General features: G+C 44.2%; 1 protein-coding gene across 3 annotated transcripts; it reads right to left on the bottom strand.

Annotated features, from left to right (window-relative positions):
* Positions 1–9400: 9400 nt before the first annotated feature.
* On the bottom strand, positions 9401–241560 carry LOC106609413 (synaptotagmin-1). Of its 3 annotated transcripts, none has more exons than XM_014208212.3 (11): positions 241436–241560; positions 167062–167112; positions 145293–145384; positions 63294–63476; positions 48993–49165; positions 45663–45788; positions 37005–37172; positions 35363–35530; positions 30284–30401; positions 16904–17037; positions 9401–13636 (listed from the first exon to the last, which is right to left on the bottom strand). In XM_014208212.3, the coding sequence occupies exons 4-11, from the start codon at positions 63448–63450 to the stop codon at positions 13430–13432; spliced, it is 1251 nt and encodes a 416-aa protein (XP_014063687.1). In that variant the 5' UTR covers positions 63451–63476; positions 145293–145384; positions 167062–167112; positions 241436–241560; the 3' UTR covers positions 9401–13429. The 3 variants fall into 3 exon arrangements, with proteins under 3 accessions (XP_014063687.1, XP_014063690.1, XP_014063688.1); XM_014208215.3 differs by having other exon boundaries at positions 45663–45779; XM_014208213.3 differs by lacking the exon at positions 241436–241560 and adding an exon at positions 168752–169043.
* Positions 241561–245832: the final 4272 nt, after the last annotated feature.

Here is a 245832-nt window from a genome sequence, read left to right as displayed (position 1 = left end):
AGTGGCTCAGAGTTTAAGGCTGGTGTCCCAGGTTCTCCAATGCTTCCCCTCTTGGAAACTAGGCGAATTGCAACAACACTTGAATTCAACACTGGGTGAACAGGGAGTACAGGAGGGTGCTGGGTACACACCCCTGGGGGGGCCCCGTGTAGAGGATCAGAGTGGCGGAGGGATTGTTGCCTACCCTCACCACCTGGGGTCGGCCCGTCAGGAAATCTAGGATCCATTTGCACAGAGAGGAGTTCAGACCTTGAGCTTAGTGATGAACTCACATAGGTATTCCTCTTGTCCAGGTGGGATAGGGCGGTGTGCAGTCCAACAAAGATTGTGTAGTCCGTGGGTCTGTTGGGGTGGAATGCAAATTGTACTGCGTCAAGGGTGTAGGGTATGGTGGAGAGGATATGGTCCTTGACTAGCCTTTCAAAGCACTACATGATGACAAAGTGAGTGCTACAGGGTGATAGTCATTTAGTTCAGTTATCTTAGCTTGCTTGGGTACAGGAACGATGGTGATCATCTTGAAACAAGTGGGGATGACAGACTGGGTTAGGGAGAGTATGAAAATGTCAATAAACACTAGAGCCAGCTGGTCTGCGCACGCTCTGAACTAGGCTATATGATTTGAGCCTTCGCTAGAATGGCAATGGTTGTTAAGAATTGTTCTTGAACCTTCAACATAGAAATGCTACCAAAAATAATTTACAGAAACTCGTTATAAATGATGGAGTCATCCATGATTCACCAAATTATATTTTGAAAGAGGAAGCAAAATATTTTAAGCGTATGTTGTCTTTTCAGTCTCCTCCATTTCCACTGAATGATGCTAACTGTAAGGATTTCTTTCATAATAACAATAATAATAATGTAAAATTATCAAATTTACAGAAAGACCAGTGTGAAGGCCAACTTACAGAAGATTAACTTTTTGAGGCAGTTAAATCTTTTCATTCTGGAAAAACACCAGGGCTTGATGGTATACCGGTAGAGGTATATCAGACCTTTTTTGATGTACTCAAAGATCCATAATTAGCATGTTTTAATTACTCCTATTCAAATGGTAGACTTTCACGTACTCAACAAGAAGGTCTGATTTCCTTATTACTAAAACAAGACCCAGGTGGTAAGTATAAAGATCTAGTCCATTTAAAAAACTGGAGGCCTCTTACACTTCAATGTTGTGATGCAAAAATCCTGGCGAAATGCATAGCACATAGAATAAAAAAGGTTTTACCAGATATTGTTCATCCTGATCAGACAGGGTTTTTACATGGATGATATATTGGAGATAATATACGACAATTACTTGAAACAATTGAACATTATGAAACATCAAGATACCAGTCCTGGTCTTCATAGCAGATTTTTAAAAGGCATTTGATAAAGTATGACTAGAATTTATATATAAATGCCTGGATTACTTTAATTTAGGTGAATCTCTTATATAATGGGTTAAAGTTGTGTACAGCAACCCCAGATGTAAAATAGAAAATAATTGTTGCTTCTCAGAAAGTACTGAGCTTTTAAGAGGAGTAAAACAAGGCTGTCCGTTGTCTCCATATCTATTTATTATGGCCATTGAAATGCTAGCTATTCAAATTAGATCCAACAAGAACATCAAGGGGTAAGAAATCCAGGGGATAAAAACAAATGTGTCAATGTATGCCGATGACTCAAGTTTTTTCTTAAGTCCGCAATCTGGATCCCAGCACCGTCTTATTGAAGATCTTGATCACTTTTCTTGCCTCTCTGGACTAAAACCTAATTATGACAAGTGTACCACATTACGCATTGGATCGTTAAAAGACACAGTGTTTACACTACCCTGTAGTTTACAATAAAATGGGCGGATAGTGAAGTAGACATACTTGGTATTCACATCTCAAAAAAGATAAATTAACTTACCACAATCAATTTCAATAGAAAGTTTTCAAAAATAGACAAGATTCTGCAACCATGGAGAGGTAAATACTTGTCTAATTATGGAAAAATCACATTGATTAACTCTTTGGTCCTACCAGAGTTTACTTACTTACTAATGGCACTGCCTACTTCAGATGAATCATTTTTAAAATCATAATTATGATCAAAACATATTTATTTTTATTTGGAATTCTAAGCCAGACAAAATGAAACGTGCCTATTTATATAATGAATATGAGTTTGGGGGGCTAAAATGATGAAATATTAAAGCTTTAAACCTCTCACTAAAGCTTCACTCATACATAAATTATGCTTAAATCCAAAATGGTTCTCCAGTAGATTATTAAGAAAGGCTCATCCTTTGTTAAAAAAATGGCCTTTTGCATTTACATTTACATTTAAGTCATTTAGCAGACGCTCTTATCCAGAGCGACTTACAAATTGGTGCATTCACCTTATAATATCCAGTGGAACAACCACTTTACAATAGTGCATCTAAATCTTTTAAGGGGGGGGGGGTAGAAGGATTACTTTATCCTATCCTAGGTATTCCTTAAAGAGGTGGGGTTTCAGGTGTCTCCGGAAGGTGGTGATTGACTCCGCTGTCCTGGCGTCGTGAGGGAGCTTGTTCCACCATTGGGGTGCCAGAGCAGCGAACAGTTTTGACTGGGCTGAGCGGGAACTGTGCTTCCTCAGAGGTAGGGAGGCGAGCAGGCCAGAGGTGGATGAACGCAGTGCCCTTGTTTGGGTGTAGGGCCTGATCAGAGCCTTAAGGTACGGAGGTGCTGTTCCCCTCACAGCTCCGTAGGCAAGCACCATGGTCTTGTAGCGGATGCGAGCTTCGACTGGAAGCCAGTGGAGAGAGCGGAGGAGCGGGGTGACGTGAGAGAACTTGGGAAGGTTGAACACCAGACGGGCTGCGGCATTCTGGATGAGTTGGAGGGGTTTAATGGCACAGGCAGGGACTTTATTTTTTTTAAATGGAACCTTTATTTAACTAGGCAAGTCAGTTAAGAACAAATTGTTATTTACAGCCTACCAGGGACGGCCAACCAGGGATTTCAGTCCAGCAACCTTTCGGTTACTGGCCCAACGCTCTAACCACTAGGCTATCTGCCACCCCTTTATACATATTACAACTTCTTATTTCCGACTAATTGAAAATTACATTTTGTTTAAAGTATCACCCTTTCTTAAACAAGCCATACAAAGCTGGTTACAATTTCAATTTTATCCTCTAGAATAGGTAGAACATATATTACAACAAATGTTATTGTTAAACTCAAATATACTGATTAATTTAAAAAACATTGTTTATGGAAAATTGTACATTTTTTAAAATGATGTTCATTAATGATATTATGAATATAAATGGAGGGGTTATGTCACATACGCAGCTATCAAAAATATATGGGAATGTCTGCTCAATCAAAACTTACAACCAACTGATTGCAGCATTACCACAAAACTGGAAGAGGCAAGTGGAAAAGGGAGAAGGTAGGGAACTTATTTGCCTGCCAAATATTAAAGATACAAATTGGCTGAAAGGAATTGGCATAAATAGAGAAATATACGTTTCATTTGAGGACAAACATTTTGACAGCTGCACCATACAGGTTGAAATATAAATGGGAAGATAATTTTGATGTATTGATTCCATGGCACATGAACTGGAACAAATAACAACACTTGAGTCAACACTTTGAGTTTTTCAATTAAAATTATTATATACAATTCTTGCCTGCAACAGAATGCTATATATATCAGGAAATATAGGTTCGATCTCCATTGTCCCGGCAATAAACATATGAACGGCTACTAATGTTAATATCCAAGATGGCATAGCAGTCAGACGTCTTTTGTCCTCGTCTTGTCGTGTCCCGTGTATATATCTTTTTTTTTTTATTCTTTGCATATCTTTTAATATTTTTTTCTAAAACTCAACTTCAAAACACTCTCCTGCAACCCCCCTCACCCAATGTGGTGCGGATCAGTTTTTTTCTAAAGTATTATTCACCTCAAATCCGGAATCCCCCCAACAGAAGCTAGCCAGCTCACTAGCTAGTAGTCAGCTAACCATTGCTAGCGGTCATCAGCTAACCTTTAGCCCAGAAAGCTCTTGCCAGTTTGTACAAGGTGACTCAAACCAGAGCATACCGGACCTATTTTCTCTCCATATCCCCGGATTCCTACCGCAAGCTCTGGACATTTTCACCTGGATCTTCGCAGCTAGCTAGCTGCTATCCGAGTACTGGCTAACATCGGTCCCGGAGCAAGCACCAATTAGCCTGGAGCTAGCCCATGCTAGGCCCTTTCTCCCGGCTAGCTAAAGACGCCCATCAGCCACTCCTGGGCTACGTATCCAACCCTTCTACTGCCGGTACGGGGCACGGAACCCCGTCGATCCTTCACGACTGGACTACGATGTAATTCTGCTTGAGGGGGTACTCAACTGGCCTCTACATCATGAACACCCCTGAATGCCCATCCGCTAACCACGGCCTGCTAGCTGCTAGCTGTCTAGAGGATATTGGACTGTTAGCTGTATAGATCCATCAGCCAATTTCTTGGGCCACTATACCTATTTTACCAATTGGACTTGGACCCCCCTGCTACTCGGAACCCTACTAATCCATCACGACTGGTCTATCGACGTCACTGCACGTGGAGACCAAAACAGACTTTCCTCCGTCGAGACGTCCCTCTAAGGCCCTTCTGCTAGCTTGCTAGCCCCGGCCTGCTAGCTGTCTGAATCGCCGTGTCTCCAGCCAGCCCAACCACTCACTGAACCCCTATTGATCACACGGTTACACATGCCTCTCCCTAATATCAATATGCCTTGTCCATTACTGTCCTGGTTAGTGATTATTGTCTTATTTCACTGTAGAGCCTCTAGCCCTGCTCAATATGCCTTAACCTACCATTTAGTTCCACCTCCCACATATGCGGTGACATCACCTGGTTTAAACGTCTCTAGAGACAATATCTTTCTTATCACTACTCAATGCCTAGGTTTACCTCCAATGTTCTCACATCCTACCATACCTCTGTCTGTACATTATGCCTTGAATCTATTCTCTCACACCCAGAAACCCGCTCCTTTTACTCTCTACTCTGAATGCACTAAACGACCAGTCCCGATAGCCTTTAGCCATACCCTTATTCTACTCCTCCTCTGTTCCTCTGATGATGTAGATGTTAATCCAGGCCCTGCAGTGCCTAGCTCCACTCCTACTCCCCAGGTGCTCTCATTTGTTGACTTCTGTAACCGTAAAAGCCTTGGTTTCATACATGTTAACATTAGAAGCCTCCTCCCTAAGTTTGTTTTATTCACTGCTTTAGCACACTCTGCCAACCCGGATGTCCTAGCCGTGTCGGAATCCTGGCTTAAGAAGTCCACAAAAACCCTGAAATTTCCATCCCTAACTATAACATTTTCCGACAAGATAGAACTGCCAAAGGGGGCGGTGTTGCAATCTACTGCAGAGATAGCCTGCAGAGTTCTGTCTTACTATCCAGGTCTGTACCCAAACAATTTAACTTCTACTTTTAAAAATCCATCTTTCCAGAAACAAGTCTCTCACTGTTGCCGCTTGCTATAGACCACCCTCTGCCCCCAGCTGTGCCCAGGACACCATATGTGAATTGATTGCCCCCAATCTAGCTTCAGAGCTTGTGCTGCTAGGTGACCTAAACTGTGACATGCTTAACACCCCGGGCATCCAACAATCTAAGATTGATGCCCTCAATCTCACACCAATTTGGGGTCATCCCTGTGGCTCAGTGTGTAGAGCATGGTGTTTGCAACGCCAGCATGGTATGTGCAACGCCAGGGTTGTGGGTTTGATTCCCACGGGGGGCCAGTACAAAAATAAAAAATTTATGAAATGTATGTATTCACTACTGTAAGTTGCTCTGGATAAGGGTGTCTGCTAAATGACTAAAATGTAAAAATGTAAATTATCAATGAACCCACCAGGTACAACCCCAAATTTGTAAACACGGGCACCCTCATAGATATCATCCTAACCAACTTGCCCTCCAAATACACCTCTGCTGTTTTCAAACAAGATCTCAGCAATCACTACCTCATTGCCTGCATCCGTAATGGGACTGCGGTCAAACTTCAGTCAGCAGGACTTTCTAATTGACCTGGCCCGGATATCCTGGAAGGATATTGACCCCATTCTGTCTGTAGAGGGTGCCTGGTTATTCTTTAAAAGTGCCTTCCTCACCATCTTAAATAAGCATGCCCCATTCAAGAAATGTAGAACCAGGAACAGATATAGCCCTTGGTTCTCTCCAGACCTGACTGCCCTTGACCAGCACAAAAACATCCTCTGGCATTCTGCATTAGCACCGGACAGCCCCCGTGATATGCAACTTTTCAGTTAGGAACAAATATACATACACAGGCAGTTAGGAGGCTAAGGCTAGCTTTTTCAAGCAGAAATTTGCATCCTGTAGCACAAACTCAAAAAGGTTCTGGGACACTGTAAAGCCAACGGAGAATAAGAGCACCTCCTCCCAACTGCCCACTGCACTGAGGCTAGGAAACACTGTTACCACCGATAAATCCACTATAATTGACAATTTCAATAAGCATTTTTTTACGGCTGGCCATGCTTTGCACCTGGCTATCCCTACCCCGGTCAACAGCCCTGCGCCCCCCACAGCAACTCGCCCAAACCTCCCCCACTCCTCCTTCACCCAAATCCAGATAGCTGATGTTCTGAAAGAGCTGCAAAATCTGGACCTCTACAAATCAGCCGGGCTAGACAATCTCTTTCTAAAATTATCTGCAGAAATTTTTGCAACCCCTATTACTAGCCTGTTCAACCTCTCTTTCGTATCATCTGAGATTCCCATAGATTGGAAAGCTGCCGCGGTCATCCACCTCTTCAAAGGGGCAGACACTCTAGACCCAAACTGCTACAGACCTATATCTATTCTACCCTGCCTTTCTAAGGTCTTCGAAAGCCAAGTTAACAAACAGATTACCGACCATTTCGAATCCCACCGTACCTTCTCCGCTATGCGATCTGGTTTCAGAGCTGGTCATGGGTGCACCTCAGCCACGCTCAAGGTCCTAAACGATATCATAACCGCCATCGATAAGAGACATTACTGTGCAGCCGTATTCATCGACCTGGCTAAGGCTTTCGACACTGTCAATCACAACATTCTTATTGGCAGACAACAGCCTTGGTTTCTCAAATGATTGCCTCACCTGGTTCACCAACTTCTTCTCTGATAGAGTTCAGTATGTCAAATCGGAGGGCTTGTTGTCCGGACCTCTGGCAGTCTCTATGGGGGTGCCACAGGGTTCAATTCTCGGGCCGACTCTCTTCTCTTTTTACATCAATGATGTTGCTCTTGCTGCTGGTGATTCTTTGATCCACCTCTACGCAGACGACACCATTCTGTATACCTCTGGCCCTTCTTTGGACACTGTGTTAACTAACCTCCAGATGAGCTTCAATGCCATACAACTCTCCTTCCGTGGCCTCCAACTGCTCATAAATGCATGTAAAACTAAATGCATGCTCTTCAACCAATCGCTGCCTGCAGCTGCCCGCCCGTCCAGCATCACTACTCTTGATTGTTCTGACTTATGAGGACAACTACAAATACCTAGGTGTCTGGTTAGACTGTAAACTCTCCTTCCAGACTCACATTAAACATCTCCAATCCAAAATTAAATCTAGAATCGGCTTCATATTTTGCAACAAAGCATCCTACACTCATGCTGCCAAACATACCCTCGTAAAACTGACCATCCTACCAATCCTCGACTTCGGCAATGTCATTTACAAAATAGCCTCCAACACTCTACTCAACAAATTGGATGCAGTCTACCACTGTGCCATCCGTTTTGTCACCAAAGCCCCATATACTACCCACCACTGCGACCTGTATGCTCTCGTTGGCTGGCCCTCACTTCATACTCGTCGCCAAACCCACTGGCACTCGGTCATCTACATTTCTCTGCTAGGTAAAGCCCCGCCTTAGCCCTGCAGGTATATCTCAAAGGTCACCCCCAAAGCCAATTCTTCCTTTGGCCGCCGTTCCTTCCAGTTGTCTGCTGCCAATGACTGGAACGAACTGCAAAAAACACTAAAGCTGGAGACTCTTACCTCCCTCTCTAGCTTTAAGCACCAGCTGTCAGAGCAGATCACAGATCACTGCACCTGTACATAGCTCATCTGTAAATAGCCCATCCAATCAACCTCATCCCCATACTGTATTTATTTATCTTGCTCCTTTGCACCCTAGTATTTCTACTTGCACATTCATCTTCTGCACTTTCTACCATTCCAGTGTTGAATTGCTATATTGTAACTACTTCGGCACCATGGCCTATTTATTGCTTTACCTCTCTTATCCTACCTCATTTGCACATGCTGTAGATAGATTTTTCTACTGTATTATTGATTGTATGTTTGTTTATTCCATGTTTAACTCTGTGTTGTTGTATGTGTCGAACTGCTTTGCTTTATCTTGGCCAGGTCGCAGTTGCAAATGAGAACTTGTTCTCAACTAGCCTACCTGGTTAAATAAAGGGGAAATAAAATAAAAAATAAAAATGTTACTAATGTATCAAGTATACTGGATGAAGACTCAGAAGGTATGTGTTACTTCCTTTCACACTGTGTGTTCCCATTCACTTTCCCTTTGTTAGTCATTTGATAATGTCTGAATGATTGTAGGGTCATTCCATCTCAGAAAGCAAAATAAAGGATTTTGACACCCACCATCTCAGATTATTCTGAAATAATTTATGTTGTTAGAAACAGATAAGATTACCATTCATGCAACATTATTTTGTTGAAATATAATTGGATCACTGGGAAATTACGCTAATTGATTGCATCCAAATGTACCATTAAAATATATAGGGTTCATATAATATTCACTAAATATAGTAGCTAACATCCTTTCTAGCAATGAGTTAGAGATGAGGAATCCAAACGAATGGTCAAAAAGCCACACACAGACCCCCCATACCCCACACTGCTGCTACCCCAACAACCAGTATACATGATCAGTTCTCTATGTCTGACAAGTAGTATGAAGCTGTGGCTTGTAGTATTGCTTATCCATACTATGTAATGTATTCCCTGTGAATCTGAAGAGGTTTTTTTCCCCCCTCATACATTGTTTTGTAATTTAAATCACTTGGATTATTTAGTGTGAATTTACCAGGTTTTGACCACTAGATGCTACTGTTGCTGCTATACTGCCACACTCTTTTACATGTTTCTGGTCTCGTGTTTATCAAATAGATCACAGCAATTCCTAGATTTGGCTCATAATGAAAATAAATCTAGGCTTCATAAGCACTCAATGTTTATTATTAATGATGAAGGCATGTTGTCTAAAATGTGAATGTCAGTATTATCTGCTCACACATCAAAATTCACATAAAACGTTGGTAAGTGAACCAAACCATCCGGAAAAAAAGAAGCACTTGAAAAGGTTCTGTATCAACAGGAAATAAAACATTTTTATTGATCATTTGTGTATATGAAGTTATATAACAACAGTCAAAAAACTCCACAGAGTGAATCACCACACAAAGTGAAACAAAACTGTAAAACACCTCATCAAAAATGAAGGTATACACAGCAATATACAGTAACTGTCAGCTCGCTGTCACCGCGAGCGATATGGCAGGAAAAACAGCCCAAACAGTTCTACAAGATTACAGAGAAAATGTCAACACAGAAAATACTCAAGCAGGCAGTTGATATACACAAAGGCAACTAGGATATTTCTACAGCATCAGACTCTAATACTTTACACAGCTTCATCTTGAAAGGTTAGAGTGGCTTTTTGTTGTCGTCATTTTAGAGAATCTTGTATGTTTCCGGTCACACAGTGAGATGTATGGGCTTTTCTTGAATAGGATGTGAGGGGTTTTGCTTCCATGATTTAGTAGGGGGGACCAGTAAGAGTAGCATGACATTGCAGCTAGTGGCTTTTCTTGTGGTACAGTAAGTTACACACCTCACAATCTGATCCTGTAATGCTGCTTCTTTCTGTAATGTCCGCCCCTCAAGCGTTTGACGCTTTCCTTTTCTTTTGTTGAAGCATTTTGATTTCCTTCCCCTTTAAATTGTGATTACAGCCTTTCTTTAGTGATTTAGTCATACCCCTATGGATCTGCTCATTCCGTTCAAATACTGAGCCTACGTTTTATCGTTTTTTGTAATTCATGATTTAAGGGATGCATAATAAATATGTTAAATGAAAAAATATATAGTTCAAGAGGGAATGTAATTCATTAGGGCACATACTGCTGTGACTAAATGTATGTTCAACGTTTCTGGAATGTATTATTTATCTGGGGAAGGTCTACCCAAAAGGGTATTTAAATAAATAAATTAAAACACACACAAATCAACATATTTTTGCAACAATGAAAGAAAAGTACCAACTACTAATCTCACAGTTAATCACCACAAACACACATACTGTACATTCAGAGTTTCCATTTCAAATATAAAAGTATTTTCAACAGGGTTGTAAACATAACTTATTCATAAAAAATAATCATAATTAGATATAGTATAGTAGATCAGGTTGATACAATGATGGATGAAGTTATCATGACAGGATGTGATACGTTTCAGTAATAATCATGACCATTTCAATATGATAAATAAATTACTTTTTGGAAAATGATGAAAATATGTACATATGTACTTTCAGAGGGTGAGGGGTCATTTAAAAATGTTTACGTGTGTGTGTGTGTGTGTGTGTGTGTGTGTGTGTGTGTGTGTGTGTGTGTGTGTGTGTGTGTGTGTGTGTGTGTGTGTGTGTGTGTGTGACATTTTGGTATTTCCCAATCCCAATATGTCCTGAAATTTCTGATGCTGGATCTGTGTGCAAGAAAAAACTTAACTGGATAGAAGGGAACCCTTAACAGAAGGATTTTAGATGTCAGACTCCAACCACCACAGAATCTACATGTGCTGTGTCCTAACCATCTCACTGGAGAGGAATACGTCTGACTTGATAGGAGTCAACTTTAAATATTCATTTTTTCTTGGGCAAACACAACCCACACAACACTATGGGATGGACATACAAGTATTGCACAGTGCTCAATGAAATGCTGTGTGAATCCCACCACTCTCGCTCTCCCATAAAACGTTCTATAACTCCTGTGTGTAGCCCTGTCAATCAACCAACCAGCCACTGCACAGTTATTAGAACTGACGATGCCACGCACTCTCTCAGCATGTGGAAGGGAAATATGGCAGTACAACGTCACTACAGAACAAACTTGTCGCTATTGATAAAGTCTACACCTCTAAGCACGCACGGCAGTCACAGTGATACACAAAGCTGTCCTCAGAGACGCCTATGGAATGACAAATAGCTTTTTCATAATAGTGCTATCAACTACACAATAACATTGAAAACATTTAGAAACTACTCCTGAAGCTAGCATCCAGTATATGCATGGAGATTCCTCCAAGATAAGAGACTTCATGGATTTCATGGATCCAAACGTCTTACTTATTCCTCTTATTGGACCCGTAGTAAAGGACATATAAACAAATATTATCACCTATGCAGACCATTAACTTTTACAGTTATTGTTTATATCCCATTGTTCTCTTGGTGTTGTACTAAGAGCCAACAATAGAAAACTGGCTAACTACGGTTTACTCAACGAAGAGATACAGTATATGGTTGTTGCTTTCATGTACTGTTCCTTTAAGTAAATACCAAGAACCAGTCGGACTCCTGGACAGAAGCTCCCCTGCGCATTGAGCGTCCTTAAATAAGGCCCGTCAACATAGTGTAAAGAAGTCAACAAGCTATTGCCGGTTAAAAGACATACAGTGCAAAACAGTAGCCGTATAGAAAGTAAGATTGGCAGTATAACATGGCTAGCTCTATTGCCACTGTGAGAAGGCAACACAAAGCAAAGACTGCTATTTAGGGCACCATGTGGAGCCAAATACATTGTTCCCGATAAACCAAAGCTACGACCACTACCTAGTGGGAGTGTGCATGGAGAGAAGGTTAGTATAGAAGGTTAGTATACATGTGTCATCTCCCTGAAAATGGCAGTGTTTAGAAACTCACTTTACCTCCAGTCAATATGTAAATCATATACTGACCCATCAAATCACTCACTTCAGCTTTAATCTAGATTAAATAGATTGAAGGCAAGGGAATGCTATCATAAGAGACAGCCCCATGGTGTTGGTAGATCTCCCCCCCATCCCAGCCTTTAGCAAATATTGTTTAAAAAATCATGCAGTTTACAAAAAAATCCGCTGAATTTATCTAAAAAATAGTCATCTAAAAGCTTAGAGTCTAAACTCTTTATTCCATCTATGGAGAACTTGAGACTCCAATGTCCTGAACATAATCCATTTCCAACAATAAGGCTATTGAAAGTAGGCTATAGAAAGTAAATATTGTTCAACAAGCTTAAGGACACAATGGCTACTGCTTGATTCCATTTCATATGGGGTCAGTTTCCGAGGGGGTTTGGCGGAATAGTCATTTGGGTTTAAGAGGACCGGTCTGTAAAAAGTAAGTAAATAAATAATTGAATGAAAAAAATGGCCTATCAAATGAGGACCTAGTTCACTTAAAAGTAACTGACTGTGTCACAAGGTGATGTCCTGCTTGAGGAAAAGGAAAAAGGCTAACCGGTTTGCATCGATTTGAGAGATCCTCCAAAACATTGTGTTTCAAGCAAAACAAATAGGTCCTCTGATGGAGAAATGTGTATAAAAAGGCGTATAAGAAACTATGTGCTTGTATACTATCCAGCAGCATATATTTTCCCATGAAACCATAGTAGTTAACGGCCTAGTTTTCTGTGTATTTCAACTTTTTTCTGCAATGGTTCATTAGTAAACATAAAGCCAGACACCGTCCTTTACAATGTGACTATACTTCCACTAGCATCTTACAGGTTGGAATTGCTTTCTTCTTCCTCTGGAATGCAATAAGGTCAAAATGTTTTATCCTGTAATATATAATATTGTCTCTCCTATATCTGCATTTACATAATTTAAAATAGAACATCTTATTAAAAACATCCAGATATACATAGATTAGGAAACAGGTAACAACATACCAACATAAACTAGAAATAATTTTTGTCTGCAGACTGATATATACAACTGTGGTACAATAAATGTCTTTCAGTCATGCGCTATCTATACAGATCATATTGCTTAAAAGAAGGGGGAATTTGGTTAGGGGGAATCAGGGCATAGAGATGAACAACATAGTCAGGGGCGGGGACTCCCAACCTGACAAATAGAAACACAAATCTGAACGTCAGGGCCTAGGGGTTTTGAAAGAACCATTGACAATTACAAAAGAAGGCGATAAGACAAGTAGTATGGAGTTGGTGGGAAGGATGGGTGTTGGCTGGATTGGTTTGACGGTGGATGGACCCATATATCACTGAGGTATTTACACATACTGGCTAAAGAGCACTATGGGGCAGGTGCTGAAAGGGCCCTGCCTATTTTTTTGTGGAGAGCTGAGCATCCACCTCCTCCTCCACCTTCAGCACGTGCCACTGGGCGATGGGTCTCCTGGGGTTGGCCAGCATATCCGACCAGTGGCGCAGCTCCGTCCCCGAGCTGTTGAGGCCCACAAAGACCTTGCCGATGGCATCGTTCTTGCCGATCTTGTCATAGTCCAGAACAGTTACAACAACTTGAACTTTCTGTAAGGGGAAAAGTAGGGAGGAAGACATTGGAAGAAATGATGAGTTTGTGGGATACACACACTGTACAGGTAACTAAAGTAATGTACTGGTAACATTTAAAGCTCACAGATTATAGTCATGGAAGTTTTATGATTTGTGTAGTGCTGAGAAGTTCTTGAGCACCCAGTATTCACCCAAAGTAACAGAGAATAATAATATTGTCTCAAGTCCCCAGACACCCTACTTCCTCTATTGAGCACAACGATGAAGGCTCTGCTCGGCGACCTACAGAACAACCTTGGCTAATTTCTCATATACCAAAAGCAGTACAATTAGAAGACAAGTGGGTGTAACCTCCACTCTGTCAAATGCTCCTGACTAACAGAGTGGCCTATTAGAGTGAAGAGTGATATGCTCCCTCGAAGAGCCAGTCCTAAGTGCTTATTAGCAGTATATACCATTTGAAGACTGGGCCTGAATCTTTCCAGAGCCAAACGCACAACAGATTGTAAGCTTACTCAGAGGTCAACCTTTCTGCCTCAGCATGTGTTTATTCAAAGTGTCTCAGCAATGAGGGTTGATCCGTGCATCATCTGCTGTAAGGGAATATGAATCGGCACACTAAGAGCTCTGATTAAGTTTCGATCCACATGAGAGAGGAGCTGTTCTACCTGTGTAGATGCCGAGTCACTGTTCTCCCAAAGCATGTAATGAAACGTTGCACCAAGTCCCTCAGCCTGTCAGTCAAGTGGCTTTTAAAGAGATAGTTGACCCCCTCAAATCACTTTTGAGGAATAACAACGACAGAGACACTTGTATTTGGGTTGTTCTATCCCTTTAAAGAGAAGGACCCTCTGTGGAGGCGGGAGTGTACTTAGCAGTATAGGCTTCCTCCACTGTCACCCCTCTGTCTCTCCAATGGGTATGGGATGTTCTGATTGGCATCCTCACAGGCTAGGCGGGGTTAGGCTGCGAATTGAAACGGAGGCACGTGGAACCCAACTCGTGGTTTGTGAGCTGTGAAGTGCTAAATCAATTTGAGGCAATTACTTTTTTATGCCTGGCGTTTTGACGCCCGCTCACAGATAATTCCCCCTTGGCCCAATTTGCATGCACTTTATCTTCTTTAATTCTCTGGGTCTAGTAGCTTTAAAGTGCTTTCTCATGAAGCCATTTGTTCTCAAACAGTGCGAGCGCCATACTAAACCGTACTCTATATACATTTCATTGCACTGGATAAAAAAAAGGTACTGACTTGCACCGTGAAGAAGAGATATTTTAATGTTCAAATGTAATCATACGCCAAAGGCATGTAATCAGTGATGTGTTGAGAATTGCATTACTTCTCACCACTCCCCTGTGCAGTTGTCTTGTAAACTTGTGACATTAAGGCATTTCATGAGAATGCAAATGGGGGGGGGGGGGAATTCCGACTCGAATTAAGCATGTGTAAATGGAAACATAATTCCTTTTTATGCACTTTTCTCTCTATGAGTATTCTGACCTTGAACTTAAGTATAAGAACAGCATTCTATTCACACACTATTCGTTTGGGGTGGAGATCAATGAAATGAAGGTGTGACGGAGGTGTGTCTACAAATACATTGCATTCTGAACTTGATTTAACTCCCTCATAATTCTACCACCTTTACGTGTGAAGAAACCATGAATAAGGTCGCGCGAACCTGCTGGTTCCAAGTGGGAAAAGCATCTACTTTCTTTTTTCTGATAGAAATAACAGCATTCTCCATGAACAGTAATTTATAAATTGATAAGAGCTATTGATGGGAACTAGGTAAATGAGTAATCCATTTGGAGAAGAGAATTGTAAATACACCATAGCAATTGTTTTAGATGATTTTTCCTTATGATCCATGGAGACAAATGTTAAACCAGTCATATGTTTTAGATGATTTTTCCTTGGATCCATGGAGACAAATGTTAAACCAGTCATATGGAAACAAACTGAAAATCATATCAACATGATATGTATTGTAGCCCCTTTCCCACAGTGAAGTAAGCTGTAAATAGCTGTGCCGTTAATCTGATTTCATTGTATGCCCTCATAATTTGCATAGATTAAATTTGGAGACCCAAGCTATAGGCTTTCTGTAGGGCCGAATCTGCCAAATTGTGCTTTAGAATGTTTTAATTCTATACCCAGGCATTTTGCAGTTTTATTTCACAATTTGTATTGTTAAATATTAGCCACTATCGGGAGCCACCGTCAGTAATAGCCACATACAGTTATAAATGTATGTTATAAATTTAAGGAAACTAAGGTGTTAGTTTCCTTAAATTTGTTGCCTACATTTTGAATGATTCCATTCCATTCCGTTTACTTTTCTTTCCTCTGTCATGTCCGTGTAGTTGTTCCTGAGGGTTGCTAGCATTAGTGGATCATATTAGGCTAACATTGTGCAATAATTTGGGACATGTAGCCTACATTATTGTACTCAGACCACACGTAGCAGTTTAAACCTGGAGCCTGGTGCATGGTTCACGATGACTGGACCGTTGTCATACAGTTCCATGATTAATGAAGATCAGGGTAGATTTCTAGGACTATTGTTCAACCCCTATAGTACACCTATTTCCACCTTCAAATATTTAATGGAATGAATTTGAGTATCTCAACTTTCATGTTGAATCAAATCACTATATTTTTGATTCATCAATATATTTTGTGTGTAAATGTGCTCCAAACCTGTTTAATATGATTTATATATACTTTCCTAACCATACATTTTGCTTAAATAATCTACAAGATCAGAGTATTTTTTTATCTACCAGTTGGTGCTGAAACTGAGACGAATATGCATATATATACAGTAGATGGCTTTCTTTCATTGATCCCTATATTCTGAACCCGTTCCTTCGATGTATTTTAGTCTATCGACAAAATAAAAATGTAAGGTATGCATTATGCGCCTGCATTAGGTAAGCCTGAATACCAACTACTGAGAAGTGCATAGGAAAGGCGTACATTTACTAAGTCTGAATCGGGCCGATGATGAATAGAGCCTGAGACTGATTATCCTGTACAGGCCAAAGAGCACACATTCACATGCTAATTTTAAGCCAGCAAATCACTCTTAGTAGCCACAAGCTTTGAACACAATCTCCTTGTCATTTGTCTCGGTGTTGGCTCTAAGTCTTATTTGAAGTATCCTTTAAAAAAACTTGACTTGCTGGTTTATGACTGAGCTCAATTAAATCCAGTCTTAATGCTTCAACAACACGGAGAGCTCCCAAGATGTGCATGGGGATGTACAACACCATTACCTGGATTTGTTCGAATGGCACTTCAAAGCTGAAGGACTCGTTGTAATAAGGGTTGAGGGTGTTCTTCTTGATTGTCGTCTTCTTCTTCTTCAGCCTCTTCCCATTCTGCATCAGGTGGATCTTCACGTAGGGATCTGAGGAAAGAAGAGAGGCCCAGGTTAGAACCTACTGCCACAAGGCATATACACCCTCCCTTTCTAGTGTATATACACTCATATGTTTTAGTCACACCTTGTCTGTCCCTTTATTTGGATATATCAACACGGACATGAATCACACAGTCTGATAATATTCACCGTACTTATATCTCTCTGGTCACCCCCAAAGCCAATTCCTCCTTTGGCCGTCTCTCCTTCCAGTTCTCTGCTGCCAATGACTGGAACGAACTACAAAAATCTCTGAAACTGGAAACACTTATCTCCCTGTCACAGTTGTTGTCGGTGAATGAGGACCAAAACGCAGCAGGTACGTGAATGCTCATCTTGATTTTTAATTACTCTCAAAATGAACATACAAAATAACAAACACGAAAAACGAACGAACGACAATAACAGTCTGACTAGGCACACGGCTAAGCACAGAACAATCACCCACCAATCACACACAAACACACCCTAATATATGGGACTCTCAATCAAAGGCAGATAGACAACACCTGCCTTCAACTGAGAGTCCCAACCCCAATTAACCAAACATAGAAACACACACACCAGACTAACCATAAAATACAAACACATAGACCATCCACCAAAAACCCGGAAATACTAAATCAAACACCCTTTACACAAACACACCACCCCGAACCACATAAAACAAATACCCCCTGCCACGCCCTGACCAACTACAAAACAATTAACCTTATATACTGGCCAGGACGTGACAGTACCCCCCCCTTAAAGGTGCTACCCCAGAAGAACCTTAACAAAAAATAACCCCAAGCAACACCAACAAAAAGTCCCCTTTTCTAAAGGGAGGGAAGGGAGGGTGGCTGCCGTCAACGACGGCACTGTGCTACACCCCCCTCCCCAACCCACCTATTTCTGGAGGTGGCTCTGGTTCCGGCCGTTCCAGGCTGTCGGGCCACTCTGGCATCGCCGAGGGGCAGTCGGGCCAGTCTGGCAGTCGCCGGGGGGCAGTCGGGGCAGTCTGGCAGCTCGGGACAGTCTGGGCAGTCTGGCAACTCGGGACAGTCTGGGCAGTCTGGCAACTCGGGACAGTCTGGGCAGTCTGGCCACTCGGGACAGTCTGGGCAGTCTGGCCACTCGGGACAGTCTGGGCAGTCTGGCCACTCGGGACAGTCTGGGCAGTCTGGCCACTCGGGACAGTCTGGCAACTCGGGACAGTCTGGGCAGTCTGGCCACTCGGGACAGTCTGGCCACTCGGGACAGTCTGGGCAGTCTGGCCACTCGGGACAGTCTGGGCAGTCTGGCCACTCGGGACAGTCTGGGCAGTCTGGGCACTCGGGACAGTCTGGGCAGTCTGGCCACTCGGGACAGTCTGGGCAGTCTGGCCACTCGGGACAGTCTGGGCAGTCTGGGCACTCGGGGCAGTCGGGACAGTCTGGGCAGTCTGGGCAGTTCAGGGCAGTCGGGCAGTTCAGGGCAGTCTGGCCACTCCGGCAGTTCAGGGCAGTCTGGCCGCTCCGGCAGTTCAGGGCAGTCTGGCCGCTCCGGCAGTTCAGGGCAGTCTGGCCGCTCCGGCAGTTCAGGGCAGTCTGGCCGCTCCGGCAGTTCAGGGCAGTCTGGCCGCTCCGGCAGTTCAGGGCAGTCTGGCCGCTCCGGCAGTTCAGGGCAGTCTGGCCGCTCCGGCAGTTCAGCGCAGTCTGGCCGCTCCGGCAGTTCAGCGCAGTCTGGCCGCTCCGGCAGTTCAGCGCAGTCTGGCCGCTCCGGCAGTTCAGCGCAGTCTGGCCGCTCCGGCAGTTCAGCGCAGTCTGGCCGCTCCGACGACTGTTGACTGGCGGGCAGCTCCGACGACTGTTGACTGGCGGGCAGCTCCGACGACTGTTGACTGGCGGGCAGCTCCGACGACTGTTGACTGGCGGGCAGCTCCGACGACTGACTGGCGGGCAGCTCCGACGACTGTTGACTGGCGGGCAGCTCCGACGACTGTTGACTGGCGGGCAGCTCCGACGACTGTTGACTGGCGGGCAGCTCCGACGACTGTTGACTGGCGGGCAGCTCCGACGACTGTTGACTGGCGGGCAGCTCCGACGACTGTTGACTGGCGGGCAGCTCCGACGACTGTTGACTGGTGAGGCTGGGTTTACGCACTTGCAGTTTAGTGCGGGGAGCGGGAACAGGACGAGTCGGACTGGGTGGACGCACTTCCGGGTCCGCACGAGAGACAGGAGCTGGAAACCCAGGGCTATGGAGGCGCACAGCCGGTCTAGATCTTACCTCCTGCACAACCCGCCTTGGCTGGATGGAACTAGTAGCCCTGTACGAGCGGGGTGCTCGTACAGGGCAGACTGGGCTGTGCAGGGGCCTGATGGTAGCCGTGCGTAGAGCGGGAGTTGGGTAGCCTGGTCCTCGGAGGCGTACCGGCGACCAGATGCGCTGCGCAGGCGTCCTCCTACCAGGCTGGATGCCCGCTCTAGCACGGCACCTGCGAGGGGCTGGAATAACGCGCACCGGACTGTGCGTGCGTATGGGTGAGATAGTGCGCTCCTCAGCGAAACATAGCGCTCTCCACCCCATACGCTCCTCCATATAACCACGGGTAGCTGGCTTCCGGCTCTTCCTTCGCCTAGCCAAACTACCCGTGTGCCCCCCCCAAAAAAATTATTGGGGGTGCCTCTTGTGCTTCTCCTTCAGCGCGTCCACTCTGGCCTCGTACCACCGCCTCTCTGCCTTGGCTGCCTCAATTTCCCACTGCGGGCGGCGATAATCCCCAGCCTGATGCCAGGGTCCGGCCCCGTCCAGAACTTCCTCCCAAGTCCACTTCTCCCGCCAGTCCAACTCGAACTCCGTCTGCTCCTTCCTCTGCTGCTTGGTCCTTTGGTGGTGGGTGATTCTGTCACGGTTGTTGTCGGTGAAGGAGGACCAAAACGCAGCAGGTACGTGAATGCTCATCTTGATTTTTAATTACTCTCAAAATGAACATACAAAATAACAAACACGAAAAACGAACGAACGACAATAACAGTCTGACTAGGCACACGGCTAAGCACAGAACAATCACCCACCAATCACACACACACACACAAACACACCCTAATATATGGGACTCTCAATCAAAGGCAGATAGACAACACCTGCCTTCAACTGAGAGTCCCAACCCCAATTAACCAAACATAGAAACACACACACCAGACTAACCATAAAATACAAACACATAGACCATCCACCAAAAACCCGGAAATACTAAATCAAACACCCTTTACACAAACACACCACCCCGAACCACATAAAACAAATACCCCCTGCCACGCCCTGACCAACTACAAAACAATTAACCTTATATACTGGCCAGGACGTGACACTCCCTCACTAGCTTTAAGCACCAGCTGTCAGAGCAGCTCACAGATCATTGCACCTGTACATAGCCCATCTATAATTTAGCCCAAACAACTACCCCTTCCCCTACTGTATTTATTTATTTTGCTCCTTTGCACCCCATTATTTCTATTCTACTTTGCACTTTCTTCTACTACAAATCTACCATTCCAGTGTTTTCCTTGCTATATTGTATTTACTTTGCCATCATGGCCTTTTTGCCTTTACCTCCCTTATCTCACCTCCTTTGCTCACATTGTATATAGACTTATTTTTCTACTGTATTATTGACTGTATGTTTGTTTTTACTCCATGTGTAACTCTGTGTTGTTGTATGTTGTCGAACTGCTTTGCTTTATCTTGGCCAGGTCACAATTGTAAATGAGAACTTGTTCTCAACTTGCCTACCTGGTTAAATAAAGGTGAAATAAAAAAAATAAAAAACTTACAAACCCATTTCAAATCATATGCAAGAGAAACAGAGTTGCACACAATTTCTATAAATAGAATTTCGCTGCTTTTTCAAGTGGCTCATGTTTTCACCACTTTCACTGGAGGGCCTCATTTCCGTTCCCCAATAATGAAGATTGAAGCCTCTCCAGAGTGGGCCTGCTGTGGCCGTCCCTGTGGATCCCCTCTCTCTGGTAATTAGGTCAAAAGGACCAGTAAAAGATGCAGACTCACCCATCAGCCTTCTTGCTTTATCATTGGCAATCAAGACGTTGGACTACCATGGCTAGCAATCCTGCTTTTTTTTTACTCCTTTCTGAATGCTAATGACAAGCGGGAAGTGGAGGGGGGAGAGGAGGGTGTGGAGTGGTACCCTGTTTGAGACAAGACACTTGGGTTTTGGAGAGCTAATGAGCCTTGGTAATGGACTGCCATTGAAACCAATTCGAGCTAGATAGTAGACACAGACTTATCTTAATGAAAACAGGTCACGCCATTTATCTTTGAAGATGAGACAGCGTTGTTGGTTCTAGGATCAACAAACACAAATAAATAGGATAGGATATGGCATGGTAATTGGGCTAAACGACCAATCACATTAAGGGAAACGGTGGCAGTTACAATTGAGCACCAGCATGGTAACGCATCAATGAAGCAAGGCATCAGTATCAATCCTCATAATGCTCTCTTGTTATAAAATACTGCTGGTCCTCATAATCTAGATGTATCTGTGGCTCCCAGATGACTTTATTAGGCTGTCTTTGATGCTCATGGAGTAGGGCTTTGTAGGTATTTGTTCCACAGTTTTGACTGTGGAACATCGGTGGGATTCCTAGCAATGGCAAACATCTGTTATCCAACTTAGAGGGAAAGGAGGGTACCTTGTCAGTTGTCCAACTGAATGTATTCAACTGAAATGTGTCTTCCGCATTTAACCCAACCCCTCTGAATCAGAGAGGTGCGGGGGGGCTGCAATAATTGACATCCATGTCTTCGGCGCCCGTGGAATAGTGGGTTAACTGCCTTGCTCAGGGGAAGAACAACAGATTGTTATCGGGGATTCAATCCAGCAACCTTCCGGTTACTGGCCCAACGCTCTAACCACTAGGCTAGGCTACCTGTGAATTTTCAGACTTGATTTGCCTTAATGAAAAATGTATCAACCCCTACAAGAATGTTAATTCACATAATAATTTACATTTCCTGTTGTTGCAGGCACATTTTCCTGCTGTAGAAAACTGTCTCAAATGAAGACCCTACATCTGTAAGAGCTGATTGCTCACTGGCAGGTTCATCCCATAGCTGTGTGCGCAGTGTACATCGAGAGACAGAGAAAAATAGAAGCAGAACCGAGAGAAAGAAAAAGAGATAAAGAAAGGCAATGGACAGAGGGAAAGAGAGAAAAAGAAAGGACGGTGACAAAGTGTGATAGCGAGAGAAAGACAGAGAGAACTGAGTGAACGAAGAGAGAGAGGGTGAATGAACAGAATGGAGAGAACAGCCAGAACAAAAAGAGAAAAATAGAGAGAGAGAAAGAGAATGCAGCCTCGAGAGCGGGTGTCCATTGTGACGTTTATTACTCTCCTGCGGTGCGGTGAGGGCTGTGCGATGATAAAAGAGACAGTGGATGAGAGGTGTGTGTTAGTGAATAGGCCCAGCAGTATCTAAATGGGAATCTTCTCCAGTGTCGGACTGTGAGCATCACACGGCCGTATCACCACTTTCTATCAGACTCTTCCATCAACAACCCCTTTGTTGGTTTTTTTCTCTTTCTTTTTTGTTGTGCGCAGTGAATTCTCTTCAACTGAGTTCCCTTCTTTATAGGTTCTACTAATGTCCCTGTAGGAAACTAAAGACGTGGCACGAGAGAGCCGATTACAAACAATCAGACTTCTACACCTTTGCTGTTGACGCTGATAGGAAGCTTTTCTAATAGGTAATGATTGGAGGTTAATGGAGGGAAGTTTGTGAACGAACTAAGTATGGTCCCCAAGGTCTCTGCGGAGGTTAGGCTCAATCCCCTTGGTTGGAACTGTCACAGCAGATTGATAACAGAGGCTGCTTCCGCTCCTGATCCATGGCTGTGACAGCTGTAACTCACACAGGCATTCACACGTGTACGCAATTCCGTTTAATGGCTAAGTATTTCTTCATCCCTGCTCCCGATCATCAGTTGCAACAGTCTTAAACCTGTGCAGAAATATTTTATCTCTGTATAAAAAAAGACCTCACATTCACAACCGAATGAATACATTCCAACTCCTTCCCATTCCAACCCTGTATCTGGCTACCTCTGCCTCATCTTGACCATCCACACAGGCCTGGGCCTGAATGACCAGCACTGGATAAATGAATCCCCCAATCCACAGAGACTGAGGCTGAATACACACAACAACAACATCCAGACAGGGTTATCACAGATAACCTATCCCTCCACCGTTAGAAAAACACCTGTGGTGTCCCTTGGCTTTCAGCCCTATTCTATCCAGACTCTACTTATCTCACCGCCAGGATTATTGGGTTTTGGACGGGCGACGCACCCCAACTCATATCCGGCTCATTTCGGCGTCTCGTCCCAGACAGCTCTAATCTCTGCCCATTTTGTGGATGAGTGGCCGCGGCAGCTGATGTGATGCGCCTGTCGCAAATAGAGAGAGAGAGAGAGAGAGAGAGAGAAAGAGCGCCGTCACCGTTCCTTGTGTCTGTCTACACTTTAGTATACGGAGGCAGATCCTTGCTGCAAGCGTGACAGTCACTCATCTGGATCACTGGCAATGGGCCGGGTTATAATGAAAAGATGCTGTGCCCATTTATAAAGAGTCCCCCTCCCTTTCCAGTGAACAGGAAGCAGCAGGTGTGTGAAGAAGTGGCTAACGGGGAGGACATGAGCAACGTCGGCTGCAGGTGTTTGTGGAGGAGACGATGCAGGCACCTGTCCCATGCGATCTGTCAGCGCAGCAGCCATAAAAGGACCTTTTCTATCCCAGCTGGCTCTGTGTCAAACAGATGACAGAGGACCTTTTAACATGACAGTGTGTACATCCAAAACAAACACATTATATTAATTCCCTACCGTTACAAGCCTATTTCAGCGTTACTGTGTGTTTACCCGTCGGTTTCAACAGAATCGCTTAGATTTAGGCTTTAAGCTTGTCGATAACTAGTCATTGCTGTATATTTTGGATTATAGGCCTAAGTGAAAGATAATAGCTATCAATGCCAATCATAATTAGTCTACTGAACGTGTGAAGACCAAACGGTAAAAACAGAAAGCTACTAGTAAACATGCACATTGGCTGCTTACTCGAGTGTGCTGTGTGTTGGCTTGCGGGGTCTGTGTACGAGATGCTGAACGAACGTCAACACAAGCAGGTTAAATATAGCTCAGCTGTCATCTTAGTTTCCCTCCCATCGTTCTGGATGGGCCATGGAGGAGGGGCACGCAGGGCCCCACTGTCATCTCGGTTTTACACACTTGGAGTTGACATGAATCATTCACATGCAACTAAGCTACGTCGCACACACACCACTGACCACGGAAAAACCCACACATGCCGCACACACACACACACACACACACACACACACACACACACTTCCAAACTTCTGCATTTCCCTAATCACCACCAAATTGGTTTTCCATTCGTTCATCATTATAATAACACCTGGCCTCATTGCTTTCCACACCTTGGCAGTGTAAATGACTGGAGTGGGGCTGCGAACCTGGAGCTCCCTTAAACAGCCGGGAAGTATGCATGAGAAACAAAACAAATAATATGGTCTCCAGCCGAGAGGCTTGATGGCATGCTGTGTGGTGAGGTGTGGGAGCACTGGGTGAGGGCAGTAAAGGTTCATTAATACTACAGGACTGGTTGATGTGATAACCTCCTCACTGAGGAGGTCCATTAACCTGTTATGAACAGCCTCACTATCCCCTGTGACAGAGAGAGAGAGAGAGGTGGAGAGAGAGGTAGAGAGAGAGAGAGAGAGAGAGAGAGAGCGAGAGAGAGAGAGAGAGAGATATGTAGAGAGAAAGAAAGAGAGAGAAAGAAAGAAAGAGATGGACATAGAGAGGGAGAAAGAGATAGACGTAGAGAGGGAGAGAGGGAGAGAGGGAGAGAGGGAGAGAGGTGGCACAGTGCAGACAGTACATCCATTATCTTAACAAGCATGTACTCATCCTCCAGTAACATCCACTGTGCTTCTGTATGTAACACACTGATACTATTCTATAGCACTATATTATTTACCACAACTGATTTGATTGGCTCTTGATAGTGCCTTTGGCTTTACACACTTTACACACTTCAGTGTACGTAGGTTGTCAGCATTGGTGCTGAGTTCTCTTTATTTGCTCACCTTTTATGTGTGGGGACATGGTCTATGTGCCCCGCAAACATACTTCACCCATAGAAATAGGCCGTTATCACATTGCTGCACACAGCCAGTGAAGAGCCCTGCGGCCTTGAGAAGTGACAACTACAGTTGAAGTCAGAAGTTTTATACACCTTAGCCAAATACATTTAAATTCCTGACATTTAATCCTAGTAAAAATTCCCTGTCTTAGGTCAGTTAGGATCACCACTTTATTTTAAGACTGTGAAATGTCAGAATAATAGTAGCGACAATGATTATTTTCAGCTTCTTTTTCTTTCATCACATTCCCAGTGGGTCAGAAGTTTACATACACTCAATTAGTATTTGGTAGCATTGCCTTTACATTGTTAAACTTGGGTCAAATGTTTCGGGTAGCCTTCCACAAGCTTCCCACAATAAGTTGGGTGAATTTTGGCCCATTCCTCCTGACAGAGTCAGGTTTGTAGGCCTCCTTACTCGCACACTTTTTCAGTTCTGCCCACAAATGTTATATAGGATTGAGGTCAGGGCATTGCAATGGCCACTCCCAAAACCTTGACTTTGTTGTCCTTAAGCCATTTTGCCACAACTTTGGAAGTATGCTTGGGGTCATTGTCCATTTGGAAGACCCATTTGCGACCAAGCTTTAACTTCCTGACTGATGTCTTGAGATGTTGCTTGCAAGCTTCCCCCTTTTTCCTCCAAACATAACGATGGTCATTATGGCCAAACAGTTCTATTTATGTTTCATCAGACTAGAGGACATTTCTCCAAAAGTACGATCTTTGTCCCGATGTGCAGTTGCAAACCGTAGTCGGACTTTTTTATGGCGTTTTGGAGCAGTGGCTTCTTCCTTGCTGAGCGGCCTTTCAAGTTATGTCGATATAGGACTCGTTTTACTGTGGATATAGATACTTTTGTACCTGTTTTCCTCCAGCATCTTTACAAGGTCATTTGATGTTGTTCTGGGATTGATTTGCACTTTACGCACCAAAGTACGTTCATCTCTAGGAGACAGAACTTCCTGAGCGGTATGACGGCTGCGTAGTCCCATGGTGTTTATCATTGCGTACTATTCTTTGTACAGATAAACGTGGTACCTTCAGGCGTTTGGAAATTGCTCCCAAGGACTTGTGGAGGTATACCATTTTTTTTCTGAGGTCTTGGCTGATTTCTTTTGATTTTCCCATGATGTCAAGCAAAGAGGCACAGAGTTTGAAGGTAGGCCTTGAAATACATCCACAGGTACACCCCCAATTGACTCAAATGATGTCAATTAGCCTATCAGAAGCTTCTAAAGCCATGACATCATTTTCTGGAATTTTCCAAGCGGTTTAAACGCACAGGCAACTTAGTGTATGTAAACTTCTGACCCACTGGAAATGTGATACAGTGAAATAATATAAGTTAAATAATCTGTCTGTAAACAATTGTTGGAAAAATGACTTGTGTCATGCATAAAGTAGATGTCCTAACCGACTTGCCAAAACTGTAGTTTGTTTTCAAGAAATTTGTGGAATGGTTGAAAACGAGTTTTAATGACTCCAACCTAAGTGTATGTAAACTTCCGGCTTCAATTGTATTTTAATTCCACAGGTACTGGAGCTCTCTCCTGTAGTGAGTCATACTAGTGAGAGTTGTCACAATATATATTGTACTTAAATATAGGAACTCACCTTGAGTCTATAAGGTTACCTGTACATTTTCAGCAAAGATTATGAGAAAGACACAAGTATCTTGCCTACGATGGATTGTATGGTATATACTGCATTATAAGAGTCCCTCCAGGGATATAGTTCTGTTATGATAAGAAGAGGTTGTTGACAAAAAATAAACCTTCCACTGTGATTCAGGAGTGGCTCAGCTGAGAACTTTTAACGATGATTAGATTAGGTGCTCTTTTAAAACAAGTTTTGCTGCATAGCATGATACAGCGATTCTGGCTGTTACGATTTTTTGGGCAATCAGAAGAATTATGAATAATTATACATATTTTAATGAAAATAGCGGTGTCTCGTTTGCTGAGCAGTAATTAGGCTCGATAAACAGGACAGCAGTGGAGAAAAGGACCAATCCCAGACCATCAATTACTTGTCATCCTCCTCTAGTTCTGGCTGTGTCACGACGTGAGATAGTCACTAATTATTGTTATTATATACACGCGTGTTATTTAATTTATCTGGCAGACTTTGACGTCTATTCTCCTGGCAAAAAGACACTTCTGGAGAAGTTGACTCTTCAAACAATGGGCTAACTGAGATATAGTACTCTGGGATACCTTGTTAGATAAACTAAATTGGAACAAAATTTTGTTAGCTACAGGGGTCCAAAACAATATTTTCTTCCCTAAAGCGTGTATGGGAATTATGCTTGTTTGCTATTTGTTTATTTGGTTAGTCAAACCCAGAGGCGGAGCGAGGGAGAGATACCAGAGTATTGTCTCCTTTCAAAAGGAATGACAATGCTCTCTTTCAAAACTTGAACAAAACAAGCCAAGCACAAGCTATTCTTCAATTCAATTTTCTGATAACATTTAAAAAAGGTAAAATTGCTGTCATTGTGTTCAGCTTCACTACCTTGTTCATTGTTCGGTTGACATCAAAAACATGAGCGTCGAAATACGCTGTGTGAGTGGGAACAAGATGCCTGTTATCTAGCCTACTGTTTGGGACTTCAATAGGTGACATGAAAGTCGAACAATTGCTCCTATAATTCTCATTCCAGTAAAAACCCAGGTGAGAGTGTTTAGTACTTTACCGGTTGGATAGATTGGATAGACAGTGATGTGCCAATATGATTCTCAATAGGGTCTTGGCTAGAAATGATGTTATCCCCTTACAGATTTTATGATATAGTATGCTCATTTGAGTATACAATGAAAGATATATCCATACACACACTGACTGACACACTCTGACACACGCAACACACACACTAACACAGACCCACCTACAACAGTGTAGACAGTCTAATTTGCTATTAAAATGGAAATCATAGTTCGGAGCCTGAATCCAATGGCAACTGAGATGAAAACATGCTATTACCATACGTTAATAATTCAACCAGAAATCCCCAGACTTGGTTCCACTTTGACCTTTAAAACACACTAGATAAACCATGCACCAATTACCCTTGGCATATTGCATGTCAAGCCCAGCCAACCTTACTAACCACTTTCCTTCGGAATAAGTTTAAACTGCCTCCCTTCTATTACCTCATCAGCTTGATTGACAGCTTAGGATGTGGCCAATCCCATGATGCAAATGGCGACAGATGAGAGCTAATACTACGAGTGGAAAATGCAAGCGGGGGGGCATGGGTTCTGCCTTATGGCTACCAGGCACACTACTCTGACAGATGACGGAAGGTCCTGGGCTAGTGTGAGGTAGCGGTTCTGTTAGGCAAGTCAGGCACTGATGGCCTGCTAGGCTGTGAGGCACAGGGAGGGAGAATGGACTAGATGCATGGTAACTGAAGCCTGGAGAGGGTTAAGGTGAGGAGGAAGGACAGGGAGGAAGAGGAGGATAGGGGATTAGAAATGTTCCAAGGAATGGATAGGAGAGACCCAGGGAGAAGGGAGGGGTGGGGTGGACCCAGCTGTGGAAGGGGGGATTTGGGGGCTGGCGGGGGCTCTTTGTGGGGTGGAGTGATGAATGGTTCAGGTGGGCTCCTATTTCTAGCTCCTGAATGGCCCATATCACCAGGACCATACAGGAAATGTACACAGCTGGCTCTGCTTGCTAGAAGGGGCTCGCGCCCACATAGCCCTCCTTCCCAGAGGAAAGGTTTAGAAAATTAGATTTCTTTGCTTATCTCTGAGCGGTGCAGCAGCGAAAACTTTCTCCTGTCCACTTTCTCCTGTCCACCTTTCTGTGTAGAACAGTATTGGTGGTTTGATGGTGTGATGTTCCGAGGGAAGCATCATGGGAGAGTATCTGGTATCCATCATGGTGTTCTCTGGCCCTCAGGGAGAGTTCTGCCCCATGCTCACTGATGGATGGGAAGCTGCTCAACACTAGATGGATTACTCTCTGCAGTACACACACACCTGCACATGCTCAGGAGTATGTGCCATGTGTTGTGCGTGTGTGCTTGTGTGTGCGTGGAATGCGTGGTCACTATCGCAAATGGAACATTCTGTTAACGTGGCGTCAGGCTCGCTTTTCAGATTTGGTCAATTCATTAGAAATGTGTCTATGAGCCTCTACAGGTGCATTAGTGAACCATGGCCGCAATGGCCAGGTGACTTTCCAAAGCTTTACTTCAGTCTAGTCCCTATGGGATCTCCTGCCAACATAAAGCAGGGTGTTCATTAGTGCCCACTGCAATCATTACTGTCCATGTGTATTTTCTCCCACGCAACAGCAGGTCTGCACAGTGGAGCCCAGTAACCACCACCCACACCCCTGATCCCTGGAGTACCTGGGTCTAACCACATGTTCTGTTGGCATCACATTGGCATTGTTCTGGAGGACAAAATGCAATTTCTATTGCTGTCCACATTTTGAAGGTAGAGTTTAGACATACATTAGTCACTTCAGATGCTATCTGTTATATCCTGCTAATATAATGGTGGGCAATGATTGGTAGAGGACTGTTGTTGTTTGAGAGAAATAGCTGCAGGAAAATAGGAGACACTGAAGTGATTGCTGCCGAAGATTTTCTCAGACAAAAGATGAGTCTGTCGCGTAGAAAGCCAGCGGGGAGTGAAAGCGCGGCACAATCAGAGCTCAAAGTCTCCAACAGACACCAATTTCCCAAAGTCCAACCTGACAAAACACTGGGCCCCACAATGACTCACCAAGCCTTCAGCAAAACCCCTAGAACACCACAGAGAGGGGAGAGGGGAAAACAATGGTTTCTAATACATACTGTAACACCCTGAGAGCATTCATTACCAGAGAGAGAGAGAGTGGCTTTGACTGAGGGTTTCAAAATGACAGCCCCTCCTCTTGAGTGGACATGACACAGGTGAGAGCAGGTCTGGAGGTAAAATTCCTTACTACCATCTTAGGCCCCCTGGCTGTCAATCCTCTTGCCTGGCCATCCTTGTTGTGGCCCTCAGCTCTGCTCTGCTCACCTGACAAGCCTCCCACGTCCATCTTCTTCAGGTTCTTGGCCTCCAGGATGACCACGGTCAGCTTGCCGGCGGTGGGCACGTATCGCAGGGAGAAGCAGATATCACCCAGCTTCTCTTGCTGTGAGAGGAGAGAGAGAAAGGAGTCATGACCATAGCTAGGAATAAGGACGAAGGTGTCTGCTGACGTGACACATGGTTTGGGTGTGTAGTCTTGTCTGTATTAAAGCTTGAATGCTTTCACACGGATTCTGTTTTCCCATTTGGGTTTTCTTGGATCTATTTAGGACAGGGTTTCCCAACTGGTGGCCCGCGGGCCGAATTTGGCCCTTGGGTGAATTTTCTCCGCCCCCCCAAGTTCTGAGCAATTTTGTTTTGGGGGGGGGACATAAAATAATGTAACAAAACACCAGGAATTCAGCTCCAAGAGATTTTAATTGAGTAAATCTGTCCCCAAGTATTCCCACACATAATAGAGATACATATGTTACCATATCCAAATATAATCAAGGTTTGAAATTCTTATGTTTTAGTCAAATATTATATATGTTTGAGCATCTTTTGGTCAATTTGACAAATTATTTGCAATTATGTTCCAGGACCCCCGACCATCCGCTCAAGAAAAAAACATCCCGCTGCTGAATGCAGTTGGAGGAACCCCTGTTGTAGAGGTTATTGGTTGAGGTTACAGCTGCTGAGAGACAGAACGTCATCAACCGTTCTCTTGTGTCATACACATCAACATAGATATAAACAATCGTAGTCACAGAGCGAACAGACTCAAAATGGGATTTATATTTCTGGAATTACGCATATTAACAAGTAGAACAGACTGACGCTCAGTAAGTGTCCCAGGTCCAACTTGAATTACACATGATTGGGCACAGCCACTATGAATAGACCTCATAAATCAAGGGACAAGGAGGCCTGAACATTGCTTTTTCTTTTATATACCAGAGGTCTTTTATCAAATTACAATCAAGACCGATTCCCTAATACAAAATATATGTGATGAGAATATAATACGGTTGCCAGATGTGAGTTGTATATGGGGCAGGTTAATTCTCAGCCTGGGTTGCCATTACTCAGTCAGTGTATCTAGCTGTGCCTGGCCTGTACACTCAGCCCAGAGCCGACGGGACTAAATAGACTCACTTTAATAACTGAGGCTCCAGCTTCATCAACATAAATACACACTCCTCCCGGGGAGATGTGGGCAGAGAGACTGAGAGAAAAAAAACACTGAAATAAATGATGCTTGTCTGAAGCCATCACAGTCTAATATATTCCAGGAATATCTGAGAAAGGCCAGCGCTGCCTTTTGAGCTGCTAGATCCTCTCCTGCCGAGAGCGCTCCATGTTTGACCCGCCAGGTTGAGGAGGATGTTTTCTCTATGTAAACACTGTTACACCACCGACGAGGAAGAGTCTAACATTTTGTAGTTAATAAAATGCATGGTCCGTTGTTCCCTCAGTCAACACGGGTGTGTTATTTCAAAGCAGGTAAATCCAATTGTCACCGCATCACTTTTCTTCTCGACAACAGACGCCGTTGTAAGTAACCTTTGTTTCTAGAAGAATACACAGTGGAAACAAACAAATTATGAAACCCCCTGATATGTTGATCATGCGTCGCTTAAAAAAGATTGGATTCCTTTTGAATTCATCTGGAATCCATCTGTTATTCTGGCAGTGTTTGACTTCATTTTAAAGTTATATGAACAGAATGCCGCCATGTTATCTTTACCACAGACCTACTGTATATGTAAGGGATAATCAACAAGGGTCTATGCATTCTGTAGAAAATAATGAACGATGTGGAACTTTCCACGGACTTGTATTCTTTTCCAGAGAACGGATAGAGCCCAGAGTTGATTATCCATTTTATACCATGGCTATAATTGAACACCTTTACTGCTACAAATGTGTTCATTTGCAGGTAGAAATGTGTTCAACATCCACTGTTTACTAGATAGCAAGTTTACTAGATAGATACAGTTGTTGCCTTGATAACCAAACAAACAGACTTGCTAGTTTAGTCCTAGCTTGCTATTATGAAAATCTAATTAAACAATGGCAATAATGTTTTCAATTCAAGTTTTGCTTTCAAAAGCAGCTCAAACATAGAACATATAAGAATGAACTATGGCCATTGAATTCTACAGTGCTGATATACCGTACATTATAGGGAAATAATCCATGCTCTAGAATGCCCATCAAGCCAATCATAAACGAGTATTCAACAATACCATGGTATAATTAAGCAATATGGCACGAGGGGGTGTGGTATATGGCCAATATACCAGGGCTAAGGTCTGTTTTTATGTTTTTACTGTTCTAATTCCGTGTGTAACCAGTATACCAATCAGCATTCAAGGCTCAAATCACCCAGTTTATAATTAAGCAATTAGGAACCTTGGGGGTTTGTGGTATATGGCCAATATACCATGGCTAAGGGCTGTGTCCAGGCAATTCGCGTTGCGTCGTGCATAAGAACAGCCCTTAGCCGTTGTATATTGGCCATATACCACACATCCTCAGGCCTTATTGCTTAAATGATACCCCGGAGGAAATATCTGGTTCAACATCCCTCTCACTCTGTGTGGATGCATATATTTGCATAGTTATGGGTAATGTGTCCATACATTTTTCTGAGTGGATATTGCAATTATTCTGAAGGACCAATTTTGCCCTTAGTCTAGTGTGGTCGTGCCAAACGTAGAAGCATGGGGAGAAATAGGAGTTGGCTATAGAGCACAAACAGATCTGGGACCAGACTAGTGGTTGGGCTGTTCAGAGCATCTCTTTAGCTAGCCGCTAGGACCTCGTTGGGTGTCATTTGCAGCCACTGGGGCACGGCTGATGTGTGAAAGATTCCTTTCAGCCACTGTTACACAAATTCAATGAGGACAGGAACTTCTTCTTGACCCTATTGTCTCTTATACACCCACAGAAGTTGCTTGGTGTGTCACATTATCCTTAAAGTCTTCGCATGATGATCACATTCCAACATTTGTATAATCATATAGTGTTTAACCTCTTGAGGATACCCTAGGATAGGGGGCGCTACAGCGCATTTTGAAAAAAAATCGTTCCCATTTTCAACGGCCTACTAATCAAACTCAGAAGCTAGGGCATGCATATACTTATTATATATGGATAGAAAACACTCTAAAGTTTCTAAAACTGTTTGAATGGTGTCTGTGAGTATAACAGAACTCAAATGGCAGTCAAAACCCCGAGACCGATTGAAACAGGAAGTGGAATTCCGAATTGTGGACTCGACTTCTCATCTTTCCCTATAAATCACACCGTTAACCATGGTTCAGTGAGCACTTCCTATTGCTTCCACTAGATGTCGCCAGTCTTTTCACAGTGGTTTGAGCCTTATACAGTCGAAACTCAGTGAATGAGACTCATTGGAAATTGGTCACAGGGGATGGGCCATCACCATTATGACGCCGGCGGCCATGTCTACCCCCACCTTTGGAAACGGTTTGAAAGGCAATGAAATCATCCCCCTCGAATCTTATTGGCTCTCTTGGTGTTACAGGCCCTGAAGATTAATGTTTTACAACGTTTGACATGTTTGAACGAACCTACAGGCGGGAGAATCTCATTTTATCCGGAACTTCAGCCCTGCGCTTGGAGAGAGCCCTAGGACGCGCTACCAACAGCAGGCTAATGGAACGTGAAGTATGGACTTTTTCGACCGAAAATACATCTGTTGTGGACCTGGGATGCTTTCTGATGAAGACAACTAAAGGTAGGCGATTATTGACAATATTATACAAGATGAGATGTGACATGCGATTGTTCCAAGATGGCGCCGAGCTCTGTATATTAGCTCATTTTCTGAGTATCGCATCTCCTTTTATCGCAAAGTGTGATTACCCAGTAAAGTTAATTTAAAATCTGGTATGACAGGTGTTCTCAAGAGATATTCATCTATAAATGTTAGATTGACAATATAAATTTAAAAAATCGTTATCGGATAGTAATTTAGGGAATTGTAGCATTGTTTACCGGGACGCATTTGAGGGGAAATTATTTAGTCAACGTCAGACGCCGATGTAAAATGCTGTTTTTATATATAAATATGACCTTTATTGAACAAAAGAATGCATGCATTGTATAACATGATGTCCTAGGTGTGTCATCTGATGAAGTTTGTAAAAGGTTAGTGCTGCATTTAGCTGTTTTTTTGATTATTTGTGATGCAAGTGGTTGGTCGGAAAATGGCTATGTTGCTGCTTTTTACGATGGACTCATCTAACATAATCTAATGATTTGCTTTTCCTGTAAAACCTTTTTGAAATCGGACGACGTGGGTCGATTCAGAAGAGGTGTATCTATAAAAAAATGATTTTTTTTAATGCTAATTGGCGATATGATTTTTCGCTGGATTTTGATCCCGCTGACGGGATGAGACGCTGATTAAGATGGTGCTCACAATGGTGAAAGTGGCCATTTCAAATCAAATCAAAACCTTCAGCGAAAGCCCACTCAAGTGAGCGACTACCACTTTAAGGGCATTAAGACAGTGTCTCAAACCTTGTGTGAAATGATCAGGTGTAGGTTGTCTGGTTCTGGAACAACGCTGCAGATTGAGATGTCCTTCCACTCTCTGGCACCACAGGTGTGAAAATGAACCTTTACATGAACCTAGCGTGCTGCTAAAAACACGGTTCCCCTAGCAACCCACGCTTAAATGCTGCACGGCGTAACATTTACCTTGAGCATTGTATCTCCTGCACACTTTAATTAATAGAATGAGAAGCATGGAGAGATGATTAAGTGACATTTTCTATGAGAGATGGAATACCCCCAACTACTGTTTGGCACTGAGCTCACTCTTCAATCCCAGGTAAAACGTTTTTAACATAGTCATACGATTGTTGTGTGATAAAATGTGTCATTTAACATGACTGATCGTGGATTTTCTAGAAATGAACTGTTACCTTGGTGACAACACTCCATACTGGTAGTCAACTGTCGTAACTTTGGGGAAGAAAATATTAGGAGTTTCTGATGTGTTGTTGTTATATTATATATTATATATATATATGTTATATTATTTACCTCCTCCTTCTCGGCGCTCACAAGATCCCGCCACTCCTCTGTCACGTGACTAAAGTCAATCTTGTTCATGGGCAGCTTCACGTCTCCGATGGCATCGTGCTTGGAGAAGCGGTCAAAGTCATACACCGTCATCATCAGCGTCTTGCCTCCCAGCTCGACGTAGGGCACCTGGGGAGAACCATGAGGACTGAAGTTGTGCATATAATCACTAGAAGAGAGTCTGTCCGAACTTGAAACCTCTCTGTGTCTTCTGGTGGAACTTACTTATCTCAAACTAAGGATAAATTGAAGTAGTCTATTGTTGACAACTCTTGTAGCACAGTGGTGATAGTGGTGCTTTACAAAATGGCCGCCAGATTGGCACGCTGCATCAAAGCTACTTCCAGGCACTGGTATTACTTGTCAAGGAATAGAGGAGTTGTCGTGAGTTGGGGAAGTTCTGGTTCTAAAGCATTACAAATCAATCAACCCGCCTCCTCCTCCCTTCTCCTCCTCTCCTTCCTTCTCCAGTCCTGTCTGCGACGGACAGGCGGCAGGCAGTCTTATCTGCCAGAGATCCGGGGCGAATTCTTGATTGCCTCCAATTGAGGCAGACAAAGCTCATTATACACGGGGTCTTGTTACAACATGGTGACAAACTGCCTGATTGGCTAGAAAAGAGATAAGACTTCCGAAGTTTGTCCTTGACACCATCACCACCACGACCAAAGAACACTACTAGCTCCTTCATTTCTATAATGGAGCCACTTGTGATTACAAGTAGGTGCCGGTGGGATAAATAAAGCTTCACAGATCTACCATGTTTTCTGAATTACAAAATAAATATGCTACTGGTATTTAACCAATCTGGCAACCGGCATCCCCCCAGCCCCCCACATATGCTACATATTTATCGCTGCAGACAAACACCTGTTATCTTTTTACTGCTGGGTGAATACCACAACTCTTCCTCCACAGCTGAGATACTGTAGCTACAATCACATTTTCAAAACGGATGATTTCTTTGCTCAAATTTAGGCCAAATCAAAACAAGGAAGAGAGAGAGAATACGGAGAGATGGAAGTTTGCATCTGCCTGTGTGAATCCTGATCATACAGAGGCTGTGTGGACCAGGAGGCACTCTGTCAGCAGCTTGTTACTGGGCCAGCTGTGTGGACCAGGAGGTAGACTGTCAGCAGTTTGTTACTGGGACAGTTGTGTGGACCAGGAGGCAGTCTGTCAGCAGCTTGTTACTGGGCCAGCTATGGGGACCAGGAGGCTGTCTGTCAGCAGCTTGTTACGGGGGCCAGCTGCTTCATGTCTACACACCTTACCCGAGCGAACCCCACAGCATGCAAATGACTTTGTCATAGAATGAACAAACACAACCTGCTTAAACTACTGTGTGGTTTGTGTATTGTGTATTTGTCCTATTCCTTTAGAAATGTCTATTATTGCTATTATGGAATGCAAAATTTACTACTTCTACTACTACTACTACTACAACAACTAATACTACTACTAATACAACAACAGCAACTACTACTACTACTACTACTACTACTATGACTACTACTACTAATACTACTGCTGCACAAGACAAGGTTTGAGAGTTGCATGGGTGAAGTATTGTCTAGTCTACTCTTATACCTTGAATAAGTACCTTGAATTGGAACTGCTCGTTGAAGGTGGGGTTTAGGGTCTTCCTGTGGACCTTGGTCTCAAACTTCTTCTTCTTGTCAGGTAGCAGGTAGACCTTGACATAAGGGTCCGAGGTACCGCCCATGTCCATGGCTGGAAGGTCCGCTGCTTGGATGATCCCTACTATGAGCTGTGGAGAGGAAGGGTGGAGGGGAGACAATAGAGACTAGTCAGCACTACAGTCCTACCCACAGCAATACCAGAGCCTTGATATGACTGTCATCCCACCACCATTCTAACAGAGCACCAAGCTGTGGTTCAATTGGAATAACCCCCGGTCTCATCACTGGTGCAAAACACTAGGATGGAGAGACGCTACATGGCATGGGTTTAAAACGATCACCAGCAGAATTGAAGTCAAGAGCCTCTATAGTTTAGATTGAATTATAAGAAAGAGGCCCATCGGTAATCTCTTACAAAGGGACTCATCCATACCTTCTCATCTGTAACTCTTTACATTTCAAATCATGGAGGCAGGCCATAGGTGATATTAAAAGTAACGCTCATGTGAAAGCCACGGTGGTTTAAGCCAAAGCAGGACCTGTCAGAACTCTGCAGTGAGAGGCCTGTTCTCCACCACATCAGGCTGATAATTGATAACCATGCTGGGGGGCAGGGGAGGCTGATTGACCTGCCAGTCACAGCTGCTTCCTCCAAGGCCTATTGGGGCCGCCTAGTCAGTCAATCAACTTCCTGTCAGGCAGCCATCAACCGGCAATCTGGAGGGGGACCAGGGCACTCAACCATGGAGCTCTCCAGCAGTTGTCAGAGCCAGCCAGCATTGATTATTGGAGCTTGAGAAATAAGGCTAACCTCTGCCATCAAAACGCATGGATCGGTATAGCAACGAATGCTGGATCTCATCATAATTTGTGACCCGTGCTTTCGCAGTTCAGATCAGTGCTAAAGCAAGGCTCAGGGGAGATGGTGATGGGACTCCAGCTGTAGGAAGGGCTCCTGAGTGGCGCAGTGGTCTAAGGCACTGCATCTCAGTGCTAGAGGCATCACTACAGACCCTGGTTTGATTCCAGGCTGAATCACAACCGGACATGATTGGGAGTCCCATAGGGCAGTGCACAATTGGCCTGCATTGGCTGTCATTGTAAATAAGAATTTGTTCTTAACTGACTTGCCTAGTTAAATAAAGGTTATAAAAATGATGGGAGTGGGGGATGACTGTATGATGACACAATACAGAGGCCAAAGCAAATACTCCACGTACACTGCACAGGAACACAACATGGAAGGAACATAGATGGAACCCCCTCTGTCAATGGGGGTGATATTGTGCCAAAATGCACCCATGCTGATGCATAACATTCTCACAACATTGTTATTGTCACGCCCTGACCTGAGAGAGAGGGTTTGTTTCTCTATGTGGTTAGGTCAGGGTGTGGGGTGGGCATTCTATGTTTTGTATTTCTTTGTGTTGGGCCGAGTATGGTTCCTAACCAGAGGCAGCTGTCTATCGTTGTCTCTGATTAGGAACCATACTTAGGCAGCCTTTTTTCCCACCTGTGTTTGTGGGATCTTATTTTTGTATTGCTTGTGTACCTACAGAATGTGACGGTTGTATTTTCTTTGTTCATTACTTTTTATCGTGTTCTGAGTAAATAAATCACAAGATGAACATATTCCACGCTGCACCTTGGTCGACTCCTTTTGACGAATGTGACAGTTATACACACAAAAAAGTTATATTCTTGTTATATACACTGAGCAGAGGTTAGAAACGGTTCAGGGAACAGAACCAAAATCCGGAAAATAATTACATTTTTCGAGGAACAGAACCAGAACCGAGAACGAAAGTGATCTACTGTATACTGTTCCGGAACAGAACATTCTTTTAAAAGCATGGTAAGCGGTAAATAACGTTATTTTACATTCCAGGATTTTTTTCCAGTCCGACAAAAAATGCAACACGGTGCCCTCACTGTCACTCAGAAACGTATTCCAGTGCCTGCCAGAACATATTTTCCACTGTGTGTGTAGGCTACAGTACATGTCCCTCCCTCCCTCTAAACTATGCATAGTCTACTGTAGCTACTGGCGTTACAGGCGTGTTTCAGAAATTAGGGAGAGAGATGTTTAATTAGAGAACAATGGATTTGCCTTTTCAGTGCTAGTTAAGGATAGGTATCAAGTTTCACGTTGGATTTATTAACTACAAAAAGGTAAGAAGCGTTTTTATTATATTTCTGGTGCTGCTCTGCACACACAAGCTTGTTAGCCAGCTAGCTTGTTAGATAGCTCTGGTCTAGCTCTCGAAAACTCTAGGCAGCATTATGTGTAATGTAATGGAACTGAGAGTCATGCTCAAGGGCTAGCTCTGGTCCAATGTTAGTTAAGTCAACTGTCTGAAGTTCAACGTTCCTTCATAGAAGTCGCTCCTCCATAGGTATAATTCTGTGGGCCAAATTCAGATAACGCATGTCATAACAACAAGTTATCCAGCACTTCATGCCCAGCACTCCACAGCCTACACTACACTAGTCTGTCCAATGCAAGGCTAGGGTTGTATAGGAATGGATCCACTATACATTGGTGAAGTAATTTAATGTTGAGCTAAATGTGGATTTCAGAGGTCTAAAAAGGCACAAAAAGGAAAGATATCAAATGTTACTTTTTTTGGTTCGAACCGGTTCAGAACTTTATTTTGCTGGACGGAAGCAATGGATTGGAACAAAAGAAATGATGGTTCTGTTCAAAACGAAACGATTGGAAAATAACTGAGATTCCAACTCCTGAAACTGAGTGTACAAAACATTAGGAGCACCTTTGTAATATTGAGTTGCACCCCACTTTGCCCTCAAAACAGCCTCAATTTGTTGGGGCATGGACTCTACAAGGTGTCGAAAGCGTTCCACAGCGATGCTGGCCCATGTTGACTCCAAATGCTTTCCACAGTTGTGTCAAGTTGGCTGGTAGTGGATCTCTACCTCGAATAGCTTTTCCATCTCATCCCACAGATGCTCAAATGGATTGAGATCTGGTGACTGGGCAAGCCACTGCAGTCAGCTGAATTCACTGTCATGTCCGTGGATCCATTCCTATACAATGCTAGCTTTGTGGCATGGGGCATTCTCCTGCAGAAAAAAAAAATATTTGCAGATGGATACACTGATGCCATGAAGGGATGCACCTGATTGGCAATGATGTTCAGATATCCTGTGTCATTCAAATGTTGCTCCACTTTTATCAAGGGGCCCGATATGTGCCATGAAAACACACCCCACACTATCACACCACCATCCTGCAATGTTGACAGGTGGCATGATGGATGCATGTACCCATACCCTAGTCCTCCCATCAGCGTGAAACAGCAGGAACTGGGATTCATCAGACCAATGACTTTCGATGATTTTCCAATTCTCCAGTGTCCAGTGTTTTCATTCCTTAGCCCACTGCAACCTCAGTAAAGTCGTCGGCTGCCATACCCCATTCGTGTCAAGGTGCGATGAGTTTTGCATTCTTTTATGGGTCTTTGGGAACCAATGTTGTACTAGTCTGTCAGCTGACTAACTGTAGCCCGTCTGTTGCTCTGCACAATTCATGTCAGCCTCCTTTGTCCTCTTTCATCAATGACCAGTTTTTGACCAGTGGCCTGCTGTTGGCTGGATGTCCTTTGGGTGGTGTACCATTCTTGATACACAGGGGAAACTGTTAAGCGTGAAAAACCCAGCAGTGTTGCAGTTCTTGACACACTCAAACCAGTGCACCTGACACTTACTACCATACCCCATTCAAAGGCACTTAAATCTTTTGTCTTGCCCATTCACCCTCTGAATGGCACACATACACAATCCATGTCGCAATAGTCTCAAGGCTTAAAAATCCTTCTTAAACCTGTCTCCTCCCCTCCATCTATACTGATTGAAGTGAATTTAGCTGGTAACATCAATAAGGGATCATAACTTTCAGCTGGATACACCTGGTCAGTTTATGTCATGGAAAGAGCAGGTGTTCCTAATATGTTATACACTCAGTGTAGTTTGAACATAAAGCTAAAGCAACCCAAAGGGAACGACTAAGATACTGTACATGTATGTTCTTCAAAATGGATAAAAAATATTTTTGTTCTCTCACCCATCTACACACAATACCCCATAATGACAAAGTGAAAACATGTTTTTAGAAAAGTTAGCAAATGTATGAAAATTAAATACATTAATACGTAATTTACATAAGTATTCACACCCCTGAGGGAATACATGCTAGAATCACCTTTGTCAGTGTTTACAGCTGTGAGTCACTCTAGGTACGCCTCTAAGAGCTTTGCACACCTAGATTGTAAAAATCTTCAAGCTCTGTCAAATTAGTTCTTGATCATTGCTAGACAGCCATTTTCAAGTCTTGCCATAGATTTTCAAGCCAATTTAAGTCAAAACTGTAACTGGACCACTCAGAAACAATTAATGTCGTCTTGGTAAGCAGCTCCAGTGTACATTTGGCCTTGTGTTTTAGGTTATTGTCCTGCTGAAAGATGAAGTTCTCCCAGTGTCTGTTGGAAAGCAGACTGAACCAGGTTTTCCCTCTAGGATTTTGCCTGTGCTTGGCTCTATTCCGTTTCTTTTCATCCTAAAAAACTCCCTAGTCCTTGACGATGACAAGCATACCCATAACATGATGCAGCCACCACCATGGTTGAATATATGAGGAGTGGTACTCAGTGATGTGTTGGATGATTTGCCCCAAACATAACACTTTGTATTCAGGACATTAAGTTAATTTTTAGCAGTTTAACTTTTTGCAAACAGGATGCATGTTTTGGAATATTTTTTATTTTGTACAGGCTTCTTTCTTTTCACTCTGTCATTTAGGTTAAATAATGTTGTTCATCTATCCTCAGTTTTGTCTTATTACAGCCATTAAACTCTGTAACTGGTGTGTGAATACTTTCTGAAGGCACTGTATGTACAATTATCCTGCCTGTCATTTACCAAAGACCTCACTGTGATGATATTGTAGCTTTTAAAAAAAATTCTGCAGAGCTCAAAATATTAACCAGCAGTCATCTCTATGCAAGTGTGTCGATTAATCATGACATGCTGTCCATTAGATTTCCCTACAGTTGTCCAGAGAGAAGCAGTGTCAGGTGTCCTGCTACACGGTGTCACACTGCATTTACTGTGAGCCTCCACCCACCTGGACTCATCTCCATCATCTCTAAGAGGATGATGGGACTGGAGGTCTGTGACGAAGACCGTTTACTTACTAGGTTTTACCTATTACAAAACTCAAATCAGATGTTCTGCTGTGAAACCACCTCTATTGTTTAATACAACACGTACAGAACACATGTCCACAGTCAAGAGTCAAACAGTCAGAATATTGCTGAATATTTCATAATATTTTAATGTTCTCAGAGGGACCAGTTGAGTCAAGTGTAGAAATGGGCCAACAGCTACACTAAACTGGATTATTAAAGGGTACTACTAAAGTGGATTATTAAAGGGTACTACGAAACTGGACAGTGGCATAAAGTTCTTAAGTAAAAATACTTTAAATTACTACTTAAGTAATATTTATATTTTTGACAACTTTTACTCCACCACATTCCTAAAGAAAAGTATGTACATTTTCCTACATACATTTTCCCTGACACCCAAAAGTAGTCGTTACATTTTGAATGCTTAATAAGACAGGAAAATGGTCCAATTCACACACTTATCAAGAGAACATCCCTGGTCATCCTACTGCCTCTGATCTGACAGACTTACTAAACACAAATGCTTCATTTGTAAATTAGTGCTGGAGTTTGCCTTTGACTATCCGTAAATTAAAAGAAACAAGAAATTGTGCCATTTAGATTGCCTAATAGAAGTAATTTTAAATGATTTACACTTTTACTTTTACTCTTGACACTGAAGTATATGTTTGCAATTACATTTACTTTTGATACTTAAGTATATTTAAACCCAAATACTTTGGGACTTTTACTCAAGTGGTATTTTACTGGGTGACTTTCACTTTAACTTGAGTCATTTCCTATTAAAGTATATTTACTTTTACTCAAGTATGACAATTAGGTAGTTTTTCCACCACTGAAACTTGATTATTAAAAGGTACTACTAAACTCGATTATTAAAAGGTACTACTAAACTCGATTATTATAAGGTACTACTAAACTGGTATATTAAAGGGTACTACTAAACTGGTTTATTAAAGGGTACTACTAAACTGGATTATTAAAAGGGTACTACTAAACTGGATTATTAAAAGGGTACTACTAATCTGGTTTATTAAAAGGGTACTATTCCAATCTGTGTTTGTGTTATATGATCCTCACGATACTGAAATCTGATCTGGCTTCTTTCACATTCCCCAGGTCTGTAAACCTGTGTGTGTGTTTAACGGAGGGGCAGCGTCCTGTCACAGAGAAGGGCCTGCTGGGTCGTAACCCTTCCCTGTGTGTGTGATATTGGCCGCTGATGGGAGGCTGGAGAACGGTATGCACCTGCAATTGTGACTAAGCCCCGGGCAGCACGTCCTGAAAGGAGTTGTTCCGATACTTCCTCCCTGGTCCCTCCCTACCATCACGGCTCCACATAGCCACACAAACACTGCACACTTCAAAGGAGAAAGTGAAAGCCCCAAGGGGATGGGAAAGGAGCTGTCATATTCCTCCTGTCTTCTCTTGCTTTTTGCTGGAGCCTCTGAGAATGTATTCTCTTTCAGAGGTCAATGGTAGAAGTACATTTGGAGAGACAGAGAAAGGTAATGGGGAAAAACTGTGGTTTTAATTATTCCTACCCAATATAAGGGAGACGGTAGACTCTCTTTTATGAATGCAGAGGGTCTCCTTTCGACCCATTAAAAGGGACATTACTATGATGTTGAAAGTGGGAAATAGCATATTATGTTTCCCATTATGGCTCTTTTGTGGATCATTTGTGGTGGAGCTGCTTTATACGGCCACCGTACTCTGGGTACCAAATCCTTTACTAACTTGTGCTCTCATTAAACCCCCACACCCCCATTCTAATAGAGGCCTGGGCCAGTAGCCATCACTGGTGCTTAACTAACAGAAACAGGCGGAGACATTTGACCATACTGGTCTTTCTCTTTCCTCCATTCAGAGAGAGTCCCTGCTCTACTGAGCTGAGAAGGGCAGATTACCTTAAAACAAAACGAGAGTTTATCCTTCCTGTCCCCCCTGCTCCCCCCACTCCCTCTCCAAAGTCCTCAGCAGAGGACAAGAGAACAACTAGTGGAACAATTACCTGTGCCAGCCACTCTTCCTCAGACTAGGGCAGTCTTTTCACCGTGATTGCTTCTACTCTGTGGACCTGATCTGAAGACACAGGAGCTGAGTGAGTAGGGGGCTCTGTGGCTCTCTGCTGTAGCTGCTGCTGAACTGAAAGTGGGTCAGACTTACAATAGTCCCTGGTTCACTGGCTTTGTCCCTCAGCCTCAGAGCTGGGTACTGTCAGTGAGCGCCGGGCCCAATGATCCAGGTTTCTGTCACACACACAGTGACAACTGCCATCCATTCATTATGGATCCATTATGGAATTACAGTGCTTATTATTAATGGACCACTGTAATCACAGAGTCTCACAGAACAGAACAGACTGGTATGGTTTTACACTGCATGACAGCTCAGTAAACTACTGGGAATGGAGAAAGCTATATTGGACCCATTATATAAAATAAGTAATGTGACTAGTATTCAGTTAGTGCATTCGTCTTAAATGGTAATAAGGCTCTTTATCAGAATACATTTGACTGATATTATGATAATGACCATGACTATTATGGCCATAACAACTGAGTGCGTGAGGGATTATTGTGATTATTAATCCTCATGATTAGCATCATTACAGTCTGTTACCATCACTACATTCGCTAAAGCATTTTCATTTAAGGACAAACAGAGTGCTTGAGGGTCTTTCAGGGGAAAGTTGTGAAGCATGTGGAGAATCTCTAATGTTCCGAACGTGTGGATAATATAATATGGCGGTTGAGTGAACACTTTCACCCAACGTGACAAAGCAATCCACAGAGAACTGTCAACATACTATCCATTCAGCTCATGTGGGAATTGAACCCACACTAATCTCAGGCTGTCCGTCAGCTCTGTTAAAGACAGGGCGTTAGCAGGGCGCCAGTGAAGGACAGCAGAGCTTCCTCTTCACGCTGCCTTCCACCCTCCTCTATGATCTGTCACACAACATCTGGAAGTTGGTCTGCTCCTCAAGTCGCTCTGCTTTTTAAAACCCAGACGGAGGGCAAAAAAACAGAAGATGGATTCCATAGGGGACTGTGTTCCCAGAAATACCGAAATCCCAAGACGGGATTGTTTGCGAGCGGAGGAGTGATTCATTCACAAACCAACCCAACCACCGTGATCCTCTGGTGAGGTGTAGTTGATAAGCTCCGGTGAGCATGCTGCAGTTATAGGCATTCATTATAAACAGTGGTTATACAACAATGAACAGTAGGAGTATGTTCTGCATTACCTGGGTAGGCAACATTTTCTCAGTGTTTTTTTAAATGGATTGATGAGTCAATGGACCAACCACAGAGGAAGATGGGGGTGACCATACTTACGAAGGAGAGACGTTTCGGACAACAACGACAACGACAGAGAGAGTGGATATCAGAGGCGGACCCTTACCGTATTCTCGGTGAAATTGTAATCCAGGCTGAACTGTAATTTTCCCAGTTTCTCTTCCTCCTTGGGCTCGGGCTCTTTCTCTGTATCGGTCAGGCCTGTCTCAGCGTCATCCTCATCCTTCAAGGCCTGAAGGAGACACCCACCAACAGTCAGTGCCCTCCGTGTGCCGCCTGTGCCAGCCCCTTAGACGGCTGTCGCCCTGCCCCGCCCCGGGCCTGCCAGCGGGTGTGCCAGCGGGCCCGTCTCCTGAAAAAAGCTGCCTCTCTTTGGGGGGATTATAATGGGGGGACAAGCACTAAAATACCACAGCGGTTAACACCAGGACATGCTCGTTGATGTGCTAGCCTCGGGCCGGGACCCCTGATGCAGTTCAATCAATATGTGGGTGTTTTGGTCTGAGGAGGCGAGGGGGGAGAGAGATCAAATGATAGAGCCAAAAGATGAGAGTAATGGGCAGGCAGAGGAGGGAGGGAGGGAGGGAGGGAGGGAGAGGGAGAAAGAGAGCGAGAGAGAAAAGGAGAGGGGGAGAGGGAGAGAACGCTTCTGCAAACCACAAACGACAATACCCTTGATGTTATTTCAAGAAGATCAGTCTGTGGTGCTCAACAAATCAACAGGGAAATGTCAAGAGATGGCGAGAGTGAAGAAGAAGATGATGAAGAAGAAGAAGAGTGAGTTTTCCTTCGCTAGCCTGGTTCTGAGGGGATGCTGGTAGTGGTGGGGGAGAGGCGGGTTCGAGGCAGGGGGGGCAGTCAGTTTGTTATCGATAAGCATGCGATTAAAGAGGCAAAAACTAGCTCTCAAGTACATTCAGTGTCAAAGTTGCCTTCCAAAGGTCAGACATTGTCAGACTGTCATTGTTGCATGCAGGGCATTCTCAGTAAACAGAACAGTACTCTGGTTGTGACCCCCACATTCTCAGTTTACTTATCATTCACCCATCAGGAGACACAATCGCATTGTCAGAACCCTCAGCTGCATGTGTTACCCCCACGCCGATGGAAGCTATAAGCATCATGCCAGCAGTAGGTAGGTAGGTGTTGGTAAGAGATGTTGTCATGGTGATGGGGGGCCTGCCCTATTAGTGGTCAGGTTGCTGGTGTGAAAGCATCAAGGCTGAACAACATTGATTTGTTTGGAATTTGTACGGCCCATCTGAGTCCCCTCCTGGTGCAAGCCAACCTATTGTCAATTTTTCCCTAAGCAAAACTATAAATGTTTTTATTGTTTGTTCATTATTGCTTGCACACAGAGAGGAGAGGAGTATAGCTATTGACAGCCATGTTCAACACCCACAATGTGTATTAGCTATTAGACTGGGTTAAGTCAATGTCAAGTCAATCTGCCTGTTGGCTTCAGGTGAATGTATGTGAAACGTAAAGCTACTGTATGTCTAAACCTTACTACAGGTTTCAAAAGCAGTAACCGAGTAACTTAACCATTCTACTTTAGCTCATGGGCACATCTTCGTTTTAAAATGCAAAACAAAGATTGAAAAGGCGCCAGATGGAGAATCAATGTGGTTCAACCTTGTTAAAGCGCGCCCAGGGCTTCTTTCATACATATATATGTGCATGTGCAAGACTACGCACATATATAGAGCAGATATACATGTACTGTATGCATAGTTACATATATTTGGTTCTACAGGAGTAAGTTGTTGTCAAGAGGCTATCAAAACATCAGAGCAGCAGGCTTAAGGAGGATCCAACAACAATTGGGAACCTACCGCCAGTGACAATCCCGCACAGTCATCAGACACAACACAGATAAGGAGGACATAGAAGGAAGAAACACACATTAAAACAACCACACACAGGAGTTAACACAAGAGTCTGGGCACACCAGGAGAAATGACCGCTCGGGAGCCCATGGCCCCGCCTCTAGAATATCTAACCAATAGGTGTGTTGCATAAGTAACCGACAGGGGTGTTGTATTGGCAGTGTGTAGCCTAATTGCTTGACGTGTAGTCATAGCAGCTCCTAAATCAGTACAGGAAAAGTGGTCTATCCAAATAGAATTCATTCTAGATTGAAGTCATTTTAATTCTATGGGTGTATCTTACTAAAGCTTAAGATAAATCAGTGCTATTATAAAGCTTACCAACTGTAACCAGGAACAAGGACACAAGGCAGAGGCCTCTACAAATCAAAGAATTGTAAGCATTTCAACAATAAGCTCTTTGGTATGAATCAGATGAAACTTGTGCTCACTCCTTATCAGACTGTGTAACAGCTCTGCGTCTCTGGCCTGTGTAGCTATTCAATTCCCTACTCCTACATCATCTCACAGGGCTTTGTCCTCTACCCCAATTCAATGTCCCTGATTGATGATGTGAGCGGCGTTGGCGTGGACAGACTGCAAATTAAACAGACTTCGACAGAGAGGGGGGGGGTTGTTGGATTGAGAACCTTCGCTAATGCAATTAGTATTCTAACTGGGGTTAAAGAGCTGTGTGTTCCCTATTCTCTCTGTGTGCGTTGGAGAGGGAGGGCGGAATTAATTCACTCCCCTCGCTCGTAATTAGCTTATGTCATTTCTCTGGGTTGATACCACTGGCAATACAGCATACCGTACTCAGCGCTCATTGTTCTTAACACATTAAAATACTGAGAGGAACAGAAAGAGAGATTGAATTCTCTCTCTGAGGCGATAATAAATGGCAGGCTTCCTTAACAGTCCTGCAATCCGAGTGGATGGGGAGGAGTCATCGCAGACGCAACAATGTCAACACAGTCGTGTGTCATGTGTGTCCACTGGTCTTCATGGGGGAGAGTTTGGCCTAAACCAGGGGCAGGGCAAACTACGGCACGTGGGCCCTTTCAATTATTTTGGGTTAAAAAAAAAACACTCCAGGCCACACTTGAACCTTTAAAATTAGATAGAAACTATTAAAAAAAATCTGTGCGGCCCTCCGTTGAATTTTGGCCCACGAGCCAAAAAGATTGCCCACCCCTGGCCTAAACTATATGTATGTCCGATAAATTGTATAGTGAAATCGCTTTGTTATGTGAAGATTATTATTTTGAAATATACTGTATATGCATTTATTTATAGGTTTCAATCATCAATGAATGTCAGGTGCCGGGTAAGTGTAATAAAAGTCAATGATGTCATTTCTGGCTACAGTCAATCACAGATAATATGAAACTCGCAATGTATAAAAATGTATATAACTAAAATGTTTTACCTTGAAGTAAAAGGTATATACAGTATGTATAATGCAGTATAAAATACAGAACAACTTGGCATTATCAAATACTACTGTTGACTAACAAACTATTAACTCTAATCAATAACGTTCAATGGCAGTAGTACAAAGTCTTTACCTCGGTTTTTGCACCGTCGTTCACGTCCATCATGTTGATGGCATTCTTGCCCTTGTCTTTGCCCTTCTTTTTGTTCTTCTTCTTGAATATCCACTTCTTGCAGATGCAGAAGCAGCAGGAGAGGACCAGGACCACGGCCACGAAGGCGATGGAGACGATGGCCCAATTTGGCACTGGAGAGGGACACACAGGGACACAGGTTAGACGAGCTTATGTCAAAGATGAGGCCAAACCTGGATGAAGAAAACTGAACCATTGCTCCCACATTTTTCTCAAACAACCAAAAGTGCCTCGTTGAGAATATGGCACCATTGTCTGTTTCAAACAAGGCACGAGCTGACCAGAAATGCCTGGTCACCATCTCCCTGCATCTAACGAATGACTCTGATGGCGGGATGTGGAGCCTACTTGTTGAAGAAAGCGGCTGCAGCAGCAGCTGGAGTGAATGAGGACATAGAGGAAGACATAAGGATGTTGTCACGACTTCCGCCGAAGTCGATGCCCCTCCTTGTTCGGGCGGTGCTCGGGCGGTCGACGTCACCGGTCTTCTAGCCATCATTGATCCATTTTTCATTTTCCATTTGTTTTGTCTTGTCTTCCTACACACCTGGTTCCAATCCCATTCATTACATGTTGTGTATTTAACCCTCTGTTTCCCCTCATGTCCTTGTCAGAGATTGTTTGTTGTTATGTGCTCGTGTTGTTGGATTGGTACACGACGGGTTATTGTACCCATGTTTATTTTATTATGTACGTTGGTTTTAGAGTTTGTTTTTACTTTATTAAACTACTCCAGTTACACCAAGTTTGTTTCTCCTGCACCTGACTTCCCTGCCACCTCCACACACGACGTGGCAGATGTGGGATGGCAGGTCGCCTAGATGTTAAGAGCGTTGGGTCAGTAACCGTAAGGTCGCTGATTTGAATCCCAAGCCGACTAGGTGAAAAATCTGCTGATGTGCCCTTGAGCAAGGCACTTTGTTTTAATTGCTCCTGTAAGTCACTCTGGATAAGAGCGTCTGCTAAATGACTCAAATGTAAAGGTAATGTGCAGACGGAAGACTTTGCTCAACAGTGGTGGGTGGCAGCGTCCCCGATCTGCAGTCGAGACATGGACTCCTAACGATTGCCCTTGAATAGAGACGTTTTAAGCGTCCCGACGCTTCACTGAGCATCCTCGGCCAATTTAGTGGAAATAACAGAGGTTGGCATTTTCCACTTGCCATTTAAACAAAACATTTCTCTCTGACAACTGATACTTTCACACCAATCACGGGCACACAGGTCAGGGTGTAGAGGTAATTTGCAGGGCCTGTTGGAGAGCGACTTATCAACTGTAGCGTGACCGTGTCGAGTCAGTGGTTGCATGACCACTCATCACGTTCATGGGTTTTGACACTTCTCTCTCTCAAAGAGAGTTCCTATTCAGACGTTTGTCTTAGATTCAGCTCATACTAGCCAATTTCTGAGAACTTTCTTTGAGAGCTTTTGTCAAGTCAATTTCTTAGTATTGCTCGTGGATGTGACCTACTCGGCAAAGGGTACTAAAACAGCCATGGTCCGTTATGTTACTTTAATTGAGAATGTAATGACGTGTTTTTTTCCTCCCCACTGTAGGCCCTATTATATATAAGGCCGAATGGACTAAACAGTCCAGCTGAAAGCTCCAGTCAGTGCTGTCACAGGCAGACAGGGAGCCGCTCAGCTCCACAGCACAGTGATCACTCTAACAGCCTGCTGACAAACAGGGACGCCTATCTAAACAACAGGAGTCAGGCAGTTCTCCCCGACAGAACACTCACGCACACACAGCCACCAGCTATGCACGGCACAAAAGTGGGTTGGTAAATGTATCAGAGGAATGGTAGAGTGGCCAGACGTGCTGTAAATAATGAGGACAGAAACACAGTGTCAGACTGCTCCATTCTGGAGGGATAATTAAACATCAAACACCTTGCAACCCACACCTTTCAACAGAGAGGGCCACCAACAGCCCCATCAGCAAACAAAATATGTTTTTGTCAATATTTACCATGCACAAGATGGAGACCATATGGTAGATTCAGGCTGGTTTGATTTACTTTACCAACGAAGGATCTGATAATTAAACAGTTTTCCCACCTGTATAAATTCAAGCAAGCTACACTGAACAAAAATATAAACACAACATGAAAAGTGTTGTTCCAGTGTTTCATGAGATGAAATACATGTTTACATCCATGTTAGTGAGCATTTTCCTTTGCCAAGATAATCCATCCACCTGACAGGTGTGGCATATCAAGAAGCTGATTAAACAGCATGATCATTACACAGGTGCACCTTGTGCTGGGGACAATAAAAAGCCACTCTAAAATGTGCAGTTTTGTCAAACCAGTTTTGAGGGAGTGTGCAATTGGCATGCTGACTGCAGGAATGTCTACAAGAGCTGTTGCCAGAGAATTGAATGTTAATTTCCCTACCATAAGCCGCCTCCAACGTCATTTTAGAGAATTTGGCAGTATGTCCAACCGGCCTCACAACCGCAGACCATGTGTAACCACGCCAGCTCAGGACCTCCACATCTGGCTTCTTTACCTGGGGGATCGTCTGAGACCAGCCACCCAGACAGCTGATGAAACTGAGGAGTATTTCTGTCTGTAAAAATGCCTTTTTGTGTTGAAAAACTCATTCTAATTGGCTGGATCTAGCTCCCCAGTGGGTGGGCCTGGCTCCCAAGTGGGTGGGCCTATTCCCTCTCAGTCCACCCATGGCTGTGCCCCTGCCCAGTCATGTGAAATCCATAGATTAGGGCCTAATTCATTTATTTCAATTGACTGATTTCCTTATATGAACTGCATTTATATTTTTGTTCAGTATAATTACAGAATAATTACGACCATAGTAAAGATTACATGGTACATTTCCTCTCTGTACACTACTCAGAAACCTGTTGTGGTACTACTAACTCAATTCGTATGGAACACTGGGAGCCAATTGGCTTCATTGTAAATCCAACGTTTGTCACCTTTCAGTGCTACTTTGAAGACTCTATGTCTGCGGGCTACTAGAAAGAACCATCACAGGAGAAATATATGACGGTCTATTCTCCCTGGGGCTTTGGCTCGCCAGCACTTCACTGAATTTCCCTCACCGCCTCGCTGTCAGAGAGGAGGGAGGGGGAGAGAACAAAATCGATAAGCACTCTCCTTTAAGGAAAAACATTGAGTGATGCTCTAAAATAACTTTGGGATCTACAGCCTTGGCCTTGCCACAGTGGTGTGCTAATGGCAGTGGCAATCTTCCACCATTTTGAATTCGCTGTAGTCTCTCGAAAAACTGGTTTGCTGCTGCTCACAAAGTTGTTGAACGGTAAACAAGAAAACATTTGAAAAATAGAAAATATTGTTTTGAAATTTGTTTGTTATAATTGTTTTAGCGGTTAAACTATGTCACTTTGCGTTAGTATAGTAATTATCAATACCCATACATAATATAACACCTCGCTCTCCATCACTGACTCCATTTCCTCTTGCATCCTCGGTTGACCCTAAAGTCACAGGTTTAGGGCTGAGTTAAAACCTCTCCTCTGCTCCTTGGCCAAAGCAGGGGCAGCGGTCTGAGACTGATACCTTTGGGATACCACCACATGTTCCAGTGTTTGACTGGTCATTTTTTTCCCACACAGCCTGGCAGACTATCTTTTAATGGAAATGTCGGAGATATGGCAGGATCCTATTTCAGGCCTGAAAGCTGGGATGGAAAGTCATATTCCCACTGAAGGAACCGCAAAGCTGTGACACTTTTTGAAATGGGAGGTCTGATAAAATAATTTCTAACATCAATGACACAGCAGGAGTGTAAATAAATGAACTGATATAACAGTGGAATTTGGCATTATATTGATGAGGCAGACTGCACTGCAATTGGATTCCGTTGTGCATCATGAAATATAATGTTTTTAAATGGTACTGCAATCCTCTGTAGTTATTTACAATGTGTTGACATCAGCGGTACGTGAACGTTATAATGCACAGCCCACTGGTGTGAAATTCAATGCAATAACCCAGGCCTTGTTTTCTATACTTTTTTCTGCATGTATCTAATACTGCAAGACACTTTTGTGTTGCTTAATTAAAATAACCTGAGTCCCCGAAAGCAATAAAAGCTTTCCCTAATTAACTACATGGTGTGTCTATTCCCCCTTGAGACCGTGACGCCTGCGGGTGCACCGCACTTCAACTTTAAGCAGTAGTTATCTCTCGTTCCGCCACACACAACGGCGAACGGAAAACGATGGAGGCTCTGGATGATGGAATGCGTGTTCAGTGTTCACAGCTCCCGAGAAGAGGTGCAAATCACATTTATGCCGCCGTAGTCAAAAACCATCCAGCGAGCGGCAGCCAATACGCCACACAATGAGACGCCTCCTTGGCTTTCAGCTGTGAATATCAACGGCCAACTGATAAGTCTACCATCTTTCCTCCTCCAGATGCCTTCAAGGACACAGCAGGGCCTTTTGGCTCATTCGCTCCGAACCAGGAGGCTCCAGCTGCATTTGTCTGGCGCTCCGAGTCCCCAGCTTTCTTATCAAACCCATGTTTTTTTTCTTCCAGACAGAATTGATCTGATAACCGTCTGGAATGGGGACCATTGAAATATGACAGCTGAGTTATCAGACAGGGTTTTTTTAACAAAACCTTGCAGACTGCCAATGGCTATGGAACTCTTGACACACTGAACAATGCAAACAGGATGAGGGACTTTTGGTTGTAACACATCTTTTCAGACATACACTCTGGGATGAAGAAGAAAAGGTTACAGTAACTGAAAGGTATTCCTCTCACAAAGTCCGCCATTTTACTGAGCTTCTGTAAGAGTCTATTGGCTCTATTTAACAACAGCTTTTAAAGGAGTCGGTCATGACTTTAATTACATAGCAGAAAACAAATCATTCAGTCCACATTCATTCCGGTTATAGAATATGGGGATATTGTCTATATCGCTGGTTCCCAAACTTTTTATAGTCCCGTACCCTTCAAACATTCAACCTCCAGCTGCATACCCCCTCTAGCACCAGGGTCAGCGCACTCTCAAATGTTTTTTTTTTCCATCATTGTAGGCCTGCCACACACACACTATACGATACATTTATTAAACATAAGAGTGTGAGTTTTTGTCACAACCCGGCACGTGGGAAGTGACAAAGAGCTCTTATAGGGCTAGGGCACAAATAATAATATAATAATAATCAATCTTTTTGCTCTTTATTTAGCCATCTTACATATAAAACTTTATTTGTTCATCGAAAATTGTGCATAACTCACTCATAACCACAGGTTAATGAGAAGGGTGTGCTTGAAAGGATGCACATAACCTTGCAATGTTGGGTTGTATTGGAGAGAGTCTCAGTCTTAAATCATTTTCCACACACAGTCTGTGCCTGTATTTAGTTTTCATGCTAGTGAGGGCCGAGAATCCACTCTCACACAGGTACGTAGTTGCAAAGGGCATCAGTGTCTTAACAGCGAGATTTGCCAAGGCAGGATACTCTGAGCGTAGCCCAATCCAGAAATCTGGCAGTGGTTTCGGATTAAATTACATTTTCACAGAACCGCTTGTTGCAATTTCGATGAGGCTCTTTTGATCAGATATCGGTAAGTGGACTGGAGGCAGGGCATGAAAGGGATAACGAATCCAGTTGTTTGTGCCATTTGTTTCGGGAAAGTACCTGCGTAATTGCGCACCCAACTCACTCAGGTGCTTCGCTTTATCACATTTGACATTGTCCATAAGCTTGAGTTCATTTGCACACAAAAAATCATACAATGATGGAAATACCTGTGTGTTGTCCTTTTTAATGCAGACAGAGAAGAGCTCCAACTTCTTAATCATAGCCTCAATTTTGCCTCTGAATATAGTTGTGGAGAGTCCCTGTAATCCTAGATTCAGATCATTCAGGCGAGAAAAAACATCACCCAGATAGGCCAGTCGTGTGAGAAACTCATGATCACGCAAGCGGTACGACAAGTGAAAATTATGGTCAGTAAAGAAAACTTTAAGCTCGTCTTTCAATTTAAAAAAATGTGTCAATACTTTGCCCCTTGATAACCAGCACAATTCTGTATGTTGTAAAAGCGTTACATGGTCGCTGCCCATATCATTGCATAGTGCAGAAAATACACGAGAGTTCAGGGGCTTTGCTTTAACAAAGTGAACCATTTTCACTGTAGTGACCAAGACATCTTTCAAGCTGTCAGGCATTCCTTTGGCAGTATCTCGGTGTACCCAAGTGGCGTCGGGAGCAACTGCTTGCACACGCGTTACCACTCCACTTTGTCTCCCTGTCATGGCTTTTGCGCCAACAGTACAGATACCATCACATCTTGACTACCAAAGTCCATTTGATGTCACAAAGCTGTCCAGTACTTTAAAAATATCCTCTCCTGTTGTCCTGGTTTCCAGTGGTTTGCAGAAGAGGATGACTTCCTTAATTGACCCCCCCATAAACGTAACGGACATATACCAAGGGCTGTGTCAGGCCCGCCACGTCTGTTGACTCATCCAGCTGTAACACATAGAATTCACTGGAATGTATGAGAAGCAGTAATTGTTTCAAAACCTCTCCTGCCATCCCAGCTAGCACAGTGGACCTGGGCCGATTCCGGCTGAGAGTCGGGGCACTCGGCTGAGAGTGAGACTCGGCTGACGTAATGTGACCCGAGTCTGGGCCGCCTTCGGCAGTATTACTTATGGCTAGGATGTGGGGATTGAGCTCGGTCCAATTCCGGTGTGAGTTATCTGGCCCAAATGTATTACTTGGGGCTCGGGCCGATTGGGGCTACTCTGGCAGATGATTACACGGGCTGCTTTAAATAATTAACATTTCATTATTTATTTTTCCATATTTTCTCATTGTTTCTATGATTAAAAATATACAATTAACATTTTAAAGGAAATTCTTTAAGAATCCTGTGTAGTATTTTTGTATTTTCATACTTTGTGCAAGGCAATTGATAACCATTAAAAACTTTGTGGATGGAGCCTCCCCAGTGGCGCAGCAGTCTAAGACAGTGCGTCGCATTGCAAACTGCGTTACTACAGATGCTGGTTTGAGACCCATGCCGGCCGCGACCGGGAGACCCATGAGGCGACGCACAATTGGCCCAGCATCGTCTGAGTTAGGAGAGGGTTTGGCCGGCCAGGATGTCCTTGTCCCATCGCACTGTAGTGACTTCTGTGGGGGGCCAGGCGCATGCATGCTGACATGGTCACCAGGTGTATGGTGTTTCCTCCGACACAACCTGTTTTTTTTTTGTGGATCGGTAAAATTTGTATGTATAAAATAATAATATTTAAAATGACTAAATCGGAAGATGCTGGCAAAATCGGCTGAATTCCGGTAGACGGAAATGGCCCGATGTACTTGGGCCGATTCTGGGCAGTCATTCCTTTTGATTCTGGGTCGAGTCCGACACCCGATTCCGGGCTGATTCAATCAGTTCTGGCCCCCAGGAAGAGGGCCGGTTCTGGGCTGATTCCTCATTGCTAGCTGGGATGTCACTGATGCTTCGTGAAACAGTGTTGTTTGATGAAGCCATTGTCTGTATAGTTTTTTTGGCCTTATCCCCCAGCATTGTTCCAGCCATACCCGCGGCAGCTGGAAGTATTAAGTCCTCCACAATAGTATGGGGCTTCCTGTCCTAGCCACTCGGTAGCTCACCATATAAGACGCTTCTAGCCCCTTCTTATTAATGGTATCTGTTACTTTTATACATGTCTTACTACTCGAAAGTCGTTTTAATTCTCGCTCAAAAAACTCCCATGGCTTATTTTTCTAATTGCCATGTTTTGTTTCTAAACGTCTGCACAAGAGTGAAGGTTTCATCGAGTTGTGAGATAGTACTTTTGCACATATAACACACTGTGGGTGAACCCCAAATCAACGTAATTCTCATCATATTTGCACCTATTTGATGGGTCAACGTCCCTATCTGTTGTTTGGTGCTTTCCCAGACAAGGGGGCAGTAGCTCTTTGGCTGCATCAGATTATATAAATGGACTGTTGTGTGAAACACATTTTTATTTGGCGTACCCCCGACGGCATTGCGTATACCCCTAGGGGTTTGGGAATACCTGGTCTATATGAATGCCGTGCAGTGGCAGAGAGAACAGTCTATGACTAGGGTGGCTGGAGTCTTTGACAATTTTTAGGACCTACCTCTGACACCGCCTGGTATAAAGGTCCTGGATGGCAGGAAGCTTGGCCCCAGTGATGTACTGGGCCGTACACATCACCCTCTGTAGTGCCTTGCGGTTGGAGGCCGAGCAGTTTCCAAACCGGGCAGTGTTGCAACCAGTCAAGATGCTCTCGATGGCGCAGCTGTAGAATCTTTTGAGGATCTGAGGACCCAGGCCAAATCTTTTCAGTCTCCTGAGGGGAAATAGGTTTTGTTGTGCCCTCTTCATGACTGTCTTGGTGTGCTTGAACCATGTTAGTTTGTTGGTGATGGGGACACCAATGAACTTGAAGCTCTCAACCTGCTCCACTACAGCCCCATCGATGAGAATGGGGGCGTGCTCGGTCCTCCTTTTCCTTTCGTCCACAATCATCTCCTTTGTCTTGATCACGTTGAGAGAGAGGTTGTTGTCCTGGCACCACACGGCGAGGTCTCTGACCTCCTCCTTATAGGCTGTCTCGTCATTGTCGGTGATCAGGCTTACCACTGTTGTGTCATCGGCAAACTTAATGATAGTGTTGGAGTCGTGCCTGGCCGTGCAGTCATGAGTGAACATGGAGGACAGGAGCGGACTGAGCACGCACCCCTGAGGGGCCCCTGTGTTGAGGATCAGCGTGGCGGATGTGTTGTTACCTAGCCTTACCACTCGGGGAGCGGCCAGTCAGGAAGTATTATAGACGATTGGTTTAGTACACATCACTGTATTTTGTAACTTCACTGTTAACTTCATTGTTACTTAATTGTTAACTTATAGACGTACGAGATACCAGACCTGGTCTTAGGGTTGGCTAACTCTGGAGATCCCTACAATCTCCACTGAGTTACAGGTAGGTAAATCTGGTGGAATAATCTCCAAGGCTCTCTAAAATTGGACGAATTGGTGCCTCTGGGACAATTTAAAAGGCTGATTGAGGACCATTTTACTGAATGTTTGTTTTCTATGATTGTCACGTCCTGGCCAGTATAAGGGTTAATTGTTATTGTAGTTTGGTCAGGACGTGGCAGAGGGTATTTGGTTTATGTGGTTCGGGGTGGTGTTTTTTCTAAAAGGGGCATTTGATTTAAGTATTCCGGGGTTGTTGGGCACTGTTCCTTGTTTACGTATTTCTATGTTGATCTAGTTAGTTGTATGTCTATGTTTGGTTAATTGGGGTGGACTTCCAATTGAAGGCAGCTGTGTGGTGTTGCCTTTGATTGGAAGTCCTATATTAGTTGGGTGTGTTTGTTTGTGTAATTGTGGGAGATTGTTTCTTGTTTTGCCGAGTGAGCCTTTCAAGACTGTTTCGTTGTTCGTGTTGTTTTGGTGTGTTCATTCTGAGTTAATAAATGTCAAGATGAGCGTACACATACCTGCTGCGTTTTGGTCCTCCATTACCAACGACAACCGTGACAATGATTGTGTTTTGCTTTCAGTGTTTTGATATTAATATTCATGTAATATTGATGGGCATTATTGATGTGTATAGTGTATATTGATGGGTATTGTTCAAATCAAATTGTATTTGTCACATGAGCTGACAATAGCAGGTGTAGACTTTACCGTGAAACTCTTACTTATGAGCCCTTACTTACGAGCCCTAACCCAACAATGCAGAGTTAAAAAGTAACATTGATGTACAGTATATAGTGTATATTATTGTGTATAGTGTACATTGATGTGTATTGATGTCTATTGAAGTGATGCTCAACTGAGAGACACAACCACTTTCAGGTGTGGCAATAGATAGTGCAGGATCAGTCAAATCGGTGAGACAGAATAGGAATCATGGAAGCTAAAGGGCTCTATTTCATTGTCTAGTTTTGGAGCAGATTTCCATACTATCTCAATGGTACCGGTCACGGGGCAGAGGCAGTCTGAGGGAGTTGGAGCGGTTAGATGTTCCACGACGGGTGAGGTTGATGAGACGGGAGCATAGTAATCAGTCACTTGCGGACTGCCTCGGGGCATGTGGGGAGCTTCCTGCTTGTTATCACATTACCCATGGTCCTCTGAGGAGATACCGGCCTCCTTACATCTTTATATAGAGGATCCAATAGACTGGCAACAGTAGTGGGTAGGGGGGTGGGTGGTGTGTGATGATGTATCATGGTAATAGGCATGGCAACACAAACTAATATATTATGACAGCACACTGTTGGTCAATTAACCTTGACATTACATGTTGTTATGCCAACAAGAGCAGCACCCCCGGTCCTTGCCCTTTCCCACTGTGGGAACAACAACAACGACAGTGCAACAATAGCTGCAAACGGGGGTGATGAATATGTAACAGAACAAATAACCAGCTACACAAACTGGTATTTGTGGTAGGATGTACAGTATGTAAAACTAATGAGGAAGAAAGTGATTGAGTTTCGGACCAGGCCTCTGATTCCCTTCTTTGAAAGGCTACTCTGGGGGTGGGTGAGGTGGGAGGTAGTGTACTGGGCATGTCATTTTATTTGTTTGAACGCAAAATGGTCAAGCATCACACTGTTGATGAGGGGAGATCTCAACCTGCGCTCCATGGAGCACCCTCCTGACATGGGCCCAGGTGTGCGGGGGGGGCAAGCAGTTTGGTCCGAGGAGGGCTGTTCTTCCCTTCTGTAAGCTGCGAGCACTAAGTTTTGGTACCCCAGCCCCATCCTGCTGCCTCATGGCAGGCCTACTGGCTCAGTCCAAGGCCCGGGAGAGGACCGGGACTAGAGCCAGACAGAGAGGGACAGAGAAGTTTGTCTTTGCTGATCTACCTCCAGTCTAATCCTCAGGGGTGCTGTCATTTCTGAGCAGAATCTAAATGAAATAAACTACTCAGTAATTATTGTAAATCATTTTTTGAAATGTTAGCTTTCAGTCACCTGTACATCTAATTTTCTTTTAAAATACAAAACAGTCAATTTCGTAATGAGTAGGAATAGCTTTTAGTGTAATACCCACAGAAACAGGTGTGAAAAAAACCCACTAACCAGAAATGTCATTTTTGATACGTTTGTCTGTGTTATTTAGAGTAATGGCGGCGAGTGTGGAGACAGCAGTTATGGATCAAAGCATTTCTAACACTGAGAGGTTCATTATTGTCACTGAAAACAAAAACCTTTTGGTGTTTAGAGGGAGTGCTGGAAAATTCATTCCAGCGCCTCCCTCTGAGGTCACAAGGCCCTGAGCATGGTGTGGTGCGGCCCAACACAGATCCAGCTGCAGCAGATACACCCCTCTGAGTGTGGCCATGAGCTTTATGTGGTGCTCGCTACGGCATGACATGGTGTTCTCCATACAAGCCAATAATATCAGTATTCTGACCACAAACCTTTAGTGGTAAACTTGAAAGAGAGAAAAGTGGGACAGTCTGCATTCATCTCTACAAACATCCTGGTGGTGGCAATGCATGCTGGGATTGCAGATGGAACTACAGCAGGTAATGGAGGAAGTAACGCTTTTAATAACATCCTCTTTGTTGTAGGTACTCCTTGGTGGGAAATAGTTATGAGACAGCGAATGAGAAATTATTTGATTTGATTTATTAGGATCCCCATTAGCCGACGCAAATGGCAACAGATAGTCTTACTGGGCACGTATCAAAAAAGACATTACAGACAAAAGACTATACAATTTCCATACACTACATGTTAATGTTTTGAAATGTATGTGTGTGTGCATCTATCAGTTACACATACATGACAGTACTTACACACAACAAGTAGGTCACATGGGGGAGAGGCTTTGTGCATTGTGGGGTTGCTTTATTTATTTTTTTAAACCAGGTGTCACGCCCTGACCAGGTGAACTCTTCTATTTTGGTCAGGGTGTGGCATTTCTATAGTTTATTTTCTATGTTTTGGTATAGCCTTGCTTTGGGGCGTATTTCTATGTTGGGTTCTGTAGATTCCCAATCAGAGACAGCTGTCGCTAGTTGCCTCTGATTGGGGAATCATATTTAAGTTCCTTTTCCCCCCACGATGTTTGTGGGTTGTTGTCTCTTTTTGTTGGAGCAGTAGCGATACGTGTATTCTCTGTTTTGACCGTGTTATTTCAGTCTGTAATAAATAACATGAGTTCGCTCCCAGCTGCGCCTTGGTCCACTTCTTCCTTCCTGCACGACGATCGTTACACCAGGTTTGGTGGTTTAAAATACTTTTGAAAATGTATGAAGAAAACACTGAAGATTTTTGTAGAGATGCAATTCAACTCCATTTGAAAAACAGCCACTTCTAGCAGCATCAGCCAACAAGTGGGGCTGAAGAGGAGCTTCTGGCTCGGAGATTAATCCATGGATCTTTGTTAATGTCACAAGGCATTCCTCTGAGTTATACCAGATACAGCACAAGATGCCCAACTCTGACAACACCATGCATTCAGCTTTACCTCCAGGAATCAAGTCTTATAGATAACCATCTATTTCTATGTAGAGATACCCACAAGGAAAAATTTGCTATGGCAATGGATTAATTCTGTTTTATTCACGCTGCCTTCTCCCCTTGAATATTCCTTATTAATGCCCTGTCCCCATCCTGGGAGTAGCTGTATTGATATTCCCTGGCACAAACACGTCGCTGGACATTTATCAGGCTGGCAGCGCTCGGCGCGGAGCCCCTCGTTTTCAAGTTCTGACTGAGTGCTGGAGAAAAAACTGTAATTTAAACTCTACTATAATGGAGTGGCTTTTTTGGGGACTGCTTGCAGATAGCATCTCTGTCTGAGGTGCACCCAACAACCCCTTATTTAGTCGTTGTCCACATCACACAATGTGATAATTAGGGAGAGAGGTGGTACATGGGTTGTTCCAAAGCCTAATGGGCTGGTTGCCACCGTGTCATTGCCAAATACAGACAGTGAAATGAAGGAAAGACAGGGTGTTTTGGAAACGTAACGCAACTCCATTGTGAGAGTGCTGAGGCACCAGGTTAGCTGTGCTGGCTAGGATTGGGGGGTGTAGTTTAGTAGCTAGATGTGGCAGGTAGCGTATCTTCAAGCCCTCTCACGGTGAAACAGTTCTGATATGAGGGACCATTACTCTGAGGCACAGGGGACATCAGAGTCACCCCCCTCCACAGTGTCTTCATTATGGCTTCCATATGCTCCTCAGTGGTGCTAATTTCATTGGAACACCCAATGGCTCCAACACACTTCTATGAGGAGACCAGAAAGTGTTTGTCGCTTGTCATTTGTCAATCAATGAAAGTCTATCTCTGGTCTGGTGGGGTAAAGGCAGCACATACTGTCCACGGACTACTGTCTAAAGCTTCTTCGGCTTTATTTCCCAAAGCAAATATGTTGTTGGTTTTAAATTAGCCTCCCCAGACGCAGGAGAAATCTCTCATCACTATCAGGCTCCCTGCGCTATGAATCTAGGACAGCATAATATGACAAGTGGCGTCATTCACGTTGGAGCTAAAGCAATAGAACCTCTCTTTTTCACGGGAGCCATTTCCTGACACAAGAATTACTTCCACATGAGCCGGTGGATATGTCTATGTTTAGGACTTGGGAGGCTGAATGCAACAACATCCACTGGATAAGTAGGTTGGGGTTTGGGATAAACAAAGGATTCTGCTGTCCCAGACTAACTGCTACTGTTCCACAGACATTACAGGCAAAGACAAGTGTCTCCTCCGAAATCACTGGGTGGAACATTTTTATATAGGAGTGATGGGTTGACAGTTGGTCAGGATTCCAATATGCTGTAGTCGTGTGTCTCCTGTCGGGGGAGGGTATTGATGGAGGGAAGAAACAGAGGGTGCCCAGCAATACAGACAACCTTGGAGATTGAAAAAGTGAATTTGCTTTGAGAAAACCAAAAATTTTGGAAATTAGACATACTTTCCAAACAAAACTCTAAAATCAACGCTGTTTGTTTTCTTGTCACCTCAAATGCCAAATGGGTTTCTAAAAGTAGTCACAGTACTTCTGAGTAATACCATTAGTCCCTATCCACAATCAGTGATAATGACCACTTGTACTTTGTTGATTGCAATTAGTCGCTAAAGAACAGATCCAAGGGTGCTGTAAGGCATTTATTTGTGAGATGTCTACAGGAAGTAACTACTCAACCAATCACCATCCTGTCACCGGGCAGGTTAGGGGACACCAACCACTAACATGACTCACGTGGGATTTTGTTGAGCTCATTCATGAACTTGTCCTTGAGCTTGGAGAAGTCCTCGCTGGATCCAGTGCCAGAGATGTCGGTAGCGTTGGCACCGACCGTGGAGGCAGTGGTGGACATCGGGGCCGCTGCCAGGGCTTCCCTTCGACTCTCAGCCATGGTGGTGGTGGGCAGCCAGGCAGAAGCTGGAGGAGAGATGGAGAAAGAATTGAGTTTAACACACCTAATTTAATATAGCTTTCACTGTACATATAATAAATAGATACAGAGAGAGAGGCAGATCGAAGATAGAACGAGAGAGAAAGAGAGACAGAGACAGAGTGAGAAAGAAAGACAAAGCAAGAGAGAGTCAGGTAAGATTAGCTGATTGTGACAGATGCCTTCCAGGGACAGTTTTCTCTGGCCCTGCTATAGATGAGTGAGTGGATGCTCCCTCTGTATGACTAGTTGCTGGCTCAGCCTGAGTAAACACACCTGGAAACCACAATGATCCTGCAGGGTTCAACCAGCAGTCCCAGGCAGATGAAGCTGGCTTCCACACCACACAAAGTCTGTGTCCCAAATGTAGGGAATAGGGTGGCATTTGGGACGTACACAAAGCCTCTAACACTTTCTACTTTAAGTGTGGACTTTTATGCCGTTGTCTATTCTAGTCATGCAAATGGACTCCCAGGCATGTGATTGGATTGAGAACAAATATAGTATTGCTAACCTTGATCCGATTGCCTTGTAGATTTACTAAGTGTGCAGCGTATTCACAGGATTAGATTGTTAGCTGTTGCTCACTCACTTTGCAGGCATTGACAAGCCTGTTAGCATGAGGCAGTGTTGCTCACTCACTTTGCAGGCATTGACAAGCCTGTTAGCATGAGGCAGTGTTGTTCACACACTTTGGGTTTGCCTGCTGTTGTATGGGAACACGCTGTGAACGCACGAGAGGACTGTGTTCTCCAGCTGTGTTGTCAACACGTATTTAATGACCCTGGCAGATTTGAAAAAGACATGCTTCAGGGTGTTGAACACAAATCAAATCAAATCAAATTGCATTTGTCACATGCGCCGAATACAACAGGTGTAGACCTTACAGTGAAATGCTTACTTGCAAGCCCTTAACCAACAATGCAGTTTTAAGAAAATACCTAAGAAGAAAAACAACTATTTAAAGACCAGCAGTTAATAGCGGGGCTATATACAGAGGGTACCGGTACAGAGTCAGTGTGCGGAGGCACCGGTATCGAGGTAATTAAGGTAATATGTACATGTAGGTAGAGTTATTAAAGTGGCTATGCATAGATAATAACAGAGAGTAAGAGCAGCGTGGTCCTGGATGGCAGGAAGCTTGGCCCTGGAGATGTACTGGGCCGTACGCACTACCCTCTGTAGTGCCTTGCGGTCAGAGGCCGAGCAGTTGCCATACCAGGCAGTAATACAACCAGTCAGGATGCTCTCGATGGTGCAGCTGTAAAACCTTTTGAGGATCTGAGGACCCATGATAAATCTTTTCAGTCTCCTGAGGGGGAATAGGTTTTGTCGTGCCCTCTTCACAACTCTCTTGGTGTACTTGGACCATGTTAGTTTGTTGGGGATGTGGACACCAAGGAATTTGAAGCTCTCAACCTGCTCTACTACAGCCACGTTGATGAGAATGGGGGCGTGCTCGGTCCTCCTTTTCCTGTAGTCCACGATAATCTCCTTTTGTTTTGATCATGTTGAGGGAGAGGTTGTTGTCCTTGCACCACACGGTCAGGTCTCTGACCTCGTTGTCAGTGATCAGGCCTACCACTGTTGTGTCATCAGCAAACTTAATGATGGTGTTGCAGTTGTGTCTGGCCATGCAGTCATGTGTGAACAGGGAGTACAGGAGGGAACTGAGCACGCACCCCTGAGAGGCCCCCGTGTTGAGGATCAGCGTGGCGGACGTGTCGTTACCTACCCTTACCACCTGGGGGCAGCCCGTTAGGAAGTCCAGGATCCAGTTGCAGAGGGAGGTGTTTAATCCCAGGGTCCTTAGCTTAGTGATGAGCTTTGAGGGCACTATGGTGTTGAACGCTGAGCTGCAGTCAATGAATATCATTCTCACATAGGTGTTCCTTTTGTCCAGGTGGGAAAGGGCAGTGTGGAGTGCAATAGAGATTGCATCATCTGTGGATCTGTTGGTGCGGTATGCAAATTGGAGTGGGTCTAGGGTTTCTGGGATAACGGTGTTGATGTGAGCCATGACCAGCCTTTCAAAGCATTTCATGGCTACAGACGTGAGTGCTATGGGTCAGTAGTCATTTAGGCAGGTTACCTTAGTGTTCTTGGGCACAGGGATTATGGTGGTCTGCTTGAAATATGTTGGTATTACAGATTCGGACAGGGAGAGTTTGAAAATGTCAGTGAAGACACTTCCCAGTTGGTCAGCGCATGCTCAGAGTACACGTCCTGGTAATCCATCTGGCCCTGCGGCCTTGTGAATGTTGACCTGTTTAAAGGTCTTACTCACATCGGCTGTGGAGAGCATGATCACACAGTCATCTGGAACAGTTGATGCTCTTATGCATGTTTCAGTGTTACTTTCCTCAAAGCGAGCATGGAAGTTATTTAGCTCGTCTGGTAGCCTCGTGTCACTGGGCAGCTCTCGGCTGTGCTTCCGTTTGTAGTCTGTAATAGTTAGCAAGCCCTGCCACATCCGACGAGGGTCGGAGCCGGTGTAGTACGATTCGATCTTTGTCCTGTATTGATGCTTTGCCTGTTTGATGGTTTGTCAGAGGGCATAGCGGGATTTCTTCTAAGCTTCCCGGATTAGAGTCCCGCACCTTGAAAGCGGCAGCTCTACCCTTTAGCTCAGTGCGAATGTTCCCTGTAATCCTTGGCTTCTGGTTGGGCTATGAACATACAGTCACTGTGGGGACGACTTCCTCAATGCACTTATTGATAAAGCCAGTGACTGATGTGGTGTACTCCTCAATGCCATCGGAAGAATCCCAGAACATATTCCAGTCTGTGCTAGCAAAATAGTCCTGTAGTTTAGCATCTGCTTCATCTGACCACTTTTTTATTAACCGAGTCACTGGTGGTTCATGCTTAAATTGTTCTTGTAAACTGGAATAAGGAGGATAGAATTATGGTCAGATTTGCCAAATGGTTGGCGAGGGAGAGCTTTGTACATGTCTCTGTATGTGGAGTAAAGGTTGTCTAGAATTTGTTTCCCTCTGGTTGCACATTTACAATGCTGATATTAATTAGGTAAAACTGATTTAAGTTTCCCTGCATTAAAGTTCCCGGCCACTAGGAGCGCCGCAATTGGATGAGCGTTTTTCTGTATGCTTATGGTGGTACACAGCTCATTGAGTGCGGTTTTAGTGCCAGCATCGGTCAATGGTGGTATGTAGACAGCTACGAAAAATACAGATGAAAACTCTCTAGGTAGATAGTGTGGTCTACAGCTTATCATGAGATACTCTACCTCTGGCGAACAAAATCTCGAGACTTCCTTAGATATCGTGAACCAGCTGTTGTTTACATATATGCATAGGCCCCCGCACTGTTTCTTACCAGAGGCTGCTGTTCTATCCTGCCGATAGAGTGTATACCCCGCCAGCTCTATGTTCTTAATGTCGTCGGTCAGCCATTACTTGGTGAAACATAAGATATTACAGTTTTTAATGTGCCGTTGGTAGGATGTACGTGCTTTCAGTTCATCCCATTTATTTTCCAGTGGTTGAACGTTAGCTAGCAGGACGGAAGGCAAAGGCAGATTAGCCATTCGGCGCCTAATCCTCACAAGGCATCCTGATCTCTTCCCGCAAAATCTCTGTTTCCTTCTTCAGCGAATGACAGGGATCTGGGCCTGTTCGGGTGTCTGTAAAACTCTTTGTCTAATCTGAGGTGAGTAATCGCAGTTCTGATGTCCAGAAGCTCTTTTCGGTCATGAGAGATGGTAGCAGCAACATTATGTTCAAAACAAGTCACGAACAATGCAAAAAAACTAACAAAATAGCATGGTTGGTTAAGAGCCGATAAGACGGCAGCCATCCCCTCCGGCGCCATCGTAGACAAGCAACGGTAATGACAATTTCTCATAATATACACCTACGGTTGAAGTCGGAAGTTTACATACAGCTTAGCAAAATGCATTTAAACTACATTTTTCACAATTCCTGACATTTAATCTTAGTAAAAATCCCCTGTCTTAGGTCAGTTAGGATCACCACTTTATTTTAAGAATGTGAAATGTCAGAATAAAAGTAGAGAATGATTTATTTCAACTTTTGTTTCATTCATCATATTCCCAGTGGGTCAGAAGTTTACATACACTCAATTAATATTTGGTAGCATTGCCTTTACATTGTTTATCTTGGGTCAAATGTTTCGGGTAGCCTTCCACAAGCTTCCCACAATAAGTTGGGTGAATTTTGGCCCATTCCTCCTGACAGAGCTGGTGTAACTGAGTCAGGTTTGTAGGCCTCCTTGCTCGCACACGCTTTTTCAGCTCTGCCCACACATTTTCTATAGGATGAGGTCAGGGATTTGTGATGACCACTCCAATGCCTTGACTTTGTTGCCCTTAAGCCATTTTCCACAAATTTGGAAGTATGCTTGGGTCCATTTGGAAGACCCATTTGCGACTAAGCTTTAACTTCCTGACTGATGTCTTGAGATGTTGCTTCAATATATCCACATCATTTTCCGTCCTCATGATGCCATCTATTTTGTGAAGTGCACCAGCCCCTCCTGCAGCAAAGCACCCCCACAACATGATGCTGCCATCTCCGTGCTTCATGGTTGGGATGGTATTCTTTGGCTTGCAAGCCTCCCCCTTTTTCCTCCAAACATAACGATGGTCATTATGGCCAAACAGTTCTATTTTTGTTTCATTAGACCAGAGGACATTTCTCCAAAAAGTACGATCTTTCTCCCCATGTGCAGTTGCAAACCGTAGTCTGACTTTTTTATGGCAGTTTTGAAGCAGTGGCTTCTTCCTTGCTGAGCGGCATTTTAAGGTTATGTCAATATAGGATATAAATACTTTTGTACCTGTTTCATCCAGCATCTTCACAAGGTCATTTGCTGTTGTTCTGGGATTGATTTTCACTTTTTGCACCAAAGTACATTAATCTCTAGGAGACAGAACGCGTCTCTCTCCTGAGTGGTGTGACGGCTGCGTGGTCCCATGGTGTTTATAATTGCATACTATTGTTTGTACAGATGAACGTGGTACCTTCAGGTGTTTGGAAATTGCTCCCAAGGATGAACCAGACTTGTGGAGGTTTACAAAAAATGTTCTGAGATCTTGGCTGATTTCTTTTGATTTTCCCATGATGTCAAGCAAAGAGGCACTGAGTTTGAAGGTAGGCCTTGAAATACATCCACAGGTACACCTCCAATTGACTCAAATGATGTCAATTAGCCTATCAGAAGATTCTAAAGCCATGACATAATTTTCTGGAATTTTCCAAGCTTTAAAGGCACAGTCAACTTAGTGTATGTAAACTTCTGAACCACTGGAATTGTGATACAGTGAATTATAAGTTAAATAATCTGTCTGTAAACAATTGTTGTAAAAATGACTTGTGTCATGCACAAAGTAGATGTCCTAACCGACTTGCCAAAACTATAGTTTGTTAACAAGAAATTTGTGGAGTGGTTGAAAAACGAGTTTTAATGACTCCAACCTAAGTGTATGTAAACTTCTGACTTCAACTATATAGGCTATTTTATAAAGGGTATACAATTGCATTGATGTTTTCTAACGCATATTCTAGCTTGGCTTGAAACCCCTCCCTGAAATCTTTGCTAATTTCTATGAATGAACACAGCAATGAGTGTTTCTGTGAGCCCTTTGAATCTCCCCTCTAGTTCAAAGTTCCGCCTACACCTTCATGTTCTCCCTGCCTTCCCTTGTCTCCCTTTGAAAGGCAGCATCGAGGTGAGTGTGGGGGCTGAGCCATGGAGAGGCACGACGGGCCACGACAGAGACACTTCAGTGCAGGCAGGGAGAGGACTTTCGGAATATAATGCTGCTCTCAGGAGAGAGTAGGGTATGTGGGAGGAGGCATCTTCTCTTCTATTGCAGATAGGATTGATCCCGTGGGAAGGGAATGGAGGGCATGTATTGTATTGTAGGCTTCAGGCGTGATGTTTTCATGTTCGTCCACGTCAAACTCCAATCCAAAGGGCGCTAATGCACACCTGCTAAAGTTTCCCGCTCTCCTAACAGGCGTGAGTGAGTCATAGGCTGAACAAAGGAGCTCCATCAAAGGGCTGTAATTACAAGAAACCCTGAGCAGAAAACAGCCACATTTAGGGGCACATTTGCATTGTGGGAACAAGAGAGACAATCTATCCACTTAGAGGCCAGATCAGGGTGGCGGGGCTGTCATTAAAGAGAACATCCGACACTTTGGGGCATTAGGGAGATCTTTGTGACACGCCCTGATGTTTGGTTGGCACCCCCCTTTCGGGCCCCTGTGAAGAGTACAGACCCACCTACCAGGCGAATGACCCATATAGCCACTTTGTCCTCAGCACAAAGGACGAAGGCCTAGATGCTAAACTGAAGTGACAGAGCTGAAATAAGTCATTTATCTATTTGCTCTCAGTCCATTTCTTATTCATATGCCCAGTTAATCAAAGAGAGGTAGTGGCTGATGTCGAGACAGAGACGTGATCAGATCATTTTGTTCCTCTGTTCTCTCTCAAGGTCAAAGCACCAAGTGATGGATGCTATTGGCTCTTTGCCTATAAACAGGCTCTTGGAGAATGAGTGGCTATAGGCTACATGATGTGGTAACTATGTAGTTGATATCGCTGTTGTATTAATGCATCACCACTGATGCGTTATAGAAAGACGTTCATAAACAAATTATCATCAAATGCTTAAAGGATTTAGTAACTTGGGCATAGCTCAAGGCAGCCATTTTAATGTTCTCTATGAGCAGGTGGTCACATAGGATGTGTAAAACACCTTGGATCATTGTGACATTACTGTCAAATGCATTATGCTTGGAGAGAGAATGTTCTCAGGCCTACTGTGAGTTTGAGACCATCCACAGAGACAGTGATGCTTCTCATCCCAGGATCATCCCAGAATAATTGGGTTATTCTGTCTCAAATTCTATGTATACTTGTATAAACAAGTCTCATATAGAGGCTGAAGACCCTTGTGTGGCAGGTGACCGACTTGAACATGGAGTAGCATTCTGTTCTGGCTGGCTGGCAGCTCATTTGCCTCTATGACCTTTTCCCCTTTCCATGGGCTATCATCGCCATAGCGATCTCCATTTCAACAGTAAGTCAATACCTGCCCTTTCAATTGCCTTTATTATAAACCAACTTCAAGCCAAAGCTAAATAATACATCACAGAGAGCATGTTAAATGATGCATGCCGATAAAATTCAGAAATGCCCTTTTAACACATAGCGTCAATTTTGTTATAATGAGAGCACTTCCTCTCACAGTCATGCACCAGCATGCCCACTCTGTTCCACTGCTGAGGCAACACGTCAAATGTACCTAGTCTGTCAGATACAAGGCCAGCTAAAATATCAGTACACCAAAGCCTGGAAATCTCTCAAATCAACATGCCATACAAAGATGGAGGATAATGGATTCAGGATAGTGGACAGATTAAAACACGACCAACTGCTTTTCGCTTTCAGTCGTTTTCCTCTAAGCACTTGAGGAAGCACAGCGAGTCTGAGTTTCTACTTCCCTTCTTCCATCTCAAAAGCTCATCCCTCTCGAGGTGTGCCATGCAGGTGTAAAAGCCCTACCCAATTACAGGATGGCCAGATGGCTTAGCAGGGCCCCCATCGCACCCTGCGCCTGGATGGCGGCGCCCCCAGACCAGACCAACTCCTCCCCACTACCCAGCCCGACTCTCTCTAACTGGGTCAGCTCCCTCCCTCCATGCTCAAAACCCCCACTCGGCCCTCTCCCAGGTGCAACACTGGCAATGCTGTTTATCTCTTCCTCTTTCTCTCTCCCTCTTTCTCTCTCCCTGTTTATTGCTTGAGAAAGATAGATATAGAGATACTGTAGAATTATTACTACTAGAAACATGTTCTTTAAGCTACCATCAAGGTTTAGGTTTGGAAAGAGTGCTGCTTTCATTCTGAGCCTGTTCTCCTGCAGGTTTCCCAATTTTTGCCAGGACTCTCAGCAGGCAGAGTGTTTTGGACTGTGCTGTTTGAGAAAATTACAAGGCTGCCAAATCGGCCGGGCTCTAAATCCATTTGAGATGAGAAGGAAAGCTGAAGCCAGGGAAGCCAGAGCGATGAGTATTGCAGTCAATTTCATCAGAGAAGAATCAAAAAGTTTACTTTCATGTGAAGGACATGAAAAAGAATGGGAGTGTCACATTTGTGTGTAGGAACGGACCAAGGCGCAGCGGGAGTATTATTCCACATATTTATTTATAATGTGAAACTATGCAAGACATACAATAAACCATAAACAAAACAACAAACCGTGACGAAGCACTAACTCAAAATAATCTCCCACAAAAGAAAGGTGGGAAAAACAACTACTTAAATATGATCCCCAATTAGAGACAACGATGACCAGCTGCCTCTAATTGGGGATCATCCAAAAACCCCAACATAGAAAAACAGAAACTAGACCCAAACAACATAGAAACATTAAACTAGAATAAACCCCCCCAGTCACGCCCTGACATACTCTACCATAGAAAATAAGAGCACACAATGGTCAGGACGTGACAGGGAGGAATATCCAATGACAGTGAGCCTTATGTGTAGACTCCATGAGTTAACTAGCCAGTTAATGTTTAATTATGTCCATTTAGCGAAGAGTTAAATGTTAGGGCTAGGCCCATTTTTTTCTAAATTTCTGCCTGAATGACATGCCCAAAGTAAACTGCCTGTTCCTCAGGCCCTGAAGCCAGGATATGCATATAATTGCTACCATTGGAAAGAAAACACTTTGAAGTTTGTATAAATGTTAAAATAGTGTAGGAGAGTATAACACAATAGATATGGTAGGAGAAAATCCAAAGAAAAACCGACCAGATTTTTTTTGAGAGAGATCAAGCTCTTCCAATGGCAAGTATAAGGGCATACTCAATTCTAGCTCCCAGGATGCAATTCCTATGGCTTCCACTGAGTGTCAGTAGTCTATGTTCAAGGTTTCAGGCTTGTAACTTCCAAAACAAATAAGAAATAACAGTTTTAGTACAGGGACACAGTCTTGGAAATTCATATTTTTGTGCGCCATGAAGACAAGACACACCTGCTAAAATCGGTTTCCTATTGAACATACTTCTTTACTTAAGAAATCTTATAGTTTGATTACATTTTAGGGTTATCTGAGGAATAAATAGAAACTTATTTTGACTTGTTGAAACAAAGTTTAGGAGTAGATTTTCGGATTCCTTTCTCTGCATGTTGAACGAGTGGATTGGCGATAGAGAGAGCACTTGATCGAAATGACTGCTTTGCTTAGGTTGTAAATGAAATCAAATGTTATTTTTCACATGCGCCGAATACAACTGGTGTAGACTTTACCGGGAAATTCTTGTTTACGAGCCTTTCCCTATGATTCAGAGTTTAAAAATAATAATCCAAATAAAATAGTAACACAAGGAGTAAAATAAAATACACAAGAATGGAGCTATATACAGGGACTACCAGTACCAGATCAATGTGAAGCTATATACAGGGAGTACCAGTACCAGATCAATGTGGAGCTATATACAGGAAGTACCAGTACCAGATCAATGTGGAGCTATATACAGGGAGTACCAGTACCAGATCAATGTGAAGCTATATACAGGAAGTACCAGTACCAGATCAATGTGGAGCTATATACAGAGAGTACCAGTACCAGATCAATGTGAAGCTATATACAGGGAGTACCAGATCAATGTGAAGCTATATACAGGGAGTGCCAGTACCAGATCAATGTGGAGCTATATACAGGGAGTACCAGTACCAGATCAATGTGGATCTATGTACAGGGAGTACCAGTACCAGATCAATGTACAGAGGTATGGGGTATTTGAGGTAGATACATGAAGGCAGGGTGAAATGACTAGGCATCAGTATAGATAATAACACGGTATTTGAGGTAGATATGTACATGAAGGCAGGGCAAAGTGACTAGGCATCAGGATAGATAATAATAAGGTATTTGAGGTAGATATGTACATGAAGGCAGGGTAGTGACTAGGCATCAGGATAGATAATAATAAGGTATTTGAGGTAGATATGTACATGAAGGCAGGGTAGTGACTAGGCATCAGGATAGATAATAATAAGGTATTTGAGGTAGATATGTACATGAAGGCAGGGTAAAGTGACTAGGCATCAGGATAGATAATAATAAGGTATTTGAGGTAGATATGTACATGAAGGCAGGGTAGTGACTAGGCATCAGGATAGATAATAATAAGGTATTTGAGGTAGATATGTACATAAAGGCAGGGTAAAGTGACTAGGGCATCAGGATAGATAATAACAAGGTATTTGAGGTAGATATGTACATGAAGTAAAGTGACTAGGCATCAGGATAGATAATAGTAAGAGTAAATAAAGAACAGAGTAACAGCAGAAAAAGATGAGTGTAAAAGTGTTTGTCTGTAAGTGTGCATGTGTGTGTGTAATGTGTATGTATGTATGTATGTGTGTTTATGGTGTGTCAGTCTGCGTGTGTGTGTTACGTGTGTGTGTGTGCGTATGTAGAGTATGTGAATGTGTGTGGATTTTTTGTGGGATTGTCAATATAGTTTGTGTGTGTGAGTGAGTGTGTATATGGTGTGTATATATCAAGGGTTCACAAACATTTTCTGCACACAACCCCAAATTGACACTAGAAAATGCAGGGGACACCAATTAAAGAAAATGATATTCCCTAAATAAATGCTGTTTGATCATATTCACTCAATTTTGGGTCTGTTATGCTGTCCTAAATCAAAGTAATGACATGAAAGCGCATTAGAGGCCCTTAGTTGACACTAAAAGGTTGTATTTTATACTCATTTGAAGAAATATTTTGTAATTTGTTTGATAAGATTACAGATTTTCTCAGTGGACCCCATTTAAATTTCAGGGGACCCCGACCACAAGTTTGGGAAACACTGGTATATATAGTTTAGTCAGTGTGTATATGGTTTGTATATGTAGTCTAGTGAGTGTATATGGTGTGTATATATAGTCTAGTGAGTGTGTATACGGTGTGTATATATAGTCTAGTGAGTGTGTATATGGTGTGTATATATAGTCTAGTGAGTGTGTATATGGTGTGTATATATAGTCTAGTGAGTGTGTATATGGTGTGTATATATAGTCTAGTGAGTGTGTATATGGTTTGTATATGTAGTCTAGTGAGTGTGTATGGTGTATATATAGTCTAGTGAGTGTGTATATGGTGTGTATATATAGTCTAGTGAGTGTGTATATGGTGTGTATATATAGTCTAGTGAGTGTGTATATGGTGTGTATATATAGTCTAGTGAGTGTGTATATGGTGTGTATATATAGTCTACTGAGTGTGTATGGTGTGTATATGTAGTCTAGTGAGTGTGTATGGTGTGTGTATATGTAGTCTAGTGAGTGTGTATATGGTGTGTATATATAGTCTAGTGAGTGTGTATGGTGTGTATATATAGTCTAGTGAGTGTGTATGGTGTGTATATATAGTCTAGTGAGTGTGTATATGGTGTGTATATGTAGTCTAGTGAGTGTGTATATGGTGTGTATATATAGTCTAGTGAGTGTGTATGGTGTGTATATATAGTCTAGTGAGTGTGTATATGGTGTGTATATATAGTCTAGTGAGTGTGTATATGGTGTGTATATATAGTCTAGTGAGTGTGTATATAGTGTGTATATATAGTCTAGTGAGTGTGTATGGTGTGTATATGTAGTCTAGTGAGTGTGTATATGGTGTGTATATATAGTCTAGTGAGTGTGTATATGGTGTGTATATATAGTCTAGTGAGTGTGTATATGGTGTGTATATATAGTCTAGTGAGTGTGTATGGTGTGTATATGTAGTCTAGTGAGTGTGTATATGGTGTGTATATGTAGTCTAGTGAGTGTGTATATGGTGTGTATATGTAGTCTAGTGAGTGTGTATGGTGTGTATATGTAGTCTAGTGAGTGTGTATATGGTGTGTATATATAGTCTAGTGAGTGTGTATGGTGTGTATATGTAGTCTAGTGAGTGTGTATATGGTGTGTATATGTAGTCTAGTGAGTGTGTATGGTGTGTATATGTAGTCTAGTGAGTGTGTATATGGTGTGTATATGTAGTCTAGTGAGTGTGTATGGTGTGTATATATAGTCTAGTGAGTGTGTATATGGTGTGTATATGTAGTCTAGTGAGTGTGTATGGTGTGTATATGTAGTCTAGTGAGTGTGTATGGTGTGTATATGTAGTCTAGTGAGTGTATATGGTGTGTATATGTTGTCTAGTGAGTGTGTATGGTGTGTATATGTAGTCTAGTGAGTGTGTATGGTGTGTATATATAGTCTAGTGAGTGTGTGTATGGTGTGTATATATAGTCTAGTGAGTGTGTATATGGTGTGTATATGTAGTCTAGTGAGTGTGTATGGTGTGTATATGTAGTCTAGTGAGTGTGTATGGTGTGTATATGTAGTCTAGTGAGTGTGTATATGGTGTGTATATATAGTCTAGTGAGTGTGCGTAGGGTCGGTGCAAGACAGAGTCAGTGCAGATAGTTCAGGTACCATTAATTGACTATTTAGCAGTCTGGCTATTTAGCAGTCTTATGGCGTAGGGGTAGAAGCTGTCTAGGAGCCTGTTGGTAAGCAGGAAGGCAATAATAGTGTTGTAATTGTTTTGTCAAAGAACAGATGAGAGAAAGAGAGAGAGAAAGAGAGAAAGAGAGAGAAAGAGAGAGAGCGAGAGCGAGTGTTTGGGATGAATGCTCCAGCCGGGATCGATAGTCTGAATCAATGGGAGAAAGTGCATTTACTACACACCAATACAGAGGAGGGGCCCAAGGCTCTTCAGTCTGATGCCTGTCTGTTATGGTGGAGGAAGGTAGTAACAAAAAGAGTAGCTCCAACAGACTCACTTTATATAACTACTGTATGAATTCACTTTATCATCTATTGCAGCGCTTCTTAACACCCATTAACTACAGTCCAACTGTGACTGTGCAGCCGTCCATAATTTCTCTGCTCTCAACAGGTGCTTGTTGGTTTCAAATTCATTCCCGTTTTGATTACAGTTGAAAGCTCAGGACATTCCAACCATTTAAAGTAATCCTTGGCGAGACACTTGCAATTGCTTTATAGACACGGATAAACGATTAATCAGAGTGAGAACACTGGTTTTGATCTGAAGGGAACACTAACAGAACACTAACAGTGTAATTACAATAAATTCTATGAAATGAAATAAACCAAATTAAAGCCTGTGTTTGCGTGCATAAATAGGCTTGAGACAGGTGGCGCCACATCAAACAATTAAGTTCACTATATTAAATCGGGAGAAGTTCATCTGGAACATACCAATTAAAAATATTAAAGTAATGCCCCCGCTTCAAAACCCATTCCATTACTGTGAGGATAGCTTGCCTGCATGATCAAACAACAAAATGGTTTTAGTGCTATCTTCAAGGAAACAGGGGGACGTAACAAAATGTTGTGTATTTCAGAGTTCTACATCATCCAAGGCTTCATTACCACCTAGAGAGGAAGCTTTGAAAATACAATAAATTATAAACAACAGATTACTGCTCACTTTGATTCAATGTGCTGTACATTTTCCCCCTTCATTCTTTAGATACATGTACTGTATTCACTATCACTTGAGCTGAGTGAACGGGAAACATAACATGGCCATGTACTAAATATTGATGGTGAATATCCCTACTGGCGTTTCATCGTTAGAGAATTGCATGAAAAGTGTGTATCTTGGATTATGCTATTTGCCTTTAAAACAGTTTCAGACATTAGGAGACCAGTTTGGACAGCTGACATGCAGTGCAGACAGAGAGGCACTTGATGGGGCCAGGGCCTTGGAGCGCTCTGAACTCTGATCCCTTTGAACAGGTCCATTGGAGTGATCTGAACTCTGATTCCTTTGAACAGAGCCATTGTAGTGCTCTGAACTCTGATTCCTTTGAACAGGGCCATTGGAATGCTCTGAACTCTGATTCCTTTGAACAGGGCCATTGGAGTGATCTGAACTCTGATTCCTTTGAACAGGGCCATTGGAATGCTCTGAACTCTGATTCCTTTGAACAGGGCCATTGGAATGCTCTGAACTCTGATTCCTTTGAACAGGGCCATTGGAGTGGCACATTAGTTGCCAATTGCTATTTTTTCCAGAGTGGTGGACAAGCTGCCAGTCAAAAACTGGAAGGATACTCATTTATTAGAGGATGGTGTGATGACACCCGCCCACACACTTGCGCACACACACACTTGCGCACACACACACACACACACACACACACACACACACACACACACACACACACACACACACACACACACACACACACACACACACACACACACACACACACACACACACACACACACACAGACATACCCAGGTGCACACGCACACACACACATACTTGCGCACACACAGACATACACAGGTGCACACGCACACACACACACACACACACAAGTATGCGCAGACACACACACACACACACACACACACACACACACACACACACACACACACACACACACACACACAGGTATGCGCGCACAGACACACACACACACAGGTATGCGTGCACACACACACACACACACACACACACAGGTAGGCGCACACACACACACAGTTTCTTGTGTACTGTATGTAATAAGCGGTGCAAATGATTCAGCCTGCTGCAAGGGGAGATACGAGCAGTGTGAGTAGAAAACCCAGAGCCCAGCTCCCTCCCTGTCCAGCATGGGTCTTTACTCATCTGCAGGCAATCTCTAGGGGTAATGGAACTGGAAAAAGTGATTAACCCCGCTTTGCGGCGAGGCAGGGACGGCTCTATTAAGCCAATGCAGAAAGATCCACCGTTTTCAATTACTGCTCGCAAAGGAGCGGAGGAAAGGTCTATGAAGGAGAAATAAGGCCTTAAATACAGGCAGCCATGTTGGTCAGAACCTGATGGAGAAGGGTTTTAGTTGGCCTCAAAACCTCCCACTGTTATCTTCCAATCCAGTTCCTCCCAGTCACCCCCCTGGTCCTATTCATCTCACTAATATTGGAATGTCTGTGTCTCGTGCACCCTGAAACATGAGCCTGTCAGCTAGGGGCTAAACAGGGCTCTGAGTCCTCCCGGAGTTGGAGTGAGGCCAAGCTTGGATGGACTTAGGTGTTTGGGTAAAGCCTCCAGAGGTCAATGTGAGCCCTTTACGATGTTGGTTTTCGGGGACAATCTGGAGGTTTCCAGGGCTAATTGGCTAATGATAAGACCACTCCAGCTTGCACATATCTCCCTGTGCTGACCTTGGTCACAGAGCAGCAGTGACGTTAGTGGTTACCACCCCTAGGGTCTCATTACCTTCCTTCCTCTCCAGCTGTGAGAGTAGAGCTCTAAGAACTGAGGGATTCACACCTCTCCTCTGTCCTTTCTCTACAGTTGTGAGAGTAGAGCTCTAAGAACTGGGGGATTCACACCTCTCCTCTGTCCTTTCTCCACAGCCAGATTACTTTTTTTTAAACCTTCCCAGTTCCCTTCTAGTGGTCTACCAACCCATTAGTTGTATGTTTTCGCAGGAAGTTGTACAGTGAGGAAAAAAGTATTTGATCCCCTGCTGATTTTGTACGTTTGCCCACTGACAAAGAAAGGCTCAGTCTATAATTTTAATGGTAGGTTTATTTGAACAGTGAGAGACAGAATAACAACAAAATAATCCAGAAAAACGCATGTCAAAAATGTTAGAAATTGATTTGCATTTTAATGAGGGAAATAAGTATTTGACCCCTCTGCAAAACATGACTAAGTACTTGGTGACAAAACCCTTGTTGGCAATCACAGAGGTCAGACGTTTCTTGTAGTTGGCCACCAGGCTTGCACACATCTCTGGAGGGATTTTGTCCCACTCCTCTTTGCAGATCTTCTCCAAGTCATTAACCTGTTAGGGCTAGGGGGCAGTATTGACACGGCCGGATAAAAAACGTACCCGATTTAATCTGGTTACTACTCCTGCCCAGTAACTAGAATATGCATATAATTATTGGCTTTGGATAGAAAACATCCTAAAGTTTCTAAAACTGTTTGAATGGTGTCTGTGAGTATAACAGAACTCATATGGCAGGCCAAAACCTGAGAAGATTCCATGCAGGAAGTGGCCTGTCTGACAAGTTGTTGTTCATCTTGGCTCTTTTTATTGAAGACTGAGGATCTTTGCAATACCGTGACACTTCCTACGGCACCCATAGGCTCTCAGAGCCCGGGAAAAAGCTGAACGATATCGAGGCAGCCTCTGGCTGAAACACTTTATCGCGTTTGGCAAGTGGCCACTCAGAGTACTATGGGCTTAGGCGCGTGCCCGAGTCGACCGAATGCTTTATTTTCTTTCGTCTGTTTACCTAAACGCAGATTCCCGGTCGGAATATTATCGCTTTTTTATGAGAAAAATGGCATAAAAATTTATTTTAAACAGCGGTTGACATGCTTCGAAGTACGGTAATGGAATATTTAGAAATTTTTTGTCACAAATTGCGCCATGCTCGTCACCCTTATTTACCCTTTCGGATAGTGTCTTGAACGCACGAACAAAACGGATATAACTATGGATATAACTATGGATTATTTTGAACCAAACCAACATTTGTTATTGAAGTAGAAGTCCTGGGAGTGCATTCTGACGAAGACAGCAAAGGTAATAACATTTTTCTTATAGTAAATGTGACTTTTCTGAGTGCTAAACTTGCTGGGTGTCTAAATAGCTAGCCCTGTGATGCCGGGCTATCTACTGAGAATATTGCAAAATGTGCTTTCACCGAAAAGCTATTTTAAAATCGGACATATCGAGTGCATAGAGGAGTTCTGTATCTATAATTCTTAAAATAATTGTTATGCTTTTTGTGAACGTTTATCGTGAGTAATTTAGTAAATTCACCGGCAGTGTTCGGTGGGAATGCTAGTCACATGCTAGTCACATGCTAATGTAAAAAGCTGGTTTTTGATATAAATATGAACTTGATTGAACAAAACATGCATGTATTGTATAACATAATGTTCTAGGGTTGTCATCTGATGAAGATCATCAAAGGTTAGTGCTGCATTTAGCTGTGGTTTGGGTTTATGTGACATTATATGCTAGCTTGAAAAATGGGTGTCTGATTATTTCTGGCTGGGTACTCTGCTGACATAATCTAATGTTTTGCTTTCGTTGTAAAGCCTTTTTGAAATCGGACAGTGTGGTTAGATTAACGAGAGTCTTGTCTTTAAAATGGTGTAAAATAGTCAAAATAGTGAAAGCACATTTTGCAATATTCTCAGTAGATAGCCCGGCATCACAGGGCTAGCTATTTAGACACCCAGCAAGTTTAGCACTCATCAAAGTCAGATTTACTATGAGAAAAATGTTATTACCTTTGTTGTCTTCGTCAGAATGCACTCCCAGGACTTCTACTTCAATAACAAATGTTGATTTGGTCCAAAATAATCCATCGTTATATCCAAATAGCGGCGTTTTGTTCGTGCGTTCTAGACACTATCCTAAAGGGTAAATAAGGGTGGCGAGCATGGCGCAATTCGTGACAAAAAAATTCTAAATATTCCATTACCGTACTTCGAAGCATGTCAACCGCTGTTTAAAATCAATTTTTATGCCATTTTTCTCATAAAAAAGCGATAATATTCCGACCGGGAATCTGCTCTTAGGTAAACAGACAAAGGAAAAGAAAGCATTCGGTCGAAGCGGGCATGCGCCTAAGCCCATAGTACTCTGAGTGGCCACTTGCCAAAAGCGATAAAGTGTTTCAGCCAGAGCCTGCCTCGATATCGTTCAACTTTTTCCCGGGCTCTGAGACCCTATGGAAGCCGTAGGAAGTGTCACGTTATTGCACAGATCCTGAGTCTTTAATAAAAAGAGCCAAGATGAAACAGTACTTCTCAGACAGGCCACTTCCTGCTTGAAATCTTCTCAGGTTTTGGCCTGCCATATGAGTTCTGTTATACTCACAGACACCATTCAAACAGTTTTAGAAACTTTAGGGTGTTTTCTATCCAAAGCCAATAATTATATGCATATTCTAGTTACTGGGCAGGAGTAGTAACCAGATTAAATCGGGTACGTTTTTTATCCAGCCGTGTCAATACTGCCCCCTAGCCCTAACAGGTTAAGGTTTTGAGGCTGACGTTTGGCAACTCGAACCTTCAGGTCCCTCCACAGATTTTCTATGGGATTAAGGTCGGGAGACTGGCTATGCCACTCCAGGACCTTAATGTGCTTCTTCTTGAGCCACTCCTTCGTTGCCTTGGCCGTGTGTTTTGGGTCATTGTCATGCTGGAATACCCCTCCACGACTCATTTTCAATGCCCTGGCTGAGGGAAGGAGGTTCTCACCCAAGATTTGACGGCACATGGCCCCGTCCATCGTCCGTTTGATGCGGTGAAGTTTTCCTGTCCCCTTAGCAGAAAAACACCCCCAAAGCATAATGTTTCCACCTCCATGTTTGACGGTAGGAATGGTGTTCTGGGGTCATAGGCAGCATTCCTCCTCCTCCAAACACGGCAAGTTGAGTTGATGCCAAAGAGCTCCATTATGGTCTCATCTGACCACAACACTTTCACCCAGTTGTCCTCTGAATCATTCAGATGTTCATTGGCAAACTTCAGACGGGCATGTATATGTGCTTTCTTAAGCAGGGGGACCTTGCGGGCACTGCAGGGTTTCAGTCCTTCACGGCGTAGTGTGATACCAATTGTTTTCTTGGTGACTATGGTCCCAGCTGCCTTGAGATCATTGACAAGATCCTCCCGTGTAGTTTTGGGCTGATTCCTCATCGTTCTCATGATCATTGCAACTCCATGAGGTGAGATCTTGCATGGAGTCCCAGGCCGAGGGAGATTGACAGTTCTTTTGTGTTTCAAGCTGCTTGGCGATGGTCTTGTAGCCCATTCCAGCCTTGTGTAGGTCTACAATCTTGTCCCTGACATCCTTGGAGAGATCTTTGATCTTGGCCATGGTGGAGAGTTTGGAATCTGATTGATTGTTTCTGTGGACAGGTGTCTTTTATACAGGTAACAAACTGAGATTAGGAGCACTCCCTTTAAGAGTGTGCTGCTAATCTCAGCTAGTTACCTGTATAAAAGACATCTGCGAGCCAGAAATCTTTCAGATTGAGAGGGGGTCAAATACTTATTTCCCTCATTAAAATGCAAATCAATTTATAACATTTTTGACATGCGTTTTTCTGGATTTTTTTGTTGTTATTCTGTCTCTCACTGTTCAAATAAACCTACCATTAAAATGATAGACTGATCATTTCTTTGTCAGTGGGCAAACGTACAAAATCAGCAGGGGATTAAATACTTTTTTCCCTCACTGTATGCTTAGTAGTATGCTTTCATAGGAATAATGGCCCCATACAGCAACATAGCATGGTGTATTACGCTGTAATACTCCTAAATACACAACAGTGTTAGAGCGTGTGTCTGGTGTATCAGTCATCCTGGGATGATCTCATTTTGGACCATTAGGCTCCATTACTCACACTCTGCTTTAAAAACCGTGACAGTCCATTGTTTTTGGGTTGTCCACCCCCGCTACCACGCTTTCATACAGAACAGAAGGAAGAGATGATGAGTAGTCTGGATGGCTGAATAACTCTCCTCTCTATAGGAGACACAGGACAGACCCGGTCTCCTACCAGCCCCTCAATGCTACTCTCTACTACCCCTGGTTGCATGCGAGGCTTGCTGGGCGGTGGGAGGAGGCGGCTGGGGGTTTTGGGGACACGGATTAATACAGACAGCCCTTGTGGAGAACGGTGTCTGTTGGAATCAGGCTGATATGGGAGGAAGGGAGGGGAGAGGGACAGGGGGTAAGGGACTGCATGCAAATAGGTGAGTCATACGGTCAAGTGGGGGCTATTTGCTCAGAACACTGCCCGGGCCGAGAGCACCCCACTGGGAAATCTGCCCGGCGACCGACGACCACTGGAGGCGTGACACGGTGAGAGAATAGAATTGAAGTGGGGAGTGATTGACAGGACTCTAATGGTCAAGGAGTTAGACTGACCCCTCTGGGGGAGTTCCAGCCAGAGGTTTGAGAGTGGGGGCAGGCGTAATGGACTTCATGGGGTGTCTGAGAGGGCATGACCTGGAGGAGGATTTTCTATTTTCATCGTTCACTTTTGTTTACTCTCTATTTTTGGACTACAATATTGCAAAAACAGGGTATTTTTTCTGTGCAGACAGATTCCTCCTGTCAAGTTATGTTCTATTTTTGCAGGTGGACGGAAGTGACTGAATCTGGATGTGAAGTGTTACTTCACACAGAAAGAGAAAAAAGAGAGACAGAGAGAGAAAAGAAAGTGAGAGAGGGAAGCAATAGCTAACAAAATTCCCTCCTCTTCTCCCTCCCTCTCCTCCCTCTCACTTCCCCCACCGTACCCAGACTCCCACAAGGCTCAGCCACAGAGATCACAAGTGACAAGGTCTAGCAAAGCGTGATCAGGAAGAACATGTTACATAATAAAACACAGAGATCAAACATACTTGTAGGTAGAGGGAACCCAATGACCCAAACACCAACTCAAGCATGGTATAAGAAGCTCAACAGTGTTACATTTGTGACAGGATGTCACGTCACGGTTGTCATAGGATGAAGGAGCGGACCAGAGCGCAGCGTGTGTATCGTTCCACATTTTCTTTATTCAATTGTGAAACTATGCAATACATACAAATAAACTGAAATAAACAAAACAACAAACCGCCGCCAGAGGTTCTGGACTGCAGACTGCCGCCAGAGGTTCTGGACTGCGGACCGTCGCCGGAGGTTCTGGACTGCGGACTGCCGCCGGAGACTCTGGACTGCAGACCGCCGCCGGAGACTCAGGACTGCGGACCGCCGCCGGAGACTCTGGACTGCGGACCGCCGCCGGAGACTCTGGACTGCGGACCGCCGCCGGAGACTCTGGACTGCGGACCGCCGCCGGAGACTCTGGACTGCGGACCGTCGCCGAACACTCTGGACTGCGGACCGTCGTCGAAGACTCTGGACTGGGGAACGTCGCCGGAGGTTCCGGACTGTGGGCCGTCTCAGGAGGTTCCGGACTGGGAACCGTCACTGCAGGCTCCATGCCATGGATCATCACTGCAGGCTCCGCGCCATGGATCACCACTGGAGGCTCCATGCCATGGATCATCACTGCAGGCTCCGCGCCATGGATTATCACTGGAGGCTTCGTGCCATGGATCATCACTACAGGCTCCGGGCCATGGATCATCACTACAGGCTCCGGGCCATGGATCATCACTGGAGGCTTCGTGCCATGGATCATCACTGGAGGTTTCACACCATGGATCATCACTGGAGGCTTCTTTTGTGGAGCCGGAACAGGTCTCACCGGACTAGGGAATATCACTGGAAGCTCTGGACTGGGAACTGTCGCCGGAAGCTGTGGACTGGGAATGCGCACTGGAGGCCTGATGCGTGGGGCTGGCACAGGTGGCGCCAGACTGGTGACACGCACCTCAGGGCGAGTGCGGGGAGCATAAACAGGGAGTAACAGGCTGGATAGACTCACTGGAGGTACGTGAAGCAGGCACAGGATATACTGGGCCGTGGAGATGCACTGGAGGTCTTGAGCGTAGAGCTGGCACAACCCGTCCTGGCTGGATGCTTACTTTCGCCTGGAAAATGTGGGGCACTGTCACAGGACGCACTGGGCTGTGAATACATACTGGCGACACAGTGTGCAGAGCCAGCGCAGGATATCCTGGACCGAGAAGATGAACTGGAGACCAGGAGCGCTGAGCTGGCACCACCCTTCCTGGCTGAATGCTCAACCTAGCTCGGCACAGATCGCACCGGGCTGTGAATGCGCACTGGCGACACAGTGCGCATCACCGCATAACACGGTGCTTGCTTAGTCACTCGCTCCCCACGGTAAGCACGGGGAGTTGGCTCAGGTCTCCACCCTGACTCTGGGGGGGCACATGGGGAGATTTCCCCATGTGCCCCCCCAAATTTTGCACTTGCCTCGTGGTTAGTATAGTGCCTCGTAATATCGCCTCTCCGCTTTTGCTGCCTCAATCTCCTCTTTAGGACGGCGATACTCCCCAGCCTGCCTCCAGGGTCCTTTCCCGTCCAGTATCTCCTCCCAAGTCCACTAGTCCATTCCATGCTGCTTGGTCTTATTGTGGTGGGAGATTCTGTCACGGTTGTCGTAGGATGAAGGAGCGGACCAAAGCGCAGCGTGTGTATCGTTCCACATTTTCTTTATTAAATTGTGAAACTATGCAATACATACAAAATCAACTGAATGAAAAAAAGAAAAAACGTGATGAAGAGTTACAACATACACTTACACAAAATCAATCTCCTACAAACCCAGGTGGGAAAAACACCTACTTAAGTATGATCTCCAATTAGAGACAACGATGATCAGCTGCCTCTAATTGGAAATCATCCCAAAACAAAGCCCAACATAGAAATACAAAACTAGAACATAACAACATAGAAAATCTAAACTAGAAGAAAAAAAATGTCACGCCCTGACCTACTCTACCATAGAAAATAACAGCATTCTATGGTCAGGACGTGACACAGGAACACTTCCTTCGCACGCACGCACGCACACACACACGCCTGCACGCACGCACACACACACACAAATACACACACACACACACACCATTGGGGGATTTCAGACTTGTTAGTTGCAATCAGGTCAGGGCATGTATCCACAAAGCATCTCAGGATAGGAGTGCTGATCTAGGATCAGTTTAGCCTTTTAGATAATAATGAATAATATTATATGGACTTACTCTAAATCTCCACACCTACTGTGAGATGCTGTGTGACTTCGGCTTACACAAGCAGTGACGCAGGACAGAAACTCCACACCCATGGTACTGCACCCAGTCATGGATACTGTCAACAAATCCGGCGTTTACAGGAAGTTACCCACAGCACATTGTTCCATATGCTACAAATCAGGCATCAAGTGGAACGAACGGTTCCCCAAAAGTTACTTTGAGACACGGCAGGCCTGGCCGCCAGTGGCGAGAACTTGTTGACAGTGCGCTGTTTGTCATTTTCCGTGGTGCCCGTGTCGAGAGAGATGTCATCCGAGCTGTTGATTTTGCTCACAAACAGACACCCCTCTAAGCTCTCTGCCTCACCTACACTCGGTACACACACACTGTAACGGCTGTCGTCGGAATGAGACCAAAGTGCAGCGTGGAAAGTGTTCATGATGTTAATTATCACAAAAAAAACACTAAAACAAAAATACCAAAAATCAAACGAAAACGCACAGTTCTGTCAGGTACAGAAAACGAAACAGAAAACAACTACCCACAAAACACAGATGGGAAAAGGCTGCCTAAGTATGATTCCCAGTCAGAGACAATGATAGACAGGTGCCTCTGATTGGGAACCACACTCGGCCAAAACAAAGAAATAGATAACATAGAATGCCCACCCCACATCACACCCTGACCTAACCAAAAAGAGAAATAAAACGGCTCTCTCAGGTCAGGGCGACACACACACGTAATTGTTTGTACATGTGCCTGTGTGTGTGCGCCCATAGTGTGTGTGAGCATGCAAATCTGTGTGTGCCTGTGTGTGCTTATGTGTGTGTGTGTGTGTGTGTGTGTGTGTGCGTGCGTGCGTGCGTGTATGCCTGCATGTGTGTGTGTGTATGTGCATGTCTGTATGTATGTGCATGGTTGCTAAACATCATCTGTCCAAGGCCGTTAGATACAAATTTAGGGGGACCTTGTTTTTTTCCTGTCCTCCCACGGTCCCTGAATCTAATTGGCACTTATGAAGAGGCTGGCTTGACGGACTGCCGCTCTGAATTGACGTCCATCCCCCACCAGACCTTCCAAACATATGCCCCCCCTTCCTCCCACCTTACTTCCTCCACGGTGCCGCATCATTTCCTCCATGGAAACTGTGAGCGTCATACAGCTGTCCTGTCACTGTGCATGCCTTTGACAGCCTGTCCACCCATCATCAACAGAGCTACAGTGCGAAGGGTATGATTAGGTGGTGACAAATAACACCCTGATCTGATCCTCAAATGTGTCACTGATCTGACATTTTGTCGCAGGCTTTCTCATGAAGGATGGGTTAGATTAGCGATGAGGGAGGGAAGGAGGGAGAGAGGCAGCGGGAGGGAGAGAGAAGGGGGAGAAAGAGACAAGATAATAGAAACAAGGAGAGAAAGGTAAAGAAGGTGAAAGACAGATGAGGGAAGGTACGATATAAGAAAGGAACAGAAGGTGAGAGGAAGATGGCTGGATTGGTCATTGGCATTCCTTCTGGTGGCTCTCTCTCCAGTCCTCTAACGTTTATGGGCGCATGTCAGGAGTGATGCAGTGTGCTGCTGGACTGCCTGTGGATTCAATGTTCCTCTTATCAGCCGGTGTGACACTCTTTCACTCAATCTCTACCTGCATCTGTCTTCACCTTACCCTGTCTTTCTATCCCTAACGCACTCCCTCTCTTTCCCTCTCTTTAAATCTCCCTCTCTCTTTCTCTCAATCACCATCTCTCTCTTCCTCTCAATCTCCCGGTCTCTTTCTCTCAATCTCCCGGACTCTTTCTCTCAATCTCCCGGTCTCTTTCTCTCAATATCCCTGTCTCTTTCTCTCAATCTCCCGGTCTCTTTCTCTCAATCTCCCTCTCTCTTTCTCTCAGTCTCCCTGTCTCTTTCTCTCAATCTCCCTGTCTCTTTCTCTCAATCTCCCTGTCTCTTTCTCTCAATCCCCCTCTCTCTTCCTCTCAATCCCCATCTCTCTCTTCCTCTCAATCTCCCGGTCTCTTTCTCTCAATCTCCCAGTCTCTTTCTCTCAATCTCCCGGTCTCTTTCTCTCAATCTCCCGGTCTCTTTCTCTCAATATCCCTCTCTCTTTCTCTCAGTCTCCCTCTCTCTTTCTCTCAATCAACCATCTCTCTTTCTCTCAGTCTCCCTGTCTCTTTCTCTCAATCTCCCTGTCTCTTTCTCTCAATCTCCCTGTCTCTTTCTCTCAATCTCCCTGTCTCTTTCTCTCAGTCTCCCTGTCTCTTTCTCTCAATCTCCCTGTCTCTTTCTCTCAATCTCCCTGTCTCTTTCTCTCAATCTCCCTGTCTCTTTCTCTCAATCTCCCTGTCTCTTTCTCTCAGTCTCCCTGTCTCTTTCTCTCAGTCTCCCTGTCTCTTTCTCTCAATCTCCCTGTCTCTTTCTCTCAATCTCCCTGTCTCTTTCTCTCAATCTCCCTGTCTTTCTCTCAATCTCCCTGTCTTTCTCTCAATCTCCCTGTCTTTCTCTCAATATCCCTCTCTCTTTCTCTCAATCGCCCTCTCTCTTTCTCTCTCTCTCTCTCAATCTCCCTCTCTCAACATACTGAGGTATCTAACATGCTATATGATGTTACATGATGTTTCTCCTACTGTATACTGAGGATCTAACATGCTATATGATGTTACATGATGTTTCTCCTACTGTATACTGAGGTATCTAACATGTTACATGATGTTACATGATGTTTATCCTACTGTATACTGAGGATCTAACATGCTATATGATGTTTATCCTACTGTATACTGAGGATCTAACATGTTACATGATGTTTCTCCTACTGTATACTGAGGTAACTAACATGTTACATGATGTTACATGATGTTTATCCTACTGTATACTGAGGATCTAACATACTATATGATGTTTCTCCTACTGTATACTGAGGTATCTAACATGCTATATGATGTTACATGATGTTTCTCCTACTGTATACTGAGGTATCTAACATGTTACATGACGTTTCTCCTACTGTATACTGAGGTATTTAACATGTTACATGATGTTTCTCCTACTGTATACTGAGGTATCTAACATGTTACATGATGTTTCTCCTACTGTATACTGTGGTATCTAACATGTTACATGATGTTTCTCCTACTGTATACTGAGGATCTAACATGCTACATGATGTTTCTCCTACTGTATACTGAGGTATCTAACATGCTATATGATGTTACATGATGTTTCTCCTACTGTATACTGAGGATCTAACATGTTACATGATGTTTCTCCTACTGTATACTGAGGATCTAACATGTTACATGATGTTTCTCCTACTGTATACTGAGGTATCTAACATGCTATATGATGTTTCTCCTACTGTATACTGAGGTATCTAACATGCTATATGATGTTTCTCCTACTGTATACTGAGGTATCTAACATGTTACATGATGTTTCTCCTACTGTATACTGAGGTATCTAACATGTTACATGATGTTTCTCCTACTGTATACTGAGGTATCTAACATGCTATATGATGTTTCTCCTACTGTATACTGAGGATCTAACATGTTACATGATGTTTCTCCTACTGTATACTGAGGTATCTAACATGCTATATGATGTTTCTCCTACTGTATACTGAGGTATCTAACATGTTACATGATGTTTCTCCTACTGTATACTGAGGTATCTAACATGCTATATGATGTTTCTCCTACTGTATACTGAGGATCTAACATGCTATATGATGTTACATGATGTTTCTCCTACTGTATACTGAAGTATCTAACATGTTACATGATGTTTCTCCTACTGTATACTGAGGATCTAACATGCTATATGATGTTACATGATGTTTCTCCTACTGTATACTGAGGATCTAACATGTTACATGATGTTACATGATGTTTCTCCTACTGTATACTGAGGTATCTAACATGTTATATGATGTTTCTCCTACTGTATACTGAGGATCTAACATGCTATATGATGTTACATGATGTTTCTCCTACTGTATACTGACGATCTAACATGTTACATTATGTTTCTCCTACTGTATACTGAGGTATCTAACATGTTACATGATGTTTCTCCTTCTGTATACTGAGGTATCTAACATGTTACATGATGTTTCTCCTACTGTATACTGAGGTATCTAACATGCTATATGATGTTTCTCCTACTGTATACTGAGGTATCTAACATGCTATATGATGTTTCTTCTACTGTATACTGAGGATCTAACATGCTATATGATGTTTCTCCTACTGTATACTGAGGGATCTAACATGCTACATGATGTTTCTCCTACTGTATACTGAGGTATCTAACATGTTACATGATGTTTCTCCTACTGTATACTGAGGTATCTAACATGCTATATGATGTTTCTCCTACTGTATACTGAGGTATCTAACATGTTACATGATGTTTCTCCTACTGTATACTGAGGTATCTAACATGCTATATGATGTTACATGATGTTTCTCCTACTGAATACTGAGGATCTAACATGCTATATGATGTTACATGATGTTTCTCCTACTGTATACTGACGATCTAACATGTTACATGATGTTTCTCCTACTGTATACTGAGGTATCTAACATGCTATATGATGTTTCTCCTACTGTATACTGAGGATCTAACATGCTATATGATGTTTACAAACATCCTCATCATCCACAGTAAATCCACAGACTCATCATGCTATTGCATTGAATTCCCATCTTCATAACTGTTCGATTATAGACTATCCTTTTTTTCCAAGCAGGGACACTGAAGTTTTCAGAACACCCTGACTCCAGAGGTAAGAGATATTGGCAATACTGTAGTACATGTAGATGACACAGATGCCAATAAGAAGGTCTGCTTTCCCTGAGTGCTGTGGCATCGTAACCCGATGGGAACAACACTGTGTAACTCTAAACTCACAGTGTGCCCATTCTGTAGTAGATGACACAGATGCCAGTAAGACGGTATTTTTTCTCCCCGAGTGCTGTGGCATCGCCTCCCGATGGGAGCAACACTGTGCAGCTCTAAACTCACAGTGTGTGGCAGCGGCTGGGTAGATAGCATTGTGGGTGACATTGAAATAAAGTAGCGCGGAGAGCGACAATCGTTCAGCTGCTTATCGGGCACCATCAGGCGTCCCTGACACTGTATTAATATGAGTTTAGATGTTCTCATACGGGGGAGGTTTTTCTAATTTGCAAAGCGAGCTGCTGTTATCACCGCAGCCCTAAGGTTAGACAAATCTCCGGAGCAGGAGAGAGAGGGAGACAGAAAGAGAGAGACAGAGAGAGAGAGAGAGAGAGAGAAAGAGAGATATAGAGAAAGAGAGATAGAGAGCGAGGGGAAATATTTGACAAATGACATGGCGTCTGTGACAAAAAGAAGCAGTACACAGTACTTTCCATAGATACTCAACACAACCAAAGTAGAAAGCATCAGGGGTGAAAGTAAGACGGTATGGTCCTGTATGGCGTCCCGGAAAAAATAAATAGTGGGGATAAACCGTACCTGTGGAACATGAACCTTTCATAATAATTCAAACAAAATGTCAATAAAACTGTAGGCTTTTACACAATTATTTATCATTACCGCATGTCAGAGGCATGAAAAATTTGCAAATGGACATGAAAACAGGTGGTATAGCCTACGCTCCAAAATGCCATGTGGTTAGACAAGAACACTGACATTTTGCCAATGCAGAGATGAGTGGCGAACACCGACAGCAGAGGATGCATAAATTCTGTCTCTTTTCCGCCTGTTTGGAGGCTGGAAATACTAAATGTTGCGAGTGGATGAACGTGAGCGGGTAGCCTAGTAAAGGAGACCTTTGAAGTGATTGACAATCAGATGATAAAGGTAATACATTTTACAAGTTAAATGACAAATCTTTAGGTCTAGGCCCACAGAGATCCATTTGAATTAATAGGGGTTCTATGTGTAATTCTATGATTAGGCATGCGGTCCTCTACCGGGAACCAATGGAACCTACTTTCACCCTTGAAAGCATCGAAAGGTATTCAAGTTACCGCTACTACTACCAACACAAAATAGTACCATCAGATTGTCAGATCAAACAGTGGGCTGTACCCACTGGGCACAGACATCAATTCAACGTCTATTCCACGTTGGTTCAGTGTCATTTCATTGAAATGACGTGAAAACAATGTTGATTCAACCAGTGTGTGCCCAGATAGTAGGCACAGCGGGGACTTGGGCTGAAATTGCTGTTGAATAACTTACTCCATATTGTAATGGTGAGATAGAGACGTAGAACCAAGATGGGTTTGGTTGATGAGTTTCAAAGTGGGACATTGCAGTGGGCCTATCCATACAGACAGGTAGATGGTATAGTCTAGTCTAGTCTATAACACCATGATGAATATTATTTGGCTCAGATCCTCTTCTTCCCTGATCTGAACGGACAGCAAAAGAACACATTGAGTGAAGTCTTCTATCCTCTCCTGGCTGCATGTCTGAATAAGCTGTAACAGCTCTCTCCCTCTCTTACTACTCCCTCATTCACTTTCTCCCTTCCAGCTCCCTTTACCCCTCTCTCAGTCTCTCTCTCTCTCTCCCTTCCAGCTCCTTCGCTCCCCTCTCTTTCTCTCTCACAATTTCCTTCTCTTTCGCTCTCTTTCTGTGTCCCGACCTATGAGCAATGTGTTCTGCTGGCCAAGAAACAAAACTACAAATACAACAACAGTTGTGACTAATCATGTTGTTGCATCCTGGGAGGTGTCCAGGTCTAAATCAGGGTAAATTATCATCCCCGTCACCCCACCATCCCCCCACCATCACCCCCCAACACCCCTATCACCCCACCGCCCACAGTCACCCTACCGCCCCTCTCACCCCACCGTCCCCCCACCATCACCCCCCAACACCCCTCTCACCCCACCGCCCACAGTCACCCTACCACCCCTCTCACCACACCGCCCCCTCACCTCACCGCCCACCATCACCCCACCGCCCCCTCACCACACCGCCCCCTCACCTCACCGCCCCCCTCACCCCACCGCCCCCTCACCTCACCGCCCACCATCACCCCACCGCCCCTCTCACCACACCGCCCCTCTCACCACACCGCCCCCTTACTCCACCGTTACCCCACCGCCCCCTCACCTCACCGCCCACCATCACCCCACCGCCCCCTTACCCCACCGTCACCCCACCGCCCCTCTCACCTCACCGCCCCTCTCACCACACCGCCCCCTTACCCCACCGTCACCCCACCGCCCCTCTCACCACACCGCCCCCTCACCTCACCGCCCCTCTCACCACACCGCCCCCTCACCTCACCGCCCACCATCACCCCACCGCCCCCTCACCTCACCGCCCCTCTCACCACACCGCCCCCTTACCCCACCGTCACCCCACCGCCCCCCTCACCCCACCGTCACCCTACCGCCCCTCTCACCACACCGCCCCCTCACCTCACCGCCCACCATCACCCCACCGCCCCCTTACCCCACCGTCACCCCACCGCCCCTCTCACCTCACCGCCCCTCTCACCACACCGCCCCCTTACCCCACCGTCACCCCACAGCCCCTCTCACCACACCGCCCCCTCACCTCACCGCCCCTCTCACCACACCGCCCCCTTACCCCACCGTCACCCCACCGCCCCCCTCACCCCACTGTCATCCTCACCCAACCAATCCCCACTCACCCCACCGTCCCCACTCACCCCACCGCTCACCTCACCCCACCGCCCCTGTCATAACACAGCCCTCCTCAGCCTCACTACAGTTACTTGACTGGCCCTGACACAGGTCCTATTAATTGGTGTCAGGATAATAATAATGATTACATTAACGCCAGACCCTGGGAGAGGGAAAACAGTTCCAAACCTTGACATCTGCTTCTGTGGCACCTCAGGCACAACACAGAGGCAACGCTCCCACCCCTGCCTCAACACTGTTAATGACAGGCTTTGGCTGTGACAGAGCCAGTGGTGGAGCAGCATCAATGCTGGCATAGCTAAGGCTGTAGCACATTGATAGCTGTGATAAGCTGCAGCATCACTTGGAAGCGATATGTTCAGGCTGTATTTTTGAGAGAAGTAGAGTTAGACATTATCAGTGGTATACCGATGTACACTGAGTGTACAAAACATTATGAACACCTGCTCTTTCCATGACAAGGCACTACAGAGGGTAGTGCGAACGGCCCAGTATATCACTGGGGCCAAGCTTCCTGCCATTCAGGACCTCTATACCAGGCGGTGTCAGAGGAAGGCCCTATAAATTGTCAAAGACACCCTAGTCATAGAAGGTTCTCTCTGCTACCGCACGGCAAGCGGTACCGGAGCGCCAAGTCTAGGACCAAGAGGCTTCTAAACAGCTTCTACCCCCAAGCCATAAGACTCCTGAACATCTAATCAAATGGCCACCCAAACTATTTGCATAGGCCCCCCCACCCTCTTTTACACCGCTGCTACTCTCTGTCATTCTCAACTATGCATAGTCACTTTAATAACTCTACCTACATGTACATATTACCTTAACTAACCGGTTCCACCACATACTTTTATTTCTTATTCTTATCCATATTGTTTTGAGCTGCATTGTTGGTTAGGGGCTCGTAAGTAAGCAGGCCTACACCTGTTCTTTTCGGCGCATGTCACTAATAAAATTTGATTTGAAAAATGTGATTTGACATAGACTGATCAGGTGAAATCTATGACCCCTTGTTAAATCCACTTCAATCAAGTTTCAAGTTTTTGAACGTCACATGCACAAGTAGAGTGAAAGGCCTTTATTTCCCGTTCATAAATCAGAGTAGAAGGGGAGGAGACAGGTTAAATAAATATTGTTAAGCCTTGAGAGAATTGAGACATGGATTGTGTAGGTTTGCCATTCAGAGGGTGAATGGGCAAGATAAAATACTTAAGAGCCTGTCACGCCCTGACCTGAGAGAGACGTTTTTCTCTGTTTGGTTAGGTCAGGGTGTGACATGGGGTGGTCATTCTATGTGTTATATGTCTATGTTGTCTTTTTCTTTGATTGGCCTAGTATGGTTTCCAATCAGAGGCAGCTGTCTATCGTTGTCTCTGATTGGGAATCATACTTAGGCAGCCCTTTTGCCCTCCTTCAGTGTGGGATCTTGTCTTTGTGTTGCATGCATAGCTTTTTGTTCGTTGTATTGTTGAGTGTGTTTGCTGGTTCACGTCACAGTGCCTTTGTACTGGGTATGGTGATAGGTGCCAGGCGCACTGGTTTATGCAAAGAACTGCAACTCTGCTGGGTTTTTCAAGCTCAACCGTTTCCCTTATGCAAGGTTTGAAATTATGTTTTAGTCAAATATTATGTGTTCGGCTTCTTACTGTCAATTTGCTGTCTACAAATTAAATGTAATTATATTCCAGCCCGCCACACATCCCCGCAAAAATCGTCCGTCGGCTTACTCAACTTAATGATCCCTAGGCTACAGTATGCCACAGTGGCTCAAACATAGGCTCCAACACATCCACTTTTACTGGATGTCTTCATTCTAAGAGGGCTCCTAAACTCCTCTCCTATAAGCCACTTTGTCATGGCCACTTATGATTTAGTAGTAGGCTTCCTGATGTACTGCTTCAGACTGCCTCGATAAGCAGCTTTATCAAGACTTAAGTACAAGCATACAGTAGGTGTCGGATCAAGCGTTCGCTCGTACGGATGCAGAACGTCTGGTTGGCAACGAAGGCCTTCATCATGTTGATGAATAATACTACACTCTTAGAAATAAAAGTTGCTAAGTAGAACCATACAGGGTTCTTCAGATTGTCGCCATAGGGGAACTCTTTTTGGTACTGGGTAGAACCCTTTGCAGAGGGTTCTTCAGGTTGTTTGCAGAGGGTTCCCTCTATATAGGGTTCTTCAAAGAAGCCCCTGTATATGGTCATACCTAATGAAGGGTTCTAGGTAATAATAATTCTGTCATCTAAACTGGAACAACCGTCTCAGTAACGGCGCAATAAATACAAATACTAACAGATTAGATTAGTTTAGAAAACTGTATGTTATTTATCTTTCTGTAACATTAAATTAAATCAACCTATCAATGTACTTGCAAAAAGAAATATTACAGTAAAACAAACAATTCTGAAAATCTCCATGCAATAGAGCATGCTGGGAAATATTATATATGGTTCTATGTGGAATCGTTCTTGCGTTCCAAAGAATCATCTAAGGACCCTGTCTTCCAAAAACGGTTCTTATGATAATTAAGGTTCTAGGTAGAACCCTTAACCTTACAAAGAACGCTTGTCTTCCAAAAAGGGTTCTTCTGAGCAAAACGGTTCTTGGTAGAACCCTGTCCCTCCGCAAAGAACCCTTTTGGAACTCTTTTTTGTAAGAGTGTATGCCTGATGAGAGCTGACTGATGTTGCTTATGCTCCCTCCTTTGGGAAGGAAGGAGGAGGAAAGAGATGAGAAATAGAAGCATTACATTTTGTTCATGGTTGGGGGCCACATCACAGGGTCTGACACTGAGGTTGAAGATTGGGGCCACATCACAGGGTCTGAAACTGAGCAAGGGGATGGGGTCACGATGGTGAGAGACGTCTTACAGGGCAATTAGGGGGACAATTACTCACCCCTTATGGAGGATAGTGTGTCTGGGGTGGGCAGTACCACTAGCAGAAAATGCCACTGACTTTAGTCTCCCACACTGATGCTGTTAACCTCCTCAGGCTCTCAGCATTGACCTCCACACCTGGCAACCCCATGCACAGTAGAGCAGGGCCAGATGAGGAGACTCAAACCTGATATGGAATGAATGTCCATTGGCAACCCACCCGGGTGTGAATGAATGTCCATTGGCAACCCACCCGGGTGTGAATGAATGTTAAGTGTTTTCAACGTGTCACTCTTCTGAATAGATCCGCACACTAATGCTAAACAAATGAATCATAAGAAAAGGAGGCTTAAGCACCTCTCTCTCCCTCTTTTTACAGTCTGCACGTTAGCAGCTTTCCGCTCTGATATTTCTAAATGTCTTCCACCAAGCCAGACAGTGGGAAATTTAAATTAGTATTTTAATTAATTAAGCATGCCTTAGTGCCATTCAGTAATCTGAATAATTGGATATGACAATGTGAGGCAGGATGGACTGCTATGATAATGCTCCTCTATGGTAAACAGTGGGAGGGAGGGGGGCCATTTATCCACAGCAGGCCATTTTGGATTTAATAGAATCCTATTTAGACTCTTTGGAGCTCCGGCTTTGGTCGTGTCCAGTTATGGTCAAATCACATCACACAGACAGACAGGACACCCGCTGACGACAGTCAGACAGAATACACTCCCAGTCTCACCCAGACCCAGGGGAGTTCACACTACTCTGCAACCTGCCCATGGTCATGTTCCACTTCACAGGACACAGGAAGGCGGGTGTACAAACATGGGCGGATTGGCCGTCTGGCAATTCTGGCAAATGCCGGAGGACCAGACCATATTTTATCATGGTGGGCTAGTCCAAATGGATAAAAAAATATTGCTATGAATACAAAAACAATTAATGGACACTTCTGCAGCCCATGAGCCTGTTTTTGACTTTTGCGCTATTAGATTGGCTTTTATAACCCATAGGTAAGGCAATAGCCATCTACCACACATTTATACCGTGCTTTTTACTAAACACAAGTCATCATCCATTACAGTGGTTCCTAACGTTTTCAGTTACTGTACCACAAACTGAATTTTGCTCTGCCCAGAGTACCCCTGAAGTACCCCCTCATTTGCATTTTACTAGTAGACCAATGGTCTCATGAGGCTTCTCAAGTACCCCCTGTGGATAGGCCAGGTACTGTACTCCCGAGGTCCTAGTACGCCTGGTTGGGAACCACTGGTGTATTACCATGAAGGTCATTTTGGGGACTGTGTATTTTAACTGTTTAATCAATGTTTATTCGTTTCTGAATCTCAGCCCAGCGAGTGAGTTTATGAGCTGTAGTAACAAGTGACACCGGTGTCAGATTATATCTCATGCTTATTTCATTCACTGAGAGGCCCGTCACTTCTTGGCAGAAAGATACAAGCATACGCACGTAGCACTGTCAAATGAAACACATCGCAGGAAGTGTATCCGCATCCACATAAACTAGTCCCGGCATCGTTCTTTCACAAACACAGAAGGTTGTATATTGAATTCAATAGAAGAAAACAGAGAGAGAGAGAGAGAGGGAGAGAGAGAGACTGCCAGTTCCTTAATGTAGCCATTGGTTACAGCCAAAACATTAAAGAACTGGCAGTCTCTCTCTCTCCTTCTTTGTTTTCTTCTATTTAATAAATTACATGTAGCCTAATATTTAAACACTTATCTAAAGTGGGCAGGGGGAACACTTGAAATGCACTCATTTGAAATATGTAGTTAATTAGTCATAAGGTATTATATAAGCCAATGGTCATCTATAAGAGATTTATTCAGGGATTTACTTGTTTGTCTAATATATGTGTTTATTCATTCACAATGAGGGTCAGTAACATTTTATTTTAAGGGGCCGTAATAAACCATTTATAAGGCATTTAAAAATTGTATGTTGAATATTTATTAATAATTATTACTCCCACATCAATAAACCAGTTACTAATCATTAGTAATGTATTTTGCAGTCCCTAATCTAAAGTGAGTGCTATTTATACTCTGTAAATACTTTAGAAATGTTTTGAGGGACCAGTGTAATTTCTCACAAAAAGATGGTGGACATTCCTGCTGTACCTAGTAAAAGAATAAACACACAACACAAGATGTTTAAGGAAATATATATACATGTGTGTGAATAACTAGCGTACTAACATTTACAAATGTGGGAGTAATGATTAAATGCCTTATAAATAGTTTATTATGGACCCTTAAAATAAAGTGTTATCCCAGTGGGTATCTGAGCCCAGCACAGGCAGTGTGGACATCTCAGCTACTGCTACAGCAGTCAAGTGAAGTGGATGTCGGTAGAAAACACAGACAGACAGACAGACAGACAGACAGACAGACAGACAGACAGACAGACAGACAGACAGACAGACAGACAGACAGACAGACAGACAGACAGACAGACAGACAGACAGACAGACAGACAGACAGACAGTAGTATCAAGTAGTATCAAGAATGGCACTTTTGATCTAAGAAATGCACCAAAGCGACTGAGAAAAACTGTAAGGAACTGGCAGTACATCAGTCTCTCTCTCTCTCTCTCTCTCTCTCTCCTCTCTCTCTCTCTCTCTCTCTCTCTCTCTCTCTCTCTCTCTCTCTCTCTCTCTCTCTCTCTCTCTCTCTCTCTCTCAGACAGACAGACAGACAGACAGACAGACAGACAGACAGACAGACAGACAGACAGACAGACAGACAGACAGACAGACAGACAGACAGACAGACAGACAGACAGACAGACAGACAGACACTTGTGCACATCATTAAAGCAATTTCTTATTCCTTTGAACAAATTGCAATTGCTTTTGTACATGTTGCAATTGATAAGGTACAAGTGTCAGCTTTTTTCCACATTTTCAATTGCTCATGTCATGTTGATCAAAATATAGTAGATGGTTCTCTGTTGAATAGTCTTACCCCTCAAAACATCTAGGCATTAGTTCCTTGCATAAGCCATTACATCCAAAATTGTTGAACTATTTGTCATAAACTGTCAAGCATAGTTTTACACAGGTGAAATTGACCCTCACTCATGAAGGAATGTAAAGTGTTAGTTCACCAACAATCAACCAGTTGTCTAAATTGCTCAAAGGTGCATCTCATGAAGAATCAATTGGCAAGCATATATAGACAGACCACAACACAGAGTTGCAATTTTCCAATAATGGATGGACCAGGAAACGTACAGGGTCAACAGCCAAGAGGAGGAGGAAGACGAGCAAGGATGCGTGGTGGAAGGCAAAACAGAGGAAGAGGCAGAAGAGGACATAGGCGCATATATGATGACATAAGGGCCACTATTGTAGACCATGTTGTCAATCATGGCCTTACAATGGCTGAGGCGGGTCGAAGGGTGCAGCCGAATATTGGGAGATCAACCGTGTCCTCAATAGTTCAAACGTTTCGAAGAGAGAACAGGTATGTCCACCAATGTACAGTGCACAGTTACTGTATATAAGCAGTATACTGTATACTTCCTACAATGCTTCCTATTACAGTAGTCCACTTGTATTTCACAGCATACAGAAATATACTCTATACAGATACATACTGCACCTTACATGCACCCACCTGTATGTTTTACAGTAAAATGTGTGTTCGCATAGTTTTTGTCTATGTGAAAGTGTGCGATGCATCACTGCATTTTTCCCCACATAGGACTGCAAGATTACCTCAAACCGGTGGCAGAGGACGCCTTTTCACACCTCAACAGGAGGAGGCTATTTGCACCATGGTCCGAGCAAACAATGCCATGAGACTCAGGGAAATACAAAGGACCATTATAGAAGACAACGATGTCTTTGAAAACATCCATACGGTTAGCATCTCAACCATCGACAGGGTGCTGCATAGAAACCAGATGAGTATGAAACAGCTGTACCGTGTACATTCCAAAGGAATGAGGACAGAGTTAAGGAGCTACGGTACCAGTATGTACAGGTAAAACATATATCTATGTAACTACTTTACAGCAACATTTTATAGTGATACATAGTACAGTAAGCATAAACTGCACACATTTCCATTGCTGTGGAAGGAACATGCAATATATGTACATTTTATGTCACTCTTCCTTACCAAAACAAATTCAACTGTGTGTTCTGGGATATAGCGTATAATGGAGTTGGAATCAAGTGAACCCTCTCACAACTTTGTATACGTGGATGAGGCTGGCTTCAACCTGACCAAATGCAGGAGGCGGGGTCGTAATATCATCGGTCACAGAGCTACTGTGGATTTGCCAGGCCAACGGGGAGGAAATATCACCATGTGTGCTGCTATTTCGGAGCATGGTGTCCTAACCCATATCCCCCTTATAGGGCCATATAACACCCAGCATCTACTCAACTTTTTAGAGACTCTCTACAGGGCTCTCATCCCTGATGATGAGAGGGGTCTGTTTAGAGAGGATTTGCCAAAGTATGTGGTCATTTGTGATAATGTGAGTTTCCATCGATCGAACATCATAAGGCAATGGTTTGTGACCCACCCGAGGATGCTCATAGAATTCCTCCCACCTTATTCACCATTCCTTGGAGGTGGAAGGTGTACGATCGTCAGCCACACACACAGATGACCCTGCTGGCTGCAATGGATGCAGCATGTGAGGACATCACAGTAGACGCCTGCAGAGGATGGATAAGGCATTCCAAAAGATTCTTTCCACGTTGCATTGGAAGGGAAAATATCCGGTGTGATGTGGATGAGAATATGTGGGCCGACAGACAGGAACGTCTGGATGTGTAGAGACAGCACTAGAACAGCGCTGCGGGCAAAGTTGTGCCTTAGTGGGGGTTTCCTGTGTTTCTTTCTAATTTAGTTTTGTTTCCTTTGTGGCTCTTGGGTTGTCCGGTCTCTTTCAATCAATAACCCACATACAGTAATATGTAAATAGTACTGTTGAAATTGATATATGCCATAGAAGTGCAGCCTTGTGCATTTTCAATACAGTAACTGTCATCCAAACTGTAGCCTAAGTTTACATCAGGTAATACTGTCAAAGTACACAGTTCCATTGACAACATGCCTAAACATTTTGACGACCTTGTTCGTGAACAATGACTCAATGACTTATCATTCTGATGACACTGACATGATCATTGGCATGAATATTTACTTTTGAGAGATGTACTAAGGATTTTTAGTGACTGACTAGCTTTAGAAACACATCTATTGTATATTGCAGTTTGTACAAATTGTTCTGAGAAATGCCCTTATTATTTTGCACATGTTAGGGATGATGTGAAAAATGCACCAAAGCGACTGAGAAAAACTGTAATATGTTGACTCTACTGTATATGTAATAGCAATTAACACTTAGGAGTGACAGACAGAGTGACAGACACAGGCAGGCATACAGAGTGAAGACAGATGAGCACAAGCAGAAGCAAAGTCAAAGTGACAACAAAGGAGAACAAGGAGAATCACAGACAGACAGACAAAGTGACAGAGAAGATGCAGAGACAGACTGCACAACAGGGAGGCAACAGAGGCACAGTTATATTGTTGAGTTGTAACTCCAGTGTTGTTTTTACATGTTGCATTTGTCTTAAACATGAGCTGGAAAGAGCTGGTTAAAAAATAAGGACGATGTTCCACCGGTCACTGGTACAGTAAAAGTTGTACTATAGTTGCCTACATTATGTGTCAGTAGCATTACTGCTTGTGTGTGTAAGTAGTGGTGATGTGGGCTGGTGTGACTGAAATGCCAGGGCTGAATTCATTTTTGTCCCAGTCCGCCCCTGCATACAGCATACAACAATTTGTAATGTGTTAGTGGTGAATGTTCCCTGTCCCGGCCACCCCATGGCTCATGGGCGTTCATTGCGCCCCACCAGGGAGGCGTCTTCCCACTCGTCTCAGTGTGAAGCGGGCAAGCTCACTGTGCGGGAAAAGGCCCGAATACATGAATAAAGGGATTGGTTTGCTCCAGGCAGAGCTGAAATTGGTCTATTACTGTGCCCCGTTTGAGGTTTTGTGAGGGAAAGAGACAGGAGAGCGAGAAAGAGGGAGAGAGAGAGAGAGAGAGAAAGAGAGAGAGGTGATAGAAAGAGAGAAAAAACAAGAGAGAGAGATACAGCGAGAGAGAGAGAGAGTGATAGTAAGAGAGAGAAAATGAGAGCGAGAGAGAGAGGAGTGACAGAAAAGAGAGAGCCCTGGGGCAGAGTGCTCAGGGTTCCCCCCCCATCGCTTTGTTTTATCTGGTCCCTCAGGGACTGTATGCATTGTTCCAGGGAGGGTTATGTGCAAAGGCAAATAGTCCTGTCTTCACTCAGACAGACCATGCAGAGAAAGCTGTACAGTGGTGCTATCACTCATCACACACAGTAGTCGTTCTGCTACCTCTTGTACTGTTAGTAAACACAACTATATGTGACCCCAGTGTCCCTGACAAAAATCAACTCGTTATTCTATGACAGTAAATATTCAGTACATACATTGCCTTCGGAAAGTATTCAGACCCCTTGACTTTTTCCACATTTTGTTACGTTACAGCCTTATTCTAAAATGGATTAAATAAAAAAAAACTGTCCTCAGTAATCTACATGCAATACCGCATAATGACAAAGCAAAAACAGGTTTTAAGAATTTTTACAAATAAATATGAGACTGGAAATTTTGCTCAGTGCATCCTGTTTCCATCGATCATCCTTGAGATGTTTCTACAACATGATTGGAGTCCACCTGTGGGCAATTCAATTGATTGGACATGATTTGGAAAGGCACACACCTGTCTAAGGTCCCACAGTTGACAGTGCATGTCAGAGCAAAAACAAAGCCATGAGGACAAAATAATTGTCCGTAGAGCTCCGAGACAGAATTGTGTCTGCAGCATTGCAGGTCCCCAAGAACACAGTGGCCTCCATCATTCTTAAATGGAAGAATTTTGGAATCACCAGGACTCTTCCTAGAGCTGGCCGCCCGGCCAAACTGAGCAATTGGGGGAGAAGGGACTTGGTCAGGGAGGTGACAGAGCTCTGGAGTTCCTCTGTGGAGATGGGAGAACCTTCCAGAAGGACAACCATCTCTGCAGCCCTCCACCAATCAGGCCTTTATGGTAGAGTGGCCAGATGGAAGCCACTCCTCAGTAAAAGGCACATGAAAGCCCACTTGGAGTTTGCCAAAAGGCACCTAAAGAATCTCAGACCACGAGAAACAAGATTCTCTGGTCTGAAAATAAAGATTGAACTGGCACCATCCCTACAGTGAAGCATGATGGTGGCAGCATCATGCTGTGGGGATGTTTTTCAGCGGCAGGGACTGGGAGACTAGTCAGGATGGGGTATTGTGTGTAGATTGATGATGATTTCTTTAAATATGCATTTTAGAATAAGGCTGTATGTAACCTAACAAAATGTGGAAAAAGTCAAGGGTTCTGAATACTTTCCGAAGGCACTGTACATACAGTCAATTCAAATGTTTCAATATTCTATTATAATATTCTATTCTCAGATTCTCTATTTTTGGTTTTCAGCTGTACTGAAATACAACCTTTAACACCTGTGTCCATGGACACCTCTGCATTATGTCTTTGTAATAATAGCAGTAAAAAAGTCATAAAGACTGCCAATTGCAATATACATTGAAACATCCCCATTTGTTTTATTGAGTCTGGGAAAGAGATGGCATGGGAAGAATGTGATTAAGTCAAATTGGAAATGTGGTACTGCTGCTAAAAGGACAATCAGCGGTGACCAGCTCAGTGATTACAAAGCCAGATCATTTCCTATTGAGTCATAACTATCTTGTCTCATTGAACCAGGGCTGATATATACCACTGTACCTGTTCCCTATGCAGTATTCATACAGAGATGTTCATACAGAGATGTTCGACTGCTTCAACATGATGATTACTCTGGAAACTAACTACCTAATTTTCCTTTCACTGTGTTCAGTGTTTGTGCTGAGATGGAGATACCTTCACAATAGCTAATCAGGAGACTTTACAAAACCTTTCTCTCAATGCACAAAATGAAACATGAGCCGATTTATTTTGTTTTCCCTCCTTTTTCCTATAGGAGATCTTTAGGAGGAGCACCATGGAGACAACAGAGATGATACAGGGGAAACACTCCCTCTTTAGACATCATCTAGGAACATAAGATTTCCAATTGACCTGACCATTGTGACTGGGCTCCAGAAGATGATTCGATACTGATCTAGATACTTGGGCTCCGATATAGGAACGATAAGGTTTCGATTGAAACGATTCAGTGCGATTCGGTTTGCTTAAAGAACGGAACGATGTGACTTCTGTCTGAGCTGACTTCTGTCTGTCTCTCTGTCTGTCTCTCTGTCTGAGCTGACTTCTGTCTGTCTGTCTCTCTGTCTGAGCTGACTTCTGTCTGAGCTGACTGCTGTCTGAGCAGACTTCTGTCTGTCTCTCTGTCTGAGCTGACTGCTGTCTGTCTCTCTGTCTAAGCTGACTTCTGTCTGTCTGTCTGTCTGTCTGTCTGTCTGTCTGTCTGTCTGTCTGTCTGTCTGTCTGTCTGTCTGTCTGTCTGTCCTGTCTCTCTGAGCTGACTTCTGTCTGTCTCTCTGTCTGAGCTGACTTCTGTCTGTCTGAGCTGACTTCTGTCTGTCTCTCTGTCTGAGCTGACTTCTGTCTGTCTGAGCTGACTTCTGTCTGTCTCTCTGTCTAAGCTGACTTCTGTCTGTCTGTCTGAGCTGACTTCTGCTGTCTCTCTGTCTAAGCTGACTTCTGTCTGTCTGTCTAAGCTGACTTCTGTCTGTCTGTCTGTCTGTCTGTCTGTCTGTCTGTCTGTCTGTCTGTCTGTCTGTCTGTCTGTCTGTCTGTCTGTCTGTCTGAGCTGACTTCTGTCTGTCTGTCTCTCTGTCTGAGCTGACTTCTGTCTGTCTGTCTGTCTCTCTGTCTGAGCTGACTTCTGTCTGTCTGTCTCTCTGTCTGAGCTGACTTCTGTCTGTCTGTCTGTCTGTCTGTCTGTCTGTCTGTCTGTCTGTCTGTCTGTCTGTCTGTCTGTCTGTCTGTCTGTCTGTCTGTCTGTCTGTCTGTCTGTCTCTCTGAGCTGACTTCTGTCTGTCTCTCTGTCTGAGCTGACTTCTGTCTGTCTAAGCTGACTTCTGTCTGTCTGTCTGTCTGAGCTGACTTCTGTCTGTCTCTCTGTCTAAGCTGACTTCTGTCTGTCTGTCTGAGCTGACTTCTGTCTGTCTCTCTGTCTAAGCTGACTTCTGTCTGTCTGTCTAAGCTGACTTCTGTCTGTCTGTCTGTCTGTCTGTCTGTCTGTCTGTCTGTCTGTCTGTCTGTCTGTCTGTCTGTCTGTCTGTCTGTCTGAGCTGACTTCTGTCTGTCTGTCTCTCTGTCTGAGCTGACTTCTGTCTGTCTGTCTGTCTGTCTGTCTGTCTGTCTGTCTGTCTGTCTGTCTGTCTGTCTGTCTGTCTGTCTGTCTGTCTCTCTGTCTGAGCTGACTTCTGTCTGTCTGTCTGTCTGTCTCTCTGTCTGAGCTGACTTCTGTCTGTCTGTCTGTCTGTCTGTCTGTCTGTCTGTCTGTCTGTCTGTCTGTCTGTCTGCTGAGCTGACTTCTGTCTGTCTGTCTCTCTGTCTGAGCTGACTTCTGTCTGTCTGTCTGTCTGTCTGTCTGTCTGTCTGTCTGTCTGTCTGTCTGTCTGTCTGTCTGTCTGTCTGAGCTGACTTCAGTCTGTCTGTCTGTCTGTCTCTCTGTCTGAGCTGACTTCTGTCTGTCTGTCTGTCTGTCTGTCTGTCTGTCTGTCTGTCTGTCTGTCTGTCTGTCTGTCTGTCTGTCTGTCTGTCTGTCTGTCTGTCTCTCTCTCTGTCTGAGCTGACTTCAGTCTGTCTGTCTGTCTGAGCTGACTTCTGTCTGTCTCTCTGTCTAAGCTGACTTCTCTCTGTCTGTCTGAGCTGACTTCTGTCTGTCTCTCTGTCTAAGCTGACTTCTGTCTGTCTGTCTAAGCTGACTTCTGTCTGTCTGTCTGTCTGTCTGTCTGTCTGTCTGTCTGTCTGTCTGTCTGTCTGAGCTGACTTCTGTCTGTCTGTCTCTCTGTCTGAGCTGACTTCTGTCTGTCTGTCTGTCTGTCTGTCTGTCTGTCTGTCTGTCTGTCTGTCTGTCTGTCTGTCTCTGCTGTCTGAGCTGACTTCTGTCTGTCTGTCTGTCTGTCTCTCTGTCTGAGCTGACTTCTGTCTGTCTGTCTGTCTGTCTGTCTGTCTGTCTGTCTGTCTGTCTGTCTGTCTGTCTGTCTGTCTGTCTGTCTGTCTGAGCTGACTTCTGTCTGTCTGTCTCTCTGTCTGAGCTGACTTCTGTCTGTCTGTCTGTCTGTCTGTCTGTCTGTCTGTCTGTCTGTCTGTCTGTCTGTCTGTCTGTCTGTCTGTCTGTCTGAGCTGACTTCTGTCTGTCTGTCTCTCTGTCTGAGCTGACTTCTGTCTGTCTGTCTGTCTGTCTGTCTGTCTGTCTGTCTGTCTGTCTGTCTGTCTGTCTGTCTGTCTGTCTCTCTGTCTGAGCTGACTTCTGTCTGTCTGTCTGTCTCTCTGAGCTGTCTGTCTGTCTGTCTGTCTGTCTGTCTGTCTGTCTGTCTGTCTGTCTGTCTGTCTGTCTGTCTGTCTGTCTGTCTGTCTCTCTGTCTGAGCTGACTTCTGTCTGTCTGTCTGTCTGTCTGTCTGTCTGTCTGTCTGTCTGTCTGTCTGTCTGTCTGTCTGTCTGTCTGTCTCTCTGTCTGAGCTGACTTCTGTCTGTCTGTCTCTCTGTCTGAGCTGACTTCTGTCTGTCTGTCTGTCTGTCTGTCTGTCTGTCTGTCCTGTCTGTCTGTCTGTCTGTCTCTCTGTCTGAGCTGACTTCTGTCTGTCTGTCTGTCTCTCTGAGCTGTCTGTCTGTCTGTCTGTCTGTCTGTCTGTCTGTCTGTCTGTCTGTCTGTCTGTCTGTCTGTCTGTCTGTCTGTCTGTCTCTCTGTCTGAGCTGACTTCTGTCTGTCTCTCTGTCTGAGCTGACTTCTGTCTGTCTCTCTGTCTGAGCTGACTTCTGTCTGTCTGAGCTGACTTCTGTCTGTCTCTCTGTCTAAGCTGACTTCTGTCTGTCTGTCTGAGCTGACTTCTGTCTGTCTCTCTGTCTAAGCTGACTTCTGTCTGTCTGTCTAAGCTGACTTCTGTCTGTCTGTCTGTCTGTCTGTCTGTCTGTCTGTCTGTCTGTCTGTCTGTCTGTCTGTCTGTCTGTCTGTCTGTCTGTCTGTCTGTCTGAGCTGACTTCTGTCTGTCTGTCTGTCTCTCTGTCTGAGCTGACTTCTGTCTGTCTGTCTGTCTGTCTGTCTCTCTGAGCTGACTTCTGTCTGTCTCTCTGTCTGAGCTGACTTCAGTCAGTCAGTCAGTCAGTCAGTCAGTCAGTCAGTCAGTCAGTCAGTCAGTCAGTCAGTCAGTCAGTCAGTCAGTCAGTCTGTCTGTCTGTCTGTCTGTCTGTCTGTCTGTCTGTCTGTCTGTCTGTCTGTCTGTCTGTCTGTCTGTCTGTCTGTCTGAGTTGACGTCTGTCTGTCTGTCTGAGCTGACGTCTGTCTGTCTGTCTGAGCTGACGTCTGTCTGTCTGTCTGAGCTGACGTCTGTCTGTCTGTCTGAGCTGACGTCTGTCTGTCTGTGTGTGTGTGTGTGTGTGTGTGTGTGTGTGTGTGTGTGTGTGGTGTGTGTGTGTGTGTGTGTGTGTGTGTGTGTGTGTGTGTGTGTGTCTGTGTGTGTGTGTGTGTGTGTGCATGTACTGTAATATTACAACCAACACTGCAAACATGGTGGTTGAAGAAGACTATTAGGCCAATCAGATACGTGCCATTAGATAGTATATGGTTTCTTCTTATGTGAAATGTCGCTGACCTCTTGGAGAAGAGGCACTAGAGTTTCAAGATGGAGTTTTCTTTCTGCCAACTCTGGAATACTGTCCTCTGCAATTACAGGTGCCATTCTCTATGCTGATTGGCGAAGGGGTAAACAAAATGAATCATGATTACTGTGAAATGGGTTAGAGGTGATTCACTCGGGGAGGAGAGAGGCTGCACTTGCTCCTGCTGTAGCTCCTCAACAGGCGATTGATTGAACCCATTACATGTTCAGGGGCAAGGCCCAGCTGTCATTGGTTGGACTGTTAATGATCCGGATGGAGGGTTAGAAATTACAGTAAGTTACTGTAGTTTACCCTCGTGTCAGAGTGAATTGATCTGGGGGAATTCTGATGGAAATGTCCTCAGTGGAAATGTACTATGGATCTTTAATAAAACACACTAAGGCTGTCAACATCACCTCAGTGAGTTCCTGACACTATTCCTCTACGTAAAAATGCCACTGTAATTAAACGCTCATGTCAAAGACCATATTTCATCAGAAGACACTTGAATATTAAACGAGGCGCAAAGCTAAAGGTGAAATGCATACGTAATTGTAATTTATATTCAATAATAATGCTATTTGTCATCTAGAGCAGTTAAAGCGCTTGAGGGCACAAATAATCAACGTTTCAAAGATAATGCACTCTCTAAGGAATAAAGCGATGGGAAATATAATGAAGAAGGAACAGATAGGAAGAGAAGGAATAATTAAGATACGAGTTGTACGATGAGAAGTTACGCTGAGAAGTTAGTGCTTCAGGCCTAGTGCCTCTAAAAACTCCACCCCCATATTTGATTGTGTTTATTGTCTCAAACCATCTGCGGCTGATAACCCTTGACTGAACAAGCTGTTAGTCAGCCCAAGTGGGAGTATGGAGGAAAATCAGCCATGCTTTCAAATGGCCTTCCTGTCACAGCTAACTACTACTCCCTCTACGAGATCACTACATCCCCAAACTGCTGCTGGGTTGAAACTGGACGGGAAAAAGATCCATCACACAACACCCAGACATGTAATGGCTCCTGTCACCAAGGTAAAAGTGTCCAAAAAGCTTGCAGAATACCGATTACTAACCGGAATGTTACTCTATGTTCAGTTATACTATGCCCGCTTTGGAAAATTCCATTCCGACGGCTTCAGGAGTGTTTACAGGAGTGGCTCGGGCAAATATGCATCCAAATAGGTGTTTATTGCCAGGAGGCCAGGCCATTTAACAAACTAGGGAGGGAGCGAGCAAGGGAAAGAGGGAGGGAGAGAGAGAGGGAGAGAGAGAGAGAGAGAGATGATCACCTCTTCCCAACCTCATTGATATTAGATGTATTTTTGGAGCAAGGGAGGACAGTGTGTCTCACTTGGAGCATACTGACACTAATTTACTGCTGTATTCATTTTTACTACCTCCTTCAATGTGGATCAAATGGTGCATTTATACACAGTATAACATGTCATGATACACAGCACAAGCACAGCAGGTATCACTCAAATCAACTTCCTGTAAATTGAAAGATTGAGGTCATTCACATTGTTCCTAATCAAATCCCCCTGTCTCCTGCCTTGACTGGCCACCTGACCATGCCCATCCTGGTTGTCTGCATCAGTCATCTCCCTCCAGATGTCTGTTGAGTCCTCCGTAAATATCCCTCCTGATTGGCCCCATAACTCAACACACAGGGATGCGCTTCGGTTCGACCCTTGCCTGACTTTCCAGTGTGCAGCGGAGACAGATCCCAGACTGACCCCAGGGGAACTGAAGTCAGCGCTGCTCACTGGATGTCAGGTGCTTACAAGTTGCATAAACACCAAGTGAGGAGTGGGTCTCATCTGAAGGGCAAAGATAAAAGTAAGAGTCAGAAAGATGAACGGCTAAACCTGGCCAGGGTTGTCACAGGGAGGAGCCAAATAAACTGATGTTAACAAGAGGAGAATGCGCTACTGTACATTACAAAAACTGGTTTGAAACTGGATTTAACCAGATTAAGAATATTACTATGGTCAGGCTTGAACTGATCATCAGTCTGAAGTTATTCTATGGGTGATAATGACGATCTTTGACAATTATTATAATTATTATTATCGTTCTGCTTCATTAATGCAAAACTAGCTCTAGTTAATTTGATTAAAGAACAAAACATGGTGGTCTTGAATAACATTCAACCCTTTCAACACAACAATTACAATTAAAATACCTATCCTCAACTGACTCCCATTTAATGAACCTGCTACAGCAGTGAGCATTGGCTCGTGAAACTACCTCTAACTTCCTTCATAATGGAACCAGAGACATACAAATGGTATCGAGGATGTCATCTGACTCTGTGGAAGTAGATAAAGGGCCTCATTGGCAAAATCCCGAAGTTTCCCTTTAAGCTAAACAAGTGTGTCATCAACAGCCAACTGACCTGGGTTTACGGTGTTCATTTAAGCAAACTGTCTAGATGACATTGACATTCATAGACACACATAGAACACTATGGAGTTTAGATGATACTTTAGACGTGACCAGATAGTCCATGTATCCAGCACTTTCTCTCATTTGTGTTTGACAAGGTCATCTTGGGGAGCTGTGATATACCCCAGGCGATGTCTGGCAGGTCTGTATATTCCTGAGGAAAGGCATTTGCCATGCTTGTCATGATCCTATTTTGAATGGCTCTGTGCAGTAATAAGTTCATTTATCTTGGGCCAGGGGGAGAAGATCTGTAGTTGTCATACCGGGGCGCAGATGATAGATGTAATAGACGAAGCCTGGCTACACTTCGGCCAAAATTTCTTCCCGCCTTTTTCCAATCTCAACCAAATCAGGGTCATTTTGCAGTCTAAAAGGGTCTGAAAAAGCAATAATGTCACATCTTATGAGTGGGAGCCGGGGTGAAATGAAACAAATGAAAATCTTCTGGCCTCTGGCTTGGTGAAACACTATTACATGTGGTTGTTTTGTTCACTCAGGGTTTTGATATTTCACAGACACTATACAACAGCCATTAAGAATGATAAGGAAGACGGCCATAATGTTGTGTCCGCTCGCTGTGTTCTTCCAGATAAACAGTGTCTGAAGAAAACTCCAGCAGCGCCTTATCAGATCAAATCCCATCTGGGTTTCTTCAACCTAGACAGCATCTAATTAAATATGAGAGGATCATGATTCAGAAAAGGTACAGGGCATATTTCTGGCTCTATCCTTAACCATCCTACCACTCTATTTCCATCTTCTTCTAATAATAACATAGTGTCAAAGACAACAGAGAGCTGGTGTGTGCAGAGCTCATCATCCATCCTATTGCCATAGTAGCATAGTAGTCATTCTTCAATAGTCTTTCATTCTGCTTCCCACTGGTACCCTCCCTCGATAGGGCAGATATAAATAGCGGGTCATGGGGTCAAATTCCTTGGGGTGAATGAATAGTGTAGTTCTGAGGATCAACCAGAAAGACTGGAATGAGTGTGTTTTTACAGCTATAGTGGGAATCCGATTATCCCACACAGATGACGGGCGTCATGGCAACCCAGGATCTTGCATGGTGTGAATACCTTTTTTTTCTCTCAGTGTCCCATTACACATGTCTGAAATGTGGAGAAATCTGAGAGAAAAGTCAGCGCTCAAAAATAGATGTTTGACTAATTTCCTCTTTCACTTTCATTGGTACAACAAGTACTGGTCTGCTTCTGGTTCTAAGAAGCTGATATTTCCTCATTGACTAAAAACACATATAGTAATGGGTGTATTACTCAAAGTAAAGAACAGTCATAGGAAGATATAGCCTGGTGTTCATTACCATCCCTATTGTCAAATGCCCTTGGCTGAGTCTCCTGTGTCAGTACTGCTGCCACCTTGCCAAGACCAATTGACACCTTCTCCTGAAAAGACATAACCTGAACCACACACTGTCAGAGCCATAACACCTGCTTAACACCTGTCTTAGTCCTCCAGCCATGGTCTTTTCAATTAAAACATCTTGACGGACAGAATATTCACTTAAATAACTGTCATACAGTAAGTACAATAGAACCTGTCCTTGTCACCTTGGGATCAAGAAGCTGTCCTTGTCACCTTGGGAACCAGAACCTATCCTTGTCACCTTGGGATCCAGAACCTGTCCTTGTCACCTTGGGATCCAGAACCTGTCCTTGTCACCTTGGGATCCAGAACTTGTCCTTGTCACCTTGGTATCAAGAACCGGTCCTTGTCACCTTGGGATCCAGAACCTGTCCTTGTCACCTTGGGATCCATAACTTGTCCTTGTCACCATGGGATCAAGAACCTGTCCTTGTCACCTTGGGATCCAGAACCTGTCCTTGTCACCTTGGGATCCATAACCTGTCCTTGTCACCATGGGATCAAGAACCTGTCCTTGTCACCTTGGGATCCAGAACCTGTCCTTGTCACCTTGGGATCCAGAACCTGTCCTTGTCACCTTGGGATCCATAACCTGTCCTTGTCACCATGGGATCAAGAACCTGTCCTTGTCACCTTGGGATCCAGAACCTTTCCTTGTCACCTTGGGATCCAGAACCTGTCCTTGTCACCTTGGGATCCAGAACCTGTCCTTGTCACCTTGGGATCCAAAACCTGTCCTTGTCACCATGGGATCAAGAACCTGTCCTTGTCACCTTGGGATCCAGAACCTGTCCTTGTCACCTTGGGATCCAGAACCTGTCCTTGTCACCTTGGGATCCAGAACCTGTCCTTGTCAACTTGGGATCCAGAACCTGTCCTTGTCACCTTGGGATCCAGAACCTGTCTTCCCAGGCGGAGGAGTAGCTGGCTGGGGCTAGCAGGGGACACGGCTCCACTTCTCCCAGGGGATGGAGGGAGGGAGGATAGAGAGGGGGAGGCAGCGCCGGCTCCCTGTGGCATGGCTGTGAGGAGGAGATAAATGAAGCTGGGAGCGGTTGGAACGTTTTCCACTAGGCGGAGACGGTGGAGAGGAGGACGGCCATCTGTGAGCACACTGAACACACACTGCTGTAGAGCTTATCTTATTACCGCCCCTCCTGGAGGGTGGCCACTTTGTTTCCTTCCAGCCTCTTTGTTTCTGTGTCCTTTCCACCTCTCCCTCCCTCGTTCTTTTGTTCTCTCTCTTCCTTTCAGCAAATCCCAAACAAAACAATGTTACTTTTAATTTAAAAGTGGCTGGGGACTTCATTAAGTGCTGTTAAAAATCTCTAATTAGAAGTACCGGCATGTGTCTGACTGGCCAAGCTGTTCCATTCTACGTCCCTGTCCTCTCAACAACCTTAGAAAGCTTTCATTAATTTAAACAGACAATGTGGAGCTCCTCAGTTTTAGCGTGCATTTAACAGTACTCTACTGAAGGCAAATTAAAACATCCATTACAGGACGTACACACTGCTCTCCGAATCACACACATTCCAAGGGAAACATGGTAACACCCGCAAATGGACTTAATGGCATAATATATTCTAATTGTGTACAACCATCATCAACTTCAACAGCTCCTACAAAAAGCACCCCATGCACTGTTGTGACTGGGCTGGGGAGACGGCTGGTTCGATAATTCAGTGGTGGTTTGTAGAGGGCGGTCTGACACTCCTTTGAGTACTATGTTGTGTGGCGGTGGAACGTGACTCCCCCTGTCTACTTGGGACATGACTGAGGTCCTACAGCATACTACACACTCACACACCGGCACACAATACGCCCACTGCAAGCAGACAAGACCCTCAAAATAAACATGTAGTGCCATAATTCATACTACAGCTGGATCACATTGATAAAGAGGGTGCATGTACAGTTGTGTGTGACCGGAAGCAGTGGTGCACTTCGTACATAACGTCCGTATCAATACAGTGTTGTTAAAGCCAATGAGTCATTGCGGACATTCATGATTTACATCTTAAAAGCTCAGGAGCTACAGCTCAATAACCCTGTAACACTGGCAGGGTGAGTCATGTACTTAATAGAAATGCCATCCATAAATCTACATAGACTCTTATCCTCTCCCTCATCCACAATAACAGCACAATACTACAGCTAATTGCTTGTGGCAATGTAACATGCAACTGCTATCACTGTAGCGTTTGTGTTACACTATCTACTGATACACACACACACACACACACACACACACACACACACACACACACACACACACACACACACACACACACACACACACACACACACACACACACACACACACACACACACACACCAGGGGTTGAGTTAGCGGGTAGGTTTGGGTGGAGAGGTTGGATGTTGTGCTGGAAGGAGTGGGGGGAGAAGGGAGGGGTGCTGTCCTCTTTAGTGCCACTCAGGCTTAACATGGATAGCTGGATTGACGGCTGGGGGGGATGGATGGTGGAGGAAGTGGGGCCCAGAGAGTCTCACTGAGCTGGGTGGACCTGGGCCAGTCAAGGGGGGTCCAAGCAGGTCCCTAGGGTGCCATTCATCTCACAGACAAGGAGCTAAGCCTGTGTGTGTGTGTGTGTGTGTGTGAGTGTGTGTGTGTGTGTGTGTGTGTGTGTGTGTGTGTGTGTGTGTGTGTGTGTGTGTGTGTGTGTGTGTGTGTGTGTGTGTGTGTGTGTGTGTGTGTGTGTGTGTGTGTGTGTGTGTGTGTGTGTGTGCAACACCAGACAACCTCTCATACAGAGAAAAGGTTTAAGAACAACGTGAATGACATCTAATTTTGTTTCCAATTACAGAGTGATGTACCAGGGTGACCTCATAGTTATTCTGAATGGCTCGGGTGTACTGGTTTAATATATCAACTCATGTTGCAATGATGGGTCGCAAAATGGTATGAAGGAGTTTTTGTAAATGATTCATGTAACTCCATATATCTAGTCCACAGGAGGTTGGTGGCACCTTAATTGGGGAGGACGGGCTTGTGGTAATGGCTGGAGCGGAATAGGTGGAATGGTATCAAATACATCAAACACATGGTTTCTATGATGCCATTCCGTGTGCTCCGTTTCAGCCATTATTATGAGCCGTCCTCCCCTCAGCAGCCTCCTGTGATCTATTCGTATTGTTGTGTCACTGATTCTAATCTAGAGACAGCATGTCAACTTACTGCGTCTGCTTCATGGTTTCAAAAGATCCATAGCAAACCTCTCACATAGTGAAATGTCTTATTATAAAGCCTGCCTACCGTGAATGAACATACTCTACATTACGTTTATTCATTGGGAATCTGATCTGGGATTGGCCATTACATTAACACAACAAACTCCTGAGTGATATTTCATTCAACAGGTGAAGATGGATGCCCGTCTATGACCTGTGACCTTGAGGTTATGTAACACCCATTAGCCATTCAAGGACACAGGCATCTATTCATGACTCTGAATGCGTGGGTCAGACCATTAGCAACTGATTTAAGGGATTTGGAAAAAATGCAAATGTTGAATATAAATCAACATAATTAAATAATAAGTGTGGGTGGCAGATGTAGTTTGCATAGAGATCATTCAAGAAGGAGAACCGGGCCATCATAATCCAATATCTTATTTTTAGTGTGTGTTTGCCACTCCCTGTGCATCCTGGGTAATTCATTTCTCCTAAGGGTTTATCATATCAAGAGGTAGAGGAGTTATTTATACTGACAGCTATGGCAGAGAGACAGAGAAAGAGGCTATTATCAGCTGTGGAGTTAAAACAATACTGGTTATTTTCCAAAGGGGTCTGGGATTGAATTTCAACTGACCAGGGTGATGTGTGTGTGCGTGCGTGCGTGCACTAATCTTTGTATTACTCAAACAGTGTACTTAGAATGAGTTAACCATAAAGAAACGCCATAGAAAAGAGATTCACTCAGTTGTCCCACACCACCTTGAATAGGTTGGTGTCAATGGAAATAGTCCAGTTATTGAACTTATTAGGGTTGCTTAGCCATAGTAAAATGAGCTCCCTCATGTTTGTAACAAGGCTTCCTGGCAGCTACGTCTTCATCTTTACTATCTGTTCACAAACAGTCCCGGGGGCGTTGGAGGCTTTTCACAACCTGCGAGGAGCTCCTTCACCACATTTGAAGGAATAGGAGAGAGAGCCTTCGCCTGAGAGTTAATGTTATCGATGCGTTTATTTGGCTTACGTTTTCAGGAACAATGTGCCCCAAAGATTTGCCAGCCTCCATTTTGCGGAGGTGACGAAAGATGAATAATACATGAAATGTATCTCCTGGCGTTAATCATGAAGATCGCACGCGCACCCCTCCACACCCCTCCGCACCCCTCCACCACCCCCCTCTCGACCCTCCTCTCCCCAGCTCCAAGCAGCCGTCCTAGCAGGGAGGAGGTGAGAGAGAGAAGTCAATGTAATTCAGTTCTGCTCGTTTAATAAAAGTGTTACAATGGGGCACCGAAAGTTCCCCCTGATGCCGGATTTACCTTTGATGCTGAGTTTTTTCCTTGACAGCCTTGCAAATGAGGAAAATATGAGCCGCAACGTCAAACGATTAGACGGAAAGACTGTGTGTGTGCATCTGTGTAGTGTGTGTGTGTCTCTGTATGTGTGTGTGTGTGTGTGTGTGTGTGTGTGTGTGTGTGTGTGTGTGTGTGTGTGTGTGTGTGTGTGTGTGTGTGTGTGTGTGTGTGTGTGTGTGTGTGTGTTTGTGTGTACAAGATAGAGAGAGGTAAGGGTAGAGATTAAAAAAAAGAGAGAGACTGTGTGCTGCTGCATTTGTCATGCAAGGCACACCTCTAATGGGGATCTGTGTCTCCAGGATCGGGCCTTGCTGATGGGCTGATAAGGCCTCTCAAATGGACGGCTAAGAGAAGTAATTGCTCTCCATTTAACACAATCTACCCTGCTCCTGGTGGAAAGAAAATGTGTAACATTTCCAGATAACACCTCTGTTTTCCCCTCTAAAAACCAATACTGGACATCCACGTTAAGATCTCAATCCCTCAGAATCTTTTAAGACAGAACGGCACGGTCGTGATATTAATTAAGCTGCTTTTTACTGGGAGAGGATACAGGCCTGAGTGGGATTTCTGTCTGGGAGAGGATACAGGCCTGAGTGGGATTTCTGTCTGGGAGAGGATACAGGCCTGAGTGGGATTTCTGTCTGGGAGAGGATACAGGCCTGAGTGGGATTTCTGACTGGGAGAGGATACAGGCCTGAGTGGGATTTCTGTCTGGGAGAGGATACAGGCCTGAGTGGGATTTCTGTCTGGGAGAGGATACAGGCCTGAGTGGGATTTCTGACTGGGAGAGAATATAGGCCTGAGTGAGATTTCTGTCTGGGAGAGAATATAGGCCTGAGTGGGATTTCTGTCTGGGAGAGAATATAGGCCTGAGTGGGATTTCTGTCTGGGAGAGAATATAGGCCTGAGTGGGATTTCTGTCTGGGAGAGGATACAGGCCTGAGTGGGATTTCTGTCTGGGAGAGAATATAGGCCTGAGTGGGATTTCTGTCTGGGAGAGGATACAGGCCTGAGTGGGATTTCTGTCTGGGAGAGGATACAGGCCTGAGTGGGATTTCTGACTGGGAGAGGATACAGGCCTGAGTGGGATTTCTGACAGGGAGAGGATACAGGCCTGAGTGGGATTTCTGTCTGGGAGAGGATACAGGCCTGAGTGGGATTTCTGTCTGGGAGAGGATACAGGCCTGAGTGGGATTTCTGACTGGGAGAGGATACAGGCCTGAGTGGGATTTCTGACTGGGAGAGGATACAGGCCTGGGTTAGTTGTCTATCACCCTTGTGAATGTAAAGCATCACTGTAGGGAAATGTCGAACCTCCATCATTATCTAGTGGCAAGAAGGGGCCTCAGTCAAGGTGTCATCAATACCCCCATCTCATAGGAGGAGGGAGCAGAGAAGAGCTAAGAAAATTGACCTTGGTTTCTGGAGGAAGCTAATCAATTAAAGTGACAGTGTCAAACAGAAGGGCCTCAGTTGTATGGGATGAATGACCTTAAACACACAAATGGTGCTGTTCAAAGGAGAGTATATTTAGCAGTAGTATCCCAAATATACTGTAGCAATAAGGTGATCCATACTATCCCCCTAATCAAGCATTACTACTATTACAACTACTACTACTACAACTACTAACTAATACTACTACTATTACAACTACTACTACTGCTACTACCACTACAGCAACAACTACTGCTACACCTACAACTACTACAACTACTACTATAACTACTACTACAACTAAACAACAACTACAACTACTACTACTGCAACAACTACTACAACCATGACAACAAGTACCACTAATACAACAACTACTACAACTACAACTACTTCTAAAACTTCTACTACTATCACGACAAACACCACCACTACAACTACCAGTGGAGGCTCCTCAGAGGAGGAAGGGGAGGACCATCCTCCTTATTGAATTTAATACAAATAAAAACGGTAAAACATTGAAAAGATATACTAAATATATTCAAATGTCACCAAAAATGTGATTAAAACAAACTGTTTTGCAATGAAGATCTACAGTAGCCTCAACAGCACTCTGTAGGGTAGCAACATGGTGTAGCTGGAGGACAGCTAGCATCCGTCCTCCTCTGGGTACATTGACTTCAATACAAAACCTAGGAGGCTCTTGGTTCTCACCCCCTTCCATAGACTTACACAGTAATTATGACAACTTCCAGAGGAAGTCCTCCAACATATCAGGACATGCTGTCCACACAATCAAAGGATCAGAGAATGAATATAGTACTGAAAGCATAAGCTACAGCTAGCTAGCACTGCAGTGCATAACATGTGGTGAGTAGTTGACTCAAAGAGAGAGAAAGACAATAGTTAAACCGTTTTCAACAAATTAATTTCTTCAAAAATTAAGGAGAAGCAAAAGAGAGAGAGAGATTGTCATTTTTTTCTCACTTTCAGTTTCACTCACATAGCTAGCAAATGCAGCTGGCTAGTTTAGTTACTCAAACTACAGGCTCAAACAGAGGGATGCTATGTTAGCTAGCTGGCTATGATTATCCGACACAACACTGGAATTCTTCCACATCAAGGTTTTATTAATTTATTGCCACCGGAGCGCACCGGTGCAACTGCTTACTGACTATACACTTCAACTTTACTGCACAATTGTAGCGGGTTTAGTAACACATTAGTTCTATTAGCTATGTTGACTAGGATGTTACTTTAGCTAATATGGTGACAACGATGTAGACTGTGTGTAGCGTTTATGATATGGTCTGGCTTGGAAAGGTTTTTTCACCTGGTCACATACAGCTGATGTGTTGTTCATTGAAGTCCACAAACGAAGTGAAACGTGAGAGGAGGAGAGTGCACAGAGGCTAGAATGAATACAACGTGGCTGCTATGATCAGGGGTGTATTCATTCCGCCGATTCTGTTGAAAAACATTTCTTAAACAGAAGCAAACAAAACAGGGATAAAAATACCTGAATTTATCCAATAAACTGTCGTTTGCAACTGTTGGACTAATGATTACACCCTAGATAAGCTAGATGCAGGCAAGAGTGTGCAAGGCGGTATTGAATGTGTCACTGTCTGTCATCTCCAATATTTTTCTCGACCTGTGTGCACCTGCGTTATAAACTTTAATTCATCGGCTAGGTTGCAGCAGCCTCATGGTATAGTGGACATGTGAGTATCATGTAGTAGCCTAAACCCATCAATGTTACATTGAACTGGGTAAATGGAATGTAAATGACAGTCATCCAACATGCTGTAATAGAAATAAGGCCATGCTCATGAACAAAGAAAATTGTCCTCCCTCATCATAAACGGCACTGACCGCCACTGACTACTACTACTACTACTACTACTACTACTACTGCTGCTGCTGGTCTGAGTGTTGTCTTAAGGCCGGAGAGCTGTCCCTACTGTGCAGAATCAGACAGGGTTGTTCCGCCCAGGGTGGAACCTGATCACTCAGACACAGAGGGAGAGGAAACAGGCGAGCAGCAGCAGTCAGACCTCTGATTCACACAAACCCAGTAACAAGGACGACAGCTGGGACGGAAAAATCCACCCGCCCATCCTACCATCATCCTCTCTCTTTCTCTCTCTCGCTCTCTCCCCTTCCTTCCCTCCCTCCCTCTCCCATCATACCCTCGCTTTCACTCCAGTTCACCTCCCTGCCCCCTCTGACTTTCTTCTGCTTTTGTGCAGCTGTCTGACATACAGTACATACACTGGCTATAGCTGCACCTGAGTGGGGGTTTACCAGTGGACTCTGGGTAGAAAGACACTACAAAGACAGAAGCTTTTAAAATGAAAGATGAGCTTTGGTCAGAGCTGGGAGATGGGGCTACTAGGTAAGGCAATAGGGCCAGGATGTTGCTTCTCACCATGCACATCTGTGTGACACACAGGGGAAATGAACCACTGGCTGGAGTCCAGCGACTGTCTGTCTGAATCCCTGGGGCAGTCGGTCCCCACACGGGGCGCCAAGTCCACACGGCAGCGCTGCGAGCCTGGACGTTAACACACAGGCCCAGTTCTCTGGCTTCACCCAGCTAGCTACCACAAACAAGGGCGTCCTCGGTAGAGTGAAAAATTACCCCATTCACCTCCACTGCACAGGGACAGCAGGAGGGATAGAGGGAGGAAAGGAGAGGGAGAGAGAAAAGAGAGGGAAAGAGAGAGAGAAAGAGTGAACGGATGGATGCTCCTACTGGAGCAGCATTGAGCTGAACAAACACAGTGACATGTGTTTGCCTGCCTCAGTTGCCCTGACCATGTTATTAACACACCACTGGAACACACTTAACTCATGCCTATTCAATTATGCTAATTCCAACATACAAATGACCCTGGTTGGCTACCCCATGTTGTCTCAATTATGGGACATGTGTAGAAGGGGTAAAGCCCAGAGAGAGGGGTATGGTGCTGGTAGTGTGTGATAACCCCTCTGGGATATTGGGATGATATTCATTGGTCAGAAGAATTCCGTGCGGCTGCTATCTACAATAGTTCCATGCGCGGTCCCACCGACCATATCACCAAAGCTTAGGGCGACGGATCAAAGCATCTTTCATCTATTAGGGCAAATAGAAATAATCTGTTTTTATGTAATGTTGCCTTTTTTTCACAGAGTCATGACGTTCACACTGATCCAAATGCACAGCTGTCAAATACTTTTAACAGAAGTTACAAGACCCGCTAAAGACTCAAACAACCCACACATTGAATGAGTGAAAACATATTAATAGTACTGGTAGGCTTTAACTGGCTCTATAAATCAGAATCATATGGCCGCTGTGGCTTGCATGTGTCGTAGGTAGGGGCATTGTAAAAAATATGCATTAAAATCAATAAGGTGAATCGACAAAGCGATGCTGAGTTGTACATCACCTTTAATACGGATAGCAAGGATGAATTACATTGGTTGGGACTGTGAAATGAGGCATTTGTGTGTGTGTGCACGTGTATTTGCGTGCGTGCGTGCGTGCGTGCGTGAGGATCTCCTTCTATTATCCTGGGTTGGGCTCTGGGATGACACACTAACATGTGGAAAGCATGTGGTTAACTTCTTCCTGATAGAACATCCACTGCCCAGAGAAACGAAAAAGCTCCGTATCAAATCCATAATCTCACTGTAGCCAAACATACCAGCAGCTGAAGCCATTACCTAGTGTTTGGATGGCCTCATATCCCAGACATGAATCCAACGTTCAGGAACAAGGGATTCTCCTAATTCTCAGGATTAAAACATTAACTGACGAGGCTTCCAGTTCGTCAGAGGGTCAAAACCTAATCTGTGGGGTAACTGCGAAAGCGCCAGCACTGGAAAAAGATTAGCTGATACTGCCACTCTAAGAATAGATTTGCGAAATGGATTTTGTTATCTTATCAAAGGTGGAATGCATTATGGCTTGCTATATATGACCCATTTTAGTGAAGCAGCTTCAGGTCATTCACGCACGCACACACACACTCAGTTCAGCCCACTGGCATGGGGGTAATTGTGCGTCTCTTTAGCACCTCTCTCCTGACAATCCACTGTCACCTAGCAGTCCACTGACTGGCTGGCGCTGTTTAGAGAAGGTGGTGCTGAAATCTTTCAGCCCTCTTTCTCACCTCTATGATGTGCAGCTGAACTGATTGGCCCTGTCCAGGAGAGCAGGGGTGCTGAAACCCCCAGCACTGCTGTATCTGAGCTGGCAGCGCTGTCAGATGACATAGGTGCTGAAACCTCCCGCACTGCTGTGCCGAACCCAAAAGGAACTGTCCGGAGAGAGGGGGTGCTGAATTGAACTGGCTGCTGGCTACAGGGAGCTGTTTGGCCATGCTGCTTGGATGTGTCTAAATGAGCCCAGCTCTCGGCAGGCAGGCGCCTTCAAGCCTTGTTTGCTTTGGAGCTGTCATGTGACAACATCATCTGCACCAGAGGGACGCTGGGGGCCTGAGCTGGATATGAATATGACTTGGGTCCTCGTATGAGAACATTCTGATTGACATAAGAAAATATATATATAATTTGCATTTTGCACAACCTATAACTTTTTAAATATTGGATACAGAACCCAGGAGTAAGATGATGCAAAATAAGGAGACCACCACCAAACACCAAAAACCAAATGAATTCCCAATTCTCAAACTACCATTAGTTACCCCAGTCATTTCACTTATTGAAAACCACACAATCAATCTCTATTCATATCCAATTCCATTCTAAGAATACAGTAATGTATTCTGTGAATAAAGCTTCTGGTCACTGCTTCATGAGAGACCACCACCAATATGACCGCAGACATCACCCTGGACATTTGGCAAAGTTGAGTTCTGTTCTCCATCTCCCTGCAGTAAGGATGGATAGACAATCAGAGTGGGCGTTGAGGTGGTGAGTCACGGAGGAAGGACAGAGTCCAGCAGAGTGGAAAGTAAGAGGCCCTGGCTGTCGCTCAGAGCGAAACATGTAGCAGCCAGGGAGAGTAGTACACGGGTCAGAGCGCACGCACACAAACACACACACACAAACACACGTCTATTGTCTAAACATGCATCTTCCGTGCCACTCTCTCTGATTCACCTTCAATTTTCCTCCCTTCTTTCTCTGATTCACCTGGTTTCTTCCTCCCTTCTCTCTCCGATTCACCTGGTTTCTTCCTCCCTTCTCTCTCTGATTCACCTGGTTTCTTCCTCCCTTCTCTCTCTGATTCACCTTGTTTCTTCCTCCCTTCTCTCTCTGATTCACCTGGTTTCTTCCTCCCTTCTCTCTCTGATTCACCTTGTTTCTTCCTCCCTTCTCTCTCTGATTCACCTGGTTTCTTCCTCCCTTCTCTCTCTGATTCACCTTCAATTTTCCTCCCTTCTTTCTCTGATTCACCTGGTTTCTTCCTCCCTTCTCTCTCCGATTCACCTGGTTTCTTCCTCCCTTCTCTCTCTGATTCACCTGGTTTCTTCCTCCCTTCTCTCTCTGATTCACCTGGTTTCTTCCTCCCTTCTCTCTCTGATTCACCTGGTTTCTTCCTCCCTTCTCTCTCTGATTCACCTTGTTTCTTCCTCCCTTCTCTCTCTGATTCACCTGGTTTCTTCCTCCCTTCTCTCTCTGATTCACCTTGTTTCTTCCTCCCTTCTCTCTCTGATTCACCTGGTTTCTTCCTCCCTTCTCTCTCTGATTTACCTTGTTTCTTCCTCCCTTCTCTCTCTGATTCACCTTGTTTCTTCCTCCCTTCTCTCTCTGATTCACCTGGTTTCTTCCTCCCTTCTCTCTCTGATTCACCTGGTTTCTTCCTCCCTTCTCTCTCTGATTCACCTTGTTTCTTCCTCCCTTCTCTCTCTGATTCACCTGGTTTCTTCCTCCCTTCTCTCTCTGATTCACCTTGTTTCTTCCTCCCTTCTCTCTCTTTCTCTGGAATTGTCATTCTCTCTTTCTCTGTATCTCTGTATCTCTCTTTCTCTGTTTCTCTCGTTCTGTCTTTCTCTCCTTTTTCTATCGCCCTGGTTTCTATATTTATGACACTAGATATCCATATACTCTTCTGCCACCACTAAATAACCCCAAAACATCCCAACATCACTACAAGGTTGCATGAAGGTCACACGCTGCTCCAACTTTACCCTTTGCTTGTCAGAGGCAAACATATTTACTTAACTGAAAGAGCTGCGAGATAAACAACAACACTGTTTGAACTGAGTGAGAGCGCCAGATAGAAGCCCATTAGTTATTGATGCAAAGAAATGAACACACATGCGAGCGTGCACACAAACACGCGCACACCATACACACCATACACACCATACACACCACACACACCATACACACCACACACACCACACACAGCTTGTCTGTCTGTTTACTTTTCAGCCTTGAGACTATAGCATGAGTCCTGATTTCATTGTCGTGCTCATACATGCTGAAACTACAGTTCTGGTCAAAATCCCCAAAAAGTTCCACACTAACCAAGGAATCTATTGTACAAACAGCAAGTGTCCACCAGTCTATCAATAAACATTGTCCCATTCAAAATGAACCAGATGAAAGCTGAGTATCTCTTCATTTAACATTTCTATGAATATGAACGGTAACAATAACTCTGAACAAGACCCGATTGTAGAGCCATGGTCCATTGTTCAGCCTACCTTGACCCCTGTTGGAAGTGCAAATCCATTTTCCAAAGGCCAGATTGTTACAGTGGATGTGAATACGCTAGATATGCCGCCAGGAGAGAGAAAAAAAGACCTGGCGCAAAGAGGTGAAATGAAATTGAAATCCGACAGGTTCGATTCATGTGTAAAAAAAAGAACTGGCCGTGCATTGGCTTTCATGGATTACACCAGCTGAGGACAATGGAAGGAAATGGAGAGGAGGCGTTTGAAGCTCCACAATAAGACAACCTTCCACTCTTTCATGTTTCTAAATGAGGGAACAACTGTGAATGTTAATCACCGTTCCACTGGATCCGTGCTCTGGGTTTGACCTATTTATAGTAGAGGGAAAGGATTGGAGGGATAGAAAGAGGACTGGATCAATTCATCTCAAATAAAGACTTGGGAGAAGGATGGAGAGGGAGAGAGAGAGGGGAGAGAGAGAGAGGAGAGAGGGAAGAGAGAGGGGAGAGAGAGGGAGAAAGAGAGAGAGGAGCCACAATGATTTCAATACGACTGTCTCCATCCGACTATCTTCCATCAGTCCGTGGGAAGGGGGGATACCTATGTGGAGGGTAGGCTAGATGATAATAACTCTACTCATCCATCTTGCCTGTAAAAAATAGGCCCTACTCTTTAATATCAGGAAAGCTGATTCTCACTGAGAAGCTATTTTATTCTGGTGTATGCTGTGGGTTTGTAATGTCCCTGTTTGTATTTTATGTTGGTGACAACCCCATTTTCCTCTTTGGTGATTGATAATCATTCATCATTCAGTCAGCAGAATCCAGTCTTTTGTCTCATATGGAGACGGAGGCTCTGCTGCTCCACACTGAATATCCAGCCCTCCCTCCCTCCCTCCCTCCCTCCCTCCCTCCCTCCCTCCCTCCCTCCCTCCCTCCCTCCCTCCCAGTTCCAGCGCTGCATCTGGAGCCCAGCCCAACACCAGCGGGACTCCGCTCATCCCAGCCGTTCACTAATGCCACGGATGCTTTCAACTCTGCCGCCATGTCCAGCCGGGTCACACACAACCACGCACACACACAGATGCGTATACACACACAAACACGAACACACAGACACACATGCAGGCGTTCACACACACACACATATCGTGCATTCACAAACACACAGCTGTTTGCTGTCAGCTTTCGTGGAACGGGTGAAAGACGGCATGCCAGTCTTTCAGCAGGAGAGAGGCGAGAAAATATATACAGTAATCCTTTATTCATGCTCTGAGTCAAACTCCTGCGATGATGACAATATCTAACAGCACTTCGCCACAAAAGAGAGCAATGAAATACATCAGAAAACAACGGAAACAACAGCTATTAAGGCCAATTTACTAAACGGATCCAAATCAAAGCCGCCTTTTCCTATTTTGTTTTTTTCTTCTGTAAATGGCAGTATTGATGTCCCTTGACATCTGCCATTAAAGAGGAGCTAGAGTCAGAAACAAACTGACTGCTGTCACATACAAGCTGACCTGTTCCAATCAGGTTACATATGCCCTGGGACCCGCGTCAGCTGACGTGCACAAACACACACTGACACACTCACTGACACACTCACAGACACAGACACAGACACAGATGAGAAACAACACCTTTCACCTTGCTCCTTGCAAGCCACATCCATTCCAATAAGATCATCATGTCTGAGGAATCACCTCCCGATACACAGGCACCGCTAAGCGCTTTCACGATCTGTTCTCTGTACAGTAAGCTCTCTCAGCGGAGAGCCTCCATGCTCTCTGTGTCTTACCTGGCAGCACGTGCTCAAGCCTGGGTCCTCCTTACAGCCTGGGGGGGGGGGGTTCTGGAAGGGCTCTGGGGGGTTGAGGGAGATCGAGGATGGGGCTGAACGCTCAGCGAGGTCCCTTTCACACAGTGATGGATCAGCTAGCGCTCACTTACGCTCACACACCAAACACAACACAGCTCCGGCAGGCAAGCTCTGATTCCCTTGCTTGCTTGTTTCATCTCTCTTTTCCTCTCTCTGACACTCCCTCCCACTCTTCCCGCCCACCTACTCCAGCCCTCTCCCCTTCTCTCTCTCCCTGTCACACTCACACCGTCTCTCTCTCTCTCTCTCTCTCTCTCTCCTTCTCTCTTTGATAGAGTCGCTCTTTGACATGTAACCACCCACGGCCTCCTTCTCTGCTCTTAAAAACAATAGTCTCTCTCTTCCTTGTACTAAACCATACATTCACAGAGAGTACACAGACCCTCTATCTGTAGCTTAGAAAGTCTCTCTCTCTCTTTCAAGGTGCTGCCTCACAACACCGCTCCACACAGCCAGATGTAAAGCTGAGGGGAAATACAGCACACACAGAGAGAGGCAGCAACAGCCAAGGGAAATAAACTAGGCCATCCAATCAACAGAGCATAAGGTAGTTGCAGTGCATTTGGAAAGTATTCAGACCCTAAGCACACAGCCAAGTCAACGCAGCTGTGACTCCGGGACAAGTCTCTGAATGTCCTTGAGTGGCCCAGCCAGAGCCCGGATTTGAACCCAATCGAACATCTCTGGAGAGGCCTGAAAATAGCTGTGCAGCGACACTCCCCATCCAACCTGACAGAGCTTGAAAGGATCTGCAGTGAAGAATGGTAGAAACTCCCCAAATACAGGTGTGCCAAGCTTGTAGCATCATACCCAAGAAGAGTTGAGGCTGTAATTGCTGCCAAAGGTCCTTCAACAAAGTACTGAGTAAAGGGTCTGAAAACGTATGTAAATGTGATATTTCAGTACATTCATACATTTGCAAACATTTCTAAAAACTGTTTTTGCTTTGTCATTATGTGATATTGTTTGTAGATTGATGAGGGGAAAAAAACTATTTAACCATTTTAGAATAAGGCTGTAATGTAACAAAATGTGGAAAAAGTCAAGGGGTCTGAATACTTTCCCAATGAACTGTAAATGTATGGTTTATACATTATATTTATTTTTTTCTTTTATTTTTTTAGTTCACCTTTATTTAACCAGGTAAGCTAGTTGAGAACAACTTCTCATTTGCAACTGCGACCTGGCCAAAGGTCATCCAAAGGTCATCCACCATATACAGTGGAGGACTGTATTAGCATGGGCTTGTGTACCTCAAAAGAGTCCCCCTGGCAGTAGAGGCTTGGTTTGGTGTGGTTCAATTCCATTATTCAAGAACCACTAAGGTTCTGACCCTGAACCGCCCCGCCCCCCACACGCTGGAGGTCCTGAAACTCCCAACTCATGCAATCTCCTCAACTGATCTTCAACCAGTATTCACACAAGTCTTACAATGGAGCTCTGTCAACTTTTCCTATTTCAATAACAATGGGCGTCTTTCGGTGGGCTGAAGTAGAAGAAGGGAGCCTCAGGCTTAGAGCTATGTGGTGTATCATAACCCTCTACAGCCTCCCCTTTACACCTGTGAGGCCTACATGATGGAAATAGGCCTTGTTAAGCTGATAAACCATGTGGAGTGGGAGGCGCATTGGTGTTTGTGATGACACACAGGACTGTCGGATACTGTAGCCAGCCCAGCGGCAAGGCAACGAAAAGCAAACAGACAAGCCAGGCAGGCTGTGTTAATGATTACCTTCACCTGGTTTAAGCTTCCTTACAAGTTGGCTTGTTTGGCTAAAAGCTTGAGTCTCGGTCAGAAAACTGTGGTTGTTAAGCCCACCAATCTGTGGCCGTGTATGTGTGTATTGCGTGGGGATGGATAGGCACGACGCTGCAGGAAAGGGAGGAAAAAAGGGGGGTTGGGCTGGACATCCATGTCTGTGTATGTGGAGATTATCTTCCATCTCCCTGACGAGCTCACCCCACAGCTTCTCAAACAAACACACACACACACACACACACACACACCCCAACACCTCAGCTCCACAGAGGCTGTTCTAACAACACAGCTGTAGACTGCAAACTGCAGTCCAGTTAACACCTCCAGTGTCTGATTAGCTATAGCATGCAGTCTGTCAGTGATAGATCTCACTGAGTTCTCAGAGAGGAGGGAACTAAGGGAAAGAGGACAACAGTGAAAAGCCACGGATCGTCGTCTAGGTGAGATTCAAGCTAGCTGACCGTAATGGCTCTGTGAACATTAAATGCAGGCAGCTGTAAAATGGTTAGTGACTAAACAGGGCCCTGGGGTAATAATTACTGACCCTAGGGGTTGGAGGGTAAAGAGCTGTTCCCGTCTCAGCAGGCGGACGAAACGTCTTGCATGAAACGGCTCAATCAGAGAGAATATTTCCTCATGGAATGGCAATGTGAGCCGTCATGCTCTCGGACTTCCATAGGGTATGTTACTAGACGATGGACTTAGAGGGAAAAACGTGGAAATCCAAACAGTACTATGAGCTAATGACAGGTGCAAACACACTGTACGCATTCACTTCTTATCTCAATCCTATCTCTCATCTGGTCTCTATGGGGGTACCACAGGGTTCAATTCTCGGGCCAATTCTTTTCTCTGTATATACCAATGATGTCGCTCTTGCTGCGGGTGATTCCTTGATCCACCCATACGCAGGCAACAGCATTCCATATACATCTGGCCCTTCTATGGACACTGTGTGAACAAACCTCCAAATGAGCTTCAATGCCATACAACACTCCTTCCGTGGCCTCCAACTGCTCTTAAACGCTACTAAAACTAAATGCATGCTCTTCAACCGATCGCTGCCCGCACCCGCCCGCCCGACTAGCATCACTACTCTGGACGGTTCTGACTTAGAATATGTGGACAACTACAAATACCTAGGTGTCTGGCTAGACTGTAAACTCTCCTTCCAGACTCACATTAAGCATCTCTTATCCAAAATTAAATCTAGAATCTGCATCCTATTTCGCAACAAAGCCCCCTTCCCTCACGTTGCCAAACATACCCTCGTAAAACTGACTATCTTACCGATCCTCGACTTCGGCGATGTCATTTTACAAAATAGCCTCCAACATTCTACTCAGCAAACTGGACGCAGTCTATAACAGTGTCATCCGTTTTATCACCAAAGCCCCATATACCACCCACCACTGTGACTTGTATGCTCTCATCGGCTGGCCCTCGCTACATATTAGTCACCAAACCCACTGGCTCCAGGTCATCTATAAGTCTTTGCTAGGTAAAGCTCTGCCTTATCTCAGCTCACTGGTCACCATAACAACACCCACCCGTAGCACTCGCTCCAGCAGGTATATCTCACTGGTCATCCCCAAAGTCAACACCTCATTTGGCCGCCTTTCCTTCCAGTTCTCTGCTGCCAATGACTGGAACGACTTGCAAAAATTGCTGAAGTTGGAGACTTATATCTCCCTCACTAACTTTAAGCATCAGCTATCTGAGCAGCTTACCGATCGCTGCAGCTGTACATAACCCATCTGTAAATAGCCTATCCAACTACCTACAGTGAGGAAAAAAGTATTTGATCCCCTGCTGATTTTGTATGTTTGCCCACTGACAAAGAAATGATCAGTCTATAATTTTAATGGTAGGTTTACTTGAACAGTGAGAGACAGAATAACAACAAAAAAATCCAGAAAAACGCATGTCAAAAATGTTATAAAATGATTTGCATTTTAATGAGGGAAATAAGTATTTGACCCCCTCTCAATCAGAAAGATTTATGGCTCCCAGGTGTCTTTTATACAAGTAATGAGCTGAGATTAGGAGCACACTCTTAAAGGTAGTGCTCCTAATCTCAGTTTGTTACCTGTATAAAAGACACCTGTCCACAGAAGCAATCAATTAATCAGATTCCAAACTTTCCACCATGGCCAAGACCAAAGAGCTCTCCAAGGATGTCAGGGACAAGACTGTAGACCTACACAAGGCTGGAATGGGCTACAAGACCATTGCCAAGCAGCTTGGTGAGAAGGTGACAACAGTTGGTGCGATTATTCGCAAATGGAAGAAACACAAAATAACTGTCAATCTCGCTCAGCCTGGGGCTCCATGCAAGATCTCACCTCGTGGAGTTGCAATGATCAAGAGAACGGTGAGGAATCAGCCCAGAACTACACGGGGGGATCTTGGCAATGATCTCAAGGCAGCTGGAACCATAGTCACCAAGAAAACAATTGGTAACACACTACTTCTGTGAACGACTGAAATCCTGCAGTGCCCGCTAGGTCCCCCTGCTCAAGAAAGCACCTATACATGCCCGTCTGAAGTTTGCCAATGAACATCTGATTCAGAGGACAACTGGGTGAAAGTGTTGTGGTCAGATGAGACCAAAATGGAGCTCTTTGGCATCAACTCAACTCGCCGTGTTTGGAGGAGGAGGAATGCTGCCTATGACCCCAAGAATATCATCCCCACCTTCAAACATGGAGGTGGAAACATTATGCTTTGGGGGTGTTTTTCTGCTAAGGGGACAGGACAACTTCACCGCATCAAAGCGACGATGGACGGGGCCATGTACCGTCAAATCTTGGGTGAGAACCTCCTTCCCTCAGCCAGGGCATTGAAAATGGGTCGTGGATGGGTATTCCAGCATGACAATGACCCAAAACACACGGCCAAGGCAACAAAGGAGTGGCTCAAGAAGAAGCACATTAAGGTCCTGGAGTGGCCTAGCCCGTCTCCAGACCTTAATCCCATAGAAAATCTGTGGAGGGAGCTGAAGGTTCGAGTTGCCAAAAGTCAGCCTCGAAACCTTAATGACTTGGAGAAGATCTGCAAAGAAGAGTGGGACAAAATCCCTCCTGAGATGTGTGCAAACCTGGTGGCCAACTACAAGAAACGTCTGACCTCTGTGATTGCCAACAAGGGTTTTGCCACCAAGTACTAAGTCATGTTTTGCAGAGGGGTCAAATACTTATTTCCCTCATTTTGACATGCGTTTTTCTGGATTTTTTTGTTGTTATTCTGTCTCTCACTGTTCAAATAAACCTAACATTAAAATTATAGACTGATCATTTCTTTGTCAGTGGGCAAACGTACATTAATCAGCAGGCGATCAAATTATTTTTTCCCTCACTGTACCTCATCCACATATTGTTTTTTTTACTTTTTTTGCTTTTTCGCACACCAGTATTTTCTACTTGCACATCATCATCTGCACATCTATCACTCCAGTGTTAATTTGCTAAATTGTAATTACTTCGCTACTATTGGCCTATTTATTGCCTTACCTCCTTACTCCATTTGCACACACTTTATAAAGATTTTTCTATTGTGTTATTGACTGTACTTTTGTTTATGCCATGTGTAACTCTGTGTTGTTGTTTTTTGTCGCACTGCTTTGCTTTATCTAGGCCAGTTGTAAATGAGAACTTGTTCTCAACTGGCCTACCTGGATAAATAAAAGTGAAATAAAAAATAAATAATAATAAATCTCGACAACACCTTGGCAACAGTGAGCTGTTTGCTGATTGGCTGGAAGGCTTTCTCCTCTGTGGTCCGGTGATGTAATGCCTTCTGTTGTCCCGGGGTGGGTCTGTCCCCATGGCAACATTTTATTACATTTACATTACATTACATTTAAGTCATTTAGCAGACGCTCTTATCCAGAGCGACTTACAAAATGGTACATTCACCTTATGATATCCAGTGGAACAACCACTTTACAATAGTGCATCTAAATATTTTAAGGGGGGGGGGGGGGGGGTTAGAAGGATTACTTTATCCTATCCTAGGTATTCCTTAAAGAGGTGGGGTTTCAGGTGTCTCCGGAAGGTGGTGATTGACTCCGCTGTCCTGGCGTCGTGAGGGAGCTTGTTCCACCATTGGGGTGCCAGAGCAGCGAACAGTTTTGACTGGGCTGAGCGGGAACTGTGCTTCCTCAGAGGTAGGGGGGCCAGCAGGCCAGTGGTGGATGAACGCAGTGCCCTTGTTTGGGTGTAGGGCCTGATCAGAGCCTGAAGGTATGGAGGTGCCGTTCCCTTCACAGCTCCGTAGGCAATCACCATGTTCTTGTAGCGGATGTGAGCTTCAACTGGAAGCCAGTGGAGAGAGCGGAGGAGCGGGGTGACGTGAGAGAACTTGGGAAGGTTGAACACCAGACGGGCTGCGGCGTTCTGGATGAGTTGTAGGGGTTTAATGGCACAGGCAGGGAGCCCAGCCAACAGCGAGTTGCAGTAAACCAGACGGGAGATGACAAGTGCCTGGATTAGGACCTGCGCCGCTTCCTGTGTGAGGCAGGGTCGTACTCTGCGAATGTTGTAGAGCATGAACCTACAGGATCGGGTCACCGCCTTGATGTTAGTGGAGAACGACAGGGTGTTGTCCAGGATCACGCCAAGGTTCTTAGCACTCTGGGAGGAGGACACAAGGGAGTTGTCAACCGTGATGGCGAGATCATGGAACGGGCAGTCCTTCCCCGGGAGGAAGAGCAGCTCCGTCTTGCCGAGGTTCAGCTTGAGCTGGTGATCCGTCATCCACATTGATATGTCTGACAGACATGCAGAGATGCGATTCGCCGCCTGGTTATCAGAAGGGGGAAAGGAGAAGATTAATTGTGTGTCGTCTGCATAGCAATGATAGGAGAGACCATGTGAGGATATGACAGAGCCAAGTGACTTGGTGTATAGCGAGAATAGGAGAGGGCCTAGAACAGAGCCCTGGGGGACACCAGTGGTGAGAGCGCATGGTGCGGAGACAGATTCTCGCCACGCCACCTGGTAGGAGCGACATGTCAGGTAGGACGCAATCCAAGCGTGGGCCGCGCCGGAGATGCCCAACTCGGAGAGGGTGGAGAGGAGGATCTGATGGTTCACAGTATCAAAGGCAGCAGATAGGTCTAGAAGTATGAGAGCAGAGGAGAGAGAGTTAGCTTTAGCAGTGCGGAGAGCCTCCGTGACACAGAGAAGAGCAGTCTCAGTTGAATGCCCAGTCTTGAAACCTGACTGATTAGGATCAAGAAGGTCATTCTGAGAGAGATAGCAGGAGAGCTGGCCAAGGACGGCACGTTCAAGAGTTTTGGAGAGAAAAGAAAGAAGGGATACTGGTCTGTAGTTGTTGACATCGGAGGGATCGAGTGTAGGTTTTTTCAGAAGGGGTGCAACTCTCGCTCTCTTGAAGACGGAAGGGACGTAGCCAGCGGTCAAGGATGAGTTGATGAGCGAGGTGAGGAAGGGGAGAAGGTCTCCGGAAATGGTCTGGAGAAGAGAGGAGGGGATAGGGTCAAGTGGGCAGGTTGTTGGGCGGCCGGCCATCACAAGACGCGAGATTTCATCTGGAGAGAGAGGGGAGAAAGAGGTCAAAGCACAGGGTAGGGCAGTGTGAGCAGGACCAGCGGTGTCGTTTGACTTAGCAAACGAGGATCGGATATCGTCAACCTTCTTTTCAAAATGGTTGACGAAGTCATCCGCAGAGAGGGAGGAGGGGGGGGGAGGGGGAGGAGGATTCAGGAGGGAGGAGAAGGTAGCAAAGAGCTTCCTAGGGTTAGAGGCAGATGCTTGGAATTTAGAGTGGTAGAAAGTGGCTTTAGCAGCAGAGACAGAAGAGGAGAATGTAGAGAGGAGTGAGTGAAAGGATGCCAGGTCCGCAGGGAGGCGAGTTTTCCTCCATTTCCGCTCGGCTGCCCGGAGCCCTGTTCTGTGAGCTCGTAGTGAGTCGTCGAGCCACGGAGCAGGAGGGGAGGACCGAGCCGGCCTGGAGGATAGGGGACAGAGAAAATCAAAGGATGCAGAAAGGGAGGAGAGGAGGGTTGAGGAGGCAGAATCAGGAGATAGGTTGGAGAAGGTTTGAGCAGAGGGAAGAGATGATAGGATGGAAGAGGAGAGAGTAGCGGGAGAGAGAGAGCGAAGGTTGGGACGGCGCAATACCATCCGAGTAGGGGCAGAGTGAGAAGTGTTGGATGAGAGCAAGAGGGAAAAGGATACAAGGTAGTGGTCGGAGATTTGGAGGGGAGTTGCAATGAGATTAGTGGAAGAACAGCATCTAGTAAAGATGAGGTCAAGCGTATTGCCTGCCTTGTGAGTAGGGGGGGAAGGTGAGAGGGTGAGGTCAAAAGAGGAGAGGAGTGGAAAGAAGGAGGCAGAGAGGAATGAGTCAAAGGTAGACGTGGGGAGGTTAAAGTCACCCAGAACTGTGAGAGGTGAGCCATCCTCAGGAAAGGAACTTATCAAGGCGTCAAGCTCATTGATGAACTCTCCAAGGGAACCTGGAGGGCGATAAATGATAAGGATGTTAAGCTTGAAAGGGCTGGTAACTGTGACAGCATGGAATTCAAATGAGGAGATAGACAGATGGGTCAGGGGAGAAAGAGAGAATGTCCACTTGGGAGAGATGAGGATTCCAGTGCCACCACCCCGCTGGCTCGATGCTCTAGGGGTATGCGAGAACACGTGGGCAGACGAAGAGAGAGCAGTAGGAGTAGCAGTGTTATCTGTGGTAATCCATGTTTCCGTCAGCGCCAGGAAGTCTAGGGACTGGAGGGTAGCATAGGCTGAGATGAACTCAGCCTTGTTGGCTGCAGACCGGCAGTTCCAGAGGCTGCCGGAGACCTGGAACTCCACGTGGGTCGTGCGCGCTGGGACCACCAGGTTGGAGTGGCAGCGGCCACGCGGTGTGAAGCGTTTGTATGGCCTGTGCAGAGAGGAGAGAACAGGGATAGACAGACACATAGTTGACAAGCTACAGAAGTGTTGTTTCTTGTATTATTGTCTCCTGTGTCTTTAGAGAACTGTTTCACTTTGATATCCTTTTTCTTCTGTCCTGATTTTCTCTTTCTTTTCTTCTGTTAACTAGATATTCTTTGTTGTTCTTCGTTAGCTAGCTAGCTTCTTCCAAAAGAGTCCCTAGCAACTGCTTAGCAACTGGTAAACAATTCAGCTAGCTAAGATAACTACAATTTTATGAAAAATAGTTATTTTTCAAAAGCCTATCTTCTTTGTTTGTTGCTTGTTTTTTCTCCTATTCAGTCTTGCAGTTTTCTTTTGCTTTTTTCCGATGTACTTCACTCTAAAAACCATGTAAATTTCAATATTTGTAGGAGCTCATTTTTCAGCTGCTGCTGCTCAAATTGGAGTTCCGGAACTTACTTACTTAACTTACTTTTTATGTCCTGTTATCGTAAATATGCAGTGAATGGTAAAACAACAACAACACAACAACAACAACGGAGAGAAAACAAGGCCACAGTACACCACTGCATGATTAGATGTAATGAGCCTTGAAGTCAGGAGTCACAGAAAAACGTTTCCCTTTTTCAGATGAAACGTCACAAGAGACTAGAACCCAAAAATGAATCCATGCAATCAAACAAATCAAACTAACAAACAGACTACGTTAGCTAGCTAGATCAAGGCAGTGAGACACAACATAACAGCAAATGGCTGCCACACAGCCAGTTGGCAAAATAAATATTTCATCCTGGTCTCCTTTCTCTCCTAGACTTTGTCATCCACCACTTGGCTGATACAGTCAACAGGCTTTGTTCTGGAAGCTTTGGGGACTACGAGGCTCCAGCCCATCAGACTGAGATGAACACAAAGTTTTGCCAATTCCAAAAAGAAAGAGAGAGGAGGTCTATTCCAAAAAAGTTGAAAAAAAACTGGGGAAAAAACAATTAAAAAACATTTCAAGAAATAATCTTGGCCTGACTTCTGTCTAGTGGCCAATGAGGAGTAGAATTATTCTCTTGGAGGGGGAAATAAATGAACAACCTAGCTCTCGGCTGCCAAGTTCATGAAGAGAGCCTGAAGTGGAGAGTTTGTCTTCCCGAAGAATGCTAGCTGTGAGGAGTGGGGAGTCAGAGGGTCAGCAGGGACAGGAAGAGAGAGACAGAGAAAGAAAGGTGGAGAGACAGAGAAGAAGAGAGGGCAGGAGAAAGAGATGAGTGGGAAGAGAAAAAGGCAGCCAATCTCCAAAAGGTCAACATTTTAAGATATACTTTGACCGTCCTAGCCCTTCCTGTACCCCTGTAAATTGAGATATTATATGTCATAGTCGATTTCCAACTCAGCCTGTCTGCCACTTGCATTGTCTTCCATCCCAGGAATAGTCCAGTCTGTATGGTTATCATGCCCCTGTCATAGTCAGCTCATTTCCACACTACCCATGGGTGTTATAGTGTTCAAAGAATTCTTAGTGAGTCAGACATATTTCAGAGTATTCTGACTTTCTTACAGAGAAGAGACACTTGCTTTAATTACATCTGATAGCCTCGTTACACTCTCTTGTTACACTCCCTCGTTGCACTCTCTCGTTACACTCTCTCTCTCTGTTCCGCAGGCAGGAAGCTGCCTTAAAGCTCTATCAATCCAGACTGGAGGATGTGGTGCTGTTCATAACGTAGGACCAGCAGGCTCTTTTCAACACGCACAGGTGCTCCTTTCACTCTCTGTTGGCGCACACACACACGCACGCACACGCACACACACACACACACACACACACACACACACACACACACACACACACACACACACACACACACACACACACACACACACACACACACACACACACACACACACACACACACACACACACACCCTGTTGGGGTCATTAGCACATGCCAACACCATTGACTCTGCACAGATGCTTGGATAGGAGAGAGGAGAGAAGAGGGGGGAAGGGAGAGGAGGGTGGAGGGAGGGGGGATAGAGGGATGGAGGGGAGGGGGGGGAGGGGGAGGGAGGGAGGGGAGAGGGAGGGGGGATAGAGGGATGGAGGGGAGGGGAGGGGAGGGGAGGGGAGGGGAGGGGAGGGGAGGGGAGGGGAGGGGAGGGGAGGGGAGGAGGGATGGGGGCTAGAGGGAGGGGAGAGGGAGTGAGCTTATCCATCACCAACACTCTGTTCTAACTGAATCTCCATGGAATTGGGCTGATAAAACAGAGAGGTTCATTTCAGCTGGATAACAGACAGAGGCACACCACTCACACCCAGGGGTTTCTTCATCTAAAATAACCACTTTTCACAGTGCCTATCTAATCACGTCATCTTCACAACTCACTATACTATATTATAGGATATTACTTGACTGGAGGTGGAAGTGAACAGCTACTTTGTGTCTGACTAATCACCAAAAATTGAAAGCAGAGACGTAGACCGAGCAAGCAAGCTAACTCTCCTCCGCCCACAAGATGGTGTGGCTCCCCTGCAATGTGTGTAGTGGGTATTTTTGGCTCTCCAGGGGTTTGACTGAGAGGAGACAGTCCCCACAGCCAGTCACCAGGTCTAGGGTCCGGGGCCTCTGAGAGGGTCAGTGGTCACCTCCTATCTCTCTCAGGAAGGGTAATTAATAAAGATGTTTTCATGGAGAGAGGACCTTTAGACCTCAAGAACCATCCTGGACTCAGAGTACACTGACGTGAGAGGAATGAAGATTTCTACTTTTCTACTATTTCTACTATTTCTACTGTGCACTTTCTTCCACTACAAATCTACCATTCCAGTGCTTTACTTGCTATATTGTATTTACTTTGCCACCATGGCCTTTTTTTTGCCTTTACCTCCCTTGTCTCACCTCATTTGCTCACATTGTATATAGACTTATTTTTCTACTGTATTATTGACTGTATGTTTGTTTTTACTCCATGTGTAACTCTGTGTTGTTGTATGTGTCGAACTGCTTTGCTTTATCTTGGCCAGGTCGCAATTGTAAATGAGAACTTGTTCTCAACTTGCCTACCTGGTTAAATAAAGGTGAAATAAAATAAATAAATAAAAATATTAACACACACACACACACACACAATGCACTACATGGAAGTGTATTTTGGTACTTTACTCACCAAACACGTCGCTCCTATCGAAATAGTGAAATAAAGTATTCAGACCCCTTGAGTTTTTACCCATTTTGTTACGTTACAGTCTTATTCTAAAATTGATTACATCGTTTTTTCCCACATCAATCTACACACAATACCCCATAATCACAAAGCAAAGACCGTTTTTTTTTACATTTTTGCAAATGTATTACAAATAAAAACTAAAATATCACATTTACATAAGTATTCAGACCCCTTACTCAGTACTTTGTTGAAGCACCTTTGGCAGCAATTACAGCATCAAGTCTTCTTGGGTATGACGCTACAAGCTTGGCACATCTGTATTTGGAGAGTTTCTTCCATTTTTCTCTGCAGATCCTCTCAAGCTCTCTCAGGTTGGATGGGGAGTATTGCTCCACAGCTATTTTCAGGTCTCTCCAGAGATGTTCGAATGGGTTGAAGTCCAGGCTCTGGCTGGGCCACTCAAGGGCATTCAGACTTGTCCCAAAGCCACTCCTGGGTTGTCTTGGTTGTGTGCTTAGGGTCGTTGTCCTGTTGGAAGGTGAACCTTTGCCCCAGTCTGAGGTATTGAGCATTCTGGAGACGGTTTTCATCAAGGATCTCTCTGTACTTTGCTGGAGCAGATTTTCATCAAGGATCTCTCTGTACTTTGCTCCGTTCATCTTGGCCTCGATCCTGACTAGTCTCCCAGTCCCTACCACTGAAAAATATCCCCACTGCATGATGCTGCCACCACCATGCTTCACCGTAGGGATCGTGCCATGTTTCCTCCAGAGGTGACGCTTGGCATTCAGGCCAAATAGTTTAATCTTGTTTCTCATGGTCTGAGAGTCTTTCGGTGCCTTTTAGCAAACTCCAAACTCATGTGCCTTTTTAAAAAATGCTTTATTTAATTTTAACTGAGGAGTGGCTTCCGTCTGGCCACTCTGGCATAAAGGCCTGATTGGTGGAGTGCTGCAGACATGGTTGTCCTTCTAGAAGGTTCACCCATCTCCACAGAGGAACTCTAGAGCTCTGTCAGAGTGACCATATGGTTCTTGGTCACCTCCCTGACCAAGACCCTTCTCCCCCGATTGCTCAATTTGGCCGGGCGGCCAGCTCTAGGAAGAGCCTTGGTGGTTCCAAACTTCTTCCATTTAAGAATGATGGAGGCCACTGTGTTCTTGGGGACATTTAATGCTGCAGATACGTTTTGGTACCCTTCCCCAGATCTGTGCTTTGACACAATCCTGTCTCGGAGCTCTACAGACAATTATTTCAACATAATGGCTTTGTTTTTGCTCTGACATGCACTGTCAACTGCGGGACCTTATATAGTCAGGTATGTGCCTTTCCAAATCATGTCCAATAAATTGAATTTACCACAGGTGGACTCCAATCAAGTTGTAGAAACATCTCAAGGATGATCGATGGAAACAGGATGCACTGAGCAAAATTTCGAGTCTCATAGCAAAGGGTCTGAATACTTATGCAAATAAGGTATTTCTGTTTATTTATTTATTTGTAAAAATAAAAAATAAACTGTTTTTGCTTTTGTCATTATGGGGTATTGTATGTAGATTGCTGAGGATATTTTTTTTATTTAAGCAATTTTAGAATAAGGCTGTAACGTAACAAAAATGTGTAAAAGCTCAAGGGGTCTAAATACTTTCCGAAGGCACTGTATATTACAGTATTGTATGCCAGCAGGCTGGGTCTACAGACAGAGTCAGGGTATAGGAGTCAGTGCTGCCTGTGTCAGACAGTTAGTGCCCCCCGGGCAGGGCCTGATTGTGTATAGGACTGGGATAGGGGATTAGGGAGGATTTGGAGAGCAGTCATTACCCTAGCCTGTGGAGGGTCTGATAATTAAATTACCTCAGCAGCCATTCCGCTGCCTTCCCATCTATCTACTATACACAGACCAGGGCTTTCAAGGTCACTCTGGTCATATCTGAAATGAGCTGCATGGTCACCATCCTGACTCAAGATCCTGAATGACACAGTTGACTTGAAACTTGATCCGTGGCATGAACAACACATTGATGGTGGAGTGCAACTTAAGTCAGGACTTGTTTATGCCTTTGCAGTTCACATTGAGACTGACACATACATTCAAATGTCTGACTGTCTCAGACCTCTGATTCTCTCCCTCTCTTATTTAAAAATCCTGAGCATCAGCTCTCATGTTTCCAACTACTCTCTGCCCTTCCCGATAGCATGTGGATTGGCTCATTGCCATGCAGTGGCTGAGATCTGCAGGTGGTCCTCTGGTGGTGCTGTGGTTGGTGGAGTGAACAGTGTGTGTGGTTGGAGTGGGGAGTCTGACAGGAGATGGGCCCAGCGTGATGGTGGTGAAGTGGCCCAGTGTGGGAATACTGCAGCTGGCCACATCACACCGTTCCCCCCTGGTGTCTATGCTCAGACCAGGAGGGGCTGTGACCTGCTGGGAGAGAGATGGGGAGAGCGCTTGGAGAGAGAGAGAGAGAGAGGGAGAGAGAATGGATGAGTGGAGGAACAAGGGAGAGAAAGCAGGGACGAGAAGCTAGAGGAAGAGAGAGTTAGATAGAGGTGATGAGGAGAGTGAGCAAAAGAATGAGGGAAGAGAGAGAGAGAGAGAGAGAGAGAGAGAGAGAGAGAGAGAGAGAGAGAGAGAGAGAGAGAGAGAGAGAGAGAGAGAAAGTGGGGGTGCAGAAGAGGGAGATGTGGATGTATGGTCGTGGTTGAACAGTAGCAGCTCCCACATAGAGATTGAGGGTTTGTCACGATCTGCCAGTGACCACCCCCACCTCGTGCACACACACACACACACACACAAAAACATACCCACCCTACCAGAAAAAATTCATTGACCTACACACTCTACATGACATTGAGACTTGTAAACAGCCGCAATAGCCAATTTAAATAAAGGTTAGAAGAATCACTAACGCTGATTAAATACATTTCTCCTCTTCTTAATTAATATCACTCACACATTAACATGAATCCACGCATGAGCAGCCACGCACAGTGACAACGTACATGAACCTGCTCAACTGTAGTAAATGGAGCCAAAGGTCACCCATGTTGAGGCAATTCCCAATGACCAATGTAACTTCATGCTTATGAGATTCCATTCTCCATGTTCTGGAGTTGACAGCCTTGACAATAAGCTGTTTTTACCTTCACGACCATATACCAGCGTTATCATAAACTGAGGGCTGATGTGCTTTTTAATCCAGCCCACACATTCCCAGGGATGACAGAGGCATTGAAACACACACCACGTTCCTTAATTGCCTGTCACTCCGTCACGATTAAAGCAAATTAATAGACATCCCTTCCTATAAGATGTGATCGTATTCACTAGTCAGTTTTTTAAGGACCATTAAGGCTTGTTGATGAAAGCAGCAGACGGAAAGTACACCCAAATAATGATCCTACTCCACTGCTGTGCGAGGGCAATAGATCAGCTGCGTGCCTGAACTGATTGCGGTTAGCCTAGCAAAGAGTCACCGATAGATCTGCTGGGGAAAGACAGGGTGATGCGCGTGCTGTTGAGGGTGATTTGCGGCGACACACGTCTGTAACGGGGGTTTAGCTGGGCTTCGTCTTTGGAGAATTAGAACATCGGTCCTGAACAGCCAATGAAGCTTATCACGGAGGCAGATGATTTCTCGGTGGGGAATCATTCCCAAGAGAGACCATCTGCCCGCAACTTTCCATATCACAACCGTAACTCACAATTTCACCACCGTTACTCTCAATGTCACCACCGATAACTGTCAATGTCACCACCGTAACTCTCAATGTCACCACGGTAACTCAATGTCACCGCCATTACGCTCAACGTCACCACCATAACTCTCAGTGTCATCACTGTAACGTTCAATGGCACAACCATAACAGCAGTTCGCTAGTGACGATACTGCTTGCTTGAACATGAATCACCTGAAAATCAAAAACTGTTCTGCCCATTTTTCTCCTGTAATGCATATACTATATGACATATCGCACACCTGTGAAGGTTTCTGAATGTATGCATATTGTCCCGTTAATTGGTGTTCTCTCATACCCTTACATTACTGCTCCTCACGGTTAAAGATGGCTGCTCATTGGGCAGAGCTGAATGTGCGTGTCAAACACCTGTGTTTGGATGGGAGGCGGTCCAGGCTCCCGGTGTGTCTAAGACAGATGTTTCATGGGACTGTGGTGGCGGATAAGTGATGCTGTACGCAGTACGTCAGGTGGCAAAAATCCCAGACACCTCAGGGTTTTTAGCTTTTGCGTGTGATTTCCCCCCCCCCCCTTATTTTTTCCTATAATGTGGTTAGTGAAGTAGAGCGAATCTGGAGACAGACGGGGGATTGGCAGAAGCCAGCGAAGTCAGTCGATCAACAGACATGTATCACAAAACAATGCCGTTCGGAACACACAGAGGACGACAGCAGCTGGTTGCCAGATCCCCTCTGAAGCACCTGACTGGTGTGATGCTATCTCCTTGGCAGAATTAGGCTGCCTCAAGGAGCAATAATTACAACAAGCGATCTTAATCTCCGCCGTGGGAAGGAGAGCAGAGGAGAAGAGGGGGTTTTCTTCAGTGAAGAAAACCACCTCCAATCATGTCACGTGGCTGAAGGCAAGACACCCACCCCGTCCAACTACCTCTTCTTCCATATGGAAGTCACCTTGTAGATGCCCTTGACTAGAACCCCATTGCCATTCCAGGGTTAAGTAACTTCTTCATTTAGCCTCGTCGTTGAGATAGCTAGACAGAGTAAAAGAGCGAGCTTCATGCTCTGTTCGTCGTCCCCCTTCGCAGCAGAGCTACTGAGACAAGTGAGTTAGACTGGAGAGAGAGAGGTGGGAACCCGGCCGGGACTCCTTTACTTTAGCCTCGTCTGCCCTAATCACCGACATTGTATTGCATTGTTTTATCCAGGCAGATTGGGGCCCTGCTCAGAGGTTCATGGGGGGGAGGGGGGATAGGAGACAGACTTCCTGGTTCATCTGAGGTGCCCACCTCTATCTTTTCCCCTCTCTCCCTCTTTCTCTTTCTCTCTATATCTCCATGGGCCGCACTCTGCCACTTTGGATATGTCATGGGTAATAAGGATGAAAAATTGGGACCGCTCCCCTCGGTCCCCAGTCGGTGCGGTGGCTTCGGAGTCTGCCCTTATACGCCCAGAGGAGGCCACGCTCAGCACCGCTCACAAACAAAATGGAATTTAACAAGGCCTGAATCAGCCACAACGCCTCAGCAAATGGCTACTCAACCCACTGCACCTGTCTCGCCAGCTGGATGTACATGTTGTTATAGTAGAGTGGTATTGGGTAGTGTAGTGCGAGGGAGGGAGGGAGAAAATACGGTTTGTGAACAGAGGACCAGGACAGAGTTCCCTATTGGTTAAACTTACACCAGGGTAAGACTCCATATAATCTGCCTGGCTTATATTAACACTGGTTTAATCAGAATTCATTAATTCCTTCCAAAGCCATATTTGAAACCTTGTGTGAGATGATAAAACTCCCTTAATCCTTCATCTTAATTGTTTTTTTCACTCTTCATTTGTTTTCCTGCAATTTATTCAAATACGACGTGAATCAACAGTGTGTGGTATCCTCATATTTGTGTTTGCCGTTTATGATGACCTTGGTTGCCATGTTGTGCCCTTGGCCACTCAAGCTCAGTCTCCCCTAGCTTGAGAGAGAGGATTATCACGTATGTTGTTGGATCTGAAAATGTGGCTCTGGTTGTTATTGTTTGCCACAGCATGACATTCAAATGTGTGCAGTAGTGTGCAGGAATTAATATAAACAACATGAGATCAACAGAACCCCTGAACCCCCCCCCCCACCCCCGCACCCCACCCCCCACCCCCCACTTACATTCAAGATAAGGACTACAGTGTTTGCCATTGGATTCCCACACGATAACATGATTCATCTTCCTATTTGGAGCTCTTTACATTATAGCCTAATGTATATAGTATGTTTGTGCCTTTCCTGCTCTAATAGGTCAAATCAATAGTTTATTAGTCCAAGTCTTTAATCCATGAATGAGCTATGGTGGCCAGAGACTGTAGCATCACATATCTTACTCTACAGTACTAATGAGGCTTTCAGTGCTGCGTACCACTGTTTTATGTGTCTTTTCTATTAGAAGTGTTTCTTGGTGGCCTCTATGAGTTGTTTAATGCATGTTTACACAAAATGTGCGGAATACAAATTAGCATTAGTCATTGTACATTGTGAAACAAATCTCTGTGGAATTCTTCTTCTTTTTGGGATTGCCCCCTGTGGTCATTGGCATTTAAGGATAAGGAACCAGGGGACTTAGGTTATTTGCCCATGGGGGTTGGAGATCCTTGGGGTCTGAGACAGTGAATAGTCAGAGTGGCTCTGTGGACCTGTGGCATTTCCACTGAGACAGGGTGTCTGTTTTGTTTGCCTGTCTTGGAGGACGAGGAAACAGAGACTAACCTTTAACTCAACAGTGTCTGCTGCTAGGGGGTCTTCCAATGCTGCTTCTTCTTCTTTACACAGGAGTTGCACGCAGTCGAGATAGTTCACAGCTGAGGAAGAGACAGACGGAGCATGTTAATGTGGAACAACAAAAAGTATGCAAAGTTCATAGAACTGAATTGAGACTAGTTACTGCAGGTCGGTTACTGTTTTCAAGAGACATTTTAAACTAGCCCAGTCAGATATTTTGCTATTCTATGTATCGATTCATAACATATTGTGTTCTTGAGAGTAGCCATTTTCTTTTAAGAGTACTTTATAAGCCAGGCGCACAAGACCAATAGCATTTGCATTTCAATTCTTCCAGCCAATCAATGTGTACTGCAATGGGCTCAAATGGCAGTATCCAGAACCAAGGCAAGGTGAAGTGAACCAATGTCATTTCACCCAGTTGATTTTTCCATCAGCTCAGTTGTGTTTGTGTGCGTGTGTGTGTGTCAATGTGGGGGGTGGCAGGGATCCATTATCGATGGAGCGCTTGCACAGCTGATTGGTCGTGTTCATTTAGAAGCCGGTGGAACCAAGTCATGAGCTGGAGACCAGGGACGGGGACCAGCTGGGGATCTCCTCCCCACAGATGCTGCCTGCCACTACAGTGTGAAAGGCACTCCAGCGTGGAGGAGGAGGAGGATGTGGAGGAGTGCGGACCATCTCTAGTTAGGGTCACAGCAGAGGATTTTCAATACTACTTCAATGTCTCATTTCATTGTAAATAATGTTTGAAACGAAACTAATGTGATCGGTTGACTGTATTTTGGTTTTAAAATGTATCCAAAACCAATATCCAATAAACACCTGGATGGAGATTCACAGAATCACAGAATATATTACTTCAAAATGGATAAATAAAAAATGCAAATAAGATCTGTCCTTGCAGCATACGTCTCAAGGTTCTGCTGTGATGGAGAGCTATCTGCACCATCTTGACGGCGTGGGGATGTGGAGATGGAGTTTGTGATTCCCTATTCGTTCCCCCATTATTATTGAGGAGCTATTTGCCGGGCCTTTAAAAGCTATTTCCTCCGGCTGACACTGGCAGGTACACAAAGGCACAAAAATTCAGAGGCAATTTGTGTCTCGTTTCAGGAAACTAGGGTAAAATTACGAGCCTAGTTGGTTTAGGCATGGAAAAAGCCAGGAACCTTCCTACTAGCCGTGATTGGCTGAGATAATGTATGGGTTGGACATGCCGAGAGATGAGTTTTGGTTGGTCTGCCATGTAGAACGCTTCTGTCTATAACATGAGCTGGTCAGTACATGTAGATAATCCTTTCTAACACAGCTTTTTTTCTAAGATCACCTAGTAGAACTGCATAAATGTTGCTCTCCACTTTCTGGAGGAACGAGTTTTGAAATCAGTGGAATGCCCGGTGGAATTAGAGTATGAATTAGAAAATTCTGGAGTTTGATTGCAAATAAATATGCAGACGGAGACAAAAAGAGAACACACAGAAGGCTGTTGTATAAAACACCTGTCTCCGGATTACATCTTCAAACTAAGGGCAACCATGGAATCCATGACAGAGAAGCGTCCATCCATAGTCATAAAATAGTCTGGCTAGTTACATTTTCAGATATTACACGTTTCTAATTTTGTCAGAAAGTCATTTTCATTTCAAGTTAAAGCGTACTGTTAGTTATATATAAACAACATGTCATCAAGAGATCCCCTGAACCCCCCCCCCCCCCATCATCCCCTGCTTAACATTCAAGAGAAGGGTAAGTTGCCATTGAATTCCCACACGATAACATTATTCATCTCCCTACTTGGAGCTCAATGGAGCTATATCCCATTATAGCCTTATGTATTACCATAGATGTAGCCAGTGCCATGAAATACATTTTTCAGCTGTAAGTTCCTGCTATAGAATGAATCACGTGCTCTTGTTAACATATCCATGAATTACATTTGCCTAACAATTGGTGCCACTCTGTCAACAACACTTGATATTAACCCCAGCACAGCCATCCTCAGTCAGTGTGTCATACAGCACGCTAAGAACGTGGAAGGAGACAATGATATGGTGATGCTTGGTATAATACATGGACATGAATGAAATCTCCACACCTCATCACAAGTCATTTATCTCTTCAGTATTCGAGAGTGTGTACTTTTTCCTTTTTCAATGTTATATATTGTCAAATACACCAGATAGGTGCAGTGTGTGTGTGTGTGTGTGTGTGTGTGTGTGTGTGTGTGTGTGTGTGTGTGTGTGTGTGTGTGTGTGTGTGTGTGTGTGTGTGTGTGTGTGTGTGTGTGTGTGTGTGCACTTGTTTGAGTGTCTATGCTACAGTAAGTAACTAGTGGGATTGCTTTGAACCTTACCACACACATTAGATTTAGCACTGCCAACGTTTCCAGCTGTTCTCCTGTGTATATTACTCAATGTACACACAGAGCACAGTAGCGTTGTGACAAGTAATCACAGAACAATGGTTTTGAGCAAATCAATGGGCTCGCTACCACTTCCACCGCTCGGCTAGATGCGTGTGAAAATAACTGCCATCATAGGAACACAATGTCATTGTCGTTATGATATCCAAACCGCCGCTTTCGTGGAAATGAGCGTTGGCTTTCGTGACTCCTACAATTTGTCAGCTACAGTATCTGCAACAGCCAACCACCCTTTCACCGTGTTATTCCTCCATCCTGCATTTCCATTTAGGGTATCCACCACTCTCCACCTCCCTCGCTCCCTCCACCTCTCTGCTTGCCTGAACACGTGAGTCCATCTCCATCATCCTCATATCAGATGCCTCTGCTAGAACTCCTCTGTATTCTGACCAGGTAGCCCTTTATTGCTTCTTCGCTCTTAACGCTGGCCATTTTGAATGGGTCTCGGGCGGCAGCCGGTTGAATGATGCGATCCGTCTCGTTGCCCTGTGATGAATGTAAGGCCCCATGCGGCCTTGGCCGGTTCCTGAGAGCTATGGTCTGCAATCACGACCAAGCACAACCCTCAGCTCAGTGCGATGCCAAAGGGAGAGATTACATTTCCATCTCTTACATTTCCATGTTTTAGAGACAAAACATACATACAAGGTTTGTGTTCTGGTCTGTTTCCCTGGCTTGGGTTACAACATGAAGGAGACAAGTGGTGGAAACCATATGTAGATGTGTGTTCTGGTTTAAGGACCAGTGCTGGGGGGATGGGTGACAGGAGATATATTACCCCAGTAATCTACAGTGAGGGGTGAGCGGTAAAAACAAACATGACCTTGAGGACTTGGCCGTGCCAATCACCAGAGCCTTGCTCCCCTTGACAGGCACTGAGGCAGAAACCCAACGCTCTAGATATGTCAGCTGGTGTAATGACCTGACCATTGGCTCATACCATCCCATCGTTTCTGAAGGGGGATCCAATATGCAATACGATGGCAAAGCATCTCATGAGAAGTCATATTTGTTGGTGAAGACAATGAGATGTTTGTGAAAATGTCATCAGATGGCGAAAACAAGGAGGGTGTCACACCATGATCTGTTTCACCTGTCCTTGTGCTTGTCTCCACCCCCATCCAGGTGTCACCCATCTTCCCCATTATTCCCTGTGTATTTATACCTGTGTTTTCTGTCTGTCTGTTGCCAGTTCGTCTTGTTTGTTCAAGCCTACCAGCATTTTGTCTCAGCTTCTGGTTTCCCCTAGTCTCTCTTTTTCTCGTCCTCCTGGTTTTTGACCTTTGCCTGTCCTGACCATGTACCCGCTCGCCTGACCACTGCCTGACGCTGAGCCTGCCTGCCGTCCTGTACCTTGGCCTCTGCTCTGGATTATCGACCCTTGCCTGCCTTGACCTGTCGTTTGCCTGCCCCTGTGGTTACAATAAACATTGTTGCTTAACACAGTCTGCACTTGGGTCTTACCTTGATTCCTGATAGAGGGAAGTACCAACACGTTTTCGCTCAGTTTTAATCATTTAGATTCTGACAATAGCCAAGCCATTGTCTTTTACGAATATGAATCTAGCTTTTAGTATGTATTTTCATCATGCGCTGGGACACCATACAACGCCTCAACAAAACAGGCATATAAACATCGTAGCCCATCTCCTCTTTCCCCTTAAAGAAGGACAGGATACTGGTGTTCTCTGCCTCAGAGTCTACCCACTGAGATGATTGGTGTTGACAGAAAGCCTGGAGTGAAAGAAACAGCCTTCCTGACAGCTAGAGAAGTCTCATCACACAATCCTGTCTGAGCACATTCTGTGAAACCAGGCAGTTCTGTGGAAAGCAGCAACGTCCAATCACTAGAACACTTGGGGTAATGGATTTCTATAGAGTGAAATAATAGTAGAGAGAATGATTTATTTCAGCTTTTATTTCTTTCATCACATTCCCAGTGGGTCAGAAGTTTACATACACTCAATTAGTATTTGGTAGAATTGCCTTTCAATTGTTTAACATGGGTCAAACGTTTCGAGTAGCCTTCAACAAGCTTCCCACAATATGTTGGATGAATTTTGGCCCATTCCTCCTGACAGAGCTGGTGTAACTGAGTCAGGTTTGTAGGCCTCCTTGCTTGCACATGCTTTTTCAGTTCTGCCCACACATTTTCTATAGGATTGAGGTCAGGGCTTTGTGATGGCCACTCTAATACCTTGACTTTGTTGTCCTTAAGGCATTTTGCCACAACTTCCCACAGCTAATGCTATAAGGACGTTGTTAAGTTGTCTGTTTTGGCGGGCTTTGTGTGCAACACCACAAGCATATTACCCTGGGTCTGTTAGTTGACAGAGGTAGGTATATAGGACATATAGTTAGCCAGCTAGGACAAAGATAAGAACAATCTCACCCCCTCATACTTTACATTTGCATACGTTTTTTTGGTCATTTAGCAGACGCTCTTATCCAGAGCGACTTAACAGTTAGTGCATTCATCTAATACTTTCTACTGAAGCTCTGAAACCTTCCATACGTTGAAGAACGAAGGCGGAACAACACTTTCTCCAGCATACTGATTTCCATCTGCTTTCTCTCATTTCAACCTTACACTCACTCATAAAGACTGAGCACGTTGTCACTCCTCCATACTTTTCCTTAACTATTTCAGGAGGAGACTGGACTGCCTGTCTGTCTGCCTTGCGCTGGCTGTTTGTAAGGGCTGTCAGCCACAAGCAACCTACGGTGCTCATAATGTTCTTTCGTTCCCCGCTTGTACTCTGTCTGATTGTAGACACGAACACCGGTGAAATATCAAGATGGAAATAAGAGTGCTACGAGGCTTAAAGGAGATGCAGCGACGACGGAGGAACAGGTGACAAACAAAAGCCAGCGAGAAGGCTTTTGTTATTGTTTCGAGTCTTGTCTCTCCGAATAGTATTTTTTCATAATTTTTTTGACAACTCTCTCAGTTCTCCCCGACTGACTCTTATTCCCACCAACCTCTCTCGGCATGCCCACAAAGCTTGAATCATAAGTCTTGGGTGGAGACATGCCACCCCGTGTTAACAGGCTATTTCTGTGGATTAGCTATCCCGTTGTGACACACTTGCAATCCGCTCCTTCTGCTGGCTGATGGCGGCTCGTGGTGAGAGTAATTACAGTACAAACCCAGGCAATCAATTTAAATTGTAAACTCCCAGGACTCTGGCAGACATTTTTCTACACTTACATTTTGTTACTGTTTAGATTTTTTAGGCTCATGTCCTGTGGACATGTGTTGATCAACATGTATTTTTCTCCCATGTTCCATGTCAAAGCACATGGAAACTATTCGAACAGCTGCCATCAATAGTGAATTTACAATATCTGGATATTTAAGACCTTGTATTTCTTTACAATATTGTGATCAACACTCTTCAATGCGGTCATTTGTACTGAATAGTACTATTGGTCCACTTGAGTGATTGTAAATATTTTAGTGGTCCTTGATCCGCAGCGACACCACATACAGAAGCTCTTTATGTGTACACACAAACACAAACACAGCTCCAACGCTGTTCAGCCTCGTCTCCTTTAAAGAACAAGAAGGTAGCTAGCGATCACATCGTCCCTAAGGTAGACCCTTATCCCTGTGACAGTGAGTGTGGCTGTGCTCCGTCCTCTATAGACACTGCCCTCTGAGCAAACAAGATTACTGTGATGAAGACGAGCTTCCGTGTTTAATCCCTGTCTCAAGGTACTTTGGGGGTCACTCACTCTCTCTGACAACAACAGAAACTTTGGAGACAGAGTCTTTAGTGGGGACGCAGCCCTCAGATACCCGCTGCAATCACAACAACGCCCTGATCAAAAGATCCCTTGTAAGTGCAGTCGTTTTCACAAATACAAAGGCCTGTGGCTTTTCGAATTGGTCTGTGAAAATGGCTGATTGTAAGTGTTTTAATAAGATGAGGGTAGAGAGGTTAGTCATTGTCCATTGAGGGTGCTGAAATACACCTCCACATCTGAGTTAACAAAGCAAACAAAGACAAAAAAACACTGTTTGAATTGCACTGGCTGGTGAAAGTTCCTCTTCTCTGCCTCCCCTCCAGCTTCCTTCTGTTGGTTCACAGAGTAACTGGCTGTCACATAGAGCTCCATCTCTAACCTGCCTGTGGACCATAGTAAGCAGAGAGCAAGGGGAGGGGAGGTGGGGATGGATGGGGTCCACCAGCTGGCAGTGGAGAGGAAATTGTTCCTGGGCCGCAGGACTCTGGCTTATTTCCTTATTCATCCTCCAGTGGTCCAAGCCAGGGCTCGATGGGAACACAGTCATTGAACAATACAGCCCTCCTGTTTCCCATGGTCTGGCAGTCACCTGCTCATACACCGTGGGATGGCTCGGTCCGGCGCACATTTTGTCATTGCAGGACTCTAGGTCCAGCTTAATCAGCCCTGTCCAGAGATAGGGCCTGTTAGGGCACCGATGACCATGATGGAGGTTGACAGGTGTCGTGTCTGATATACGAGTGCCATAGGAGTGGAAAGAGAGTGAGAGTGAGAGAGAAAGAGAGAGAGAGAGAGAGAGAGAGAGAGCAGTACGCCTGGCTGACAGAGGGCCATTTGAGCGTGGGCTCCTCCATCTTTTCCAAGGATGGCTGATTCCGATTTCTTCCTCTCCCCCCACTAATGTGGCCAATGCGCTCGGGGTTATCCAAGGTAAAGTGATTGTTATTCTCTCACAGACCAGAGGCTTTCTTACAGTATCCAGGCTGCCCCCTGGGGCAGGAGAGCATGGTAGATCTCTAAGATCTCTAAGAGAGATGGATGCCACTGAGAGAGAGGGGCAAGACAAAAGCAGGGAGAAAGAAGGGGGGGGGGGGGGATTCCCTCAGTCGTGACTGCATTGCTTCACACAAAACTTCCTCAGCCTGCACTGACATTAGTTGTGAAACACAACTTTGAAATGCCTGGCCTTGAAGTCTGAGACAGAGATGACCAACTCTCTCTCTCATAATCATGTCCCTTTTATGGAAACTATGTAAATGATGTGTAAGGCTCCTTTAACAATTATTCTCCCACAAGTTATCTTTACTGGTCATTATCCATTAACCGTAATGGAATTCAACGATAAAACCTAATGCAAAATGTGTCAAATGCTTTCCACGTTCAATTACTTGGAGATCACATTGGACTACCGGTGGAAAATCATTGAGGCCTCTCAGAACAATTTCATGGACCGCCGTATCTGGGCATTGGAAAAGAGTCCACGTGTGTTTGGGGGGTAAAGTTAACTTGTATTGGTCTGCATTGATCTTTCCGGAGGAGAATGGGTTGTTTTATAGAGTCAAGAGAGACACTCTCTGACCCAATCGGGTTTTGTAAGGATGGGTCTTCGATTGGGCTGATTTCTCTGGTGGCGTTTTCATTCGAAGGCAGGAACATAGACACACAGGTGTGGTCAGGAATACAGGAGAAACAGACCAATGTTGCTCTCTAGAATAACCTGTTTACCATGGAGCTGTAATCCCAAAGCTTTTTACAACAAACCTTCTAACCGTGACTAACTAACCACAGTACGCACAGGGTGTGTGTGTGTGTGTGTGTGTGTGTGTGTGTGTGTGTGTGTGTGTGTGTGTGTGTGTTTGTGTGCGTGCGTGCGTGCGTGCAGTGCGCACCTGGGTTCGCGTGTGTGTAGCCTGCAAACTAAACCGATGGGAAATCATCTAGGAGGACGGAATTAACTGTATCCTGAGTTTTGGCAGTGTGGAACATAGCAGCAGGTCCATAATGAACAGCTGAGACGGACAGTGAGGAGAGTCTGCTGCTGCTGCTGTGTGCCGGCCCTCCTCCACTCATTAAACCTCCTGAGGCTGTGCACTGTGAACTGCATGTGATCGGTCCACTGGATGGATTCACTGCTCTCCCTCCACAGGGCAATGGCAGAACAGCTGCCTGTGTGCATCACGGGAACAAACCTGAAGCTGTGTGCACATACTGTGTGTAGGCTGTGTGTATGTAGATGCATATGTGTGAAGGACAGGCGATTAAAATGGGGACAGAAGGGGTGGAGCCAATGGCACCTGGGGAATGCAGTGTGTATGGTAGTTTAGTATCTGACCCCTGACTAGAGAAGAGAGACCGTTGTGACGGTTAAATCATACAGCACGATGACAGACGTATCGCATCAGGATCTGTCATCCATGGATGATTTGCATATCTGGATGACTACCTGAGTGAACCTTTTCCCTGTAATAGAAGGGAACAGAAGGAAACAGTGGAACCTACGTGCAGCGGGGAGACGTCTCATGAGTCTTGTTTTTAGCGCTATTTGACCTACATTGAGATGAACACCATTCAATGCAGTACCAGCACAAGCCTGAGTTATTGATGACATCTACAGCTTGAACCATAACCAATTATGCAAGCCCTTACATGTCGGAGTAAAAGGGTGATGCAACCTGGCTTCATCAACACTGTATTAATAGCAGATGCATAGCATGCTGAGATGGTGGCCACATGAGAATACACACAGAATCAGTCTTTTCTTACAGCTCCATCTGCTCTCTCTGTTGATTATCTAGAGCCATTTACTTCCATATCCCCCCATTTCAGTCTACAGGTCTCCATTTTGACTGTAATAGCCGCTGTGATTATGTTACATGGCAACAGTATTGGGATAGTTATCAAAGTGCACTTTCCTGGCACTGTCTTTCATCAGAGGCCAATTCACAATACCGAGGGCACAAAATGGATGCCGGCGCATTACTGTGACTTTACAAAGACCCTCAGATCGCTGCCCTGTCTGTCTGTCTGTCTGTCTGTCTGTCTGTCTGTCTGTCTGTCTGTCTGTCTGTCTGTCTGTCTGTCTGTCTGTCTGTCTGTCTGTCTGTCTGTCTGTCTGTCTGTCTGTCTGTCTGTCTGTCTCTCTCTCTCTCTTTCTCTCTCTCTCTCTCTCTCTCTCTCTCTCTCTCTCTCTCTCTCTCTCTCTCTCTCTCTCTCTCTCTCTCTCACACACACACACTTACCCACACTGCCTCTTACCCCTGGATGATCAAAGCTGGCCTTGTCCCTGTAAAAGCCTCTGCTCTGGGGGCCTGGGGGGGTCAATGACTCTCTCTCCCCTCTACCCTGGCCTCTTTGTGCACCAGGCCTAGACTTTCATGTGCTCCCTCAGTCCTCCTGTTATTACCCAGAGTGGGTGCCCCAACAGATGCCTGCATTCTATTTTCCTCTTTAAATGCAGATTAAATGCGGTGGAGGGGGCTACTGCCTGGATCAGGATGAAAACGTCCACTATGTTCTGTGGAGTTAAAGGAGAGACAGAGGATACTCACAGCCAAATAGTACATGGTTAGTCTGCTGGGGTAAACAAAATGTAGATTGAGGTCAGGGTTCGGAGTGGGCCCATCTGAGAGAGAAATGGGACACAGTGGTGTCAAGCTGTCACCCACTTCCAGCACCACTCCGGCAGGACATGAGAGGTTTTTTGTGCTTATCTTTGCTGTTACTCTGTGAGAAGCCCTTTACTGCTTGTTAAGAGCCTGACTAAGCTTCCAAGCCCCTGTGACAGAGTACTTGGTGGCCCACCCTTGCCTTTGTAAACAGTGCTGAATCTTTCTAAACTTTGTTACTGCTATTCGACACAATACATTGTGTCTATTTATCCAAGATGGCTGCCAAGCCATGTATAATGAAACCTCGCTCTAATTGGTTTCAACCCATTCCAATTACACAGGCTGCCCACTGTCATCAGCCTTGTTTGTTGTGTCAGACTGTCAGCCATTACAGTCGGGCTGACTCGGATCTACTCTCCTCTACATTCTGTGGTGCTCTGTATGTGTTGTGTCCATCTGCCCCGCGTCTCTGAGGAGAGAGGCAGATACACAGGGAGGAGGATGATGAGGTAACGCCAGCCGTATGGTAATCATACCGCAGCCCTCAGCAAAACTGACGACACTAAGAGGAGCTGACATTTCAATGTGCTACATCTCACTCTTCAGTGAGCGGAGGGTGACATGAGGGTTAAGCTAGCTCCCAACACATTTTTAGAACACATTCTAAAAATGGCTTATCTGCCTATGTCTGTGTTGTTGTGCGAGATTTAATGAAAAACAACCCCAAAAGCTGATAGAGCGCAACGATGCATGCTCATCTTTCAAAATTTTCAAATCTACTCGAGACAGAATGATTTTCCATCCTTGGGAGAACTACTCTGTCTTCCTTCAGTCTCCTTGCCTTTAAAGTCTAGGCTGCTGTACTTATTCTCGGAGGTGTGAAAGCCGTGACGTGGTTATCAGAAATAACAGCACATTCTGGGGAAGCTCTGTGGTTTCTTAGCAACTCTACTGCAAACCTATTCTCTATGCGATGCTAATAAGACATTTAACACTCACCAAATACAGAGTGAACGGGCAAATGACATCAACGAGGAGCAGAGTGTGATAAACTAGGTAGAAAATAAAAAATAAAACCGATACAGGATGTAACAGAGTATATTTAAGCAATAAGGCCTGAGAGGGTGTGGTATATGGCCAATATACCATGGCTAAGGGCTGTTCTTATGTACGACGCAACGCAGAGTGCCTGGATACAGCCCTTAGCCGTGGTATATTGGCCACATACCACAAACCCCCAAGGTGACTTATTGCTATTTTAAACTGATTCCCAACGTTATTAGAACAGTAAAAAGTACTTTTTTCCCCCATACTTTTCAGCCAATCAGCATTCAGGGCTTCAAACACCCAGTTTATAACTCACTTTCACTCACCCCCTGAGATTATGGATAATCCTAATTACAAGCAATCGGAGGCTCAAATCTGCCACCGCTTCTTATGTTTGCCATCAGAGAGCACAAATCCGACATAAAGAGGAATTGAAGTACTATGACAGAAAGGGTTGCCAATGACCTATATTTTGCATTACAGTAAGTCACCTGTTAAATTGCAGTTACATGTGGCATCTCGTTACCAAAATAGCATGCAGGTTACACTCCTACAGTACGCAGTCAGTAAGATCCCAATGGACAAAGGGTGTATCCTTGTTGCGTCATTCTGAGAAGGCATGGAGTGGGGAGATTGAGTGGGGGCAATTCCAAGAAAGAAGGACAGATGCCTCGAACAACTCTGCATTGTGAACATTGACTCATTATTAGTGGTTCCACCGAACATACAAAGGCATGTTTAAATGAATAACCAAGACAAGTTCTTACAAGCCCACAATGGTTTCCTTCACATCTGGCACCCACTGGGTTGGTAACTGTGCCATGTCCGACATCGTCGTGACCACCGCTATCGTGACTCGTTGGAGAGGAAAAGGGACGGCACCGTTGTGTCTTTGTGTGGAGGGGAGGCCGAGTGCCCTGATACAATGGCTGGCTACAAAACCCCTCGCTGTGTGCACAGGCCTCAATAGGACATTCCCCTGAGAAATCACTTCTGTTTTTCATAACTTTTGACTCAGAGAGCGGTGCAAAATTAACACTGTTTCTTCAGAGCTGGGACATTTTTCAGTTCCTGAATCCTTTCATTAACAGAAAAAGATGCAATCTTCTTTTCAGTTTACACTCTCTTTCTCCTTAGCAGGTGTTCTGGGCTGGTTTTGGTTCCTCTCCTGCTCCACACACCTCTGCAGCGGGGAGGGGCGGAGATCCGCCCAGAAGTCGGGGGGACGGCTGATGAAGCGACGCCGACAGACGGCTCGCCAGTGTTTAAACACAACAAACAGACACCCAGAATTATGCTCCCATGTTCAATTTACAGCCCACTGTGAGCCAGCGCAGAATTAAATAAGCATCTGGGTGTTTTGGCATCGGGCTGCTCTGCTGTCCGTGGGCTTAGAAATCTCTCTCCCTCTTCCTCTCTGAAGCAGGAGCTAGAGCAGAGCAATGATGCAGCCCCCAGTCTGTAGAGTCTGCAGGGACCTAGTCATTCAACTCACAATCAGCAGACACACTCCTCCTATTCCTCTGTGTGAACAAGACTTCATTGGAGTTGGGACATTTGTGATGGTGTGGTGTTGGTTTTTCATTGGCCTTTGCCATTCATATATGGATGGTAGTTATCGGAAGTTATACAATGGTTTGGTCTAATCCTGAATGCTGATTGGTTAAAACCGCATTCCATCCGGTGTCTATTCCACAAGTTACCACCGGCTAAATCTATGACATTAAAATGCCTATTTACTCTGTTCCATCTGACTGCACAATCCACTGTCTCATCAGCCCAGCCAGACAATTTATGAACTTGATCTCCACTATAAAAAGCATCTAGACATTATCTCACATTTCTTTTAGACTAACATTTAGTTTTCACCACGGAGATTTGTATAAACCTAACTGTCTGTCTCTCTTACATTTGCAACATTGTTTCAATATTCAAATTCGATATCCAGCTGTCGCATAGTAATGAAGGTGTCGTGAGTCGGGACGAGACAGACAGACAGACAGGCAGCTTTTCTCAGCCAGTCGAAATCATGAATCAGCATAATGTTATGATATATACACAGAAATATCAATAGAAAACAGGTAAAACTAAATGAAGTGCAGCCTTTCCAGCTTCCATTTAAAGTGATTGTTATTAGCTGTGTTGTTGCCTAGCTCCTCTGAACGACAGTGTCCTGATGAGAGAGCACATTTTCTATGGCAGGTGAAATCATGACTTATTAGCTCATTGTTATGGATGTATCCAAGTAAATGTCACTAGAAAACAGCTTAAATAAATGCAAATGCAGCTAATTTGTTGTTATTCTGGCTGCACTGTTTGACGTGACTGTAAGTTAACTGTAGTTGACTAGCTAGCAAGCAATGGATAAGTACGTTGCCAGCCACAACGGCAATGGAACATTTAGAACAAATGACTGGGTTGCAACCATAGAAACAGAACAAAAAGACTGAACGACTGGGTCTCGTCTCTGGCAACCGAACCAATAGAACGAACGACCAGCCGGCTTGGGTAGCAACCCTAGATTTGTGTTGGGACTATATCTTGGGGAAGGATGAAATAGTATAATTAAATTCAATAAAATACAATTTTTTAATGAAAATATGTAAATCAATATTTTTATATTTTGCTAACATTTTGTATAAAAGTGATAATACCCTCAAAGCCGGTTTATAGAGGACTTGGCAATTTTTCGCATGGAATAGCCTTCATGTCTCAGAACAAGAATAGATTGATGAGTTTCAGAAGAGTTCTTTGTTTCTGGCCATTTTGAGCCTGTAATAAAACCCACAAATGCTGACGCTCCAGATAGTCTAGTCTAATCAGAACAACAGTTTTCAGCTGTGCTAACATAATTCCAAAAGGGTTTTCTAATTTTATTTATTTCACCTTTATTTAACTAGGCAAGTCAGTTAAGAACAAATTCTTATTTTCAATGACGGCCCAGGAACAGTGGGTTAACTGCCTTGTTCAGGGGCAGCACGACAGATTTATACCTTGTCAGCTTGGGGATTTGAACTTGCAACCTTTCCAATGCTCTAACCATTAGGCTACGCTGCCGCAAATGCAAAGCATGGTGAACGACGACACTTGTCAGCATTAAGCAGTGTCTAAATGATGCAAGGTCACGCAACGAGGTGGACACTGAGGTCAGTGACTGACGAGTGAGAAAGGCATGTATGGCATTAGCCCTGGTGGACCTTAGCCTACTCTGTCAGGGAGTTAGACCCAGAGCGCTGCTACGCTGCTTAATGAGAACCGACCAATCACATCTAATCACTACTAAAGCCTGCATCTCCGCTGGCTTGGTCGGGGTGCACACATGATTGTGGAACTATACGAGGTCTAATGGCATAAGCCTTTTATTTCATAGTAGCAATGAAGGATTAGCCCAGGATTTTGTATTTCTATCCACGTTCATTTACAGCAGCATGTTGAATGTACTGGGTTTTACAGATACGTGTGCACTACACTGGGGGTTGGGCTGTGATGCTGTTGGCTGTGTGGCCTCTTCTTCTGGCTAGCACACCATGCTCAGTAACCAGTAGGCTGATGGGCATGTTTCTGTCAGCACAGCCTCTTGATCCTTATCCAGGGAGCAGTGAAACCACCCTCCGGTGAGCCTCAGGACAACGCTGATGGGTAAAAAGTAACATCACTGTGTTCAAAATAGCTGCGGGGTTGGCATTTTCCAGAATGTGCCACTTCCCATGGCGTTCGCCGTGTCCTTTGTGAGCCAAAGCGTCTCGGTGTAATGGCTGTCGTAGAGAGGGGACCAAAGCGCAGCGTGTTGATTGCTCATGATGAATATTTATTTTTACTCAGAACACTAAAGAAAAAAATAACAAAGAGAAAACAAAAGCGCACAGTTCTGTCAGGTACAGAAAACTAAACAGAAGACAACTACCCACAAACACAGGTGGAAAAAAAACCTACTTAAGTATGATCTCCAATTAGAGACAATGAGGACCAGCTGCCTCTAATTGGAGATCATCCCTCCCCCCCAAAAAACATAGAAATAGAAAACTAGAAACTAAACATAGAAATACAAAACATTGAAAAACACAAAACACCCCCTGTCACGCCCTGACCTACTCTACCATAGAAAATAACATCTTACTATGGTCAGGACGTGACACTCGGACACAGTGCAGTCACCATGCAGCTGGAGGAGATCTGAAAAATGCAGAGATGAAGCCTGCGAATGTCCCGTGAGAAAAGTGTGTTCCTTGAGAATATTGTCTAAGCTGTCCAGGACATGTTTTTGACTCATTAGCCTTGTTACAGAGGAGTACAGTATATCCTTTACCAACCGAGGACAGGTGACCACTGCATTGTAGGTATTTATGTACCCAAAGACCAATGGAACCATGTCAGATTCAGAGGCTGTGATGTTTTGAGGAACTCCCTGAACATCCAAAGTTTTCTCAGTGTCTGAAGCTGAACTTCTCACAGGAGAACCCAACACATCTCCGAGATGGATTCCTTTTCATGTTTCTGGGCAGGCTTCATGTGCCTGGTCTGGCCTTCTATCAGTGGTGTCCCACTCCCAACCAAACAGTTTTTTAAGCCAGGTGCATTTCCTGATCTACAGGCTTCTCTTTCCTCAGCGGGAGAGACTCACTTCAAAGGTGTGGCCAGTAAATCCAGGGCATCTTCGTGCTCAACCGCAAGGTCTTCTGCTGAATGTTTTACGGTCAGTGGGAATCTCCAAACTTTCTTCCCTGGGTGTCAGATATTGGAATTGTGTTATGATTCACCTGCAGATACCACTGTCACAGCATGTCTTCTCTCACATGTCTTGCTTATAGCTGAACTCTCTCATGACAACTCGTATTGATAGACTTTGCCCTCTGCGTTGACCTCCATTACTCAGTGTAGGTAAAGAGCTACCACCTTCACATGATACCTCCAACGACTTCAATTTCCTAGGCAAAAACAGCAGGAGAGCGAAAGAGCCAGCAAAAGAGACATAAAGAGGGAGAGGCAGAGAGAGCGAATGAGAGCTAGGGAGAGAGAGAGCAGTCCCTCGCATTAAGCAAATCATTTCATGCACGGTGGCAGCGTTATGAAGAGAAAAAATGTCACTGAGGATCCTATCAGTGGGATCAAATTGAGGATCGTATTAGTGGGATCAAAGTGAGAACTATGTAAAATATCTGGGGCAGGTTTCTTAAACTGTTCTGACATCAGCCAGCGGTGATTCATCCGGATGCCTCGTTGTGCCCAAAGCAGCTCCGTAGATCTACTAATGCTAAGTAACATTTGGTTTGTTGAAAATGTTATAAATCACATTAGGAGGGAGTTTGAAATAGCTCTATTTGTGGGATAATCTTTGTGTGTGTGTGTGTGTGTGTGTGGCAGGGGGATATGCAGCCTTAGTCCCTCTTTCCACACTTTCAGGGAGTGTTGTGGTGTTTTCTCCCCAGGATTAGGCCCACTGACTACAAGTGGGTCCACATTCACTACCGGGAGAACAAACAGACTATGCAGCTCCACAACACTGTCAGACACACAATGTCTGTCTGGGACTTTCTTCTCTTCTCTTTCTTATCCCTCTCTTCCTGTGTGGAATAATGGCTTCCTCCATTCATTCTCTCCCTCCTCTCCAGGAAATCAATAGCGATGATAACAAACTGAAGAGAGGTCCTCAGTCAAAACAGCCCATTGAGCCTAAATGTCACCGTTTGGAGTCCAAGATTGATTTATTCTGGCAAAATACTGGTTGCTATCTTGAAATTGCCTCCTTTCCTCATTCCCTCTCTCCTTTCTTTCATTCTCGTCACGATTCAGGTTTAGTGTGCTTTTACTTCTCTGTACTTTCAAAGTCTCGTCCAAAGTTCAAGTAAGCAAACATTTTACTTCCTCAATCTCGGCCTGCAGGGGGCTTTAAACGGGAAACCCTAATGGACGGCCTGATTTAAGCCATCACAGCGCGACAACTTTAGACTCATAAAGACACGCTCTGATGGCTTGGTTAATTACGCTGAATTGTGTGTTTAGCAAACGTAATCTGTCTGGGAAATATTTAAACAGACTCAATCACAGTGATAATGCCTCTTCCACTTCAGACTTTGCAATCAGCAGTGCTCAGGGGCCAACTCTTGGATGGTTCGACATGGCTATTCAGAACTTGCTGTAGGTGACGGTGAAACAATGCTTTTAACCTCTGACACAGCTATGGGATTTCAACGGTGTGACGGTGTGTTGCCAATTTCATATGCAACTCACTGCACAAAATAAACTTCCATAACTTAATCTCACTCTGCCTCTGTGAGAGCCTGCTAGGCTAATGGAGTCCGTAGTGGTTTTAAGAGGTAGTCCTTTTAGTGTTTTTTCACACATTAATATAATGTTCTATGTTTAATGTGCTTTCTTGGGCTCCTTTGGTATACAGCTCCATATCCATTCTCTCAGAATGAAGGTTGAATTTACTTTTGTGTTTAAGGAACACATGCATTTGGGCGCTGTCAGTCACATGAATTTGTGGGAGAGTAAACTCATCTCCAGGCAGGGCCAGATTAATATACTGTAGGGGTTTACCGGGCCTGACACTCCTGGGCCCAGGCCTGTGGGGGGGGCCAAGAGGGAGAACATTTTTATTTATTTTTTAAATATATATTATTCACAAAACATATACTGTATATATTAAATATACTACCGTTCAAAAGTTTGGGGTCACTTAGAAATGTCTTTGTTTTTGAAAGAAAAGCAAATTTTCTTTGTCACTTTAAAATCAATTTGATCAGAAATACAGTTTAGACATTGTTAATGTTGTAAATGACTATTGTAGCTGGAAACGGCAATTTGTTTTATGGAATATCTACATAGGCGTACAGAGGCCCATCATCAGCAACCATCTCTCCTGTGTTCCAGTGGCACGCTGTGTTAGCTAATCCAAGTTTATTATTTTAAAAGGCTAATTAATCATTGTCACCCCCAAAGCCAATTCCTCCTTTGGCCGCCTCTCCTTCCAGTTCTCTGCTGCCAATGACTGGAACGAACTACAAAAATCTCTGAAACTGGAAACACTTATCTCCCTCACTAGCTTTAAGCACCAGCTGTCAGAGCAGCTCACAGATCACTGCACCTGTACATAGCCCATCTATAAATAGCCCAAACAACTACCTCTTCCCCTACTGTATTTATTTATTTATTTATTTTACTCCTTTGCACCCCAGTATTTCTACTTTGCACACTCATCTACTGTCAAATCTACCATTCCAGTGTTTTAATTGCTATATTGTATTTACTTCGCCACCATGGCCTATTTATTGCCTTTACCTCCCTTATCTCACCTCATTTGCTCACATTGTATATAGACTTATTTTTCTACTGTATTATTGACTGTATGTTTGTTTACTCCATGTGTAACTCTGTGTTGTTATACGTGTCGAACTGCTTTGCTTTATCTTGGCCAGGTCGCAGTTGTAAATGAGAACTTGTTCTCAACTTGCCTACCTGGTTAAATAAAGGTAAAATAAAATGTGCATCTCATTCAGTCATCCATTTTGCTGAGGCAACGTAATGCTCCTTGGGAAGAAGGTTGAGGAGAGAAGTTGACTTGGCAACCTACACCAAGATAAAGAATGACTGTAGAATTTGAATTGCCAAAGTTAAACTGATTATCAATTGAACTGCTAATGTTCTACTCTGTTTGATTAAAAGCTGTACGGCCCTATTCTCAGTGAAACAGTATCCATGCAAGACCTCATTCCGAAGCGAGCCCTCAATTTCCCTGTAATTTCCTCAAAGGGACAACATTAGGTATTAAATTACGTCCCCACAATGGTAACCTGGATACATCCACACTCTGTTATTAAAGAACAATCACAGAGTTTTGCATGGCGCAGAAACCGAGGACAAAGAAGGAGATGTGAATTGCGTTTGGTGTCACCCCGGCCCTATCTGAGGAGCGGGACCCAGCGGCTGATTAAACGAATTAGGGAGGAAATGAAATAGTATAATGGCTGAGATTCAAAGACGAACATGGAGCATAGCCTGTCCCGTTAGATAAGGGAACGCAGGTGAACACTAACCTTGTCTGAGGAGAAAGAGGAGCTCATTTTGGTTGCTGTAATACCCTGGCCAAAGAGGGAGAGAGAACTATGTCTAAAATGAGTCTGGTCTGAAAGCCCACTCTGAGAGACCTTAATGTACTCTGGAGGGGGAGTAGTCAGTCTGGTTATAGACAGCTAGGGCGATGGATACACCCTGTAAAATATCCCCATAAAACCTCCTTACACCTCATCCTCACAGCTCCTCATGTCAATTATTACAGTCGGTGAACCAACGTTTTTCTGTCAACTTTATAATTAAGCAATAAGGCCCTGGGGAGTGTGCTATATGGCCAATATACCACGGCAGAGGGCTGTTCTAAAGTACGATGCAACGTGGAGTGCCTGGATACAGCTCTTAGCCATATACCACAAACCCCTGAGGTGCCTTATTGCTATTATAAACTGGTTACCAACGTAATTAGAGCAGTAAATATATATATTTTGTCATACCCGTGGTATACGGTCTGATATACCACGGCTGTCAACCAGCATTCAGGGCTCGAACCACCCAGTTTATAATTGTCGCTAATCACTGTGCTATATTGACACCAAAACAGTACTATGACACTCAAGAGTGAATTCAAAGTTGTTTGTATCAATCTGTGTGACCGTGAATGTTTTCTGTTGCATGTCTATCTGCTTTGCATTAAATGAAGGGGCTCCATCTTGCAGCACTTATCTCCATCCCACTCACTTCTCTCTCCCTGGGAGATATGACTGACTGAGCACTGAGTGAATGAGATGGTTGTCTGTCTCTCCAAGCAGCTGGGAGCTGAGAGCAAGATGACATCCACCAGCAGATTGATGACTCTCAGTGAGCCGGTAAACTGTAAAGTTATTACCAAGTATCAGAGGAAAACATTAAATCATAACAAGTGTTCCCTGGTTCAACTCGTCGCCTGGCTCAAACTCAATACTTCATGGCTTTGTTGCAAATCTGTGATTGTGACAATATCTTACACTGATACCATTTAGCATAATCTATGTGGGCGCAAGCACTCTAAACGCTGTCATCTCCCAGACTAAAGTGGGAGACTGGGTAGAGGCAGGTGATGGGAGAGGCAGGTGATGGGAACCCTCAAAGGGCTTCCCCCAGATAGAGGGTGAGATTGTCAGAATCAGGCCAGGATCAGTGTTGTGGAACAGGGCCAGGCTACTGCCTCAAAGCCCAAAGCCTATGGAAGGTGTTATAAGACACTGACACATTGACAGGCTCGACCTTGGTGGTGAGAGAGCCTATAAACCTGCTACTGTCCTCCCATCAGATCTGGCCCATCTCCCACAACAACATGTCAGGTGTGAATATGCATTTAATGCCAGGAAACACTGTCCGGATTATGTCCTGGATCTAAATGGATTAAGGGGGTGTGATTGTTGCCAGTACACCCCTGTCCCTGCCTCAAAGGTGGGGAGGCTATGTGGAGAAGAGGAGGGACTCACTTGGCAAAGAGTAAACACAAGGATGGTAGCAAGGAGACTTGTCTTACTAGAATGACAGACCACCATGACAAGGTGGGATTATGTCCCGATCATAAAACATGGGTGGTGGTTAATATGCCTGCTAATAGGATGAGGCTGGGAGATGGGGATCAGGGTGGTGGTGAGGGGGGGGAGACAGCAGCGAAGAGCCTTGAAGATGTATTGGGACACATGGAGTTCATCAATCACAGGTGACAGTTGGGACAGATGCAGGGAGCTCCATTCACCACAGGAGACAACTTGGTGCTCCATCATGTAAAATGAGGCAGCGTTAATTACTCGTCTATACTGTCACTGCCTGTCCTTCCAACCCAGCCACCAGCAAAAACGAGCAAACATACATACTCTACTGTAAAGACGAGGGGTCGTATGTGTCAAGTGACTCAGAGTAAGAGTGCTTATCTCAGATCAGCTTCCCCTGTTCATGTAATCATATTCATTGTGATCTAAAAGAAAAAACTGATCCTAAATCAGAACTTGTGGAGAGAAAATGTCATGTTTCACTGCCATCTATTGGTAATATGACACACACTACAGATCCCTTACAGAACATTCTCCTCTGGAGTGTGGCTCTATTCTATTGCCTCTCTAGTTCTTCTTGATCACAGATGACTCCACTCCATTGGATTAACATACAGTCCTCAGAGTCACTGACTTGGGGGCCATGTTGTAGCCTCGGTGGTGAATATTAGATTCTCCCGCCAAGAGATCTCATTAGAGCAGGCAGCAGGACAACGTCTGCATCCCAAACGAGACCAGAGGACATCAGGCATTCTGGTTCCCTGGTCAATTCACTAACTTGATACGGTAAGTTGAGTGACAGTATGTGCGTCAGCTGCTTTTAAAATGTTTCAATAAGATGTCCCATGGAGTAACTCACTGTGTGTGTACTGCTCAGGTGCTATAGGCTAAATGCATGTAGATACAGTAAGAGCATATAAGCCACATTTTTGCATAAGTCTCCCATTGACATCAACCTGTGATTCACGCAAAAGGTCGAGCAACATGTGGTATTCCTAAATCGGGGAATTGCAGTGGGGTCGGCAAAATGTTAATATAATAATAAGAACAATAATAGTGATTATTAAGAGTACAGATTATTGTATGAGACAATATATAAAGGCTTTTGAGAAAAATAATTTGAAAAATACTACTTTATTGAGTAGGCTTATACATGTATTTATCTGTTCTCTTAAGTTTGATAAGAGAGATGAAAATCGAATGAATTTAAGGTTATTTGTTGATCTTAAAATCGAAATTGACAGATTTGAAGGTTGTTTCATTAGATTTGGGATGGGATGGTGTTGCCAGAAATATATACCACTGCAAGCGCAACACAATTTGTGAAATGTTACATGTTGAATCAAGGAAAAATGTAATCAGACACTTACAACGTCTTCAGTCGGTGTAGATTCCTTGTTGTTCTTCCTATGACTGGTTCACTGCAGAAGAGACAGACACTGGTATTAGATCTGGCATGCGTGTCCAAACACATTCAATATAAAGGCAGAACTGCCTAGGGCCATCCAAGAGAAAGAGATGAGGGTCACCAGAGAGCAGCAGTCACAGAGAGGAGAGAGAGAATCATACTGTACAAGAGTGAAAGTAGGCCAAAGCAACATAAAACAAACATATGGTTCAGTGAACTCCAACATGACTATGAGTGTGTTTTCTCACAAAGGAAGAAGCCTCCCTCTTGCCTGAATAGAAGCTTCTGCTTCAAGTCTAATACTGTATAGCGGGAAGTAGGTGAGCATGGTAAAACAGCAATGACAGCAGACGAACCTAGACTCCCAGTAGCCCTCACAACTGTTACCTTAATTTGAACATTTGATTCATTATGTTTTGAATAACAGTTTTGCTATAGCCCAAATGCATGAGTTTTACATTGAGGCAATATGATACCTGTTAATTAAGATACTGGGGTACCAAGTCAGATCTGAAAAGGGAAGATTCAATTATTATGATCTGAATGACCAAATAAGGACCTGTGTATAGAAGTGCACACAAATTAAAAGTGAGAAAGAAGTAGGTTTGTACTCCAGAGAGGTTTGGTAATAGAAATGGATTCTGGTAATTAAGAAAAGCTAGATAGTTGGAGGTTGCTGATGCCGACACACAAACCTACTGAGAGAAGCATTTTGACCTGTAGAGCACGGATCATCAACTAAATTCAGCTGCGGGACGATTTCTTCTTGGATGGTCAAGGGGACAGCACATAATAATTCATTTGGAAATTGACCGCAAGAAGCCCAAAACAGACATAATATTTTACTAAAACATAATAAGTATAAACATTTCTTACATTTGTATAGGTCACATATTTGTATTATGCGTGGGAATACTTTGGAACAGATTTCCAAAATTCAAATCACTTGGAGCGGATTTGCGCGTCAAATAAAATCGCCAGTTGGGGAACCCTGCAGTAGAGTATATATGGCATAGACTATGTATGCCTCTATTTGCAACCATAAGCTATCATCAAGGAAATGCACTAAATGTAAAAGAAACCATCATCACGGTTTCAACCTTTGTGTTAAGGCTTCTTAAGATTCGAATGTAAATATCTCTAAACTACGCAATATTTAGAAAGCGAACCAAGGAAACAAGCAAATTTCATTGTTCTTACTACGGAACAGGGCAGGCTATAAATTTTTTACCTAAAGAATTGTCAGATTGTTGCCAATAAACGAACAACTAATTCGCTCAAATTGACTTTCTATTTTGATTAAATTACCCTTTACACCACCAACCAACTTCCAATAAGAGATTGGCTCATTGCCATGTTAATCAAAGACGCTTCCTTTACAGAAAAAAACGTATTCTGTCTCGAAAACGAAGGATATTTCATGTTAAGTGTGCTACTGACAATGTACGAATGTATAGTCTTTTTATGTATATGCAATAATCGCTCTAACCATGAACAAAATAACACCCACAGATCAAGCGGCTACACACAGCAGCGTGCGAGACAAATAAGCACGTTTCCTTCCAAATGAATGGGCAAAACATCTATTTCATTTCCTCACAATGTTGCTAGATTTAGTTTCAACTAACACATCAAAAGGATGAGCTACTCACCTACTAAATCCACGGATGCAACTGATAATCGCATCCAGCCATAAGATCCATAGACTAGTGTAGTGACTATGCCCACGTCTGGCAACAGACCGCCGAATAGTATTCAACCAATGATCATGTGCGTCTCTTTCTCCCTCTCTATGTGAATCGCGTAATTCCACTAGTCATATGGTAGCCTATATGTTATGACTCCTATTACTGTACCTTAATGAACAAAAGTCAGTTGTTTGTATGCTTATAGAGGTAGCCCAGTAAAGTTACCCTGTTCCGATTTGTTTACATCGTTTTTCCCGACAACTAGGCTGTATGCGACTTATCTGAATCCAGCACCATGGACAGCGACATGGTGTTTCAGGACGTGAACAGCTAATTTGACATGGAAATGCACTCCCATGTCAGTAACTGAATTTAAATGTGGAGAAGAAGTGAGATTAACACGCGTATATGTTGGGTATGTTGTGAAAAATAGAACGGTTTTCCCTTTGTTTTACTGTCCTGTCAATCTGACAGACAGTGGAGTTGAAAAGGTGGTGACTTGTAAGGATGCTGTCAAAAATGACGCTTAGAACTGATCTTTTTCACATTGTCAGACTAAAGTTCCTCTCCCTACTCCTTCATCTTACTATTGCATAATGCAAAAGGTACATCATCTTGCCCTAGATTCATTATGTGGCAGTTGCAAAAACAAGTTGCCAGTTTTGAAAAGTTGACACATTTCCATTTTAGTCATGTATTGCTTTTTTAAGAGTCTGTAAAACGTACATATTTAGGAGCTCTGAATATGATCAAGTGGCTTTTAAAGTCATTGAAGATGCACACGAATATGCATACACTGAGACAAGATAACTACCTTATAAAGGCTTTATACAGCATTCATAATGTCTTCATATGCCTTACACATGCTTCTCAAATCACATATAAGCAACATCATACATCATAATGGGTTATGTAATAGACAGCACTGATTTAAACAAAAATCTTCCCGTGCATGATGTGTCACAGATCACTTGATCACACAAGCTTGGCTCTGTGGAAGATCCAATTTGTGCCGTGACTTGGCTGAGTCAACAATACTTTTGAAAATAGAGTTGTAACTGTGCCACTGTGGTTCTGCTTGTACTCTCAAAATGCACCTTGCCCACGGCCTTCAACCAGAAGCTGTACAGTGTATCACAACTATTAGCCAATAAATCCAGTTTAGCTTCTGTCAGACATGTAACTTCTTTTACTGGGGTTGGTTTTAAATTGGATGTGGATTGATGAAAGACAAACAATGATCAGTGAATTGAAGAAAAGGTCATTCAACCATCGAGATCCTGTTCATGCCAAAATGTATGACATCACTATTGACCTCATACTTGTTTCCATCTTTGTACTTTTTTCAAACTTGGCAACAGCACTAATGGCACCCTGGTATGATTGAATTGCCAAAAGCTGTACGTGATAGCAAACAACCTTTGTGATTAATTCGGGTTCTGTTTTTGGAAAGCATTGACGACAACGTACTTCCACTTAAGAGGCCCCTCTCCATCCTGTTCCTGTGGAGGTGACATTTTCCTTTCACAGCCTAGTGATGATGCGCTCACATGACTCAAACTCCAGTGAGTGATAACTAAGAGCTGTGAATACACTCCTGATTCAGTAAGTGATGGATAAAGCCACAGATAGCTGAAGGGACAGCATTGAAGCATCTTACTGAAGGCATTTTACTGGGTTTTACTTCACAATGTTGACATAGAGGTGACCCTATTCATTTAGAAGTTCTGACAGATTCGGAGCCATGAAAATGGACAGATGGGAGGCTTTTTAAAAGAACATTACCTTTCTACCTCTTTGTCATTCGGTTGTTTTTCACAAAATCCATTTTTCCTCCCTTAATGGCATGGCTGCAGCCAGAACATGATTCCATTTGGCTTAGCACTCAGTGCATCAAAATGGAACACATTTATTTTGCAAAGTTGACTACAGCTACATATTCTTATAACAATACCACCCTCTTAGATACCAACATAAAATACATTTAATTATTTTCAAAACCTCACGCAGTCCTAAACATGTAAGTCACATCCATTTCCCATTTCAGGGTGGGCGCGAGTGATCCGTGCCAGAACAAAAGGACACAGAAATTGACATTGTGGGTTCATTTGCAGTAGGCAGATGGCAGACAATGAAGCACACACAAAGCAACAAAATGGATCCCAGCCACTCAACCAGGTTCAGATGATAACAACAACCAGGGCTGCCACGGACTACAGAGAGGAATAGAAAACAACCAGAAGTCAATAAACAGATCTCGAAGCATTCACTCAGGCTCTATGGCGCCACTCACGCTGCTCGGTCTCTCTGTGTTTCAAAGAGAAAAGACCTCCATGCATAAACCATGAGCATCATCCTCATCGGTGAAGAAACACAATAACCCACCGACGGTGTGCTGCCTCACGGCCTTGGAAAGGAGTTGGGTTCTCCTCCACCTGAGGAAAAAGAATTGGCATCCTTTGCTGCGGGATTTCATTGGGCACAGCAAACACTTGATGAGAAACATGGCTTGAGGGGTAACCATCCTGAAAAAGTTGTTTGTTACCTTTGGTAGAGGGTGTCAAGCGATTACATTCCGTGCTTCAATAGAAACGGAGCTTTTTGATCATCCGGGTGTGCAGAAGTTGGACTTGGTCGGTCATTGTGGCTGTGGTTGTTCTTAGGCTGACTAATGTCACCAGGGAAAGGCCATGTGTCTCATTACACCTTGTCATTGGTCATACTTCTGACATAGCTGGGGCTTATGGACAGAAATCTCCTCTAATTGGCTGTCCATGGTGTGTGGAAGAGTGTGGAAAGGTGGAAACATGGCATCTAACAGGACAGAGACCTGGCACATCTTCAAGCTTCTTTTAAACCTCACTGACAGCACCTTCTCTTCAGACAGGGGTGTCTCGGGGTGATTAACATTTTAAAAAGTTTCCAACAATCTCAGAAACTCCTTTAAGATTCACTTTACTGAACTTTTCTTTTTTTTTAAAGTTTCTCCTCCTTAGAACTTCCCCAAGTACTGCCACTCGAATGCTTAAGCAGACTACCAAGGTGGAATATCAATTTCTCTCCAAAACAAAAATGAATATGTCTCTCTGTTTCCATGTAGATGAAGGAGAAAAAACATTTATTGATTCATAATTCTATATGGCTGAGCATAAATAGCATAGGGGGTCCATTCTGCTACAGGAGACTGATATGTAAATAGCCATTAATTAGCCAATGATATTTGGGAGTGGCCAGCAGGAAGGCTTTGAGCGTCGCCACCGCCGTTCCTCCACTAAAAATTTATTTCATGAGAGATTAGACAAATCAATCTCCGGCATAGGAGAAAATAACGGGCCTGGAAATAAACATGAGGTTGCTCGCTCTCCCCCTTGGAGGCTGCCCATAGTTAGTTATCATCCCAGAATAGAGCTCAAATGCTCAGGGAGATCAGCCTCATTGGCATTCACTGACTCTTTGATTTTCCAAATAAGGACCTGGCTAAGCAGAGCACAAGATATGGCTCATTTGAGGGTGTCAAGCCAGGTCTAAAAATAGCTATTCTATCTGTGTGTGTGTGTGTGTGTGTGTGTGTGTGTGTGTGTGTGTGTGTGTGTGTGTGTGTGTGTGTGTGTGTGTGTGTGTGTGTGTGTGTGTGTGTGTGTGTGTGTGTGTGTGTGTGTGTGTGTGTGTGTGTGTGTGTGGATTTCTGGGGACCAGGCACCAACTTCCCCAATGGCCTATCCATTTCAATGTTTTAAAGGTGCTTTACCCCCTCAAACGCAAAACAGTGGTGTTGATCCACAGCTGAGGGCTATACACTTCACAGTGGAGGATTGTTCTTTCTTTGCATGTTGCATGTTCAGATTTTCAAAGCACAGCTTAGATTTTGCCACCTCTGTGTAACGGCACTATGTAATTCACTATAGAGCCAACTGGATGACAAACTCGACACGAACAACAACAGAAGCTCTTCAATAGTTTTGGTTACAGTTGGGGGGAGCAATAGACTAACAGCATGGTTGTGCTGAGGGAGGTCCATTAGCAAGTCTGTCACCCCCTAGTAGAAGAGACCTCTTTCATTGGGGAATTAATGGGCCTTCCTCAGTTTCATCAGTAATCTACTGGTGCTTAGTTATCTAATGGATTCAGAGGTTCATCACATGATCGGCTCAATTATCAGCCATTTGCATTCCCCTCACAACCCCCAGCCCAAATCCTAATCGACAAGGGGTCTCTAATCTACTACAGATGCAATGTGGATGGCACTGATTGGCAATGGAGGCCATTTACAAAATAACATTAATTGGAAAACACATTTTAGCATTTAAACGCAGAAGTGTTGTTCCTCCTGATTCCCCGTTGAACTCCTTTTGTACATCAAGCAGAGGGACCGACCTCTGTCCAAGAGGAGTTCCCACTCCTCAGGCCTGCCTCCCCACTCTCCAGGCCTGCCTCCCCACTCCTCAGGCCTGCCTCCCCACTCTCCAGGCCTGCCTCCCCACTCCTCAGGCCTGCCTCCCCACTCTCCAGGCCTGCCTCCCCACTCCCCAGGCCTGCCTCCCCACTTGCAGACAGAAGGCATTTAGAAGTCAATACTGCCTAAATGTAACAAGCAGCAGTTAGTTTGACCTACACACTTAGTTTCTCACTGGAACCAGAAATCAAGAGAGAGAAAATGACTCTGGCATGATGGGATTCTGTAATGGCTGTCGGGGGAGAGAGTGTTCCCTGACGCAAGGCCAAGCCAATCAGACGATGCCCACAGGGCGCCATGATTGGCTGGATCAGAGTTTGGTATTTACGCTTGACACATACAGCACCTTCCCTCTGGCTCCCTCTGTTAGTTGGACTGGTTCTGTCAGACTAACTGGCTCTGTGGCATGCTGGTACTCTCTGGAGCACACACTGATAGTACAGCAAGCCAGAGAAAGCCAGGGGTAACCTTTTCCATAAGGCCAAAGTTTGGCTATATACAACTCAGTCGAACTGTGGAGCAGGCAGATCAGTATTCATTTAGAAGGTTAAATGCATTTTAATATTAAGCTTGTATGGTCCTTCATCCAAGTATTTCAGAAGTTTGACAGAGGCACTGAATGAGGTATGTGGCAAATTCAGCCCTTGGAGGCATAGCATTGAACTGGGGAATATGAGCTGAAATGAGAGAAAAGGATCTGTTGACAGGGTTAAGAGTTACAGTACCACAGTGGAAGTGTTAACAGGATTAAATGAATAGAAACGACAAAGTACTCGATTTAATGGATAGATTTGCGCCTTTCATAATTGATATCAACAGGTTTGCCCTTTTACGCAAGATTGCACTCCTCAGCCAAATGAACTCCGCCATTATTAATTGTGAACCTTTTCGAAACACATTTTCAACCCAATTTTGTTGATTGTCTATGTCGTTCATAGTCCTCTCTTGCCCTCTGAGGTAATGCTGCAGGTAAATAATCACTTCCTGAATTCCCATCTACTCTGTCCCTTCATGCCATTTGATTCCACTGGTTTGGCCTTTGATTACCAGCTAGGTTATATATATGTCACTTTGAGCTCACCTCACAAAATGTTACTCCACCTTTCATGTCTCTAATTCATTGCCGCTGCTGAGCACAGAGGGAGCCGGCTCTATGACGGGCGTTAAAGTAGCATGTGACAATGACCAACCCACAATGCATCCTACGTTAATGCAGATGCAGCCAGGCAGGGTGCGTCGCTGTCATAGAGGTGGACTGCAAGGAGATGAGGAAGAACGAGATTTACTGTCTAAGAAAACTCAGAAACTGGACAAAAAAGAGGTAGAGGCATGTTATTCTTAACCTACCTGAAAAATTCCGGAAAGCAAGAATTGTCGGCATCAGAGACAATCCATGGCTGTCTGTGACTGTCCAGGGAGCAGACGCACTACCACTAGCCCACTCTGCTGCCCTGACAGGGCAGGTTCATCACATATGTCTTCTGTAGTGTTTTCCATACAAAGGCAAAGAAGCCCATTTGATCTCAATGGAGACATCTTGCTTTAATGTGACACGGCCTTGCGTGGTCTATCGATTGAACGAGCTCAAGCGAGTGACAACTAAAAGCTCAGTTAGGTGGTAGGTTAAACTGTTGAGTTGAAGTGTGTGTGTGGGTTAGCTAAACAATGGTCTGATGCAAAGAGGTCAAAATACTGTGTTACATTGTTTCCGTGATGTCACAGTTCATTGCACTTTAGAATAATGGTCAGGGAACAGCATTTCTTCACGGCAGAGCAGAAGAAACCATGATATCGGAATCATTCTCATAAATTGTGGTTTATTTAACCCCCCTGTCTTTTGCTCAGTGAGGGAAAAGTACAAGGTTGTACAAGGTTGTACAATGTATTATGTGTGACCCTACGGAACATCTCACAATTCTTCTTCCCCCCCCCCCCCTCAAAACAAATGAAGGACCATCTTAACGTCTTTACATTACACTGAATCCCATAGCAGGCATTTCATATACAAGTTTGTCAGAGGTGTGGACTGACATTGGCACGGTGCAGAGGCTTTATTGCCATTCTGGCATGCAGCAACAAGATTCATAAAATCAATGGGGGAGAGGTATTACATTGCCCCCCTTTGTGTAAAGATGGCTTTTTAATCAAAGTAAGTGGGGGTAATGACAATGTACATCTGCCATAAAGAACAAGCATTACAAATTAAGCATTACTACTGTAAGGCACCATGGAGCAATATCATTCAGCAATGAGTTACATACAGTGCAATGTACCATTGCTGGATTATTAGCCATTTTTTTAAATAAAAACAGCCTCTATTTGTGGGCACATAATTTGTGTACCCAATTTTCTCTTTGCCAAAATGGTGCTCGCAAATCAAATTGAGCCACAGCGAGGAAGAATCAACATCCGAAAGAATTTGCCTTTGACCTTTCTCAGGTCAGTCTTGTGAGGAGGAGATAGCAAGGAGGCTAATAAAATCCTGCAGGTAGGTATCTCTCCTGTCGGGCCGTCCCGCTGTGGAGGTCTTGGCCTCAGGTTTCGCCACATTTGATAGGCAATGCGCTGGAACGTTGCCTGGAAGAAACTATCATCATTACCAGGAAAAATGGAGTGCTGCAGGGAGGTGCCCTGGTTCCCCTCTCTACTTCACAGGTGATGGCTAATTACTCCAGATATCAAAGACATGGGGACGGGGTTGGGCTGGGGCAGAGAGGGGAGGTGAGAGGGAGTGCTGGTGGGAGGCCACTCAGGTAGGACTTCATTTGGATTTCTGAGCCACGACACTGGTAACCATGATTTTGATTGGGCATGGAGAAGGTGAGGAAGTGTAGGCAATAACCAATACTTGAAAACCTCCACCGAAGAAATTATTTTCAATTCCAAAAGTCAATGATAGTTCATTATTAGTTATGTGTAAATGCACATTCAATAAACCTTATTTAAAACAAACACGTCATTTGCCGGCAAACAACTAGTAAAATAATTAAAAATCATTACTCCATTAAGATTATTTAGGATTAAACCACTTTACTGCCTCACACTCCTCCAATGTGCCATATGACGCTAGTGTCTCTGCACAAACAAACCCAATATATCAAGTGATTATCCCAGTTTCTCCTCAAAGTTAAACGGCTGTTATGGAAGGGAACAGCTGTCCATCCTGCTGTTCATGGCAACAATGTCTTTAGGATCCTGTAAGGTTCTGTATTTATTTTCTTAGTCAACCTCTGTTTCGTTGTGTTCTTGAACGTAGCCCTGTTTTTTTGTGTTCTTGAACGTATCCCTGTCTTTCATTTTTGTTCATTGATTTCACCTGTGTTAGATACTCACCTGGTCTCATCAGCTCCTTATTTAGTTCAGTTCATTCTGTTTGTACCTTTGTGAGGTACAGTGGGGGAAAAAAGTATTTGAGCCCCTGCTGATTTTGTACGTTTGCCCACTTACAAAGAAATGATCAGTCTATAATTTTAATGGTAGGGTTATATGAACAGTGAGAGACAGAATAACAACAAAAAAATCCAGAAAAACCCATGTCAAAAATGTTATAAAATGATTTGCATTTTAATGAGGGAAATAAATATTTGACCCCTCTGCAAAACATGACTTAGTACTTGGTGGCAAAACCCTTGTTGGCAATCACAGAGGTCAGACGTTTCTTGTAGTTGGCCATCAGGTTTGCACACATCTCAGGAGGGATTTTGTCCCACTCCTCTTTGCAGATCTTCTCCAAGTCATTAAGGTTTCGAGGGTGACGTTTGGCAACTTGAACCTTCAGCTCCCTCCACAGATTTTCTATGGGATTATGGTCTGGAGACTGGCTAGGCCACTCCAGGACCTTAATGTGCTTCTTCTTGAGCCACTCCTTTGTTGCCTTGGCCGTGTGTTTTGGGTAATTGTCATGCTGGAATACCCATCCACGACCCATTTTCAATGCCCTGGCTGAGGGAAGGAGGTTTTCACCCAAGATTTGACAGTACATGGCCCCGTCAAATGATGCGGTGAAGTTGTCCTGTCCCCTTAGCAGAAAAACACCCCCAAAGCATAATGTTTCCACCTCCATGTTTGACGGTGGAGATGGTGTTCTTGGGGTCATAGGCAGCATTCCTCCTCTTCCAAACACGGCGAGTTGAGTTGATGCCAAAGAGCTCCATTTTGGTCTCGTCTGACCACAACACTTTCACCAGTTGTACTCTGAATCATTCAGATGTTCATTGGCAAACTTCAGACGGGCATGTATATGTATTCTTGAGCAGGGGGACCTTGCGGGCGCTGCAGGATTTCAGTCCTTCACGGCGTAGTGTGTTACCAATTGTTTTCTTGGTGACTATGGTCCCAGCTGCCTTGAGATCATTGACAAGATCCTCCCGTGTAGTTCTGGGCTGATTCCTCACCGTTCTCATGATCATTGCAACTCCACAAGGTGAGATCTTGCATGGAGCCCCAGGCTGAGGGAGATTGTCAGTTCTTTTGTGTTTCTTCCATTTGCGAATAATCGCACAAAATGTTGTCACCTTCTCACTAAGCTGCTTGGCGATGGTCTTGTAGCCCATTCCAGCCTTGTGCAGGTCTACAATCTTGTCCCTGACATCCTTGGAGAGCTCTTTGGTCTTGGCCATGGTGGAGAGTTTGGAATCTGATTGATTGATTGCTTCTGTGGACAGGTGTCTTTTATACAGGTAACAAGCTGCGGTAGGGAGCACTCCCTTTAAGAGTGTGCTCCTAATCTCAGCTTGTTACCTGTATAAAAGACACCTGGGAGCCAGAAATCTTTCTGATTGAGAGGGGGTCAAATACTTATTTCCCTCATTAAAATGTAAATCAATTTATAACATTTTTGACATGTGTTTTTCTGGATTTTTTGTTGTTGTTATTCTGTCTCTCACTGTTCAAATAAACCTACCATTAAAATTATAGACTGATCATTTCTTTGTCAGTGGGCAAACGTACAAAATCAGCAGGGGATGAAATACTTTTTTCCCCCCACTGTATTGTTCATTTTGACTCTACTAAGCCTTTTCCTAGCTTGTTCGTGAGAACCAGTGCTAGCCTTTAGTCCTAGTTTTTATTCTTCTGCCTGTTTGCCTACCTGTGTATGACCATTGCTTGCCTGTGACCACGATTCCTGCCTTCTGCGAAGGCGAAATAAACACCTGCCGCGCTCTGCTGGTGAATCTACACCTTTTTCTCCCTGAGCATTCATTACAGATCCATTCATCTTCTGCCACAGGCTTACACATTTAACGGTTATTAACACAACCGCAACATGTACACATGCAATTATGAGAGAACATTAACACACAATGGACGACCAGACGACATAGATTTTATTTGACAATATGTATTTAATAGAAACCAGTGAAGAGGGCTAGTGGAGGAGGCATAATGTTTAGTGGTAACAACACAGAGCCAATATCCGGCATGGAGATATTGCCCCTGACAGGGAAAGGAGGCGAGCTTTCATTAATCTGAAAGTCTCAGTCTTACTCCATAGAGAATCCATGCAGGCAGAATGGAGTCTTTCCATTGCTTCCCTCCTCCCTGAAGCCAGCAGCATCATCACACCACGCAGCCTTGAGAACAAGCTGATCGAAGACAGATTTGGATTGGAAGAATAGATTTGGCAGAGGAAATCTGCCCGGGCCCTCGTGAACTAGGCAATTATGATCAACCTCTATTCTGCCAATCCCTTTCACACGGGGCAACTTTCATTTTGATGTGGGTATAATGGATGGCGTCGTACCACTCAACAGGTTTCGGATGGAAATTATCCTCTCTGCAATCAAGGCCGTTTGCACATTTGTTGTTGATCTGCTGTTGACAAAGATTGTACGCAGTGTGAAGCGTTGCATTAATACTTACACATGGAGATGTGTGATTACAGAGACAGACTCTTTTTATTTAGCTGACTACTTGTTTTGGAGGGAGCTGAAAGAGGCCTCCGGACCGATAGTTGTTGCTACAGTAGTTCAACGAGAAAACCAGAGGAAACGTCCAAGTCAATTTGGCTCTGAGACATTGTCCCCAATCGGAGTCAGGTTCATTTCAGCCTCTGGTACGTGGAACTTCCATCTCATGGTCCCCTCGTTCCTCTCAAAATATCCCAAAATGCTAAATCTTCACCGACACAGCCTCCACGGACAAACTCTATGGTAGTCCTCCCAACACTACAAACAATAGTCATTGTCCTCCAATAACTCATTGCTGCCTGAAAATAACCTAATTACTTTCACTCTGTTGAATGGCTTCTTTGTTTGCCAGGCAGGCTGAATAGAGAACTGTAAAAAAAAACAAAAGAAACATTTATTAATACGGAGGCAAGGCGAGCCACAGAGAGTTTGGCCAAATTCGATTCAACAGTCTATTGAAGCTGGTAGGATAATTAAATGCTACTGCAACACGTTCTTTTTATTTTCCTTAGTTCTTGTCTTTCTCTCTCCCACAGAAGCTGGCCGTCAGCTATGATCTGGTAGCGCGAGCATTGGCCAGACCTGTCAGTCAACATCTCTCTCTCTCTCCCTTGATATCAAAACACCATTGATAATCATGCAGCTACAGACTCTGAGAAGAAAAAAGCGTCCCAAATTGCCATGTCTGGAAGCTCCCTTTGTCAACCGATTTAATTGACATCTCACAATAAATTGAATTTCTATCCATTTACTTAGGTGAGTGGATGAGACAGACACACAATCGTAAATCAATGTAGGCAAATGTTATGTGGATAGAGGACAGGAATGTAAAGGACACAAGGAGACTGGGGGACTTTATTGGTGTCTGGTTGGTTGATTGGACCTAAAAGAGCATACATTGATGGACCAGGCCTAGTATCATCCAGCATCCTTCAGTTCCAAGTCTTACACGTCCACTGACCCATGCCCATGCTGGAGGGCGGGATTTTTTGCTGTTGCTAATAAGCAAAACTCAAAAGCCTTTACCAGTAAATCTAAAATCGAACAGGAAGCACCTTTAAAATATCTTTAGTTGTGAACTGGGGGTTGAAGACTTGTTTCAAAGCCAGGCTGGGGGAGTGAATCCTGACTGATCAGGACAAAGCCTGATGAGGATGCAGCGCTGAAACATCAAACCTACAGCTGTTTTCTCCTGACAGAGCCAGCAGGTAGCAATCACAGCAGACAGCCCACCTTCACACGTTATTGCGGCTCCACAAAACTAAACTGAAGGAGCGTGGGCGCCTCGTATGAACGTAGTTAAGCAGAACTAATGAGGTAGAAGGAACCGAGGCGGAAGATAAAGTATTGTCCCAGGTTATCATTCTGGTGGCTCATTTGGGCTTTCTCCTCACATCAGCATGTAGAAAAGTGGACAGTATTGGATCCATTCGAGAATCTATTAGATTATCAATCACTGTTCAATCTAACAGAGAATAATAGCAGCAAACGTCCATATTGCCACAGGCAGACCAATGTAAGACATGGTGGCACAGTGGGATGAGGAGTGCATGAGCATGAATTTTGGGAAGAACTAGGTCTATAAAAAGAGAGTATCTCTACGTTTAGAGCAGGGTAGCGTGTACGCGCCTCTGGAGCCGGCACTGAGCACTTGAATCATCAGGCGGTGTAATTACATTCAGTTGGACGCCCCTCATGATGACACAGCATTGGCAGGCTGGCAGGTCTTGCCCACCTCTCCTGTGGTCTGACCTTGACAGAGACAGCTAAACTCAGATTCGGCCTGTGAATAGCAAACCTCCAACAATGGCCTTTCTGTTCGGTACAGAATACAGTAAACACCATGATATTGGATGTACAGGAGAGAATTTCAAGGGTATTGGAGGTCATGGCACCTAGAGGAACCGTAAGCAGACTTAACATATTGTGAAGTCTTGGTCAATTTATTGGAGACTTGCAATTTATTGGAGACTTGTATGACCGAGTGGACGAAATGGCCGTACACACAGTGTTCACCACTGCTCACCACAACCTACTTAGGCTGAACATCACGCCAACACAGTCTCATTCAAAAGAAACAAAGATAAGCTAGAATCATACAGTAAATTCTATAACAATACACTTGTCGTACAGTAAGACCCACCCACCGCCTTAGATACATAGTACATCATCTATCTATTGGCCAGTCTACTAAACTGGTGCCAAGCTAGGACTGATGGCTACTGGGAATCTACTTTTGGAAAGATTAAGGAACTTGTGTAGAAATGACCCTCTCCACTGAGTGGATTACTTTTGGATTCTCTCTCTCTCTCTCTCTCTCTCTCTCTCTCATGAGCACAGTTTAAATGAACCCCTTAAAACGAGTGTCAGATCACAATGTCTGCTCTATATTTTGACTTTTGTTTTTTTGTACGAGCTTTCACTCCTCACTGTATATTTGACAGTTTAGTGTGACTTTTATTTTGACAGCAGGTTTTTTGCCTTCTCTGTTTTACGCGCAAAGGTTATATGAGATACGGGCGTAAGAGAAAAATTAAAATAACTTTTTGTTAAGGTTATTCAAGTATCCAAGCAACAACGTCGAACTTAACACCTAGATAGAAAGAGAACAAGGTATTTACTGTCTTTAAATATTGGTCTTGTTTCAAATCTTTCTAATTCTTTTGAACGTGTACTGAACGGATATTTGTGTTATCGATGTTCTGACGTCTGCTAGCAATATGACGTGATTAGCCGTAGCCTAGCTCCACTGTTTGTGCTGGCTAATATTAGTCCATCTTGCGCCACATTAGCAATCTATTAGAACGTAATCAACTATTTGGGGAGAAATTCTCATGATTATTGATGCATTTGATATATGAAACACGCTAATGTAAAAGTGTATTGTTTGTGGACTGTATTGTTCATATTGTAAGAGCATTTTTTTTTTCTTCCATCAGCTCTTACGGTGTTTGTGGGAAGGGTTCCGCATTAAACTTTCAGGAACCATCAGTTTGAGAGTTGACCATTCATTCAGCTGAGAATGCTACACACAGCGTTGATCTAACCTCAATAGAATCCTCTGGGTGAGCAATTTTGAGCTGAATGACAGCACTCTGAATCCACACGCTGGATAATCATGCAATCAAAAAGCATTATTTGGGTTTTGCAGGTGCAAGATAATCGCCTGCAGAATAATCACGGACGACACATTCTGCATTGCTTCTAATTTGACTCATATTTGGCTCCTTCTCTCTACAGGTCTCAACGGAAATCATTATTTCATGATGGGAGAGCATACAGGGTATTTAAATGTGTGATAATATGATGTTACGGGCTATGATTTGGGTAATGGTAATTCCATTTCAAGCTTCTCTTCACACTGGAGAGCTTTTGTCCAGCCGCCCCTATGGACATATTTAGGCTTGTCTGACAGAATATGAAATGCTAATCCGACTACAACCATATGCTCTGAAACTACGCAAGTTATGTTTATATGGATTACGTGGAGCTGTACATTTGTTCAGGTAATTTAGGTTGACAGGGCAGCCATAGAAGTGAGTAGGAATATACATTTACTAAATGTATGCGTGTGTCTAAATGTCATAATGTAAATCACATCAAACCTCAATTGATTTCCACTTCAATAGCTAATCAAATTCAATCAAAAAGAAAGCATCAACAACAAGAGCAGATGTGGCCAAAGCAGGTAAAAGATGGAGCAACGGCTGGATACATTTTTTTTACAGCAAGCCCAGAGCCTAATGACTAACCTGCCTTCTGGACAGATATGGATACAGTCATCTGAGTTGTTATTGCATTAAAAATCTCAAATGATTGGTAATTACGCCCTATAATTGTTTTTCAAGCAGAGGATGACCTTTCTGATGTTAATGTGGATACAGATGGCACATGGAAAGCAAAAACAAATCCCGTCAAGCGTGACTCTTTGAAAAGCTAACTTCATGAGAGCTGCTTCACTGGTTACTAGGCAACACTCATTAGTGTACTAGAGTGATAAGGGGTGAAATGAGGTATGAGGTGTGAACCTCAGCTCTGCTTCAGCTTCACCCAGATTGAGTCTGCCTCAGGAGTTCACCACTACATATGGTGAAAAGCTAAAGTAACAGCAAATTAGACAAATGAATCCATTCAGATATGGCATGCATCCAGACGTTAAACATAATTAGTTGTATATTTGTTCACTTGAAATTAGATTAATAAGGTCATACGTATGTTAGATGTATCAGCAATCATTTAGTCTCTTAGTAGTTGTCACGCTAAGACATTGTCAACAGTTGGGAAAGCGTAGTGTAGTGTTCTATAGAGCATAACACCTACAGAAGAACAACATGTTCACAATGCCACTAACAAACTATCCATCTGATTACTGTAGTAAGAAGAATAGAACCAAGGTAACAGAAAGCTGTTACGCCTCTATGGAGTCAGTCACAGGAGGATGGTGGCACCTTAATTGGGGAGGATGGGCTTGTGGTAATGGCTGGAGCGGGAATAGGTGGAATGCTACCAACCACATCAAACACATGCTTTCTATGTGTTTGATGCCATTCCATTCGCTCCGTTCCAGCCATTATTATGAGCCGTCCTCCCTTTTAGCAGCCTCCGTTGGAGTCAGTCCACACAAGAACTAACTGCACGGCATAAGGCCACGGTCCTATGAAGTGGCAGCTGAATACTGAGTTGGGATATCAAAAGAGCAAGATTGGTCTATATCTAAAATATATGAAGTGATAGTTCAATTTGGCACCGCTGGAGAAGTGCTTTGGCATTTAGATGCCTAGTGCAGTTGATTCGTTCGTTCACACTATCTCTGCTATTTTACTGACAGAAATGCTTTTTACAGTTCATCACTTATACAAAGAGGAGGAGAATGTGGAAGATTGCTGATATGACACAATAAACTGAGGGACATTGGGGGAGAAAATAAGCTACTTCACATAACTGTTTCAAATTAGGAAAGTGTGTTCTTGCCATGACAAGCTCTGACCCCACTCCCTAATAAATGTAATATATATATTTTTTTAACACACAATTCCAAAACACTGCCTCTTAACACATCATTTAGTTGAAATGAAACGGAAAATAAATGACCTCCAACCGGTTTCTTTGAATTGCAGGTAGAGTATGTACACAGACACAGCCATTAGTATGTATGTCATCCAGATAAAAGCCACCTAATCACTATGACATTTGGGACCTCCTTTTGATCTCAATGGAACTCAACTTAATTATCTCTTCCAGCACCACACACGCACACACACTCACACAAGCAAACACCTCTGGCGGTGAAATTATTTGAAGCCCCTGAACCTGTCAAAAGCAAGTATTTATATAACCATTTCAACCATATCACCATTCCAGACACCAGTTGTTTTGAGTGAATTTTCATACAATATCGTGATGCGGAAAATCGGTCTCAGGTATTCAAAATATGTTAAATTCCTTCATTTCAGAGGCATGACTTTGCATTAAGGTAACGCCTCATCAATAGCAGCTGTCTACAACCTCCATGCCTTCCTTATTAACTTCCATTCTTATTTCTGGCATGCTCTCAGTAATGAGATGGATAGGACAAAGTCCTCTTGGACGCAGGGACACACGTACACACCGCATCATCCTCGAGCCCCGTAGATTAGGCTGTTTTAATCGGGTTTATTTGATGCAGGCATGGACAGAATCAGGCCTGCGGCTGGCACCAGAGGGCTGGGGATTAAATTAGCCCAACAGACTGGAGGAGGATCACGGTGATGATGAGGATGATGAGAAGAGAAGGAGTCAGTCCACTCCTCAACTCCCTACACTGTACTGTCTGTCTCACAGGCTACTGGGCTGGGAGAGAAGGGCCCTGGGGTGGAGCCTGGTGTGGGTACTGTAGGTGGGTCTACCTGCCCTGTATCTACAGTCGTATGGTACCAAGCTTGTAACCAACTTACTTTGTACCATTGTATTTCTTTGGATTATTGTGAATAAAAGAACACAATCGTTTCGAGATTTAGAACACAATACAACCCGAGGTTAGGCTATTGTGGAGAATTTGAAATAGGTTGTCATTGTATCGGAGCAAGATCATTAGCACATGTCAAAGTCCTGGAGATGGCATCATTTTCACAGCAGAGATCTTGTAACTGCCTGAAGGCCAGCTTTTCCTTTCTATTATGTGTGGTTACATTTTCCATCCTTGTTATGTATGCTTACTGTTACTGATAGGCCTATTTCATTCTCCATTTAGTTCGGTTTGGAGAACCATCAGGGTGCGTGCAGACCTCTTGCTGCGGACAGACGCTGTGGAGAATTCAGTATTCTAAGGAGCGCGACTCGTCTGTACGGGGTGCAGTTTGACATTTTGTTTCATTTCCAAATGATCCTACTGGCTGTGTGTCGATCAACCCTGACAGAACGGAGAGGTGGAAGTTTGTTCATATTTTGACAATTCTCTGGTTCCATCTCTGCCTCTTCTCTTCAAAAAATGTCTTGAAGATGAAAGATTTTAGAGTGGAACGGAACTAATTGCCGTATTGTAGCACTATTAGCCCCAGCCAGGCTGGGCATGGTTTGAATAACTGAATGTGTTTTGATGTCTGAAAATACATTGTGGTCATTTTTTGGCCCTCCGGACGACCACTCAAAGCCACACAGACGCAACCGTCTGCATTTATAGTACACCTGATACAATTGCAGGGCTGATGGGAAAACGGCACACAGTGAGTGAGGCTGTAATCTTTCACGCCGGTTTCAATGGCGGGGAAAGGGTGGTGACGTCAGATACGAGATTCGTGCCGATGCTTAACACTCCTGTTGTGTTCGTTTCATGTTAATTAATTCCGTGTTCCCGGTCCAAAATGACCGCCCCATTATAGCTGATTATAAATACATATATTATCACCTAATGTTGTGTTAGATCTTTTTATCAACTTAAGTTCTTGTGAACATTACAAGTTTTGAACTACTATTTGCTATTCATGGCCTGTAGGCCTCATTGACCAGAGCTCATAAAACTTGTTTTTGAGTTAAAAAAAAGCATAATGTATGGATTATTTTGACTATAACAAATTGTCAGATGAAACATATTGTGCTATTTATCACAGACTACTTTGTGTCAAAGTTTAACAAGGACTCTCTCCTCCTCACCAGTGTCATGATCAAAGATATGATCAAGAGCCTCACATACAGTATATCGTTTAGGGAATTGTGAGCAAGGCCTCAAAAAATATTTATATACCGGAGCTGCGAGAAAAGTTATATACACTGCTCAAAAAAATAAAGGGAACACTAAAATAACACATCCTAGATCAGAATGAATGAAATAATCTTATTAAATACTTTTTTCTTTACATAGTTGAATGTGCTGACAACAAAATCACACAAAAATAATCAATGGAAATCCAATTTATCAACCCATGGAGGTCTGGATTTGGAGTCACACTCAAAATTAAAGTGGAAAACCACACTACAGGCTGATCCAACTTTGATGTAATGTCCTTAAAACAAGTCAAAATGAGGCTCAGTAGTGTGTGTGGCCTCCACGTGCCTGTATGACCTCCCTACAACGTCTGGGCATGCTCCTGATGAGGTGGTGGATGGTCTCCTGAGGGATCTCCTCCCAGACCTGGAGTAAAGCATCCGCCAACTCCTGGACAGTCTGTGGTGCAACGTGGCATTGGTGGATGGAGCGAGACATGATGTCCCAGATGTGCTCAATTGGATTCAGGTCTGGGCAACGGGCGGGCCAGTCCATAGCATCAATGCCTTCCTCTTGCAGGAACTGCTGACACACTCCAGCCACATGAGGTCTAGCACTGTCTTGCATTAGGAGGAACCCAGGGCCAACCGCACCAGCATATGGTCTCACAAGGGGTCTGAGGATCTCATCTCGGTACCTAATGGCAGTCAGGCTACCTCTGGCGAGCACATGGAGGGCTGTGCGGCCCCTCAAAGAAATGCCACCCCACACCATGACTGACCCACCGCCAAACCGGTCATGCTGGAGGATGTTGCAGGCAGCAGAACGTTCTCCACGGCGTCTCCAGACTGTCACGTCTGTCACATGCTCAGTGTGAACCTGCTTTCATCTGTGAAGAGCACAGGGCACCAGTGGCGAATTTTCCAATCTTGGTGTTCTTTGGCAAATGCCAAACGTCCTGCACGGTGTTGGGCTGTAAGCACAACCCCCACCTGTGGATGTCGGGCCCTCATACCACCCTCATGGAGTCTGTTTCTGACCGTTTGAGCAGACACATGCACATTTGTGGCCTGCTGGAGGTCATTTTGCAGGGCTCTGGCAGTGCTTCTCCTGCTCCTCCTTGCACCTGCAGAACCACTCCTTTATTGGGGGTGTCTTGCTAATTGCCTATAATTTCCACCTATTGTCTATTCCATTTGCACAACAGCATGTGACATTTATTGTCAATCAGTGTTGCTTCCTAACTGGACAGTTTGATTTCACAGAAGTGTGATTGACTTGGAGTTACATTGTGTTGTTTAAGTGTTCCCTTTATTTTTTTGAGCAGTGTATGATTGTTTATATGAATGGAAGCCATGTAGTGATATATTTGAAGCAAAATGTCTGTCATGCCATGGCTAGATGTGAAAAACACACTATTCTCTTTCAAAAGTTCTTAAAAAAAAAAACGAACTTGTCAAAATTTCTGAAAATGTGTGTATATATATATATATATATATATATATATATATATATATATAATATATATATATATATATATATATATATGGTTTAAGAATTTGAATGAAACTCTTTGTATGAACATTGAAAAATAATGATTGAAAATAACATATTATTATGATCCATGAAAGCCATTGGTATAATGAAAGTCACAGTGCTGAACTATGACTAATGGTACTTACAGTCGGTGAATACACCACGGAGACCTAATGTTGGCTTTGTAATACCTGCTAGGCTGCCATTAAGTTCTATGTGGTGGACCAAAAAATAGTACCATTACAGCAACGGTCATAGAACCCTTTCTCAGAACATTACACATAGCACTGGCCTTGAACATTACAATACATGTATAAAGTGCTTCCCCAGTTCGAAACCTTCAAAACAGAGATGGTTTCTCAGATGCTGTATATAGTCAAAACAAAGTCGATCCTCCTAAAACCCACAGTAACAGCATTATGATGAACTTCACAGGGTGATGAAAGTGCAAGGTGATACGCTTGATGCTCCTTTCCAATGAATATCAAGGGTCTTATTCTGGTGACATGATAACCGATGCTTGGCTACCGTTCGACAAATACAAATAATCTCGCTCTTTCGTACATAATAATCTCATCCCTTGTAGGCTATATCCCCACTGTGTCTGAGAGCACACATGACAATACCAGAGTGGGCACACTTGCTATATAACGCAACATTCTTTGTGAGAAAACCATCAGTAGAGTTGAAAATGTGATTCAATTGTATTTTTTATTTGGTACATGGAAATTTAACTGCAAAAGGTATTTTTATTTGCACAATGTCATCGCTCACAGACTTATCTGCAACAAGTCAATTTATTGGAAACACTTCCCTGGTGGGAAGATGTGCATATTGTCTTTATGCGGATTTCAGAATATTCGCATGAAAATCTGTCGCCAATTGGACGGAATTCAAGCTAGTGGTCAAGAAACACACAGCAGGGCCAAATACGAACCAGCTGTGGCTGATGATGATGAGAACGACCTTACAAGTGTGTCTGTGGAGTTGGGGAGGTCATGGATGAGCCGTGGTGACACTGGAGTGCTGATTTCAGGGGAAACTCACTCAGTCACTCTGTCTCTGATGAATGATCCCATCTTCCTCTCAGCGTTTCCCGTGACGCAGCTCCCTCAGGCTTAATCAGCTTGTTTTTGTTCAGGCAGAAGTGCCTCTGCCTCACGCCCCACCACCCACCTCTTGTCATGGTCATAATCCATAATTAACAACAGAGCACAGGCCTGGAGGAAGAGACAGCTAGAAGCAGTCTTGAGACAGAGAGGAGTGTGGGTTGCCTCAGCGAGGCTGCCGTGTCATACAAAGGCCAGGTTTACAGACTGTCAACACCCGTTCAAGGAACTGTGGGACAAATCAATGATATTGGGTTGTGATAATGTGTTTTGAAAAGAAAACATTTCAACTGGACAGGCAATTTCATCATACTCAAGATATGTATGCCTTGTTTATTGCCCCGTTTTCACTCAAGGTTGATATGCGCAGTAATGGTGAGTGTGTGTGATTTGTGACTTCGTTAAGCCCTAATATTAAAGCCAATCTAACCTATTAGGGGCTGTGAAATTAGCAAAGAAAAGTGATTTCTCTCATCCGCAGTATTAATTTTGGCATTTCAATCAGCCAGTCATTCAGAAGTGAAATGGCATCAAGCATTGTAGAGTAGACAAATCCACTCCTCAAACAGCAGACCAATTACTCAGTTGGTGTTGTCCCTCTCCCTTCTGTCTCCAGAACCAGAGACATCTTGCCTGAGGTTTTGCTCTCCATAGACAGAATGAAACAGGAAGGAGAAAGTGAACATCCTGCACAACCTATAGGTTAGCTTCCAGTTGACATCTCACTTTAATTGCATTTAAAGGTTAGCTGTGTTTTGCTTTAATCAGCCCGCAAAGTCCCAAGGTGTGACTCTTGACAGGAATTAAATGTCCCTCCCTCACTGCATTCAATTAATGCTCTTACAGCATGGGCTTCAAGACAGAAACCATAGAACAGTGTGAATGTATGCTTGCATGTGTACATACAGTATACTGTGATTCTAGAACTATATGACTAGTGTACATGCATGTGATTGCATCAAACATGCTCTCTTGCACTGATAGGAGGTTATGTATTAGCCTGTGTGTTTACTGACATGATGAGTCACCTACTAGCCCATCTAAACAGTCATTATGAGCTGACCTCTGGACCTGGATGGGACCCAGCATACTGTACTGTATAGACATGACTCTTGAAGAAGCTATGGAGACGCTCTGTCTCTAGGGAACGCCAGATAATTACCCTATGCAGCCATCACACACAGCTCAACCTGTACGTTCCACTGGGTTGCCAAGGGACTGCCATAGAAGAGATTCTACAGTATGTTTCTTGACTTATCTCTCTCTCTCTCTCTCTCTCTCTCTCTCTCTCTCTCTCTCTCTCATATTGTTTTGTTACTCCTGGAGTGTTCATTTTCATACTTGACTTCTTCTATTGAGACCCTCCTGTGATTGATGTCATAGCGCTACTAAAAACAAACATAGGGTGTATGTTTCTGTTTCTCCCCTCTAGGAAGTGTGAATTAGACATTTGTGTAAGAGTTGACACATTTTTCAGACAGGAAAATGAAGTCTGAAATTTCAAAGTGGAAATCACAAACTTCAGAAGCGATTTTAACCTCAAATGCACTACAAGTTTTGCATTTGCTGGATAGCAGGAATGTTCTCCTGCAACAGGGTGATCAAATTAAGATCCTACATCTGTAGGAGCCTAAGTGGCTCTTTAAAAATGGCCCTGGCAGAAGGCCGTGGTGGGACTGTACACTCGCTTGTGTCGTGTTCCACTCCAATGAGCCCAACAGCACATCACAAGTTAGAATGAGTAAGTCCTCTGTTACCCGAGCTGAGGTTTCATACAGTAACAATGGGGGTTGGTGCACTCGATTGGGTCTAGAAGACATGGGGAATAAAGAACTGGAAGTTTGTGATGTACATTACAGTGTTTTATGAACATTTTAGATTATTATAATGGTAAATCATATTTAAGACGCCATTCATCACACCCAGTGTAACTGTACATAGAAAACCACATTAACACACTCTAGGCTAACTTGTACAGTCAGTGCATTCACTACTGAGGGAACAGACAACGAGTTCTGTTGGGCTTTATATGCAAAATGCTTTAATTGCTCGGATTATCAGTAATTGATTTGGGCAGAAGCTCACCGGAACGGAGTACCGGCAACTCAAATTATCTTCTGCTTGAGTTCCTGCACCTCTTATAGAATATTAGCTCAAAAGTATTGAGGAGTTCCTGCACCTAAACAGTACCGGCACCCAAAATGAGTACCGGCACCTATTTCAGTCCAAGTCAAGCACTGCTGATTATTATGCCTGGCATGTTCACATGTTCATTCGGCAATTGGAATATCTGATTGGTTCAGCTGCAGTGTTCTATCATGCATATAATCAATGTCAGACGAGTCCTTTCATTTCACAATGCTCAATTCCAAGTCTTAATTGGGACTTAATGTCCATTGGAAATGGCAAAATTAAGACTATAATTTCCCATTGCCACATTACATTAATTATCAATGCTTGGTAAACAATGGCTTCAGTTCGGGCCATGCTCAGCCACAGCCCAATAGGCCTAGTGTTGCTGATCTTATCTCCATTTGCATCTACTGTATGCAAGTTAGAAAATAACGTAATTAGCAGTGCTACGGCGGGCGGACGTCTCTTCAGAAAAATCACATTGATTGCTCATTAGTGTCTAATGAAAATGTAACCAGCCATAGACTCGTGTTAGAAGTTCTCATCATGGTTCACGCTTATACACAGGTCGCAGTTCTTTGACATTTCCAAATGTAGAATAAAAAGATGTAAGCGTGCGTTGTGCTCATGTGATTTAATGTCAATACGTATTGAGCGGGCTTGGCAGAAAGAGAGAGCGAGAGAGATAGAGACAGAGAAATAGAACGAGATGAAGCGAGAGAGAAAAAAAGAGAGTGAGAGAAAGAGAGAGGGGGAGAGAGAAGAGAGAAGGAGAGAGAAATAAAGACATAGAGAGACATAGAGATAGACAGAGAGAGAGAGACTCCAGTGTTGCTAAGTCTCACATGCTCTTCTGCTCCAGTTCCAGGAGGGATACATGCTATAATGTTACATAAGCCGTCTAGTTGCGTCATGTGAACTACTCTGTGCTGGACGGGGCTGTTGATGGTGTACGGTTCACTGCCTGTGTACGTGTTAGTGTGTGTATGTGTGCATCTGTGTGTAGGAAGGGTAGCACACAAACTGGCTGACTATAATGCAATTCAAGTTTTTAATAGTCGTATGTACGAGATGTGAATGGTATACATCGTCCAACTAAATGCTTACTTGCAGGTTCCTTCTTGGCAATGCAACAACAATAAGGAATAATTCAATATAGGAATATGATGTGATATTCCTGTCCGTGTTGGTGCTCCCTCCTTGGGTTTGTGCCGTGGGGGAGATCTTCGTGGGCTATACTCAGCCTTGTCTCAGGATGGTAAGTTGGTGGTTGAAGATATCTCTCTAGTGGTGTGGGGGCTGTGCTTTGGCGAAGTGGGTGGGGTTATATCCTGCCTGTTTGGCCCTGTCCTGGGGGTATCGTCGGACGGGGCCACAGTGTCTCCCGACCCCTCCTGTCTCAGCCTCCAGTATTTATGCTGCAATAGTTTATGTGTCGGGGGGCTAGGGTCAGTCTGTTATCTGGAGCTGTCTTATCCAGTGTAATGTGAGAATTTAAGTATTCTCTCTCTCTCTCTCTCACTCTCTCTCTCTCTCAGAGGACCTGAACCCTAGGACCATGCCTCAGGACTACCTGGTCATGCTGCTGCGGCAGTTTCAACTGTTCTGCCTGCGGCTATGGAACCCTGACCTGTTCACTGGACGTGCTACCTGTCTCAGACCTGCTGTTTTCAACTCTCTAGAGACAGCAGGAGTGGTAGAGATACTCTGAATGATCGGCTATGAAAAGCCAACTGACATTTACTCCTGAGGTGCTGACCTGTTGCACCCTCTACAACCACTGTGATTATTATTATTTGACCCTGCTGGTCATCTATGGACATTTGAACATCTTGTCCATGTTCTGTTATAATCTCCACCCGGCACAGCCAGAAGAGGACTGGTTTCTTCCTAGGTTCAGGCCTTTCTAGGGAGTTTTTCCTAGCCACCATGCTTTGTAAAGAAGGGCTTTATAAATACATTTGATTGATTGATATGAACATATTGTAAATGGCAGTAGAATAGAATATGCTAAAATCTTTAAGTATAACACAGGAAGTCATAATTTATAGTCCAATGAGGCAGCACTTATCACCTCTGAATCTTTTCTGAAGCCTGGTTATAAACATGACATGCATTGACTTATTGACTTTATTTAGAAAGGAGGATACATTAAACAGGAATCCATTGTCAAACAAAAAGGCAAAGAGCCCACTCTGAAACATAGGATTTGGATACAGTGGAGGCTTTAAGAGAGAGCTTTAATGCCTTAATATTTAAGTTTTAACCTTCCAAACTCCTTTTCGTTATATAAATATGCTTGTTTAACTTTATCTGGTTTTCCATTCCAAATAAAGTGGAATATTTGTTTTGTCATATGATTTGAAAAAGGATTCTCCTAAGTCGTAGTAAATATGTGAACTGCGATATCATTAAATAATTAGTCAGGGTAATCTTCCAGTAAATTGATAGGTGTTTCCTTCTCCATGGTTTCAAAATTCAATTTTGCAAAGTTTTCCATCAAAGTTAATAGTTGCAAGATTACTCAACTTTTCTGGGATATGTACACCATTTCAAACAGCTATTATCATTTTCACAATTTCACAGTATTATTCCAACCTCATAGTGTATACAAAACACAGAAAAATCACGTTTTTGACTGCACTGGGCCTTTAAGCGATGTAAGTAGCCAGTTGATTTAATTTCTCTCCTAATAATGGTCTATCATAAAGTGTTCATTGACACTTTCACCTCATTACAGTTCACCTTTCCAAAACTTCTGATAGAATTTTCCACTGTATTTTCTATCAAAATGCACACCATGGGCACTTCAGGTAGTTTAGACCAATAACAAGTCATACTCATATCAAGACATAAAATACCCATGTCACAACCACAATACTGTACTTCACAACCATACCAGAGGCTGTGTTACCCGCTGAGTTATCCTGCAATTGCAGTGTCAGAAGTTAACTCCAGTGGGTGACAGCTCAGAGACGGCCCTAAAAAGATGGCGGCGCCGCCCCCCTCGCAGGCAGAGAGGGAGGCTGTAATTTTGAGTGCTTTGAAGTGCACCAGGGAAGTGTGCAATCATGACCCTCTCTGACTGTCCTTATTTACTGTGATGCGGTCCTACTGGGAACCCGGTCCTCCTCAATCACATGCAAATGTAATTTCTGTTCCCGGGTCTGACACAGCAACAGCCCACCCACAGACTGGGGCATTTGCATGTGAAGATTGCACTGGGGGGTGGGGGGTGTAAAGGGTAGCTAAGTGGGAGGTGGGAGAGCGCTGTGTATGCATATTCAACAACCACTTCTTGCAGTTGTGTAACCGTCTTATGTCACGATGCAGGTTTCCTCAAGTTTTCACACAAACTTGCAAACCTCGTACATATACTGTACACTAATCCTGTACAGACACACACACCAATCCTCAACATCCACACATACATTTAGTCTGTGTCTTGTACTGTATTGATGAACTCTATGCTGTTTTGTTCACTGAACAGTCAACTTATATATTCCCACAAGGCAGTAGGCACAACCAGCCATGGTCTTAAAGCCACAGTTAAAGAAGGATGTTGTAGGATTGGTCAGGGCTCTGTTGTGTTTGTAAGTGGCTCAGTGGTCCTTGTGGAAAGACTTCAATCGTGCCTAAATGGAGAGATAAAATCAAGGCCTTACCACGGCAGGCATGTCCTCCCCTGAGTGCTATACCACTGAGCGTTTTCCCAATGAAACAACACCTCAATCTATTTCTTGGACTGTTCCGATTTACAGAGACGGTTCAGGTTGAGAGACCATTTTCTTCAAAGGGTTAACACCTCTTGAGATAGATGCGCAAACACAGGCCGAAATAAATGGTTGTGATTGGCTAATCACAAACGCGCTGACTGGCCCTGACGCCCACCAGGAAGCAACCAAAATGGCTTGTAATGGAGAAAAATAGGAACTTTCATCACCTACTCTATCCTCAACATCATCGTTGTGAGTTAGTACTAGAGTTAGTACTGGTCATAGACTGTTCTCTCTACTACTGCATGGCAAGTGGTACCGGAGCGCCAAGTCTAGGACCAAAAGGCTTCTCAACAGTTTTTACCCCCAAGCCATAAGACTCCTGAACAGGTAATCAAATGGCTACCCGGACTATTTGCATTGTTTGCCCCCCCAACCCCTCTTTTACGCTAATGCTACTCTCTGTTTATCATGTTTATCTATATGCATAGTCACTTTAACTATACATTCATGTACATACTACCTCAATTAGCCCGACTAACCGGTGCACTCGCACATTGGCAACCCGGACAATATGCATTGTGTCCACCACCCACCAACCTCTCTTTTGCCCTACTGCTACTCTCTGTTTATCATATATGCATAGTCACTTTAACCATACCTACAGTTGAAGTTTACATACACTTAGGTTGGAGTCATTAAAACTCGTTTTTCAACCACTCCATACATTTCTTGTTAACAAACTGTAGTTTTGGCAAGTCGGTTAGGACATCTACTTTGTGCATGACACAAGTCATTTTTCCAACAATTGTTTACAGACAGATTATTTCACTTATCATTCACTGTATCACAATTCCAGTGGTTCAGAAGTTTACATACACTAAGTTGACTGTGCCTTTTAAACAGCATGGAAAATTCAAGAAAATGATGTCATGGCTTTAGAAGCTTCTGATAGGCTAATTGACATAATTTGAGTCAATTGGAGGTGTACCTGCGGATGTATTTCAAGGCTTACCTTCAAACTCAGTGCCTCTTTGCTTGACATCGTGGGAAAATCTAAATAAATCAGCCAAGACCTTTGAAAAAAAAATCCAAACGCCTGAAGGTACCACGCTTTTCTGTACAAACAATAGTACGCAAGTATAAACACCATGGGACCACGCAGCTGTCATACCGCTCAGGAAGGAGAATCGTTCAATGACCCCAAGCATACTTCCAAAGTTGTGTAAAGACAACAATGTCAAGGTATTGGAGTGGTCATCACAAAGCCCTGACCTCAATCTTATAGAAAATTTGTGGGCAGAACTGAAAGAGCGTCTGCTAAATTACCCCCAAAAATTATGCAAATGTAAAGTATGAGGGGGTGAGATTGTTCTTATCTTTGTCCTAGCTGGCTAACTATATGTCCTATATACCTACCTCTGTCAACTAACAGACCCAGGGTAATATGCTTGTGGTGTTGCACACAAAGCCCGCCAAAACAGACAACTTAACAACGTCCTTATAGCATTAGCTGTGGGAAGTTGTGGCAAAATGCCTTAAGGACAACAAAGTCAAGGTATTAGAGTTGCCATCACAAAGCCTTGACCTCAATCCTATAGAAAATGTGTGGGCAGAACTGAAAAAGCATGTGCAAGCAAGGAGGCCTACAAACCTGACTCAGTTACACCAGCTCTGTCAGGAGGAATGGGCCAAAATTCATCCAACATATTGTGGGAAGCTTGTTGAAGGCTACTCGAAACGTTTGACCCATGTTAAACAATTTAAAGGCAATTCTACCAAATACTAATTGAGTGTATGTAAACTTCTGACCCACTGGGAATGTGATGAAAGAAATAAAAGCTGAAATAAATCATTCTCTCTACTATTATTCTGACATTTCACATTCTTAAAATAAAGTGGTGACTTAAGACAGGGCATTTTTACTGGGATTAAATGTCAGGAATTGTGAAAAACTGAGTTTAAATGTATTTGGCTAAGGTGTATGTAAACTTCCGACTTCAACTGTACATCAATCAGCCTGACTAACCAGTGCCTGTATATAGCCTCGCTACTGTATATAGCCTCGTTACTGTTATTCTTCACTGTCTTTTTTACAGTTGTTTTTATTTCTTTACTTATCTATTGTTCACCTATTCCTTTTTTTTTACTTAAAAATTGCACTGTTGGTTAGAGCCTGTAAGTAAGCATTTCACTGTAAGGTCTACACCTGTTGGATTTGGCGCACGTGACAAAAAAACTGATTTTATTTACTAGCTACTGGGTTGATTTTCCCATCTGATCCAGGTCAGGGCTTTTAACTTGCATTTGTTGACACATTTGATATCTGCAGACTGTGACCTTGATTGAACCGACAGAAAATAAGACAGAAAGAATTTAATTCTACACGAGAAGAGCAGCCAATATCCGCAATATAAACTGTAATATTGTAGATATCTAGTTTTCGCAGCTTGATAAGCCCAAAGTAAAGTTGTATTTTTTCATTAAGATCTGAAATCAATAACCAATTGAAGTTGCGCCCAGAGAGCCCTAAGCGCTTATATCCCCCGCAGGCTCCTCCATTGAAGCCCCACTACGTTAACAGTAAAGTAAGCTCTTAAAACCCAAAGTGACAGGGGACACTGAGGCTTTTTCTCGCCCTGTTTCGATCGTCCCTTCAGGGGCCGATTCCCTCTGCCAGGACAGGAAATAAGCACACCTCACCCCAGAGAGAGACGAGAGGGGAGGTAGAGAGATGAACAACATATTGCTTCTACCTGAATCGCCTTACTAAAAGTGACAAGAGTCCATTCCCCATGTGTGTTGAGGAAAACTCCATTTAAGTGATCAAAGTAGTTAACACTTGGACTCCCAATGGGGCGAGAAAGAGCGCAAAAGTGAAAAACAAAGACAGCCTACAGTACGAAAAAATATAAAAGAGAGAATTATACAGAAGTATGGAGAAGTAGTGAAAGAGAAGTTCCTTTTATCTTCTCTGTAGGTGGAGAGGAGGAGGAGAGGAGGAGGAAAGCTCATCTGAGTGTGATGGATGGTGGTCATGAAGACGGCAAGAAAAAAATCTCAACGTTGAAACAATGACCGATGAGGCGGCTGCGGCAGAGGTGGGATGATTGATACGGGTGACAAACGCCGTTAGCCGTGGTGACAGGGAAGGTCGTGATGAGCCCGGGCCGGATGACACTTCAGCGCTCGGCGGGAATGCCATGTACTCATCTCTAGGAAGACGTTCCTAATATTGTCCCTGGTACCTAAAATAATATGGTCACGTTAGGGATTAGGCGGAGGTCACATTCAGTATGTTTATGACAAACAGGAAGTGATTTATCATACACTGTAGTGTGGAGTCACTAAAGCCTGTTTTACACCTACTGCTTTCTGCTGTGAGTCTTGGCTTGTTTCAGTATTGTTATTGAAATTCAATTACAGATGGTGTATTAACACATTGTAGGTAAATGTGGTTTCATCCTATTCAACTGTCATCATTTGATTTTATGCTAAATTACTCACAACTGCTCTTGCTAGTTTTCTAAAGAGAGAACAAGCATGAGTCAACAGTCATTAGCTACACTCGGTGGTACAGGTGATTACCAGAATGCCCACAATAATTACAATGAGAAGGAGTATGTGAGTAGAATGTATAGGTCTATGTGAGAAAACCTGATGAGAAATACAAAGCAATGCTGCCTTTCCATGGCACATACGCAGTGCTTGAATTGCCTAATACACTACATGAGTCCAAATTCTATTTTCCCCAGTCATTTGTCATATTGATCTCGACTACAAGGTAATAGACATTTTGGCTGCCGTGATGTGTACGCCCAACGTTACATAGATTATAGTTCACCTCTGGTCTGTTGCCTTTGTGCGATCTCGTGTATGAGGACAGAGGGACAGAGGGACAGAGGGACAGAGGGACAGAGAGAGGGGGGCGGGTGGGGGCCATGCCAAGCTCTAGTCTGGCAACGTAGGCAGCCGCCAGGCGAGCACCCACCTGACAGGTTCCCCTGGGGGCACTGAAAGAGGCAAACGATAGCTGGCAGCTCCACGTTTATTACCTATGCATTATTGGCAGAGAGACACAAAAAGCTCAGGTGTAAATGGGACTTGGTGCTTTACACACTGCACTGATTAATGACAGTTAGAAAACAACATGGATCTAGCAAATGAAAAACAGCCCTGCTAGGCCGTGTGAGGGACTGCTGAAGGGGGGGGGGTCGCCATCTTGACTGAGGGTGAGCGCTATCGTCACGCCGTTAGTCCCGTTTATATTTAGATGGGGAGGAAGAGGAGCATCGAGGTGAGAAATATACGCTTTGTTCGTGTGTGTGTGTGTGTGTGTGTGTGTGTGTGTGTGTGTGTGTGTGTGTGTGTGTGTGTGTGTGTGTGTGTGTGTGTGTGTGGCGTGTGCGTGTGTGTGTGTGTGTGAGCTCTGTCTGACCCAGAAAAACAGTTGTGGCAATCAGGCAATACATCATGGCAGTGGGGCGACACACTACAAAATATAAATAACTCACTTTGTGCCAGTTACATGCATAATCGCGGAGCAGAGAGAGAGGGAAACTGCTCCTTTATGACCACCAGCGATTGCAACACACTATTTTCATAGCTGAATTGTTTTCTTTTCTAGATTTTTCATAACAATTTGGTTTAAGTACAAAAAACACTTTTGCAAACTAATTGGTTCAAGCCGCATGATTACATTAGTAAGAAAGTAACACATGTATGCCTGGAGAGAGGTGATTACAGACTAATCTATGTAACCATTCTTTCACATTGTGAATAACTCTGTTATTGTTTTGACTGTTAACATGGATTAATTTTCAATAAATGTGCATTCAGACAAAGGAGCCGTGAACAGTTACAGTCTCTTACTGTGCTGTCATTTTGTGTCTAGTGACTATTGGTGCTAAACTATGGACTGCAAGTAATTAATCAGACTTAATCTTGCCAAATATTTGTACCGCTGCCAAAAACATGGATAGGACATTCAGTGCCTGGAAGCCTGTCGTGTTGTGTTCTGTGTGGTAGCTAGACACGTCCTGATCACTGTAAGCCTTTGGCAGCACCAGTGTGATAATACTTCAATAACTGATCACCAGAAAACTGGAGGGAGCGAGAGAGGGGGGGGATAGAGAGAGAGCGATAATGGTGGGGGGGGGGGGGGGGGGGGGGGGGTAATAAAACGGAAGGTAAGAAAAGAGGTGAGAAAGAGAGATACAAAGAGAGCCAAAGTCCTTGCATTGAGACAAATAGAGGATGCCAACCTGGAAGTAATTAAAGTATTTTCCATGGTCCAACACTGCTAATCAGGCTCAGTGGTAATTAGAGAAGCTCCATGTTTGTTTAAAATGGGAAATTATAACCAGAGAGAGAAGGACAGTGTGCAGACAAACAGGGTTTAATCTCATCTCTGCCTGGTGGAGGCTGTGTAGTGCAGAGCACAGAGAGACAGAAGGATGGACAGTAGGACAGTGTGCAGAGAGACAGTGTTTAATCTCATCTCTGCCTGGTGGAGGCTGTGTAGTGCAGAGCACAGAGAGACAGAAGGACGGACAGTAGGACAGTGTGCAGAGAGACAGTGTTTAATCTCATCTCTGCCTGGTGGAGGCTGTGTGGTGCAGAGCACAGAGAGACAGAAGGATGGACAGTGGGACAGTGTGCAGAGAGACAGATAGTGTTTAATCTCATCTCTGCCTGGAAGAGGCTGTGTGGTGCAGAGCACAAAGAGGCAGAGAGACAAAGAGACCAAAGGATGGACGGACAGACAGACAGACAGACAGACAGACAGACAGACAGACAGACAGACAGACAGACAGACAGACAGACAGACAGACAGACAGACAGACAGACAGACAGACAGACAGACAGACAGACAGACAGACAGACAGACAGACAGACAGACAGACAGACAGACAGACAGACAGACAGACAGACAGGTGTTTTAATCTCATGTCTGACTGGTGGAGGCTGTGTGGTGCGGGGCACAGAGAGGCAGTACGGCAGAAGGATGGACAGAGTGCAGACAGACAGGCAGACCGACAGACAGTTTTTAATCTCATGTCTGACTGGTGGAGGCTGTGTGGTGCGGGGCACAGAGAGGCAGTACAGCAGAAGGATGGACAGCGTGCAGACAGACAGGCAGACCGACAGACAGTTTTTAATCTCATGTCTGACTGGTGGAGGCTGTGTGGTGCAGGGCACAGAGAGGCACAGAGACAGCAGGCTGGAGAGCAGTGGGGGATCTTGGCTGAACAGAAAGGGCAGATAATACAGGACAGCAGAGGATGACCTTTCACTACTCACACTGGAGCCAATGGCAGAGCAGGGGGATGGAGGGAGGAGGGTAGAGGGGTTCTGGACAGACCCCAGACCCTACCTCCTGCACCCCTGTCTTCCGTCACAACCCTAACCTCTGCGTCAGGAAGGCCACGCCACCACCCTGAGATATGAATGCTGACAGGTCAGGGTAACTGTCATAAGAATGACTCTGGGCGACCATCGCATCGACCCAGGCCTCTTAGTATAGGGCCACGTGGTTCAACTTTGCTGGATAATTTCTTATCGCTTAACAAGAGTACAGGACAGTACAGAGGATCTCATCATGTCAAAGATGATTATGCTTGGGTGAACAACCTCATATACTATCTGGGACTCTTCATAGGTTGAGTCTAACCTACAGCGACTAAATGACACGCGTTTACATTCAATTATCGTGTCATTCATCCACAATGATTTTCTATGGCATTGCAATCTATTACTCACCGCATCCCATATTCCATAGTGCATCCATCAGTATGTTTATGTTGAAGCCTGTGCCCTTTTTCATTATTCATGTTTTATTTTTTTTATTTTTTTTCACCTTTATTTAACCAGGTAGGCCAGTTGAGAACAAGTTCTCATTTACAACTGTGACCTGGCCAAGATAAAGCAAAGCAGTGTGACACAAACAACAACACAGAGTTACACAAAAAACAAATGTACAGTCAATAACACAATAGAAAACTCTATGTACAGTGTGTGCAAATGTAGAAGAGTACGGAGGTAAGGCAATAAATAGGCCATAGAGGCGAAATAATTACCATTTAGCATTAACACTGGAGTGATAGATGTGCAGATGATGATGTGCAAGTAGAGATACTGGGGTGCAAAGGAGCAAAATAAATAAAATAAATAACAGTATGGGGATGAGGTAGTTGGATGGGCTATTTACAGATGGGCTATGTACAGGTGCAGTGATCTGTGAGCTGCTCTGACAGCTGGTGCTTAAAGTTAGTGAGGGAGATATGAGTCTCCAGCTTCAGTGATTTTTGCAATCCGTTCCAGTCATTGGCAGCAGAGAACTGGAAGGAAAGGCGGCCAAAGTAAGTGTTGGCTTTGGGGATGACCAGTAAAATATACCTGCTGGAGCGTGTGCTACGGGTGGGTGTTGCTATGGTGACCAGTGAGCTGAGATAAGGTGAGGCTTTACCTAGCAAAGACTTATAGATGACCTGGAGCCAGTGTGTTTGGCGACGAATATGTAGTGAGGGCCAGCCAACGAGAGCATTCAGGTCGAAGTGGTGGGTAGTATATGGGGCTTTGGTGACAAAACGGATGGCACTGTGATAGACTACATCCAGTTTGCTGAGTAGAGTGTTGGAGTCTATTTTGTAAATGACATCGCCGAAGTCAAGGATCGGTAGGATAGTCAGTTTTACGAAGGTATGTTTGGCAGCAAGAGCATTGTTGCAAAATAGGAAGCCGATTCTAGATTTAATTTTGGATTGGGGATGCTTCATGTGAGTCTGGAAGGAAAGTTTACAGTCTAACCAGACACCTAGGTATTTGTACAGTCGTTGCCAAAAGTTTTGAGAATGACATTAATATTAATTTTCACAAAGTCTGCTGCCTCAGTTTGTATGACGGCAATTTGCATATACTCCAGAATGTTATGAAAAGTGATCAGATGAATTGCAATAATTGCAAAGTCCCTCCTTGCAATGCAAATTACCTAAATACCCCAAAAAACTTTTCCACTGCATTTCAGCCCTGCCACAAAAGGACCAGCTGACGTCATGTCAGTGATTCTCTCGTTAACACAGGTGTGAGTGTTGACGAGGACAAGGCTGGAGATCACTCTGTCATGCTGACTGAGTTCGAATAACAGACTGGACGCTTCAAAAGGAGGTTGGTGCTTGGAATCACTGTTCTTCCTCTGTTAATCATGGTTACCTCCAAGGAAACACGTGCCGTCATCATTGCTTTGCACAAAAAGGGCTTCACAGGCAAGGATATTGCTGCCAGTGAGATTGCACCTAAATCAACCATTTATCGGATCATCAAGAACTTCAAGGAGAGCGGTTCAATTGTTGTGAAGAAGGCTTCAGGGCGCCCAAGAAAGTCCAGCAAGCGCCAGGACCATCTCCTAAAGTTGATTCAGCTGCGGGATCGGGGCACCACCAGTACAGAGCTTGCTCAGGAATGGCAGCAGGCAGGTGTGAGTGCATCTGCACACACAGTGAGGCGAAGACTTTTGGAGGATGGCCTGGTGTCAAGAAGGGCAGCAAAGAAGCCACTTCTCTCCAGGAAAAACATCAGGGACAGACTGATATTCTGCAACAGGTACAGGGATTGGACTGCTGAGGACTGGGGTAAAGTCATTTTCTCTGATGAATCCCCTTTCCGATTGTTTGGGGCATCCAGAAAAAGCTTGTCTGGAGAAGACAAGGTGAGCGCTACCATCAGTCCTGTGTCATGCCAACAGTAAAGCATCCTGAGACCATTCATGTGTGGGGTTGCTTCTCAGACAAGGGAGTGGGCTCACTCATAATTTTGCCTAAGAACACAGCTATGAATAAAGAATGGTACCAACACATCCTCCGAGAGCAACTTCTCCCAACCATCCAGGAACAGTTTGGTGACTAACAATGCCTTTTCCAGCATGATGGAGCACCTTGCCATAAGGCAAAAGTGAGAACTAAGTGGCTCGGGGAACAAAACATCGATATTTTGGGTCCATGGCCAGGAAACTCCCCAGACCTTAATCCCATTGAGAACTTGTGGTCAATCCTCAAGATGCGGGTGGACAAGCAAAAACCAACAAATTCTGACAAACTCCAAGCATTGATTATGCAAGAATGGGCTGCCATCAGTCAGGATGTGGCCCAGAAGTTAATTGACAGCATGCCAGGGCGGATTGCAGAGGACTTGAAAAAGGGTTAAGGGTTAACACTGCAAATATTGACTCTTTTCATCAACCTCATGTCAATAAAAGCCTTTGACACGTATGAAATGATTGTAATTATACTTCAGTATTCCATAGTAACATCTGACAAAAATATCTAAAGACACTGAAGCAGCAAACTTTGTGAAAATGTATATTTGTGTCATTCTCAAAACTTTTGGCCACGACTGTAGTTGTCCACATATTCTAAGTCAGAACCATCCAGAGTAGTGATGCTAGTCGGGCCAGATGTATACAGAAGGGCCAGATGTATACAGAATGGTGTTGTCTGCGTAGAGGTGGATCAGAGAATCACCAGCAGCAAGAGCGAAATCATTAATATATACAGAGAATAGAGTCGGCCCGAGAATTGAACCCTGTGACATCCCGATAGAGACTGCCAGAGGTCCGGACAACAGGCACTCCGATTTGACACGCTGAACTCTGTCTGAGAAGTAGTTGGTGAACCAGGTGAGGCAGTCATTTCAGAAACCAAGGCTATTGAGTCTGCCGACAAGAATGTGGTGATTGACAGAGTCGAAAGCCTTGGACAGGTCGATGAAGAAGGCTGCACAGTACTGTCTTTTATCAATGGCGGTTATGATATCGTTTAGGACCTTGGGCGTGGCTGAGGTGCACCCATGACCAGCTCGGAAACCACATTGCATAGTGGAGAAGGTACGGTGGCATTAGAAATATTCGGTGATCTGTTTGTTAACTTGACTTTCAAAGATTTTAGAAAGGCAGGGCAGGATGGATATAGGTCTGTAACAGTTTGGGTCTAGAGTGTCTCCCCCTTTGAAGAGGGGGATGACCGCGGCAGCTTTCCAACCTTCGGGGATCTCAGACGATACGAAAGAGAGGTTGAACAGGCTAGTAATAGGGGTTGCAACAATTTCGGCGGATAATTTTAGAAAGAGAGGGTCTAGAATGTCTTGCCCAGCTGATTTGTAGGGATCTAGATTTTGCAGCTCTTTCAGAACATAGGCTGTCTGGATTTGGGTGAAGGAGAAGGAGAAGCAGGGGGAGGGGGCTTGGGCATGTTTCTGCAGGGGGTGCTGAGATGTTGACCAGGGTAGGGGTAGCCAGGTGGAAAGCATGGCCAGCCGTAGAAAAAATGCTTGTTGAAATTCTCAATTATCATAGATTTATTGGTGGCGACAGTGTTTCCTAGCCTCAGTGCAGTGGGCAGCTGGGAGGAGGTGCTGTTATTCTTCATGGACTTTAGAGATGGCAAGGAAAGCACTTTTAAAGAGCAACCAGGCATCCTCTACTGACGGGATGAGGTCAATATCCTTCCTGTCACGGTTCTCTAAAGCTGAACCCAGAAGCAGAACAGGACAAGGTGAGTAAAATGAAGGTGAGTATTTATTTACAGACTCGAGGTGAAAATAGAATAATCCAGGAGGCGGAGCGGCAGTGGAGGTGAGTTGATGAGAGTGAATAGGCAGATCCAATGATGTCATTGAAACCACCGACGACCAGGCAAGGGGGGTGAATGTTCCGGGAGGATGACTGTAGACAGAGTAAACAGGGGTGAGTAACCGGCAAAAAGTACAGAAAAACAAAACTAACTCTGGTAACATGAGGCTGATACGCTGACACAACATACTGTACATTGCTAACGATCCGGCAGGGAATGGATGTCAGGTCAGAGCTTATGAAGAGAAGAGGTGATGATCAGGACCAGGTGTGCAGATGGCTGATGAGATGCAGCTGCGGGTAATCAAGAGACCACCTGCCTAGCTTCGTTGCCCGGCAACCAGACAGGGTGTGTTCAGAAACCTTAGGAAACAACTCCAAAACATAAAACAGGCAGCTCAGGCAGAAAACAGACTCAGGAAGCGGGATTCATGATACTTCCAGGATACCCGGGACAGGTCGATTAGAAAGGCCTGCTCGCTGAAGTGTTTTAGGGAGCATTTGACAGTGATGAGGGGTGGTCGTTTGTCCGCAGACCCATCACGTACGCAAGCAATGAGGCAGTGATTGCTGAGATCCTGGTTGGAGACAGCAGAGGTGTATTTGGAGGGCAAGTTGGTAAAGGATGATATCTAAGAGGGTCCCCATGGTTACGGATTTAGGGTTGTACCTGGTAGGTTCCTTGATAATTTGTGTGAGATTGAGGGCATCTAGCTTAGATTCACATATGGTGTCCAGGGCACAGCTGGGGGCTGAAGGGGGTCTATAACTAGCGGGAACGGTGAGAGACCTGTTTCTGGAAAGGTGGATTTTTAAAAGTAGAAGCTCAAATTGTTTGGGCACAGACCTGGATAGTATGACAGAACTCTGCAGGCTATCTCTGCAGTAGATTGCAACTCCGCCCCCTTTGGCAGTTCTATCTTGTTGGAAGATGTTATAGTTAGGGATGGAAATTTCAGGATTTTTGTTGGCCTTCCTAAGCCATGATTCAGACAGGGCTAGGACGTCAGGGTTGGTGGAGTGTGCTAAAGCAGTGAATAAAACACACTTCAGGAGGAGACTTCTAATGTTAACATGCATGAACCAAGGCTTTTACGGTTACAGAAGTCAACAAATGAGATCACCTGGGGAATGGGAGTGGTGCTGGGGGCTGCAGGGCCTGGGTTAACCTCTACATCACCAGAGGAACAGAGGAGGAGTAGGATAAGGGTACGGCTAAAGGCTATAAGAACTGGTCGTCTAGTGCATTCAGAACAGAGAATAAAAGGAGTAGATTTCTGGGCGTGGAAGAATAGATTCAAGGCATAATGTACACACAAAGGTATGGTAGGTTTCGAGTACAGTGGAGGTAAACCTAGGCAGTGAATGATGATGAGAGAGGTTTGGTCTCTAGAGGCACCAGTTAAGCCAGGTCAGGTCACCGCATGTGTGGGGGATGGAACAAAAGGGCTATCTAAAGCATATTGGTTAGGGCTGGGGGCTCTACGGTGAAATAAGACAATAATCACTAACCAAAACAGCAATAGACAAGGCATTTTGACATTAGGTAGAGGCATGTGTTGCCGAGTGATCATATGGTCCAATGAGTAGCACTAGATGAGTCAGGGAGACAATTCCGTAGTCGCTGCTAAGCTAGGCAAGCTGGAGACACGATGATTCTGACAGCTAGCGGGCCAGGGCTAGCAGATGGGCATCCGGCAACATTGCAATGGAAGAGCCTGTTGAGAACACCTCGGACGGTTACGTCGGCAGACCTGTCGTGATGGATCGGCGGGGCTCCGTGTCGGCAGTAAAGGGCCCAGGCCAATTGGAAAAATAGGTATTGTAGCCCAAGAATTGGCTGGGGGACCTCTTTGGCTAGCCGGCAGATGGGCCTAGTTGCAGACTAGCTCATGGCTAACTGGTGCTTGCTTTGGGACAGATATATTAGCCAGGAGTAGCCACTCGGATAGCAGCTAGCTAGCTGCGATGATCCGGTGTAAAGGTTCAGAGCTTGCGGTAGGAATCCGGAGATGTGGTAGAAAAAAAGCAGTCCGATATGCTCTGGGTTGATATTGCGCTGTCCAGACTTGCAGGAATTGACCGGGTTGAGGCTGGCTGATGTCCGAGTTAACGGTGAGGACCGCTAGCAGTGGCTAACTGACTACTAGCTAGTAGCTAGGTAGCTGGCTAGCTTCTGAAGGGGGTTCAGGTTCTAAAGTATAAAAATAGCAGATCCGTACCACATTGGGTGAGGCGGGTTGCAGGAGAGTATATTCAGTCCATAGATGAAAAGTGAGATTAAAATATATACGAAATATATACGAACAAAACGATATATACATGGACAGGATGGGACAAGACAAAGACACACATCAGACTGCTATGTCATCTTGTTGTGACTTGGATATGCAAGTGTCAGAGGCATGTTATTCTGATGAATGTTACATTTCCAGGCGTCCAGTCTCTGGACAATATACAACAGCAAATTGAAAATCACCATTAAAAGTTGCTTAGGATTGAGCTGCAGGTAGCCTAGTGGTTAGAGTGTTGGGCCAGTAACTGAAAGGTTGGTGGATCGAATCCCCGAGCTGACAAGGTAAACATCTGTTGTTCTGCCCCTGAATAAGGCAGTTAACCCACTGTTTCTAAGCCGTCGTTGTAAATAAGAATTTGTTCTTAACTGACTCGCCTAGTTAAATACATTTTTTGTTGAAGGATGGCTTTTATTGTACGGCAGTGAGTCACCTAAGTGGTTGGTTGCTGGTAAATTGGTTGTGATGACCTGCAGTGATGAACCCTATTTCATGTGCAGCCCCATGCTTCAGTCCTGCCACTCATCTTGGACCTTTTCATTCTTACGTCTACTGCTGAGGTAGAAAGCTTCAGGGCACCAAAAGTGGGCTACCGACAGGAAACGTGTCTCCTGAATATTCTTTATTTTATTTCACTTTTATTTAACTAGGCAAGTCAGTTAAGAAAAAAATCTTATTTACAATGACGGCCTACCAAAAGGCAAAAGGCCTCCTGTGGGGATGGGGGCTGGGATTAAATCTATCTATCTATCTATCTATCTATCTATCTATCTATCTATCTATCTATCTATCTATCTATCTATCTATCTATCTATCATCATCATCATCATCATCATCATCATCATCATCATCATATATATATATATATATATATATATATATATATATATATATATATATATTTGACAAAACACACATCACGACAAGAGAGACAACACAGCACTACATAAAGAGAGACCTAAGACAACAACATAGCAAGACAGCAACACATGACAACACAGCATGGTAGCAACACAACATAACAACAACATGGTACACAACATGGTACAAACATTATTGGGCACAGACAACAGCACAAAGGGCAAGAAGGTAGAGACAACAATACATCACACAAAGCAGCCACAACTGTCAGTAAGAGTGTCCATGATTTAGTCTTCGAATGAAGAGATGGAGGTAAAACTGTTCAGTTTAAGTGTTTTTGCTGCTCGTTCCAGTCGCTAGCTGCAGCGAACTGAAAAGAGGAGCGACCCAGGGATGTGTGTGCTTTGGGGACCTTCAACAGAATGTGACTAGCAGAACGGGTGTTGTGGAGGATGAGGGCTGCAGTAGGTATCTCAGATAGAGGGGAGTGAGGCCTAAGAGGATTTAATAAATAAGCATCAACCAGTGGGTCTTGCGTCGGGTATACAGAGATGACCAGAGACTAGAGTGCAGTGATGTGTCCTACAGTATAAGAAGCATTGGTGGCAAATCTGATGGCCAAATGGTAAAGAGCATTTAGCCGCTCTAGAGCACCATTACCTGCCGATCTATAAATTACTTCTCCGTAATCTAAAATGGGTAGAATGTTCATCTGAATCAGGGTTCGTTTGGCAGCTGGGGTAAAAGAGGAGCGATTACGATAGAGGAAACCAAGTCTAGATTTAACCTTAGCCTGCAGATTTGAAATGTGCTGAGAGAAGGACAGTGTACCATCTATCTAGACAAACTCACAAGTGGACGGACTATGTTGTCAAAGGAGAAATGCTTACTGACAGGGTAGTAAACAAAAAATATGCACAGCATTTGAGAGAAATACACTTTTTGTGGGATCTTTTATTTGAACATTTTATATGTTGCCTTTATATTTTTGTTCAGTATAAATTGAGAAGAGTGTGGGGCCTAGGATGGAGCCTTGGGGTACCCCCTTGGTGACAGGCAGTGGCTGAGACAGCAGATGTTCTAGCTTTATACACTGCACTCTTTGAGAGAGGTAGTAAGCAAACCAAGCCAAAGACCCCTCAGAGACACCAATACTCCTTAGCCGACCTACAAGAATGGAATGGTTTATCGTATCAAAAGCTTTGGCCAAGTCAATAGCAGCACAACATTGCTTAAAATCAAGGGCAATGGTGATATAATTTAGGACCGCAGTGTCACATCTAGCCTATATAGCTAGTTGCTTGAAGAAAATATAAGCAGATGTACATATCCTATTTGCTGGGACTGAGGATGAACGGCTTAAATACCCAATGACATAAGGTGCACCAATGGTAGATTGTCTTACAGCTGCCTCCAAACTGGAGGGCCGTTTCCCCTTTGTTTATTTAGAGTGACCGAGAAGGGCTGTAACATTTTGACACACAGCCTTCAGGGACAGGGTAGCTTCACATGCCCTAAAGAGGCTAGCATGAGCTTGCACTCTGATGATTCCCAATGCTAAAGTCAAGTACGGCTCTAGTGGCGGCGCCAGATGCCAAGGTCATTTTTGTTATAAAAGCAACACGATTTGCAATAATAACAGCAAGGAGAGTAATTGAGGCCATTGTGTGAAGAGACTTGGCCCATAAAGCCAATTTATTCAATTTGTCAAAGCAAATCAAATGGAAACTACAGACCATTTAAAGTGTAATTTCTCCCTCCTGGGGTAGTAAGTGTGAGGTACGGTAAATGTTTACTTCATGTTGTCTAAGGACAGCATGAGGGAACTAGTGTGAATGTGATATTGTTATTGTTATTTGACGCAAGACTCACCCTTAAACCTAGTCATCTAGATATGAACATGAAATCCTGGTTATTCAACATTTCTCAATCTCTCCTGTATGGGTTGAAACCCGAGGCAGACACCTTGAAAATGTGTCTGATAAGTGCAGACAGGTTGAGGGCTCATGTCTTTTCTAGGAAACTCACCACTGTTTTCAGAGAGAGCGTGAAAAGTGTAGTCTGTCAAAACAGAGTCAAACCAACACCCTGTGAATTATACCTTGAACACTCACCACTCCGCTGCTTGCGACACAGAATTGATTGCTTCCCAGGAATTATAAATACCTCTATAACCCATGGTTGCGATCACAGATTAATACACCTCTCCTCTGCTCTGTCTCTGCATTAGAACCCCAGTCTGAATATACAGCATCAATCCATATCCACTTTGCCTACATAAAATCCTGTGCCTCTCCATCCTTTAAATCTATGTGGGTGGGGAGACGGCCCAGGCATTGACTTTCATCAAGTCCTATTAGCACAACAGCAGCAGACACTCTGCCAAAGCTTAGGCCCACTTTGGAAACATTGGGATGTATTAGCCACGGTAATTCAGCTCTGGTCTTTGTTTTGTGCGTGCCTGCTTGTCGAACAAGACAGCTTTTTAGTTCTAAGTGAGGGGAATGCACCACAAAACACAGACCCCTTTCTGGCATTATTTCCTCCAATATCTTGTCTCTATCTCCACTGTTTCCTATCTTAATCTCTGCCGGGTCTTGCTGTGTTTTATCGCATGACTTCACTGGGGCAGAAAACAAAACAAGCATCTTCGGTCAAAAACAAAACAAAAGAGGAAAATTGAGAGATGAGAGTACAATGATGTGAGATAAGGGTGGATTAGCAAGGGACAGATGGAGGGACTTGAAAGCCATCTCTGAAATCACTCGGCTGTTTTGGGAAAGATGAGTCAGATGTGTCTCTGTACGTCTGTAATGGCTACTAGAAACTACACTCCTTCTCTCTACCTAGGAGCTACTGGAGGAGTCATTTTCAGGTCAAAGGACATCATGTTGTCATGTTATGCCCTGCCAGTAGCTTCTGAAACCAAACTAAAGTACACTGCCAAATTTGGAGGAGTAAAGATATTGACATCATGTCATACACAGTATAGCTGCTGGCTGAGAATTGTAGATGCTGGTACTGGACCCTCAAGGTGACCTTGGCATGTAGAGAAAATCTTTAGCTTAGTTTGTATGCTTACCTTCATGCTAGCAAAGATAGCATTTGTACATTTTTACAGTGAAACACAGATTTGTCCAAAGGTTATAGTTTATGGAGAAAAATCGATATATTTCCCAGGTGTAAATGGATTGATTTGCGGGATTATAATTTCTCATCATGAGTATCTCACTAGGACCCGGAGGCAGCCTGTCTGCCTTGTCTGGGTCAGTTGACTGACAGACTCACCTCTGATTTTAGGAGAAGCCAATACAGAAGGTCAGGAAATTCAACACAGACCAGAAATCGGACCTCAAAAGAGAAAAAGAAAAAAACGTTTCTCCACTCGCTGTCCCGTAAGAGACCTCTGGGCCCTGGCAACGGCTCATTTGGAATGCATAAATATCAATAATGTTCCAAGTACCGGGAGGGGCTGGGGGGGTCCAAGGGCCATTAAGGAGGGGTGAGGAGTGAGTCTGCTGCTCACCTGATCTGAGATGCGTCTGCGTCGGTGCCTGACACGTTCTTCCACCGGAGCACACCGACCAAATAAACAACGTCAGTCCTCATCAGCCCATCCATCTCCACGCAGCATCCTGGAGAGCCCCGCCAGTAGATAAAAAGCTAATCAAACCCTCCACCGTGTAATTTAACTGGCACATGTTGTCAATCAGGCCAGTGCAACAGTAGGAAGCAAACAGCCACCACTCCCAGAACTATACACACAGAACATTACAAGGAATGCACTCCAGGTCTTCAACGACAACACCCACACACTGTACGCATCCTTCCGTATGCTGCCTGCCATCCAGCCGGAGACTAAAGGTGCCACCCGGCACAGAGGGAACGTTTGAAGAAATCCTTCATCCCCTCTGCAGTGACAATCCTTAATAAGATGGATGAATTGACATGGAAATGCTCAATGTGTGTAATGACTATGTTTTTATGTCTGTTCTTTTGTCTGTTTGTAAGACAGAGCGCCAAAGACATTTTCCCACTCTGTGTAAACTTAATGGACAAAAACGTTTTCTAATCTAATCTAATCATAGATTCCTCATAAACACTCTTCTGTTCCCCCACCACCTGCCATTCCGCTCCCCCCTTTGGGCAGGGCCCCTTTTTGCCAACGACTGGACCAATGAATTCAATCAGACTACCAAGACACTGCCAATGTGATGCTTAAAGACACGTTGGTATTTGATTCTTAATTACAAGAATGAATGATGATCAGAATCGGTTGACGATGATACTTATTGCTACACAGATTTCTACAGATGCTCTTTAATTACTACCATAAGATGATATTTGATGCTGCATAACATATGGCAACCTTGGGTGCCTTTGCGTGTGTTATCACATTAAATCAAAGGAAGACAATCTACTGTTAGGGTAAGAAATGTAGTTGTCAACATGATCAAACTTAGAACTGCAACACTATGCTCCACACCATCTTCATGACCTATCCTTTAAGCAGGTAAGAAAAATACACTGATTTGTTTGAAATAGAATGTGTACGGTAAAAGTGTGAGACAGTATTTTATTTTCATGAGTCTTTAATGCTAGAATCCTCATTTGCTATGTGCATTTTTGGACATAAAAATGTATGACATATACCCATTGATTCTTGAAGAATAGAACTTAGAAATGCTTTGTGAGCTTAGTAAGATTGTCGTACCCCATCAGAACACAAAATATAAGCTTGTTTTATTCCAATGTAAATGAACTAAAACTGTATACTGTAGCCTCAAAACATGGTTAAAACTATAACTTTGATATCAGGAATGGTCAGTCTTTGCATCCATTCTCAGTCTATGAATTCAGATTTTTTTACCTAAAACAGAGGTGTGGTCCTTACTTTGTTATTGTTTCAACAGCGGATTATAGCTTTAATGAGCGCAGGAACATTTCCATGATATAGAGGGAAAGTCATTAACATGGCTGTAGGTGAGGAACTACATAAAGTAAAGCCACAGTCCATGATATAGAAGGATGGGGGTGAATAGGGCTGGTGGGGAGGTGACTAATATAACACTAGTAGAATTCCATTACCGTAGATGGATGAATGATGTTTATGCCATGCATTCAAATTGACGAGGCTAAAGGTGCCAAATGCCATTAAACTGCTCTGATTTCATATTAAATGCTCAATGCACCCTTAATACCTGTAAAGCCAGATGGCTAACCTTAGCAGCTACCGCAGACACTAAGGGAGGAAGTCATTTTACAGCACATTATTAGGAAGACAGGGGTCCGTTTGTGCCTTTGCACGACCGTGGACGTGATCGGTGTGTTCTCTGGTCTATTTGTAAAAAATGGTCTTAAAAAACATTGACTTTGAACCTCTTGAGGATACCCTAGGATAGGGGGCGCCACAGCGCATTTTGAAAAAAAATCGTTCCCATTTTCAACGGCCTACAAATCAAACTCAGAAGCTAGGGCATGCATATACTTATTATATATGGATAGAAAACACCCTAAAGCTTCTAAAACTGTTTGAATGGTGTCTGTGAGTATAACAGAACTCAAATGGCAGTCAAAACCCCGAGACCGATTGAAACAGGAAGTGGAATTCAGAATTGTGGACTCGACTTCTCATCTTTCCCTATAAATCACACCGTTAACCATGGTTCAGTGAGCACTTCCTATTGCTTCCACTAGATGTCGCCAGTCTTTTCACAGTGGTTTGAGCCTTATACAGTCGAAACTCAGTGAATGAGACTCATTGGAAATTGGTCACAGGGGATGGGCCATCACCATTATGACGCCGGCAGCCATGTCTACCCCCACCTTTGGAAACGGTTTGAAAGGCAATGAAATCATCCCCCTCGAATCTTATTGGCTCTCTTGGTGTTACAGGCCCTGAAGATTAATGTTTTACAACGTTTGACATGTTTGAACGAACCTACAGGCGGGAGAATCTCATTTTATCCGGAACTTCAGCCCTGCGCTTGGAGAGAGCCCTAGGACGCGCTACCAACAGCAGGCTAATGGAACGTGAAGTATGGACTTTTTCGACCGAAAATACATCTGTTGTGGACCTGGGATTCCTGGAAGTGCTTTCTGATGAAGACAACTAAAGGTAGGCGATTATTGACAATATTATACAAGATGAGATGTGACATGCGATTGTTCCAAGATGGCGCCGAGCTCTGTATATTAGCTCATTTTCTGAGTATTGCATCTCCTTTTATCGCAAAGTGTGATTACCCAGTAAAGTTAATTTAAAATCTGGTATGACAGGTGTTCTCAAGAGATATTCATCTATAAATGTTAGATTGACAATATAAATTTAAAAAATCGTTATCGGATAGTAATTTAGGGAATTGTAGCATTGTTTACCGGGACGCATTTGAGGGGAAATTATTTAGTCACCGTCAGACGCCGATGTAAAATGCTGTTTTATATATAAATATGACCTTTATTGAACAAAAGAATGCATGCATTGTATAACATGATGTCCTAGGTGTGTCATCTGATGAAGTTTGTAAAAGGTTAGTGCTGCATTTAGCTGTTTTTTGATTATTTGTGATGCAAGTGGTTGGTCGGAAAATGGCTATGTTGCTTCTTTTTACGATGGACTCATCTAACATAATCTAATGATTTGCTTTTCCTGTAAAACCTTTTTGAAATCGGACGACGTGGGTCGATTCAGAAGAGGTGTATCTATAAAAAAAAAATATATATATATATATATATATTTTTTTTTAAATTATGATTTTTTTTAATGCTAATTGGCGATATGATTTTTCGCTGGATTTTGATCCCGCTGACGGGATGAGACGCTGAAGAGGTTTTAAACAAAAACTGATTGTCAACGTCCAGTAAAGTCCTTGATGTCTGCTTCTTTTGAACACTTTTCCCCCAATACTTTATAGGCTCAGCAGATAGGCTTGTTATGCAAATGTTTATTTGTATACCTCCACAATTCTTTATAGGGAACAGAGAGTGATTCTCTGGACGGTCCCTCTTTTCGGTCTGCTTCTTTCGAGGAGTTCTGATTTGGAGGTTTAATTATCTTCAAAAGGAGGAGCTTGGTTTTATTAAAAGTCACAAATTATCCTCGGTAGCAAGAACAAGTGGGGTTAATCTACATTGAGGGTTTACCCTTTCCGCAGGCTTATCTAACTCAAAGGTTCACTCGAAACTAATATGCTTGACATGGGTACACACACACACACACACACACACACGTGCACATGTAAGAACACATGCACACACATGCTTGACTAAATTGTCATACGCCAAGCTAACTTATCACCTGTCTAGTTGGTGGTATTTTTGAGATGTATGGTGGCATTCTGTATTGAACAGACTTGAGCATGTCTAGTTTTGTGACAGTCCTTTACCCATGACATTGTAAGACTGTAAATATACACACCCTGCTCTCCCTCCTCTCCTTGCTGCCATGCTGTCCCCTAAAGTCAAGAAGGAAATGAGAGGAAGAGGAGCACCCTGCTCTGGGGGGACATGCTGTACTTCAAACTCTGACATGGCTCTCACATTTACCCAGCCCCTCTCTCACATGGACATTGTGACATTTCTATCATAATATTCTGGGTAAGAGTATCCTGCATCTTTGGAATATTGGGCCAAGTGCCTTTGTGCAGCATTGATTCTCCTCTGAGGTTAAGTCCCCAAAGACGTGGCATTGAAGTGATGGATGTAATGACGGGGCATTATTCACAGTATGTATACCACATTAAGGTTATTTGTCAGCGTAATGATGTGCATAAAGTGTTTTTATGCTACAGTGTTAATTTGTTTCTAGGTCACAACATGATCTGACTACCATGAGACAGATGATTTTCTCTGTTGTTGCCACTGTGATCAAAAGGATGCAACAGGACAGAAGGCGTCCTGATGAGCTCCCAGTCTCCGCACATCAACCACTTGATTTAAAAAGGAACGTTAGACTTTGAATGGCGCGGGGAAACAGCCATTCACAGCCAAATCCCATTAAGTCAAGTGAAATCTCAAAGCACAATTTGCTTTGAACAGTGGACATTAAAAAAGATGTGCGGATCTAAAAAACACCAAGTGTGTGGAATCGTCCCCACGGACTCAACTGTAGAAAGAGAGAGGGCCATTATCAACTGAGAGGTCTTAAGATTTTCACTGCCCATCAGTTTACGGCTTCTCCACTTCGTGTCACCGACACTAAAGACAGATAGCCAGAGAGACGAGGCCTGATGTATCTTTTGACGTTTGTCTAGATGGACCTGTCAGTTCTGTGGCAGTTGAGTTGAATGCTGCCATTGGCAAGGACAATGGAAGAACAGACAACGGCGGCTAAATAGACAGATACATCTTTTGGTCCAAAAGGGAAGGCAAAACGAGTGATTTGATCAACGCAAATGACCCACAAAGAGATATCATGCTTTGAAGTAAACTTTGGATCTCAGCCAATGTTCCCCTGGTTGAAAGTTTCCCTTTCCTTTGATCTGATCAGACCGGGGGGGAGGGGCAGATAAACAGCCCAGTGTCTTTGTAGAACAGGTGTCTGGGCTGTTTGATGTGGGTCAGATGGACCAGCCAGGTGCCAAAAATACACCCAGATGTCTTGAATAAAACATCTGACACAATGACTTCCTGACTGATGGCGGGACATACGGAAGCCGCCTCGGGACAAACAGGACAGGGACGGCTGCATCTTTCCATTCACCTCATTTCACAAGTTAATGAGAAACAAAATGTCCCACTGTATTTGGAAAATAGCAGGACAAGTAAGGAAACCACTCTTAAAAATTGTGTATACATACCATTGTTCTGAACAGAATAACTGTATGGTATAGTAGTACTATGTTAGGTACATGCCATGGCATAGAAAGTGGTCTCTGAGACCTCACTGTAGCTTGTTGCTGTGAGGAGCTGTCCGCTAGGCTGCTGCTGAAATCTGCTATACTGCAAGCTGGTGAACTCAGCAAATTGCCCTTCTGTGTTTGTGTTTAACCCACAATGCTTAATAATCAGAGAGGACAGCACATCCTTAACTTGCAGAATTCAGACAAGATCAGAGAGTCCAGTATTCTGTCAGCCAAACCTTCAAAGGACAAACATAATAATATGGTATTTAATACTTGTCAATGATGACGCTAGTGATACATGTCAAAGGCACATGTGTCTCACAGTCACACATCCACATATATACTGTAGGTTTGTGACTGTGTGGGGGCTGAGGTGTGAGGGAGAACAGATGATGCACTGGAGGAGTCATGTGGTTGGCACTGTTCTGTTAACGTCAGCCCCTTCATTAAGTCCACACACCTCGGTGTCACCTCCTCACGGAGGCGTTCTGCCCTGTGGAGGACGTGCCTGTCAGCCAGGCAGAGAGGGAGGAAGAGGTGCTGGTGTGGTGTGAAACTAACACATGAGACCCTGATAGGGCTTGTGTCCAGGCTAGCCGAGCAGAACAGGGACTGGGTCCAGGGTCCCACATGGAATCCGGGGAAACATTGGGAGAGCACCCTGGAACTAGAGGTGTTATCTGGCTGGCATGAAAGGCCCAACACAGACTCAGCTTCAACCATCAACCCTGTACTAGCTAACACACCTAACCAATCATTCCTCCTCAACATTTAATGGTAAAACGTTACAGAGTAAATAAATACGGCCTTTTATAGAGAGATAACAAGATGACATGGGATTTCACTGTTCTCTGTCTATGAATAGAAGTCAAATGTAGTTATGAATGGGGTGGCAGGTAACCTAGTGGTTAGAGCATTGCACTTGTAACCGAAAGGTTGCAAGATCGAATCCCCAAGCTGACAAGGTAAAAATCTGTTGTTCTGCTCATTTAGCTGCACATGTGAGAAATCCATGAGACTTTGGAGACACATTGGCATCGACTCAGTGTTTAAACCACTAGTTCACTGGCTGTATCAAATTACCAGAGTCACTACTCAAATACATTCCCCCTAACTTCAAATAACATTACCTGACAAACTGGGCAGAAATTTGGTTAAATAATGTGGAGGAAATCGGAGGGATTTAAGAGAGCATTAGTGTGATTCACAAGGCTCAGTTATTGAACAGACCCCCTGATGATCACTTTGGAGATTTCCGGTAGTTAGATGTCCTATGAAAATACATCCGGCTCTGATTCCTTTGATAGAAGCCAAGTAAAGTCATTGATCAAGGCAAAGGTAAAATCGTTGTTCTGCAAATGGTGCCCTGGGGCCAAAGGACTCAGTGCATCTGGAACACAAACAATTTGTCAAATCAACGTCAAAGGATGTTTGCTGAAGCAGACCAACACCAGGCGCCGGGCGGAAACAATACTTTTGCATCCAGGGGCAACTATAAAGGACAGGAAATTAATGGAGATAAACAAGAGAGGACAATGTACGGCCATGCACACACATATTCATTTTGTGAATGTCCCGCAAGCCTAATGAATGGTAAATGTTGCCTATGGCTGTGTGTCTAGTGAAGAGCGGCATCTATTGAGAGTGTGAAAAGGATGTATAGCGCGAAAGAGATGGAGATAAGGAGGGAGAGAGACGGAGTGAGAGGGGGGAGAAATAGAGGCAAACAAGGAAGTGATAGCAAGTGGATGAATAGTAAACAGAGAGCCACTCAGTGTACTGTGATCTGTGGCATGATATAGAGTTGGCTGTTGAGTGTATTTACTGTTCCGACACCGCACAGACAGGGGTCAATCAAGAGCCAACACTTTGCAACAGTGGATGACAGAAGAGAAGGGATTTTTTTGTCCAATTCTGGGAACAAAAGCAAACCACTTTGCTAACCTCCATTGCCAATGCCACACATCATAACAGTAAGCTCTGAGATTAGCATGTCCAAATACAGTTTAACAACACTGTTAGCTTGAGGATAACATATGATAAAATCTGAACGTCCCATAAAAGTTTCCTTCCTGTCTGACCAGTCAATGGTGAATTATTCATGAGGATTTTACACCATTTCTTCCACAGGGGATTCCGCATTTCACAAATCATTCCCCCCCACCCCCAAAAAAATGTATAAATATGTTGACTCAATGACATTGCCCTGAGACAAGGGCAAACACCAGGTTACTAAGGACAAACTGACAGTTACAGGGTGTCTTAATGCCCCCATGAAAAAATACTACTGAATTCCTTAACAAAACCTATTCGTGCAGTAGTGATTATGTAGAGACTGGTATAGATTGTGTAGTGAAGATGTATCTTATGCACAACTCAAGATACACAAGTAGAGTTGTGTAGTGTTCAGTAAGAAAACAGTAGTTTCCAGTAATAATCAGGTAGAGACTTGTACTACTTGAAGTTGGTAGTAATTAAGTTGTCACAACACTGAAGCCAGACTACACCGGTTTTTCATGACCACAGAAGAAGACAAAACAGGAAGCGGTTGGTTGTTGTCAGCTAGCTACTGTTTTTGACAATGCAATCATCTTCCATCCTTTGTCATCCTCTTTCATAGCCCTTATGCTGGCGCCATCTATAAGTTTTAACTTTCCTTTATGTTTTGTGAATACTTTCATGTCGTTGTTTAGTTGTTTATATAACTTTTTAACCACATTAAAAAGTTTGCTATCGAAAACGCTCGTGTTTAGCCTAGCTGTTTGCTAGCCACATTGACATTTTATTTTATTTTTTATTTCACCTTTATTTAACCAGGTAGGCTAGTTGAGAACAAGTTCTCATTTACAACTGCGACCTGGCCAAGATAAAGCAAAGCAGTGCGACACAAACAACAACACCGTGTTACACATGGAATAAACAAACATACAGTTAATAATACAATAGAAAAAGGCTATATACAGTGTGTGCAAATGAGGCAGGATAAGGGAGGTAAGGCAATAAATAGGCCATAGTGGTGAAATAATTACAATATAGCAATTAAACACTGGAGTGACAGATGTGCAGAAGATGAGTGTGCAAGTAGAGATACTGGGTGTCACGTCCTGACCAGTAAAGGGGTCTTTTGTCATTGTAGTTGGTCAGGGCGTGACAGGGGGTGTTTGTTATGTGTGTTTTGGGGTTTTTGGTCTAGGGGATTTTGGTTCTAGTTTTCATTTTCTATGTTTCGTTTTCCAGGTTTGGCCGAGTGTGGTTTCCAATCAGAGGCAGGTGTCTTTCGTTGTCTCTGATTGGAAGCCATACTTAGGCAGCCTGTTTTCCTTTGGGTTTTGTGGGTGGTTGTTTTCCGTTTGTGTAAGTACCTGACGGAACTGTCAGTTGTCGGTTTTGTTATTTTTTTGTAAAAGTGTTATCTCTAAATAAAGTAAAGAAGATGAGCACAATACCCGCTGCACCTTGGTCTGTCCTTTACGACGCCCCTGACACTGGGGTGCAAAGGAGCAAAATAAATAAAATAAATAACAGTATGGGGATGAGGTAGTTGGATGGGCTATTTACAGATGGGCTATGTACAGGTGCAGTGATCTGTGAGCTGCTCTGACAGCTGGTGCTTAAAGTTAGTGAGGGAGATATGAGTCTCCACCTTCAGTGATTTTTGCAGTTCGTTCCAGTCATTACCAGCAGAGAACTGGAAGGAAAGGCGGCCAAAGGAGGAATTGGCTTTGGGGGTGACCAGTAAAATATACCTGCTGGAGCGCGTGCTACGGGTGGTTGCTGCGATGGTGACCAGTGAGCTGAGATAAGGCGGGGTTTTACCTAGCAAAGACTTATAGATGACCTGGAGCCAGTGGGTTTGGCGACGAATATGTAGTGAGGGCCAGCCAATGAGAGCATACAGGTCGCAGTGGTGGGTAGTATACGGGGCTTTGGTGACAAAACGGATGGCACTGTGATAGACTGCATCCAATTTGCTGAATAGAGTGTTGGAGTCTATTTTGTAAATGACATCGCCGAAGTCAAGGATCAGTAGGATAGTCAGTTTTACGAGGGTATGTTTAGCAGCAAGAGTGAAGGATGCTTTATTGCGAAATAGGAAGCCGATTCTAGATTACATTTTGGATTGGAGATGCTTCATGTGAGTGGAAGGAGAGTTTACAGTCTAACCAGACACCTAGGTATTTGTAGTCGTCCACATATTCCAAGTCGGAACCGTCCAGAGTAGTGATGCTAGACGAGTGGGCAGGTGCGGGCAGTGATCGGTTGAAGAGCATGCATTTAGTTTTACTTGCATTTAAGAGCAGTTGGAGGCCATGGAAGGAGAGTTGTATGGCATTGAAGTTCGTCTGGAGGTTAGTTAACACAGTGTCCAAAGAAGGGCCAGAAGTATACAGAATGGTGTTGTCTGCGTAGAGGTGGATCAGAGAATCACCAGCAGCAAGAGCGACATCATTGATGTATACAAAGAAAAGAGTCAGCCCGAGAATTGAACCCTGTGACTGCCAGAGGTCCGGACAACAGGCCCTCCAATTTGACACACTGAACTCTGTCTGAGAAGTGGTTGGTGAACCAGGCGAGGCAGTCATTTGAGAAACCAAGGCTGTTGAGTCTGCCGATAAGAATGTGGTGATTGACAGAGTCGAAAGCCTTGGCCAGGTCGATGAATACAGCTGCACAGTAATGTCTCTTATCGATGGCGGTTATGATATCGTTTAGGACCTTGAGCGTGGCTGAGGTGCACCCATGACCAGCTCAGAAACCAGATTGCATAGCGGAGAAGGTACGATGGGATTCGAAATGGTGGGTGATCTGTTTGTTAACTTGGCTTTCGAAGACCTTAAAAAGGCAGGGTAGGATAGATATAGGTCTATAACAGTTTGGGTCTAAAGTGTCTCCCCCTTTGAAGAGGGGGATGACTGTGGCAGCTTTCCAATCTTTGGGGATCTCAGATGATACGAAAGAGAGGTTGAACAGGCTAGTAATATGGGTTGCAAAAATGTTGGCGGATAATTTTAGAAAGAGAGGGTCCAGATTGTCTAGCCCGGCTGATTTGTAAGTGTCCAGATTTTGCAGCTCTTTCAGAACATCAGCTATCTGGATGTGAATGTGGGGGAAGCTTGGGCAAGTTGCTGTGGGGGGTGCAGGGCTGTTGACCGGGGTAGGGGTAGGGGTAGCCAGGTGGAAAGCATGTCGTGGATTTATCGGTGGTGACAGTGTTTCCTAGCCTCAGTGCAGCGGGCAGCTGGGAGGAGGTGCTCTTATTCTCTATGGACTTTACAGTGTCTCAGAACTTTTTGGAGTTTGTGCTACAGGATGGACATTTCTGTTTGAAAAAGATAGCCTTTGCTTTCCTAACTGCCTGTGTATCCTGGTTGAAGACAGCAGAGGTGTATTTGGAGGGCAGGTTGGTTAGGATGATATCTATTAGGGTGCCCGTGTTTACGGATGTGGGGTTGTACCTGGTTGGTTCATTGATAATTTGTGTGAGATTGAGGGCATCAAGCTTAGACTGTAGGATGGCTGGGGTGTTAAGCATATCCCAGTTTAGGTCACCTAACAGCACGAGCTCTGAAGATAGATGGCGGCAATCAATTAACATATGGTGTCCTGGGCACAGCTGAGGGCAGAAGGTGGTCTATAGCAAGCGGCAACGGTGAGAGACTTTTTTCTGGAAAGGTGGATTTTTAAAAGTAGAAGCTCAACTTGCTTGGGCACAGACCTGGATAGTAAGACAGAACTCCGCAGGCTATCTCTGCAGTAGATTGCAACTCCGCCCCCTTTGGCAGTTCTATCTTATCGGAAAATGTTATAGTTAGGGATGGACATTTCAGGGTTTTTGGTGGTCTTCCTAAGCCATGATTCAGACACGGCTAGGACATCCGGGTTGGCAGAGTGTGCTAAATCAGTGAATAAAACAGACTTAGGGAGGAGGCTTCTAATGTTAACATGAATGTAACCAAGGCTTTTACGGTTACAGAAGTCAACAAATGAGATCGCCTGGGGAATTGGAGTGGAGCTAGGCACTGCAGGACCTGGATTAACCTCTACATCACCAGAGGAACAGAGGAGGAGTAGGGTAAGGGTACAGCTACAGGCTTTAAGAACTGGTCGTCTAGTATGTTCAGAACAGAGAGTAAAAGGAGCAGGTTTCTGGGCACGGTAGAATAGATTAAAGGCATAATGTACAGACAAAGGTATGGTAGGATGTGAATACAGCGGAGGTAAACCTATGCATTGAGTGACAATGAGAGAGAAATGTAGCTATATAGCCTCTATTTTCGTCATGCTAGCTAATAAGTACTGTGTGTGTGTGTTTGAATGGAAATGTGCAGTACGTTCATATTGATAAACATACACATTCCACTTACCTCTTTTGACCTGCCACCAAGGAGGCCCTCGACATAAGAAGACTGGAGGCCATTGTTGGTAAGATTGACATTGTTTATCAAATGTTTTTCTGTGTTGTCTTATTGGACCTCTGTTAGCAGATTAATGATAATGGCTTATAATTGGTTGTCTCTTGTGCTTGTCTTTATTTTCTAAAAGTTTACATGGCGGAGAAATATGGCTGCAAGAAAAAGAGGATCTGAAGATAGCTAAGTCAATGCTGAATGAAGACAAGCACGGTGGGTGTAGCTGGTGCATGGAAGTCAGGCGCAGGAGAGCAGAGATGAGTGGACAAAGCACTTTACTGAGGCATTGAATAAACAGAACGCAACCGTGTCACAAAAACAAATGCCCAAAGAACAGGTGAGGCAGCACAATGTACAAATAACCAAGTACAAAGTACCGGCTGCCACAAAGCACAGGTGTAAAACAAAACCCGGCGCACACCAGCCGGAAGCATACCAACCTGACAATAAACAATACCCCACACAGACATGGAGGGAACAGAGGGCTAAATACACATAGTAATTAAGAGGAGATGTAAACCAGGTGTGCAGGAAAACAAGACAAAACAAATGGAATATGAAAGGTGGGCGATTGCTAGAAGACCGGTGACGTCGACCGCCGAACGTCGCCCGAACAAGGAGAGGAACCGACTTCGGCGGAAGTCGTGACACAGCTTCAAAGGGAATCTTTTTTTGTAAATATGTAATTTGATAAGTAGTTCATTTAACACGTTAAAAAAATTCTGTTACGTTTGTACAAGCGTATTATTTATTGTTTGATGACGTAACTACAGCTATAAACTTGAGGAAATAACATGTGTACTAGTCTAGTAGTGACACAATGGTGAAACAAGAAGATGCCAATAGTGATTTTGAATAGGTAAACAGTAGTAAATGTGTCTATTTTCAATAGCAATACAAATACAAAAGGATCAGGAGCTATTCAGTAGTGATCAGTAGTGACAACACTACACACACAAATGGCAGTAGTAATTCAATAGGGATTGAGTAGACCTACAGCAGTAATGTGGAGGCATTACTTAGTAATTCCGTAGTGAACATGTGTAGGTTTTAAGTTGTAGATTCCAAAAAGCTCTGTAATTACACAGTAGTCAAGTGCCTTGCAAAAGTATTCATCCCCCTTGGTGTTTTTCCTATTTTGTTGCATTACAACCTGTAATTTAAATTGATTTTTATTTGGATTTCATGTAATAGACATACACAAAATAGTCCAAACAATTAAAAAAATAGAAAACGGAAAAGTGATGCGTTCTTAATATATATTCACCCCCTTTGCTATGAAGCCCCTAAATATGATCTGGTGCAACCGATTACCTTCAGATGTCACATAATTAGTTAAATAAAGTCCACCTGTGTGCAATCTAAGTGTCACAAAATCTGTCACATGATCTCAGTATATATACACCTGTTCTGAAAGGCCCCAGAGTCTGCACCAAGCAAGCTGCACCATGAAGACCAAGGAGCTCTCCAAATAGCTCAGGGACAAAGTTGTGGAGAAGTACAGATCAGGGTTGGGTTAAAAAAAATATCAGAAACTTTGAATATCCCATGGAGCACTATTAAATCCATTATTCAAAAATGGAAAGACTATGGCACCACAACAAACCTGCCAAGGGAGGGCCGCCAACCGAAACTCACGGACCAGGCAAGGAGGGTATTAATCAGAGAGACAATAAAGAGACCAAAGAGTATCTGTCCAAAGGACCGCTTTAAGTGTACACTCCACAGAGCTGGGCTTTAGGGAAGACTGGCCAGAAAAAAGCCATTGCTTAAAAAAAAAGAAGCAAATGGTGCTCGCCAAAAGACAAGTACTCCCCAAAGGTACTCCCCAAACATATGGAAGAAGATACTCTGGTCAGATGAGACTAAAATTAAGCTTTTTGGCCATCAAGGAAAACGCTACGTCTGGCACAAACTCAACACCTCACATCACCCAGAGAACACCATCCCCACAGTGAAGCTTGGTGGTGGCAGCATCATGTTGTGGGGATGTTTTTCATCAGCAGGGACTGGGAAACTGGTCAGAATTGAAGGAATGATGGGTGGTGCTATATACAGGGAAATTCAGAGATTCACCTTCCAGCAGGACAATGACCCTAAGCATACTGCTAAAGCAACACTCAAGTGGTTTAAGGGAAAACATTTAAATGTCTTAGAATGGCCTAGTCAAAGCCCAGACCTCAATCCAATTGAGAATCTGTGGTATGACTTAAAGATTTCTGTACACCAGCGGAACCCATCCAACTTGAAGGAACTGGAGCAGTTTTGCCTTGAAGAATGGGCAAAAATCCAAGTGACTAGATGTGCCAAGCTTATAGAGACATACCCCAAGAGACTTGCAGCTGTAATTGCTGCAAAAGGTGACTCCGCAAAGTATTGACTTTGGGGTGGGGGGGTGAGTAGTTATGCACACTCAAGTTTTCAGTTTTTTTGTCTTATTTCCTGTTTGTTACACACAAAAAAATTGTGTGTTAGGCATGTTGTGTAAATCAAATGATACAACCCCCCCAAAAATCTACTTAATTCCAGGTTGTAAGGCAACAAAATAGGAAAAATGCCAAGGGGGTGAATACTTTCGCAAGCCACTGGATCTAGTGATTTGAATTGTAAATATGTAGTGTTCACCAGTAGTGAAACGTACCAATGTATCACTCATTACTACAAAAATGACGACTGGTGTACTAGACATCACAATAGTAATCAAGTAGTAAAACTAGCAGGTTTTGTGTATAGGGAAGCTCTTGTGAAGTAGTGATGAGTAGTAATTCAGTAATACTTTTTCATGAGGGTGTAGAAGCTTGGCAGAGGCATCGGCACAGGTGTAAGGTCTTGGTGCCCCGCGTGAGTTGCAGATGGCTGGTGAAATGGGGTGCTATTTCAGGGGCAGTACGGCTTCATTGTAGCTCACAGAAACGCCATTCAGCGCCATTGAAATGTAGCATACACACTCCACTCTTCCATCTTTTTCCCAAAATAGCTCCTGCCTCCCACGACATTTGAGCTCAGTTCCAATCTCCTTTATCCATGTTCCAATAATGGCATAATTTAATATTTACATATGAACAGATGCAGATGACATCACGTCACGAGAGTCAGTCTGTTGGTGGCCACTGATTCATCAAAAGGGGCCGTCACATTTCTGGTTGCAGCAGTATCTAGAGGCAGTAAACCTCACTACAGCCATCTCTCCATCATCCGAATAGGCAAATGAACCACTCTGCTTGAGTTATCATAAAGAGTGAACGACTCCAGCCTATATGGGTGGGAATACTAATGTGCAAATGAACCTCACATCTTTAAGAGCCTCTAATCCACTACAGTGATTCACGTACACCTTCTAGCAATGAACCCATGTGTGTTAATGGCCTGGATGCCTTTATGAATTCACAAAGCTGGAGTGACTGGTGCAGATCCACTGACCTTTCTTGTTTTATCCGCATGCTGTACAGGTCTGTGAATGCTGCACAAACACAGCCACTTTTAGTCACCGTCTGGAGGGTCGTGACTGTCTGTGCTTGGCTGTACCCCATGGCCTCCTGGGGGTTCTTAGCAGGGTTGGGAGGCCGCACGGGGAGGCTGGGTTGCCAGGTTATTGATTGAAGATTCTTGGAATATGTGAGTGGGGCCCCAGAGGGCTGGAGGAACTAAGCACGGTGGGTGAGAGCTCTGACATTGAGGCCGTCCTTGCCTCCTGCCGGCCACTAAAAAGAAACAGTTTTAAAAACCCTCCATGTAGCTAGGACCCGTGGTGTTTAGTGGCTACTGCTGCAGGCGTACAAGTTCCTGCTCTTTCATTTTCAAGAATATCTGGTATTTTGTATTTGTCTGCTGTTCTTTTGTGAGTACAACGTGAGTAAATACATCTATTCTAGTGTGATAGCCCTTTACACTCGTACCCGTATACAGGTTGAAAATGGCATATTTGGGCACTAATAAGCGCCTAAATTGGAATATAATGTCAGAGTTCTGGCTCTGCGATTCAGAGCTCTGAATGGGTTTTGACTGACAGACGTTCTGAAGTTGAACCACCACTCCCGCAAATCAGGCAACTTTTGCACATTTTTTGTTGTCCGAGTGAGAGAAATGCTGTAAATTAAGAGGACTCAATGTATATATTTTGAAAGATGAGACGTTGAGGATTATAATAAATACTGCATTATAATAAGTACTGCTTTGACGTCATACAAGCAAGCCAAACACCCGTGAGTCCAAATGTGCACATCACATCTCCAAATCATAAAACTCATGTCATATACAGTTTCAACATTTATGGTCTCTATGTTTGATGTACAGTTACAAGATGACATGTCGTCATACCCTGGGTTGTTTCTGAACAGAATGAGCATATGTTTGTTAATTGTGAAGTAAATTTGCAGCACGCACCTGGATGCGCACATGACTCCTTTCTATGCGCACAAAAATTACGCTCTGTTTCTCTGAATTGCCTTCTGAAAACCTAACACTGTAAGATCATATTTTATACCTTAGCTAGTCATGTTGGCAATAGAACAAGCCTTCAAATCATGCCCACCTGACCCAGATTCCGATTTATAATGGACCGTTTGTGTGATGACAGGGATGCGGGTTGTGTTCCAAACAAAACAACTACAAGTGTGCTTGCTGTAGTTCCTAAATGGCACAACTAGGAGAGCTAAAAAAAAAAAGCACCTTCTTTGGGTCATAAAGTGCATTGAAATTGCTTAGTAACTGTGCACACTTTGGAGAGGTTTGTGTCCACTTGGAGACACTCAAACCTTTGTCATTCTTTTGTCTTACATTATGTTGCACCTACAACACATTCTTATCATGTTACTGAACGTATCCAGAGTATTTTCAGATTTCATTATCAACAAATGCTGTGAAAAGTACAGTAAATGTAAAATGCACATAAACCAGTGTAATGTTTGGATTGACCTTTGGTCACCTTTTGTCTAATAACTTCCCCATTCCCTCCAAACTGTTTCCTTTCAATTGCTACCATGGTTATGCATATTGTCACGACCGTCATTTAAATAACTAGACCAAGGCGCAGCGTGAGTAGAGTTCCACATCTTTTATTACTCGTGAAACTTAAAAAAAAACACAAAGATCTAACGATCGTGCAAAACGTAGCGCACATAAGCATTCACACAAAACAATATCCCACAACGCAGGTGGGAAAAGGACCACACTAAGTATGATCCCCAATTAGAGGCAACGATCATCAGCTGCCTCCAATTGGGAACCATACTCACACCAACATAGAAATTAAAGACTAGAACACCCCCTAGTCATGCCCTGACCTAAAACACCATAGAGAACCCCGAGGGTTCTCTATGGTCAGGGCGTGACACATATACTTTTCATACTTCTTCAATGTAGCCCTATCCATACAGGCCAATTCCCATGTGTGTAAAGGGGTAACACAAAATGCCTATTCAATAAAACATTTTTTTATATTGACAAAATGTAAGGAAATCATGAATGACATTGATGCAACAACACTGATGCTGATGAGGAACATGTGAGGACCATTTCGACATATGATTGATCACCAGAGCAGTCTGTTTCCTCTCAAGGCAAGACTATTTCTATGGATAGATTTATGATCCTTAAATTAAGGTGAACAGACCACAGCATAGCCAACATTGGGCTAAGCAGAATGGCTTGGAGGTGAACAAGTCCAATCCTTCTCCATCGGCTTCTGTGCTGACCTAGGGTGGGGCACACTAACCAATCAGAGTGTGCTGTGCTACCCTAGGGTGGGGCACACTAACCAATCAGTGTGTTCTGTGCTGCCCTAGGGTGGGGCACACTATCCAATCAGAGTGTGCTGTGCTGCCCTAGGGTGGGGCACACTATCCAATCAGAGTGTGCTGTGCTGCCCTAGGGTGGGGCACACTAACCAATCAGTGTGTTCTGTGCTGGCCTAGGGTGGGGCACACTATCCAATCAGAGTGTGCTGTGCTGCCCTAGGGTGGGGCACACTAACCAATCAGTGTGTTCTGTGCTGCCCTAGGGTGGGGCACATTAACCAATCAGTGTGTTCTGTGCTGCCCTAGGGTGGGGCACACTAACCAATCAGAGTGTTCTGTGCTGTCACAGGTGTCAGATTAGACAAGAAGACAGTAGACATGAGTCAAAGGGAATTAGTCAACAAGAGACTGGAATAAATGCTCTTTCAAATAACATCAAATAACATGCTCTTTTTGCATTGAATGCTATATTAATTATGAAAGGGTTTAACTCAAATATCTTGTCATAAGATAGTTAGGTACTGTATGAATCTGATTTCTGCAAAGATAATATTAACAGGTGAATATCAGAGAAACGTGTCACATCTTTTTTTTTGTCTCACAAAGAGCACACAAAGACCATATAAAGGAAAGCTGATAGAAGCTGAAAAATGTATCTAAGGTTCATTTGTTGGAGTTAACAAAGCCCTTTGAATAATTCAATGTATTACTGTATTAGCATAGTATTAGCAAGTTTTAGCATACACCTCTTGAAAGCACTGCTACAGTTGTGTGTGCAAGGTTGATTAGTTTAACCCATTTTACACTCCATGGAAGGAAGCTGATAAATCATTTACTGAGCAACATCTGTAACAATGCTGCATGTTCCACATGCATCTGGACTGGGGTGAAATACCTTGATTGTTTCCTACATTAGCATAATTGTCATTAATGCCAGCAGCCTCAAGAGTTTGTTTTACAATGCACAATGCATGCATAATCAACGTCTCTTAGTGACTGAGTATGTTTCTGAGATAAAAACATGGGGGAATCTGCCATTATCACATCTCTGCTATCATCCACCATATCTCAGGTGAGATCTATATCATCCTGCACCAATTTGCATATAATATGCAATTAAAATAAACCGCCAGGAAAAAAAGTAATTGACGTGAATAGAATGGTTTGGCACCTAAGGTTCTTGGTTCCCAGTAGCAAATGGGAAGAGTATAGGTTATCAACAGGGGAAGGAAATGGGTGTTACGCATGCTCCACGCCCCAGAAGACAGTTGTATCTCATCCATATAGTCCACCTTGTAGCAGTAATTTGCTGTTGGTTGTGCTAGGTGTTGCTAGGTGTTGGCCCCATGCTGGGGAGACCTAGCAGATGGACAAGGTCAGACGAGATCCAGCTGAGATCTATCTAAAAGCCTTCCCACCTCCTGGCCTGGACACACACTCCCATTCTCATCTCACTGCCCATTACAATCAATCAAACCGCAAGCCAAGGGGAAATTGCACACCCAATTTACGCCCACAACTGTTTGTTATCGACAGCTACCTCACTTTTGTAGTGGTGGAACAATGACAAGAAATCCCCTGAGTGGGGTCCTCTGTGCGCTGAGCAAACAGCTATTTGTTGAGATTGCTTTGGTGGTGTTGCAGGCAGCAGAGCGATGCTAGCAGAGCCTTGCTCGGGGTTTGATATACCTTCAGTTCAGAGGGGACATGGCCACAGGAAGTCTATATACTGTAGGAGGGAGTTCTATTTTTGCCTCAGATCTTATCTTACTTCATTTTCTTTCTCCTCAAGAGTATTCATCTGGCTGTAGAGTGAAGTCAAAATCAATGGCGAGAGCAGTGGCGAGAGTTAGAACCTGGGCTGGATATCCATCACCGTACATATAGGAGGGGACAGCCATGTTTCATTAGAAATTCAAGGCCAATCTGTGCAGTGGATGGAAGGCAGGATGTCAAGGTAATGAGTTAATTTAGGAGATAAGGAACAGCAAATGTATGCGCTGAGATTTCCCCACCAGCAACAATATGGACTCTCCAGCCACCGCCCACTGAAGAGAGGAGAAAATAGCCTCTATTAATGCTGCAATATGGGATTTCATCAAAGTCGTTCAATAGCTGCCAAATGTGATACAAATGGCCAAATATGCAAATGTTCTACATTCTCTACATTTATTCAATAGAAAACGTTAAATCTTATGCTTCAAGCTGTGCAATACAAAAGTCCCAAGGTTTAATAGAGAGGAATATTATCTGTTACTACACTCCAGACTTCAGACTAGACACAGAGCTAGTATTACAGTTTAGCAAATTTAACCAGATGCCTAGCTATTATCCCCAATGGGGCGAGTTGCCCTCTTGGCGCTGTGGTAATAAGTATTGTTTTCTGTCTGACTGGGTGGACATGTTTTGGGGAGGCCTCCTCTGTCTGGCTGTGGAGAAGCCTGGCTCTCTCTCTCGTGAAGATACATCCCACTGGACCCAGACGTCAATTCAACGTCTATTCCACGTCGGTTCCACATAATTTCTTTGAAATGACGTGAAAACAACGTTGATTCAACAGGTGTGTGCCCAGTGGGATGTGCCGTTCCGTAAGCATGCCTACTCATTTGTATTATCCTTCAGGGGATCCCCAAATCCGTCAGACTGTTCCATTGATGGAGGGAGGGGAGACCAAACAAACAAAATATGAAACTAGGCTAGTTGTCGTTATTTTTCACTTTTTTTTATTTTCATTCTGAGAGCAGCAGAGGCAGAGCTATGGGTTTATTTTGCTGTTATTATTATAGCAATTGACACGAGCTCTGCTCGCGGGCAATTTCATCTTTCAGCCGCAAGAGAGAAAAATTGAAGAGCCATGACTGGGGGTGTAATGTAAACGCAGCACCCTGAAGACAGTGGCCTGAAGAGGGAGAGGCTCATTTTACAGATTAGGGAGATAACTAGATGGAGCACGTTGTGGCTTGTAACAGGGAACTGCTTGTGTTCATCTACAGCGCTCACAAGGGAGGAAGAGGGAGGGGTGAGGGAGGAAGAGGCGGCATGACAACCCACGGCAGGCGGGAGACTTGGTTGCCATGGTGACAAACAAGGATGTTTGTATCAGAGGCTAATCTCGTCAGGCGGCCATGAAAGGCACACACACCTTCCACCGGCAGTAATGGAGAATCACCGGAGCTCGACAGTGGCTATTCATTCCAAAGAGGGTGGGTGGGGGGGGGGGGGGGGGGGGGGGTTGAAACAGGTGTGGGAAAGGTATACCTTTTCTTATCATTCGGCATTCCTCCTCAATCAGGGTCGAGTCGAGCCGTGACCAGAAGGGGGGTTCCATTCTAATATGAGACGGGCTGGGGCTGCCATTGGTCTAGCAGCTCCAATGTTTACTACCGCCTTGCTCTTCGGAAGGGAGGGACACTAGCATCCACATACCAGATTTCACTGTTTACTACACATTATGGCCACACTGACTGTATTTGTATATTCAATAACAGTAGGATATCACATTTCATTCCTCCTTAGTAAATTATCAACAAGGATCAACAATGACCTTGGCTGGTAGTAAAACAATAGAGGAATGTTATTGGCTAGTGTGGGATTCATCCAACCAAATCTCCTCCTACCGAATCACATCAGGGCAGAGGGAGGTCAAGAACCAGAAATTAAATACACTGTTTATAATCAATGTTAGGGCTATAGGATGTATGGGCAAAAGGAAGCTATGATCTGTACACAAAAAAAGACCGTCCATACCCACATGTACGGATGTCATTCGTTTCAACTAGGCTAATCAAGTTAGTATGTCCACACAAACTCAACGAAGGATGTTTTCTGACATGGATGCAGCAGTAAGACATTGATTGTAATTGCTTTTATGTCTTGATGGTGGCGCTGTGTCTTGTACATTGCTGTCTGTCCTGTCCTTTATGACTCATGCATCTTCCAAGGGCACCAGAGGCACTTGCTGTTATTGTTGCTGTGCAATAGCTCAGAGGCCAATCTCTTGGAAGTAGTTTCTCTCATTTCGAAGCTGTCATGCTGGCCCTATTTGAGGGATTTCAACAGAGGGACAGGAGATAAGTAACTGAATGCGCTTTTATAGTAAAATGCAATATAACAACATAAAGAAGCTCTTCAATAACCCGCAACGTGGATCTTCTGTACTCAGACTAGGCTGCTTTGTCCAAATATATACTGTATTAAGAAGCTATTCAGTCTAGCTGTCATGTCTTTTCACCCTAAATGTAATATAACGGCATGAGCCAATTTCCCGATCCTGTTTTTATTGTTAACCTTATAAAGCAGTGAAAGGGGGTTTTCTCTGTGGTCATGGCTCTGATGAATGAGGGTCACAATATGACTCACCACCACAGTGCCCACTGAAACAAGCCTTATTGCTCTGACGAGACTGTCCAAACCACGTTAGCCAAAAACCATTGTACAACTCAGACAGTCATTACAGATACTAGACATAGTGAAATGAAACAGCATCCTCTGTCGTAGGAGCTTTTTTTAATCAACTCATTGCATGCTGACCACAGATGCATCTTGGGATGCCACGGAGTGGCTGAGTGTGTGCATTTTAGGAAAGTGGGAGAGGGGAGAAGAGGGGGGGTAAACAGCACTCCTTTGAATGCCCTTATTGCCTTCATAAAACAGTCAAAATGTCCTCCAACCCACCTCTGTGGCTCGGCTTTGTAATTATTAATATGCTCAGAAACCTGGCGTTGAGCGTTTCTCCTCCAGGGCAGGTCTCTCTGAGAAGTTTTGCCCATACAGATGGTATTAAACTCTAATAACTTGTCTCCGCACCACCTTCAGGGTAGCAACAGCAAAATGCAGCTGGGTATTAGATGCGTTTCACTTGGCTCAGTAAAAATCTGGATATTAAAAAAATGTAGAAAGCGAAAAGCAATTTCCTCTTAAAGGGATTTTGAAATTACAGCTTTGAGGGAGTAGTACAGTAAGTTTGTTGGCTGACAATTATTATATATTTTTTGGCCCACCATGTTCTACTTCTCCCCTGTTTATACCTCTCCCATCCCTTATAAATGACAATACCTATCTTTGATGTGGCCATAAACTAAAGGCTGCTTGAACAGGTGAAGAGATGTCGGAAGTTCAAATGTCCGGCTGAATGGCTTGACAAAAAAGGAATTTGTACTCTAGCATACACTCTTAGAAAAAAGGGTTCCAAAAATGTTCTTCGGGCTGTCCTCATAGGAGAACCCTTTTTGGTTCCATGTAGAACTCTCTGCGGAAAGGGCTCTACATGGAACCCAAAAAGGTTCTACCTGGAACCAAAAAGGGTTAATCTATGGATTCTAGATAGCACCTATTATGCTCTCTTCCATACTTACAGTTGAAGTCAGAAGTTTACATACACTTAGGTTGGTGTCATTAAAACTCTTAAAACTCGTTTTTCAACCTCTCCACAAATTTCTTGTTAACAAACTATAGTTTTGGCAAGTCGGTTAGGATATCTACTTTGTGCATGACACTAGTAATTTTTCCAACAATTAGTTACAGACAGATTATTTCACTTATGATTCACTGTATCACAATTCCGGTGGGTCAGAAGTTTACACACACTAAGTTGACTGTGCCTTTAAACAGCTTGGAAACTTCTAGAAAATGATGTCATGGCTTTAGAAACTTCTGATAGGCTAATTGACATCATTTGAGTCAATTGGAGGTGTACCTGTGGATGTATTTCAAGGCTTACCTTCAAACTCGTTGCCTCTTTGCTTGACATCATGGGAAAATCAAAAGAAATCAGCCAAGACCTCAGAAAAATAATTGTAGACCTCCACAAGTCTGGTTCATCCTTGGGAGCAATTTCCAAATGCCTGAAGGTACCACGTTCATCTGTACAAACAATAGTATGCAAGTATAAACACCATGGGACCACGCAGCCATCATACCGCTCAGGAAGGAGACACGTTCTGTCTCCTAGAGACAAACGTACTTTGGTGCAAACAATGCAAATCAATCCCAGAACAACAGCAAAGGACATTGCGAAGACCCTGGAGGAAGCAGGTACAAAAGTATCTATATCCACAGTAAAACAAGTGCTGTATCGACATAATCTGAAAGGCCGCTCAGCAAGGGAGAAGTCACTGCTCCAAAACCGCCATAAAAAAGCTAGACTACGGTTTGCAACTGCACACGGAGACAAAGATCGTACTTTTTGGAGAAATGTCCTCTGGTCTGATGAAACAAAAATAGAACTGTTTGGCCATAATGACCATTGTTATGTTTGGAGGAAAAAGGGGGAGGCTTGCAAGCCAAAGAACACCATCACAACCGTGAAGCATGGGGGTGGCAGCATCATGTTGTGGGGGTGCTTTGCTGCAGGAGGGACTGGTGCACTTCACAAAATAGATGGCATAATTATGTGAATATATTGAAGCAACATCTCAAGACATCAGTCAGGAAGTTAAAGCTTGGTCACAAATGGGTCTTCCAAATGGACAATGACCCCAAGCATACTTCCAAAGTTGTGGAAAAATGGCTTAAGGACAACAACGTCAAGGTATTGGAGTGGCCATCACAAAGCCCTGACCTCAATCCTATAGAAAATGTGTGGGCAGAACTGTAAAAGCGTGTGCGAGCAAGGAGGCCTACAAACCTGACTCAGTTACACCAGCTCTGTCAGGAGGAATGGGCCAAAATTCACCCAACTTATTGTGGGAAGCTTGTGGAAGGCTACCTGAAACGTTTGACCAAAGTTAAACAATTTAAAGGCAATGCTACCAAATACTAATTGAGTGTATGTAAACTTCTGACACACTGGGAATGTGATAAAAGCTGAAATAAATCATTCTCTCTACTATTATTCTGACATTTCACATTCTTAAAATAAAGTGGTGATCCTAACTGGCCTAAGACAGGGAATTTTTACTCTGAATAAATGTCAGGGATTTTGAAAAACTGAGTTTAAATGTATTTGGCTAAAGTGTATGTAAACTTCCGACTTCAACTGTATCTCATTTGCCAGTTAGTTTGGATTCCTCCTCAATAAAAAAAGATTGTATGCAGGATGATGAAATGTTGGTGTTCATTAGTTTTGACTACTGTGAATCCATTCAATTGTTTTGAATTGTCACTTCATGCGCTTCTTCATTCCATTGTTGCGGCTCAAATAGGAAACAGACATATCCAATATAGACTGTGCACTTCCACAGGCCTCATTAAACACACTGTTTCCAGCCTGTCTACTGTCATTGGGTCCACAGGACTAACTGCAATGGAACTGCAATTGTTTTCAGCACAGCGCACTCTGTAAATATGTATAGAAATGTTGGACAACAACATTTGTAGGCTAAACAGATTGAGCCTCGTTAAAAAGAGCTGTTTGTTTTTTTGTTTTGCTATTGCACCAATGGCAATGGCCTGAAAAACTTCCACATGAAGGGAAGGATCTTAACCCTCACCCAGTTGAGTTCAGTGTCAGTGAGTCACTTTCAAACTCATCACAATATCCTTCGTACATACAGTACATTCAGGGTCTGAGACAGAACTGGAGCAATACCACAAAACAAAGATGTCCATGCCTCTCATCCACCCTTTCTCTCTGCAATTACAACCCAGCATCAGCAGTGCCAGTGATTGCATTGTCAGGAAATGTTGAGTGTGGTGTACACTGGTTCTGTATTATAGTAAAGGCCTCATTGATCATGTAATCTCTGCCTTATCTCCCCAGGTCTAACAGAGATCAAGGAGCCCTGAGTCCCGTAGACCTTGTTAAACACTGAGCCTTGTATCAGGATTTAGTCTTAAACCAGCCTAATTAGATTAGCAGAGCCAGACCTTATAACAGAGTAATACCACAGGACCAAGCCCAGCAAAGCCAGAAATAAGCCATCACAAACAAAACAGAGGAGATCGATAGGCTAGAATTCAATGCTAACAAATAGTGTTTCAAAGTGCAACAAGCCATTTGAGTTTCATGCTCACCAGTGAGCCAGTTGTTTGAATGAGGATCTTACATTACATTGGTTGACTGTGGGCATACTGTACTGAGTGTAGCACCATGGTAACACAGCTAGTCAAATGAGAGCTCCTCCTTCCACCAATCCCTCCTTGCCTGAAACCAACCCCCAACGTGCCATTGAGTTCACTCTCTCCCCTACAACAAACTCTTTTAAACAGCAATGTTCTAGTGGTGGTGGTAGCCAAATACATTACTGATACAAATGTACTGGAATTCAATGCTTGACTTTCAACGTGCCACCTTTCCAACAAGTCAGTTCGTCAAATTTCTGCTCTTCTAGAGCTGCCCTGGTCAACTGTAAGTGCTGTTATTGTGAAGTGGAAACGTCTAGGAGGAACAACGGCTCAGCCAAGAAGTGGTAGACCACACAAGCTCACAGAACGGGAGCGCCGAGTGCTGAAGCGCATAGTGTCCTCGGTTGCACCAATCACTACCGAGTTCAAAACTGCCTCTGGAATGTCAGCACAAGAACTGTTTGTCGGGAGCTTCATGAAATGGGGTTTCCATGGCCGAGCAGCTGCACACAAGCCTAAGATCACCATGCGTAATGCCAAGTGTCGGATGGACTGGTGTAAAGCTTGCCGCTGTTGGACTCTGAAGCAGTGGAAACGCGTTCTCTGGAGTGATGAATCATGCTTCACCATCTGGCAGTCTGACGGACTAATCTGGGTTTGGCAGATGCCAGGAGAACGCTACCTGCCCCAATGCAGAGTTTCAACAGTAGAGTTTGGCGGAGGAGGAATAATGGTGGGGCTGTGTTTCATGGTTAGTTTCAGTGAAGGGAAATCTTAATTTTTAGACGATTCAGCATGACAATACCCCCGTGCTCAAATCGAAGTTCATACAGAAATGGTTTATCGAGATTGGTGATTCCACATATATACACTGTTGCACTAGATATGTCATCACTATTCTCCCACTCTCCTCCACTGTGAATCTGATCTTGGGACGACTTGCTGCCTGAACACAACATGATTTATCCGGCTACACTACACATCCCTGGGGGCCTCTATCCCTCATGATGTATCTGGTCCATGCAGAATGGTTAGCCAACTACAACCTGCTCTGTGATCATCTGTCTTTGTCATTGGTTTGGATGTTAAAAGGTGCTCTATGATTCTTCACACTCAAGGAATCTAAAATGCATTGCTTTTTATAGGTGGCTATAAAAGCTTTTTTAGATGAAAATAACAGCCCATTCCACCTCTCGACAGACACACTCAGACTCTCTCATATCTGTACAGGGCCGGCTGTACAGTGGTCCCACCTCTTGACAGCTGAGAGAAAAATATATGTTTTAAAGTGAATTTCTGCAATTCTACTAATTTTGCCATGGGGTGGAGAGAACAGTTTTTAGTTTTAAAGCTACTGTAATTTCATGCAATTCGACACATTTTGCCATGACTTACTGCTCATGTCGCTTATGCCTGGAGCCGGTCCTGTATCTGTACCATCTAGCCAGCAGACGTGACTGTTTCTGTGGCTACTTTCAAATTGCTTTTGCCTTTGACATGGACAGCCTGATCAGCTGCAGACAGTGAAAGGTGAGAGGGACGTCAGGTCCTGATATTGGAAGCATTCATCATTGGCCAACGCTGAGACACAGGCCACTTCATGAGCATGTCATTGATCGGTGCACTTCCTTTCAGAGCAACCTGCTGCCAAACGGCCGCACAATGTCGAATCATAATAGAGACTATTTTTAACCGCCTGTTTTGCTCCGACAACAGCGCCCTCCCCCTCCTCCCTCTCACCTCCTCTTCCCCCTTCTCCTCCTCAATCCTCAGCTCTCATTAACAACAGTTGTTTAAAATAACGAGCTCTGAGCAAACACCAAGTCATCCTGCCAGCTGCCCTTTATGACCCAGAAGCCTTGGGTTTTGAAAAGGCAAGCCCAAAATAACCAGGGCTGAAACGAAAGGTTAGGGCTGGTTGCACATCAGGCTCGGGGCAGCAGCCTCCTAGTCCTCCTCATTATTGACGATTTAACAAGGATGATAAAACATGATGCCACCTTCGGCGACAGAGGGGATGCTTGAATTATTTAAGGTCAACATCTGTCCCTCCCTCTCTGGTTGGGTGGTTGTTCCTCTCACAGACATTGTCTTGTTAGGGTTTCTCGAGGCCTTATTGGATTATTGGCCTAGTTGGCCTTATTGTGGCGGCAGGAAGCAAAGCGTTTAGCCAGTAACTGAAAGGTTGCTGGTTTGAATCCCAGAGCAGACTAGGTGAAACAAATCTTTCAATAACCATAATTGCTCCTGTAAGTTGCTCTGGGTAAGAGTGTCTGCTAAATGACTCAAATATAAATGTAAATGGATGGGAAAACCATGTCACACAGATCTACCACAACAATGTTTCCTGTATTCCCATGTGACCGATGAATGACAGAAGTATTCTCTGCCTGTTGTGTTTCAATAAGTCATTACAATAACACAGTGCACATGGCATCCATCAGCTAGAGATAAGCCCCATCTTCCCCTATCACATCTGATTCAGTTAGTGGTTATGAAACGAAGTGTCTGCAGACAGTATGTATACAACAAGCTGCTGTCTGGGGAAATGAGCTGGGGAGGTTTTTGTGATTTGGGAGAGGTGGAAGGGTGGGTTGCGGGAGGGAGGGAGGGCAAGAGGGAGGGGGAGGGCAGGAGGGAGAGTTGCTTCCCTTCTCGCTACTATCACCTGGCAACAGTTTGACATGGGCGCCTCCCGGCTAATGTATTCACAGCGACCGAGGGAGGCTGGGGCTGAGAGGCTCAATTGCATGAGCCCAGGGCTACAGCTGAGCAAACCCGCTCGGTAGTCTCTCTCAGGTGGACTCTCATAGCAACGGGCTTATCCATACCACCTGAGATACGAGGTAATAATGGGCGGGCGGGGAAACAGGCGACCTGTGCCCATGCCTTGTTTGTCAGCGAGAGAGAGCAACAGTACAATAACTAGGGATATGCTTGACATGTTTCACAATGGGCTCAGTACATGGGGATATCACAGTACGTGTGTTCACTGTGGCAAAGGCCCCATGTTAGTGGACCTGGCGCCACCTGAGAGTGGTGATAAGAAGCTATCCTATTGGGGGTTTCCAACAATCACGACAATGACAGATGTTTGCAGCTCGAGGGCTCGCAGCGGCTTTTCAATCATATCAACAGCTATAGACTGCTGTGCAAAGAAGATACTGAATGTATATTATGTTTGTCCCACACACCTGTGCAGAAACAGGAAGCAGCACAACTAAGGGGTTAAAGATTGAGAGCAACGTCTGGCTCCCTATTCCAAATGGCATTATAGCTCTTTTCCGAATCAATAGTGTGCTCCGTTCCTCCCTAAGCAAGTCATGCCAAAGATAAACCATCACGTGACGGATGGAGGAGGAAAAGACGGAGCCACAGCCGGGCCATTTTATCTGATGGTGAGAGGGATTAGCTTCCCCAGGATGAAAGCAGCTGCTCGTCTTCCGCCCCCTTCCCTCCTCCTCATCCCTCCATCCATCCACCCAGACATCAACACAGTGGTCTCTGTTTCCCAACCGGAGCCGTGCCTCCAGCTACCCACCTCTCTGCTTATATCACCTCATCTCAACCTGTACACACTGCCATCTCCTAATAACCACGGCAACACCTCGCCCGCTGGGGCGCAGCCACACAGAAATGGGCGCCAAAAATGGTGCCACGGCAAAGCGGTGGGAGTTGTCAGAGAGTAGACTTCCCCTGCCCCTCTCCCTCCACTCCTCTTCTCAATATCAATCCGATAGCAATCACACTCAACCCAAACAAACACAGCCCCTCCTCCACCTCCACGCTACTCATCCCCATAACTTTTGCGGTACCCCAGAGAGGGAATGTCTCATTTTACCTGGCACAGCATGCTGTCAGCTCCCGATCTGTCCGTCCGGATGTGGAGAAGATCTCATCTGGAGGGAACGAGGGAGTCTCTGGGAGAGAGAGAGAGAGAGAGAGAGAGAGAGAGAGAGAGAGAGAGAGAGAGAGAGAGAGAGAGAGAGAGAGAGAGGAGGAGGAGTCTCAGACAAGAGGAGAGGAGGAGGAGAGCAGAGAGGAGCCTCCTGCTGCTTATGCTGATGCTGTCACCGTCTGCCGCCTTTATTTTGTGGCCAGAGTTGAGGGAGCAGTACGGGTGACGCTCTATTATCCCCCGTTAGAAACAACAGTGGATGCACCGAGCGCTGGGCTGAGAGAGAGAGAGAGAGAGAGAGAGAGAGAGAGAGAGAGAAGGGAGAGTGGGCTGTTTAAGCGAGCCGTCGTCACGCGGCAGTTCCTTCGGAATCCCTCAAGTGAGAGGGGCGCTACATCACAGAGTCCTTGGCTGTGATTGGTTGAGCCGAGGGGAGATGCTAGGGACGGGGAATCTGTCGTGCTCTGCTCTGGCAGCGGTGAAGTAAGATGACCCTTTCAGCACACATAACATCCCCTCCTGTGTCTGAGCCCACCATCGCAGGGCACACCATCAATGACAAGCAAGGACACTCCCAAAAATCCCCCCTTTGGGAGCTGTGTGAGTGTGTGTCTGTGTGTGTGCTTGCGAGTGTGTGAAGGGTGAGTGTTTTCTGTATGCATGGAAAACCCTGTCTTGCCTCTGCACACACACACTAAGACATACTGTACATTCGCACACACACACACACACACACACACACACACACACACACACACACACACACACACACACACACACACACACACACACACACACACACACACACACACACAGGTCCCATCAGATCATACCCATGAAGGAGACATGATTTCCCCAGAGAGGAAGGGAGGGCTCATCCATAGAGGAGCTTGAAAAACACTGCAAGGCAATCTTTCATTAAAATGATGAATGGGTCATGACTCTGACCCAGACAGTAGGAGGGGGATGCTTAACACTCCATGTTATACCAGCCTGCCTTCATTCATTTTGAAACAGCCTGGAAGGAGATCAGCAACACCATCTAATAAGTGCTATCCTCTGGCCTGCTCTGTATCCTTCAGGAAAGTTATTTGATGAGGATGTGTAACACCGGGCACCATGATAACATTGCTGAAAGTATATATTTTTACAGGAAATTGCGTACAATACCTCATTATGCAACATACACATTATTCCCTAGTGGAACTTTACGTTTATAAGGAGATGGAATTCACGAAGGAAATATACAGTAGTTCACCGTTCAAGAAAGTGTTCCTCTGTGCCTCAAATCAAAATCTCTGAAATACCAGGAAGGAATCAATAGGGGATTGAATGAGGAGCAGGGCTGGCTGGGCTGAAAGGTCATGATGGAGGGCGCTCAGACTCCTTTCATGCTCCCACACACACAGTGTCAAACACAGCCTTGGGGCATTCTGGGAGTGAAAAGGGGCTAATCTCAATCTGGAGATGTCATATTGAGCGGCAGCCGTCTGGCTTCCACCTCATCTCTCCTGTATAGTTTTGTGTGTGTGTGTGTGTGTGTGTGTGTGTGTGTGTGTGTGTGTGTGTGTGTGTGTGTGTGTGTGTGTGTGTGTGTGTTCGACATGATTTAAAGGCATAATCTGTTGAAAACAAAATAACAATCACTATGAACAGCACGAGTCTAATAAAATATAGCTTTTCTATGCATTATCAAAAGGGCTCTAGTTTAAATTCAAAAGACAGAGGGGCACACCAAGTTGTCATTTCTTCACCTCAGAGTGAGAACCACAAAATCACCTCACCAGTCCTGAGTGGATGGGGTTCAACACGATTCTTTAAACAATTTGGAAAACTTAAATGTTCCGGTATAATTAGAAAATTCTCACCGCACCAGAAAAGTGGTGGTGTTTTGAGAGAAATACATTTAGCCTATGGTTATGCTATGATGAGGATTTACAATTTAAGCATGTTGACAAGATCAACCACTCCACCAGGTGCTCTATCAATTCCTCCCTATTGATATAATGACATCATTCCCTCATCACAGAGTAACATAGTTCATTGATCATTCTCATGGTTCCGGCAGGGTGTGCAGACACAGAAACAACATGCATCAAGAGGTGTTAGTCATTTCCACCTGGCGGTGTGCTGATCAGAAGTAGCTTCTGTCTGTGTCTTTGTGTGTCCCCTCTGGCGTGGCGTGGGGGAGAGTGAGTCATCCAGGAGGAGAGGAAAACAAAATAACTGAATCACTATGAACAGCACGAGTAAAATAATTTCACTTCTATTACTTTGCCATGCTTTATTCATTCAAAACGGCTATAGTTGAAATTCAAAATACAGTGGGGCAAACCATGTAGTATTTTCTGAACAGAACTAGCCTGAGTGGGTGAATGGGGGTCATGTTTAATAACGTAGCTGACCCTTTTAGGATTTACTTTGACATCGGCCCCTGCCAACAAATATGTTACATACAGTATACATGTAGATACGCTGTGCATCTGCAGTTAGGCGCAGTTAGACGCCTGGTGGTGTCTCTGAACAACTGCTTACCTCATACAGATAGTCATCACAAATCCCTACAGTACACTCTTGGTAAACAGTCTCTGTGAACTCTGGGATGGGGGAGTACCAATGGAAATCCTCTCTAACTAACTTTGGTGTGTAGCACTAACAGCTGCCTGGTCAGCGGCTATAATAACATGATGACAAAAGCTAGTCCTTCAGAATGGTAAAGATCAGTCGCCATTTTAGCCAGGAAGATTATTGGTATGGATGACATTGGAAATGACAGCTTGAACCCCCCTCCATACAAATGTCATTTTGATTTCCTTTGCCTTTCAGTCTATATCTTTACTCTACATAATAAGGTCATTTACATGAATACAGGCACATGACTATATCTACTAGATTTTACAATGCACATCAACATAACTGATGTATGAATTCAACTAGAAATCAAGCTTCCCCTGGTCTAATTCATTCACAAAAGGCAATGAACATTTTCATATGCAAGCCCCATTACATCCAGTAATTGCCCAATGTCCAATTTCCTCAAAAGATACCCTTTCGAGAATCACGATTTACAACCACGATTCACAAATTCCAAAGCTTCTCTTTATAGGTGAGTCACCAAGCTCCCTGCTGAGCTATCCCCGCCTCCCACACTCCAAGGTCATCTTCCTACCGCACACCACAGTTACACAGAGCCATTAGTAGAGAAACATTAGAATATTCATACTTACATGTAATTGCCTTGGAACTTTGCGGCCATTGAAATTCCACATCTCAAACTGAGTTTACTGAACTGTGTATTGGACAAATCCACAGTAACAAAGTGACACAGACTCAGATTGTTCACTTTTTTTGTCAAACAAAAAAACAATGATTGCAAAGTTAAACAAATCATACAGCGCCACGCACAAGGACTACTTTTAACAATTTCCACAGAAGATTTAACAAAAACAAATTTACTTGAAGAACGGTGATTTGTGCTGTTTGTGCCGTCATTCTCTTACAAAACGTTGCGTCTGCACTGTTCTTCAAGTAAATGTATTTTTGTAAAACAAATATGTAGCAATTGTTCCAAGTAGTCCTAGAGTAGTGCATAGAGTTGTAGTTTAAAGTGAAGAATCTAAGTCTCTGTGTTGCTCTGTTAACGTGGAATTGCCCTACTATACTTTTGGCTTTGGCCATAGATCTCTGTGCTGATTGTAGAGGGGGGTCTCGGACCCATCCCCTTTGGAGGCCATACGGCAGCTCAGTGGCTCTGGGCTGAATCCCTGTCAGCAGAGATGGCCTGGCTGTGCGCTCCACAGTGGGGACACCAGCTGTACCCTCCCCGCTGGCCTTCACACATAGCCTGGCCCAGCGGCAGTCTGCCCAAGCCCCAGCCAACACCTCAACCCACTACGCTCCAACAGGCCCTGGCTGGCCCGACAGTAACATTAGATTTTCTGGAGGTTAGACTTCAGAGACTAAGAGACTAAGAGGGAAGGGGTGGGGGGGGGGGGGGGGGGGGGGGGGCAATATGAAGTTGGCACAGGGGATTGACATAATGTCATTCACCCCTAGTTGTGATTCCACGGTCTGCAGTCACATGGTCTCTAATTTAATGTCCTGACGAGAAAATCAAAGTGACAATATTAATCATGTGGTGAGGGAAAAAACGACAGACTAATAAAAAAGCAAATGAATCCCCCCTTCAGCCATCTGCACGGACAGATTACTGTTTGGCCGAGTGGGTAATGAAAGTGTGCATGCCTGTTTCTGCATGTAGTCATCAACAGCCAATCCGTCCGTAGACACCTGAAGTCTTTCTGCCCTAATAGAGAAAATATACAACCCAATAAAACTGT

Source organism: Salmo salar, chromosome 07 (genome assembly GCF_965601325.2).
Source record: "Salmo salar chromosome 07, fSalSal1, whole genome shotgun sequence".
NCBI lineage: Eukaryota > Metazoa > Chordata > Actinopteri > Salmoniformes > Salmonidae > Salmo > Salmo salar.
The sequence above is the reverse complement of the archived record's forward strand: the minus strand, read 5'-3'. Positions and strand labels throughout refer to the sequence as shown.

Coding starts and splice junctions, on each gene's coding strand:
- LOC106609413 (XM_014208212.3), bottom strand. CDS start 63,450: ATGGCTGAGAGTCGAAGGGAAGCCCTGGCAGCGGCCCCGATGTCCACC. Junction 49,166..63,293: donor TGAGCTCAACAAAATCCCAC/GTGAGTCATGTT, acceptor GTCCCTCTCCAG/TGCCAAATTGGGCCATCGTC. Junction 17,038..30,283: donor GGACGTGGGAGGCTTGTCAG/GTGAGCAGAGCA, acceptor TTCTTTCCTCAG/ATCCCTACGTGAAGATCCAC.